This window comes from Pelodiscus sinensis, chromosome 5 (assembly GCF_052426305.1).
Source record: "Pelodiscus sinensis isolate ZL-2025 chromosome 5, ASM5242630v1, whole genome shotgun sequence".
Classification (NCBI taxonomy): domain Eukaryota; kingdom Metazoa; phylum Chordata; order Testudines; family Trionychidae; genus Pelodiscus; species Pelodiscus sinensis.
In genome coordinates this window covers 126,545,330-126,784,406 of record NC_143056.1, presented here as the reverse complement: position 1 = coordinate 126,784,406, position 239,077 = coordinate 126,545,330, and the positions used below count along the sequence as shown (strand labels likewise).

General features: G+C 49.1%; 1 protein-coding gene and 1 pseudogene across 10 annotated transcripts; both read right to left on the bottom strand.

Annotated features, from left to right (window-relative positions):
- Nucleotides 1–20,550: 20,550 nt before the first annotated feature.
- DAGLA (diacylglycerol lipase alpha) lies at nucleotides 20,551–190,432 on the bottom strand. 10 transcript variants are annotated; one of them, XR_012903704.2, is made up of 21 exons: nucleotides 146,676–146,810; nucleotides 87,105–87,243; nucleotides 86,227–86,438; nucleotides 81,263–81,364; nucleotides 80,478–80,616; nucleotides 73,464–73,551; nucleotides 69,889–70,023; nucleotides 65,370–65,447; nucleotides 63,081–63,205; nucleotides 61,564–61,720; nucleotides 61,202–61,285; nucleotides 60,361–60,438; nucleotides 50,144–50,224; nucleotides 46,805–46,947; nucleotides 44,983–45,051; nucleotides 43,879–43,951; nucleotides 40,990–41,186; nucleotides 40,458–40,587; nucleotides 39,242–39,414; nucleotides 32,303–34,320; nucleotides 20,551–22,294 (listed from the first exon to the last, which is right to left on the bottom strand). XR_012903704.2 is itself a non-coding variant. In XM_075928456.2 (20 exons), the coding sequence occupies exons 2-20, from the start codon at nucleotides 87,197–87,199 to the stop codon at nucleotides 33,393–33,395; spliced, it is 3,087 nt and encodes a 1,028-aa protein (XP_075784571.1). In that variant the 5' UTR covers nucleotides 87,200–87,243; nucleotides 190,022–190,430; the 3' UTR covers nucleotides 31,960–33,392. The 10 variants fall into 10 exon arrangements, 9 of the variants coding, with proteins under 9 accessions (XP_075784571.1, XP_075784575.1, XP_075784570.1 ...); XM_075928456.2 differs by lacking the exons at nucleotides 20,551–22,294; nucleotides 146,676–146,810 and adding an exon at nucleotides 190,022–190,430 and having other exon boundaries at nucleotides 31,960–34,320; XM_075928460.2 differs by lacking the exons at nucleotides 20,551–22,294; nucleotides 146,676–146,810 and adding an exon at nucleotides 172,009–172,135 and having other exon boundaries at nucleotides 31,960–34,320.
- Nucleotides 172,033–223,760, bottom strand: LOC149524381 (uncharacterized; annotated as a pseudogene).
- Nucleotides 223,761–239,077: the final 15,317 nt, after the last annotated feature.

The window sequence follows — 239,077 nt, the reverse complement described above, 5'->3', positions numbered from 1 at the left end:
GGGATTGGAGGAACACGTGGCTGCCTACACTGATGTGTTAGGGTAGGGGCCTGGGGTGGAAGCCACTGACAAATAACCCTGCCCACGTGTTTTGGGATGAGAACCTGAGCTAGTTGGCAAAGAGATCTGAGAAAGCCCAGTCAGACCTTTGCCCTGATGGCCCAGCTCCACCTCCAGACAGAACATCTGTCCCATTCAGAAATGCCCCTCTACACCTCTTCCATACAAACTGCTCACCCCTCCACCACCCTGAGGCTATGTCTAGACTGCAGGCTTCTTTCGAAAGATGCTCTTTCGAAAGCATCTTTCGAAAGAGCATCTTTCGAAAGATCGCGTCTAGACTGCACGCGGATCTTTCGAAAGAAAAATCCGCTTTTTCGAAAGAGAGCACCCAGCGAGTCTGGATGCTCTCTTTCGAAGACGGCCTCTTTACATTGAAGAACGCCTTCCTTCGAAAGAGGAACTTTCGAAGGAAGGCGTTCTTCCTCGTGAAACGAGGTTTACCGCCATCGAAAGAAAAGCCGCGTTCTTTCGAAATAATTTCGAAAGAACGCGGCTTGAGTCTGGACGCAGGGGAAGTTTTTTCGGGAAAAGGCTACTTTTCCCGAAAAAAACCCTGAGTCTGGACACGGCCTGAGAGACAGCATGCTAGGGCCCCCCTTTCCTCTTGGACCCACTGAACACTCAACTCCCACTCCTAGGGCCAAGACCAAGGGGGAAAGAAAGTAACACTCATTCCTTGACACCCGCCTCATTAGCATCATCATTTTTGCCAATCACAACTTAAATTTAAGCAACAGGAGGCCGAAAAGGAATGGCCTGAGCCCTCGGCACATGCCCTCAGTCTTAAAACCTGACATCTTTCTTTCAATGGGGGAGGGAGGGCACATTTGTGTTTTCTTCCCCCAGATGTGTCCACAATCAATAATAATGCCTCAAAAAACATAACAGTATAGTAGCTAAATGAAGTTACAGTTATGTGGCCACAGTTAACCAAAGGCAGAGCCCCTGCCAGCGGAAGACTGTGGGCCCATTATCTTGTGGGTAGATAAAGCACACAATGAGGTTTTGTCCAGCCCCACAAACCAATTCAGAAGGGAAGATTCTCTTATATATATAAATATATTTTTCTCTCACACACAGCTGTGCAGTGACCAATTCTTCTCTGGGCAGTGGGGAGGGGGCTGAGGTTTGGGGATAGTAATAGGTCTATTCTTTCGGGGTTGGAAAGCAAGAGCTCAACAGCCTTTTTTCATCTCTCTCTCTCTCTTTCCATTAAGACAATTGTTATTCTCCATTACATCCCAGTCCCCCCCCACACACACATACTCCCCCTGCCCACAGACACAAGCTGTGTGCACCCGGGGAGGAAGCAAAACAGTTCTCTATGGAGGCTGACATTAGCCATGGACCTGAATCAGAACCCAGATCCAAACGTTCCTCCCAAAATTGGATCTGGATGTGACAACAGGTTCCCCAAGCACAGTGACAGATGGGAAATAAATACATTCATTAGAATTGGTCCTGGCCAATCAAGAGCTGGTTCTGTATGCCATGAGGTTTAAGGGTGTCTGCATTTCAAGACTCCCCTGAACCTCATGGTACACAGAACCAGCTCTTGATTGGACAGGACCAGTTCTAATGAATTTATTTCCCTCTCTGGAAATAAAGAAGAGCCTGGAAATTTGGGCTGCTGTTTGGTAGCTTAAGGCCAGATCGGACCACCCTCTCTCACAGTGAGTAGCTACGTATTTCTTAAGTAGCACAGATACATCCAGACTAAGTTGCTATTCAATGTGAGTACATGTGGCTGGAGCTAGCCTTTCACAAGCAAGTGCCTCACACACTTCTCTGGCAGTTTTGTCACTTTTCACTCTTCTTATTCTTCTTTTTGTGGGTGGGTTGGCTGGTTTGGTCTTAGTTTTTATAAAATTCCTTGATCATATTAAGCACTGGGACAACGTGTTACAGTGAAAGGGGGGCTGTCAAGGACTTTACCCCCGCCAGCTCCCTGCCCTGCCAATGGAACTCCATTTCTGCCCAGCAGGTAAACCCCTCTCCCAAGATGAGAGGGAAATTTGGTCTCCCCGTTCATTCAGGCCCTGCACTTTTTACCACTCCCTTTTGGGGCTCCAGGACAAGAAGAGAATATAGGCCTAGGTGTTCAGATACAGTCATTCGATGGGGCAGGATTTGCACCTTTGAAAAACTGCCCCTTGGTGTATGTGTTGATGTGGATAGTTCTTTGAAAATATCTGCAGCAGCCAAAAAAAAAAATTAAAAATAACAGAATGCTAGGAACCACTAAGACAGAGATAACAGCACAGGAAATATAATAATGCCGCTATATAAATCTATGCGACACCCACAGCTTGAATACTGCATGCAGGTCTGGTAGCCCCATCTCAAAAAAGAGGTATTAGAATTGGGGGGGGGGGGAATTAAGAGCTTGAAACAGCTCCCGTATGAGAAGAGATTCTTCAGTTTGGAAAAGCATTGATCAAAAGGGGATATGATAAAGGTCTATAAAACCATGACCGGTGTAGAGAAGGTGAAAGAGTTATTTACTCCTTGCCATAACACATGAACTAGGGGTCACCCCATTAAATGAGTAGGCGGCAGGTTTAAAACACACCATCCCAGGGCACGGTGTGAAGCCCAAAACTATAACAGGGAATTAGAATAGATCCCCCAGCGGCAATTAGCCAAGATGGTCAGGGACACAGCCCGAGTGCCAGAAGCTGGACGATAGGGAACGGATCACTCAATAATTGCCTTGTTCTCCTCCTTCCACTGAAGTACCTGGTATTCACCACGGTCGGACGATGGGATACAGGGCTAGATGGACCCGTTGCATGGCCATTCTTACAGTCTTATTTACCTAGATCTGGGCTTCACGCCCCTCCCTTACAACTCAGCCAAAGGACCCAGACTCTAGGCTAGATCCTCGGCGGGTGGAAATCAGTGTAGCTAACTGCAGCCCAGGGGACAATGCTGAATGCCACCAGCTGACAAGCTGCCCCATCCTGAACGGAGCCCTAGCTCTAGAAGCCAGACAAGCATGTAGGGTGGCATTTTCCAAAGAGATCCGGATTGGCCAAACGCTGCTTCTCATGTAGACACCACCCTCATTGAAACCAGTGCCCACCCCCCCAGACCACTGACATCAACAGAAGCACAGCTAGGCCCACTGGCGATGGGCGAGGGGAGTTGCAGGGGGCATGTCCCCTGCAAATGCTGTGGGTAAGAGGGGTAGGGGTCAGAGCCTCTGGACAGCCTGAGACATATGGGGGGAGGGGCTGATGCCCATAGGAGGGATCGGTTCCTCCCCACATTCACCGATAGCCATGGGGGGGGGTGATGCAGAGCAAACCGGCTCTGGCTGCTGGCACATCTCTCAGGAGACCCAGACCATCCCCCGCACTCACCAGCAAGAAGCAGAGCCATGTTGCTCCATTTCCCTCTGTAGCTTGACCCCAGCTGTGACCATGCCAGCAAAGGTCCTTCACTCGCTGCCGTGGTAGACCGACCAGGGAAGCGTCATGGCAGGAGTTCCATTTTGGGCCGTCTGCATTCGGCCAAGCGGGCGTCCGAAGCCTCAGACCCGGGTTGGAGCGCTCATCGGCGCAGCCTGCAGACATCAGGTGTGGGGTGACCTCCATATAAAGAGACAGGCCTCCATATATATGCCAAGGAGCTCAGGGCAGTGCAGGGTCTTCCTGTCTCACCTCACGGACCACTCAGCCACAATGTCCTACATCAACAGGCAGAGAGGGGCTCACTCCCCAGGGCTCTGCCCGGACTTCTGCATCCTCCATAACATCCGTTTGGAGGTGCGTCACCTTCCAGGGGTCAGGAAAGCCATCACCAACCAGCTCTTCTTACCACCCCGGGGTGGTTTCCATTTGCTTCCAGGAGGACTGGTTTGCCACTAGGCAGAACAGGAAATGCCAAAGTTTCTGCTCCAGGTGAGGTCTAGAGAAAGGGTCCCTCTCAGACGCCTTTCTCCTTCCCCGGATGGGAGGGTTTTTCCTACACTTTTCCTCCAATTCCCCTCATGGGCAAGGTCCTGCAGAACGGGGCTCAACGAATCATCCTTAGGAACATACGAACAGCCATACTAGGTTGGACCAAAAGTCTGCACCAGCATCATTTCGGAACTCTGATGCACCTTGCGCTGCTTCCATAGCTCCTGCTGATTCGACTGGACTTGCTGTTCCAGTGGCGTGGCCACCTTCTGCTCCCCAACCTAATGTCTCTCCATTTCACTGGCGTGGCTGCTTCATGGCTGAACTGGGAGGAGCAATCCCGCTTGCAGAGGGTACCACAAGTTCTCCGGGAAAGCCGACAATCAGGCAGACATACACGGCGAAGTGGACTAAGTTCTCTCTCTGTGGGCCACACAGAAAGGGGTTTCCCCTGCTGAGGCCCCTTTACCAACTATTTTGGTCTACCTCCTCCAGCTGAAGCATCGGGGCCTGGCACATGCTTCAGTCAAGGTTCTCCCCATTATGTAGAAATAACCGCATGCAGTGTCGACGTGGATTATGTTATTTCGGAATAACGTCAGTCATTCCGAAATAACGCTGCTGGGTAGACGTACCCTCAGTGAAGAGGGAAACTGAATTGTCCTCTTGTCCTAGGTGAGGGGCCTTTGAAGGAAGACCAGGAGAAAGAGCTGTGTGCAGGGGATTTAGCTAAAGATGTAATGAACTGAATTCTTGGAATAAGGACCCTGCAGGATAGGTGTGAGGCTTGCAAGTTGTCAGTGCCCAACACTGCCCGAGCCAGGGGTGACTGGTAAAGAAGACCATGTGGGGACACCGGCCATATGACTGCCCCCCATATGCCTCCTCCCCACATCACACAGGGAGACTGAGATAACACCCCCTCTACCCAGCCGTGGGGTGCCTGGAAGGGGAGTATACTGACGCCAGCCCTTGATGGAGAGGGCGCAGCCTGAGTCTGGCATGGTGGCATCATGTAGGTGCCATGTGACCCAGGACATGAAGACAGACCTTGGCAGTGGTTGGTGGGGCCATAGACACCGCTGTGATGAGATCTGCCGCTGCGAGGAACCTTTCCCACTCCAAGGAGGCTGGAAGGGTGTAAATGGTTGGAAAATAAAAGGGAAGGAGCCAGGGAACTGAGTGATACATCGTCCTTCAGAGCCCCCTCAAAGGGAACATTTGCCCACTGGTTTGGCACAGGAGGAGCTGGAATGAGGAAGCGGCTGGAATTGTTTACTTGGCCTCCCCGTCTAGCTCTTCAATTTCCCCTGAGCCGGCTGCTGATGGGAATGGCATCCCTGGGACTGACGGGGCTGCAGCTTGGATTTTTGTTCCTCATGGGCCCGGGGATGTACAAGTCCAGCGTTTTAGGGAAGTACGAGAGTCTTTTATCCCATGACTGGGTGCTCAGCAAACAGGGCGAGCCCGTCCAAGGGGGGGGTCTTGAATTGATTGCAGCGCCTCCACGGAGAGTCCCTAGGGGAGCAGCCAAGACACCCTGTCCACGGAGATCCCAAATGCCACGGTATAGGCCACAGAGTTCGCCACGTCAGAAGCTGCCTGAAGCACAGCTCTGGCTACGGAGGCTTCCTTGCGGCTGAGGGCCTGAAATTCCTTCCTGGGAGCCTCAGGCAAGGCAGACTCAAACTTGAGCGTTGCCTGCCACGTGCTCAGGTGGGCTATCAGGGCTTGGTGGTTGGCCACGTGGACCTGAAGGCTGGAGGAGGAATGAAATATATGTCCAAACAGATCAAGCCTTTTAAGAGTCTTTATCCCTGGGGGTTGCAGCTGTTTGGCCCTGGTGCTCTTGGTGGCTCCACCACCATAAGAACGGCCATACTAGGTCAGATAAAAGGTCCATCTAGCCCAGTGTCCTGTCTTCCGACAGTGGCCAATGCCAGATGCCCCACAGCCCTGGTCTACACTAGGACTTTATTTCAAAATACCCCCTCCCCCCAGGTCGAATTTACAAATAGCGTGTCCATACTACCAGCCCCGTTATTTCAAAACAACGGGCACCGGAATTCCAAATCTGTACTCCTGCTTTTCCTCAGGAGTCACGCTCATTCCAAAATAGTTATTTTGAAATAGTGGTAGACTGGACGCTCCGGTGCTGCTATTTTGAAATAATTACTTCCTAGAGTAATTCAAATTCATTACTCCCCAGAGCTTCTGGGGGCTCTACATCCGAGGCAGCATGTCCACGTGAATGGGAGCCTGCCTCGGGCTAATTTCGAGGCTTCCCTGTAGTGTGGACAAATCGGGAGTTATTAAGTCGAATTTAGTAATTTTGAAATAGTTTCCTAGTGTAGACACGGCCAGAGGGAGTGAACAGAAGAGGCAATCATCAAGAGATCTCTCCCCTGACACCCATTCCTAGCTTATGACAAACAGAGGCTAGGGACACCACTCCATGCCCATCCTGGCTAATAGCCATTGATGGACCTAACCTCCATGGATTTATCTAGCTCTTTTTTGAACCCTGTTACAGGAACTGAGAGGAGAGGAAGCCCAGCAGCAGCCTGTATAGCACGGCATGTGCACGCCACTCTAGGGGGCGCTGGAGCCAGTTCAGGAAAACTTCTGGCACAGGTGCATGTGGGGAACACACACCCCTAAGTTTAATGGACGTGAGCAAACATTAGATGAAGAAACTACAGACCCACAGTGTGTACTGTCCAGCCTCCTCGAGAAACGCCACCGCCCGGCAGTGCGCACCGCACGCCCTTCAGAAACGCCACCGCCCGGCAGTGCGCACCGCACACCCTCGAGAAACGCCACCGCCCGGCAGTGCGCACCGCACGCCCTCGAGAAACGCCACCGCCCGGCAGTGCGCACCACACACCCTCGAGAAACGCCACCGCCCGGCAGTGCGCACCGCACGCCCTCGAGAAACGCCACCGCCCGGCAGTGCGCACCGCACGCCCTCGAGAAACGCCACCGCCCGGCAGTGCGCACCGCACACCCTCGAGAAACACAACAGCCCAGCAGTGCGCACCGCACACCCTCGAGAAACGCCACCGCCCGGCAGTGCGCACCGCACACCCTCGAGAAACGCCTCAGCCCGGCAATGCGCACCGCACACCCTCGAGAAACGCCACCGCCCGGCAGTGCGCACCGCACGCCCTCGAGAAACGCAACAGCCCAGCAGTGCGCACCGCACACCCTCGAGAAACGCCTCAGCCCGGCAGTGCGCACCGCACACTCTCGAGAAACGCCTCAGCCCGGCAGTGCGCACCGCACACCCTCGAGAAACGCCTCAGCCCGGCAGTGCGCACCGCACACCCTCGAGAAACGCCTCAGCCCGGCAGTGCGCACCGCACACCCTCGAGAAACGCCTCAGCCCGGCAGTGCGCACCGCACACCCTCGAGAAACGCCACCGCCCGGCAGTGCGCACCGCACGCCCTCAAGAAACGCCACCGCCCAGCAGTGCGCACCGCACGCCCTCGAGAAACGCCACCACCCGGCAGTGCGCACCGCACACCCTCGAGAAACGCCACCGCCCGGCAGTGCGCACTGCACAGCTCCCATACACATCTTTCCAGCAACAGTGTGCAGTGCCCCCTACCACTACCAGAATACACAGGTATGTCCCCCGACACCGTTATGAGCCACCCTGCCTACTACACACAGGGAGGAGATTTTAAGAATGACAAAAGGCCCTTTGAGAGTGTCCTGTTAACTACTGGAGCCGTAACAGAGAGTAACTCTTAACCCCTGGCTAAGTGTCCTTCTGCTCAGTAGCTTCTGAGTGTGCCTACAGCCTGTACCCTGGAAATGCTGGTTTCTGGTGACTGCTCTCCAGTGTTAGCATAAGGCCAGTGACTTAGAAATAATTCATGGAATAATTTGGTGACTTTGGGCAATCATATCAGCCTCGCCAGGTATTTGTACAGAGCTTATCGTGATGGTCTCTGGGAACCCAACAGTTGTGTTTATCAGTGCATTATATGATCCTCATCATCACCAATTTGTGGGGAGCATCTCGCAGTCACAAATGGATTTTGCCCTTAAGCTAGAGTGGTGTTATCCCTCCAGGGACAATTGGGGAACTAAGGCAAAGGACTGATGAAGTGATATCCCAGCTTTGCACAGAAAGGAGACCTGGTTTTAATGCCACAGACTGAGTCCCAGTTCTGTGCCAGCTTCAGTCTTACTCGTGTTTTTACCCACATTCACTCTTCTCCCAGCATTTCCTGAAACAGGCGAGCTGTTCGTTCCCTCACTCACCTTCTCCTACATCATGGATATTTATATTCCAGAATTGCCCACGGGCCTTGATCACGGCCCCTGGTCTGAAAAGGAACTGCTGCTGCTTCTGGCTCTCTCTGGATCTGATGAAAGGTAGGAGATGGGTTGTGCTTTAGCAAAGCTTTTGATACAGTCTCCCATAGTCTTCTTGCCAGCAAGTTAGGGGAGTACGAATTGGATACTTCATGACGGTTAGGTCCATCAATGGCTATTAGCTGGGCTGGGTAGGAATGGTGTCCCTAGCCTCTGTTTGTCAGACTGGGAATGGGCGACAGGGGAGGGATCATGTGATTCCCTCTTGTGTTCACTCCCTCTGGGGCATCTGGCCGCTGTCGGCAAACAGGACACTGGGCTAGGTGGAGCTTTGGTCTGACTCAGTGTGGCCATTCCTGCATTCTTATGTTATGGATAAATGGACTGTAAGGTGGACAGAAAGCTGGCTAGATCATGAGGCCCAATGGGCAGTGCTCAACGGCTCTATGGCTGGTTGGCAGCTGGTGTCAGACGAGGTGCCCCAAGGGTCGGTTCTAGGGCCGGTTTTGTTCAACATCTTTATTTATGACCTGGGTGAGGGGATGGATTGTACCCTCAGCAAGTCTGCAGATGACACTAAGCTAGGGGGAGAGATAGACACTCTGGAGGGCAAGCATAGGGTCCAGAGTGACCTAGACAAATTGGAGGATTGAGCCAAAAGAAATCTGATGAGGTTCAATAAGGACAAGTGCAGAGTCCTTCACTTGGGGTGGAAGAATCCCAAGCATTGTTACAGGCTGGGGACCAGTTGGCTGGGCAGCAGTTTGGCAGAAACAGACCTATGGATTACAGTGGATGAGAAGCTGGATATGAGTCTACAGTGTGCCCTTGTAGCCAAGAAGGCTAGTGGCATATTGGGACGCATTAAGAGCATTGCCAACAGATCTAAGGAAATTATTATTCTCCTTTATTTGGCACTGGTGAGGCCACATCTGGAGTAGTGCATTCAATTCCGGGGGGCCCCCATTACAGAAAGAACATGGATGCATTGGAGAAAGTCCAGCGGAAGGCAACACAAATAACTTATGAGGAGAGGTGAGGGATTTGGGCTTATTTCATCTATAGAAGCGAAGAGTGAGGGGGGATTTGATAGCAGCCTTCAACTTCCTGAAGGGGGTTCCAAAGAGGATGGAGAGAGGCTGGTCTCAGTGGTGACAGATGGCAGAATGAGGAGCAATGGTCTCAAGTTGCCGTGGGGGAGGTCTAGGTTGGATATTAGCAAAACACTATTTCCCTAGGAGGATGGTGAAGTGCTGGGAGGGGTTCCCTAGGGAGGGGTGGAATCTCCATCCCTAGAGGTGTTTAAGGCCAGACTCAACAAAGCCCTGGCTGGGATGGTTTAGTTGGGGTTGGCCCTGCTTTGGGCAGGGGGCTGGACTTGATGACGTCCTGAGGGCTCTTCCAGCCCTAGGATCCTATGAGTCCTGCAGAGGGTGAGGGATATGCCCAGATTTAGCCGCTGTGGAAAGGAGGAAGAACAGTCGTGTCCAGAACAAGCCACGACTCTCCCTTGCATAGGGGCTAGTGTGTGATTAACAAACGAGCTCTTGGAGATTTTGAACCTTGTGAAATTAAACAGTGCTGCTTTAATCCATCACGGTAACTTAGAAAGTACTCTCTGTGAGGATCCAATAATGGGATCAGAAAGTAGGGTCAGCCCAGTGGGTGCCTCTCTTTGCTCTTCGCCGGAGCCTCCTTCATGGCATGTTGTTTGCTCTTTTTCACCCTCCGGTTGTTTTCCTCCATCGTGCTCTCTCGTGCAGACTGCGTCCTTCTCCATCATCCTTCTCCCTCCCTCTCTCACATACACACGCTCCCTTCCTCATTTCCTCTAGGTCACGTTGTCTGTAAACACTGCTCCCTCTATGTCGGGCACATTGATTCTGAGTGCCAGCCAGGAAAGGGGGGGGATTACTCACCCAAGGTGTGGGTGCTGTTCCCTTCAGCTCTGAATCTCAAAGTCCAGCAGTACAACCAAAAATAATTCAACAGCACCCAGTGAACGGCCAGGACTTTCCGACAGAGCTAGAGCATCCAAGCCCTGGGGCCCATTTCCTCTCTCTGTCTTGGCACCAAATCCGGACAGGAGCCTCATTGCCCATAGAGTAGCTAAAGGGGATCCCTTTGGGTACCAGGCTGTTGAGGTCACTGACCTCAAGGTGGGGTGCCCTAAGCTAGAACAGCAGCCTATGGGGTGTGCCGGCCTATTTCCAGCTGAAAGGGGTCGGCAAGGCCAGAGGAATCGGAGTCACTAAGCCAAGCAGTACGGATGTGGGTAAGGGACCCCAGAGGCACCTGGCATCTCCTGCTGGTGAACAAGGCGTGAGGGTCGCGGTGGTCCTGTCTGTGCGCTGGGAGCAAGGGGCGTGGCGACCGTGCCAGTGACCCACGCGTGACTGTCTACGTGACGGGTCTGTGTGCAGGGCCGACCCAGAGCGGGTGCCAGACCAGCGCTGTGCTCACCCGTCAGCAGGCTGCAGGCGGAACAGAGTTCCCCCTTGTCAGGTGACTAATCGGGTGGTTTCGGGGAAAGCTGTTGAAAGCAGCAGGACTGCGCCTCACTGGGTGTGGCTCCGCTCCCCACCCTACCCCCATAGGAGCTGCCTGGGCCCCAGCCATTGTGTCTTCCCCGTGTCCTTTTATTTTCAGCTCCCTCCTCCATTGCTCCAACAATCCCCGTGCAGCAGTCTGCTGACAGTGCCACCAGCACTTATGGCCCTCTCCCAAGACCCACGGGGGACAGAGACTGGCCCCCCTCCCTCGAGACCTCCACGTTACTCAACTCAGCAAGCCCTGGTCTCCTCTCTTCCTTCTTAGCTGCCTTGGGCTGATGGGGCAATGGGCCCTTTAGACCAGCCAGGCTGATTGTCTAATTACCCCTCCCTCAACTTTTTCCAGGGGAACCAATTGACATGGGAGTGATCAGAGAGCAGAAGCGCCCTGTGACGCTGCAGCTTGACCTATGTTGTGTGGCGCACTCGGGGTGGGTAAGAAAGGCTGATCGGGTGTTGGACGGGCCCTGCGGTTATCTCTTGCGAGGACGTTGCTGTGGTCTATTGTGGGTATGTCTAGACTACAGGCTTTTGTCGACAGATACTGTCGACAAAACTTCTGTCGACAAAGAGCGTCTACACTACATTCAGTTCTGTTGACAAAGCAAGCTGCTTTGTCGACATGGTAGTGTAGACGCAAAGGACAGTTTACAGGCAATAACACCTTCTGTCGACAGAGACTCTGTCGACAGAAGACGTTATGCCTCGTAAAATGAGGTTTACCAGCATCGACAAAACTGCTGAGTTCTGTCAACGTTATGTCGACAGAACTCAGCGGCAGTGTAGACGCAGGTATAGTTTTGTCGACAAAAGTCCACTTTTGTCGACAAAACTCTGTAGTCTAGACACACCCTGAGAGTGTGGGGGCCTGTTTAACATGATAGGCAGAGACAGAATCTGGACCAAGTCATGGGAAAGACTCCCATGAACCGAACTGGGCGTTGGCATTGTCCGCACCTGCTTATGCCCTGGACTCTGACGTGTGTCCCGGGATCAGCCTCGGCTCTGTATTAGTGATGGGTTTGATGGGAATGCTCTAGGAACGGAGTGACTGAAAAAGCTGGTACAACACCAACAGCCTGACTGTGGAGCAGCACAGACCCCAGAGCAGACCCACCAGGTGATCTCTTTGCCCTGACACCGGCACCCATTCAAGGTCTCAGCCTTGACAATCAGAACCTCCCACTAAGTCCTCACGACTGAAGATATTGCCTTGGCGTCTGCAGCCAGGACAGCTCGTCAGACCGTTGCCTGGCACAGGGGAGCCCCGGGAGTGCAGAAGAGGCAGCGTTCCCAGGCGCTGGGCTGGAGTAGGGAACTCACCCCAGCAAGAGCAAAGCATGAGCGTGAACTCACCCACTTCCACACGCACGTGCAAAAGTGCGCCTGGAGGGGGGCTACCCCGTCAGACCCCGGCAACTAGCACATTCTAAAACCCTGAGGCAGGTGAGGCCACTTCAGTGCGCGCAGGAGGCAGCCCAAGCTGAAGACGTGGGCACGTCCAACATGCCTCAGAACGTGCTAGTCAGCACGCAGGAGCGATCCCCTTCCAAAACACACCTTGGATCCCAATCACAACAAGCCCTTTGGCTCACCCCTCAAGAGGGGCTCGCCCCTACGAACAGGCATGTTCCACACCCGTGAACACTTAGGGCCGCCTCGAGCAGTGACACTCAGACCTGGGTGGTTCAGGAGCCAAACTCGCCACCCGCATGACCCACAAGAGCCACGGCAGTGTGAATTCACTTCTGATTTGCCACACCGGTGTATACAGAAAGCTCAGCCAACAACTGTTTAGCAATAAGAGGCGGGAGAAGGACAAATGAAGGGATGGGCTCGCCCCTGCAAGAGCGGCTGCCATTTTGGAAGTCTTGCAAGTTCATTCCAGTCAGCCGTTAGGTGTGTTGGGGGCCACAGGAAGGGCCTGGGGCCTCAGTGTGGAGGAGCAATGATGAATTATTCTAGTCCCAGAGCCGTCTTGCCCCTTTCACTTCCTGGGTGGGGTCCGTACGGTAGCAGACAGTAATTATGTCGTGAATAATACCAGGCACTTCCTATTTGTCACCATTAATCTGCGCCAGTGTGCTACCTGGAGCCTCTGTTCCAAGACCCACACTCCGCCTCCCCCCCCCAAGTTATCTTACAGCCCCACGGGACCCTAAACTGCTGCTCCTGCATCTCCGTCCTGTAGCCACCCCCCTCAGACTAGCCCCCCTTCAGGGACACTTCCCCACAGCCCCAGCACGAGGGACAGGCTCCGATGTGCAGCCTTCCTTTATTTCTTTTAAATCAATGGCATCATTTTTGCCATCTCGGGGCCAGGCCTTTGTGGTTAATGAGTAACCAATGGGCGATTGATCGGCGCAGTTCCCTTGCTGAGAAGAGATAACAGAATAAGCCCGATTCTGCTTCCGTCTCAGCCAGCGCGGGACGGGGGTTCCAGGGAGGGGAGTGAGATCTAACCAGCGAGGTGCCCTACACCGATGGCCTTTCACTCGCAGCACACGGGCGCTCCACATCCCCACAGACCACCCCGGGGGAAAGACCCAAGTATGCCTGCCTGTCCCATCCGTGCTAGAGACATTCACCCGTGTGCCGAGTCAGGTGTGGGTCATTGAGAGGCTCACACGTGGGCGTGTGTTTTCAGATGGCACGTCCACATGGGCCCTCTGTCATGGAGGGTGAAGAGCGATGCTGATGACTTTATGGCAACAAGCCATTCCGAGTGCTGAGGGACACTGTCCCTGGCTTGGATTACTACTGGCACCAAAGGCAAATGTCCGGGGGGTCCATCGCTGTGGTCGCTAAGGGTGTCTGGGGACTGCTGGTGAATGGAGTGAGTCTGTTCTCCTTCGGTGATTGGAGTGAGGCTACACACCAAACCGGGCGACGAGAGGGATGCGATTTGCACTGTGATCTCAAGACAAATGCTGCTCATTGGGAGGTGGGGGGGTCCCGAGTTTCATTAAGGGGCTGGGGTGAAGGCTGAAGAGATACTGTGGAGTCCCAGTTTGCCTGGCGCCCGAGGGAGAGGCAGCTCAAGCAAGCAGGGTTTTGTTTAGGTGGCTGCACAACTTCCATTATAAAATGGCAGGGTTCTGCACAGCTGGCCAGGCACTCCCATAATAACCACACTCGCTGACAGAGGGAAGAATTGCAGCAGTGTTTGAGGCCAAGAGATGCTATAACAGAGAGATAAAAGCTATCAGGCAACCGGAGAGAGACCCACACAGAGAGAGAGAGAGACATGGGGGCAGGGAGGAAGAGAACTAAATCCAACTTGGTTTAATTTTATAAGGCTGCCTGGCGAGTCTCATCGGAGTGCCCACGAGGGGAGAGACCCATGGAGAAGGCCATGCAGAGAGCGTCTTGAAGGGCAGAAATGATATGAACAGAAAGATACTGAGAAAGACCAAGGAATATGGCAAGAGAGGAGTGTGCTCTAAGCTGACCAGATGTCCCGATTTTATTAGCACAGTCCTGATACCTGGGGCTTTGTCTGACATAGGTGCCTGTCCCCCGCCCCTGACACACACACACACCCCAACCCAGTTGTCCAGACTTGCCATCTGGTCGCCCCTGGGGGGAGAACTTGTGCAGTGACTGCAGGCCGTACCCTTTGGCCGGTGTGAGCTCCTGTTGCCCCGTGATGCCAGGCGGGTGCTTATGCTTAACGTTCATGAGTCCCACAAATGGAAGAGATTCCTCAGGGATCCTCTTGTCCAGCCCTTAGCACAGGTTCATTCTGCGGGACCCGCAGGCCCCTCAGCAGTTGACGGGCTGTGACAGCGCCGTGGGAGAGGCACAGACTTGGAGTGAAAATGAATGGAGCTGCCTTGCGGGCACCAGCGGGGGGCTCTCATGAGGCGGTGGGTTATGGGTGGCTTTTTTCCCCTCTCTCCATTGCGTGGAGATGGGCTGTTCCCACGGGGCAGGATGAAGATAACCTGGGACGGCCCTTACATCAACTGTGCTGTAATCATTGCTTACTAGACTGTGTGAAAGCCAACAAGGCCAATGACCTAGGAGCGACTGACACTGTCCCCTGTGCTGCTCCAACACTTCCTCCTGCCGGTTCCCACACAGTCCTAGTGACAGAAGGGTGGCCAGGCCAACCCCTGTAAGACCAACAAACGGGACCTCCTTAGGACAGCCCAGTTACAGAAAGCAGGCTAAGAGTCCATACGCTTCAATGCGGACCTGGCCCCTGCATCCCCAATCCAACCCCTCTGTCTCTGGGATGTCGTTTCACCCATCTTCCCTCCCTTTCTTCATTTCCAATAGAAGCCCTCCCATGCCAATAGAGTGAGACAATGTAGCTAGCGCTCCTCTACCTTGGCCCTTAACGGTGTGCTATCAGAAACCCTCGATACACCCACCTACAAGCCAGTCTACTCCATCAGCCACCTCTATGAGCTAGCTGCAACATCTCTCGTCCAGCCCATCTTATACACCAAAGACCAGGCCCTTCTCTCCCTACCTACCCTGTGTAGTCAAGAGACCACCAAGGACTAATTGTATCCCCTACATGCAGTCCACAAATGCCCTCCCCTTCTGCTGTAAGACACAAAGCCCAATCATCCAACCCCTACATGCTCACCTTGTTCCACTGCCCGGTGACATCCCCTCCACATAAAAACTATTAGCCACCTTCATAACGTTCAGGCCTCACACACGAGCTGCAGTTTCCACAGCGCCTCGTTCTACCCAGCAGACCACCTGAGCGATGGAGTTGCAAAACTCTGCCCCGCAGGACGCCATGCTTAAAAGGGCTCTCCTGACCACCTCTGAAGTCAGTGGGGCTCATTGACTTCAGTGGGAGCTGAGTCACACCGAAAAGGCACAGTTCTTTGTTCCTTTCAAAACATAGAGAAGCAAGTGATGTACCAGCCTCTTCTGAAACGTCCATCCCGGCGTGGCAGGTGACTTCCCTTTGTGTTCAGATGGAACCAAAACCGCACCGGAAGTGTTCTGTGCATCACGCCTATCCACAATTGCCATCTGTCCAGCTGTCTAGGGCTCATAGGGAGCCATAACAATAAGTTAAAATAGCTTTAATTGACCTAATCTCTAAATATACCTAAACGGAAGGTCTAGTAGGGTGGATGCGTTCAAAGGAGGAAGCAAGTGCTGCTCCTGTTTCTATTGCAAGAGCCCCAACTGAGACCAGGGCCTCTCTGCGCTGAATACCTATCAGCCCTTGCCCCTAAGAGCTCACATTCCAACTAGGCAGACGGGGCACAGAGGCACAGAAGGCATCTGTGAGAGTGAGAGTTAGGGATGTTAAACTGTTTGTGTAAACATGTAACCACAAACACAAATTATTTGTGTAAACGTGTAACCACTGGATTTTTTTGGGCAGTTACATGTTTACACAGAGGAGGCAGGTGGGCGCTGGTGCTTCTGATACAGACATAGCAGCACAGGGGGCAGCATGCACGGGGAGCCAGCTTAAAAGCCAGCAGCCCACAGGCACTAAGTTCCTGCCTCGATACAGCATACCTTTGTGGCTCCACTACTAGCCAGATCAGGTAGGTCACACCTGACTGTACTGTAGGCACTAGAAAAGAAGGAGTCAACCAGGAGGAAGAGGATTAGAACCCATGCCTCCAGAGTCCCCATCTAGTGCTCAGCCCACTGGGGTGCGCTGGACATGGCTAGGTAGCCCACAGAAGCTAGACTCACAGCTCAGGATGACACACTTGGGCCAGCAGGGCTCATATTAGTGCTCCAAATAGGGTTGCCAGGTGTCCAGTTTTGAACCAGACAGGCCAGTATTTGAGCTTTCTGTTCGGGAAACAAATTGAGAAAATAGAAATGAGAAAATATCAATTTTCTAAATAAGCTGGGATGTCGATTGTGATGTCATGTCAGGTGTGTCCGGTGTTTTTGTTGAAACCATCTGGCACTCCTAGTTCCAAAACCAGCTGGGTCGGCAGAGCTTTGAAGTCAAGCTCGGGCTTCAAAGCCCCCCCACCCCACCCCAGGCATCCGTAACTCAAGCCCAGCCTCCATGGGCTGAATCCGGCCCTTAGAGACCCTGCCGCTCCCCCGCCCCCCGGCCAGTTAGGGTCTGGGGGTGAGGAGAAGCACATGAAGATTCCTCCACGCTGTCCAAAGCGTGCAGCTCATGGCAGGGCGGACAGAGACTTTGCGTGCTCCCCCACCCCCCAGCCCTGACTGGCTGGGAGGTGGGGGGCGGGGAGCCGGTGAAATTTCATCCACCCTGCAAGGAGCCCTGCTTGGCCTGGGGGCAGAAGAGGGAGCGCACAAAGTCTCCTCCCACCACCAGGGGCAAAGGCACTCCCCCACCCCCAGACCAATCATGGTCTGGGGGTGGGGAAGCAGGGAAGTATTCTGACCCCGCCCCTTCTGCTTGAGGCCCCGCCCATTCTGGTGCAGCCTGGGGCCATTTAAAAAACTTCTGAAGTGGCCCCTGGCAAAAAATTGTTGCCCACCCCTTCCCTAACTCCTTTATGCTGCATCTTCTCTATAAAATAGTCCTGTCATTATATCTACAGGATACCTTGCAACGCCCTCGTGCAAGATACAAGTGCCCGATGCAGGCGCACTGGTCAGGGAACTACTCCAGCAAGCCACCAGAGAACTTTCCCCAGGACATGTCCCCCAGGAGCAGAGTGCTGGGTTGGCTCAGAGCAGGAGGGAGCCTGAAACTCCCAGGAAGTGGGGATTCTGCAATAGGAAGAGCGAGGCTGAATGCAAGGGGGGACAGTGCCACCTGCTGCAGGAGAGAATTACTTTACTCAGCAGATATTACTCCACTGATGTGGCACTGGCACCCCTTCCAGTTTAAAAGCCACACTGCTCAGGGTAATGCTACATAACTGGGTTGGACAAGGCATCCTATGTCATTCATCTACCTTCCTCCAATGCCACCCATTTAAAATAATGTGTCGATCCCTTCTGCCCAGATGAGATCCGACATAAAACTGGGCCTAGCCAATGGTTCTTTGAGCATCCCATTAGCACTTCACAGAATCACAGAACACTAGAACTGGAAGGGACCTCGAGAGGTCATCGAGTCCAGTCCCCTGCCCTCACGGCAGGACCAAGTACCATCTAGATCATACTTTGCTCCCCACTTGACATACAACCACTTAGAACAGCTCTAGTCTGCTTGCAGGCCTGCCAGCTGAGATCATCTGAACAAACTTTTTCAAAGACTGAAAAATACTCTCCCAGATGATTTAGTAAAAAGTCCTAAGCATGATACAAAGACACAGGTTGTGACTTTGTCTGCCAGTTTTGGAATCTGATTAACCATGATCAAGATTGTTTGGTGTGATTTGTCCTGGAGTCCGTTCAAACCATCATTGCCTGGATAACCCCAACAGATTGGCTCTCATTCTCGTTTAGGAATAGAAATTACGTACCAGATGGTAATTGCTAGATGTCTTTTCTTTTCTTTTTTTTTTTACTTTGTAGAAGATCAGTCATCGCATTTGCTTCTCCAGTTCTCGTGCCTGCACAGTACTCCCTGACTTTTCAAAAATAATTGTCAGTGCTTCATCAGCTAGTTCCCTTAACAATGTAAGATGTTTCACATCCAGAGAGTCTGTTCTGCCATTTTAGGAGTTGTTATTAATTCCCCCGACATATCGGGGTTTCACTTGGGAATAGTCATCATAATCAGGAAATTATTTCACTTGGTTTATGAATCACAGAGTCATAGGGTTAAAAGAGACCATGAGGGACATCTAGTCTAGGCTATTTTCTTTCTAGCACTCCTTCCCTCTGCCATGTATTTCTTAACATCTGTCCATGGCTCCTGTTCCCCTAAACCGGGGCAAAAGGGCTGCCGCGGGCCGAATGAGGCCTGCCAGATGCGTTGATCTGGCCTGCGGAGGCCCTGCTGCTCCCCTGCCTCCAAGCCAATTAGGACCTGGGGGAGGAGGCAAGCGCATGAAGTTTCCTCCGCCCTGCCAGGAACACGCGGCTCCTGGCAGGGCGGAAGGAGACTTTGTGCATTCCCCCACCCCCAAGCCCTGATTGGCCTGGGGGCAGAAGACTCCTCCCACCACCAGGGGCATGGGTACCTAGGGGGAACCTCTGGGGGGCAGCAAAGGCCAATCATGGTCTATGGGTGGGGAAGCAGGGAAGTAGCCTGACCCCACCCCTTCTGCTTGAGGCCCCGCCCCTTCTGGTGCAGTCTGGGGCCATTTAAAAAATTTCTGAAGTGGCCCTTGGCAAAAAATTATTGCCCACCCCTTCCCTAACTCCTTTATGCTGCATCTTATCCAGATTGCTCCCCATAGTCTCCTTATCTGTGTATTGTTGTCTGGTTCCTTTGGTCATTTTCCATTGCCAAGAGAGGTCTACTATTATTATTCATAAAAATGTGAGCAGCGTTTTACATTCACACACAGCTTTACAAGCATGGATTAAGATAAATCCTTTGCCTCGAAGAGCTTTTACGCCTCAGACCTCTGGGAAGCTTCCTTGCATGTTTCTTTTGCAGAAAGATTATGGCCTCTTTCTGACGGCATCTTTCCAGCATTCTGCCCCAAGGGTGGATTTTCACACTTTCTTCCCTGCTGCGCTCCTTTACCCAAAAAGAGCTGTTTCTTTTACTCTATCACCCTTGCTCATGTTAGCCCCATTTCTCCGTATGTTGATTTCAGACCGCTGACAGTCACGAGCAGCAAACACCCTGCTACCCTTATGTTCTTAGTCAACGCCTTATTAGGAGGAAGACAAAGAGGTTGCATTTTCTCATTTTGATCATGGAATTTCCTGTTGCTACCAGGATTCTCCTTTATGATCTATGTTGAGCTGCCCAGGGACACAGAGAGGTTGGGATTTTCAGGGGGAGGGACAAGGCTTAGAGGTCAGAGTGGGTGCAGGGATTGAGAACAGGAAAGGACATGTAGGGCCCAAGGAGAAGAGGAAATAGGAGTCTAGAGCTCCATGGAGGGAAAGATACAGAACCCGGGGTCTATGAAGGGGAGATACATGACCTCAGGGGTTGATCTCAGCAACATCTGAATGTCTCATAGGATCCTAGCGCTGGAAGAGCCCTCAGGAAGTCATCAAGTCCAGCCCCCTGCCCAAAGCGGGGCCAACCCCAACTACATCATCCCAGCCGGGGCTTAGTCAAGTGGACACTTACAAACCTCTAGGGATGGAGATTCCACCATGCTCCTAGGGCAATAGTTTTTCCTAATATCCAACCTAGACCTCCCCTAGTGTAACTTGAGACCATTGCTCCTCATTGCTCTGCCATCTGTCACCACTGAGACCAGCCTCTCTCCATCCTCTTTGGAACCCCCCTTCAGGAAGTTGAAGGCTGCTATCAAATCCCCCCTCACTCTTCTCTTCTGTAGACTAAATAAGCCCAAATCCCTCAGCCTCTCCTAGTAGGTCATGTGCTCCAGCCCCCTCATCATTTTGGTTGCCCTCCGCTGGACCCTCTCCAATGCACCCACGACTTTTCTATAGTGGGGGGCCCAGAATTGGATGCAATACTCCAGATGTAGCCTCACATCTTGTCACAGAACCCCCCAAGCAGCCTTAACAATGGAGCAGTATCTGGTTGTTCCCTGAGGCTTGGCAAGAAAGACAGGGTTATTTTCTCCCAACTCTGCCATCCTTGCTCACAGTCCTTTAGAATATCCCAACAGCCTAACTATATAGCTCCCCCATTTTCCCAAACCAAGCTTGGGGCAGGCACACACACCAAGCATACTTCTACATCCATTTTATACACTGCTCTATGCAATATACAGAACCCTTTATATACATATATCTTTATATAATATGCTATATTAATTTGTATCTTTACAGCAATATTAGTTTAGATCTTTCATACATAGGTACAAAAAAGTCACATGAGAATGGCACATGAAGAGTGCTTGAGTTTCTTTATAGCCTTCATGCCGGGGCAATGTGGAGCAGGGATCTAGCAGGCAGCATTCCCGGGAGGGGCAGCGACCTCTTGCATGAGTGAGAGAACATGGGTTCCTTTGCTGCTTCCCCAGTGATTGCATATGAAGGCTCTCGAAGCCCCAGGAGAGGGAGTTGGAGCAGCTCAGGGCTGGGTCGAGGGAGTTGCCTTCTCCCCAGTAATGCAAAGACTCTAAACTGTAAACAGGCAGGCGGGGTGAAGGAGTTTGCTAGAAATTACCCTAGTCCAATTTGCCCCAGCACAAGGTATGGAAAAGAGTGAAAGAAGCAGGCAGTTGTCTTTCCTACACAGAGGGGTCCTGATGTCTGTTGCAGGGGAGGCGAATGTGGAACGGGAAAGGAGCGTGATCTCCTGTACACAAACCTTTTTCCACAGCAACCACCATTTGGCAAAGCCCCTCCTAAGCGCAGGGCCCAAAGGCCCCACTGGACCAAAGTTGGGTGTTCTGTTCCACTGAGTCCATCCCAAGGGGCATGCAAGAGGGAAAGTGAGCAGACTAGGGCAGAGAGATCTTCATCGGGGCTCCTCTTTTCTTGCCAGCTGCACATGCACAGCAGCATTCTTGGGAGGCCAGGCGGGCAGATAGCATCACAGGGTTTTCCAGCAAAAGGCCCCACGAACTGAAAGAGTCTTAAAGGGCAGCAATGTCCCTTCTCCTGATGGCCACCCCTGTGGCCGCATGGACGGCAAGGTGACTCTCAGCTCCTATGAACCATTCACTGGATGTATCAGGAGTCTGTCATTGGAATGGGAGCGGGAGGCTTTTGCTTTGAAGTGACCTCTACCTCTGCCTGAGGCAACTTGGCAGGGGAGCTTGGAGCAGAGGCCTCTGCGTCCTTGCTGTGGTTGCAGGTGAGGTTACTTCTCCACAAGACAGTGGCCACCAGCAGGCACCTCAGACACGATATGGGCATTGAGATGTGATAGAGTGCACGGGAGATCCATCGACCACGCCTGAGATGCAATCGCTTTGTATGTGCACTGCCCCCAAAGTGAGCAAGAAGATGAGTCAGACCATGCAGGCAACTGCCAAGAACCGGTTCGAATGTAACATACCTGCTACGTGGGGGTAGAATTGCCCCTCTGGTACTGCCCATGTACTTTGGAACATCAGAACTTCACTGGGACTGTGATGAACAGCAGAGAAGTGGAGCTCCAATTACTACTGATGCAGGCTTTTGCCTGCACTACACTATATTTATTTTTGCTAAATATTCAAACTAGTGGCTTCATGGACATAATGACTGGACGGAGGCCGCCTGTGTAAGGAAAAAGCAAAACTAGGCCTGGCCATGTCAGCAGGGGATTCAAACACAGGGACTGAGGAGCAGTCCCCATGCATGTCAGAGTCTGGCTTTGGAAGATCACTGGTCTAGAGTCACAGTCGAAGTGCAGTTAGTTACTCCATAAATACAATGGGCAGCTTTAACACGGTAAGTTCCTTTCATCGTGAAATCTTGCAGAACAGAGCCAAAACGAGGGACAGTTTTGCTTATGATGACTTAAATCTTTTGATCACCACCTGGGGGACAAATACAGAATTGCATGACTGGCTAGACATGGTGCATGTCGGAAATCATGTCAGGAAACTGCCCCGGCCCAAGACAAGATGCCAGACTAGATTGATCCAGCAGGGCGACTTCTATGCTTGTGTGGGTGTTTGAAGGAGACCTGCTTCAGACCAGTCAGGCTTTGCTATTGGCACTTTAAGACAACCTGAGGGAGCAGGGGACCGTGAGGAAACCTTGCCTGGCCTAACCCAGATGGTAAAAGACAAACTGGTACCCAGAGTGATTCTGGTCCAGCCCCCATCTCTCTTCTTTCCTCATTCCCAACTAGGAGCACTGTACCTGGCTCTGCAGGTGGGAGGAGGAAGCTAGTAGGCCAGGTGTCCCGTCCCAAACAGGATCCTTGCATTGCAATAGAAAACAAAGGCACAACAGAGACATGAATCCAAGCACGGAAGCAATGAAAACAACATTAATGGAGACATCAAGGCAACTTGAAGGCAAGTTGGTATATTTCCTGATATCTCCTGGGACCACCCTTTCCTATAACAAGTCATACACCTAGGAACTGGATTTGCTCTCTCCCTGGTTGTTTTGAATTTCCACTGTGTATGCCTTTAAAGAGCCATAGGTTATGCCAACAGCATCCTCATCCGCTCTCTTCCTGCTCAGGATACAGAGTGAGAAGGCTCAGAGAGAAGCGCAGGGCATGAATTTGGCAGAGAAATGATAAACCAGAAACCCACGACCGTGGCATGTGAAAAGAGAAGCAGCAAGGCAGCATGCTGCCTCTGGCATGCTCCCTTCATAATGGGAGCAGAGTGCCCCACAATTAGACTCTCAATGTGGAGAGAACATAGTACCCCACACCACAGTTGCTTTTTTTGCAACAGTGTCATGCTGTTGACTCATATTTAGCTTGTGGTGCACTATGACCCCTAGATCCCTTTCCACTGTGCTCCTTCCTAGACAGTCACGTCCCATTCTGTACGTGTGAAACAGATTGTTCCTTCCTAAGTGGAGTACTTTGCATTTGTCCTTATTAAATTTCATCCTGTTTACCTCAGACCATTTCTCCAGTTTATCCAGATCATTTTGAATTATGATCCTATTCTCCAAAGCAGTTGCAACCCCTCCCAGCTTCGTATCATCAGCAAACTTAATAATCATACTCTCTATGCCATCATTTAAATCACATATAAAGATATTGAACAGAAACGATCCCAAAACAGACCCCTGTGGAACCCCACTTGTTATGCCCTTCCAGCATGACTGTGAACAGTTAGTAACTACTCTCTGAGAACAGTTATCCAGCCAGTTATGCACCCACCTTATAATAGCCCCATTTAGGTTGTATTTCCCTAGTTTATTGATAAGAAGGTCATGTGAGACAGTGTCAAATGCCTTACTAAAGTCTAGGTATACCATCTCCACCACTTCTCCCTTATTCACAAGACTTGTTGTCCTATCAAAGAAAGCCTTTATCATAATAAGGAGCCCTAATAGGTGGGATGAGACTATGAGTAGCACTTAGGAGAGAGAGTCCAACAGGGGAGATACATGACCTGAAGGGAAAAGAACGCTGATCAATCCATTTCACACATTCTATACAAACTGCTCTGCAAGAGACAGAAGACGTAGTGACTTGAGCACAGGCTTGGGAGCCAGGAACTCCCAAATTCTAACCCTGTATCTAATGGAGAGTCACTATATGGCCATGGGCAAGTAACAACCTTCCTTCCTCTCTTTTCCCATCTGTAAAATGGGGATATTACTTGCCTAACTCACAGCAGGATGGTGAGACTTGCTCATTCACAACATGTGCAATGGATTATAACTATGTTCCATTTGGGGACACTGTTGGAGGGAACCCAGGAGCAAGAGATGTGGCTCTGATATCTGTTAGTTTAACTTCACAGCTGACTGCAAATCTGAACATTAACCAGAAGCCGTGTATTGCTCCAGCTCAGAAGAGAGTGCTGGCAGGAATATACAAAGACCTTAAATTTCAGAGTAACCACTGAAAAAGAAGGGCAGAGTTCCTGGTTGTGCCAATCCCACTGGAGCCTACGAGAGGGGGCCAGTTGTTCAGAGGAAAGGTCTGTGCAAAATGGATTTTTAGATCATTTCTTCAGACAGCATAGGAGAGATTGTGTACACCATTGGCAAGGAATGAGCATGTCTGTCATCCCTCAGTGACAATAAGAACTACTTGCTGTTAGGCCAATGCTCTATCAGGCCTTCTCTGCTCCAGGCTGGAAGTGTCAACACCCGGACACCCCCTGCCTGAGACTCAGGCTTGGATACCACTAAAATTTACTCCTTCACAAGCCTAGAGGGTCTGGAAAGAGACCTAACTAATCAGGAAGACACCAGCGAATTAAGAGGGCTTGTCTGCTTCGTCCCAGGAGGAGTGCTGAGTATAGCTAGGCCAAGGGGGAATTCCTCAGTTCTAACCTAGGATCCTAGCCAGGATCAGGACCTTCATTTACATGTCCTGCCCAAACAGTTACTTTGTCTTTTTGCTTACAAGTTGAAAGGTGCAGGGAGCCAAATTTTGAGTTTAACTCTTAAAGGACCAACACTGAGCTTGTTCCACATAATGCCTTGCTCTGGGCTGGCTTCCCCAATGTTAAATCTATTTACCCTGTTTCCTTGTTTAATAGTTCACATAATGTATCATTTTGTACAGTGCCTACCACACTAGTCATACTCATAATAATAGTATCCCTGTTTGTTCTATGTTGGGTTTTTCTTTTACACTGAGTCTTCACACTTACTACATCACTTATGTAACCCATCACTCTTTTACTTCCCGCTGCTCATATGACTAGCATTTTTGGTTGCTAAAGAACTATAAAGAGGGAGCACACATTTAGCGAACAGTTGCTTAGTCCCAATATCACCCTAAACTGAACTAAGAGGGAACAGGGAGATTCACTCTTAAAAATGCAGAGAACTAAATGCATGAGGGTTGGGGGCAACATAAAACAATAATCCTCTTAGCAAAAACCCTGCTTGAGTTTGGGTTGACTCAGACAGGAGATTCACAAACTGAGGGCAGTGTGGAGGGATCTTGGGAAGAAGGAATATGAGACTTAAACCATATTATAGACAGAAAAAAAGAAAATAACTGGAAATCAGAGGAAGGCCAGAGGAACTTTTAGAGAAAAGGTAAAACTAGTGGTTTGCAATAGGTTAGCTTAGAATGTCTTGCCACCAGGTATTTTGGCATTTATTTATTTACTCGCCTTATCAGGAAAGTATTACACTCTATATGCTATCTACCTAACAAATCATACAGAGCTACTGTAACCAGAAAGCCACTGCCCTTGCCACAAAGTAAGATGTCTCTGCAGGAGAAGGAGTAAATTGGGGTTTACTTAGCATAATGTAAACCAGGCTCTAGCAAAGCCCCAGAAAGGGGGGTGTTCCCCAGGCATGTACCTCAGAGAAAGCACTGATCATCACCATGGGCAATTAAACATTGTACCACGCTACCCTCTTGCATAATGGTAAAGTCAGACTTAGCTGGAGCAGACAATGTTTAAAAGCACACAAGGTACTTGCAAGAGTGAGTGTGTGCATGTATGCAAGCAGAGAAATGGTAGATAGGGACTGAGCAGTCCAGGATGTCCCAACCTGCCACACTGAATTTATAGACCTGCTTATTCTGCAAGAAAAACACACAAAGGAAAATATGCACATTTCTGCATAGGCTGGGTGATATTTGTTCTGCCTTGTTAACAGTGGGCTGCTCCTCAGATTCTATACTGGAACCAGTGCTATATAATATATGGAACAATGATCTAGAAAGGGGGCAAGCAGCAAGGTGGGAACACTGATAGATGATAAAAAAATAAATTATCCAAGCTTGAAGAAGACTAAAACTTTAAAGAATTCAGAAGGGCCTAGTCAAGGTAGGTAAACAGGGAACACAACAACAGTTCAAATTTGGTGTTGATTAATACCCTCTGTGGGCAGTCTGTGAAGTTATGGAGATATACCTATCTCATAGAGCTAAAATGGACCTTGAGAGGTCATTGAGTCCAGTCCCCTGCCCCCATGGCAGGACCAAGTACCATCCCTGACAGATTTGCCCCAGGTCTCTAAGGGGCCCCCTCAAAGACTGAACTCATAACCTGGGGTTCAGTAGGCTAATGCTCAAACCACTAAGCTAGCCCTCCCCTCCAACAAGCACACAAGGCAAGAAATAATAGGAGGGGTGTTTTCAAAGATAGGAGACAGGATGACCAGAGGCATGGAAAAACTTCTATATGGATGAGACTGGTAAGACTGGGACTGCATAAGTATAGGGCTGACAAAAATCTGAAGTGGGCATTAAAAAAACAGAAAGTACTAACCGATATCCAGAAAGAGCTAAGGTGTTCCAGTACCAGGGAATCCCCAATAAAAGTGAGAGGGACCCTACTTTTGACAAGGTGACAAGCCTTGTGGGTGGGGCGGAAGTGACAGATTTGATATAACTTGACTTTAGTGAGGTTTTTGATACGGTCCTGCATGACCTTGTAAACAAACTAAGGGAATAGAATCTAGTATAAGGTGTGTGCATAACTGGTTAGAAAACCATTTCCAGAGAGTAGTTTTCTACAAATTAAATGAGGTCCTAAAGATACAAGTTCTGGGTCAGGTTCGGTTCAATATCTTCATCAATGATTTAGATAATGGCATACAGAGTACACTTAGAAAGTCTGAAGATAATCCCCAACTGGGAGGGGGGAATTTTGAGGATACAGCCGGTCCCCGAGTTGCAAACGGTCGACTTATGACCGTTCGCAGTTACGACCAAAGCTGTCGTAAATGACGGACCCCGTGTTACGAACGCGATCCACGCTTACAAACAGCACGGTCGCATGAAACTCAATTGGGTCCGACTTACGAACGAACCGAGTTACGACCAATTGCTTGGTCCGTAACCAGTTCGTAAGTCCCGAAGAGGCCGTACAATTAAAAATCAAATTGATCCTGACAAACTGGAGAAATAGTCTGAAGTAATTAGGATGATATTCAATTACAAGGAAAATATTTGCAGTAGTATCCTACAAAATAACGACAGAACTCAGTGGAAGACACTGCTAGGGGTTGTAGGTTCACATGGGAGAGCTCTGGAAATATAGCGTTTTGTATTAACTACCCATTACTTCTGAATAAAATTAAGAGGGAAAACAACTAGAGTTGCAAATTTACACATAATCATACATCAGAAGATGGAGGTAGCACCTAGGGCTCCAAGCTGCTAAATCCGGACTATTTCCCATGAAGTGCTGAGCACCCTCAACTCCCATGGAAGCCAACAGGAAGTGAGAGCGCACAGGACCTCTCAAGATGGGAAGGCATGGACAGCAGTCAGGAATCCAAGGCATTGGTGAGCTGGGTGGATGGAGAGAGGTGCACAGCGCTACAACTGGTGCCAAACAGGATGTGGATGGGGTACCATCTTCTTGACACAGAGTAACCTCACCATCTGGAGCACCAAGAAAAGAGAGGAGGGCTCCTAACTGAGTGAGAAGGGGGGAGACATCCACCATCGTAGGAGAGAGGAAAGTGGTAGCAGCAGGAGAGGATCCCAAACTAGAAGTGCAGGTGTAAGGAAGGGAAGTGGTGAGATTATCAGCTCTCTGTGGCAGGGACTTTCTTTTAGATCTTTTAACACCCTGGTCCCTGACTAGGGTTACTAGGTACTACCAGAATACAAACAAGAACATAATTTATAAAAGGGCCACCACATTCTAAAACCCAGGGTAAAACTGCTCCAAGTCTACTGAAGTCAATGGGAATATCTCCATTAACTTTGGTAGGCTTTGAATCAGGTCCCAAATGTTCAGAGGGCAGCTCAAAAATATGTCTGTGTTTAAACCGTCATAAGAGCAATATTGATCCCCCAAACACATATGGCACTTCATGGATCCTCACCACTTCCCGTGACAGGATTAGAGACGCTCTCTCTTTGATCTAGGAGGTATGGGAGTTAAACCTTCGCGGTTACAATCATTTAAAGCCTCCCCTAGGGCCCTTCAATGTTCCATGGTTTCAGGATTACAGTCCATCACAGTCTGCTATTGGCGCGGAAGATAAGACATGCTATGCAAATGCTGTCTCATTATTATTCACTAGCCACAAAGTGCCTACTTGGGGAGGTTTCTTTGTAGGACTCTTTGGCGTATACCAGCAATGGGCAACTTAGGCTAATGAGTGGGCTGCAAGATTGTCATAACCAGGATGGTCTCCCAGAATAGGGAAGTTTTGCTCACTGCGCTTTCGTACCTAGAATTTGTGGGGGGGGGCTGCCAATTGAACTATAGCAGCCCTTTGATTGGATGCAGGAGGTACACATGGGTCTGTCAATGTTGTGTGCAATTAGCATGCACCTGCCTTCATGTGCCTTGCTTGACGTGTGTGTCACTTGAGTAATACCAGTAGGAAAAGAACTATGGGGGTGGAAACCAGTGGAATCTGGCAACCCTGCACTTGGGCAAGAGTGAACAAAATGAACAAAATGTCTCGTGGGCCACACACAGAACCTGCAGGCTGCCCACCACTGGTGTACAGGGTTTCACTTTACACATTTTAATTTGGTGCACAAAACCCAGCCACTCAACTTTAGCAAACTGGTAGCCACCTGCTCTGACCTTCACTGGAACAGCCCTCCTGTACCAATCCCCACTGAGTGGGGGTGTATGTGTAAGAGTGTGCCTCACACCAATGATTAACAGCTTAGCTGCTCTCAAGCGGGTCAGGCACCTGCAGTACTAGCCCAGTCACATCTTGATGTCACATTGACATTTCAATGGACCATCCAAACAGAAAAGGCACAAGGTGGCTGCACAGCAGCTGGAGGATAAGATCCAGCAGCCAAGCAGTGAAGTAACCTTAAGTGCTACGTATAGGTGTCTCAGGAAATGTATCAGAGCAGAGGAAAGGCAGAGAGGGCAGCAGATAGTGGCATGGGGTATGTATGGGGCGGTAGTGACGGGCTCAGCGTTCAGCGCTAACGCATCAGAGATGTTCTTTTGGGTGCAATGATGCATAAGACAATGGAATGGAGTCACATGAGTCGTTTCAAGGGGGGAAATGTAAGGTGTGTTTGGGCAGTGCTGGTGCAAAGAGCATGGGTTTTCTCTGTGCAAAGAGTCCTAATTTCCCAGGAGAGGGCAATGAAAAATGGCTGCAAGAGGGGAGGCCACGAGATAGCGTAGTCGTAAACTAAGCTAATTGGACCCTCTCACATCTTGACTCCCCACTTCTTTGGTCAGTAGGAGCCCTGGGGCACTGGAGGCTGCATATTTCCAACTTCCTGGCAGAAGCTCGATAGCCACAGAGCATGTAAACTGGGGGGCAAGACTGCATGCTGCTGCCCTGATTCCTCTAATGCTGGTCAGGGAAAGAGCTTCTGAATTCCTCCTAATACAATGGCTTTGAAAAAGTAGACAGAGTTACAACATACAACAGCAACAAAATGGTGCCCAGGTCAGACGTGACATCTTAGTGCAATAACATGGTCCATTAGTCATAATCTGGTCACTAGTGAAATCACTTAAATGCTAACAAAACTTTCACTAACAGGGAATCCATCTAATCCCCTAATTTCAGTGACTCTGATCCCCTAATCTCCTCAAATCAGGAACCAATGTCGCCTAGACTCAGCACATTCGCTGAAGTAAGCAGCCCATCTCCTAATACAATAGGTACGTATCTAACTACTAGAGATTGGGCCAATTCCTTCATTAATATTTGTAAAGTGCTTTTGAGATATAAAGCGCTAGGTAAGTGCTAAGCGTTGTTATTACTCCCTGACCTCAGCCTGGGCAAGGCAGGAACATGCTCCTTTCCCCAAGGCTAGCAGACAGTTTGAGGCAGAGTGTCACTCTCCCTACATGTCAGCACCCCAGGCAGACTGCTGTCAATGGTAAACCGAGCCCACTAGCCCGATTCCCTAAATTCTGCAAACTTCACAAACTCTCCTTGTTACTTTAAACCAGCGATGGACAACCTAGGTGAATGAGTGGGCTGTAAAATTGTCATAACCAAGACAGTCTCCTGGGATAGTGTAGTTTTACTAACTGCGCTTGAGCACTTAGAATTTGTGGGGTGTGCCGACTGAACTGTAGTAGCGCTTTGACTGGATGCAGGAGTGCACGGCTCACACAATCAGTGGTGTGTGCAGTCAGCACAACTCACTTCACATGCCCTTGTTTTACCTGTGGGTCACTTCAGTAATACCAGTAGGGAAAAAAGCTGTGGACAGAAACCAGCGGATCTGGCAACCCTGGGCTCGTCTACACTGGCCCCTTTTCCGGAAGGGGCATGTAAATTTCAGCAGTTGTCGTAGGGAAATCCGCGGGGGATTTAAATATCCCCCGCGGCATTTAAATAAAAATGTCCGCCGCTTTTTTCCGGCTTTTAAAAAAGCCGGAAAAGAGCGTCTAGACTGGCCCCGATCCTCCGGAAAAAGTGCCCTTTTCCGGAGGCTCTTATTCCTACTTTCAAAGTAGGAATAAGAGCCTCCGGAAAAGGGCACTTTTTCCGGAGGATCGGGGCCAGTCTAGACGCTCTTTTCCGGCTTTTTTAAAAGCCGGAAAAAAGCGGCGGACATTTTTATTTAAATGCCGCGGGGGATATTTAAATCCCCCGCGGATTTCCCTACGACAACTGCTGAAATTTACATGCCCCTTCCGGAAAAGGGGCCAGTGTAGACGTAGCCCCTGTGTGTGGGTAACAGTACATAAAATGTTTCGTGGGCCACACACAGAAGCCCGATGGGCGTCAATTTGCCCATCACTGTTCTAATCTGCACTGCTTATTGTAATGCTTTCCTGAAAATCACCTTTTTAATTCCCTCGCCACATGCTGTTGCCCTGCACTTCCAAATGGAGGATAGTATTAAGACAGCTGTTCTCGTTCGGGTGCCAGAACCATTCGTGTTGTCAGCACAATGCTGGTTAACTGCTGCTGCAGAGCCAGCAAGGGGAATACACCAGATTGTTCTTTTTGGTAGGGACTACTAACAAAAATGGGACTTTGTTGCTCAGCAACAAATAGATTTAAAAAAAAGTTATTTAGAATCTTGCCAGAGTTTTAAGAAAGGTCCCATCTGGGAGCTAAGCTTCTGGGACAGTGAACAGATTTTGGTTTAGTGTTTATAAATGGAAACAGCTGCACATCCTATGATTAAGCACCTCATGGTGGAGACTGAGGAGTCTACCCTACATGATGTTGTCACACTGGATACACAGGATCTATTCAACACTGCCATGCTGGGTGGGTGTAAAAATGTTCCTGCTCTTATTTAGGGACATTTTACACCATTTTTGTTTAGTGTTTGTACAGCACCTAGCATGACCGCCCAACAACAACAAAGATGTACCGTGATAGGGAATCGGACCCATCGATTTCTCTTGTGTGATGGGGCTAACCTATCACATGCATGGAATTCTCACTGCACGGGGAACTGCCCAGCCCAAGGCTCCTGTAAGATGGGGGCATTTTACAGCTGACTCCCAACAGGAGATTCTTTTCCGGTGAAGGAGGGCAGAGCTGCAGAGACACAGACGGATTCTGCTGAGTTCTGAATTGAAGTCTTTTTCCAGTTAAAGGACTCTTATAAGTCACTGTGTGTTTAACTGCCTAGGCAGTTAATCTCCCTCCTGCTTTCATCATCGGAAAACCCCTTCTATTCATTCAATGGAGCCAGCAAGCTACCCAGGGCATTGGAATTGAGAGCAACTGGACTGGTTGCTCAGAGACAATTTTGCTGACAGTATATTGGGGCTTTTAAATGAGTTGTCGTGCAGTACGGTGAAGGGGAGGAACCCCTGTGGGGAGGGAGGCATGCCATGAGCTTGGATCAAAGGGCCTCCACTTTGAAACAAGGATTTGCAAAAACAGCACCTCCTGCCCACCCCATTCTCCCCTCAGCCTCCAAACTGAGGGAATGGCAAGGGAAGGGGAGAGAAAACATTCTTCTTGCTCCAGGAAGGCTTCCCAATTTGCAGAATGAATACCTTCTGAAAAGCTTAGCAGCTCTGTAAACATACATGAGATTTCAACACTCAGTAAAAGTTCATCTTTTCCCTGAACTCCGACGGCAAAGACCGGTGTTGGCCTGCGAGGAAGGTGGACTGAGGACCAGGAACAAGCCCAAGGAGGCTCCCAGGCACCACAGGGAACTGGTGGATAATCCTGGGAACTGGCAAGTCTTAAATACTAAAAGCTAGTTTAAACCATGTGGTACTGAGATGAAAATCCAGTCAGTCTGTGGTGGGAACATCACCAGTTCTGAGTGGTCCAGGGAGCTGTGAAGTGATGAAGGTGAGACCCAAGAGACCTTCCCCACCTCTCTGGTGGAGGTTGGATGCAGCAGTGGCCTTCGGCTCTCTAGTACATGGATTTCCTTTCTTCTCAGAAGAAGCCTGGTAGTCACTGAACTCAGAGGTAATCAGGGGAGCGAAAACACACAGTGCCAGCCTGATTCTCGCTGTGCCTGGTCGGGAGAGGGTGGCTGCATTCCCCGGGAATACAGCTTCAATGGCTTTAAAACGGGAGAGAGTGTCCTATAAAACAAACACCATGAAAGGGTGACGAATTGGTGCTTGGGTCAGACATGACGTGTTAGTGCAATTGGGCCCAAAGTTGCAATCTGATCGCTACTGACACCACTTAAATGACAAGGAGGAGGTGATTTGACCCTCACTTCTCTTTACCCAGTCCTCTAACCTCAGGGAATCCACCCTCTGACTCCAGCAGACTCCCCGGAGCAGGAAATCTGAGCCCTGTGCCTCAGCAGATGGCCTGAGGCTGGGAATCTGCCCCCTGATTTAATCTAGTTGGCTGAGGTAGGGAAACCAAACATGTAACTCCACTGACGAGACTCTCTTAGCGCAGCAGGCTTTCAAAGGCAGTGCCTCTTCTCCCAAACTTAAGCATACGACCCAACATACGGAATCCACCCCTGGCGTCAGCATGGCACCCCAGAGGGAACATTCTCAGGCGTCTCCACACTTCCGAACTGCCCAATGACCAGCTCCTCCAAGTGTTATCCCAGCATTCAGCTCATGGGATTGGCTTTTGGAGCCTCACCCCTCCACCCCTGCACTAGAGGGCTGAGATCATGAGGTCCTCCTGCTTGGCAGGGCTGGTCACATGACCAGCTGGAGTGGAAGTCCGGATTTTGTCAGTGGCCAGGCATTCCTGGCTGCTCATGCCTGTGGGAGTGATGTCCATAAGTTCTCCAGAGGAACTCAGAGGGAAGGAGGGTGAGACTGAGATGCCAGAAGAGGGATCTGCTGAGCCAGCAAATAACCGAGGGGGCTTGGGAACTAGATTGGGTTCATACTGCGCTCTTAGCAGGATCTCCTGATCACTAACTGACTTGGGCATCTCAGCAAAATCGCTGGAGCTGTCAGATACCATCATGCAGTAGAGGTCCTGGAAGGAGCTGCTTTTGCTGTCCAGGTTAAAGAGGCTATCTATAAATTCAGCAAACTCCAGCACTTGCGGACTGGGCACATCAGTGAGCCGTCCATTTTGGAGGGACAGCTCCTCCCGAGGGGTGAAGGAAACGTGGTCCCCTTCGCTACGAGCTCCTTCCTCGCTGCCGCGTCGCTGGGGGGTAGTGCCGCCACTGTTGGCCAGGCCCTCTGGGGGCTGGGTCTCTTGGGAGTGTTTGGAGAGGCTGTCGGCAGCCAGCAGTTCTGTCCGTGAGCTGAGGGAGGGGTTCTCCTCAGGAATAACGGGGTCTATATAAAAGCAGTGTGTCTCATCCTTCTCCATGACGACATGGAGGCTGGGTGAACCGCGAATGCTCCGGAAGCCAGAGGAGCGCCTCGACTCAAAACTGTAAATAGACTCATTGTCTGACAGACTCTCCATGGTAGCGAGAGGAGCGCGACGGTCCTGCAGCTCCACAGACAAGCGCTCCTTGGTATCCAGCAGCAGTAGCTCCACCGGGTCCTTCTGCACAGGAGAAAGGAGCTTGGTCTCATAAAACCCTTCCAAACTGATTTCAGAATGGGACTTGCTCCTGCAAAGAGACAACAGAAACATGAGGCAGCCTCTAAAACCTCTCACCTGCCTCAAATTGTATCTGTCATCCTGCACCTAATTTTCGGAATAGCATCTCCACTGGAAAGAAACAATGGAAAATGAAACCACAGCAGGCTCCAACCCTGGAGTTCCCTATCTCTGACCCTCCCTTTTATAGTACAAGGCGTAAAAGCAGTAACCTCCTCTCCCCTTGACAAGAATTATTCCACTGTAGAATAGTGATAGAAATGTAGCTGTGATAGTCTGGGGTAGCTGAAGCAAAATGCAGGACAATGTAGCACTTTACAGACTAACAAGATGGTTTATTAGATGATGAGCTTTCGTGGGCCAGACCCACTTCCTCAGATCAAAAATCCACTGTAGAGGCTGCTCTGGCTAGAAGACAGAAGTCTCCCTCCTCTGGGCTGTCAACCTCTCCCTCCTCTCTGCTTGCTCCTTCTACCTCCATCTTCTGTAGCCCTCACTAATGTGGATCCCTCTCCCTCTGGCTGCTCAACTGTCCTGTTTCTTCCTCTGCCTAGCCTCTCACTCTATCTCTGGTGATGGCTCCTGATCAGTGCCTAGAATCTCTCTGTTTCCTCCTTTCTCATCTTATCTTTTTCTTCAACATCAGACACTGCTCAGTTTTATCCCAGGGCTACTTAACTGCACAGATCTCAGCACCCACAACGACTACATCATGTTCGGCCTCCCTGTTTGTGTTGGCCAGACAAGTGCCTGGCTTCCTCGCAGCTTCCCTTATCAACAATCTCAGAAACAAAAGTCCTTTTCTTGGGGAGAGACAGACCCTTCCAGCACAGCTCCGTCTTTTCACTCCCGTCTGGTCCAACGGTCTATAGTTTTGGTATTATTTCCGTCACTCCCACAATTTCTCATCTCCTAGAATCCGCATCCAAGGGCTCTCCCCCTAATTAGAGCAGCTCATTCTATGGCCTTCCCAGTCCCTGCTCTGCCAAGCCCAGCAAGTGCCTGTGCTCCAGTCTTTACACACGTACAGCGGAGTGCAGCCACACTCATTCCCTGGCTCCCCTTTCACTTGGGTTCTGAATGGAAATTAATTTCCTTGTTTTTAGAACTCTCCAGGGGTTGGGTCCAGCAAGCCAGCCCATTACAGCTGCTGCCTACTCCTGGCCTCCCTGACTATGACGGCGTCCTCTGCAGCTCCTGCAGCCTTCTTGTACTCCTCTGCCTCACAGTCTCTCCAGTTCACATCTCAGCTGGGAACATACCCCTTGCTCAGGCTGCTCTACTTCTCGCTTCCTTTGCAATTTTCTGCAATAACATTATTTACTCTATCAATCGTTTGGGGATACACTTTACATGAAGAGCTGCACAAAATGAAGCATTCTGCTCACCATGATGGCTTCCGATAGTATCTTTTATCACTGATCCATATATTACTACCAACACCAGCATATTTACAGGGTGCTGGAAAGTGAAAGGAATGCAAGCTTTACCCCACCACTGAACCCTAGCCCTGTCCCAAGGGAAACCTCCCTTTGTCCTGGAGTAAGAAGGAAAGTGTCAGTGTCCTTTCACCTTTGGGTTTCCTTTTGCTGCATCCAATGAACTGTTAGAACGACATGGGCTTCTTTATTTCCAGAGTAAAAATCCCACTTGAACAGTCACTGAATCTACACTTCAAGCATGAGCCAGTCCCAAGTTTCAAAGAGTGATTGTGATGCTGGCAGACTATGTTCCAGTTCATGTCAAGGCCATAGGTCTCACCTGAACACTGATAAATACATAGCTGGAGGCCAATCCGGCTTTCCTGTGTGTTAGTATCGTTAAAATAGGTATTAGATTATAAAACTGTCCTTAACATTAGACGTTATTAAATGCTTGGAAACTGATCATGCATTCATCCCATTTATAATACCTGTATCCCATGCTATATGTTAATATTTAAGTGTTTGCTCTGTAACTGTAAAGCTGTTTGTTCTATAACTGCAAATCACCAGCCAGGAGAGTAGCATTAACAAATGTGAAATAATACTTTGCCATAGGAAGTGTTCTCTCCTGCCCAGCAATAGACGGCCCATTAATACCAGACAAACCACTGCAGAACACCAGAAGACAAAGTGCTTTATTAAACGCTTCCTCTCTCCCCAAACCCAAACTTCCTACCCTGCTCCTGAAAAGAAAACTTGCAACTGAATTCTTCCCCACAGCTGAACTTGCAACTTGAAGAAGTGGAAAAGGAATAAAAGGCCTAAACAAGGAGAAACAGACTCGGGGTAGGATAACTAGTTATAAGTAAAAGATCCCCAGTATCTGGCCTGGCTTAGTCCTTAAAACATATAGGCTATGCCTACACTGGCACCCTTTTCCGGAAATGCTTAAAACGGAACAGTTTTCCGTTATAAGTATTTCCGGAAAAAGTGCGTCTACATTGACAGGATGCTTTTCCGGAAAAGCACTTTTCCCGGAAAAGCGTCCGTGGCCAATCTAGATGCGCTTTTCCGGAAAAAAGCCCCGATTGTCATTTTCGCGATCAGGGCTTTTTTGCGGAAAAGGCTACTGTGCTGTCTACACTGGCCCTTTTCCGGAATAGTTTTTCTGGAAAAGGACTTTTGCCTGAACGGGAGCAGCATAGTTTTTCCGGAAAAACACTGACAATTTTACAGTAGATCGTCATTGCTTTTCCGGAAAAGCAAGCGGCTAGTGTAGACAGCTGGCAAGTTATTCCAGAAAAGTGGCTGCTTTTCCGGAATAAGCTGTGAGCTGTCTACACTGGCCCCTTGAATTTCCGGAAAAGCAGTGACGATTTACTGTAAGAAATCAGCTGCTTTTCCGGAAAAACTATGCTGCTCCCGTTCGGGCAAAAGTCCTTTTCTGGAAAAACTATTCCGGAAAAGGGCCAGTGTAGACAGCACAGTAGTCTTTTCCGCAAAAAAGCCCCAATCGCGAAAATGACGACCGGGGCTTTTTTCCGGAAAAGCGCGTCTACATTGGCCACGGACGCTTTTCCGGAAAAAGGGCTTTTCCGGAAAAGCATCCTGCCAATGTAGACGCTCTTTTTCCAGAAATACTTATAACGGAAAACTGTTCCGTTTTAAGCATATCCGGAAAAAGGTGCCAATGTAGACACAGCCATAGAGCATGCTTATTATAGAAGCTTCTATTACCTTTTGAAATTTAGGACAGTAACACATTTGAGTGTGTATTTATTTAGTTGCTTTAACCTTGAAAATAATACTTATTTCCTTTTCTTAGTTTATAACTCTTTAGACTATTTATTATAGTATTGGCTATAAGTGTCTTCGGTATGACATCTAAGGTGCAACTGACCAGGGGAAGTGACTGGTCCTTTGGGATTGGGAGTAACCTGAATATTACTGGGATCTTTGGTGCGAGGAACAATATATCGAAGGTAAGTTTATCTTGGTGCCAAGACAGATCAGATTTTAATCATAGAATCCTATCTAGAACACTAGAATGGGAAGGGACCTCGAGAGGTCATCGAGTCTAGTCCCCTGCCCTTGCGGCAGATCCCAGTACCACCTAGACCATCCCTGATAGATGTCTGTCTAACCTGCCCTTAAACATCTCCAGTGATGGAGATTCCACAACCTCCCTAGGCAATTTATTCCAGTGTTTAACCATCCTGACAGGAAGTTTTTCCTAATGTCCAACCTAAACCACACTTGCTGCAATTTAAGCCCATTGTTTCTTGTTCTATCCTCACAGGCCAAGGAGAACAATTGTTCTCCCTCCTCCTTGTGACACCCTTTTAGATACCTGAAAACCGCTATCATGTCCCCTCTCAGTCTTCTCCTTTCCAAACTAAACAAGCCCAATTCTTTCAGTCTTTCTTCATAGGTCATGTTCTCTAGACCTTTAATCATTCTTGCTGCTCTTCTCTGGACCTTCTCCAATTTCTCCACATCTTTCTTGAAATATGGTGCCCAGAACTGGACACAATACTCCAATTGAGGCCTAAACAGCACAGAGTAGAGCGGAAGAATGACTTCTCGCGTCTTGCTCACAACACCCCTGTTAATGCATCCCAGAAGCATGTTTGCTTTTTTTGCAACAGTGTCACACTGTTGACTCATATTTAGCTTGTGGTCCACTATAACCCCTACCTTTCTGCAGTGCTCCTTCCTAGAGAATTGCTTCCCATTCTGTATGTGTGAAACTGATTGTTCCTTCAAGTGGAGTACTTTGCATTTGTCCTTATTAAACTTCATCCTATTTACCTGAGATCATTTTTCAGTTTGTCCAGATCATTTTGGATTATGACCCTATCCTCCAAAGCAGTTACAACCCCTTCCCAGCTTCACTATGTTAGGCATTCCTTCATCAGACTCCTTTGTGAAGATGGAAACAAAGAAATCATTAAGCTCCTCTGCCATTTCCAAGTTTCCTGTTACTGTTTCTCCCTCTTCATTGAGCAAAGTTTGGAAGGGGACTGTCTAGGACTCCATGTTAGGCTGTTGTAGTGCTTGAGGAACTCATAGAATCCTAGGGCTGGAAGAGACCTCAGGAGGTCATCGAGTGCAGCCCCTTGCCCAAAGCAGGACCAACCCCAACTAAACCATCCCAGCCAGGGCTGTGTCAAGCTGGGCCTTAAAACCCTCTAGGGATGGAGATTCCACCACCTCCCTAGGGAACCCATTCCAGTGCTTCCCCCAGCCTCCTAGGGAAATAGCTTTTCCTAATATCCAACCTAGACCTTCCCCAGTGCTTGATAATAGCTTGGTGAAATCTAGGTACAGAACTCATAACCAATTTGCAGTTTGTGCCCTGCTCCTTGACATTCTGCCCCAAGGATGGCCCCCTGCTCCTGAGCCATAGCAAGACAGCTTGGAAGTGATCACAGCCCCTGTAGGAGGCAACAATCCCTCGAAAGGCCTGGGGTAAACCTCTCAAGGAAATAAAAGCTACATCCTTACTTGACACTGCTGTCCACGGTTATGGCTCCAATCCCGATTTGTACTGAGGGTCCGCTGGGCAGGGGCTGATTCTGGAAGATCAGTTCTGGGTTGAGATCCACTTCTGTTGGACTCACCATCACTTTGGCTGCAGAAAGCAAGGCAGTTTTGCCCTTGTTGTAATTCTCCAGAACCTATTCAAAATAAGATCAGCTTTGTTCATTTCTGTTCTAAACTCTGAGCTCCCCCCGACAAGCAAACTTATCCCAATTTGCTTCTTATCAGCAGTCATTGCAAGCCTAGAGGGATGACAAAGGCAAGGATCATACCTAGGATCACACAAGCTGAGACACAAATATTGACATCAAAGCCATACTGTCAGTAAGTACTGCTTTAACCCAGTGGGAGGAAAGCAATTAGCGACCCTGCCTCTGGCAGCCCCAAGATCAGCAGGGCCTAGGAGAAACAGTTCTATTGACTTAAATAAGAGTTGTAAAATCAGACCCAACGACTTGAGACACTTCCTGCAGTGTGACATGTAGGTACCTAACATGTAGGTACCTAACACAGTGGAAAGACACTGAAGAGGCTCCAGCATGTTGGCAGGTGCTGCACAACTCAGAGACCGCCACATTAGTTACTGGTGCCCCACTGGAGAAGTTGTGGCTTATTAGATCAGCCTTGAATACAGGAGCAGTCCTTCATCAGAGAAAGGCAGGGTGTGGATGGGCAGGTCCTAAGGGAAGGAACCAAGGAGCAGACAGGACTAAGGAGACAGCTGAGACTTGGGTTCACACTATGCTGTTTTGATCTAGTGATCAGGGCACTAAACTAAGACTTAGAAGACCCAAGTTCAATGACCAGCTTTGCAATGAATAAGTTATGAGACCCTGGACCAGACCGGCCCATCCTGTGCCTCAGTTTCCCTTCCCGCCCTTTGGCCATCTTGTCCATTTACATTGTATAGTAGGTGTATGTACAACGCCTAGAGCAATGGGCACCAATCTCGGTGGGAGCCTCTAAGCACTACTGTAATACAATATTATTTATAAGGGTTAATAAAACCAGGCACCAGACTACAAGTGTGCAGTTTTGATTTGGAGCTGAGTGGGGATTCCACCAGCTTACACTCCCCTCTCTAGCCTCTCCAGGGCCTGAGACTCAGAAGCTATTTTGCTATGCTGAGTCTGCCTCTGCCCCCTCTCCCAATACTTGAGACTTGGACGTTTGGCATTACCTTGTTGAGCCCCTCCATGACCACATAAGGAAGGTGTTCATGCAGCATAGCTGGGGAGATGATGACTTCATTGAATGCTTTATTGTCACCCCAAATTGCAAAGTAAGTGGGATCCTCCTGTTCACAGCAACTGGAATAGAAGTCGAGGATCAAAAGAGAGGGAGAGATGGAGACATGGGAGAGCGTGTGAGTCAGAGAAGGAAGGGGGATAATGTGAGAAAGAGACACAGTAGGATCCAGAAACAGAGAACAAGTGAATGTGAGGGGGGAAGTAAAAGAGAAGAGATGTTGAGTTACATATGCTGCCACTCCTCCCAAGAACAACACTAATCAATCCTGATGCAATATCTCCTCTCCTTAAAGCTCCTCCCCAGGGTAGACATAACCACCGCAGAATAGTGCTAAATAAGTCTCATTTACAGACAAAGCAAGCTGCCAAAGAATGCTGTGGCTTTCCCAAGGTTATCCCCTTGGGTTCCTTTCACAACAGAAGTGTGCCCCCTAGCCTGGCTGCAGCTCCACCTGTACTTACCAGCATTGCTCGGCAGGGTGGTTGTGCACTACGTGGATGATGCGGCCGGGTGGGTAGAGTGGCGTACTGGCAGACAGCGCAATGGTTAGATCACTGGGGTGTGTCCAGAGACGGTTACTGGTCACCGAATTCCCTTCAGTCTCCTCTGGGAGTTCTGACTTGGGTATACACTTTGTGGCACCCACGATGATTCGCCACTGTCCAAGAAGAGAGGGAGGAGGAGAATGAGATGATGCAACAGATTGTGATGCAAGAAAACTGAAAGAGACCAAAAGGAGTTGAGGATAAAAAGCCAGGGCAGAAGGGGGCCTATAGTGTCATATTCCTAGAGTCACTTCACATTAGCCTGTTGCTGGGTTTAGTTCACAGATTACACAACACTTTAAAAGTGTCCCAGAACAACAACATCAGGCTTGTGCCCTTATTTACTTAATCACAAAACAAAAGAAATTTCAACTGTCTCCCTTCACCCCAAGTTTTTCCGCCTCTGATTAAAAATAGCAACGTCTTCCCTGTTTTTGCTGACGGTCTCCTTCCAGGAGCCAGAAACATGGCATGAAAGTGTTATCAGCCCTACATTGGAGGGCCAGGTATGGTGAATCCTTTACAAAGAGGTATTTTCTCATGCCTATTTATTAGGCATTTGAGCTAAACAGACATTAGCAACAAAAGAAAAAAACTAAAGTTCTAAAGAATCTGCATGAAAAACACTTCCCCTCTCAGTTAGACTAGGTTTTGCTTTTCTGTTCCTTCTGAGATCATAACCCTAACAGTTTCCCATGCTCACAGAACAGTGAAAGACAAGCAGCATAGAGTGGAATTTCTAATGTAAAAAACAAGCAGAGAACAAACAACCCAACCAACCAACCAACCAAACAAAAAAACCCCTTTCAAGCCTGTCACTCTGCACAATCATACAAAAAGACCCAAAGTCCTTTTTACTCTTTGCAGGACCCCTTTAAAATTCCTCATATTAAAACTACTGTTAATAACGCTTCTGTTATCCATTAGATTGGGGTGCCTGACTGACGCTATGTCTACACTACACTGTTCTTCTGGAAAAAGCTATGCAAATTACGAACCGCAATTAGCATAGCTTTTTCTGCTTCTTTTTTCGGAAGAGGCTTTTCTGACATTTGGCCCATCTACACTGGGCCAAATGTCGGAAACCCCCCCTTTTCGGAACATCCCTTCTTCCTCATAAAACGAGGCTTACGGGGATGCCGAAAAAGCACATCTGCTCTTCTCAAAAATTTTTGGAAGAGCAGACGCGTTCCCTGGACCTAGTAGAGTTAAAACTGTATAATGTAGAAGTAGTCCTACAGCCCAGGAGTGCTTTCACAATGCCCATAGTCTGCTTTAACACATGTACTAACAGCCAGATCATTAGTGTCTGTTTACATCATTTTGGTTTACACAAGTTTGTAAATAGACAGCACCATACATAGAAATAGCTTATCTAAATACATATGAAATAAAATGAACTTAAAATATAAATCAATATGGGGGTATGTCTACATTAGCCCCCTAGTTCAAACTAGAGTGGCTAATGTAGGCATTCGAACTTGCAAATGAAGCCAGGGATTTAAATATCCCGGGCTTCATTTGCATGTTCCCGGGCGGGCGCCATTTTTAAATCCCCTTAGTTCGAACTGACTGCCCGCAGCTACACGCGGCAGTCAGAAGTTAATCCGAACTAAATCCTTAGTTCAGATTAACTGTTACTCCTCCTGCAACTAAGGATTTAGTTCGGCTTAATTTCTGACTGCTGCGTGTAGCCGCGGGCAGTCAGTTCGAACTAAGGGGATTTAAAAATGGTGCCCGCCCGGGAACATGCAAATGAAGCCCGGGATATTTAAATCCCGGGCTTCATTTGCAAGATCAAATGCCTACATTAGCCACCCTAGTTCGAACTCGGGAGCTAGTGTAGACATACCCTGGGTGACTTTAAATTTTATTACTTGGAATCTGTGTGGTCCACACAAAGTTGTGCTTAGGTTTATGTGGTAATAAGGTTAGCAATGGCATTTTCTAGTCTGTCAGAAACGAATCTTTACAACATAATATACATGTTAATCCTCCATCTCCCAAGAGTTAACACAATCCACTTAATTCAAAAATGCACAACTGAATAGATACCATGGAGTCATGGATGTAAAACTCCATTACTAACTTCATTACTTCATTACTAACTTAGTCCATTACTGGCCACTGCTCTCTAAAGGCCAGGAATTGGAGTGTGAAATCCTAAACCAGGCATATGCAATAATTTTTGCAGGGGAGGGCACTCCAAGGATTTGGTAAGTGGTCACAGAACTTACTTTTCTATTACATTAATGGAAGTGGTGAGGGGTCTGGGAGGGAGACTGGGGGCAGGAGATTATGACCTGGGGAAGGTGTTGGGTGTGCCAGGGAGGTGCCAGGCTCTGACTGGGAGACACTTATCAGCAGAGGTGGCTGGCAGCATGGCAGGACACACAGACAGGCAGGCTGCCTGCATGCCATAATGGTCCTATGCCACTCAAAGCTGCCGGATGCTGCTTGCAAGCATGCCTCTGCACACCCTTTGTGGGCAGGGAGGCAGTATGTCTCTGTGCCCCCACCTACAACTTCCTTTGGCTAGAAACTGGTTAATAGGAGCTCTGAGGATAGCACTGCCCCCTTGCTCACTGCCCCTTGCCCCCAAGGGGCGTGCAGAGACATGCTTGTCAGCAGCCTGTGGCCATGGTGCTTCCGGGAGTGGCATGGCTGGGGCCTTGGCAGCCAGGCTGGATGCTGTCCCTTGTCCTAAACAGACTCAGTTTAGGACAACACCTATTCATTTGGTCTGGTATTTCCATGAGAATAATTGTCAAAACTTTTCATTCCAGGTGACTGGAATAGTCTTACCTTTGGTTTGTTACTTCTCTGGAGAACATCAAGAAGCTGCCGGCGAAAACCCTCTAGCTGTGACAGACCAATTCTAGAAGCAACAGAGAGAAAGAATATTAGCTACAACTGCACAGGAGACAACTGGGAAGTTAGCATCAAAACACAAGTACCAAGGAGAGGAGGTACTGGCAGAACAGAAGAATGAAATACCACAATCCAAGAGATGTACAAAGGTGTGGGAGATACCACAATACGGGGGATGCAAGAAACATCACAGAGATATCAGACGACACAATACAGGTAACCCACAGGCAAACGGACAAGATAGTGCAAAGGTTTGAGATGTGACAATACAGATAACTCAGGAGATAGATACAGAGATGCAAGATGGCATGAGACAGGTAGATAGCACCGGTGTGATGTCACAATACAAAGAACCAGGAAAATGGTTCAGAGATATACAAGACCACAAAACAGGCAAGCCAAGGAGATGGTACAGCAGTGTAAGACACCACCATACAGGTCACCAGGGAGACAATGGACTGGTGAGAGATGTCAACTTACAGATGGCCAGTAATAATACTCAGTACTCTAAAGTGCTTTCCCTCCAGAGATTTTTACAGCACTTTACAAAAGTTGGTCAGGATCATTATCCCCATTTCAAAGATGAGGAGACAGAGAGCAAAATGATGTGGCCTGCCCAAGGTCACACCACGAGTTGATGGTAGAACTGGGGACAGGACCCAGGTCTCCTGGATCATGGCTCCAGCATTAGGCCACACATCTCCAAGGCAAAGATAAAAAGGTGTGATATATCAGATGCAACAATGAACATAATTGTGAAGTCAGGATATTCACCTTTCTACTCATACAGGGAGAGAGGGGGAAGGGATATGCCAATACACAGGTGTGTGATACACCAATAAAGGTGTCCAGGTAAAAGATACAGCAATACAGGTAACTAGGAAGAGAAGGACAAGTAAGAAGCACATGAGGATAGGTAAATGAGGAAACTGGAGACAGATATGATTGGGGTGGGTGGGGTTTCAGACAGGAAACAGGTACCTTTGGTATAGAACAAATGGATACTGAAGTGAGGAATTCAGAGACTTTTCAACTTGCCTGGGGACTAGATCTTTGCCAAGCACGACAGCAGTCACAAACTCTTTCGAGTACTCCATGGCATCCTCACTGGAAGAGAAACAGGGTCCAAGAAGAAAAAGTAGGATTTCACTGGCAGTGAACGGCACTCCATGGCCAAATTGCTCATGACCTCTGAAGGCTCAGATTTCCAAGAGACTGGATTTGGGGGACTGTGGTGTTGTGCAGGCCACAATTTCTGTTCCTGATGACATCTGGGGTTCTCACCTTGCTCCACACACACAAGGCTTTAAATTCACTCCTGTAGCCCAGGTGCTATTAGCCTTTGCGTGCACTTGGGAAAGGAAGTGCTCAAACATTATAACTCAAATTGATTCTCCCCATAGTCTTCATATGGCCAGGACACTTGAGAGAGGTAGGAAGGCCATGGTGCTTGTGAGACAAAGAACACCACTTTCTGCACCACCCCATCCCCGCTGGCCCATGGTAAGAGTGAGCTAAGGCTCCGAGATCCTGTTCATTATGCAGATTTACATCTTCACTGGCCTCTCTCTGACTGGTGGATAGATTCAGAGTAGCTAGAGGGCAACACTTATTGACAGAAATCAAATGAGAGGGTCTACGGACGATACTGCAAGCCGTGTTAGAGTATCATGAAGAATAAAGATCAGAAACATGGTAAGTGGAGGCACCCCAAGGAGCTATCTGATAGTCTGGGGTCTAACAGCACACCTTAGCCATGGCTGTGTCTATAACAGTGCAAGGGATTTCTATTGGGGGAAACCAAATAGATTAGCTACAGAATTCCCTCAGGGTAAGTCTAGACAACAGGCTTTTGTCGACAGAGGCTTTGTCAACAGATACTGTCGACAAAGCTTCTGTCGACAAAGAGTGTCTAGACTACACCCAGTTCTGTCAACAAAGCAAGCCACTTTGTTGACATGAGAGTGTAGATGCAAAGGACAGTGTAGATGCAATAACACCTTCCGTCAACAGAACTCTGTCAACAAAAGACGTTGTTTCTCCTAGAATGAGGTTTACCACCGTCAACAAAACTGCCGAGTTCTGTTGACATTATGTCGACAGAACTCAGAGATAGTGTAGACGCAGGTATAGTTTTGTCGATAAAAGTCCACTTTTGTCGACAACACCCTGTAGCCTAGACACACTCTCAGTGACTGCCCCTTGACAGTCATTACAGAGCACTCTCTGTCCAACAGACACTGCAGAGACTCCTATCATGGAGTGCTACACAGACACACAACTATCGTGATGCACAAATCTCTGTAGCTGCTGTAAATAACCGTTGCAGTGACAGTCATGACTGATCAAGGGGCCCCATCCCTCTTCATGTGGGTCAAGATGGGTGATTTCTTTTTAGCTACTATATGAGTCACCTACTGTATCTATCTGCAATGGACAAAGAGGCACAGTGCCCAGAATCTCATAATATGCAGTGGAAGATGACGGAAGGGAAACATGGGCTGGGCTGCCAGCCTCTTGATTGTGGCTTGCGATTGCTATTGTAAACAGGGTGAAGCTACAGTATTTGCCAAGGGACTCCTGTGTGATGTGACTTCATATATTTAATGAGTGACTGGAGCAGCTGTCCACCTGGCATCATGATCAAGATCTGAAACCTAGACACACAGAACCAGGCCAACTGCAACATCAGCATCTCTAGTGTATTGCTCCCATGGCTGTAAGATTTTTAGGACAGGGATGTCTCTTGCCATTTTTCAGTACAGCACCAAGCACCCTGGAGCCTTGAGGTGCTCTCATACTAGCACAACATAATGGTCATCTGCAATCCCCCTGTCAGGTCTCATCTCCCAGCACATACCTCAGCAGCCCCCCAGGGGGAGAATAAGCATAGCACTTCAGCGATGGGTACTGTGGACGCAGCATAAAGGACAGAATAGCAGCTGTGCCAGCCCCTAGGGAATGGCCCACAACAATCAGCCCATAGTGTTTTGTTCCTCTGCCCTGCAAAACAAAGACAAGCTGAGATACTGGAAGAAGGTGGGCACCTTTCTACAAGGCCCCGCCAGCTTAGCAAAAGCTGACTCTTCCATGCACTAGCACGCCAGACCCTCCCTCCTTCCATAAATGACTTATGACAGTGGTTCCTAACCTTTTTGATACTGGGGACCAGAAAACCCATTCACAAACTTTTGGCAGACTGGTAACATTTTATTTGCATATTTGCATATTAATTACCATCAAAAGCCCAGCCCCCAGAGTCCCCAGTGGCAGCCCTAAACCCCAGAGCCTCCCAACCCTCAAGTGCCAGCCACTGACCCCAGAGTCCCTTGCATCCAACCACCCCCCCCCAGCACCAGCTTCCCATCCTCAGAGCCCCCCCGTGGCAGCCCATTCCAAACGCCTCAGTGCCAGCCCCCCACCCCTTAGAGCCTTCCCCCTACCAGATCCTCCCCCAGTGCCAGCTTTTTGTTTCCAGAGCCCCACTGCATCTAACCCCTCCCCCAAGTGCCAGTCCCCAATATCAGCCCCATTCCCAGGGCCCCCTAGTTCCAGCACTACCTCCATAACCCCTCACCCACTAATAGCTCAGCCTCCAGGAGGAGACCCCGCCCCTGCCTGGCACTGGTTGGCTGAGAGGCAGGGCAGGACATGCGTCTCCCAACAGCCTCAGCGAGAGCAGCGTACCTCAGCCCCGACACCCAGAGCCACTGCAGCCAGAGATCGGTTGGTTGGGACCCGCTAACTTATGACACCTTCTGGAGTGGGAGTGGAATTCAGATTACAGGCTGCCTTAGTCTAGGCTACATAATGACAGTTCCACCAAGCAAATCCCATCCCTGCCCTGGCAGGGCACTTCAGAAGAAATGAAAGCAGAAATCCTAGCAGTCACATCACTAACTTAGCGGGACCCAACTCTGTCCCATCTGACAGATGCAAATAGGACACGTTTGGCACTTCTTGTGACTCTGTCTCCACACAGCAGGGAACTAACTCATCAGCCTGGAGACAGAATTTAGGTAAATCACATCAACTGCCACTCAGAGAGACAACTCAATAATTTTCAGGACAAGGGTTCTAGAAACTTTTTTAGAGGGAAACTGTAGAGATGTGCAGTGAGAATAATCAAAGATGAATATCCAACAGACTGGGGTGCTCCTAACGGTTTGCACACAGGCTACGGAAAATGGACTGCTCTGGAAAGGAGGAGAACTTGCAACATAATAAATTTGCTGGAATTGAGGGTAAATAGAAAGACCATGAAATGTCTAACTCCCCTCTTGGTGTCATCCAGGCTCAGAGTGACAATTATGCAAGCTTACATAAATGGCCAGGAGGAATTTGGATATCTCATCGGCAAACCGAGAATCTACACTCTTCACACTGTGAAACAGTGGAAGCTACTGGGTTTGGCAGCGTAAGTACAAAGCAAACACAACATTCAAGCCTGTTTGGCTAAGTCAACAGACCCTGTGCCATGGAGAATGGAAAATGAATAGACAACCTCCGTCAGTTTCCAGCGAAGAATGCCACAGAGAAATTTATTTGCCTTGTTGTTAGACTTTCCTTGTTGCAGTCACTGGGGGGAGGAATGCATGGAAAAACTGATGCATTCTCAAGTCAGCAGTCTAATCCCTTTTGTGGGCCTTTTTTCCTTTCACTCTCCTTACTCAGATAGCCAGAGCACTCCTCAAAATGCCAAGATATGTCCCCAAAGTTCTTAGTTTTCCTGGCTCCTTGAAATGTCAGTTTGCTCCCTTGAATTCTATCTTCCACTACATGTCCAATCAGATGCCAAAAACTAATTCAAACTACTGGCTTGGAACTTGTATGGCTGCATCTTCTGGAGTGTAGATATTTTCAATAACTAGCAGACTAATTCTTGTAATAAAAAATCCACTTCTAAACTTTGCTATTGCATTTGGTATCTATTTAGAAGTTGAAGCTCTAGGCATGGTCTGAATCTTAAAATTTACTAATAAAAAACTATGTTAGCATTATCAAAGCTTTAAATCTCAGTTCTCTGCCTGGCCCACGGCAGCACTAGGGCCCCTAGACTATCTAGAGGAAAGGAAAGTCTTCTATTTCCTTATCTTCCCCGGGGCCAGACCCTAGTAAATTAAAGATTGGGTCCAGCATATTTAAAATTATCTTACCAAAAGGAAGTCAAATTCAATTGCCTTGATGTTTGATAGGTGATGAAGTACTATTTAGACAGGAACAATAACAAGATTTTGGGTGCACAATGTGCAAGAGAGAATTAAGGTATCAGAGCTTCAAGCACCACTATATTTTTGCCAAGTCTGGGCAGCAATTATTGAGGTCTATGGGACAGCAAGAAATTCCCCTCTTATGAGTAACAGTTGCTCACTAAATAAGGCCAATTCCCACTTTCTGGGGTGATAAGAAGAGAGCATCACATTAAGAAATCAGAGTAGTGACCTGTGAATCCCTCCATCCGCTTATCAGATATTACAAGGTGATCATCTTACTGGGGCACTTGGTTCTCAAGTCCTGCAGTCTGCCACCCTTTCTTGATCCCTCTTTTCCCTCTTCCTCTTCTTTTTGGTTTCTAGGTTGCTTGCTAAATCGCAATAGCAGGGAATCTGACAGTCCAGAGAAGACTGTCCCTTAGTTAAGTGTCAGTCATTCTGTCAGTGCGGCATAATATACACTCACTTTGGAAGTCAGCATTCAAGGGTTGTGGTGTGGGTCTCTTCATGATACGGGAAGATCCGTTCATGCAAAATGTATATATTTGAGCTGTTCAGATGAATGCTACTGGGTACTGCTCCCTGGTAGTCTCTCTCTAAACCAACGGATTCCATGGGCATAAGAATTTAGTCTTATTGGTATGTTTCTCTGCTCAGTGTTGCTATGGGATGAAGCGTTTTTGTCTGCAACTGCAGCCTGATTTCCTGGTTTTTGCCTTGCTTCAAGAACTAGCTCTGAAGCCCTGAAGGACTGATGTGGAGAACCCTTCAAAATAGGGTGGTGCATGGAGGAACAGGAACACTGGAGTAACTGGTAACAAGTTGGCTCTCTGATAGCTGGGATCAGCCAGACTTAGAAGAAAGCTTTGAATTCCTGGGACCAATTCTACTACAGTTGTTTCAGGACAGTGTGGGTGGAAGCAGGATACCAGTAGCACAGGAAAATCTCATCTGCTAAACACGGAAATCAAGAAGAAAGGACTCACCAAGTCACGTCCAAAGGCTTGAGAAAGCACCATCTCCTGCTCCAATTTCTTCTTGATGTACTCAGCAGACAACACCATTCCCTAAGGCCAGACATCACAGATCAAAATGTGATCATTAGCATAGCAGCCTCAATAACACAAGTCAGCAAATTACTGAAAGGAGCTAGTGGGCTTTCTAGCTAGGGTTCTGGACTGCACCCAAGAGTGATGGGGGAAAGTACTGACTTACCCTCCTGTTTCATTTGGAGAGAAAATAATTGGGCAGCAGGTATGTGTCTAAGGAGCAGGACTGTGAACTGCTATACAATAGCAGAAATGATAAATATTCATATTATGGTAGCACCCAGAGACTTTCTGACACTTGGACCATCTATCTTTGGTATTTACCATCACAGAGCAGTGAACTGAACCCGGATCTCCTGAGTGCTAGCACCTTAACCATTATCCTCTTTAGTTTCACTCTGTAAATGAAGATGTTAACTATTCTAACACATTCACAGGCAAACAAAAGAACATCAAGGTTCCTGTTATGTCTACTAGCCCCAGAGAGTGAGAGAACTGTTTAGTAGCCCACATGGGAAGAGGAATGGGTGGGGCCATGGGGGAATGGAGAGGCGAGAGACTATTGTGTGGAATCTACCCTCGTTGCATACTGAAGACATTGGAATGGGTTTGTAATTGTGAACTATTCAAAGCACTTGAGTGGGATAGAATCCAAAGATCTGGACAGCTCATCTTATTTGTCTGCCTTCAGTGTACACAGCATTGAATTTGCTATGTGGCTGTTTCTCATTCTATCTGTAGTAAATATGGAGGCTGCTGATTCCTGCTGCAACAGATGATTGGTGTTTACTGATCAGCTAACACCAATGAAAGAATGTGATATGGTATACAAACATCACATGGAGGTGGAAAGGGTTGAAGGAGTATCCTCGGCCAAGCTATCCCTGCCATTCCAACCCAAGAGCATGGAGATACAGGCTAAAAAAGGAGCAACCCAGCTCAGAAGGGAGAGGCTGGGAAGGAGAGCAGACCTATCTGGAAGGCTCCTGCCAAAAGGAGCTGAAGAAGACTCCTAGAGGAACAAGACTGTATGTGGAGCCCAACCTGGGCTAAAAGGTTTTGGTTTCCTTCATTTTAATTCTTATCTGAGACCAGATAAGTGACCCATGAAAGGTAAATCAGCCCCCCTGCCCCAGGCAAAATGCTGCTAATCTTCCTAAGGGCCAAGGTCAGAGCCCAGTGAAGTGGGCAGGCCCGGGTTTTCCTGCCACTGTCCCTGCAATGAGCAGGTGCTAACTACTAGGCTCCCGGGCCCCCCAGAGAACCCCATTACAATGAATTGCCCTACTCAATCTGCCTAAAGATGAAGAATGTAATAGGAAACAAGGAACTAAATATACTGAAATAACTGAACAGTTCTCAAGTAAAATGTGAACATGGTCAAATGTTGTTGATTTAAGATATAAAGAATCCAAGCTCATTGCAAAAATCTGCAGCAACCTGGGTTTCTTTAAATTCTTAAATATGCCACTGCATTGAATAAAACTGGTATTGAAGAGGGAAGAGCAGAATGTTGATAAGTTTGTGAATCTGCAAATGAGACATCTGTAATGCTATTATCATTATAATCATCAAAAAGTAGCTATCAGGATCATTTTAGGTTTCATCTACACAACCAAGTTTTGTTGCCAAAAGCTGCCTTTCGGTGACAAAAATGCAATAGCATTCACATTGCAATGTGACAAAAGTCGTGGTTTCAGCGACAAAAAACTTCCATCACCATAAGGGACTTTTTTCTTTCCCCCTCCCTTTAACTGTCGACAATAATGCAGTGTGGACAAAAGAAGGCTTTTTTCACCTTTACAGCCCTCCAGGATGTATCCTATAATGCCCCAAGCAGCTGCTACAGTCAGCACTTTGAACTCTCCTGCCCTGCAGCCAGATATACAGCAATCTGCCCCTCTCTCTTGCAAGCCCTGGAAACTTGAATTTCCATTTCCTGCTGGCTGGCCCAGCATAGAGAGCTCTTATGGCTTCTTCCCAGCTGATCATGGCTGGCTATCACACCAAATATACTCCAGCTTGGACGACCATGGAACTTTTGGATCTTATCACGCTGGAACGCGCCTCACGCAGCTGCTGCTTGACTCCAGCTGGAACTGGAGGAGAAGAAGGCAGTGCCACCAGACCAGGACCCCACGCAGCAAAGGCGGGCCCGTGGGGGGAGGGAGAGAGGGAAGGGCCGCACACCACCGGAACCTGGCCCGGCTGTCCTATGCGCTCTGCTGCAGAGGAGGGGGAGGAGGCTGCTGTGCAACGCCAGTGTTCCCATCGAGCAGTGAAATGTCTGGCGGGACTTTCAGGACATTTCACTACTTGATGGGGCACCAGGAGAGAGTATTTAAATTCAGGACAGTCCCGGAAAAATTGGGATGTATGGGCAGCGTAGGCATGCGACATGCACCTTTCCAGACCACCCTGCACTGATGTCTGTGAAATACCCATGGTGATCCACAAGCACCTGCAGCACCATTGAGAAGTACCCCTTCTTATTGATGTCTTCTGTGGCAAGATGGGTGGTGCTAAAATTGGAATGTGTGTGCCATCTATTGACCCCTCGCAGTTAGGAAAGCCTCCATCTGCACAGCCAGCCACCACATCATGAACATGTCCCAGAGACACGGTCCTCTGTAGCAGAATGTGATGTATTTCCTTGCACACTTGCAATGGTACAGCGCCAATGGAAGACTTCTCCATTACAAATTGGTTTGCAACAGACCGGTAACAGGGGTTACTAGCTTCCAGGAACGCTTCTCTACTGAGAAGGCAGCTCTCACTCTGGTATCGTTGCATTGCAGGCCAGGAGTCAGCTCAGCACCCAGCTCCAGGAAGGTTGCTTTGCACCTCCTAAAGTTCTGTAGCCACTGGTTTTCAACCCACACCTGCAGGGCAATGCGGTCCCACCACTCAGTGCTGGGTTTCCTCACCCCAAACTGACAGTACCTTCTGCAGCTATTCTGTGAGTCACAAATGCAAAGACAAGTTGCTGCTGTCCACCTCACAGTGTCAGCCACTGTGACTATTTCCTCTGCCAGTAACTTCAAGAGTAATTCTGCTGCAACGTGTGATGTCCTCACAACACTGAACACAACACAGGAGAGAAGTGTGGGATCCATGCTTTCACAATGCACATGCTGGAGTGCAATGTCAGTTGGAAACCCCTAGAGGGCTGGGAAACAAAGCAGTGCCTGATGGGACGTTTTGCATGTTCTCAAGATGCACTGTGCTCTGTTCTACACTCCCACGGTGCCTAGCAACAGATGGAATCCCCACAGTGCATTGCTCCCACTGTCGATGGCACTGCACTGGAACATGTTCTAGAGAGAGATCCTGCTCTGCAGCCCAGTGGGAAAACATCTTCCACCTTGCTTGGTAGATTGGCCTTGTGGAAGGTTTCCTACTTGCTAGCAGGACCTGCTGGAGCTCCTCCAAACAAGTACGTTCCACCTCACTCAACCACGGAGCATCAATGACACAAGGTGCAGGGATGCAAGGTCGGGATTTCTGAAAGGATCATGACCATCTTGTCCAGGTTGTCCCTAGATTGGGAGTAAGCTGACGCCAGCCACTACTGGAAAGGCCACATGCAGAGCCCGTCATGGCAGATATGAACACTACCAAATGCTCCAAGAGGAAGACAGACAGACCCTGGCCATAGTCAGAGGATACAGGAGGCCCCCACTTTACGATGGCCCGATTTATGACCCCCGCACTTACAACCTTTTCCGTAAGTGTGGAAGGGGCCAAAATCCCCCAACTTACGTCCTTGGCCCCACATTTACAATGGGATACAACGCCTGTCTAAATGCGAACTCGAGTTACGACGCCCCCGACTTGCGATGCTATCCCAGGAACCAATTACGTCGCAAGTCGGGGGCAGCCTGTATATGGTCTGGGATCTATCTAGAGGCAGAAAAGTCTTGGTGCAGGTTGTGTTGCGCACCACTTTGATGAACTCTACCCTTCAAACTGGTACTAATGTTGACTTCTTGTCACTGACCAGGAAATTCAGCAATCGGCAGGTATCTAGAAAAGCATCAGACTGCGACAGACCTGTGCCCTGGATCTGCCCTTGACCAGCCAGTCATCAAGATAAGGGAAGACCTGGATGCCCCAATGCCTGAGATAGGCTGCTACTACCACCATACATTTGGTGAACACCCTCAGGGCTGCAGCCAACCCAAACGGAAGGACTGTAAACTGGTAGTGGGCAGAGCCCACCATGAAACAAAGGAACCTCCTGCGACCTGGAAAGATCGCTAAATGGAAGTAGATATCCTAAAGGTAGAAGGAGGCATACCAGTCTCCCGGATCCAGAGAGGAAATGATGGAGGGAAGAGAGACCATACAGAACTTGAGTTTCCACAGATAATTACTGAGGTTTCTCAAGTCCAGAATAGGGATGTAGAAAAACGGTTAATAATGTAACCATTAAAAATCGTTACACAGTTACATGCTGCGGGCTCTGCAGTATAAAGCTTAAAATGCAAAGTCCGCAGCGCAGCTGGCTCCCCAGAGGTGTGTGCTGGCAGCCAACTTATGCCAACCCCGCTTCCATGGAGCTGACTGCCACCTATGCTGCGGGCTCTATGTCTGACACATAGCCCGCAGCATGGGCAGCAGCCAGCTTTCTAGGATCAGGACAGCAGCCGGAGCTGGTGCGCACCAGGAGCTGGCTTATAAGAACCGGAATCATAGAGCCCTAGGGCCTTTAAGGTAGTGCGAGAGTCTTTACACCTAGGTAATTTCATGCCCATCTGCTCTGCAAACAGGTAGTGCCCATCAAACAAGAGGTCCTGCTCCCCAGATAGCCTGGAGAAGAGAAGCCAGGATGCCCAAGGCATAGATATGGTCAATGCCATTCTGTGCACCGCAGCATCCCTTGTGTCTGCAGCTGCCTGGAGGCCCACCATGGCCTCCACTGCCTCTTCCTTGAGGAGTGCTCTGTACTCCTTCCTTGAGGATTCAGGAAGCAAGCCCTCAAATCTGCCCTTGGTCCGCCACATGTTAATGTCATAATGGCCAAGGAGGGCCTGATGATTAGCCACGTGTAGCGAAAGAATAACCCTTATAACTGAATAAATCCTGCTGTTTTGAGTCTTTATTTCTCAGTGTCATCCCGCCTGCCTTTGCCTCTCCTTGTGGTTGACAGCCTCTACTACAAGGGAGTTGGGAGCCAGGTGAAAATAGAGGTATTCACGTCCCTTCACTGGCACAAAGTGTTTTCTCTCAGCCCTTGTAGAAATGGAAGTCAGGGACGAGGGAGTTTGCTAAAGGACTTTAGTAATCGTTAAGACCCCTTTGTGCAGCGGTAGGCAATGCATCCCAGGGCTGAGGTGCCAAGCGCACCAAAGAGTACACCCTCCAGCTCCTCTGGTTCTTCCCAGGTTCAAGGCTGCCCACCTCAGGAGCTCCTAGTGCGCCTTCACGTCATCCTGCGGTACTGGGAGAGGGGAGCGTGTGATGGCCGCATCCAGTGAGGACAAAGAAGAGGCTGGCACCAGGGTTACCACTCCCTGACCCTGAGGTGCCCCTGAGGAGTCCGTTAGGGGTTCTTACATGCAGGGGTGTTTCTTCCTCAGCAGCTTGCATTAGCCTAGGGGGTTGAGACACCGAGGCTGAGGATATTTCTGACACCCCAGAGACTAATTTTGGAACTGGGGCTGTCATGTAAATCTCCAAGGCTCCCCAGGAACCAAGATGCCAGCCACTGTCCTTGCAGCCATACCAGCATTTGCAGTGCTGAGGGCTGAGGCTGGCACTTCCAGAGTCTGCGTCTGTCTCGGTGGCAGGGACCATTGCTCCATGCCGGCTTCTGCTGGCATGAGTGCACTGCCTGGCCACCAGGAACAAGAGAGCTCATGAATGCCTCTCTCATAGCAGTGCATGCTCTGGGCCTGCCAGCATGTCTCTGACCATGATGAGCCCCTATCTGGGAAAGCTGGCATCAGTTCAGGGAAAATGGATCTGCATCGGTCACCCAGTGATCTATACCTCCCATCAGCTCTCCGATGCTGGGAGCTGGAACGGGACTGATAGCTGGAGCAAGACCAGCAGTCCCAGGAGCGTAAAGACCATGAGGAACACAGAGACCAGGACCAGTGCTAACAGGGTGAGAACTGATGCTGCGGGGAGCAGTTCTGGTTACAGTGCCCAGGCCACCATGACACTGACCTTAATTGAAGGTTCCCAACCCGAAAGATGCATGCCTGTCTCCAAGACTCTGAGATCTGGCTGCTTTGCACAGGGGTGCGCTGGCACACAAACCCCATAGGGGATGGGCTATGCTGCAGGGGTGACGCCCAGAAGGAGTCCAATGTGGGCCTGCCTCAAGACCATGTCCTGTGCAACTACAGGGCTTCAGGAGTCAATGGTGCCTCTGGGTTCCGGAGACCATTGTCGCTGCTCAGTGCTGACGCTTCGGGCGGGGTCAGGCTGGACTGCCCCTCTGGAGCTGAAGTTCGACTTCCTGGCAGAAATGATGACCTGCAGGTCCAGGCACCCTTCCTTGTTTCTCCTTGGCCTTTCAGAGCACAGAGGAGCAGACGTTGGTTGAAGCCTTCACCTTCTGCACCAGGGTCAGCGAGGGAGAGCGATGCCAACTGGAGGCACGGTGCCCATGGGCCAGGCTGGTGTCTGCTCCCTTGCTGGGGACAGTGCCAATTCCATTAGGAGCGCCCGCAAGCAAATGTCCCTTTCCTTCTTAGTACGGGGCTCATATGATCTGCAAAGTTAGCACTTGTCACTAATGTGCCCTTCACCAAGACCTTGCAGACAACTCTCATGTGGGTGGCTCACAGGCATAGGGTGCCTACACAAACGACATGGTCGGAAACCTGGGGATGGGGACGTTCCCTGTCCCTAGGCAACTGTCCCATTCATGACAATGAACTCTATCTAAATGAACTTATCAACTAGTTGAAAATTATCTAAAGAGCTGCTAAGTAGAGATGATCAAGCTGAAACCAGAAGTTCTGATGCATTGTCACTGGCATCAAGAAAGAACTGAGGATAGGGGGAGCACACAGTGCCTCCTATATTGCGCCATGGCAGAAGCACTCCAAGGGTCGCTAGAGACACTCCCCTACAGATGCTGGTAGGGGAAAAACTTCCAACATTGGTACACATGGCAAGCACGTACATCTAACGTGGAATGGAGATGAGCAAGCACTCAAAGAAGAAATCTAAGATATGAAGACTACAGTCAAAATATTTTATAATTATAATTTGATTTTATAAAATAAAAAACAAACTGAAACTTCTTTTAAGTTATGCCTGAAGTTGTGAAGCCATTAATCAAAGAATAGCATCGAATATTTTAATTCAAAGGCAAACCCAAAAAGAAAAAAGGGAATGATCTGATAAAATACGTAATAAAATCAGACATATTAATGCAAATATTCTAAAAAGATAGTCATGAGGAAAGCTTCATCTCTAACATACATTGTAGATTTTCACAATATATAGTAAGATACTTGTAACGTAGATTTTCAATTTATTAATGTCATCTTCATTTGGATTTAATTTTACCTTAATTATTTCATAAACATTCTTTTACAGTTATCATTATGCTACTTAATTTTGAACAAAATGCATTAGTTCAACAGCATGAGATGTTAGCGCTAATTCCTTCTGATAAGCATAATATTTAATAAATGAAACAAGCAGCACAGACTTTAAATATATGAATGCCAATTATATGACAAAAACATTACTTTGTTTATTTCTGAATATTATTTTGTTATGCGGATTAATTTTTGTTATTTCAGAAGTATAAAACATAGCACTCACATTTGTAAGAGCAAGAACGCAACCTTGGTTTCAACATGACCCCATTCTGCAAGCCTATTCACAGGTGTAATCCAGGGATGGGCAATAACTTTTGATCAGGGGTCACGCCAAGAATTAGGTACGTGGTCAAGGACTGCATTTTTCTATTATATTAATGTAACAAGTGCAGGGTCTGGGATGGAAATTGAGTACTGGAGGAACTCTGGGTAGGTGACTGAGATACAGGAGGGGGTGTGTGGTCTGGGCGGAAGTTTGAGTAAAAGGGGATTGTGAGCTGGGAAAAGGGGTTGGGGGTAGAAGGGTGTGCAGGGTCTGGGGGGTGGGGGTTTGGGTGCAGGAGAGGATTCTGACCTATGGGAGGTCTGTAGGAAGGAGCTATGACCCGGGGCAGGGATACAGGAGGGGGTGCAGAAGGTTTGGGTTATGACATGATGCAGGGATTTGGGGTGCAGGAAGGTTTGGGGTGCCAGGTGAAGACTCTGGCCAGGAGGCACTTACCAAAGATTGCTTCCGGCCAGCAGCCCAATGAGACCATCGGGCAGTCTCCCTTTCTGTCATGCCGCCACAAACTGGGCCCCTTGTGCGGATCTCTGCATGCTGCGTGCACCCGCAAGCAGGGCCCAAGTAGCTCCCACTGGCTGGTGTCAAGAAATGCACACACTGGCTCCAGCAGCTGGGTGCTTTGAGTGGCATGTTGGGATGTGGCAACAAGGAGCCTGCCTGAGGGTCCCGGTGGGCTGTGGGACATTGGCGACCCAGATAGGGTTGCCAGGTGTGCGGTATTGACCTGGACAGTCCAGTATTTTTGCCTCCTGTCCGGTAAAAAAAAATTCAGACAATACCGGACACCTAAAAAGTCTGGTATTTTCTGATTTTTTCCCAGCCAGGAGGCGAAAAAAACCCATGTGCTTACCTGGTTCCGCAGGGGAGTTGTCTGGCCCGGAGCAGGAAGACAAAATGGCGGATGGCCGCCGGCAGTCTGTTCGGCCAAAAATCCTCAAAAGCATTTCTTAAAGGGGCCAGACCAAGTTGTTAATTTTTTTAGCTTAACAACTCTCGGGGTCCTTTTTTTTTTTTTTTTTGCTCAACAACCTTGGTCTCCCCCCGCTTTTTTTTTCTCAACAGAATTTTTTCCCCAGTGGGTTTTTTTGGGGGGGTGGGGGTGGGGTGTTCAGTATATTTGGTTAAACCATCTGGCAACCCTAGACCGAGAAGATCTTGGCAGGCTGGATCTATATGTTTGACAGGCCGGATCCAGCCCACGGACCATATATTGCTTGCCCCTGTGTAATCGTTAACCATACACAGAGTCCCAGTGACACCAACTATAGTATGCATGTGAGTAAGAAGTTCTTGCATGAGCAAGACTCCAAGCATCAGGTTCTTAGGCCTCTATCCAACCAAGAACTTAAGTATTTGCTTAACTTTAAGCACAGAATTAGTCCTTTAGACTAAGATGCTCATGTACTTAAAATTAAGCACATGCTTTACATTTAGCACTTTGTTGTATTGGGGTCAATGGTTTTGTCTTTAATAACTACATCAATTTAGTTACACCAGGCCATATTGCTAATATAGACATACTGCATGTCAGTGACCATCTGCCTTACAATACTGAGACTGTTATGCTCTGTCAGGGCTAAATTTATTTTTCCTTTGACAGAGCTTTTCAGAATTTGCTGTCAGTGATTTTTTTCCCCACCTTAACAGATTCCTTTTTTTAGTGTGCTGTTTTTATTAATTGTGTATCTTTCTTGTCTTTAATTAATGGCATAGGGACCCTAAAGTATTTTTGGGGTTTTAATAATGTCATTTGGCCATGACATAGACCTCCATTCTTGCCCCCCTACTTCACAAACCCTCTGCTCCCCTCCTGCACCAATATCCCCTCCCAGATCTGGCATCCCAACTCCTGCCCCAGATCGCAATCCCCTTCTGCTCTAGGTCACAACCCAAACCCCTGCACCTTCTCCTGCACCCCAGTCTCCTGCCCCAAATCACAACCCAAACCCCTGCACCCTAGTCCAGTGCCCCAGGTCACAACCCCCTCTTTCACCCAAATTCCGTCCCAGACCCCACCCTCCCTTGTGCAACCCAATCCTTCACCCCAAGCTCCCTTCTGGACCCAACCTCCATCCCAGAAACCTGCACCTCCTTCATTAATATAATGGAAGAATGCAGCCCTCAACCGCTTACCACGTTTCTGGAGTGGCCCCCCATCAAAAATGTTTGCCTACCCCTGATTTAGACCCTCTAATCCAAGGTGCTCAAAAAATTAATGAATCTCACTAGGTTCTGTGGGAGGAGGGAAGGGATCACACTATAAAGTTACAAGGCCAAAATAAGCAGTGTTTTCTGAGTACCTTGTGACCCAGCCAGGTTCCATGGTGACCCTCAACTGGGAGACGCTCTGCATCCCCTGTCAGATCAGTCAGGGCATCCTGGAGGGAGAGAATCCAACACAGGTCAGAGAGTGAGAGAAAGAGAGACAGCGGGTATGTCTACACTACCCCGCTAGTTCGAACTAGCGGGGTAATGTATGCATACCGCACTTGCTAATGAAGCCCGGGATTTGAATTTCCCGGGCTTCATTAGCATAAGCGGGGAGCCGCCATTTTTAAATCCCCGCTGCTTCGAACCCCGTGTAGCGCGGCTACACGGGGCTCGAACTAGGTAGTTCGGACTAGGGTCCTATTCCGAACTACCATTACTCCTCGTGAAACGAGGAGTAACGGTAGTTCGGAATAGGCACCCTAGTCCGAACTACCTAGTTCGAGCCCCGTGTAGCGCGGCTACACGGGGCTCGAACTAGGTAGTTCGGACTAGGGTCCTATTCCGAACTACCATTACTCCTCGTGAAACGAGGAGTAACGGTAGTTCGGAATAGGCACCCTAGTCCGAACTACCTAGTTCGAGCCCCGTGTAGCCGTGCTACACGGGGTTCGAAGCAGCGGGGATTTAAAAATGGCGGCTCCCCGCTTATGCTAATGAAGCCCGGGAAATTCAAATCCCGGGCTTCATTAGCAAGTGCGGTATGCATACATTACCCTCCTAGTTCGAACTAGGAGGGTAGTGTAGACATACCCAGCAAGAGTGGGAAATGAGCTCTTTGCCTGTACCGAAGGAGATTCCCAAGAATGAGCATAAGCCAGCGTATGCTGGTGAGAGTGAGTACCAGGGGACTCCATCACAGAGCACACATACCTTTGGAGACAGAGTTCCTCGGATACTGATAACTACCTTCTTCTTATCATGGTCTACAGCAACGTAGAAAGGAGTTTCATAGACCTGGGGAAAATACATTACTCTGTTAAAACCTGCGGCCTCAACTAGCTCCCCGCTTTCCCTCCAACTGAGAGGGAAGCAAATCACCGGCATGACAGATCTCTCCTCTGCCCAGTTCAAGGGCAGCAGTAACGTAAGGATTTGTATACAAGTAGTGCAGTTAGTCCAGAAGGGGAGCTCCAGGGTCAAGGGAATGGCTTAGGGTCCTCCCAGCCATGCTACAGAGCACACCGGCTTGGGAATATACCCTGAGTACAACAGGCGCCATAGAGTCTCCTTACCGCATCGTGGCAGGAGGTGTAGACAATGTCCACCGAAGTCATATTCTCATCTAGGAAGTGGCGCCGGATAGCGATGGCGTTGCAGCCGCAGCAGTTATCCTCCTCAATAGTGACACTCGGAGCATAGCGGGGCCGTGAGGAGCAGAGACAGCAACATCTACCAAGTAAAAGAACTACAGTGAGGAAAAAGGAAAGGTAGGGAGTTGCGGGGCTTTGGGAAGAGGAGTGGCAGGCATGAGAGGCACTGAGCCAAGATGGAGAAACAGAGGGAAATACCTGAAAGACTCTGCATGAGACTCTCTGGCCTTGCCTCTTGTCATTGTTTTTATGCACAGGTGCTATGAAGCTGCAGCACAGTCAAGGCACAAGCATTTTTACCACCTGTGACCGGAGTAGGTTTAGATGACATGACCCAAACCCTGCCTCCGCTACAGCTTCTGCTCTTAATGACCCAGCTGGAGCTGCACCCTTGAAGAAGGATGCTTAGTTTTTCACAAAGTAGACACGCCCGCTTCTTCAGTGTCACTGTGTAAAATCACCATGAGGGTATGCAGTGTTGCTTGTGGACACCAGGAGGAGCAACAATGCAACTGATGACTGAAGAATCAATGTGACTGAGGGATCTCTGAACCTCCACAGCTCTGAGCACCGGGAGGGACACTATATTTTGGTTACTGCAACCCCAAATGTCTTGTAAGAAAAGGGCTAAGTCCTTAAAAAACAAAGCGATTCTGGACACTAATCACCAAACTTAAGCATTTAAAGGACAGCTAATTTGTTTGGCCTTTTTAATCCTTGACAACTGTCTTTCCCTACAGATGACTCCTCATGCACGGATGACTCAAAAATTGACAGACTCTTATTAGAAACATTCCTAAAAATCAAAACAGCTTCTGGACTGAGACTACACATGAGGTTGTCAGCCCACCCTTCGCCCCTCCAAAAAAGAAGCAATGAGAAAGTTCCAAGCAACTAAAACTGGAAAATGTTGCAAATGAAAGTGCCACCTCACTTTAACTACAGTGCTGTTACCTGGAGGTGACTGCGCTACTCCTAGCATTGGAAATAAATCCCAGAAAGCAAGGAGCACTGATCCTGCCCAAGCCTCATTGACACCAAATGTCAGCTGCTTGCATTTCTGTGCTTCCCAGAGCTATAGGACGGCAATTCTGCCTCAGTGGATATCGTCTTAGCCAATTCCCCATGCTGGCGATATGAAGCACACAGGTTTGGCAAGGTCTTTAGTATGTCAGAGAGAGCACGCAGACACACAGAATGGGGAATTAAATAGGGAGGACAGATAAACAGTGGGGAGCAAGGGACCAAAAAGAATGGGAAAGAATGGTGAAAGTGAGAAGAAGAGAAGGACTGGAGACTGAGAGAAGGAAAAGAGCAATAAGGAGGAGATGCATAAAGAAAAGGAAAAAGAAGGGAAAAACGAGAAAGGGAGAGAGGAGGCAAAACGGGGAGTGAGAAAGAAAGTGAAGGCAGAGGGAGAACCAGGAATGGCCACTCACGAGCAGGATCTGGCCAGGCGACAGAGTCCACAGGTGGGTTTCCTCATCAGGTACATGGGCCAGCCATAGGCAGCTAAGGCAAACAGCATATAATAACAGACCTCTTTGTACCGCAGCATCTCTTGCTGAAAGAGACAAGAGAGATTAAGTGCCTTTCATATTCTCTTGGTGGTGTGCGCCTCACCTTGACTCCCTTTTCCAGTGCTCTCCCCACCAAGAGCTCCCGATTATGTGTTAGAGACATGCATCCATGTTTCCTTTTGAGCTCTCTATTTTATGTTAGCCCTCCCCGACACATCATCAGTAGCTTTGTGGCGAGCACGGTGGTAATCCTGGGTCAAACCCGTCACTGGAGTAAATCAACTGGGCTACCCAAATTAACTCCAGCTGAGGCTCTCACCCATAAATGTTTAATAAAGTTAAGAATTAGCTCTACAGATATTCCCAAAGCACTTTAGCAAACTATCCAGCCTTTGCAAGGGAAGGGAACCCACAGTGATCTTAGCTCCATGACAGTGGGGGATCGCAATGCCAGTCCCTGTCCACACAAACCCAGAGTACTCTGCACTGTCCTAACTGAGGAGAGAAGACACTAGATTATTATTTGTCAGTAACAGGATCGCTTCAACATATTGTTCCCACAGAGCCACGGATGGTCACAGAGATTCACAGAGATGGAATTGTAGAGCCATGCTTTTAGCCTGGGGCCAGGTGCCTCGGAGCATGTGTGGATCAGGGCCTACCTATGAAGGGAGACACATAGGCAATTCCCCACCTGTCTAAAAAGGGGGGCAGGCTGAAGATACAGTGGAACACAGTGGAATAGAAAGGTCCACAGACAGATCAATTACAGAATCACTTGATCAGAAAAGACCAGGATTGAGTCTTCTGTCTCAGCAATTTTGCTACAATCTAGGGCTGCAATGGCAACATGCCACGAGACCAAAAGCTAAACTGAATTTGTACAAAATGGGACAGCTCTCAGTCAATTTCACCTTCAATAACTGCAGCCTGCAGAGACTACTGACTCCACCATGCAATGCTCATCTTGATGTCAGTGGCCTTTTGTTCAAATCAAGATAAAACCCATCATGATCTATACTGGCAGCACTTCCGCATGAAACTCCTGCATTAATACCCTGTCTGTGTCACTGACTCCTCACTAGTGGCCTTGGACAAGTCACTTAATTGTTCTTTCTCCTCCATGTGGAATTGTATCATCGTATACTTCATAGGGACATGGTGAGGATAATGCTTTAAAGTTTTGAAAGATCCAGGCAAAAGCTTTAAGCATTGCTACTATCATCTGCAGCAGAAGAACAAACTTGAAGCATGGGCCTGGTATAAGACCTGAAGCCTGAATCAAAGTGAGCAAGAGTTATACTATTAGTAACAGACAGGCCATGTCAAAAGCAAATGTTTGTCTGCAATTCAGCGTCCGGGAAAGGAACTCAGCATTGGTGCTGCTAGCACTGCTAAAACACATTCCATCAGGGCTGTACAAAGTTACCCCCACATAACACACGATAAAATAGTTTGACAAAGGTGATGAATAGCGATATTTTGTCTGAATGCTCAGGAGTGGAAGCACAGTAACAGGTGGTAGATGGGAATGCTTTGTCTGAAATATCAGGAGAAAAGTAAAAGGGGAGGTAACAACATGTCATTAACGCCTAAGATGATACCTACGGTGTGTATCATAGATTGTTTGTCTCAGTCTATAAATGTTTACTCCAACATTTATAGACTGAGACAAACTATGATACACACACTTAACTCCTTGTCCAGCCTATGGAGCAGCAGTGAATTCCATGCTACTGAATGAGCCACATTCATTGCACGGGCACACATTCTTAACTTACCTGTAGGCATCTCATCTGGGGAAACTATTACTGTGCTTTGTTTACAATAAACCTGACTCGGGTATCTCCGTATCTTATCTGATTCTGTGGTCATTGGGGACTCTCTCAGAGTGTGCTGTGTTGTCTACTTGCGCAAAGCCAGCGCGACCTAGAGGAAGCACGCGAACATACATGCAGCCGAATGGTTATCACCACTGACAGAGCAAGAGACCAGTCAGGACACCACGCCAGTGCCTTCTGACTACTACATCATCATCTAACAGTATTGTTCATCTTTAATTTCCTCGATTATGTGAGACAAAGAAATAAATGAAATAGCAAGCACCAACTGAGAGAGAAAGGGACAGGAACTATGAAAAGACAGTCAGTTTGTTGTTTGTTTTACAGCTCTGCACAGAGCCGGTGAGTTCATGGGCTGGTGACTTACCGAGTTTTTCAGATCCAGGTACTTAGTGTTCCTAGTCACTGGCATTCCAGACAGAAAGGCCAAGATGTCATTGTTTGCCTGTAAATCACACAGACATTGGGATGAGTTCCCTCCAGCACAAAGACAGAATGGCTATGCATAAGAGAAGGCAAGTTCCCATTGTTCTGTGCCAACACAACTTGCAGAAGTTGAGATATTTTCCTTACCATCTAGTCAGTTCTCTGAGCTCATTTCTGTTCCAATTCCCACCCCGTCTGATCTCTGTTATCCTGATTTTGAATCTCTCAGACATGCCCAAAAAGAGACCTCAATAGGTCATCTAGTCCAGAAACCGTCAGTGAGGCAGGATTAAGTATTATCTAGAGCAGGGGTGAGAAATAATTTTTTTGCCAAGGACCACTTCAGAAATTTTTGAAATAGCCCCAGGCTGCATCGGAAGGGGCGGAGCCTCAAGCAGAAAGGGCGGGGCCAAGATACTTCCCTGCTTCCCCACTCATAGACCATGACTGGTCTGGGGGTGGTGGAGCACATGAAGTCTTTGCTCCCCCCACCACCCTGCCTGAGGTTCCCTTTAGGCCAGCCGTGGCCAACCCGCGGCTCACGAGCTACACACGGCTCTTCCCCCAAAAAAGTACAGCTTGTGAAGCCGCTCCTGAACCCCCCCCAACAGCCCCCGGCCCCCTCCCAGGTCGGCGATTCAAAATGGCGCCCAAGATGGCAGCTGTCGATGGGAGCCTCATGTGGTCAAAAAGCCTAAGCTTTCTTGCTCCTTAAAAGGGCAGCCTCATTTTTGGGGGGAGAGGGGAGGAAGGGGGGGGGTTGCTTGATGATTCTGGTGTGGCTCTTCGCATTTTTTCCACTGCTGTTTCAGCTCTCTTTGGGTATGTCTACACTACAACGTTAATTTGAACTAACTTAGTTCGAATTAGTTAATTCGAACTAAGCTAATTTGAACTAACGGATCCAGACTAAAAAACTAGTTCGAATTAGCGTTTTGCTAATTCGAACTAGCATGTCCACATTAAATGGACCCTGAACCGGGCTGAAGGATGGCTGGAAGCAGTGCCAGCAGGGCATCAGAGAAGAACTTAGAGCGTGGAGATGCTTTCTCAGGCTAGCCGAGGGCTGTGCTTAAAGGGTCCCGACCCCCACCCCGGACAGACAGTTCTCAGGGGTGCCCCGCTTGCAAAGCAGTCCTGGCTTGGAGTGCCCTGACTACCCACACTGGGCACATCACACCACTCGGCCATCAGCCTGGCCGCACTTGCCGCAGGCTGCCATCTGGGGAGAGGGGGCAATTGGGGGGCTGCAGGAGAGCTTCCACCCCCAGAAGCCCGCAGAGCCAGCCCAGTCCTCCCCATCGGGGGCTCGTGCCCCATTCCTCCCTCACCTCCTTCTACTTACCCTTCCCTAGCCCCTCTTCCTGATGTACAAAATAAAGATAACGTGTCTTCCAAAATGGAATCTGTCTTTATTGAACAAAACTGGGGGAGACTAGGAAAAGGAGGTGGGAGAGGGGAAGAGAGAGGCTGGGAGAGAGGAGGGCAACTAAAATGATCAGGGGTTGGGAACAGGTCCCATATGAAGAGAGGCTAAAGAGACTGGGACTTTTCAGCTTAGAAAAGAGGAGACAGAGGGGGGACAGGATAGAGGTCTCTAAAAGCATGAGTGGGGTGGAGAGGGTGCATACAGGAAAGTTCTTCATTAGTTCCCATAAAGAAGGACTAGAGGACACCAAAGGAAAGGAATGGGTAGCAGGCTTCAAACTAGTAACAGAAAGTTGTTCTTCACAAAGCAAAGAGTCAACCTGTGGAACTCCTTGCTGCAGGAGGCTGTGAAGGCTAGAACTAGAACAGAGTTTAAAGGGACGTGAGATCAAGTCATGGAGGTTGGGTCCATGGAGTGCTATTAGCCAGGGGGTAGGAGTGGTGTCCCTGCCCAAGGTTTGTGGAAGGCTGGAGAGGGATGGCACAAGACAAATGGCTTGGTCACTGTCTTCGGTCCATCCCCTCCAGGGTCCCTAGGGTTGGCCGCTGTCGGCAGACAGGCTACTGGGCTAGATGGACCTTTGGTCTGACCCAGGACGGCCATTGTAAGCTCAGGGCTCAGGGTCGGGGGTCTCACTGGACCCCCTTGATTCTCTTGCACACCTGCTCCTGGGTGGCCAGGCTGGCAGCTCTCCTGCCCTAGACGGCCACTTTCCTGTGCCTAGTGCGGAGATCGTGGACGAGGTCCACGATGTCTGCACTAGCCCAGGCGGGTGCCCGCCTCTTCCGGTCCCGGGCAAGCTCCCAGGAGCCGCCAGCCTGGTCCCGGGAAGAGGGGGAGGGCTTGGGGGCATCGGGTGGGTGGCTCGATCCGTGCCAGGTGCAAGGTCTGCTGGCTGGGTGCTGGCAGGCTTGCACCTGGCACGGGCACCATAGCCAGCCCGTGCCCCTTTAAGGGGTTCGGGGCCAGGAGGGGGGCAGACGAGTTTCCCTGGTGTTGGCCAGAGTGGCCACCAGGGAAACCTGGGGAGGGCTAGCCTCCCACTAGTTCGAATTAAGGGGCTATACACCCCTTAATTCGAACTAGCTAGTTCGAACTAGGCTTAATCCTCGTAAAATGAGGTTTTCCTAGTTCGAACTAAGCGCTCCGTTAGTTCGAATTAAATTCGAACTAACGGAACGCTAGTGTAGCGCCTATGAAAGTTAGTTCGAACTAACATCCGTTAGTTCGAACTAACTTTGTAGTGTAGACATACCCTCTGTTAAATGGGTTGGCCATCCCTGCTCTAGGCGCCCATGCCCCTTGGGTGGGAGGAGACTTTGCGCGCTCTCCCTTCTACCCCGCAGGCCAAGCAGGGCTTAGGGGCGGGGAAACATGCACAGTCTCCTCCCACCCTGCCAGGAGCACACGGTGCTTCTAGGCGCTCCCAAGCGCCGTGCGCGCCTTGCAGTGCAGGGGCAAGTGCAGAGGAAACTTTGCGTGCTCCTCCGCCCTGTCCCCACCCAGCCAGGAGTGCAAGGCGGTTGGAAGTGCCACGCACTCCTAACAGGGCAGAGGAAACTTCATGCACTCCCCCCACCCCCAAACACTGATTGGCCTGGGGGCAGGGGAACAGCAGGGTCTCTAAGGGCTAGATCAATCCGTATGACGGGCCGGATCCAGCCCGCAGAGACCTTTTGTCCACCCCTGATCTAGATGATCCCTGACAGGTGTTTCTCTAACCTTTTCTTTAAAATGAGGGAGATTCCACAAGGTCCCTGGGTAATTAGTTCTAGAGCTTAACTACGCTGACAGAAAGGGTTTCCTAATGTCTAAATTAAATCTTTCTTGATGCAATTTAAGCCCATTACTTCTGGTCCTGTCCTTACTGGTTAAAGAGAACAATTTAGCATACTCTTTTTTATAACAAGTTTTTACATATTTGAAGACTTATGTCCTCCCCCCCCTCAGTCTTCTCTAAACAAATACATTTCTTCAATCTTTCCTTGTAGGTCATATTTTCTAGATCTTGAATCATTTTTGTTGCTCTCCTCTGGACTTCCTTCAATTTGTCCACATCTTTCCCAAAGCGTGTTGCCTAGAACTGGGCCCAGTACTCCAGTAGAATCCTTACCAGTGTTAAGCAGAGAATTACTTGTTCTGCCTTGCTTATAACACTCCTGCTAATACATCCCAGAACAATGTTCACTTTTTTTGCATTGCATTGCGGGCTCATGTTTAATGTATGATCCACTATAAACCCCAGATCCTTTTCTGTAGTACTCCTTCTTAGGCAGTCATTTCCCTTGTTGTATTTGTGCAATTGATTATACTTTCATAAGTATAATAACTTTGCATTTTTCCCAATTGAATTTCACCCTATTTATTTCAGAACATTTCTCCAGTTTGTCAAGATCATTTTGAATTCTGGTCCTGCCCCAAAGTGCTTGTAACCCCTCCCAGTCTGGTGCTGCCCTCAAACTCTATTAGGGCAGGTCTACACAACAGCCTAAGTCGATGTAATTTACATTGCTCTGGGGTATGAAAAAGTCCTAACCCCACAAGACTTGTCCATAAAAGTGCTATGACAGTGGAAGATGCTGTCCTGATGAAAGAACTTCCACTTCTTGTCAAGGTGGAGAAATTATGCCAATGGGAGAGCACTTTCTTGTCTGCACAGCGCATCTTCATCTGACGCACTACAGTGGTACAGCTGCACTGATATAGAGCCGCAGTGTAGATTTGCCCACGTGTACTTTCCAAATCATTTATGAAGATATTGAACAGAACCCGAGCCAAAACCAGGACCAATCCTTGTATGGAAAGCATTTCAGGAGCCACAGATAAAGGTGCTGCAGAAGAACTAAGTATTATTAATTTTGATTTACCCAGAGAGTGGTAACAACCCAACATACAACTGAAACCAAGTGAGCAGAGACATGGGGTTCTCACACTGAGGCAGGTAAAAGGAACAGGTGGAAATGAGCAAGATACACACAGTGTCAAAGCCTCCACTGGGACAGTGCAACCCTAAAGCACTCCAAGCACTCACCTCGTCTAGCACTGCGTTGCGCTTTGCCCTCTGCCGCTGACGCAGGAGGACCAGGCCCGCAATGATGTCAGATGGAACTATGTCAAGGTCTCGGAAAAACTCAGCAAAAAGGTAAGCGATTTCAGAGTACGCATCCTGAAGAATCCAGACAGAGGGGAGGATTAAGGAAGAGGAAAGGAGAATGAGTGGGACTCGGTATGGTAGGAATGGCTTCATTCTCAGGGCGCTCTTTAGAAAACATTCTCCAGGGGACCTCATGGGAAAAAGTCTCTGGTCTAATTATTATTAATATGTATTATTCATATTTCTGAACCATCTCAAGGCCTCACTTGACATCAGAGCTATGCTGTGCCAGGAGCTGTACATATGAATATTAAGAGACAGTCCCTACACTGAAAATAGACAAGACAGACCAAAAGGAAAAGAAGGAAGCATTATTTGCCCCATTTTACAGATGAGGAACTGTGGCACAGAGAAAGTGTGTGTCCCAGGCCAGTGCCTTAACCTCAGGCCAGCCATCTTCTTTATCACGGATTTAATCTGAAAAATTCATTTTAGTAAAAATATCCCCCATATTTCTCCTACCATTCTCTAGCTTGTAGTCCTGTGATCATCTCTACTAAATTGAAGCCAGACAGACTCCCAATCCTTTCTGTCCCCTACTGTGAAAAACGGGGGAGATAGCTGTATTATTTTAATAACTGTTATCCGATTTCCATCATGTTCATTTCAATGAGTTAAGTAAATGCTGGGTAGTTTTATAGATCTGCAGGCAGACAGACAATGGTTCTTGGTATCCCCCGTTAACCAGTACTTGAGGGGACAATACAGATGCCAAGCCCTTTAAGGCTACCTCAGTCTATGCCGAGGCCCCCATTCTGCACTGACACTGGAGAACTAAGGACTTTGGAGCTGTTAAAAGCGGAGCCCTTGACAAAGCATGGATGAAAGCACTGCAAGGAAGAGAGGACTGAGCAGGAGGATCCCAGAGTTGCTGAAGGACACTACCCAAGGCCCAAGTGACTCTCTGCAGAACTGAGGATCTTGCAAATAGATGATATTTTTGCTCTTCAACCCAACTTCTTTCCAGGCTAAAGAATCCCAGTCTTTCATTCACAGCCCAACTTTTCTCTCAGTACCATTTCTGCACCTTTCCTGAGTCTTTTTTCTGATATGAGGAGGCCAAAATTGCAAGTTGTAATTTGTGCAGATGTGCCATTGATTTATAGACTAAGAAAAATATATAAGAGCATGAGCTTTCATAAGTAAAACCCACTTCATCAGATGAGTGGGTTTTACCCATGAAAGCCCATGATCCTGTATATTTGTGTGTTTGGCTCTAAGGTGCCACAGGACTACTCACTGTTTTTAAAGTTACAGACTAACATGGCTACTCCTCTGAGACACTGATTTATAGAATGCTCTGAGAGCTTTTCCATACTGTTCTCTCTTTCTATCTAATGCAACCAAAAATCTTTCCTGACTTTTGGCCACGGTTGTGTTGAGTTGTCCTTGATAACTTCAAGATCTTTGCCTACAGGTTATAGCTAATTTAGAACCCCTCCGTGTGTGCAAGTAATTTAAACTGTTCATTGCAATGTGTATTAGCTTGGCTTTATCATCTATGACTTTCATCTGCCTTCGAAACAATTCCCTTGTTCTGTCTGGTCCTTCAGGAGTTCCTCACAAATGCTCCATAGTTTTAACTAACCTAATTATTACTATATCCTCGGCAAAACACTGTTCACTTCTACAGCAGACCATTAATAAATCCAGTAATCACCAAATCTAGCACATGAATCTGCTCCCAGTGAAGTCAATACAAAAGCCTCCGCTGACTTCCTTGGGGAGCCAGGATTAAGCCATTAGGCCAGATCTATGGGGGAACTATCTATAGCAGTGGTTTCCAACCTGTGGTCTGCAGATTACTGGAGGCCTGCAGATTATGTCTAAGATTTCCAAAGATGTTCACCTCTCCATTCAAAAAACTGTAGGGATCCACAAATGAGAAAAGGTTGAAAACCACGGATCTACATTATTAAACTTTCCACATTGAGGTCTCCTACTTCAATTTGTAAGCCATCTTAATTTGACACAGATCATGGTATTTAGCAGTAGTTTTAGGCACTCCATCTGCCCAAAAGAGATTTGCCAATTTTAGTGGGTTTGTATTTTCTTATTTTTAAGATGTCTCTCTCTGTCCCCCCTACAGGTGTTTGAAAAGCTCTCACAAACAACTGGGGAAACTGTGTTAATGAAGAGGAAGTGTTAATGAAGAGGAAGCAGTAAAGCTGCCTATACACAAAGTTCCATCAAATGCAGAAAGTAAACACAATAAAAAAGGGTTTTTTCTCTAATCTTCATTTAGAGAAATATTAGGAGATATATGTGAAAAGCTTCATGCAGAAGTGTCCCTAGGAACTAATAAATTTCCCTACCCATAACCTCTTATGAGGGAATTTCTTCAAAGGCCTCTTCAAAGTCTAAATGAACTATATCAAGTATTTCCACCTTAACTATTATTCAGTAAGCCCTTGCAAAGAATCCCAGCAGCTCAGACAGACATGACTTACCGCTGCTCAAGCTGTTTTGGACTCTCCCTCCCAAATTATACTCATCGAGATGTTATGTTATACTAACATTTTGCCAACTGTTGGGCATGGCTCACTCACATGCAGGGCACGAGATGATGGGCAACAACTGGATATTACAACAGTGAACTCCAGATGGGACAGAGCTGTATAAAATAAGAGTATGCCCCCTACGGTTACTCCTGGACCCATGACTATAATTTCCAGGATCAGATGGGTAAAAATGCTATCCACCTTTAAAAGACCATCACCCTCTCTGGGGACTTGTCTTTCAGCATATAATTATAACAGATATACATAGTTCTTCTGTGCCATACAGGGACTGGACTCAGTGACCCAAGTGATCACCTTCCAAACCTATCCTCTAGATTCTCTTATCATTTCTATTCCTGACAATCAGCCAGTCTCATCCAGGAAACCTGCAAGTCAAAGGAGGCTTATACTGTAAGCCAGTGTTTCCACAGAACTGCGGGGTTCCACGAAGTGAAAATAAGGGTTCCGCAAGAAAATTCCATTACAATAACATTTTATGATTAAAAGAAATAATAATGTTTTTAAATATGTGCAATTAAACTAAATGTTGATCTCATGACCTTGTTTAGCATTTGTTTATTACTATCATTACATATTTGTGGTCTACTTTTTCAGCTACATATATAAGACTATTAGGGGTTCCGCAAAATTCTTTCACATTTAGAAGGGTTCTGTAGCCAAATAAAATTGGGAAACACTGCTGTAAGCCTTTGCACCCACCTACTTTGAGAGCAGTTCACTTTGCTGCTCCTAGAGAGGCATTTCCCTTGTATTCCTCTCCCACTACACTTAATGCACCTAAATCCCAACTAGGTAAGAGTGCCACTTCCCTCCTCTCCCTCTTCCCAGCTAGTTGCATGCTCCATCTCAGGGATTCCTAGAGAGCTATTCTTGTGCAAGACGGGCTAGGCCTGAAGTCTGCCCTTTGACACAGAGCTATTTGGTACTTACTGACTGGGAGTCCTTTGTCCGTGTGCAGCAAAGGAAAACTTTGAGTCGGCGAGTCCAGCTGCTAGCTTGTCCCTCTTCAAGGCGGTGCCTGCACCATGGAAACAAAGAATGCATATGCACAAAGGAAAAGCAGTTGCATAGCAGAGGGGCAGGAGCAAATACAACAGCAAAAAGAATACAGAGACAAGCACTAGGACGTAGTGTACAAACCACATAGACTATGTGGTCTGGGATAATATACATACCGGACCAAATTCTCATTTTCACTAAGGCTCCTATACACTGCTCTGGAAATGAGTATCTCGCCCATGCTGTATATAGAGAAACATACACAGAGCATGGGAGATGGTTTATGAGGCAGCATTCTGTGTGTTGAGAGGGAGGGGGAGATATTTGTGAAAAGTTCTGATTTGTCTGATCAGTGCTAAATTCACATACGTGATGACCTTTTCCTGATTAGGATGGCTGTAATGAGGACATTAATGTTCCATGGTCTGCTAGAAGCAGAATGTGCAAGGACATCTCATTCTTTAGAGCTCGGAGAGGAACCTTGAGATATCTGTGTGCAGATCATAAAGATTAGGGTTGGAAGAGACCTCAGGAGGTCATCAGGTCCAACCCCCTGCTCAAAGCAGGACCAACCCCAACTCAATCATCCCAACCAGGGCTTTGTCAAGCCAGGACTTAAAACCCTCTAAGAATGGAGATTCCATCTCCTTCGTAGGCAACAAACTGCAGTGCTTCACCACCCTCCTAGCAAAATAGCTTTTCCTAATATTCAACTCAGATCTTCCCCACTGCAACTTCTTGTTCTGTCATCTGCCCCCACTGAGAACAGCCTGGCTCCATACTCCTTGGACCTGCTATCAAATCCCCCATCATTCTTCTGTTCTGAAGACTAAATAAGATTAGTTTCCTCAGCCTTTGCTCACAAGTCACGTGTCCTAGGCCCCTAATAATTTTCACGGGACAGAGTCCAGCGGAGGGCAATTTTTCCACATCCTTTCTGTAGTGGAGGGCGCAAAACTGGATGCAATATTCCAAATGTGGCCTGTGACAGGGCGGTCCAGCCCTGCACTGACCAAGGGGGGAGCAAATGGGCCTGCTGGACAGGGAAGGCCCCACCCCCGCAGCAGTGCATGCTTCAACTGCGGGCCAGGTACAAAGGCCAGGGAGACAGCTCGGTCGGGGCTGACCTCCGGCGGGGAAGGAGCTCCTACCTGACCACGGATGCCAGAGTCTCTGCTGCTGGAGCAAGAACCGCCGGAACAGCCGCCTAAGCAGCTACAGACCCCGGCCTGAGCGCAACCGCAACGCCGACTATGCCGCACAGCCCACCTATCCGCCGTCGCTGCCCCCACTGCTGCAGTACCAGTTGCCGTGCCTGCCAATGCCGTTGTCACAGCCAGAAACCCGTCTACAGCTGGGGCCTCCATCGGCCATGGGGAAGGGGTAGGAGACAACCCAGAGCAGGGAGCAGGAAAAGCCCCGGCTGGCTTGGCGCGTTTTGGGGCAAACTCCCCGCTGAGCCAGTGGTGGGAACCACCCACCGCTGACAGGGCCCTGGGTGGTGGCCCGGTGGAGAGGGAGGGCTCAGGCCCCCCTACCTCTCCTTCCCAGATCCCAGACAAAGAGTAAATCGGGGGAAAGGACTAGGTCTCTGGGCCTGTGTGGGTAATAGGACTTGGCCTCTGGGCCCGGGTGTAAAGACTCGACCCCAGGGACAAACTGTGCGGGGCTAGGCACCCCGCCACGTGGCCCAACCAGAGCCAAATAGAGAGGAATCATCACTTCCCTCAATCTGCTGGCAATGTTCCTACTAATGCATCCCAATATGCCATTAGCTTTCTTGGCTACAAGGGCACACTGTTGATTCATATCCAGCTTCTCATCTACTGTAATCCCCAGGGATTTTTCTGCGCAACTGCTGCTTAGCCAGTTGGTCCCCAGCCTGTAGCAGTGGTCAGGATTCTTTCATCCTAAGTGCAGGACTCTGCACTTGTCCTTGTTGAACCTCGTTAGATTTCTTTTCACCCAATCCTCCAATTCGTCTAGGTCAGCTTGGCTCCTACCCCTATCCCCCAGAATATCTACCTCGGCCCCTAGCTTAGTGTCATCCACAAACTTGCTGAGGGTGCAAACCAACCCATCATCCAAATCTTTAATGAAGATATTGAACAAAATCATCCCCAGGACCAACCCCGGGACATTCCACTTGATACCAGCTGCCAACTAGACATAGAGCCATTGATCACTACTCACTGAGCCCAACGATCTAGCCAGCTTTCTAACCACTGTATAGTCTATTCATTCCAGACATACTTCTTTAACTTGCTGGCAAGAATACTATGGGAGACCATATCAAAAGCTTTGCTTAAGTCAAGGTATATCATATCCACTGCTTTCCCCATAACCACAGAACCAGTTATCTCATCATACAAGGTAATCAGGTTGGTCAGGCATGACTTGCCCTTAGTGAACTCATGCTGATTGTTACAGATCACCTTCCTCCCCTCCAAGGCTGTGTCTACACTGGCACCCCTTTCCGGAAAAGGGATGCTAATGTAGACTTCGGAATTGCAAATTCCGCGGGGGATTTAAATATCCCCCGCGGCATTTGCCTTTACATGGCTGCCGCTTTTTTCCGGCTTGGGGATAAGCCGTAGAAAAGCAGCAGTCTAGACGTGATTCTCCGGAAAATAAGCCCTTTTCCGGAGGATCTCTTATTCCTACTTTCTTATTCCTACTTTCTTATTCCTACTTTCCGGAGGATCTCTTATTCCATGTAAATGCAAATGCCGCGGGGGATATTTAAATCCCCCGTGGAATTTGCAATTCCGAAGTCTACATTAACATCCCTTTTCCGGAAAGGGGTGCCAATGTAGACACAGCCCAAGTGTTTCAAAATGGATTCCTTGAGAATCTGCTCCATGGTTTTTCCAGGTACTCAGGTGATGCTGACCAATTAGTAATTCCCCAGATCTCCTCCTTCCCTTTAAAGATGGGCACGATATTTCCCTTTTTCCAATTGTTTGAGCCTTCCCCACTCGCCAAGAGTTTTCAAAGATAATGGCCAGTGGCTCCACAATCACATCAGCCAACTCCCTCAGCAGCCTCAGATGCATTAGATCCAGCCTTGTGCGTGTCCAGCTTTTCTAAATAGTCCTTAACCTGTTCTTTCACTACTGAGGGCTGCTCACCTCCTTCCCAGAATGTGCAGCCCAGTGTAGCAGTCTGGGAGCTGATCTTGTCTGTGAAGACAGCAAAAAAAGCATCAAGATCTTCAGCTTTTTCCACATTATCTGTCACTAAATTGCCTTCCCCATTCAGTAAGGTTCCTACACTTTCCATGATCTTCTTGCTGTTGACATCACTGTAGAAACTCTGCTTGTTATCCTTCACATACCTTTCTAGCTACAACTCCAATTGTACTTTAGCCTTCCTGATTACACCCCTGCATGCCTGAGAAATGTTTTTACACGTTTTCCTAGTCATTTGTTCAAGTTTCCACTTCTTGTAAGCTTCCTTTTTACGTTTAAGATTTCTCTATTCAGCCAAGCTGGTCACCTGCCATATTTGCTATTCTTTCTGCACATTGGGACAGTTTGTTCCTGTGCCCTCAGTAAGACGTCTTTAAAATATAGCCAGCTCTCTGGGGGTTCTTCCCCCCTCATATTAGCCTCCCAGGGAATCCTTCCCATCAGATTCCTGGGTCAAATTTTGCTTTTCTGAGGTCAAGGGTCCGTATTCTGCTGCTCTCCTTTCTTTTGTCAGGATCCTAAACTTAGTCATCTCATGGCCACTGCTGCACAGGCTGCCACCTACTTCAACTTCTCTACAAATTCTTCCCTGCTTGTGACCAGCAGGTCAAGAGGAGCATGACCCCAACTGGTTCCTCCAGCGGCAGTGACAGGAAGTTTTCCTCAGTACTCTCCAAAAACTTCCCGGATTGTCTGTGCACTGCTGCATTGCTCTCCCAGCAGATGTCAGGATGACTGAAGTCCCCAAAGAGAACCAGGGCCTGTGACCTGGAAACTTCTGTTGGTTGTCTAAAGAACGCCTCGTGGTCTGGTGGTCTATGGCAGGCACCCACGACAATATCACTCTTATTGCTCTCACCTCTAAACTTAACCCAAAGACTCTTAACAGGCGTTTCTCCCACTTTATACTAGAGCTGTGAGCAGTCGTACTGCTTTTACATACAGTGCAACTCCTCCACTTTTTCTCCCCTACCTGTCCTTCCTGAACAGTTTATACCCCTCTGTGGGAGTGCTCCAATCAAGCAAGTTACCCCACCAAGTATCTGTTATTCCAATCAGATGAAGTGCCACCCTTAGGATTTACTGCTGTTCTCAAGGAGAGAACTTTTACCTCTATGAGACAAGTTGGCCCCTTACACAAATGGATTTTACAATACATCACAGTGGCACTCAACTCAACCGCAGGTGTCACTGCCCATTGGAGGCAATATTTTGTGACAACTTCCTTCCCCGTTTTTGATTGAGGAACATGCACAGCAAAGAGGCTTAGATCAAGCAAAGTGAAATTCATCTCACTTTAAGGCTGGAGATTAGGGATGTGAAAGATTAACCGGTTAAACCTTAGGTTGATGTAACATTTAATCTGTTAACTGATTAACCGGGATTTTACATCACTACCAGAGATGGTAGTGTCTTTGATTCTTTACTTCAGAGATCATCCCTTGGTATCCCTAAGCAGCTACTCGCTCTGTTGATGCCAGCACAGATGAATTAAGAATTAATGTGCTTTGGAGTGATTAGAAACAGGTCACTTCAACCCTGCTCTTCAGGCAAAGGATCCTGAGGGAAAAGCACTTGAGTACAGTGGGTTGCTTTTGGGGAAAAGATTTTGGTAGGTTAGGTGGCTCCAGTAACTACATGGGTCCCAGTCAAACAATACAACGTATAGAGCCAGAAAGTGGATATGTAAAGAGTTAAAAAGCAGCCAATAACTTGCAACTAAGATTCCAAAAGATGAACAAGAATACAGTTGTTTTAAAATGGAGTTAGCCCTGTAATGTAACAGGCCTAGAGATAATCATGAGCTCCCTGAAAAGCTACGGAATACAGGTAGCAGAATTTTTACCTCCTCCATCAATGTCAAGGACTTCACAACTGGTCTAACGGGAGAGTGGAGGGACATGGGAAGGGAGCAGTCATTCGGGCTGAACTTTCAAGTGTTTACTCTTAGCCTAAAGGTGAATTTGTCAGGTAAGTCTGAACATAATGAGCTGACCTTTCTGTGAGCATGAAAATAGCCATGTAACACAACAGAGAAACTAATAATAATAGCTGAGTACCACAGAAAGGAAGCCACCAAAAATGAACTGTCCTAAAGTAACAAATAAATCCAAAGGAAATCTGTCATCTTGGCAGGCTCTGTTATGGGCTGAGAAAGTGAAAAAAACCCTAAAGTTATAAACGCATTTACAAAGATCACATTGATTCCTACATGTCACAAGTACTTGCCACCGAGGACTAGAGGCTTGATCTTGCAAGACGGAGAGTGCCCTTAATTCCCTTTAGTCTCAGTGAGAACTGACAGTGCCCAGCACCTTGCAGGATTAGTCTCAAGACCAGAAGATAATTTAAAAATAAACCCATCGGGGGCTATTGTTAAAATAATAATAATACATATGTTATAGCATTTTATATTTCCATATAACATTATATCCCAGCAGATCTCTAGTTACATGTACCAATCACCCCTGAAATTCAGCCGTGTCTGGGTAGGTTGTAAATGTCAGGTGCATAACACACTGCATAAGAATAGGGGAAGGAGAGGTCAAGGACACTGAGACAAAGCCATACTCTGACCCAACGGTGCCCTGGAGTCTTTAATACCCACAGAACAGTGAATTTTAAGATCTCAGATAAATGGAACCTGTCAGACTGCAGAATGCTCAGTTTCCCTCTCTCTCTCTCAGGAGGAGGAAGACCTGTTCAAACTTGCTGGGATTTATGCACATGGTCTGCGGGATGCATCCTGATCTACCAGGGCCTGTCCTCACTTCAATGTAGCACCCTGAAGCATGCAAAATAGACTAACAGGGTACTGAATAGCCCCAAAGATCCAGAACTGATGCAAGTGACATGTTAAATGGTAAGGAAGGAGCTCCCTGCTGAAAAAGATACCAAGTCCTTAAAGGGTACATGTCCTTGCTGTATGGCTCCTTAGCAGTCCAAGGGTCTTTCCCAAAATGTGAACAGCATTCGAACGATTCCTTTTCAAGTCAAAGTTGGAGCGAATGTTTGGAGGACCATTTCTCACTGTATCTTCTTGATTTGAAACACATGACTTCCAAGCCATTTTCAAATGGCCACACCTTTGCATATGCAAAAGCAAATAGCCTCAACTGGCAAAGCTACATTCCTCACCAAGGGCTATATACATTTCCACACGACAGGCCAATTTGTGCTGTCCAGCATATAAAAAAACATTCTTATGTGATGAAAAAAGAAATCCTCGCTCCTATTTTGGGCTACTCACAAATGGCACAATGGTTTCTTAATTATAATGTCTAACTGCCAACACAAAAGTAATTGCTTCTGGGCTGAGACAAAATATAGCAGAGGGGAATATGCTGAAAAAAGACAAAGAATGAGCAAAGAAAGGGGCTTCGAATGAAGAGGCTGTCTCAACCTTAAGTAGAGCATCAGTGCGGCAGAACTGTAGAAGGGCAAACAGCCATGCAAAAGAATGAGCAGTATAAGATACTCTACATGGCAGCAACAGGGCTCCCCAGGGACAGAAAAATTCCTGGCCTACATGGATCCAATCAAAACTCTCCCTTCAGACACATACACTGATGTACATGTGGTACACAATACGAATATCCTGGAGCATCTTTGGAAATGATGCTCAACAGAGAAATGCCCTGTTGCCGGCACTGGAGAGCCCCCGGAGGGAGGATGGGGAAGTGCCAAGAGTTGGACAGATCAATATGGACTTCCAGACCTCCTCTTTCTGGAGAGCTGCGCCCTGCTTCCTTACCGCAGGTTGTATGTCCTCAGGTTGCGCTGTCTTCTCTTTGTGGCTCGCAGTTTAACAAAGGTCCGTCCTGTTGGGTCAAAGACACACAGGACAGTGATGCAGACACTCAGAATGACGACCCAGTTGCAGACGACCATTCCTGCAGAGAGAGAAGAGGGGGAAAGTCGGGGGTCTGACCTGAAACCACAGCAATGGTTCATCCACCCTAATCTCTTGTGTGCACACCAATCCATCTCCCCACTTCTACAAAGAGAGCAATAGGACGGCATTAACCTGCTCACTCTTGCAGAGAACTCCTTTGGGAGGGTCTCTGAGCGTAGATGGGTTCTCCAGCCTCAAGATTCTTGTTCAGAGGTTACCTATGTAGAGGGGGGCACTTAAATATCTATTCAGTATCTAGAAGGATTCCAGAGCGTGTCAGGAGCCCAATAAGACTAGCTCAGATCCTGAAAGGAAATCTAGATAGTTAACTCTCTGAAGAGCAAATAGTAAAGGACAAAGTCCTTCAAATTCACCCACCCAACCTAATGCTGGAAATTTAGATTTCTGTCTCTCTGGAGACAGCTAAACAGTGTGAATACAACACCTGCTCTGTGCAGTAATATAGCCAGACAGCAAGCACCACATTCACATCGACTGTACTTCCCCCGTTCCCAGGGGTACTTCCTCCATTCCCAGGGGTACTTCCTCATACATGGAATAACCCCACAGTCAGGGGCACCCTCTACAGGCACAGGAGCACATAAATGCACTGAGCACAATATTCAGGACACCCAAATACGTACCCAAGGTGACACTCTTGGCAGTGAGGTCATTGCAGGAGGAATAGTACTGTGTTAACCACACAATGCCCACAATTGCATACACAAACTCGATCACCAGGATGGCTGAAACAATAGGAACACAGAGCACAATAGGAGCAAATTTCTAACAGCTAAGCACTGCTTCTCCCCAGGAAGATAGGCATGCTCCTAGCCTTGTCTCTGCCACCCCACCTGCATTTCACATCAGCAGCCTCAAGCCAAGAGAGAAATCCTTGTTCCTAATGTTGAATGAACTGTAACCAGTGGCTGGCTCATGCCCCACTAGGATAGACTGTGCTGAGAGCAGCACAGAATGGATTACCTTGCTGTTCTGGCCACAATGCTTTAGGATCCTGAAGGAATGAGTACAGAGATCCACTAGCTCTTCAACAGTCTCTACCCCTATATTATTCCCTGGCTATAGTTACACACAGTTGCAACACCAAGGATGGCATCACAGGCATGATTCATACCCCACTTAGCCTACAATGCACACAGACTCTCCCAATGCAATGTACCACTGTGTAACAAGCACCTGCCTCACCATGATATACCCCCCGCCTGATTTGGAAAGGAGAGGTTAAATCCCTCAGGCAAAATTGAGGAGGGTTTGTGTATTGTGGATTAATCCCACCTTGTACATTTTGGCAAATCTGGTGTGTGTGGAAGGGAATGTATCTATTTTAGGCGCCTCACAATCGTCAGGGAAATTCTATTATCCCCATTGTACAGTTGGGGAACTGAGGTTCAGAGAATCTAAGTGACTTGCCACACCAGGAAGTTTGTGGTACAGCAGGGAACTGAAGCCAGGTCTTCCAAGTTCTAATCCTAGCTTCTTAGCCACTGGCTTCAGCAGACTCCCAGCATGTGAGGAGTGGCAAAGGATGTTAAGCCCCCAATCTTGGCAGTCTCAGCACACAAAGGATCCCTCCTGCTTCTGGCAGGTTCAGAAAGGGGCATACAGGGCAGGGGTAATTTTCCACTGGCTCTAGCAAGCCCAGGGGGATATATGTGTAAAGGTGAGGCTTGTTCCTGGCTAGCTTTGGCAGACTTGAGAGAGAATATGGAGTGCTTCTCTCCCTTGGGCACTATGGGTATGTCTACACTACCACACTAGTTCGAACTAGCGGGGTAATGTAGGCATACCGCACTTGCAAATGAAGCCCGGGATTTGAATTTCCCGGGCTTCATTTGCATAAGCGGGGCGCCGCCATTTTTAAATCCCCGCTGGTTCGAACCCCGTGCCGCGCGGCTACACGCGGCACGAACTAGGTAGTTCGAACTAGGCTTCCTAGTTCGAACTACCGTTACTCCCAATGAGGAGTAACGGTAGTTCGAACTAGGAAGCCTAGTTCGAACTACCTAGTTCGTGCCGCGTGTAGCCGCGCGGCACGGGGTTCGAACCAGCGGGGATTTAAAAATGGCGGCGCCCGCTTTATGCAAATGAAGCCCGGGAAATTCAAATCCCGGGCTTCATTTGCAAGTGCGGTATGCCTACATTACCCCGCTAGTTCGAACTAGCGGGGTAATGTAGACATACCCTATCAGACTTGGGATAGGTATTATACCTCTCCCCTCAACTCTGGCAGCTTCAGGAGACAGGGAATGTTCTGGCAGACTCAAGATATGTTCTAGTCATAGGCTGACACTTCTTTAAGGCCAGAATCCTCTGTCTTTCATGAGCACTTCAACTACCACTTTCCTTACTCCTTGGTACATCTCAGCCACTGGAACCATTTCTTTCAGCTGAGATACAGGCATCTGCCCCGGGAACTGTTCTGCTGTTTCTTCGTAGGGTTGCTAGGTGTCCGGTATTGACCCGGACAGTCCAGTCCAGTAATTCCTCATTTAACACATGCCCGCTTAACACGTTTTCATGATAGCACGATTTTCTTTTTAGGGAACGTTTTTTGAATTACACACGACTGTCCCTGGAATAACACAATTTCCCCAGCCGGCCCATCGCTGATGGCTGTGCAGGGCTTCCCTCGCCTCCCTGCAAAGCGGCGGAGAGTTCGCTGCTCGCAGCGCCATTCCCCGCTGACTCCCCCTCACCAGACACCTTGCCCCCTCTCCTCCGCCCCCGCTTGCAGGCCGGCGACTGGGTTTCCCCAGCCGGCCCATTGCTGGCGGCTGCGCAGGGCTTCCCCCACCTCCCTGCAAAGCGGTGGAGGGTTTGCCACTTGCCACGCCGTTCCCCAGTGACCCCCGCTCGCTGGACGCAGTGTGGGTCCTGGCAGACCCATCATAGGAGCATACTCCCAACCCAATCCCCCTCCCTTCTCCTTCCCTTCCTTTCCCCAGAGCCAAACACCTCCCCTCCCTGCTGTAACCCAGTCCCCTTTCTTCCTCAACCTTATGTCCCGGTCCCAACAGACACCACCGCTTGAAACGCAACCCTCACCTTTTCCATTCTTTTCAATGGGAAAATTGATCCCGCATAACACGTTTTCACTTAACACGATCATTTTCTGAAACATACCTATAGTGCTAAATGAGGAATTACTGTATTTCCACCTCCTGTCTGGTAAAAAAATTCAGAAAATACCAGATACCTAAAATGTCCGGTATTTTCTGATTTTTTCCCGGCCAGCAGGTGAAAATCCCAGGTGCTTACCTGGTTCTGCAGGGGAGCTTTCTGGCCTGCAGCAGAAAGACAAGATGGCCCAAAAGTCTCAAAAGCATTTCTTAAAGAGGTCATGCTGTTTTTTTTTTTTTTTAAAATAAGCTTAACAACTCTCGGGGTCCTTTTTTTTTTGCTCAAAACCTTTGGTCTCCCCTTTTTTTTGGCAACAGAATTTTTTCCCCGGTGGTTTTTTTTTGGGAGGGGTGGGGGGGAGAGTGTTTGATATTTTTGGTTAAACCATCTGGCAATCCTATTTCTTCAAACAACTGTAGGCCTGTCAGGCACTCACACTCCTCTCAGATCTAGGGCACTGGCAACCATGGGCCTGCATCATCTTACTGACCCTGGTTTAAATGGTTCCAGCAAACAGCTTCTCGTGCTATTTGGCCAGCCAGTGGTACTTTTAAAAACTGTTCAGTAGGCCTTGTGTACACCGGTTCTCCCCGCCCCCACCCAAATTCCTGCCATTTCTATCATCACATAAGCTCCACCCACAGGAGTGTTAGTATTAGGAATGTGAAAGATTAAGCAGTAAACGGGTAAGCACCACCCTTAATGGGTGCTGCTTCCCGGTTCCAGTTAACCTGTGGGGGATCACCGTGGACAGGGACCTTGTGCATCACAGTCAGGGTCTGCTTCAAGCATCCAGAGCAATGCCTGTTCATGGCGTCCCAGGCGTGTGCTGGGGAGCTGCCCAGAGGATTGCTCCAGCCCAGCTGGGAACCAGCAGAGACAGCCCCAGCCGAAGTGTGGGGCTGGGACCCAACGCGTCCAGCAGACAGACCCAACGCGGGGCTGGGAACGGGAGCCCAGCAGGCTAGGGGGCTGGAGCAGCGAGATCCCACTTAACCAATTAATCAGTTAAACATTAGGTTAACTGGTTAAATGTTAGGTTAACTAATTAACTGGGATTTTACATCCCTATAGATAAGATTTCTGAAGTCTCAGGGCTGGACTAACAGCATGTGCTTATTGGAGACCTTGACTACATTAGTGGTAATATTCACACTGCTAATACCAGAATAAATGATGAAACTGTGGTAGCAACAGTGAGAAATGTGAGGAATAAAGCACACCCAGGCCTAAGACTCAGTTTCAAAACAGCTCCCTAATATGTGCATGGTATTAAAGGGCTTGATGACTTTGCAGACGGATGGGATGGAGGGGAGATCTCTCACTTGGTTTCTCTCTTTTCCTGCCCCTTCTACTCAACCTAGATTTAAAACAGTGTGTCGAAATGTCAGGCTCTACTCCTTTCCCGTGGGAGATTCTACAATGTTGGGGAGAAATTTAGAGAAGAAGATTTGTTTGCTTTGCTCGTTAATGGATTGCACTTGGCACTCAGCAAAGATGGAACTGCTTCCCATATGGAGAGAGCTTTCAAGAGAGGATGCTGGGCTTCTGGTAAATCCTAAGGGGAGAGAAGCCAACGAAACAAGAATAGGCAACAAGAGGCCCTGCCCTCATGTTTAAAATAAGCACGATTCCCTGTCTATCCAAAAGACTTCCCCACCAGGCTCTTACAAAAATACTTCCCCCAGGGAGAAGAGGTGGTGGCCTAAATGTATTTCCATATCTTAGGCCAGAGTGAGAAACCCTGCATAGGAGACCAGGATCTGTTCCCCTTTCTGGTACGATTTTGAGGAGTTTCGATTGGGAGTGCTGGGGGAAAGGTTGTAGGAGGAAAAGAGATGTAACACACATCTCAGCAGGAGGGGAGGCATGTAGGCATCCAATGTATATAGTTATCTATATGGAGGCGGGTTATCTATCCTGCACACTAGTGGATGGATAGGTGTATTGAGAGATGGCCTAGAAGTGACATCTTGAGGTAGGTGGGTGAAGGCTGGGTGTACTTAGGGTATGACAGGGACTTGTATGACAGGGAAAGGCATGTGCATGCTTTGGGGTGGGCATGCTGATGTTGTACTGAGGCATATATTTGTGTCATGGGAAATCTTGTGGAAAAGGAGGGGGCAGACGTGTAAATGTGTCACAAGGGAGGTGTACAACTGTATTGGAGGAAGAAGGATGAATGTATTTGTGGCAGGGTGGGGGTGTACAAGATGTCACAGGGAGAGAGGGATGAAAGGTACGCTGGGAGGGTGTTTGGAGGGGTGGGTGCAGGTATGTATGGGAAGGCAGGGGGCTGTGTGTCCATTCCAGAAGAGCTCCATAACTCAAAGAAGAGTGGCTAGACACATGTCTCTGGGGGTGGGGGGTGTATTTGTCAGGGTTCAGGAAGGAATACTCTTCTGAGAGTGACAGATGTCAGCGTGGAGGGTAAGTAGTTAGAAGGCCCTGTGCTGCTGCCTCTTACCCAGTCTGACATAGAGCACATACTGCATCGAGTCCCGGGGCTCTGTGTACAGGATGCTGCCGCGCATGCTGAGCCAGATGATTGCCACCTCTGCGATCATGCAGCTGAGCAGGATGCCCAGGTAGCCTCTGCCGTGGTCCACCAGGTTAAGGGAACAGGTCTCGTTGGGATTGTACGCCAGCCCGAAGAGCACCACGGAAAGGATCACAAACCTGCCATGCACAAGCCAACTATTTACCAGTGGCAACACCAAGCAAAGCAGCCCAGCATCTGGTAAGATTCCCTCAGCTAGTCTCCTCACAGTCAGTTTTCTTATCCTTAGGAATAAAAAAAGAAATCCTAGATGGCCTGTCCATTTCCTGCTAGTTCTACCACTAACCTGCAAAGCCTTATTATATTAATTTGGTCTTGAATTCTCTTTCTCAGCTGTCGGGAGACAAGCTGCCCAGATCTCACCACCTCAGTAGCCTGCATCTATTTGGCGGTTATGAGCTATCCCAGGGGCCATAACAGAGGCATCACACTCAAAGCACTGTACTTTGGGTCCCTCTAAAAAAGCACCTCCCCAAATGTCAATAGACTACTCAGGATAAAGGGTGGAGTTGTACGAGGGAGTTACAGGCAGGAAGCTACTAACAAAGGCTTCCCCTGTGAAAGTGGGACAAGGACTCGGAGTAGCAGTGATCCAAAGAACAGGGAAAGGGAGAGGGACCAGAAGTTGAGAACAATCTGGTGCCAGTCCTAAGTGTCCAACATAACCTTCCTGCTCTACACAGGGGACCTAGAGGGAACTCCAGCCATGGAGATGGGAGTAGCAAAAGGAAGGCATGAATTGCTGCAGAGCAACCTTCTCCTGATCATCTGTGCTTGTCACTTACCAGGTGGTGTGAAGAAGGAAGAGGAAGATGGCTGGCAAAACGAGGTCATCGCTGCCCACAGACCAGCGACGGCGGAATACCACAATCCCTGGCATGGCTAGTGGGTCTGAGGAGGCTCAGCAGGCACGATGCTCATCTCCTGAAACAGAAATGAAGGAATGAAGGATGCAGGTCCCCTTCAGTCCCTCAATCACTCCATCCTGTCTTAAAATCCCCTCTTATGGGAGTCCCCTCCATCCCACACCCATGACAATGGCACATCTCCACCAACCATCACCAGCAGCCAAAGAGGGAGGGGCATACCAAACTCACGGTGGCGAGGTGGGGAAAGGAAGAGGCAGTGCAAAGACTGTGGGAAGCAATGATTCAAACAGGTGTGCAACTCATGCTGAATGCAAGTAACACTCACTCGAATACCAGCTTACAGGATTAGTTAGAATCCTGTTACAGAGCTCCGTGTTTGCAAATGATCCCTGCTGGGCACCAACATCAGGTTGTGCCAATGTAAGCACTGTACAGTTCCCTATTACCATGTTCTCCCACACACCTGCCTTCCGGTTCTTCTCTCAAAAGCTTCCTTGCATCACCTCCCTCTCAGTCAGCCAGGTGCTCCAAAGCAGCCACTAATACTTGGACCTTGCAAGCCACTGAGAGAATAGTACATCTCCTCCTCCCCAGCTCTTCGTGGTCCACATCCTACAGTCTCCATGGTGTGCCAAAGCTAAGACAGCAGTGTCCAAAGAGATCTCAATCTTGAATGCAGACTATTTAGAAGCCTCCATTTGCTCTGCCCTCAATTTGCCTCCTGTAGGCATTAAATCAATGGGGAGCGAAGAGACAATTGCGACTCTTCCTTTCTCTCTTTTTTATTAGTTTTTTTAACCTGATGATCCTCAGTTAGCACTGGCAACAGTAGTCAGGAGTGATACAAGCTCCCCCACACATGCAGCTCTGTACCTCACTCCTATCCTGCAACAACTCCTCCACTATTCTACTCCAAGGTTCGCCCATTGGCAGTTCTGCCAAAGCACCTCCTGCAATGCAGCACCCTCTGCTATTTCAGCTTGAAGAGGCACCTCAATTCTAGTTTTAAGCCCCCAGCATGGCTTTGTTAACGTATTTCTATGAAGACCTGCCACATCTCAGGCTTTTCTACTTCTGGCTTCCACTAGCAACTCATGGTGCTCTCTACCCCTGTGCATCCATGGTGATGTTACAGTACTCCTTACAATTCCAGTCTCTCCTTCACCCTCCACTCTGTCAAAGCACTTCAAGACTGACCTGCAGCTTCCCATGCCACTCAACCCAGGCACCTCAATCCTGAAAAACCACCTTCTGCTCTTCTAGTTCTGGGCTTCCACCAGCTCTGCCAATGCACCTCATGCTTAATCTGCAGCAACCTCTGCTATTCTAATCCTCCTCCTTAACACTCATATATTGCTGCCAATGCACTTCAGTTGCAAAGTACAGCAACCATGCAAGTCCCATGCTGTCTCCCAAGTACTGACAAATAGAGTAATCTAATCAAGTACTTCCACAGAAGTAAAAATGAAAATGTCTCATTTCTATTACTTGTGATAGAATGAGGATGTACATCAGGATTTCAGAGGGGACGAACTATTACACTAATCTGCCATGCCCCATTCCTAACTTAAATCTTATTGGCACTCTTTCACACTGGATCTCAAATTCCAATCCAAATGCTCTGAATAAAATGACTAGATGAGTGACCACATTTAAATTAACTAGAATCTTCAAACCACAAAACCATTGGCAGCTTATGACATGCCCTGCAAACTGCCCTAACAGCACCACACATCTACATTATTAGAACATCTGATGTTACAACAGGTCTCACGACCTAGCATCTTGTACCCGTCAATTACATTTTTGCTCTCTAATCTGCACACCAGGACTGCAGATCATCCCAAAACTTGGCAGCATTTCTTGTTCCATGTCCACTACCAACTGCTGTCAACCTGGTCTAGTTGGATTTGCTCTCCTATACATGCTGTCACGTAGCAGCAAGTGACTACACACACCTCTAACACTTTTCAGGAAATTCCACAATTAACATGCTGGCATACTTCTAGCATATTACTCACTTCAGTAAAGGCAACACTGTATTCAAAGCTCAGCAGAAGAAAAAAAATCCTGAAATAACTACACACCATTTGGATTCATACTTCCCTAGCACACACTTATCAGCACACTTGGTACATTTCAAATTGCTCACTCCACCAGCCATATGGCAATGCTTTCTAGCCTTATCATGAATAACCTCCCCATCTACCATTGGCACATGGTGGTACTTTCCATTTTCACCGTGAATATTGCTATCCTAAATCAATGCACACAGACATACTTTTCACATTGTTCTACATGAAGTTGTTCCTTGCCAATGAACATAGTGGTACCTCCCAGCCTTTCCCTACCTGCTCTTTATCCATGCAGGCACTCCCAGCATTCCCTGGCTTTCTCATCTGCCCCATCAAAGTATTTTCTACCCCTTTTCTGTGCCTAGCAGTACATGCGATTGTACTTTGAACACTTTCCTACAAAAAGAGAGCCTACAAGGCCCTATGACCAGATCAAGCAGTGCTGCTTTGCAGAAAAAGTGACCCCTAAAGTAGATTCCTGATAAAAAGCAACAGGTGGGCTTGGAATGGAGTGTCTGGGCTTTCGTTGCTGAACATGGTAAGTACTATAGGACTGATGCTGCTAGTCCTCTATTTACCAAACATCCTATACATAATAATGGGGAAATCAGGGGTAGATTGAAGGCAATTAATTACTAATGGTTGTTGGTATGAAATCTAAACCAGGAGGCCTGGAGCCCTGCTCCCCTGTTAGAAACAGCAAGACAGAAGAGGGCGAGAAGGCCTGTTGCTATAATACCGGAGTTACAGCAAGACAGAAATAGTGCTCTCAGGGTAAGGAGTCCTGGGATGCAACCAAAGAGATATACTGGAGGAGACTTGAATACATGAGGAGAAGGGGTGGGTGGAAAGAGTCAGAGGAAAAGAGCCTTGGGACCTTAAAGCAGTGGGTTAGACACTGCACCAAGAGTCCCAGACTTTGCCCCCAGGTTTAAGAGCACTTACAATACAAGGAAGCCCAGGCGTCTGAAAGACTGACTGAAAGAACACTGAGTTGAGAAGCCCTGGGACCCTATGCCCCTCCTAAGGGAAAAGCACATGCATGCACAAGTGCTCAGTGCAAAGAGCCCCAGGACCCTGGCCCTTCAGGTCAGAGTGAGATCTACGGGAATCGGAAACGCTTACATGGCATGTGGTCCAGCAGAAGCACATCCTTCTCTCCCAAGAGGGTGTTTCAGGGAAAGTGCGTATCCACGGAGACAGACATCACGAGTGAAGGAAGAAACAGCAAACTCTTCACACAGCCATTGAAAATCCCAGTCAGGAGAGGAAAGGACGGCTTGCTGACTGTCCGTCAACGAAGCCAAGCATCATCTTCAGAGCACTTCCCTCCCTCCAAGACAGCAACCTCATTTATCCAACTGGGGCTGCTCAGAGCGAATGAGCCGGGGTCGTGACTTCCCCCACTCTGCACCCCCCCCTTCGTCACACTCTAGAAGGAAGTGACATCATCCCTGTTCTGACTGAGGAGATTGTGTGAATTGTGGGAAGAAGGATTGAAAGCAAGAGCATGAGATGCTGTCAGAGTCCTGGGGAGAGAAACACAGAGAGAGATGGAGAGAGGACGGAGCTCTGAGCCAGCAAGTGCAGCAGCACGGAAACCTCCTCCCCTTTGCCAGAGGAAAACAGGAAAGACTGAGCTTGCTGCAGCAATTCTTTGGGGATGTCCTGGAGCGTGGCTGCATGCAGGAGCTCCTCTTCCCCAGCAGTGGATAGCAGTAGAGGCAGTGCTGCTGGAGCAAAGATCCGAAAGGATCTGGGACAGTACCCGCTGGCATTTGCTGAATGCAGAGGGGAGGCGGGGAATTGGACGGGGCATGAAAAGGGCAGTCAGGAAGGGCCACCCTCCTGTCCAGAGAAAGGAGGGACTGTTCAAAAGGAACAGCCTCTCGCAGGCCTTTTCAGCCGTTAATTCCCTGTGACATGCTCCCTAGGGTATAGCAGGGCATGGGGGAGGGGTAGAGAAAGCTGTCTGTTTGGTGAAGGCTTGGAGAAAAGAGCAAGAGAGAAAGAGACATGCTACAAGACAAGATTCCAGCTAAACCTAGATTTAGTTTAATCCAACATCCTCTGGGTCTGACATTAACCACATTTACAAGATATACAAGTAAATAGATGAACTGAACACAGTCGCAACCAAAGGAAATAGGTTTACACATATCACCCCAATAGACATGAGACACCACCTGCATCCACACAGCCACTGACAAACCAACCCACAATCACATACTCCTCGCTAGCCAAACCCACAGAAGAATGAGCTAGCATGCTCACACAGTCACATTCAGACTAGAGATGTTAAATATCGATTAACTGAATCATCAATGAACCTCATGAATTCTTATCAGTTATTCAACTATTCTAAGTCCCCGGGGGCAAGGCTGGCAGCCAGCAGGCTCCGGCCCGACTCCCGAGAACCCCCTTCCACTCCGTGCTGCTGCCTCTGTGGGGTGCCAGGCTCCCCTCATGGACTGGCTGCCTGTCGCCCCACGCTGCTGCCGCTGATACAAAGGCAGAGCGCAAGGTGGCAGCAGCCCCTGAGCTCCCGGACCTGGCATGAGCCAGGCTGCCTGCCCACCTGGCTCCTAATACACTTCAAATGCAGAGCCGCAGCAGGGGCAAGTCCTGGACCCCAGCGCAAGCTGGGACTGAACTGGGCTCCTGGCCAGCCTGCTAAAAATTTACTGGCTAGGGTGGAGAGGAATGCGTGTAGTCTATAGCATTAACTGATAAGCATTTGCTTATCAGTTAATCGACTATGCTATTACATCCCTAATTCAGACACCCAAAGCACAACATGTGTACCCATACAGTCTCTGATATGCCACCCTACAGTAATTCCTCATATGAAACTCACCTCACCAATCCACACAGGCAATGGGTTCACTCTCACTGTATACTACCTACAAAATCCTGAAACTACCTACATGCTATCAGCTCTCCACTCAACCCCCCGTGTTATCTGCCATCTCCTGGGAAACAGAAGCAGGAGGCCCTCAAGTGACCAAATTCTGAGTCTCCTGTAGCACCAATGGTTTAAGGCTCCAACAGGCGTGCTAGACAGAGAGTCTTGCTAGGAAACATCTATAGAGAGGCCCTGAGATTTAGTGGATCTGCTGTCCTCATGCACTCGCCATCTCCACGCATGCATGAGTTAGCATGCTGACTGTGACATGACACAGGCACTGAAAACCATCCCTTACCAACCTCATCCATGTGACATGCTTGTAACCCTGCTGCTGTCAACCCATCTCTCCAGGCCCTGCCTCAACTCCAGGAGGGGCTCACAGAGCCTAATGGAAGACCCGAAAGAGAGAACAGTTGTGTTCTGAAACTCTTAGCCAGGTTTTCATCTCCTCTGCCTGTGACTACAGAAAGCCCTTTCCTTATGATACCAGCTCCAGACACTCTGGCAGGTGTAAAATATTGCTGCCATCTTCTCACATGCTCTCCCAGACAAATGACCATACACACCCAAAACACTTCACCTTCCCACTCATTTCAAGTTTAGGTTCAAAACTGTCCTCAGTGTTCTTAAAACCATCCCAGGACATGCTGTAAGTGACCTCAAAGACTTGTCTCTGCCTCCTCTCTTCATCTAGCCCTAGCCTCTTCTCTGTCCTGCCATGCAGTCTGACCACTGTAGGGGCACATCTAGACTACATGCTTCTGTCGACAAAGAGTGTCTAGACTACATCCAGTTCTGTTGACAAAGCAAGCCGCTTTGTCGACATGAGAGTGTAAACGCAAAGGACAGTGTAGATGCAATAACGCCTTCTGTCGACAGAACTCTGTCGACAAAAGGCGTTATTCCTCATAGAATGAGGTTTACAGCTGTCGACAAAACTGCTGAGTTCTGGCGATGTTATGTCGGCAGATAGTGTAGATGCAGGTATAGTTTTGTCGACAAAAGTCCACTTTTGTCAACAAAACCCTGTAGTCTAGACAAACCCTAGGTGTAAGAAACTCCTCTGTGGCATCATCTATGTCTTCGCCTCTCAGATGGAATCATATTGTCTCTTGCCTGTACACTTGTGTCCCTTTTGAAATTATTTAACTCTGTTAAATCTGCTGAGATAATTTGTATATTTCATACATTTACCACCAAAGTTGTTTTGTATCAAAGAAAATAATTAAAAGTGTACCAGCAGTTGGACCAAGCAAGACTATCTCTGGTGCTCACATACTCTCCCAGACAAATGGCCATAAACACCTCAAAACACTTCACCAGAAGTGTAGAGTCCTGCACAGATACAAAATTTTGTTATCTGCATTCACATCCACAGATGCGGATACCTGCGGATATAAAGCCCATATCCATGGATATGTAGGGCTCTACCAAGGAGCACTTCACCATACTCTTGCTATACCCTAAGCATCCACTGGATTACAGTCTCCTACCCCATATCCCAACAAGCCACAGTACCACTGGACAAGTTTCCAACTCCACCAGACAATGTTCTCCTGGGAGCTGCACTCTCCCTGACCATGCAAGTGTGCCCGTAACTCACAGGCTATCTCACCATGAGTGCCACACAAAGAGTCCCTCCCTGTCCCTGCGAGTACACCAGACTGCACGCACGTACTTGTACTCGACTTCAGCGGAAATCAGCAATTAGAACTTGTACAAAACATGATCAGTCTTCCATCAGTTATTTTTAAAGCCCCTAAATGGAGCGCTTTCTGCTTCAGAGTCCGGATCCTCACAATCTGGGAACTGTTCTTCCATCGGAAGGGATGTGATTTCATCTTTAGGAAATGTCTTAAGGTTGTTGGGGAGGTACTTTCTTGCCTATGGCTGCACACTTACAAAGAAACATCTCTTCCTACTGAATCTTATGTGAGGTTCACAGTGTGTACTCTGAAGGCATGACAGTGTGGAGTGAACAGAAAGGCTGCATTCCTAGATCACTCCCCTGCACAATCTGCCCATGACAAATGTAAGCATTATTAGTACCTCCAAGCTAAGATCTCTATAAGCTGCATGGTCATGCAGCAACCTATTAGGCACCATGCAGATATTCATGGAGCCTAGTCCCAGCAGACCCGCTGCAGCAAGGGGAGAGGTGCCCATCCTCCAGCCCAAACCTAGCCTGCAGTGGCCCGGAAAGAGGTGCCCCTCCTCCCCAATCCCAATCTAGCCTGCTTCTGCCCAACTTGCCATGGCCAGGCACCATTTCCCCAGCCGCAACCAAGCCTGGCCCCCAACTTGTTGCAGCCACAGGGCAGGTACCTATCCCATGGCCCAGCCCTAGAGCTGCCAGAGCAGGGAGAGGAGGAGTCCTCCCACAGTCCAGGTACTGCTGTGGGAAGAGAGAATGGGGAGAGGGGGAGGGAGTCCTCTCTCCCTGCCATAGCCCCAGAACAGCTTGCCCCCCAAATCCTTCATCCTTGGTCCCACTCTAGAGCCTGCACCCCCAGCCAGAGTCCTCACACTCCTGCACACAAACCCTCTGCCTCAGCCCTGATCCTTCTCCCACACTCTGACCCTTTCAGCACATGAGTTTGTTATATCCACCAATATGGAGGTGATGTGTCACACTTCCATATTGGTGCACATAATAAAATTCATTTCACACGTGTGGGGAAAATTAGAGGGAACACTGTCTTCAAGTGGAGTTGATGAAGGATGAACCCCAGAATAATGGGAAAGTGAATTCCCCTCTCATCCTAGAAGCAGAATGTGTCCGTGTAAAGGAGTCTATCGGAGCGCCCACTGGGCTTTGTGCTTTGAGTCTTTGTGCTCCCCTCACCCAGAGGTTCACCGTCTGGCATCCCCAGTCAACTATCTTCTTCGCCCAGGGGGCCCCTTTAACACCAGGGGTCTCCGAGCTTCCCACAGCAGGGAGAGGGGGGTCCGGGCCCGCCCCCTCTCACGGACCCCAGCCCAGGGCCCTAAGGACTCGGTACGCTTACGGCATCCGGTCCGGCTGGCGGGGCGTCTGCCGTAACGCGCCAGCCCTCAGGCTCCCTTCGCCTGCCCTGGGCTGCTTCCTCTCCCTGTTGCACTGTCTCACCGATGCGGAGGCTTACCTCCGCAGTTTGGGTCCACACCTCTCTCTTGGGCAGTCATGTCCGGCCTTTTAAATCCCCGCGCCGCTTGTGGGCGGGGGGTGGGGGCTCCGCCCCCTGTACGCGGCTCTACTTCCGGCGGGGCGGCGCACCCGCCATCTGGTGCCGCCCCCCGCGTGACGTCAGGCGTGGTCTCGGCAGGTGCAGGAGCGTTGCCGCCTCCGTGGCCCGGAAGCACCCGGCACATCGCCGCTCGCCCCACGCTGGGGCCGCCCCGTTTGTCCCCGGCGCCTCCGGCTCCTGCCCGCACGCCGCCGCTCGTGGTGTGGCTGGTGCCGGGGCCTCTCGCTCCGACCCCTGGGTCGCCGCGAAGGCAACTTCCAGGGGGATCAGAGTGCGGGGCGCCTCTGCCCCGTCACAGTCTCCAAGACAGGGCTAGTTCCCCCTCTGGAAGTAATGTGGGAGAGAAGCTCAAGGGTGAATTAACAGGGAGTCTGAAATCCCTTGACACTCTAGGAAGGCAGGACCATGTTTGACTGATAGATTACATTCTTCTTAATGGAAGCCCAAAGCAACCTCAGGAAGAACCTCTGTGCTTCAAGTAAGAGGAGCTGGCATGCAGGCTGGTGGAGCATTTGGAGAATGGGCCCATTACTGATGTAACCAGTTATTAAAAATTTTAAAAAGCCACCTCATTCTATTTAAACTTAAAACTCCCAAAAACCAAAGAGAAGAGTTCCTGAAGTTAGGGACTTTAATCTTGGAAATTACCACAAGTTCCAACTTCACATTGATGTTAAAGAGAGGTAGCCGTGTTAGTCTGTTTCAGCAAAAACAACAAGAAGTCCCGTGGCACTTAAAAACATAAATTTCTGTGGGCTGTAGCTTACTTTGTCATGCAAGATTCAGATGGCAGGGATTTATTCACACATACAGAGATGGCAGATTAATCAGAAGTGGTATCATCTTCACTCTCCTCCCCAAGACACTTTTTGCAGAACAATGCTCACAGCACTGACTACGATATCCTACATAGTGGCTATCACTGTATCAAATTTTATTAGCAATAACAATATGGACAACCCTAAGCAGTCAAAAACCATTAGACCAGTCATGAAGTTGGCTCAAAAATCGTGAGTTTTTAAGAACAGTAAATCTGGGATTCTTTTTATTTGCCTTCTGGGGTTTGAGCCTCTAGGATTCACATATATTCTTGTCATGAAGGCTAGAAATTCAGCTTTAATTTAAAAAAAAAGTCAGTTCTCACCTAATAACATGACCCCGTAAAGAAAATACTATGATTATCATTATAAATTATATATACATAATATAATTTATGTTTATATTATATATATATCATTATTATAGATTTATGAGTATTGTTTGATTAAATTATATATATTATTTAAGTTTGTATTATTAATATTTATTATTAATTATTATTATTAATTATTATTATTATTGCTTCTTCCCATGGGATGGGACCACAAAAAACACACTCTATCCAAGGTGAAATCCAACAAATGCCTCATACACTCACAGTATATCACCTTACCAACCTACTACCTTGCTTTTCTAGAGTTGTCTGCCTAGTACAGGCATGTCCAAAGTCCGGCCCGCGGGCCAATTGCGGCCCGTGTTCCGGTTTAATACGGCCCCACAGGTAATTTGGCAATATCTATCTTTTATGGCCCCCAACGAATTCATATGTATTGAGATGAATACATTGTAAAATCTCAGTTAATGTCAGTTGGTCTAAATCAGTTATAAATATATTTGGACACAACATGTATACTTGGTGTTATGTTCCTGTTCATATTTTTTGAACTTAAAAGTTGACAGACAACCTTTATTACCAATAATATGTAATGTACTTTACAATGTTCCTGACATATATTTCAGCTTCTTGGATTTTTTTTTCATCTGGCCTTCAGATATGAAAGGCAGAGTGATTTAACACCTGTTTAGATTTGTCATCCATGTGACGAAATGAAAAGTATGCCGTTTGCAATAAACTTTGCATAAAATAGTTAATTTGCATTTAATTTTAATGGTTCAAAGAATGTCAGGCAAAATGGTCGGCCCTCACGCATGTTCACTTCATCAAATCTGGCCCTCTTTGAAAAAAGTTTGGACACCCCTGGCCTAGTATTACTAGAGGTTGGACCTCCCTGGTCTGGCACCCTTTGGATGTGACCGATCCCAAAGGAGGGAGTTTGGCTCTCCTGAGGTCTGTCACTAGATCACCAGGCTCCCCTGTCCCTGGGCCACTGGTCTCCCCACTCCACAGCCAGCCTTGGGGCACCAGACTCCACTATCCCCTGGCAATGTCAGAACTCTGCTGCTCCAGGAAGCCGGGCTCTGCAGCCAGCCCTGGGGACATTGGGGCTCAGCAGCCAATCCCGGGCCACCAGGCACCAGGGCTCCGCTGTCCCAGGACTGACGGGGCTCCAAAGCCAGTCCTGGGGTCGCTGGGGTTCAGCAGCCAGCTGCTTCCTGCCGTCAGCCTTCTGGGGCTCTCTGGTCCAGCAATATCTCACAGATGTTGCCAGACCAGAGGCTCCTGAACCAGAGAGGTTCAACCTGTACTATCTTAAGGCATAAAAGTGTTCTTTAACAAGTTCATGATATTCTTAAAGGGCTTTTTGCAGTCTTTTGAGATGAACATGCAGCAATATTTGAGCTGCTAACATGTTTGTGCAATATCTGTTTTGTAGCAATTGTTTCATTTCTTCAAGAATGCTGAAACTATTTTACAACTTACCGTGGTTTTGATGAAGACCTCAGAAGGAGACCTAAATGGAGACAATTCCCTAGCTACCGTCATTTTTGCTAATTGCAATAGTGTTCTTCCTCCCCAGAGCTTCGTAATCAGCAGTGAAAGGCTGGATGGAGGATCAACCAAATTAAAGGGAAATTGGAATGATTTTTTTGTCTCCAGAGAGGCCAAATAACGGGATTTGTCCCCAAAGCTCATATTCACAGCAGAATGCAACAAAACATTTTTCAATTGTGGCTCTGAGAAAGCATTTTTGTCTAAATGAGGAAACGACTAGATTTCTGTTCCACACTCTGCCTTCTATGAGTGACACACCCAGTGAAAGGATTTATCAGAGAACCAGGAGGGACATTTTTCAAGGAGGGAGGTCCTCCCACGCACACTTGTTAAAATACTGGTAGCACATCACTGGCCATTTGTGACAAACTACAGGCAGTCCCCGACTTACGCGGATCCAACTTACGTCGGATCCGCAGTTACGAACGGGGCTGCCCCAGAGTATACGGACTGCGGGACCTCGCGGTCCCACCGCCCGTGTACTCCAGGCGAGAAAAGCTGCTCCGCGTCTCCCTGGTCTGCAGACCAGGAAGACGCGGAGCAAAGCTGCTGCCGGCTTCCCCGAGGCTTTGCAAAGCCGCGGAGGGGCTCGGGCAGCGAGGTAGCCCAGGCCGCCTGGGCTGCTCCGCTGCCGGCTTCCCCAGACTTTGCAAAGCCGCGGGGGGGGGGCTTGGGCAGCGGGGCAACCCAGGCGCACCTGGGCTGCTCCGCTGCCAGCTTCCCCGAGGCTTTGCAAAGCCGCAGGGAAAGCCGGCAGCAGGACAGCCCAGACACCCCGCGGCTGTCCCGCTGCCGGCGTCCTGAGAGGCTTTGCTCCCCATCTCCCTGGTCTGCTGGTCTCCAGCAGACCAGGGAGACTGGGAGCAAAGCCGCGGAGGACCCAGGCGGCGGGACCACGGTGCGTCTCGGTCCGCCGCCCGCATCTTCCTGGTCTGCTGGGGTGGGGGGGACGCAGCTAGTACGCCCCCCTCCCCCCCAGCAGACTAGGCTTTTCTCTGGACACCTGTGGCAGAGCAGCTGGGGCGCTGCCGGTTGGTCCCGCAGCGCCGCTCTGGGCGCTACTGGACCAACCCAGCAGCACCCCAGCTGCTCTGGTCCTGATTCAGCCGCTGCTGGTCAGTTTCAGCAGTGGCTGAATCAGGACGCCTGGGGCAGAGCAGCTGGGGTGCTGCTGGGTTGGTCCAGTAGCGCCGAGGAGCGGCGCTACTGGAGCAACCCAGCAGCACCCCAGCTGCTCTGCCCCAGGCGTCCTGATTTAGCCGCTGCTGAAACTGACCAGCGCTGACTACAGGAAGCCTGAGGCAGAGTTGCTCTGTCTCGGGCTTCCTGGAATCAGCTGCTGATCAGTTTCAGCAGCAGCCGACTTGGGGACGCTTGGGGTTCTTAAGTTGTTTCTGTATGTAAGTCAGAACTGGCGGTCAGTTTCAGCAGTGGCTGAATCTGGACACCAGTTCCGACTTACATACAGATTCAACTTAAGAACAAACCTACAGTCCCTATCTTGTACGTAACCCGGGGACTGCCTATACACAAAATGTGCATGCTAGTGACCACTGAGAGTGAAGAAACAGGGTAATCAGGTTTCTAAGGGTCCATTTACACTGCAGGGCTTAACTCGAAATACAGTACGCAAACTGAGCTACATAAATTGCCTACGTTATTTCGAAATAGCTTATTTGGAAATAGGGAGCATCTACACAACACTTATTTCTAAACAGAGCACTCTTCCTCTGACACCCTTATTCCTCACACAATGAGGGTTACAGGAGTTGGAGGAAGAAGTCCTCAGACTTGATAGTATTTTGACACTATTTTGAAATAACTCCTTCTGTGTAGATGCGAACTAAGTTATTTCGAAATAGTGTTGTAGTATAAACGGTACTAAGTCTTAGAGTGGCTTCCCAAGTCCAGGAAGGAGGCAGTTTTGTGAAATATGGAAACACTGAGAGTTCTGCTTCCACTTAAATACAAGGACTTTTGCATTTAATTTCAATGGGTCAGACTTGAATCTCAACATCTACTATAATTAAATAAATATGTATCTGATATCCCCCTCTAATATCCCACACCATTTAAAACCCATAATTTTGTGCAACTACGATCATTTAAATTGGTAACATAAAAAAATACTCAAAACAAACAAGTATGATGTCAAAATTATTTAAAAAATATAGATCTAATTCAGCCAAACCTAACTACAGTAACTGCTTTGCTATGTCCTGAAAGCACCTTGATTATCAGGGACCTGAGTTTGGGAATCTCTCTCTAGTCTTTGTTTTAAATGACAATCACGATTTTGCTAATTCCTTGGGAGGGTCTTCTAGTCCACTCTCATCATTACAAAATTTTCCCTAAAACTTAATATAAATTGTCCTTTGCTCAATTTTCCTCTAACACTTCCTCTCCCTCCTAATTTTATATCAGATACTTGAAGATAGTTACATACCATCCCCTCACCTCTGTCTTTTAGACAAGCTAATACATACTTAGCATCTAAAACCTTTCTTCATAAATCAATCCCTCCAGCTTCTTTACTCTTTCTTTTGGAAAGTGCTCCTGAAATTCTCTCCAATTATCTACTGAGGAGGTACCTAAGATAGTTACATATTATTACAGAGACATCCCTCAGGATAGGAATAACTTCCACTGACCCCAGGTGCCATCTTATCATCAGTCTCTGAAAGAGGTGCTATTACCTAGCTTCTCTGTGGCATAATTTTTCTGCAAAATCCCAATGTTTTTTGCTGCCATATTGCATTGAAAACACATCCTGCTCACTATCACCCCTAAGTCTTCCTCAGTATTCCTGCTCCCCAGTTTTCTCTCTTGCACTAGATTGTTCTTAGAAGTATTAGCCTGCATTTTTCTAGATGAAATCTCATTTTATTCCCTGCCCATATGTCTAGACTTTTTAGATGCCTCTTTATTGTTTCTGTGCCCTCTCTGCCATTTGCAATGCATTCCAAGTTAGGATCATACATAGATTTCATTTATTCTTGTTTTCTTCTTCATCATTAATAAAATTTAATAAAACTGAACCCAGCATCAATATTTATAGGCTCTCCCCCTCTTTGAAGCCTCTCCCTAACTCTATATATTGCATCATTTCACACATGGATACAACTTTCCAGCTATTTTTCAGTCCATATAACTGGTCCCTTACCAGAAAAATGAATTCCAACTGATATGGGTAAGCTTCTGAAAGGTGCCACACCAAATGATCTTCTTAAGTTCAGAGGCTTTCTCAAATAGGGATTCTTTCAGCTCAGGACTAATCTAGGTCACATAACATCACAACGTATACAGTTTCACTTTTAACATTTTCCCTACTACATTAAGGAAGCCGTGGTCAAATGCCAAAGTAACAGGAGCTCAGTCTAGTGAAGAACATGTGCACGACAATGAATAAGCATGTGAAGGCCAGGGTAGCTGTTTGCAACTGTACATGTATTTCCATGAAGTGCCACAAGGACTATTGTCACAAGAACAATGAATATAAATAGTATATTAGTAGGCAGAAGGTTTAGAACAAAAAAACGAAGTATTTCTTCTCACAACACACAGTCAATCTGTGGAACTCCTTGACAGAAAACATTCTGAAGACCGGGACTTTAGCAGAGTTCAAAAAAGAAGAGGAAGTTACTCACCCTGTGCAGTAACGATGGTTCTTCAAGATGCGTGTCCCATGGGTGCTCCACTATAGGTGTCGGGCTTGTCCCGGCGCCGCAGATCGGAGAATTTTCGTAGCCGTAGTCCGCCGGACCGCGCATGCGCGAAGCGCAGCTCGTGCTCTTTCACGCCATTTGTGTTCGCGCGGTCCGGCTCCCGCCAGTTCCTCCTGATCCTCTTGGTCTGAAAGACAAATAGAAATTCCGAAGAGGGGAGGAGGGCGGGTCGTGGAGCACCCACGGGACACGCATCTCGAAGAACCATCGTTACTGCACAGGGTGAGTAACTTCCTCTTCTTCTTCGAGCAGTGTCCCGTGGGTGCTCCACTATAGGTGAATTTGCAGCAGTAGCCCCTAAAAGGAGGGGGGTTCGGCGCTATCGTGCTGCAGCTGTGGACAGCACCACTGTTGCCACTGCTCCTTCTGGAAGGTGGAGGTTGGGAATGGCATAGTGCTTGGCAAAGGTGAAATTTGACGACCATGTAGCAGCCCTACAAATTTGACGACCATGTAGCAGTCTTTTAGAGGTACGCCCTTCAAGAATGCAGTTGATGTAGCGACTGCATGCGTGGAATGCGCTGTCGAATTCTGTAGCAGCGGTCTACTACGTAGGGTATAGCATTCCTTTATGCAGTTCACTATGATTGACGAAATGCGTTGTGCTGACAACTGTTGACCCTTAGAACGATCGGCTGTAGACACGAACAGATTGTTTGTCTTCCTGATGGACCTGGTTCTGTCTATGTAGAAAGCCAGGGCACGTCTGGCATCCAAAGTTGTAGCCGAGCTTGTTCTGCCGAGATGTGGGGCTTTGGGTAGAAAGTGGGAAGCACTATCGGCTCATTGATGTGAAATTTTGAATTCACTTTCGGAAGGAAAGTGGGTTGAGGACGTAAAATGACTCCTTGATCAGTAAACAGAGTGTATGGGGGTAAGGCCGATAAGGCAGCCAGCTCACCAACCCGTCTTGCAGAGGTTATAGCCGTGAGAAAGATAACTTTAATTGTGAGAGTGCGCAAATCACATGTGGCCAAGGGCTCAAAGGGTTTTTAAGTTAACGAGCTCTAGGTCCCATGGTTGCGCTGGTTGTGTTCGGTGTAGAAAGAGAGTATGTAAGCCTTTCATGAAACGTCGCATCGTCGGGTGAGAGAAAACTGAGTAACCATCCACAGTGTGGTATAACACAGTGATTGCGGCGACGTGCACTCTAATAGAGGCGCAGCTGAGAGAAGAGCTCTTGAGGTGCACGAGGTAGTCCAGAATACAGTGGATGGGCGCAGAATAAGGATCCAGGGATGCCGACGCACACCATGCAGAAAATCGTGCCCATTTGTGAAGGTAGGTGGATCTCATGGATAATTTCCTGCTATGTAAAAGAATGTGTTTGACCTCTTGCGAACAGATCATTTCTGTTTGTTGAAACCAACTAGGAACCATGCCGTCAGTGCCAGAAGATCGATCTGGGGATGGAACAGGCGCTGCCTGTTCTGGACAAGGAGGTCGCGCCTCTTGGGCAGAGGGAATGGACGCCAGGCTGACATATGATGGAGGTAAGGAAACCACGTTTGTCTTGGCAAAAAAGGAGCTATCAGGATTACAGTGGCTTTATCCATCAGTATCTTTTCTAGTACTCTGGGGATTAGAGGTGTGGGAGGGAACGCATACAGCAGTTGATGACTCCAATTGCATAGGAAGGCGTCTCCCTTGGAGTTCTGACCTATTCCTGCCCTTGAACAGTATTGGGGGCATTTGGTGTTCATGTGGGTAGCAAATAGGTCCACTGTTGGGAATCCCCAGGAGTGGAATATGGTTAAGAGGACTTCCGGGTGAAGCTCCCATTCGTGCTTCAGGGAAAAATGTCTGCTTAGTGCATCGGCTATAGAGTTCTGCTGACCGGGTAAGTATTCTGCAATCAGGGAGATTTTGTGGTGGATGCACCAATTCCATAAGGCAATTGCCTCGGCGCAGAGTGACCGGGATCGGGCCCCGCCCTGCCTGTTTATATAGTATACTATCATCATGTTGTCGGTAAAAATTCGGATAGTTTGGGCACGAATCTTTGGGAGAAAGTGACGACAGGCATTGCGCACCGCTCGTAATTCTAGGAGATTGATATGCATCATCGACTCCTCTGGGGACCAAAGCCCTTGTACCTGATTGTGTTCCAGGTGTGCGCCCCAGCCTATTAAGGATGCGTCGGTGGTCAGCTGTATTGTCGGGTGTTGGCGATGAAATGGCACACCCGACATCAGATTCTTGGGGGCTGTCCACCAAGTTAGAGAATTTGTGATGTGCACGGGGATTGATACCCGTTTGTGGACATCTCGAACATTTGGAGTATAAACCGTAGCTATCCAGTGCTGAAGGCAACGGAAGTGTAGTCTTGCATGCTCGACGACGTATGTCGTGGCTGCCATGTGTCCCATAAGCTGGAGACATTGTAGGACCGAGAGTCTGGGACTGGTGGTGATGGCCTGTATAAGGTCTTGCATTGCTTGAAATCTGGTTATTGGCAATAGAGCACGAGCAGTGGTTGAATCGAGTTGTGCGCCTATAAATTGTATCAATTGTTGTGGCGTCATGGCCAATTTTGGAATGTTGATGATCAGGCCCAAGGTTTCGAAAACTGTTTTCGTGAGGCATGTCACGCGGAGAGCCTCCGCCGCTGAAGGAGCCTTGATTAGGCAGTCGTCTAGGTAGGGGAATATTATTACGCCTAGACGTCGTAGGTACGCTGTTACCACTGCCAGAGTCTTGGAGAAAACCCTGGGAGCCGACGAGAGACCGAAGGGCAGGACCCTGTATTGGAAATGGCCTGCTCCTAGTTGAAAACGTAGAAATCGTCTGAGAGCCGGGTGTATCACTACATGAAAATAGGCGTCCTGTAAATCGAGGGACGTGAACCAATCTCTGCTGTGAAGCGCTGGAATGTTAGTGGCTAGGGTAACCATTCTGAAGCGGTACCTCCGGAGGTACCGGTTTAATCCTCTGAGGTCAAGGATCGGTCTCCATCCCCCTGATTTTTTCTCTGTTAGGAAATATCGAGAATAGAACCCCCGTCCCCGGAACTGTTTTGGTACTATTTCTATTGCTCCGATGGCGAGGAGGCGATCGACCTCTTGTTGTAAGAGAGGCTCGTGAGATGGGTCCCTGAAAAGGGATGGGACGGGGGGATTGGGTGGGTAGAGTGGTGAATGGAATGGTATGCCCTAGTGTGATTGTTTGCAGTACCCATCTGTCGGTGGTGATGTGAGACCATCGGTGTTCGAAAGGTCTCAGGAGGTGGTGGAATAATGCCTGTGGAAGTTTGGGATGGGTGTTCAGCGGAATAGTGCACAGTCCCTCAGCTGGGATGTCAAACTTGTTGCTTGGCATTTAGACGGCCAGATGTTTTTGGCTGAGGTCTTCTCTTCTGCTGTCGCTGCCGGTTGCGTTGCTGGTCCTGCTGTCTGTATTGGGATGGCTGAAAGGCGAACGATCTCTGTCTCTGATATGGAGTATACCTTTTCCGATGGAAGGGAGGAGTATACATGCCCAGAGTCTTGAGTGTGGTTCTAGAGTCTTTACCCGAATGTAGCACCTGATCAGTTTTGTCAGAAAAGAGATTCCGTCTGTCAAAGGGTAGGTCTTGGACTTTGGTCAGAAGGTCTTTAGGAACTGCCGCCTGGTGTACCAACGAGGCCGTGCGCATGACCACGGATGTAGCTGTGGTACGCGCTGCGGTATCAGCCATGTCCAGAGCTATGTGAAGAGCTGTTCTGGAAGCTGTATAGCCCTCGTGGACCACCGCTTTAAGGACCTCCCTTTTGCCCTCAGGTAGGTGGTCCAGTAGGGGCGCTAGTTTGGCATAGTTATCAAAGCTATGGTTAGCTAATAGCGCCGCATAATTTGCCATCCGGAGTGAAAGGGTAGCAGACGAGTAGACTTTTCGTCTGAAGAGGTCTAGCTGTTTCATGTCCCTGTCCGGGACACTCGGTCTTTGCTGCGGGCTCCTCATTCTTTGTTGGGCCGCATCGGCGACCAGAGAATTCGGTGGAGGATGAGAGAAAAGAAACTCCATCCCTTTCGCTGGAACGTAATATTTTTTGTCTGCCTTTTTGTTGGTGGCCGGTGCAGAAGCCGGCAGCTGCCATATGTCATCAACAATCTCCAGGATGGCATCATCCAATGGGAGAGCCACCTTCACCTGTTGTGAAGGATGAAGGTTTCTAAGCAAGTGGTGGGATTTCTGCTGAACTTCTGCAAGCTGTACTTTTTGTGATACCGCCACTCTTCTGAAAAGGTCTTGAAACTGACGAAGGTCGTCCGACGGAGATGTGTCTTCCTGAAATACAGCATCATCCGGAGAGGAAGAGGATTGGTCGGTAGGAGATTGATGTTGAGACTCATCCTCAGTGGTATGTTGTAGGAGTACCTGAGGCTCAGGTGGTTGGGGCGGCGGGATACCTGATGGAGTTGGTGGTCTGGTTGTTGCTGGTAAGGATTGACAGTCCCTGCTGGGTGGTGTGTGTGAACGATGAGGAGAGTAGGACACCGAGGAATGTCGAGACTGGGAGTAGTGCCTATAATAACGGTGTTCCGGTGACCTATGATAATATGAGGAGCGGTGCGGAGATCTAGAATAGTAACGGGATCTGTGAGAGGTATAATACGCATAGCGCCCGGAGCGTGATGGAGACCGGGGAGATCGAGATCGAGATCGTTCTCTGGATCTCGGGGTCGGTGGAGGTGACCGGTGATAACGGCATCTTGGCGAGACACGTGGAGAATGGTAAACCCTCTGCGAGTGTCTGATAGATTGGGGAGAGAGTCCTGATGAAGGAGAAGGTGGTTCAGGTGAAAATTGGATGTTTTCTGGTGAGGGAGAAGGTGTAATGATTCTCCTCGATGTTCGGTGCGTGGATGACGCAGTTCATCCCACAGAAGGTCGTGCAGGCTGCACATTTCCTTCCATCGGTGCCGACAGTGCCATGTCAGAAGGCGGAGAACGTTGTGGGAGAACAGACTCCCGAGCCAGAGTGAGTTCCCGCACCGAAGAGTCGCTCGGCGCCGGCGAGTTACTCGGTGCCGGCGAAGCGCGCGGTGCCCAAGCATCTGACGGTGCCGGGGGGCGATGCAGTGCCGGCGACGCGTTTGGTGCCAGAGGTTCCTTCGGTGCCGAGGTGGGAATCGGTGCCGTAGGAGTGGTCTGCGTCGGGGTCGCTTGCGGTGCCGCTGTTGGCGGCTCAGCGGGTGTTCTCGGTGCCGCGTGTGACGTCGGTGCTGGGAACGGCTTCGGTGCCGACGATGACTTAGGTGCCCGAATAGTCGCGGGCTGCGGTGCCGAGGTACTGCGGCTGGGCTTTGCCTTAGAGCCATGCATGCCCGAGATACCAGGTTTATCCCCCACGCTAACACGCGTCGGGGGAAGGGAACAAGAAGGCGATGGTCTTTTCTTTGCCTTCTTTGGGGACGGCTCAGCTGAAGGAGCAGGGAGGGATCCGGGATTTGCTCCATCTTGTGGCTGTAATGCCCTATCAAAGAGGATCATTTTGAGCCTCATGTCCCTGTCCTTCCTCGCTCTCACGGTAAGCTTGGAGCAGTGAGGGCACTTCTGGGGTATGTGCCCCTCACCCAAACAGCGGATGCAGAGAGCGTGACCGTCGGAGGCAGGCATTGCTTCGCGGCACGAGCTGCACTTTTTAAAACCGGGAGAACCCGGCATGGTTACCTCTGTCTTCTTCTGACAGGGTAAGAAGAAAACTATCTACAGTAGAAACTATTTACAGGTAACTTCTGAAGAAAATAATTTTTTTTTAAACTAACGACTACAACTAAAAGTAATGTCACTATATAACTGGAAAGAACTAACTATGAACTAAACTAACTAAATCCTAAAAGTTCTTTCTCTCTCTCAGCCTGACAGAGTCTGAGGAGAAAACAGTATTCCACCCGCGGCCGAGGACGGTCAGGAGGAACTGGCGGGAGCCGGACTGCGCAAACACAAACGGCGCGAAAGAGCACGAGCCGCGCTTCGCGCATGCGCGGTCCGGCGGACTACGGCTATGAAAATTCTCCGATCTGCGGCGCCGGGACAAGCCCGACACCTATAGTGGAGCACCCACGGGACACTGCTCGAAGAAGAACTAGATAAATTCATGGAGGATAGGTCCATCAATGGCCAGGATGGGCAGGAATGGTGTCCCTAGCCTCTATTTGTCAGAAGCTGGGAATGGGCAACAGGGGAGAGACCACTTGATGATTGCCTGTTTTGTTCATTCCCTCTGGGGCACCTGTCATTGGCCACTGTCGAAGGACAGAATACTGGGCTAGATGGATCTTTGCTCAGATACAGTATGGCCGTTCTTATGTTAAACTGTCCATGAACAAATTAAAGCCAGAAATTGGAAGAAGGTTTCTAACCATCAGAGGAGTGAGCTCTGGAACAGCTTCCCCACAAGAGTGAACAATTTAATTACGTTTAAGAGAGAGGGGGGCAAATTTATGAACATGAATGCATCACAGGATTACTTATGATGGTGAGAGCAGAACTTAGCAGCCTTGGGGGAACCCTTTCAGTTTGATTCTTATGTTCCTAAAGGGCTGGTCACCAGAAGGGGTCAAGAAGGGATTTTTCTCCCCAATGTATCCTAGGGCTGTCTTGTTTTTAATCTTCCTCTCAAGCATCAGGGATAGCCATGGCTGGAGATGGGACACTGGACGGAGTAGGCTAGTGTTCTGAGGAGGCACTGAGTAGTCAGTCTTTTATCTTACATGGTTGGCTGGCTGGTTATTGCTCCCATGCTCGGGGTCTAACTGACCACCAGCTATGGAGACTGGGAAGAAATTTCTCCCCAGCTCAGATTGTGAGTTCACCTTCGTCTGCAGCATGGGGTCACTTGCCAGGATTATCTGAGCATACAGACATCACTAGAATTGCAGGGGCACCGGTGCACCTTGATCCCTCCTATTTTGCACCCATGGCCCCTAATAGTTTAGTCTCCTGTGGGCTCTAATACTTTGGGTTTAATGTGCAGGTATTGGTTGATACTGGCGGCCTGTGGCATGCAGAAGGTCAAGATGATTGGGTGGTCCCTTCTGGCTTGATACTCTGTGACCTAATCCATATATATGCATGTGCTCTTGCACTTTCTGAGATATACAAACATTTATCAGAAAGAACAAGAACTGCCCAAATTTTGCAAAAGGCCTAAAGCACAACAGAGTTGCAGCCCCCATCTGATATTTTCTTTCCTTACTCAATGGTGGTATATCCAGAAGGAGAGACCTCACATTACTGGCCATAGAAGGAGCGGCTTGAATTTCTATTGTGGAAATACCTATCACTCTGTCCTTTTTATTTTCTGTGCTCAACAGGAACCTTTTCTGTTTTAAAGAGGAAGCAGATTCTAGAAGAAAAAGAGCACAGAATGGCCTTGTATTAGCAAACAAGTTGTTCCCACGCCTAAACACTAAAACATACAGCATTATTTTAGCTTTTCATTTGACAGACAAATGGTGCTGTTACATCTAAGCCCAAAGGGAATATTTAGGTTCTGACTGTGGACCCTAGAAAACAGGGTTTTTATAGCTGGAAGTTAAGCATGGGTCTGCAGCACTCTCCCCACATACACAAGTAGGAATCTGGGTACAGAACAGACCCTCAAGGTACAGCAGGGGACACAGCTAAAGAATCCCAGAGGATCAATTCTTCTCAATCCTGCATGAAGAATGTTGTCTTTCCAAAGGAAGATGCCAACTCCTGACCCTGCTCATAAAAAGCTCACTAATTACAGTGAAAATCAGAAGAAAGCAAAAAAGGGAGGGAGGGAGACTGGCTCTCCAGCTCACACAAATGACAGCTTGAGCAAACTTTCCCTGCCTCAGCGGCTGTTGCTATAAATAACACTCCCCAGAGCTCAGCGCTGCAGTATGACAACCCAGAATCCCAGTCATCCCATACACACCCTCTAAAACCTGCACTCCCCCTATGCACAGGGCACCTCTCATGCCACACACACAAGCACTAAAAATTGCACTCCACTCCATAGTAAACACTCATCTCTGCTGTACTGTGGATACATGAATTTCTAATACACATTCACCAAAATCAGCTAGAAATTGCACTCATCTATTCACAAAACACTTCTATCTACCACCAGCCCTACAAGCTTGCCTTCCCTCTCTTACCCCCAGCCTTCCATCGCTTGCATTGCTTTTCCTCATTCAGCCCACACCTCCATTATTGCAGCCAGTCTCTTTTTCCCCTTCTTCCTTTTCAATCTTCACATCTTCCAATGCTTCCCTTGTCTGAACCGGGGTCCCCACCCAGTTCTTTCCATTTGTTATATAGCAGCCCTAACATGTCCTAGTGTAGCCAAAACCCGCCCTCCTGCTGCAAATGGCTCTTTCTGAAGCCTGGGCCAACACAGCTCCTTCAGTCAGCTAAAGAAAAGTGCAGGATGCTATCTCCCCGCTGGGACTGAGCCTAGGGATATAAAATCTCGGTTAATCAGTTAACCACTTTAATGTCAGGTTTAATCGATTAAGTGGGACCCCGCTCCAGCATCCTTCCCTTCATGCTTAACTGCCGCTGCCAGCCCCTCACACGGGGGGGTACAGTCCCACGTGTGGGGGGCCTGGCTTATGCTCCTGGCCCCCCACATGGGGGCAGAGGCAGCAGGAGCGGGCAGTCCAGTGCATGGGGAGAGATGCTCTGGCTCCCATGCACATCCAGCTCCTGCTCCCAGCACCTGGAGGGGCTCAAGCAGCCTTCCATCTGCAATTGTCCATGGGCAGGAGGCTGCTCCCTGGTACAGGTGATGCTTACCAGGTACCCGGTTAACTAGTTAACCATTCACATACCTAACTGAGCTCACTGTCTCTGCAGCACATCCCATCTCCTTGATGGCCTAGGAAATAAATGACCAAATGACACCTAAACTACTGCTAATGCTGACTGCACAACTGGTACAGTTCCCCCTTGCTCTATCAGTCTTTCTTTCCTCTCCCTCCTCCCCCAGTGGATTGTGCCTGAGCTACTGATGCTACTCCTGCATGCTGCACCTCCACAGAAGCAGTCAAACCCTGCCAATTGAACTCAGTTCCACATAGCCACAGATGAAAAGGAGAAGCACAGGTACCAGCATCACCCTATGCTGATGGGGGCAGAGAAACAAAATGCCTCCTCTTCTCCCAGGAGGTCCTATTTGTAACCCTTCTCTAATAGCCTCTTACTCTGCTGCTGATGTTATCTTACTTATCAGTCTCACTCTGTTCCCACTAGGTAGCTGCAGAACGAACAGCTATTGACGGAAGCAAGGAAGACAGAACTTGCCTTGCATGCGAGTTTTGAAGATGCCTGGGGGGTAGGGAAGAAAAGCAGGAAACTGATTCTCATCTCCCACCAGTCCAAGATTTCTGTGAACTTGTGTCTCATTTAAGCCTCATCTACAGCCTCTGGCAACCTAGAACTAAGAGCCCTTCTCTTTGCAAACAGACCAATCACTACACTTCTGAACACCCAGCACACACCCCTCCTCCACAACACCCACGCACATCACACAGTACATTCTGCACACACACGCAGCACATCATCTGCATTCATATATCTCCGGCACAAGCCTAGGTAACAGGCCTCTGACCTGTTCCTCATCCTCCGATTACACGGAAAGTGCTTCTCACTACCACCATCACCACCGACATCCCCTCTCCCTGATCCCCAAAGGTAGTTCATGGCAGACAATGGGAAGCAGTTTCCAGGCCAATAATGATTTAATCAGATAACCCAATTTTAAAAGATCTATTTAAACTTTCTGACTCTCTAATTGTCTAGCTATGAGCCTTGTGATCATCTCTGCTGAGCCTGATAGGATATTCTCCCAAACCTCATTACCTTTTCTGTCACAGCCACTCCCTCCCCTACCTGATCCCCATTCCCTTGGTTTCCTCAACAACTTTCCTTTTCCCAGAAGTCTTTATACTGAACTCATACTGCCCATCTTGTTGTTCCACAGCCTTTCCAACCTCCTACCCCCATTTCTTCAATACTAGGGAAGAAGCCAAAGGACTAGGGAGTTAGAAAGAAGACACAGATATAGATATAGATATAGATATAGATATAGATATAGATATAGATATTAGTGCTTCATTCCATAATTAATCTCCATATCACTACAGATCCTTGGGACTAGAGCAGTAAAACCCACCATCTCTGGAAACTCTTGGGAATGACAGTCACATGTTTCTCTTTATCTTAGCCCAGAGCATCCCTGCAACTGGTCTCTGGATTTCCCCGTCTTAGGTACATCCTCAATTTAGCATTCTCCTTACCATTTACACATTACTTTTATCTCCTGCAACCTTCAGCTGTCATGGAACCTTATAGCTCCAACATTCCATAATCCTCTCAAAGTGGCATTATATTACAAGTTATTTTCTGCTGATGTAACTAATCAGGCTCCAGAAGAGTCACTTACTGTGAGGACCATAGTGTACTCCTTTATATGGTTCCAGGGTGTGTATGTTTCTTAGTGAATTGAATAATCACTCAAAGTCTTGATGGAATGTTCCAGCTGGTTGCCTTAATGGTTTATTAAGTCAAAAATATTTAGCTCCTTGCTGCCATCACTCCCACTCATTTACAGATTTTTCTCCAGCAGCTGTAGACATGAGAAAACAAGGAATCACTGAGCACTCAAGTGTAGGGTCAGGATGGCATGTCACTGCAGGAGAGGCATTGCTTCAACTCAGTGCCAGGAGCCAGTCAATAAAGAGAAGCAAGAGTGAGGTAAGGGGAGGTGAGGCAGAAGAGAACCTCTTGCATAACTAAGGAGAGGGAAAGGAGGACTGTAGCTGCAGTTATGGAAATAAGAAAATCTAGATACAACACTCTGTACTTTCAAACAGCTGTGCAGAATTTTACTATGGGAGAGAATAAAGACAGAGAGGCTAAAATACTTGCCCAAAATCCAAGTGGAGGAACCAGGATCAGAACAACGTCACATTCTGACTTGCAACTCTGAGCTTAATTCCTTAGACCAATTCTTTATGGTCATTAATGTTTCTACACTAACAGCACATATTACAAAGTATCTATGATCAACAACAAAAGACCGACTTCTAGGGGAGGAAAAGCCAACTAGGAATTCCTACTCCACAAGCTAATGATACATAGGAAACAAGAGCTAGTCACACATAGACGGATTCCACTAAGCCCCATGTTGCAGACTGCAATGAGCCGATGGGAAGTATGAAAAAGCAGCATGAAACCATTCGGAATAAAATCAGAACCAAGGTTAATAACACAAAGAAGAGAATGTGAATGAGACAAAACCATTACTCTCAACAAAAGCTGCTGAGCTCACCAAAGAGAAGTAGTATGTGGAAAAAGGGAACTTGGTACCTTCTCCAGCAATGACTCCTGCTTATCAGGCCTCTTGACAGTTTAGTTAGGAGCTGCATCCAGAAAATATGTCTCTTACGGGCCAGTGCACAGCAAGCGAGGAGGAAGCAAGATCTACTGCCTTACCCAGGAGCAAGTAGAGTGTGATGAAAAGAATTGTCAGACTAGAACAGGTCAATGGGGTAGCTCATATGGTATCCAATCCTCAGTGTTTCAGATAAAGGGCATCAAATCTCTAAAATGAACCTAACTGTGCAGGTGTCTTGTCCAACACTTTGTGAGTCTGAACTCCCTTAAAATAAAATAAAATTAGTGCTCCCATATTCCTTCCTTCCTTCCTTCCTTCCTTCCTTCGTGTCCTTCTCTCAATCACAGTTTAGTTGATAGTGGATAGCTGAAGAGTAGTCATTAGCACATAGGATCCTGTTTTGATTAAGAAAATAGTCTTGCCAACAGTCCAGAAAGGTCATTGTGGTGAGAGAGGAAACAAAAATGCTAGCACAATAAAATGATCAATAATTCATCAACACTCCACTGATCTCTCCTGGCATTACTGAAACTTGAAAGATGTTCCAGCTGTCAAGCAGCAGTACACCTGGGAAAGGGAAAAATGCCCAAAGAGGAAACAATAAGCACAGCCTTATTTCCTTCCCATGGGTAGATATTGTGCTGGCTTCTTATTTTCTGCCAGGGTGTTAACCCCCACTCAACTCCAGGCCCTGCCCTATCCCTTTCACAAGGTCCCACCCTACACTCTCCCATCACCATTCCACCCAAGACCCTGCCCCCACTCTAGCCCTTCCTCCCAGTCCCCATCACTCTGTCTCTTTCTTCCCCCACCCCTCCTCTTCCCTGCCTATTCCCACCTAAATCCACCCTCTCCCATGAACTCACACCATTCCCTGCCCCTCCCCCCTTCCCAGTGCCTTCTACACACCATGGAACAGCTGAACTGTGGGGGGGGATGAAAGGTGCTGACAGGAAGGGAAAGGGATTGATCTGCTGGGCCACTAGCAGGCAGGAATGTTTTCCTGTGGATGCTCCTGAGCTGAAGTACCTACTGAGTCTGCCTCTATGCTTGAGCTGCAATTCCAGCAGCCACGGCACTCGAGCAGGACAGAGAGTAGGCAAGTAAGAGGGACTAAACAAGACATGAGCAATGGAAAGCCACTTTTGAGAGTGAAAGTGTGTGCTGACAGTGGTGCTGGTGGGGGTAATCCAAGCCTCTGAAACACGCATCTTCAGAGCCAAACAAAGGAAAAAGAATTAGGATAGCCAGGCTGTGTTGAGTCAGGCAATCCCAAAATAAAATATCACATAAAGGACCATATGAAAAGAAGCTAGAGATTAAAAAGATACAGAGCTAGAACAGTCATCTTAAGTCTCCTGCCTGCTGCAAGCAAGTTCAAGTCACAGGCATAACACTTGGCATTCTATTACCCAGCCAGCAGCTGGTGGCAAAGAGGAATGAACACTGCATTAGCCACCTGTGAGGAAAGCAAAAAAAAAAAGAGAGAGAGAAAGAGCGAGAGAGACACTCTAATGTATTGAAATTATAATGACTCAAGGCCCAATTTTAAAAAATGTCTACTAAATTGGGTCACCTAAGCTATTGGATATGCACTTTCAGACACCTTAAAAACCAGGTCTCAGGAGTCTCAACAAAACCTTAGGTGCACAAAATAAGTGAACATTTTGGAAAAAGTAGGTTGAAATCTCTCTCTCTCTCTCTCTCTGATTTTACATTGCCTAGGTAACTGCCCTCATTAGTTCACAGAGGCTGCAAAAGGAGAAGAGTACTGTGCCTGCTAAAGATGTAAAATCCCATTTAATTGGTTAACTGGTTAAAAATATTTTTTAACCAGTTAACCATTTAAAGGGGGGGCTGCTCCAGTCTGGCTGAAGCAGCCTCCCCACCCATCGCTGGGCTAGGGTGGGCCCCTGGTTCCCTTGCGGCAGGCTCCCCCACGGGACTAGAGCAGCCCCCTTCCCACAGTAGATGGGGACCTGCTCCAACACCCACCAGTTAACCTTAATGGTGAGTTAGGCTTACAGGTTAACTGGGTAACCATTCACATCCCTAGTGCCTGCCTGCAAACAGAGGGTATGTCTACACCACACACGTTACAGCACAGTGACATGGACAGTCTTGTCACTCTCTATTGCCAGGAGAGAACTCTCCCAGCGATTAAAAAACACAAACACACACACACATGAGGGGTGGTAGCTTTATCGCCAGGACCATAGCTCCTAGCAATAAGATGCTTTTGGGCAGATTTTCTTCACAATCATGTGGCCTAGGACTGTAGTCATTTAAAGGAAAAGTGAAATTCTGCAGAAAATGTTATAATTTAGGAAACAAGAAAACATTTCTACTAACTATTAGTGAGTGGAGTTTTTTGGGCCTGAGCTAGCCATTACATATAACCCATATTAATAACTCAAATTAGCTGGGGACCTATAATTTCTGTGGACACTGAGTTAGATAGAACTTGTGGAAACAACCCTCTTTATAACAAAACAAGAAACGGGACCTCATAGCTGAGCATGTTTAAAAGTACTGTGTATCACAGTCAGGTTACGTCTACATTGGCAGATATGGGACCTGTAATTCTCAGTGGACAAGGCTGCCCTGATTATTGCTATATATTCAGAAAAGGCTCAAATATTTTCACACTTTATCATCTACACTTAAGGCGGGATTCGACAACTAAGCATCATTTCCTTATCTAGTCTACAGCTTCCATTTGTTCTGTCATCACCAATTGCGAGGTACAGGTCCAAATTCCACTGTAAATAAGGCCTCAGAGTGTTGAGCAAAGAGAAACACTGGAAGCCAGAACGTGGCTAAAAAGCTTGTACATATGCTTGGAATATACAGTGTAAAACTTCCTGGGCACTGTAGTATTCTTTCTGCAAGGGGTTCACTCAAGAGATTAATTACATGAACACCAACAAAGGATCAAGATAACATGGTTACTTCAGTCTCAGGTCAAGGTCCTGTATATGGCAACTCATGGATTTTTCTTTGATCCCTTTCTAAATGCAGCTGTGAAACTGTGCCCAGGCTAGAAGCACCTCACCATATGAAGAGGATTTAAAAATCTACTACAAATACTCCCTAGATTCTCTTGCCATTTCCTTTGTCATTCCAAGAAAGAGTTCAATCCATCTGTGGAATTCCAATCCAGGCTCAGTCATATAATTCAATCCTTTTTCCAGGGCATACACACAAACCTCATGTCACTGAAATCCCTTACGAACAAGGAGAACCTGCTTACACCAAGTCACCTGATCGCCTCCATAAGACGTCAGGCACGTTCCAGTGGGCAAAGTCCAGAATGCTGAGGCCCTTCCAGAGGAGAGCAGCGATTACTAGGCATATTGCTGAACAATGTACTGTAAGTCAATGCAACTAGAACAGCAAACAGGAGCTCTCAACTGCATGCTCACTGCTCCAACCGGGGTGACGGAAACGGATTCAAGAAAGCCCTTTGGATTCCCTTTGAGCAATTCATTCTGGAAAGGTGAAATGAAGGTCAGAAGACAGAATCAAATGGAGGAAACAACACCAGGCCTATCCTGGATGCAGAAAATGGGATGCTAGCCCTGCCAGAAGCTCAGCTGCTCCCTGGAATAAAGAGCTGTGTGTGTTCCAGTCCTGAGGATATGCACTATCTTCCATAGCTCCCTCCACACAAAAGGAGCAATTGAACTATTGAGTCCATAAAACAGCAACAGGCTGGATTCCTACAACTCATTTTCCACTGTGTGATTAACTCTCTTTGGCACTCAGGGATAACACAGACTGCTTCACAAAAGCTTCCTCTCCCATCTCAAGCACAGAAAAATGAAGCCCCTTCATTCCCTCCCTGATCCATTTCTAGTTAGGAAAAAAAATTCAGCCCTTCATCAGAGTTCCATCCAGATAAAAATTAACCCCTCTTCCCCGCATTCCTAACAAAGACCCATCAGGGTGAACATTCAAGCCCCTGCACTTCTCATCGGTCCCTTGAAAAGAACAAAAGAAGACAGAGCTGTTTCCAGACTCTGAACCCCTTTCCCAACAGCAAGGGTTAGGGGCAGGAAAAGCTACAGAAACCTCAATGGGATTTCAGATGCTGCATGGAATATCACAAATTAGCTTTGAAGGAAATGGAAAGGAATTAACATTCTCTCTACTTCTGAAAGCAGCAGTTACATTGTCCTAGAAAGGTGACTGAGTCTTGGTTACCATCAAATCTACCTTCTTGTCCTTTTCTTTGCCTGCACAGCATCCCCAATCTTTCTCTGCCACTTTGCATTTCCAAAAATCAAGAGAATTTAAACAAAAGCCTCCACCGTGAAATACAAAGTCGATGAAAATCCTTCTGCAAATAGTCAGCAGTCAGGTGCAAGGCAGCTGAGCAAACATGGCCAGGTTCATCCTACGACAAACAGGAAAAAACAAACAGACGTGGTAGCACCATTTGGGAATGGGACCTTGTGCTTCTTAAGGCTTAGCACATAAAGGGTGCCATGGCTCCATATCCCCTGGTACTGCCCTGAAGATTTATGTTTTCTGATACAGAGGAAGAGCAGTTTGGTACCCCCCACTGCCAACACGGAAGCTTCAGACCAGAAATCTCAGCCAACTGGAGGTGATCCAGAATGGGATTAGGGGAAGGTGGGTGAGGGGAACACAGCATTTACCTAATCTACTCACCAGCAGATTTATTTCCTCAAATGTCAGTGCTAAGTGAAACACATTAGTGAAGCGATGTCAGTTTAAAGGACTAAATGAAACTATTTCAGCTAAAAGGACTATGAGTTCAAATTAAACACTTGGTAGAGAATCATTCTCAAGGAGTCCTTGTAGTTTAGTCCAAAACCTGAGAAGTGGTGGTTTTCCATGGTAGTCAGCTAAAGGACAGCTTTGGCACTGTTCCAGCTAACCTACAGTCCAACAATATGCAAAGCAAGCCTATCTTAAGTCAACACTAACTGACGTTTTTAGCACCTAAATCAGCTAATTCAGAGTGGAACTCCTACATTTGCTATCTTCCGAGTTTATGTTCAAGAGAGTCTCCTTTCATGCCCACATGATATATGACCAATAACACAAAGTGCTCATTATTTGCATTTACAACTACTGATATGAGTGCAGGTTTTTTTCCTATTCTACTAGGCTAATTTATTTTCGAAACCATACAGCACATTTCATAGTCCTATGATCCCTTACTAAAGCCCCTGTTTCTCATGCATCCATACACATGGGCAGCAGGGTTATTGTGTCTTGTCTTCTGCCTAATTAAAAGCCCAGCCATAACATTCCTTTTAAGTCATTGTTATGCTTATAATTTAAATTACAGAAGAACCTCAGAGAAGGAAGTTGGGAAGGAAGTTGTTCACAAGTCTGAAGCATTCAAAACTGAACAAAATGTTATGGTTGTTCTTTCAAAAGTTTACATCTGAACATTGCATTAATACAACTTTGACACTTCATTATGCAGAAGAAAAGTGCTGCTTTTAACCATCTTAAATGAAAGAAGCACAGAAACAGTTTCCTTGTCTTGTCAAAAAAATTTTAAAACCTCCCCTTTTTTGTTTTACTAGTTTATGTTTAACACGGTACTATGCTCGATTTGCTGCTGCTTCTTTTGTTGCTGTTGTTCTCTGCGGCTGCCTGGATGAGTACTGCCAGTTCCAAATGAAGTGTACGGTTGACCAGTCAGTTCATAACTCTGGTGTCTGTGACTCAGTGTATAAGGAAAAAGGTGTGGGGAGGAGAGAGAAGCAACTGGAACAGCAATGATTCTGAGGGGGTCAAAGTAGCAGCTGCGGTTTGCTGCACAAAAGAAACAAATTTAGCCATTGAACAGGGATGTTGGGGATTAATGGAGTGGCTTATTTCTTTCTATACAGTGCTTCAAAGCTAATAGTCTAATTATTTTGACATCTAATCTAATATATATTGATATACAGGCAGTCCCTGAGTTACGCGGATCCGACTTATGTCGGATCCGCAGTTACGAACGGGGATTTCTCGCCCCAGAGAACTAGAGCAGCGGGACGCCTGGTCCTGCCGCCCGCCTTCTCCGGGGCGAGAAAAGCTGCTCCCCGTCTCTCTGGTCTGCTGGTGGAGCCACCTGACCAGGGAGACGAGAGCAAAGCGGCGGAGCACCGGGGGCCGGACCCGCGGCCGCTTCCAGATCAGCTGGAAGCGGCGCGGGTCCTGCCCCGGGTGCTCCGCCGTTCTGTTCAGCGTCTCCCTGGTCTGCAGACCAGGGAGACGCTGAGCAAAGCCGCGGAGGACCCGGGCCGGACCACGGCGCTGATCTGGAAGCGCCACGGTTCGGCGCGGGTCCTCCGCAGCTTTGCTCCACGTCTTCCTGGTCTGCTGCGGGGGGGGGGGGACTCAGCTAGTGCCCCCCCAGCAGACCAGGGAGACGTGGAGCAAAGCCGGGGGCCTGTGGTAGAGCAGGTGGGGCACTGCCGGTTGGTCCCGCAGCACCGCTCCTTGGCGCTACTGGACCAACCCGGCAGCACCCCAGCTGCTCTGCCCCAGGCGTCCTGATTCAGCTGCTGATCAGTTTCAGCAGTGGCTGAATCAGGATGCCTGGGGCAGAGCAGCTGGGGTGCTGCTGGGTTGGTCCAGTAGCTCCGAGGAGCGGCCGCGCTACTGGACCAAGCCAGCAGCACCCGAGCTGCTCTGCCCCAGGCGTCCCAAAGTTAGCCGCTGCTGAAACTGACCAGCGGCTGACTACAGGAAGCCCAAGGCAGAGTTGCTCTGCCCTGGGCTTCCTGGAATCAGCTGCTGATCAGTTTCAGCAGCAGCTGACTTGGGGACGCCTGGTGTTCTTACCTTGAATCTGTATGTAAGTGGAACTGGTGTCCAGATTCAGCGGCTGTTGAAATTGATCAGTTTCAGCAGCGGCTGATGCCAGTTCTGACTTACATACAGATTCAACTTAAGAACAAACCTACAGTCCCTATCTTGTATGTAACCCAGGGACTGCCTGTATATAAACACTAATATTAGAAAAATGATCTAATAGAATTTCATTCAACTCTCTCCAAGTCCACCTGCTCTAGGCTAAAGCCAAGTGCACAGATTTTTAACTCAGAAGGTATTTTTGAAGTTATAAAACAGGAGAGGGGAACCTAAATCCCAGGGGTTGGCTTGCTTGTGTCCGGCCCCTGAGGCTCAGGGTTCCCTCCTGCAGCAATAGGTAGCCCACACTGGTGCTCCAGCCCTGTTGCCGCCTCTCCACGGGGCTGGAGCACACAAAGTCTACTAGTCTGCCCACTCCCAACCCCCCAAGATCTAGTGTACATGGGAAATGGGGGGAGTGTCTTTCCCCTTCTCAGCTGGGGGCCATGACAGTGAAAGACTTTTTTTTCCTCACTTGTGGGTGGCCCTGAACTGATTTTTCTGTGTGTCAGTGGCCCCCAACCTCAAAAAGGTTCCCCACCCATGTTATAAGACACAAAAAATAAAGGTTTAAAATGGAAGGCACATCTGAACCTTACCTATAGTCATTACAGCTAGTGTCTTGCAGCACAAAAAAATGTTTAGTCCTCACCAGCACCTCATTCTGCCCATTGCATGAAGAAGGCCCGGCCTTACAGCATGCAGGTCCTGCAAAGAGTCATTTTCTCTTTGTGATTTTATTGCCGGCAGCCTCCTCTGCCAACCCTTTTCTAACAAGGTTCTCATTGTATTCAGCCTGCTGTTCTGCTTCACTATTCTGCAGTATGCTGAGACACCTGTTAACTCTACCCTGCACTTGCAGTAACTCCTCTTAATCCATTGGTTCAGGAAGAATATATCTGCAAGTGAACAAAGTGGCAACTGATGGGAAAGCCCTGGCATGGGAACAAAGCTCAGCACGGCACGATGGGCTGCATTCTTTCTGCTGCTTACCACTCCCTGCACCTGCCCTAAGGGAATTACAGGAGTGTGTCAATACATGGCTCAGGGGGGTTGGTCAGAGTAATTCATTGCGAAGTGAATGCAGCATGTCTCAAAGGATAAAAATCAGATATATGACATGCCTCAAAGCGCCAAACCAACACAAAAACTAGGCTGCTTCTGACTAGCCCAAGAGTTCAGTGCCCAAGGAATCTATAAAACTTGTGACAGCACACACGCATACAAACACACCCATATAAATAGCTGAGAAAAGATACAGTATTAGCTTCCCCTGCCTCCTTGATGTGACAGATGAAACAACCCCATTAGTGAGGTAACCCTTCTCAGATGGACATACACACACAGTGCACATGAATACCTTCACTTGACAAAAGGATATGTGCCTACACATACATTGGAGACTTCAGCAACTTCCAGGCAAGCACACAAACACAGGCCACACATCCCCTAGCCTCACACCTGCTAATAGACCTTCAGCCTAGCATGTCAGCAAGTACACAGGCATACAGGTACCCCATCTACTGCCATGCACCTCACCACAACATGGACATCTCCAAAGGCACACACCTACTGACATACGTGAACACCTATATGCATGTCCCTGAAATTACATGAACATCTCCACAGGAAACATAAGCGCTGAAGACATACTAGTGTGCTCTTTGATAAGGATACACCTCACAGGCACACACAATTCACGGTTACTCCAATGCCAGCACACTTATTTCTGCAGCAACCCAAGTGATGTCTCCTCTAGCCCAGTAAATGCCTGCCTTGCTCTCCACAATCCCTACCCCAAGAGGGGAAGGAAAGTTGTGACAGGGCTTCAAACAGATCAGTGTGCATGCCCATGCCAGGAGCAGAGGGCTGAAGTCCAGCAACATAAGGGGGAATGATTAACTAGGAGCATCTTTCTCCAAAACCCAGTGCTGGCTCTTCCAGGTCTGCAATTTTTAGAGGCTCTGGGATGATGCCTTGCTTGTTTAGTGGCCCTGTTTTTCCAGTTCCATTAAATCAGACTTAGGCCCTGGAGGTCTTGATAAGGGTTCATCCTACAAGGGCCAGGAAAATCATGTCTCCCTTTTTCTTCATATAAGAATATAAGAATGTAAGAACAGCCAGACTGGGTCAGACCAAAAGTCCATCTAGCCCAGTAACCTGTCTAATGACAGTGGCCAATGCCAGATGCCCCAGATGGAGTAATCACAACAGGTAATCATCAAGTGATCCCTCTCCTGCCATCCATTTCCAGACAAAAAAACAAAAACAAAAACAAAAAACTAGGGACACCATTCCTACTCATTCTGGCTAATAATCACTGATGGACCTAACCTCCATGAATTTATCTAGCTCTTTTTGAACCCTGTTAAAGTCCTAGTCTTCACAACATCCTCTGGCAAGGAGTTCCACAGGATGACTGTGAGCTGAGTGAAGAAAAGCTTCCTTTTTGTTTGTTTTAAACCTGCTGCCTATTAATTTCATTTGGTGACCCCTAGTTCTTATATTATGGGAACAAGTAAATAACTTTTCCTTATTCACTTTTTCCACACAAATCATGATTTTACAGACCTCTATCATATCCCGCCTTAGTCTCCTCTTTTCTAAGTTGAAAAGTCCAAGTCTTTTTAATCTCTCTTGACCTGTTCCAAATCCCTAATCATTTTTGTTGCCCTTTTCTGAACCTTTCTCTCAAGAAGCACAGAGACTGGGAATGGATTATAGAAAGTAAATGCTGATCCAGGAATATTACAGAGGCATGAAATACAGAAGTTGCTTAGTGGAAAGAAGAGCTTTCCCTATGATGTAATGAACTCAATAATACATTCTATTCAGTATGGACCTTCCTCTGCTGCCATTAGATGCTTCTTAAGTTGTGGTGAAATTCTACTTTATTGATTAATAAAGTCTTTCAATAACAAGAATTTGCTATGTGCATACAGTAAGACTCTTTGCTATCACAGTAAAGCAGGTGTTTCAGCTGTTTCTGAAAAGCTTTGAAAATGAAAAGTCCTGTATAGCTGTGAATTATCTGATATGCACTGAATATATAATCACCAGTTTCTTAATGTGCTGAGAAATGTTAGCCAGATACTGGCTATGGTGTTGGAGATTTGGTAGAGACAGTGGCAAGAGAGCAAAGAAGAGAGTAAGCATACATACCAAAGGTGAGGACAACAAAGGAGATGGCTGTCACAGGGTGTGCCAAGGGAGAACCCTTTGATTTGAGGAGCTATAATTATTATTAATGTATTCCCATGTGAGTTGGTGGGAAACAAGAGGAACATCTCCAGTGAAATAATATCTTGCAAGAATTTCCAAGACTAGGAGAGAAGATCCAAATTCCCTCTTCTTGATTTTTTGTATAAAGTACCTTAACCTATGTCCACAGGGAGTCAATAAGAATATGTTCACTGATTTCAGTGAGCACTGGATCAGGCCCTCTAACCATGTGTGGTTTTTTTTTCCCACATTCAACAAAAAAGATGGAGTTTTAGATTAATAGATTCCAAAGGCAGAAGTGATCATTACAATAACCTAATCTGACCTTCTATATAACACAGGCCTCCCCAAAATAACTCCTAAAGCATATCTGTAAGAAAAACATCCAATCCTGTTTTAAAAATTGTCAGTGATAAGAGACTCCACCATGACCTGTGATTAAGGTTGCCAATTTTGGTTGGATGTAATTCTGGAGGTTTCTTCATATGTATGACGAGGTATGCAGACCCCACCTTTGGCCGGAAGGGGTTAATACACTGTGGGCAGAAGAAGTTCTGCCCCTCTCTGCCCACCATACTAGGCATGCTCCAAGTGCTGAGCTAATATAAAAGGGAACAACTCAGTATAGTCTGGGCTGGATGCTGGAAAGGGACGACCAGTGGCAGCAGGGCTCTAGAGGTGGACCAGCCATCAATCCTGACAGTGGGAGCTGTAGATTGGAATGAATCTCCACAGCTGGTGGACCCTGAAGCTTTACATATTGCCCTGCTGCCAGAAATGGCAGACTGTGACCCAGAGAGAGTGAGTGAATGGTATCTCCCATCTGAGAGATCTTGGTGTGTTTTGGTGGGATTCCCTGCTGAGCAAGTGGTGGACTGCTGTCAGGGCCCTGGGTTAGGACCTGGTGGAGTTGGGTGGGCATGGGCCCCCCCATCAGGATTATTGCCGCATCCCGTTCTTCCAGCAACAGTCCCCTTGGTACTTGGCTCATTAGAGTGCACTGCCCTGCAAGGGAAGGCTGTTCTATACACTCTGGCTGTTAGGTTGCGCTGCCCCACAAGCGAGGGGCCCAACATAGGCCACTGGCAGCAGTAATAGCTGTGTCAACACATCCCTCTTATTCCCCCTGTCAGGACAGGATGTGCATACAACCCCCACAGCATGGGCATAATCTTTATTTAAAGCTTCATCTTAAATTTCTGGCAACACCAGGCCAATTCTGGAGGGTTGGCAACCTACCTGTGATAAATTGTTTGTGATTACTTACTCACTATTAAAAAAACTGTTTTATTTAGTGTCCATATATTTAGCTTCAATTTCCAGTGACTGGATCTTGTTATATAGCCACTCTCCGAGTTACGAACAAGTTATGGACCAACGCTTGGTCCGTAACTCAAAGTGTTCGTAACTCGGATCCCACAGAGTTACGTGGCGACCGTGCTGTTCGTAAGCGCGGATCTCCGTTTGTAACTCGGATCCGCATTTACGACCGCTTTGGTCATAAGTGCGGATGGTCGTAAGTGGAGGTGGTCGTAACTCGGGGTGTACTTCTCACTGCTAGTCTGAGAGTCCTATTATCAAATACTTGTTCCCTTTGTAAATCCTTACAGACATGTTCCTCTTGTAGGTACTCGCAGGACAAGTCTCCCCTTAGTAATCATTTTGTTAAATAAAATAGATTATACTAATTTTTATAAGGCATATTTTTTAACCCTTTAATCGTTCTTATGGCTCTTCTCTGAACTCTCTCCAACTTTCTTTTTGAATTATGAACACCAGAAATAGACCCAGAATTCCAGCAGCAGTTGCACCAGTGTCAAATAGAGTGAGTGGTAAAATAATCTCTCTGCTCCTATTTGAGATTCTCCTCATATATCCAAGGACTGCATTAAGCCTTCTGGCCACATCACCCTGGGCACTCATGCTCAGCTGGTTATTCACCCCCACATTATTTTCAGAGTAATTGCTTTCCAGGATGAAGTGTAAGCAGTCTATATTCTTTGTTCCTAGATGTATACATTTCAATTTAGTTATATTAAATACATTGTTTTCTTGAGACAAGCTTACCAAGCACTCCAGATCATGCTTTACAAGTAACCTGCCTTTCATTATCTATCACTCTTCCAATTTTTGTGTCATCTGCAAACTTAATCAGTGATGATCTGCTTTCTTTAAAATACCAAAGAGCATACAACTCCACCAGAAAACACACCTGCTCAATGATGATTTTCTGTTTACAATAACACTGAGACCTATCAGTTAGCCAGTTTTTAATGCATTTAATGTACACCATGTTAGTTGTATCTTTCTAGTTTTTTTAATGAAAAGGTCATATGGTACAAAGATTAAATGCCTTCTAGAAGTCTACTACATAAACACTATTCCCCTTATCAACCAAACCTGTAATCTCATCAAAAATCAAATTAATTTGACAGACTCCCATAAGCCCATATTAACTGGCATTAATTATATCCCCCCTTTAATTCTTTATTAAAAGTAGTGTATCAGCTGTTCTATTAGCTTACCAAGAAATAATGTCACACTGACAGGTCTATAATTACCCAGGTCATCCCATTCACCCTTTTAAAATATTTACTCACTGCCTGCAGCAGACGTAACTGCTCCAACCTCCACCAGTTAACCGGTTAAACATTCACATCCCGAATCCAAAAGTCTCAGATCTTAATCAAGATGCTCCCATCTAGTGCAAAAGTTGTCAGTAATATGTCCTGGTGACAGTGGTTTAACAAAATAGAATGTGTGTGTCTATCACTATTTAAAAGTCCAAGTTTGACTGACGGGTGATGGAGTCACTCAAGTATGACGAAGTATGGGAACAGGTCATCCTAATAAAGATACTTTGGGGCATACGAGACAATAAGATAGTGAGTTAGGCGAGTGGGAACATCTCCAGTAGTTTTAGGGGGCTGGGATGACTGGAGCATGCCTGTTGTCCCTTGTTTACAGATTTTGTTTGGGGACAGGAAAAAAATAGGTAATAGGAAAGTCCATTTTTCCAAAGCTGCTTAGTTTTCCATCTCTTCATCATTTCATTTGGTTCTGTTTATCTTGGGGGTTTTCCATAATGCCCACTGCTAACAAATTCTAAGGCATAGATTTGTAAAGTGTATGTGGGAGGGGGCGGGGTAATGTAATAGTATTTATACAGTGCAAAGACCAATGAAGTACTAGCAACTTCTAGAATCGAAGATAAATCCCACTAGCTGGGACGTGATGAATGAAGGATATCTGTGGTATGGTTCAATGGAGAGTTCTGTATCCTAGAATAAGGGAAGTTTAGAGGTTTGTGAAATGGGAATGGTGTCTTCAGATACTTTATCCCCTTGTGTGGACGCTAGAGGGTGGGGCTGAAAATTTCTATTCTTAAAGTGTGGTTTGTTCCAAAGCAAAGATTTAAATTTAATATGCTGGAAATAAATGGGGGTGGATTCCAGTTGCCTTTTTTTCTCTTTTCAGTGTCCACCCTTAAGTGCCCTCTTTGGTGGAGAGGCTCTTCAGCTTTGGAGCTCTCCCTCCTAACTGACCCACACTGTCACTCTCCAATGAACTGGAAAATGCAGAGTGCGAAGAGGAGATGAAACAAGTAGCCCCCCCCCCCCCCGAATAACAAGCACATGAGGCTGAAGCTCCTTGACTTAGCACCTTCATTATACTCCTTCTATATGAGCTATCTCTGCTCCTGGGCTGGGATACGAGTAGAGAAAAAAAAGTCTGGCAGCCCTCAAACAGACTTCCAAATGATCAGTGGCTCAAGAGCCAACCAAGGAAATGGCCTAGCTTGACCAAGCAGAACTCTAGTCTCTGGACTCTTTCAACTGCAGACAAGGCTTTAAAAATGAGTGACTGCCTTATGCATGGCTTCAAATGCAGCATTCATATGTGGAGTTAACTGATAACACTGTGTTGGATTTTGATAAGAATGCTTCACAGAGTCCCTTTTGATGGGTGTTGACAAGGGTCACAAGTGGATGTAGACTGAAAGACAAAAAAGGGCAATTTTAGAAGAGCTTTTCTTAAAGTTAGCAATAGCTGGTCTTGTGCGCTTTTGTCATGATACTGGATTTTAGGGGGATCAGACAGGTCACTGCTGCACCGAAGGGGGGGTGTTTGCCCCAAAGTATGTACAAAGGGGGCCATGTGAGGTGTCAAATAAAAGCTTGTGTTTTACTGATTCTGTAGATGCTATTAATGTACTTGTATGATATCTGTATGTGAAGTTATAAATATGTAATTTGTGCTTATGCTGGAAGATTCTCTGTCCAAGACAGAGCAATGGGCAAAGAATGTTCAGCCAGTGACTATGCTAATTAGCAAGGCTCCAGGGACAATGGCTCACTAGGTGCCAATCCACACTTGAGGAATGCATCTGAAAATCTGGATACCTGCAAACCAGCCAGTATCTGATGACTGCTGACATGGGACACAAAGATAGGTCACTGGGCCATGTGACCTCCTCCAGCTTGAAAGAGACCAGGCATGGATATAAAATGCCATGAGGCAGACTCCATCTTGTCTTCAATTTTGTTCCTGATCCCAGATGCAGCCTTGCGAGGGACAGAGAGCCCATCCTGACATAGGATGTACACCAGAGACTTATAAGATAGCAGTTTATAACATCTTTGCTAAGAGCTTGCATCGAGAACTTGGTGATACAATGCATATAAATGTATTTTCCTTAACCTTATTCTCATGCTTTTTTTTCTTTTATTAATAAACCTTTAGATTATAGATTCTAAAGGATTGGCTCGGCATGATCTTGTGGGTAAGATCCAAAGTGTAAATTGACCGGGGATTTGTGGCTGGTTCTATGGGACCAGAAAGACCTATTTAGGGTAGGTGAGATTGGGTTCTATAATCCCTCACCTGTGTATTAGGCCCAGGGCTGATTGGAGCACAGGGAGAGCTGGAGTGTCTGAGGGGTTTTGCGTGGTGTGACTCGTTTGTGACCTGTTTGGGAAGGTCTCCAGTCAGGGGCTATAAGGAGCCCTGAGTTTGAGCAATTCGCCCTGAATGGACGCCTTCAGCGGTGCTCAGAACCGGCCCGGTCTGTCACAGTTTTGTAAGTAATGTATTGCTATGGACCAGCATTCCTAGTTTCAGCCACAGTTATGTGGTCATTTTTCATTAGCCGTTTTATGGCTACACTAAGGATGTTGAGTATTGAGTAAATGACTAATTGTGTACTCGACACAAATTGTATCGAACACGATTAGTCGATAAAGGGTCACTGCAGCTCTGCAGTTTACATGTAGTAGGAGCTGGGTGTGCAGGCAGCCTGGCTCCTACTACATTTAAACTGCAGAGTGGCAGCGGGAGTAGGTCTGGGACCAGTGTGAGCCATGACTGCTTCAGTTCAGACCACTGCGGCTCTGCCTTTTAAATGTAGTAAGAGCTGCCTCGTACCAGGTCCCACGCTACGCCTCTGCCTTTCAAATGTAGTAAGAGCACTGGCTCCTGCATTCTCCCCCTACTTGCTGCCTCTGATATAGCGGCAGCAGGAGGGGAGGAAAGAAAATGTGAGTAGTCGACTCAATTACCCAATAACCCCAGGCTTATCAGGTAGTTGACTATTTGACTACTCTTTTACATTCCTAGACTACACTATAACTTCTATGGTATTGCACATCTTTGGTACTCCCCTCCCACCTCCTGGTTCAACTGTAAGCACTGTTTTTGCCCCAACTATTTGATTCTGTGTTTCACTTGTATTTCTGCCATCCCTAGCAGAAAATAAGAGCTGACTCAGGAGGCTTGTCCAGGATTTTAACTTGGACACACTTAGATGCAGGGTGAGAATCATACCCCTAGACCAGCAACACAGTGTGGAGATGTCAACCATATGTACTGAGTAGTGTACCTCTTTATTTATAGTTATCTCACAGATCTGCAAGTTACCTAAAAGCTCACAATACCAGTAAGACTGGTTAGTCTCCTCACACCTCACCATGACCTTCCAAGAGGAAGCTACACTCTCATTCAGTGAATTTCTATTTCAGTGGGTGAGTATATCATACCATGCCACTCTCTCTCATGCAGAATGAGAGGAAGTGACAAGATATTCAAGCACAGTAAAGAATCATTATTTGGACCTTCTAAGCAGTTCTCCTTGCTCAATACCCCGTGACATGTATCAAATAAGCCACACTGCAAAACAGAGTAGGAGAGCAAACGCTCATGAAAATAATGGTCAGGGCTCATTCTTCTCTAATGGTGCTGATGCACTGACCCAATGTGTGGCCAGAGAAGGATAGCAGATACAGATGCACATTAGACTGTCTGATTGTCCTATTTCTGAAAGCAGTCTCAGTTTGTGTACACACAAAGGCACAGTGCACTCTTAATGTTGCAGAGCCACCAAGGAAATGGAGCTGCATACAGCCCTGAGATCCCACATCTAAAGGAAACAGCTGAACTAAGCACCTACATGACTCAGAAAAAACGGTTTTGGAGAATTAATATAAAAAAATTCACCCTAATTCAATACCAAACTCTGAACCGCACAAACATCAGGAAATGCTCAGTTCAGGTTCCCACAGTAACCCTAACAATAGCATCCTGCATGTATGCACTCTGAGAGCATCTTTCAGTACCCAATGACAAAACATTCCACACGGATTTGTAATACAGATTTGTACATAAGACTGTAGAAACAGGAGCAGTTTAAACACATCAACAGTAGAGAATTCTTCTTATCCATGCAGTACTAGAAAAGCACGGAAGCACATTCCATTCCATTATTCTTGTTTGCTACACAGTATTATATTATAAGGAAATGCAATCAGCGAGGGATTTGAATTATAATAATACTGACATTTTTAATTCTACATTATATTTGGCTCCACAAACACTGTGCTCTTCCTGCTTCTGGAAGTCTGCAATTTTAAGTGAATCCATTTGCCAGAAGCCCCTAAGGAAACAACAAAAAAGCAGGCTGACTGCTGAATGAAGATCTTCAGCAGCATAGTTGCCAACTTCTGCTGCAGCCAGAGGGGAGGATGGTGTGCAATAGCTCCCCGTGCAGACCGACTGACTGCTGCCCAAGCTCCCTGTGGACAGAGGCTGGTCTACAGGGAGCTTGGACTGCCCCCCCAGACAGGGGCTGCTGCTGCAGACCAGCCTCTGTCTGCGATGAACCCGGGCCCCCATGGACAGAGGCTGCTTTATAGCAGCCTCCTCTTCCCTGCTGCCCCCTGCCTCCATAGGAGGCAGCAAAGTGGGTGAGGACAGCAGGTCTGTGTAGCCAGCAAGTGCAGGGAGCTGGCTTTCAAGCCAACTCCCTGTGCATATCCACTTCAGCCTGCCCCCTCACCCTCCAGCCATTCTATCAGAAACGGCAGCGTGGGGTAGCAGGGGGCTCTCCAGGAGTGGGACTGGAAATGCACTGACCCTGGAGACTATCAAATAGTCGTGTAACCACAAAGATTTCATGCAGTTACATGACTATTTAATTACCTGATAGGTAACATGCTAATAAGACTAACCTGATTTAGAAGAAAAGCAAATCAGAAGTTAAGAACTGTGGACACTGAAAAGGGACACAAGGAGGAGTCTATGGTGAAGACAGTTAAAGACAATAAAGGGTTTTTAAGGCATGGTGAGATACTTTAGGAACTAAAAGAATCCTGACAATGGACATGGTGAACGGAAAATGGCAGGAATACCAATAATGCTGAAAAAGCAGAAGTGTTCAATAAATATTTCTAATCTGTATCTTGAGGAAAAACATTATGTAATATAATCATATGGTGATGATAAAACTTTTTCCATTCCACTTGTATCTATGGAGGCTGTAAAACAGAAGCTACTAAGTTAGACATTTTTAAACCAAGGGTTTTTAAAGAGCTGGCTGAAGAGCCTGTTGGATCACTAATATTTTTAGTAAGTCTTGGAACACTGGGGAAGTTCCAGAAGAATGGAAGAAAACAAATGTGTTATGACAATTTTTTTAAAGAGGTAAAAGAAATGACTGAGGAAATCAGAGGCCTGTTAGCCTGATATTGATCCTGGGCAAAATAATGGAGTGGCTGATCCAGGATTTAATTAATAAAGAATTAAAGGAGAGTAATGTAATTAATGCAAATCAACATTGGTTTATGCAAAATAGTTCTAGTCAAACTAATTTGATCTTTTACTGATGATTAGAGATATAAAATCCTGTTTAACTGGTTAAATATGAAGTTTAACCAATTAAACAATTAAGGAGGGAGCACTCCAGCCCAGCTGAGCTAGAGCAGCCTCTCCCCTGCTGTAGGTTGGAGCTGCTCCAGCCCCGCCAAAGCAGCCCCTGACTATGGCCCCCGGGCCTGCAGTGGATAGGGACAGCTCCAGACACCCAGAGCAGCCCTGCCTGCCATGTGCATCGCCACCATCGGGAGCTGCCCAGTCCACAGTGGGCCCTATGGGGCTGGAGTAGCTCCAGTTTCCATCAGTTAACCAAAACCAATAAGCATCACCCATTAACAGTGATGTTTATCAAGTTAACCTTCCACAGCCCTACTGATGATATGATAAGTTTGGCTGATAAAGATAATAGTTTGGATATAATATACTTAGACTTCTGTAAGGCATTTGAATAGGTACAAAATTAACATGGTACATATTAAGCACATTAAAGCTAATTTAACCAATAGGTATCAAATCATAACTGAAAATAGGTGGATAATCAGCTGAACATGAGCTTCCAGTTTGATGCTATAGCCAAAGGAGCTAATGTAATCTGGGAATGTATGAACAGGGAACTGTGGAGTAGGACTAGAAACATTAATTTATACCTGTATTTGCCACTTGTACGACCACAGCTAGAATAATTTGTCCAATGCTGGTGGCCCACAATTCAAGAAAGATGCTGATTAAGATGGAGAGGGTTTAGAGAAAAGCCATGAGAATGACAGAAGCATTAGAAAACAGTTAAAAACTCAAGGAGTTCAATTTGTTTCACTTAACTAAAAGAAAGTTAAGGGTGTCACCTCACAAAGGGGTAACCTGATTGCAATCTAGAAGTATTCACAAGGGAAACTAATATGCGACAATGGGCATTTCAAGCTAGCAGACAAAGGTATAACACAAACTAATGGCTGGAAATTGACACTAGACAACTTCACACTGGAAATAAAGCATACATTTCTAACAGCAAAAGTAATTAACTATTGGAACAATTTACCAAAGGTCATGGTGAATTCTCTCATCACTAAGCATTTGTTTTTGGTTTTGTCTGGGGTGGGGTTGTTTTTTTAATCAAGATGGGATGGTTTTCTAACAGATAAGCTCTAGGAATTATTTTTGGGAAGTTTTCTGGTATGTGTTTTTGGAGGTCAGATTAGAAGATCACAATGGTCCCTTCTGTTCTTAGAATCAAAGCGAAGGAACCTCTGTGCCTCAGTTCCCCATCAGTAAAATGGGCCTAGACTAATGGTGACCGGTAGTCTAGTTACCAATGCCATAAAACTAATAGAATTCAGTTTTATCCAGTTTTAGTGTTGGAAACAGGAAATTATGTTGATTTTTCACTTTCTATTTGCTCAAAAACCAAGAACTGTTTTGGCTCAAACTTTCCTAAACAGAACACAGAAAAGAAAAATCACCTTTGTACAAAGATCCACCTTGCAAAATTTTAGCTCCAACAGTGAGTTTCAGAAAGATAAGGACAACTGCAAAGATTACATTTGAAACTAAAGTCAGACTCAACAACAGTAAGCTGTGATCATTCCCATCATAATGAAGTCAGATGCCATTTCCCTGCATTCTGCCTGGAATAAATAACAATTCCAAAACCTGATATTGAGAGTGGTACAGAAAAGAGAAAAGTACCTAAATAGGTCAACTTCCAGTAAAAGATGAGCTTTGCTGGTAAGGAATCCATTACAGCAGGAACCTGCATCCAAAGCTAGCCATACATAGAAATGAAAGGAAATCTGCTCTGCTCTTTCTGTTTCTGATAGTCCCAGTAGCTCACAATCTGGGGCACAGAATGCACTTTCACAGACTCTTCTTCCCTCTCTGAGGTCTCCCATCCAAGTATAGATAAGCTCCATAGCTTTCAAAAGCACATGAGAACAATCCCACTCTTTCAAGGATCCCAGCTGCTGTCTCTTTAAACGCAACTTCCCACGGCTCCCATATTTTATCCATATCAGGATGCACTTATTCATCTGCTAGAACTAGATCATTATCTGATTCAGTCAGACTATTAGCTTTAACAATTTATGAACTGCTGCTCAGGTAGCATGTTGAAAAGTTGCATAGGGCGATTTATTAGAGGAAAAGCAAGGTGCAGCCAGACTCAAAGGCAAACTTTCTCACTCTACAGTGATATAAAATTTTGCTATACAAGAAATAACTCTAGAAACCTTACTCCCATGGAAAGAAGAGACTCATTTGTTGCTATAATGCAAGACAGGTTGTAAAATCATGGCTGGACCTGTAAATGTTTGGAGCTTCACAGTCTGTCAATTCTCTCTGCAGTTAAAGCAACTAATGTACCATGCATATTGAAGTCAACAGCTTCAAGGAGGAAAAGTGGTCCAGGATATAAACCTAGGATTTGGGAGAGCTGACTTCCTGTTTAACCTTGAGAAGCCACATAGAGCATCTTTGTCTCAGTTCCCATCTTTAAAAATTGAGATTATACTTTGTTACCTAAAAGGAGTGTTATGAGGACAAAATATATTTAAAAAGACTGTGAAATGCACTAAAAATCTACTGATAAAAAGCACTATGAGTTAGGTACATTATATCACCATTAGGGATGTTAACAGGTAACCAGTTAAACAGTTACCCAGTAAGCATCACTCTTAATGAGTGATGCTTACCGGGCAATGGTTAACTGGTACCCAGGAGCAACCCCCTGCCAGTGGCCCAGCCATAGGCAGAGGGCTGCTCCAGCCTATCCGAGCTTCCCAACCCACCCACAAAAGGACCAGGAGTCCCTGCAGCAGTGGCAAATCCTGCCTGCAGTGGGGGGCCACACTAGCCTGACCCCAACAGGCAGGGGAAGGGAGGGTATTCCAGCCCCACTGGAGCAACCCCCCACCCATTCCCCTTTAATCGGTGAAGTGTAATGTTAGCACTACATTTAACCATTTAGCCAATTAAACAGGATTTTAAATGCCTAATAATCATTATTTCAAAATGAGCACTTCTGAATTTCTTCAGGCATCCCACTTAATAATTCTTGCTCAAAAGGCACTAGCATAGCTCAAGATTTGTGGTTTTAAAGCAAATCCTTTTTTGTTTGTTTTTATTGAACTCCTTATAATTTACAAAAACCAGCATTTGAAAACTCTCTTTACAGGCTAAATATAAAACATTTTTTTGTAAATGTGGACTGCAAGGGTGTGAATGCACCCCCCATGGTTTCCCAAGTAAGAGGGAAAATCAGCCCCAGCCTTCCCCCAGCTGGTCAGAGCACGGGGGAAGGTAGCTTGGGCAACACTCAGCTCCTGCCTTCCCCTGGCCGGACAGAGCGTACTTACGTGGGGGACCATACGGGGTGCACTCAGTGTACAGACCTGAAAACCCCACATATTTCTCACCCCCTCTACTCTAAAACAGCAGAACTTTATAAAGAGTTGCTTCCCAGAAAAAGTCACTTTTAGACTAAGACTAAACATGAAAAATTGCAGCTCAAATGACTGTTTTAAACAATGCAAGAAGCCACAAAATACAGTAGAACATCAGTTACAAACTGACCAATCAACCATACACCTGATGTGGAACCAGAATACACAATCAGGCTGCAGCAGACACTTGTAAAAAAAAAGTAAATACAGTAGGCGTGTTAAGCACCGGGTATTTAACTACTTGACTAGTCAATAGGTAGCCCACTCAGTCCTGGCTCACCCCGGGTATGGGATCAAACCTCATTGAGGCTCTGCAATTTAAAAGGAAGTAGGAGCCAGGCAGCCTGGCCCCCAGCTCCTACTGCCCTTTAAATTGCAGAGCCACAGCGGGGTTTGGTCCCATATCCGGTGCAAACCAGCACTGAGCCAGACTGCCTGTCCAGCCAGCAGCAGCTTGTCCGCAGGGGGTCCTACCAGGAAGTTGGGACCTCCCGTGGACAGGGGCTACTGCCACAAAGCCAGAGGTGTAGCGAAGGAGGTACAGAGGGGGGCAACTGCCCCCAGGCACCACTCTAGGGGGGCACCGGGCTGGGGTGAGAGTAAGCACATGCTGCGCAGGCTCACCTGGCATGGGCAGCAAGTTATATGGCCGTCCCCCGCCCCCCTCGGCCCCGGCCCGGCCCTGCCTTCGCAGTGTTCAGTCACCTCCCCCATGCCTGCGCACGCTGCACAGCATTTCCAGGTGACCGGGGAGACTCCCGGGCGTGACGTGACGTCACGACCCAAGACTTTAAAAGTGTTCGGTGCAGCGTGGTGCCGGCCTAGCTTCCGGTTCGGAGTCCGGGGACTTCTGGGGCCCGAGTGCAGACTCCAGCCCCACAAAGTGCAAGGCAGAAGGTACAGCAGGGCAGGGCAGGAAGAAAACTAGGGGGAAGGGTTGGGAGAGGAACAGACTTGTGTGGAGGGGGGAGGGAAGATACAAATGCCAGGGGGCCAAGTTCAGACAATGAGGGAAAGGGCAGAAGAGGAGGTGTCAGTGAGAGGGGGGACAGGGTGATGCTGGGAGAGGAGAGGGTAAGAGCATTAGGGTCTGGAGGGGGGAGGTGATGGGAGAAGGCTTGAAAGGAGGGGTGGGCATGAGAAAGGTGAAGATGGAGCAAGTCATGTGAACATAAGAACATAAGAACGGCCGTACTGGGTCAGACCAAAGGTCCTTCTAGCCCAGTATCCTGTCTACCGACAGTGGCCAGCACCAGGTACCCCAGAGAGGGTGGACCGAAGACAATGATCAAGCGATTTGTCTCCTGCCATCCCTCTCCAGCCTCTGACAAACAGAGGCCAAGGACACCCCAACCATTTTATCCCCTGGCTAATAGCCTTTTATGGACCTAACTTCCATGAATTTATCCAGCTTCTCTTTAAACTCTATTATAGTCCTAGCCTTCACAGCCTCCTCTGGCAAGGAGTTCCACAGGTTGACAACACGCTGTGTGAAGAAGAACTTTCTTTTATTAGTTTTAAACCTGCTACCCATTAATTTCATTTGGTGTCCTCTAGTTCTTCTATTATGGGAACTAATAAATAACTTTTCTTTATCAGCCCTCTCCACACCACTCATGATTTTATTCATATCCCCCCTCAGTCTCCTCTTTTCTAAACTGAAAAGTCCCAGTCGCTTTAACCTCTCCTCATATGGGACCCGTTCCAAACCCCTAATCATTTTAGTTGCCCTTTTCTGAACCCTTTCCAAGGCCAAAATATCTTTTTTGAGGTGAGGAGACCACATCTGTACACAGTATTCAAGATGTGGGCGTACCATAGTTTTATACAGGGGCAGTAAGATATTCTGGGTCTTATTTTCTATCCCTTTCCTAATAATTCCTAGCATCCTATTTGCCTTTTTGACCACTGCTGCACTCTGTGTGAGGGCACAGGGGGGCATAAGGGGAATGGGGGCAGAGAGTGGTGAGGGGGTGGGCATCAGGGAAAAAGAGGGCAAAGGGGGCAGGGGCAGTGAGGGAAGGGGGAGGCACCAGGAGGGTGCAGGGTTAAGGGAAGGTTCAGGTGCCAGGGGATTCTGGGGGTGAAGCAGAAGGGCAGACACCTTCAGGGGAGGGATCAGCACCAGAGGAGAGAGGCAGGGCAGGTGTGTAGAGGGAGGTGTTAGAAGAGGGGATGAGATGGGGTAGCTCACTTGATCAGAGTGGGGCTACTGGAGGAGTGGGCACAGGAGGGAGAGAAGGGATGGTGGAGGGGGTCAGGTCGCAGGAGGGTTGAGAGCAGTGAGAAGGGCAGGAGTCAGGACAGCAGAGGAGGGTGAGGAGTTGGGGGGCAGCAGGCACCAAGAGAGATGATGGAGCAAGGGGAGGAGACATGGCAGCAGAGAGAAAAGGTAAAGGTTTAAAAATATGTATTAATAACTTGGTATGCTGCCCACAGCCAGTTTGTTTGTGCCCCGTGGTGCAGTTTGGGTTTATGTGGGGATCAACACGTGGCCGGCGAGTGGGAGCCAAAACAAAAAAGTAGTCAGTGTAATAATCTTCTGTTGATATGTGTTTTAGTAGTTAAATTCTTGGGTCGAAATCGGGTAATTATTGCATTTTATTAATATCAGCAGAGCTGACTTAAATGGGGTCTGTGTGTTGTGTAGTCTTGCCTTAATCTTTGTATTCATGCCTGTCAGTGTGAGAGAAGCTATTTGTATATATTTGCTTGCATATGCAACCACACTTAAGTTGAGGCCCTCAGCATGTTCTGTAAGTATCAGTGTGGCCCCTGGGGCTTCCAAAGTTGAGTTGCCCTAACTCACCCCTGAACACCACCCAGAAGCCGGCGCCACAGACACTAACTGCAGATTCATGGGACGGCTCTCACAGATCTTTCACATGCATAACATGATAGATCTGCAGGAGGGGAGGCAGTGGCTTAGCGAGGGGGCCGGAGGGATCAGTTGCCCCTGGGCACCATGCTAGGGAGGCTCCAATTTAATCCCATTCTGCTCCCCCCGTTATCCCTTCAGCTCACATGCTCCTACTCCGCCTGCTACTGGCAGCTGGAGCCTCCTCCCTGCCTCTCTGCTCCAAGCCTGACACTGCTCCAAACCCGACCCTCCTTCATCTTCACTGGATGGTTAGTGCATGCGGGAGCCCAGCCCCAAACTGTAGGGGGTGGGGGAAGATGCAGTACAAGTTCCCCTCAGCTGTGCACTAGGTTCGGGCCATGCCACATGGCGCATAACACCCTCATTACACTTCTGCACAAAGCAGCCCCTGTCTGCGGCAGCCTGGCCACCAACACGAGCTGCTTCGCAGCAGCAGCCCCTATCCACCGAGGTCCCAGTGGGGATTTGGGGAACCCTGTGGACCTTTGCTGCTTCACAGTAACAGCCCCTGTGCCTCTGCCCCCGCTGCGTCTGATAAAGGCAGCAACGAGGATGTGGACAGATGGCACCACAGAGACAGTGCTGGGGGGGAACCTGCTTTTTAAACTGGCTCCCTCCAGCACAAGCTCCTGTTTGCCCCCCTTGCTGCCTCTGATACAGAGATAGCAAGGGCGGGGTGGAGGGGGGGAATGCAAGTAGTTGACATGACTACTCCCTTACATCTCTAAAATACAGTACAGTGTTGAGCATAAACTACTAAACAAAAAAAAGGGGGAAAGCAGCATTTTTCTTCTGCATAATTAAGTTTTAAAGCTATATTAAGTTAGTTTTCAAATGTAAACTTCTGTAAGAACCACCATAATGTTTTGTTCACATTTACAAACATTTCAAAGTTACAAACCTCCTCCAATCCTGAGGTGTTCTTAACTCTGAGGTTCTACTATACTGGCATTCAAGCCCTCTTAAGATTAACTCTATCATCACCAATACAAACACTCAATCTAAATCTTACCAGACCAGGATTATCCGTGGCTGTCTCGTCAGGTCACCAAAGAAAACCTAGACAGCTGTACAGACAGGAGCACTTACAGCAGAAAAAGTTATGGGCCAAGAAATGTGAAGTAAATTAGACTCATGAGAAAGGGCGGTTGGAGATTCCGAGTTGATATCGTTAGCATTCAGTAAGGGACGCATATACGTCAGTGGATGATACAGAAACTACTGTAGCAGAAAACTCCCTGTGGTGGCTGGCATAACAATGAATGTAGTATTATCTCTCCCATCTAACCCCACAAGCAGACGCACATAAATACAAATAAAATCCAAAACTCTTTATTTGCAAGAGAATTTATACAAATATTTACAATTCTGAGTACTATTGGACATCTATTAGACACAGTACAATACACTGAAGATCAGCATAGGACAAGCCTTCTGAAGCAGGGTTGGTGGTTTTTTGGGGGAGGAAAGTGCGTTATTACCCATGTCCACTTTCATCCATTTTTGATGCAGTGGCAGATTGTTATATATCTTGCTCTGTCATGCTTCTCTTGTCTCCTAGTTATGCACATTTCTTTCTCGCTTTTTTTTTAAAAAGAGTCTTATTTCTGATCTTTTCAGGAAATCTCTCTTCACAGTCATTCCTATTCTAGACCCTGGAGTGGAAAATATCCGTTCAATCTCTCCTCTGTCTTACTGGTTGCACAATTTTTCATTTCTGGGATTCCACTGTGCTTTGTCTCTCCCAGTTCCTCCTCCTAGCTTACAAGCAGTGAGCCTATATTTTGTAAGAGGTTTGTGCATTTCAATATGGTATGGTCTGCTGCTTGGGTGAAACTTTTGCAAAGACATACAGCAGTCTAGTTTTTGTGACTTGTGATCTCTTCTTTACCATTAGATAGCAAATAGTCTTCTCCATGTTAGGTTCAGTGTCTTGCATGTAGCTCAATTTTTGGTAAAGCTGTTTTCTCCTTCGGCTTTTAGAGGCCAGTATTGGTGAGTCCTATTAGTGATGGCATCTAGAAATGGGACACATTTTGTCTAGTTTTGGGTTTCTTCAAACCTGGTTGAAGAGAGAGTATATGGTGCATTGATTGTGATGGCATCAGAAGATGGGTGGTTGTTGTTTTTTCTACATGCAGTTCTGTTCTGCAGAGTCCTAGTTTGGGGCACATGAAGTATTTGCTCACAGAATAGCAAATGTAGTATAGGTTTCTGTTGGAGTTCGGTTCCAGGCTTTGCTCCTTAATGATAAATGTGTTGAATTGCACTTAATAGTTTTAGGAATAGTCTAATCAGGGGGCTGTAGTTGTCCAATGCAATTTTTATGGGGTAGAAGACTGACACACACACATCCATTGACAACCTATGCCAGAAAGATGTTTTCAAGATTGAAAATCAGACACTAATCCCCAAGAGATGACCACATCAAACACACATACTAAGAGCCATGTAAACATAGACACCTCTTCACCACAAACACACATTGACCAGCAGAAACCAGTATCAGAAAACAAAGAGATAAAATATTTGTTCTTTCAGAAACCACAGGCAGGAGTTAGTAACCACATCCTGCAATTTCGCTATCTCCCAGCCACTGCTATTTCAGAACTCATACCACTTATCCTGACCACTCAAACACTGATGTTTCCCCAAATACCAAGCAACAGCTACAATACCCTTCCTGACATACCAGAAAGCAACCATTGGTGACCCTCCCATTGCCTCACACCTTTAGCTGGCAACATATGGCTTTGTCCTGACAAGCATGTAACCATCCTGAGAGGACGCTTATATTTTCATTTGAAGCACTTCTGTTTAATACAGTGACTTAAAGCTCTCTAGGGTATGGATTCTACATACTTTTCATTAGTCCTGCTCAGAGGCACTCCAGAATCTAACTTCGGCCTCAGCTGGAAAGGTCTGGTGTGCCTGTTGGAACACAGCACAGTGTTCCACTTTGATCTGACTCTAGGTACAAGGCTGCATGCTGAGAGCTATAGTCTCTACAGCAGTAGTCACCAACCAATAGATCAGGATCTACTGGAGCATGTGACAGGTGATCTTGACTGGTTTGGCTAGTGCTTCAGCCTCCCCTTCCCCCACTGCCATGCTGCGCCTGCCCTCTGCCTTGGAGCTGACTCCTGGGAGCCTCCAGCTTGCTGTGTACGGTGGAGGAGACAGAGGATGGGGCACTGATTAGGGACGTTAAACATCAGTTAATTGAATAGTCAATTAACCTTATTGGTTAGTCCAGCGGTGCACAACCCATAGGCTGTGTTCCTGGGGGTCGCAGCAAAAATTTTCCTGGCCCTGGATGTCGTGAATTTAAAAAGGTTGAGCACCGTTGGATTAGTCAACTATTCTATAGTTTCCAGACAGCCCTTGTCCGAGGGGGAGGGGTCTGAGCTCCTGGACCCGGAATGAGCCAGAACTGAGCTAGGCTGCCTGCCTGCCTGGCTCCTAACACACTTTAAATGCAGAACCACAGCAGGGGTAGGTTCCAGACCCAGTGCAAGCCAGGATTGAGCTGGGCTGCTGGCCAGCCTGCTAAAAAAAATTTACTGGCAAGAGATGGAGAGAAAATGCATGTAGTCTATAGCATTAACCTCTAAGCTTTTATCGGTTAATTGGTTAATCGACTATACTATTACATCCCTAGCGCTGATGCCAGGGTATCTCCCTCCCCTCACTCCTGTACCCCATCTCTCCAATGAGAGGGGACACAACAAGGCTCAGGATGGCGGGAGGTTTCTGGCAGCTATTCCTATGTCTGAACATGCTCAGCATACTTAAAGGAGCAGTGCAATTCTGTCACTCACACACTGTGTGTGTGTGTGTCTGTCACTCACACTAACACATTGTCTTTCACACTCACCTCCTAACTCAACACATTCTTGTGGTGGTAATGCTGTCGTTACTACTTGTACTTTTTCCAAAATGTGTGTTATTTTTGTTTTTTGACTGGTCTGTGTATTTCATAATTTTTATTTCTCTTTTATGCTTAAATTTAATTCCTTGAGTAATGAGTTCTAAAATGCCTAATCTGTCATGGTTGGAGCAATTATCCCTATGGTAATTTTTAAAAAATAGATATTATATAAAGAGGGTTTTGTTTTCTACTGGCGGTGCACATCTGCACATTACCTCTATATTTGTGTACATAACAAAATTAATTCCCTCTACTTTTTCCATCCATGTGCGGAACACTGGCTGGAATTAGAATTGATCTTCTAGAGGCTCCTGCAGCCAAATCAGGAGATCAGCTGTTAACAGTCTGACAGTACAGTAGGGCTAAGGCAACCCCCCCCCCCGCCCTAGCCCTGTGCCACTCATGGAAATGGCTAGTATGTCCCTACAGTCCCTGGGGAAGGTGGGGCCACATGCTTCCCTCGCCTACAAGGAACTACTGCCAATGGGAGGAGTGGGGGACGGATGCGGCACAGTGCATGGAGCCACCTTCTCCTCCTTCCAGCAGCCACTGTTGGACATGCTGGCCACTTTTGGGAGTGGTACCAGGCCATGGTGGGAGTAAGTCTACCTTAGCCCCACTGTACCACCACTCGGGAGCCACTCAAAAGCCACTGAGTTAAACAGTATCCAGTTGGAGCCCACATCCTGAACCTCTTCCCCTGCCCTGAACCTCCTCCTACACCCCAACTCCCTGCCCCAGGTCTGAGCCCCTTCTGCGCCCAGGCTCACTCCCAGAGCCTGCACCCTGAACTTCCTCCCACACCCCAACTCCCTGTCCCAGGTTCAGCCCAGAGCCCCTCCCACATTCCGAATCCGAACCCTCGGCCCAAGACCAGAGCTTTCACCTCTCCCTCTCTCTCCCCCTCCCCCCATTAGAAAGTGTCTATTGTTTCCTAATGCCTCTAAGGTAGAGCTAGTACTGCTTGCACTGATAATAAAACATTCCCTTCCACCACAACATGGGCAAGGGTTACTTGCTAGGATAGTCTGGGTATATCTTAGGGATGTAAGAGGCAGCAGCACAGGGAGGTAGGTAGGAGCCAGTACCTGCAGGGAGCACTGGCTCCCAGGGAGCTGGCTGCTGCCCCGCGTGTAACCATGTAATTGCTGAAATTTTCAGCAGTTACACAGTTAATCAGTTACACGCATATTAACATCCCTAGTATATCTCACTAAATCAATCTGCTGCCATTGCAGAGGTCTTGTGTAATGGGGCACCTTAGTTCCTCTTGTTCTCTGCCTGTGGCATACAATAGTTTAGTCTCCAGGGCTGTAATACTTTGGTCTAATTCTGATTTTTGGACTTGGTGATGTTGTGACATTCCCCAGGGTATAAAGTGGACTGCTGAACCACTGTGTTCCCTCAACTTGCCAAGCTTTTACACTTCATCAGAAAGAGCAACCACTCCTGGCCTACTTGCACACAGCCTCTAGCACAGACGTGGGCAAACTACAGCCTGTGGGCCATATATGTCCCATCAGCCATTTCAAACCAGCCCTTGAGCTCCCGCTAGTGAGAGGGATCTGGGGTTTTCCCACTCTGGCTCTCCAGCTGGAATACATGGTTGGGCGCTTGCCCTGCTCCGCATGTGCCATGGCTCTGCACAGCTCCTGGAAGCAGCTGCTTGTCCACCCCACACACAGCTCCTACACATAGGGGCAGCCAGTGTGCTGCCCCCACCCTAAGCATCACCTTGCAGTTTCTACTGGCTGGGAACCACGGCCAATGGGAACTACAGGGGCAGCGTGTGGAGCTGCACGGCAGCACCTCCATGTAAGAGTCAGAGAAGGGACATGCTGCTGCTTCTGGGAGCTACCTGATAAAAGCACTGCCTAGAGCCTGCACTCCTGAGGTCCCCACACACCCCAGCCCCTTACGCTGCCCTTGGTTCCAGCCTGGAGCACCCTCCTGTACCACAAATCCTCACCCAGAGCCCACACTCCCAGCTAGTGCTCACACACACACACACACACACACACACACACACACACACACACCAGACCTCACACACACACACACACACACACACACACACACACACACACACACACACACACACACACACACACACACACACACACACACACACCAGACCTCCTCCTGCAACCCAAACTCTTCATTCCCAGCCCTACCTCAGAGCCCACGCCACCAGCTGGAACCCTCACCCCATCCCACAAGCCAACCCCGCTTTTGTGAGCATTCATATCCCATCATTCAATTTCCGTACTCTGATGTGGCCCTCATGCCAAAAAGTTTGCCCACCCCTGTTCTAGCATGTAAATAATTCCCAGCCATACTGTATGAGTGCTCAGCCAGCCACTCATGAATTACATTGCAGAGTGACAGCAACAAATCCTAATCCCAGATTTGTCCCTAGAAATGTGTCTCTTGTACTGACCAATTCTTTCCTTCTGGACAATACAAGCTCATAGTAAGTCCATCATTTTATTAACAGAAAATAATATGCACAAATCCTTTTATCACAAATGAAGTTTCCCAAACACTTGGATCCAAAGACACTAGTTTAAATAAAACAAGTTTATTAACTACAGCAAGATAGATTTTAAGTGATTACAAATAATGAGACAAAAGTCAGAACTGATTGTAAAGAAATAAAAGGGAAAACACAAACTAATACTTATCTTATCAAGCTAAGTGAATTCAAAACAAAGATTTCTCTTGCCATATGCTTTAGCTGTCTTACTGGCTGAACTCCTTACAGGCAGGATTCCTTCCCGCCCTCCGTTTAAAGCTATTCCTTTGTTCCTCAGAAGTGCTGGCTGCTGGAAAAAGGAGGCATGTTTTTGGACTTCTGTCCTTCTTTCTTATAGCTCCCCTTTTCTTTGAAAATCATCTTCAGCTGAGGTTCAGGCAACAGCCAGTGTGTTTACCTGGAACCCCTAGTTGTTCTATTGCAAAGATATAAATTTCTCATGTACAACCTTCTTCCTGCCAAAGAATGGAAGCTTACACATATAATAGCTCATTTGATTGTGCTGACATCTGATTGAGGTGCTAGCTAGCCTTATGTCTCTGGAGAACTTGTTCAAATTTGTTATCCAGACTTGGAACATGTCTTATGCAGCAGAATATACCAGGACAATAATGCTCAGCAGATTATGAGTTTTCAAATGCTACTTAACAAAGCATAATTTGTACAAAATGTATCACGGTAATGTAAAAAGAATAAACATAAGGGTACAGACTGTCACAGATATTTATTGACCGGTGATAAGCAGAAGGTCAAATTGAACAATCTAGTGACCTTTCTGATCTTTCACACTCTGGGCACATCTGCACTACAATAAAAAAAACCCCACATAGCACTAAACCTCAGAGCCGAGGTCTGCTGACTTAAGCTCTAACGGGGCTTGAGCTGTGGGGCTAAGAATAGCAGTGTAGACATTTGTGCTGCGACTGCAGCCTGGCCTCTGAGACCCTCTCTCCTCTCAGGGCCCAGGCTCCACCAGGCCAAGCCTGAACATCTACAGTGCAATTTTATAGCTCTCCAGCCCTAGATCCACAAACCCAAGTCAGATGGTCCAGGTCAGCTGAGGTCATGCTGTGGGTCTTTTGCCACACAGTAGACACACTCTAACTATAACCCTTCTTCCTCCTATGCAATATTCCAAACTGCACAAAGGAAGTAAAGACCAGTGGTTAGAGCACTGAACTGAAAAACCAGTGAGTTGGGTTATAATCCTGACTCTGCCACTGATCTGCTGTCACCTTACCCAAATCATTTCACCTCTCTGTGTGTCTCACATTTTTTGTCTTTTGTCTATTTACATCATCTGCTCTCTCGGGTGGGGAATGTTTTGTACTATGAGTCTGTACCAGGCCAATCACAATGCCATCTGTAACAAGGATAACAATATTAAAGGACTATGCAGCACTTTAAAGACTAACAAGATGGTCTATTAGATGATGAGCTTTCGTGGGCCAGACCCACTTCCTCAGATCAAATAGTGGAAGAAAATAGTCTTCCACTATTTGATCTGAGGAAGTAGGTCTGGCCCAGGAAAGCTCATCATCTAATAAACCATCTTGTTAGTCTTTAAAGTGCTACATAGTCCTGTATTTTGTTGCAGCTACACCAGACTAACACAGCTACATTTCTATCAATATTAACGGGGCACATTGAATTTGGACTCAACAAATGCTGCCTTACGTAAAAGAAATTATTTCCTGTAAATGAAAGGAGGAATTGCAATGCTAAAAGACGCCCTCCCAATCTGCTGAAACGAAGGGGTTGCCATGTATCAAATAAAAGGGGAACACGCTTCCTAAACACGGAACACAGAATGCACACACATACAAACTGCAGCCCCTGAACGCAAAACAGAAAAGAGTGAAAAACAAAGAAACCAGAGTATATAACACAAGAGTAAGCCAGGAGGGGCTATCCACCCCTCAGCTCCAGCAAGAAGTAGATTCCACACCTCAGCTCCAGAGACTCAGAAAACTCCACTGTCAACAGGGCAAATCTTCAAAAAGGAGGCTCCGTCCTTAAAAGCCCCAAGCCCAGGAGGCAAGGAAGCCCAAAGGAGCTAAAGACCAGGCACCACGCCCCTCTGGCAAGTGCCCCCCGTCGTAACTCCCCTGACACACCCAGGAGCCGACCCAGGCTCACTGCGCTGCCTCCCCCCAATCTCCTGAGGCGCCCCTTCCTCAGCTGCGCGTCCACCGCCTCACCCATCACCCACTGAAAGCGGGGAGGACGTGGCACCTCCCCAGGGCGGGGGCACCTCCACCCCCGCTCCCATAGCAAGGGGGACGGTTCCCCCGGGGGGGCACTACCCCCCCCCGCTCCCATGCTAAGGGGGGGCTGGCTCACTCCCCGCCAGGGCGCTTCTCTCCCCCCGCTCCCACGCCAAGGGGGGGGGGGTTCGTCCCGAGCGGGGGGCGCCCCAGCCTCCCCTCCCCGCGGGTCCCCGCCCCTCACCGCTCTGCCGCCGCCTCCGCCGCCGCCACAGGGCCAGGGCCGCCGCCGCCACCGCCGCCTCCATCCCGGGGCTCCCCGGCCCCCCGATCCTCCCCCCAGCGCCGCCGCCCGCCGGGCCGCCCACTGCGTCAGCTCCGTAAGCCCCGAGTACGCACCCAGCGGTCGCCATGGAGACGGCTGGGGCCTGCAGCGCCCCCTGGCGCCAGAGAGCGCGGCCTGGGGGTGGGAAGCGGGCGCCGGGGGGTAGGGGGAGAAGCAGCTGGGGGGGCAGGGAGAGAAGCAGCTTGGGGGCAGGGGGAGAAGCAGCTTTGGGGGGCAAGAAGAGAAGCAGCTTTGGGGGCAGGGAGAGAAGCATCTGGGGGGCAGGGAGAGAAGCAGCTTGGGGGGCAGGGGGAGAAGCATCTGGGGGGCAGGGAGAGAAGCAGCTTTGGGGGCAGGGGAGAAGCATCTGGGGGGCAGGGAGAGAAGCATCTGGGGGGCAGGGAGAGAAGCAGCTTTGGGGGGCAGGGAGAGAAGCAGCTTTGGGGGGCAAGAAGAGAAGCAGCTTGGGGGGCAGGGAGAGAAGCATCTGGGGGGCAGGGAGAGAAGCAGCTTGGGGGGCAGGGAGAGAAGCATCTGGGGGGCAGGGGGAGAAGCAGCTTTGGGGGACAGGGAGAGAAGCATCTGGGGGGCAGGGAGAGAAGCATCTGGGGGGCAGGGAGAGAAGCAGCTTTGGGGGGCAGGGAGAGAAGCATCTGGGGGGCAGGGAGAGAAGCAGCTTTGGGGGGCAGGGAGAGAAGCATCTGGGGGGGGAGAGAAGGTGGAGAAGCATCTGGGGGGACATGGAGAGAAGCAGCTTTGGGGGGCAGGGAGAGAAGCATGTGGGGGCAGGTGGAGAAGCATCTGGGGGACAGGGAGAGAAGCATCTGGGGGGACATGGAGAGAAGCAGCTTTGGGGGGGCAGGGAGAGAAGCAGCTGGGGGGGACATGCTCCCTGTTCCCCAGGGCTGGGGTGTGACTGCTCAGTCCGGAGACCTTCCTTTACCCTGATACTATGTGCAGGTCTGTGCTTAAATCGCTGCTGCCTGGCACTTCAGTGAAGTCAGGGAGCTTCTCCCTTTGCTAGAGGCGGTAGCTAGGTTGACTGCAGAAGCCCTCCCATCAACAAAACGCTGGCTACACCGGGGGCTGGGTCTGTATAAGTGAGGGTGGGCAATAAATGATCTACATGCGGGACATGACTAGACCTGCAAGCACACAGCTATATAAAGCATTGGGCAGCCTGCCAGGGGCTAACCCTAATGAACCACATCTGGCCTGCAAGCCACTCACTGCTCACCCCTGGTCTACGTGCATGGCTGGACAGAGTGGATTTTTCACATCCTTGAGTGACATAGTTGTGCTGATGTAAGTTTATAGTGTGGACCTGGCCTAAGACCAGCGTGTAGCCAAGACGTGTCAATTCCAGTCACATTACCATCAGCGTTTCCCCATGAAATAACAGAGCAGGGGCAGATGGGTGAACCCCATCCAGAAAAGTACGCTCCCTACTGACCAGTCCCCTTGAATCTTTGGGACTTTCTTTATTCAAGAATGACCATTCTGTAACAATAATAGAATTGCTATAATGCTTTATGTTCTGTAGAGTACTGCATAAAATTAATTAAATAATCCTCCCATGGCAGTAAGTGGATACATATTATTCTCTATTTAGGGGGACTGGAAAGACAGCAAAGTGAATTTACTTGGCTAAGACCATGCAGTTAGCCAGTGCCCTGAGCTCAACCTCATTTTAGTTCCTGAAATGTTAGGACACATTTTCCCTTGAGCTTCATTTTCCAGGCAGAAGCAAAAGTGCTGGACACCTCCAACAAAAGCCTGTTTGCGCCAGATCTCCAGCCTGAATGGAAAAACATCACGTCAAACATGGGTGTGGGATTCTTGCTCCAAAAGTATGTTTGACCTGAAGAATCTCCAGGAACGGCTACACTGTGGAGAGGTTTTCGGAAGAGTTATGCAAATAGCACTCGCATTTGCATACCTTCTTCTGTTTTTTTTCCAGAAGTGGCTTTTCCACCATTTGACCCCGTCTACATGGGGCCAAATATCGGGGGAAAAAACCTCTTTCGAAAGCCTCCTTATTCCTCGTAAAACAATATTTACAGGAACTTTCGAAAGAGGGTTTTTTCCCTGACATTTGGCCCTGTGTAGATGGGGCCAAATGGCGGAAAAGCCGCTTTTGGGGGGGAAAAAGGAAGAAGGTATGCAAATGTAAGCATTATTTGCATACCTCTTTCGAAAAAAACCCCCACAGTGTAGCTGTACCCTCCGTAAATTAATATAAATTATTCTATTCCCATTCTACTACTTGAGCTGGAAGACTATTATTAATTAAATAATGTATTTTTTGAATATTGATTTTCATTTTTACCCGTTCTATAGCTGATGGAATAATATAATCAATTAATTCTACATTATTAATTGAGGTCCTAGTCTTGTTTATGCTAATACTATTTTAGATTGCTCTAGCAGTGCACAAGGGCCTTTTAAAGGACATAAATTACATCCACACTCATTTTAAGGCCTCTTTACCCTGCCCAAGGAATATGAAATGGCTTTGGTATAAATGAAAATCAGTCCCTGAATACATAATCATTTTACCTGGTGTGAAGTATTACAAGGTCTTCCAGAAGCACTGGCAAAGATCTGGCAAGCATAAACCCCCAGAAGTTCAAGAATGTAGGAATGGATGGAGGCAAATTTCTCATAAATTTTTAAAAGTGCCTTTTTATAAATAAAATTTACAAGTAGCTATTCTCTTTAGAATTTTTTTTAAAAAGTCGACCACTTTCATTTCATCATTGGCCCACAAATGTTCAACAGGTGCAGATCCTACAAATTTGTTGATGTGACTTTACACATGTGAGTCATGATCACACATGAACAGACCCATCCAACTCACAAGCTTTACGCACGGGAATAGTCTCCTTTGTTCCTGATTGTCCAAAGCTGCAATTGAACTCACTGGAATTGCTATGGAATGTATGTGTTTTTAGGGGCTAGGCCACACACAGTACAGCAAAAGGCATTGAATGTGTCACAGGTAGTGAAACAAACCAAGTTTTATTTCAGACCATGAGAAACTGACACTATTGATAGATAATGAAAAATGGCTCTCTCTGTGCATTCCTCTTTCCCCAACACACCTTTGAACCATTCTTAATCTTTTCTTTTACATACAGGTCATCAATTATTTTGGTTAATCCATATGAGAGCAGTTGGTGGTATGACTGGGGTAATAATTATAGGCCAAAAGGGGAAGCCAAAAAAGTGAACTACTTTAATAAGGGAGATAAATTCAGCTGTGCAAGCAGGAGAGATGGAATATTTTCTGAGTCCCACAGAACCACTTCAAGCCAGTTTAACTGAATCTCCTCCCACATCATCTACAGCAGGAATATTGATTTACAGGTTTCACCACCTGACAACAAGTGGATAAGGGTTCAGGTCTGGACAATTATCAGGACAATGGAATGGTGGTACATACCCATCAGTAAGTGAAAAAAACAACAAATGGTCTGGTAGCACTTTATAGACTAACAAAACATGTAGGTGGTGTAAGTTACAACTCCATCCCCATCATGGCATGTAACAAGGAAGGAAAATAACTAAGGCTGTGTCCAGACTCAGGGGTTTTTTCGAAAAAAAGTAGCCTTTTTTCGAAAAAACCTCACCTGCGTCCAGACTCAAGCCGCGTTCTTTCGAAATTAAATCGAAAGAACGCGGCTTTTCTTTCGATGGCGGTAAACCTCATTTCACGAGGAAGAACGCCTTCTTTCGAAAGTTCCTCTTTCGAAAGAAGGCGTTCTTCAATGTAAATAGGGCTTCTTCGAAAGAGAGCATCCAGACTCACTGGATGCTTTCTTTCGAAAAAGCAAGCCACTTTTTCGAAAGTTCAATGTGCAGTCTAGACGCTCTCTTTCGAAAGAGGCTCTTTCGAAAGTATCTTTCGAAAGAGCCTCTTTCAAAAGAGGCTTGCAGTCTAGACATAGCCTAGGAGTTGTATGTTAATTTGGGGTGTACTTGGAGGTGCTTTATCTACATCTTCCTATTATCTTTGTCCTATTACTTCACCCTTTTGCCCTCTCATCAGATACATGACATTAATTGCTGATGTGTATTTATACCGTTATTTAAGTCTATTGTAAATATGGTCCCACTTGTCCAAAACCAGGTTCAGACAGGCCATTTGGGGTGTCCCAGCAGTGCACAGCAGAGGCTAGTCCATGCAGAAACAAAACAAGGTTGTACATTGTCTGGGCCAAATCCTATTGGCCTTACTCACACAACCATTCTAATTGAAGTTAATTGGGGCTAGAAAAAGGACCACATCACCCAGGGAACACTAAAAAAAGAAAAACCATCAACAGGAAAGGGTGGAGAAAAGGAACCGAAAAATTTAAACTCCTGAGTCACAATAGACTGTGCACTCATGGGGCTTTGATGGATTTCTCAGATGGCTTTGCCCAATTTACGCCCTGTTATGACTAATCTGCTATTTTTGGTTGATCAGTGAGGGGAGAACATTCCCCACCTAGCAATACCTCTTTTCTCCTAAAACTCAAACTGCAGGTATCACTAAACATCCCAATGAACAATAAAATAAAAATCAGCGTTTTCTCGATAGATTTATTCTATCTGGAATTTTCTAGAGCAAAGAGGGCTGCTTGTCACAGGACCTCTAATGCCCACAATATCTGGGCCTTATACAGTCTGATGACTTTGCTTTATAGCCACCCTTACGTTATGGCACATGCCATAGAGCAGAAGTGGGGAACCCAAGGACCAGGGTTTCTTTTTTCAGTCTCACTTATGTGTGGCCCCTTTTTTCTGTGAGTCAGTGGTCTCCAACCATAAAAAGGTTCCCCACCCCTGCAATAGAGCTTCTTAGAGCTTCCCAACCATATATCATCACTTCAGACTCTGTAAATACTCATGGCCAGATTCACCCATGTACCAGCCTAATGCCAAAGGACTACAGATCTTACAACCCTGAACTACAGGGACAGCCAGATATATCTCCCACCCCGGAATGCACTGCAGGTTCTTAGGGAGCCCCTGCACCTACCACTGGAGCCCCTCAGGCTAAAGTCATTCCCCCATAAGGGGCCTTACAGTTGCTTTGAGACCACTTTATGCTGTCACAGGTGGAGAAAAGTGTCTTGAGTTACCACCACCACCTGACTAGCAATCTAATTCATGTGAACCTTTATATGCCTCCCAGTTTAATTCCACTAAGTTGTCACTAAATGATCTTTTTGCTCTTTACTAGCCTCTGAGTAACAAGAGAAAACTGGAGGGTTTGAGAGAACACAATGGATACCTATCAACTGGAAAAGAAGAATCTGCTTCTATTAGCAGTAATATATCCCTCTTAAAAGTGTTGCCAATTTTAAAGAAGCAGAAGGCATGTTGGGAGAAAAAAAGCCATACTAGTCCCTAACAATTCTCCCCATTCTAAGTCACTAGGGGGCAGGGATATTATATATTCCCCTTTCAATCAGTTTTTTTCTTTGGGGAAAGAAAGCCCTAAATATTTCAAGCCCATCTTCTGTATTTCTATGTAATTGTGTTTGATTGGTCTCTGACTATTCAATTTGGAAATGTCAGACAAGATCAGAATCTCTGAAGCAGTGGAAGATACCAGTGCTAGGTTTGTGGCTTCAGTTTCTCTTTAGCTGGAGGAATTCCTTTAACAGCATTTGCATCTTAAGCAAATTACACTACCCTGAGACTAAAAAGTATCATTACGCACATACTTTTAGTCTGTGAAATGGTTCTTTCATGTTATGCTAGTGCATATCTGTGGCTCATTTTGGTGCTAGGATATCTAAATCACATTATTATGCCATTACCAATCCTATAAACCTCTCCCTCCCCCTTTAGCTCTGTTTCCTGCTCTTTAACATGCCAAAGACAGATGCACATTAAGGTGCTGTACCAGACTAATCCTCTTATTTTATAAACAGCTTGTTTGTATTTTATAGGGAACAGGTAAAAATATGCATGTAGCATACACAGATAGTGATACAAATGTAATACATAGGTGAGAATAAAGGGATTCAGAACCATGTTATTGTTTGCAAGAATACACACAGGTATTTAGGGCAGTATTGGTTTCTGTGAGAAGCAATACAGATATTTGGTGCAGCATTGTCACAAAGCCGTGTGATATCGGGAGTGGGATTGAGAGACACAGGTAGTGTCACAAGCATTTGAATTTTTCTTCGTAGGGAGATATATGGTTATTTGGTGCAGCATTGTTAAGCAAGGTTGGAGGCAGGTGTTCCTCATTCAGCACATGAAAATGATTGACAGTTTCCTAGGTATAGAAAAGGGCAATTTTAACTGGAGTGTTTGTCTTTGTTTCTTGAGGGTTACAAGTAGCTCTGTGCGTAAATGGAATAATCCTTTTAATGCATTAATGCCAAGGTAATGTTCAGATTTATTGTCCAGCACCACCTGCTGGAAAGCCAGCATCAAATCTGATTTGGGGAATTTTATTTCCTTCTGTGAACATTGAAAAACAGTTATAACTGAATTATTGACCTACTTCTAGAGCAAGGAGTGCAATCTCCATGTACCTACCATTTGTATCAGACACAGACAACTCATGGTGGTCCATCACTAAGAACAACAGAGGAGACTGTCCATTTTGTCAGACCCCTGAGTTGCTGGCTGATGCATCATAGTTCTTAGGGGAGAGGGATACTTAGCACCTGTTGAAAATCAATATAAGTTGAGTGTCTGTTTCCCCATCTGTGCTTTTGAAGGTCTTCCTTTTACTGCATTACGATGCTAGTATAGCTTTATGAAATTTTTGAATGGCTGGTTCTGCCTCTAGTCCTTTCTGTCCTTCAGACTATCCCATTCCTGATATAAACAGAGGCACATTTGGAGCACAGTTCTCCCTGGTCAGCCCTCTGATTAAATCTTGATCAGTCTAAATTTAGTGGTAGAAATTCTGTTCTGTGCCAATTGGCAGGTGCAGCCCATGGGAAATAGATTCATGCTGTCAGGATCTATCTAGGCTGCTCCAGAGGCCCTAACTCTCATGACATAAATTAAAATAGCTGCAGGAGAGCAGCCTGTGGTCTGATCTGCAGTGCCAGAATCTCAGGCATGGCATGCATTAAACAAGGCAATCTCACAAGAAATGTTTCTGGTGGCCTCAGAATGCTGCCACTAATTCTTGCTGGGGGCTCCTCTAACGATTTTTCCTAAAATGCTTAATGTAGGTTTTATGTGTCGTCATCTCTATTCTTTACTGGACTTAAATAGAATAGAAAGTGTTCGTATGCTTTGTGTGTTCTTGTCTTTTTTGTTCTTGTTTCTTTTGTGGTTTTGATTGCTTTTTTTACACTTACTAGCTAGTATGTCTGTTTCTATGAAAAGTGGTATTTGTATTTTTGTTAAAACTGTATTCTCCTCCCACCAAATCACTGCCCAGGAGGTTGTGGCTGCACAAAAAGCCCATGGTGGCTGCATTTGAGAGAGGCTGCACCAGCAGACATTCTTCCTTCAGCATGCCTCTTGCACAGGGACTGTCAAAGGGGGTAGTATACAGCTGCTTACATCAGCTCTACCTTGGGTTTGCACCACCAGAATTTTCCTCTGACCTCTTTGCATCAGGGCTAGGGTCAAGGACAGAGCCTATTCCAGAGGCTCACGTAGTTTTTACCTTAAAGACTAACAAGATGGTTTATTAGGTGATGAGCTTTCTGGCCCACGAAAGCTCACCTAATAAACCATTTTGTTAGTCTTTAAAGTGCTACATAGTCCTGTTTTTTGTTTCAGCTACACCAGACTAACACGGCTACATTTCTATCACTATAGTTTTTACCTTTATCCTTGGATGCAAAATAGTATATTTATCACTTGTAGCTGACACCATTCCATAGCATTTCCCTGGGATTCCTACATGTTGGCTGTGTCTAGACTGGCCAGTTTTTCCGGAAATCAGCCGCTTTTCCGGAAAAATTTGCCAGCTGTCTACACTGGCCACTTGAATTTCCGCAAAAGCACTGACTTCCTACTGTAAGAAATCAGTGCTTTTTGCGGAAATACTATGCTGCTGCCGTTTGGGCAAAAGCCCCTTTTATGTAAAACTTTTGCGCAAAAGGGCCAGTGTAGACAGCTGAGATTTGTTTTGTGAAAAAAAGCCCCGATCGCGAAAATGGCAATCGGGGCTTTTTTGCAGAAAAGCGTGTCTAGATTGGCCACGGACGCTTTTCCGCAAAAAGTGCTTTTGCGGAAAAGCGTCCGTGCCAATCAAGATGCTGTTTTCCGAAAATGCTTTTAACGGAAAACTTTTCTGTTAAAAGCATTTCCAGAAAATCATGCCAGTCTAGACGTAGCCGTTGTGCTGTGCTGTGGGTTTGTTTTCAGAGACACAGCTGTGTTGCAAATTAATTTTAAAAAATTTACTCTTGAACAAATGTTCAGAAGAATTATTACCTGAGGTTTTCGGCTCTGAATATCCGATCGGAGTGAAGCGCTACACACTCGCTCAGCGCATTCGTTACATAAAGTCCATAGCTGGGAATTGTTGTCTCTACAGGTCCTTTCTCATATGGCAAGTATAAAGTGCTAGGGTTGCTAGGTACATTATCTCATTAATGTCTCTCAGGCAGGTTGCTTGAGAACAAAGTCTGGATGATGACTCCGGAGTCATCGCCTTCTAGAGTATCATATTTACACTCATTTTTATATGTCCACACCAATGTCCCCTCTAATTTTTGCCATCGATGTGTGGAATAAATTTTGTTATGTACACTGAGGCACGTAGGGATGTGCACCACCAGTAGAAACATGTTCTCGGTTGTGGATGTTCTGCTAATCAGCTGGGTGGCATTTTAATTTCTACTGAGTGGCATCCAAGCACATAGCTTATAGGGAACACCGGTCCAAATGCTCGCATGCTCAGTGCTGCAATTTCATAGTGGCATCTTTGCAGTGAATACCTGATTCTAGGCACAAAATTGTTTCCCCACCAATATTGCTGGCTGATTATTTGTGTTGCTTTACATGAAGTGCCCTGCACTTTACAAAAGAAATCTTCAAAGCTCTCAACCTGCGGAGTGTACAGTGATACAGGCCAGTTGGATCTTTGCATGCTGTGTCCTCACTTTCAAAGTTGTTCATCATTTCCAGACTTTTTTGCCCAAGACCAATTCCCCCCATAAGCTGCACTTGGTAATTCAGGGCCATGCTTACTGCTAAGAATTCCGTACACACAAACAGATCTCTCAGCTGTTTTTCTATCTTTGTGCCAAACAAATGCAGAAGCCAAGCCTTACAGACTTACTATAAATTCAGGCAGCGTTTTCCCCCAAGTGCTGGCCAGCGTCAGAGATGCTGTAACTTCTCAGCTGTTTCTTGCAGGGGAATAGCAATTTCACTTTAATGAGAATGTTAAACACAGTTTTTCTGGGCTCTTTCAATCCCACTAATTCCTTTTAGCAGAGCAAAGCATATTTTGTCTAACCCAGTAGAAAGTGATCTTCTTTCTTAGAGGCAGTTTGATCTTGTGGCTAAGGGTCTGCAATGAGCTTCAGATGATTTGTATTCAAGCCCTAGTTCTGCAAAAGACTCCCTCGGTGACCTTGGGCAAGTCCCTTAATCTCACTGTACCTCACCTCCCACCTGCAATACAAGGATACTGCTGCTTTCTTTCTGTCTGGTCTATTCAAAGTATAAAGTGCTCCAGGATAGGGACTGGGTGTTACAATGGGCATGTACAGCACCTAACACTGTGAACTCTCAAACACATATTGAACTCTTGAATGATAATGCAATGAATGATAATTGATGGGAACAAGCTCTCTTCCTGTATTCTTACTCCAATACTTTGGGATTGGATCCTTATTAGGGATGTAAGCGACTAGTCGAGTAGCTACTCGATTAGTCACTTCCCCCCGCTTGCTGCCTCTCTATCAGAGGCAGCAAGTGGGAGAGCTGGGGGTAGCCGGCTTAAAAGCCGTTCCCTTTAGCACCATCTCTGCAGAAGCAGAGGGTATGGCGGCACGTCGGGATCCCCCCAATCCTGCAGCCCGTAGCAGCAAGAACAGACTCCGCCAGCCAGTGGAATAGAGAGGGCTTATTGCTTCTCCAGGATACAGCACAGCATAGACGTGATGTGGTTACAGGAGTCAAGGCCAGGATGCCTCAGACCCCTGAGGTTAGGGGGTCCGTTCCCCCCCCTTAAACCCTCAGTCCTCTGGTTAGGTTGTTCCCTTCATGTTTTCCAACTGCTCCTTGCCCTAAACACTCACTTCCTTAGTTCCCTCGCCAGGGCCGCCCAGAGGATTCAGGGAGCCTGGGGCAAAGTAATTTCGGGGGCCCCTTCGTGGCACTCCCTTTCTCAGACCTCAGACTTCAAACATTCTTGTGGAGGCCCCTGCGGGGCCCGGGGCAAATTGCCCCACTTGCACCCCCCCGGGCGGCCCTGTCCCTCACTGCCCTCAACTGGTCTGCCCAGTTGAGTATTTGTTTACGTGACTTAGGCAGCCCACCTGCTGGGCAGTGCTCACAGGCAGAGGCCAGTAGGGGTCATCCACAACCCAAGCACAGCAACCAGCAAGGTACTGACACTACATCACAACATGTGGATGAGTCAGTGGGAATCACACATCGCAGCGCAGGGGGGCACCGGGTTCCAGAGCAGACAGCACCCCCACTACGTCACAGACGGTAAGGGAGGCAGAGGCACAGCGGGAAACAGCATGAGCAGGGATTGAAGCAGTCCCCGCTCGCGCCAATCCGACTGCTGTGCCTCTACCTTTTAGATGTAAGGCAGAGGCAGCTCAGCAGGAACCCGGGGCGAGTGGGGACTCAAGCAGTCCCACCTCGCCCCAGGCTCCCAGCTGCGCCTCTGCCTTTTCAATGTAGTAAGAGCCGCCTGTGGCTCTCTTGCATTTAAAAGGCAGAGGTGCAGATGGGATAGTAAGCCCCCTGCCCCACCCCTTATCGGCTAACCGAGTACATAAGAACATAAGAATGGCCGTACTGGGTCAGACCAAAGGTCCATCTAGCCCAGTATCCTGTCTGCCGACAGTGGCCAGCACCAGGTGCCCCAGAAGGGGTGGACCAAAGACAATGATCAAGCGATTTGTCTCCTGCCATCCCTCTCCAGCCTCTGACAAACAGAGGCCAGGGACACCATTTTATCCCCTGGCTAATAGCCTTTTATGGACCTAACCTCCATGAATTTATCCAGCTTCTCTTTAAACTCTATTATAGTCCTAGTCTTCACAGCCTCCTCTGGCAAGGAGTTCCACAGGTTGACTACAATTAGTTGTAGTTGATGTACAAAGTAGTTGATGGAAATTCCATTGACTACTCAATTAGCTGATTAATCGAAATTTAACATCCCTAGTCCCTAAAGGGACCCAGATGAGTAATAAGTTCTCTGCTTCTAAAATCTTCTTTAATTGTTCCTTGTCTCTCTGCGTCCCATTGCCCACCTTCGCCCTCAGCCGTGCGGCCTCCTCCTTCACCCCTCCCTGTGCTCTGGGGAGGTGGAAATCACGCAGCCTCCCCTCTCCCTGGTGCTCCCAAGAGCCGTGAACCGTGTGGCCTCCTCCTTTCCCCCTCGGTGGTGCTCCGAGGAAGCCGGATGCAGGAGCCGCGCCCCCTTCCCTCTCCCTGGTGCTTCCCATGCAGTCTGGCCTGACACGTAGTGTCTGGTCTGCAGCCCCACTGGCATGCGAGGGAGCCAGGAACGGCACGCCCAGCTCAGTCGCACTTCGGGAGCTGCCCGGCTGGGAGCCCTGGGCGAAGAGAAGGAGCTGGCAGTGGGGAGGAGGTACCTGGCTGTGAGGGACAGGGAAGGGGGACCTGGCTGGGGATACCCGATTTGAGGGATAATGAGGGACTCTTAGGTGGGTTTAGGGGCACTGGGGGTATGTCTACACTACCCCGCTAGTTCGAACTAGCGGGGTAATGTATGCATACCGCACTTGCTAATGAAGCCCGGGATTTGAATTTCCCGGGCTTCATTAGCATAAGCGGGGAGCCGCCATTTTTAAATCCCCGCTGCTTCGAACCCCGTGTAGCGCGGCTACACGGGGCTCGAACTAGGTAGTTCGGACTAGGGTCCTATTCCGAACTACCGTTACTCCTCGTGAAACGAGGTGTACCGGTAGTTCGGAATAGGCACCCTAGTCCGAACTACCTAGTTCGAGCCCCGTGTAGCCGCGCTACACGGGGTTCGAAGCAGCGGGGATTTAAAAATGGCGGCTCCCCGCTTATGCTAATGAAGCCCGGGAAATTCAAATCCCGGGCTTCATTAGCAAGTGCGGTATGCATACATTACCCTCCTAGTTCGAACTAGGAGGGTAGTGTAGACATACCCTGGGAGCAGAGGGACACTGGGTTGGGAGAACTTGAGAGTGGAGGCTTTGGAGGACCCTGGCTCGCATGAGAACAGGAGCCACTTAACTCTGGGTAGCTGACTGGTGAGGGCACCTGCTGGGAATATATAGGGCTGAGTGGATGCTATAATGAGACTCTCCACTCCCCGCCCCTGAGCCCCCTCATACACACCCTCCAAGCTGAGACCCCTCATTGCCAGCCTCATCACTCTGCCGAGACTTCACACCCCCAGCACTTTCACACACACCCTCCACCAAGACCCTGCACCCCCCCCCAGCCACTCACTCACCCCTTCCACTGAGACCCTGCTCCTGTTTCCCCCCCCCCGCCCCCGGCCAGACACCTACCCCCAGAGCGAGCGTAGAGAGCAGGGGGCATAGCCCCCTAGTATGTTGTAACAAAACCATCACCAGCTCTATTTGGTGTCTTCTTGGGGCATGTCTACACATGAATAAAATACACCTGGCATGGCCACAGCTAGTCTGGGTTCACGGGGCTCAGGCTGTTGGTCTAACACGTGCTGTGCAGATGTTTGGGCCTGGTCTCTGGGATCCTTCCTCTTGGTTTAATTGCTGTGTAGCTGTACCCTTAAGGCCCTGTCCCCCCAAAATCATGTGATTACAAGAGACTCCGCTTCATTTTTAAGACAGTCGGTTTCTAGCCCTCAGGTTTGCAATGAAAAGCTTAAAAATTTGACCCCTAAAGCCAACAGGCACCCACAATTTATTGTTTTATTAAAAGGTCATGGTTTTAGAGACCTGACTTTTGGTTTCATTAAAGATCGCTGTTAGTGATACTGTAAAACCCTGTGGCTTCATTAAAGCACCTGCCAAACTTACAACTTTCCCATTGGGAAAGTACATTGAAACACTCAATTTTCTTCCTCTGCTTTATTCTTGTCAATTATTTACTATGTCTTCTTGTCCCTCCCATCTTCCCCTTTATACTCTCAGTTCCATCTTCAGCACTAAACTGTGGTTACAAATAACAGCTATTGCCAGAGATGAAGCAGGAAATTTAACAACGGCATTATGAAAGTGGGATGATTTCAACTGGCCCAGCCTCAAAGCTCCAGAAAACCCTTTCAGGCTTTTTCAGCAGCATATCACTCAGACAAACTCCAGCAAAGATAAGCAATCAGAAGAATTGACATGGTCAGAAAGGTCATTGGCTGATCAGGGACCCTGAGGGCAGGGCTCTGTCACCTGCCAGTTTCTGGCTGCTCCTTAACTCTTTTTCATGTGTCACCACACACAGGAAAAGTTTACACGTCACCCATGTTTTGCCCATCTCGGTTCTCACTTTGGGAAATGTGGATGGTATCTGAGACACTTCCTAAAGCCAGGTGTTCTGTTTTGACACATACAAAGTCTCAATTACTGTTGTGTTAGATGAAGGGAAACAACAAAACAGAAGTAATAAGAAATAATATCTCCTTGGGAGAACTCAGTGTGTCATTCCTCTATATACCATGCAACAACAGCTGTGCCATGCACATTTCCCAGAAATTTAAAGAGGCAACACACAAACAACATCACAAGTTACATGCACCCCACAAAGGATGGCTTGCTGAGCGTGTTTTATCAGCCTCTTGCTTTCAGTTGAGTATGGTTAGAAGCATCAACAAGCGCCAATCCCATTGGGAAAGTACATCCAACTAAATACAGTGGCACCCAGTCTTCCTTGGAATCTGCGAGGGGACTATTTGGGGGGAGAGTTGCATTAATTTCTGGAGATTTGTTTATAATGCGGAAAATGAAATAGTTGCTGTAAACCAAAATATTCTCAAATCAAGAATTACTCGACTCTAACTCTTGTAATAGGCACCTTTCCCTAGGTCACTAATAGTGCCAGCAGGGCCATTGATCAAATCCCCCAGAATCTTAGTATATACATAGCCCTTCAAAACCCCACTCCCCAGAATGTTAACATATAGCAGCACGTCCAACAGATAGAAAAAGGGCATGTCATGTTTCTATGTAAAGAATCCATACGACAATGACAAATGAGAGGGATTCTGAGACAGCCAAACGCAGGAGGAGGAGGAGGAGGAGGAGGGGAAAGAAAAGTGACAGAGGGTTTGACAGTCAGACTCTGCTTTTTAGATGCCTAACCAAGGAAAAGAAAAGGACAAATCGTTGCTAAGGGAAATGGGGCAGATGGTTGAAACAAACAACTTACTGACTCTTGAGGACTTAAAACTCTCCAGATTCTGTTGGGGAAAAAACAGGCAACAAAGCAAAAATCCTTAACGCTTGTTTCACTCTCATGACAGATCATTTTCTAGCATGGAAGGACAAAAACCAACAAGTAGGCAGACAGCTGGACTTAATACTCCAGCACACCTATAGCTGTCTTTCTGTGCATCCGCTTCTCTTCCTCCTGCCCTCCTTCTGTTGACTTCTCTCTCTATTCCTCCCACTCTGCTTCTCTGATTCTTTCACTATCATACCCTTCTCCTATTTCCCAAACACACCGTGGCAAACTCCACTGCCAGAGCCAGCTAGCTGCCTCTTGAGCTTCTGTGCAGCATTTTCCATTGCATGCTGTCAAGTATGCGAGTCACATTGGAGCTGTGTAATATCACGGCTCTGGGACATGGCACGGCTGGGTAATGTCAGCTCTGGATTTCAGAGCGGCTGGGTACTATCATGGCTTTGGGATACAGTAAGGCTGTTGGATATGATGACTGGAATTCAGAGCGTCTGTGTAATACCATAGCTCTGGGACATATTGTCCCTTGAGGGGTGCATTTGCACCTCTTACTGACATTTAAAGCCATCTGATGCGTTTGGCTTCTGTCTTCATTACAGTGCCAGGTCTTGTCTGGCTCAGAAGTCTCTGACTTGGAGAATTGCGACTGTAGAAGAACCAACAGGTCCCTGCAATCTCTGCAGCAGAGCAAAGGGAATGAGCGAGAGGGTGGGAGATACTGGGGGAAGTTGTCATATACACTGACAGCAATAAACACTCTCTCAAGGGGGGGGGACTGAAAAACTTTGCCAGCAGGGAAGGCAGAGTTCATAAAGCAAGTTACACATCAGTGTCATATTTAAGATCATCTTTGGACGGGGATTTTTTTGAAGCATGGTCTAGTGAACAGCGCATGTGCCTGGGTCAGGACGTCTGCATTCTGTTCCCAGTTCCTCCACTGACGTGCTGCTGATCTAGAGCATAGTTTCTGCATGGGGGGAAGTTGGCAAAAAGAGGGGCTTTCTGCAGAAGAAACAGGCTGCAGCCGATCTTCTTCAAGGCTCTCAGGACAGCCGTGGGGCCAGATCTTCAACGGGTGTAAATCAGAGAGCCAATGACTGCAATGGAGCTAGTCTTAGGAACTGTCCCATTGCTGTCTAGCCACCCACCAGTCAGATGGGCACAGTTCATCCTGCTTCTCTATGGGATAAATTCTCCCTCTGGTAAATGGATTCAGTCTGGCGGTGGGCGGGGGGTAATTTATTCCTTCCTGCACCAGCCACAATGAATCTGGCCTGACGTCCCCAAGCACCGGCTACTCCTGCTCTTGTTGCAGGGCTCGGGTTTTCAGCGTGGCTCACGCCCTCCTGCTTGTGTGATCCCCCCAGCTGAGATGGAGATGCACGTCTTTGACGTCCACTTTCCGCAGGAAGAATGTGGCTTGGCCCATTCAGACACCCCAAGCACCGGCCTGGCAATGGGCACCTGGCACAGGGCCACTCGGTTGCCAAGGAATCCCAGATGTTTCCCAAACACAGAGGCTGTGACAAGGTGCTCGGCAGAGAAGGGCCTTTCTTGGAGACTGCAGTTTTGACAGGGATCCGGGAGGAGACACCGAGTGACATGCTTCTCCCAGGGCTCCGCGCAGCAGACAAGCCAGGCTACTGTGGCTATCGGCTGCCTTGGGAACCACAATGCTAGTGACTGATCGTGCTCCTCCTCTCCCGTTGGGCTTTACAGCTATCCTGCAGGGAGCCCTCTGTGCACCAGAAAGGTCAGGCTTGCTTGTTTTACACACACACGCACACTGCCCTTCCTAAACTCTCTCAACACACTCACACTGTCCTTCTTAAACACTACACGCACACACACAGCCCTTCCTAAACTCTCTCAACACACTCACACTGTCCTTCTTAAACTCTATACACACACTCACACACACAGCCCTTCCTAAACTCTCTCAACACACTCACACTGTCCTTCTTAAACACTATACACACACTCACACACACAGCCCTTCCTAAACTCTCTCAGTACACTCACAGGCTGTGTCTACACTGGCCACTTATTCCGGAAAATCAGCCGCTTTTCCGGAATAACTTGCCAGCTGTCTACACTGGCCCCTTGAATTTCCGGAAAAGCACTGATGATCTACTGTAAAATCCTCAGTGCTTTTCCGGAAAAACTATGCTGCTCCTGTTCGGGCAAAAGTCCTTTTCCAGAAAACTGTTCTGGAAAAGAGCCAGTGTAGACAGCACAGATTTCTTTTCCGCAAAAAAGCCCCGATCGCGAAAATGATGATCGGGGCTTTTTTGCGGAAAAATGCGTCTACATTGGCACAGACGCTTTTCCGGAAAAAGTACTTTTCCGGAAAAGCATCCTGCCAATGTAGATGCGCTTTTTCCGGAAATACTTATAACGGAAAACTGTTCCGTTTTAAGCATTTCCGGAAAATCATGCCAGTGTAGACGTAGCCACACTGTCCTCCTTAAACACTATACACACACTCACACACACACACTGCCCTTCCTAAACTCTCTCAACACACACTGTCCTTCTTAAACACTACACGCACACGCACATGCACACACACACACAACCCTTCTTAAACTCTTTGTCCCTGCTATGGCTTTCTTAGGGCATTTTCATAGCAAGTGATGGTTTTGTCTGATCAGATAAAATGGTGTACCAAGAAGAGGGCAAGTGTATGCTTTGTGTTTCACACACATTCCCCACCTACCGGCCTACAGCAGGGATGGGAAACATAAGGCCCAGGGGCCGGATGTGGCCACCATCCTGCCTGGATCTGGCCCTCAAAGCTCAGAGAGAGCCTGTGCTGACACTCCAGCCCCCCCCCCCCCCACCGCCTCCCTGTGGGACTGCAGCACTCAAAATCTACGAGCCTGGGCCTCCCAGGCTCTGGTGTGCGAGGGGAACGTGGGGAATGCCTTTCTGCTTCTCAGTCAGGGGCCACATCAGTGAAGGGTTGGGTTGTTGGTTTTTTTAATGGTGTTTTGCTTCTCACTTGTGTGCAGCCCCTGACTGTTTTTTTTTCTGTGGGTCAGCAGCCCCTGACCCAAAAAGGTTCCCCACCCTGGGGCCACAGAATAGGCCTTGAGGCCACGTGCCCCTCTGCCCCATAACTGCAGTCCCTCTGGGATGGGGTGGAGCCGCATGAGGGCAGCCAGGGCTGTTCTGGAGACAGTCAAAGAGCTCTGGTCTCCAAGGAGGTTCAGCTGGCACCTTTCACAGTCGTTTATTTTAAACGGACTTTTAAAAAAAATCAGCAGCTCAGTTTTTTCAAAGCCCACAGCAGCACAGTCTCTGCCCAGGCAGCCGGCTGTGCAGACACCACAGTGGCAGCTCACGTGAGCCCGGAGTGGCTTGAACCCTCCCTGCCGCTCCCTCTGCTATGCCCCAGATTAATTAGAGATCAGTAAGAATGGGAACCTCCTGTGGAAGGGCCAGCCAGCAGCCAAACGAATGCAAGAGAAGAGGGTACCCCTCAGCTCCCCGCCCACCCTTAGGCCTCAGCAGATGTTTCACTTCCGACTGCATCCATCCCCTCAGTGTGATGAAAATCACCCTGCAGGGTCTGGGCCCAGCTCTTTTTGCTGAGAAAGCTCCACCTTTCCTAGGTGAACACTGCTTAGCCCACCTCTCCAAGCCAGCACTCTCCCACTCTACCAACTGCCTAGGAGCACCCAGGAACACTGGCCATACTTATCCCATTCCCAGCCTGCCCAGGAAACAGCAGCTGGAAGAGCTGTCCCTTCTTTGGAGCGACAAGCATTCAATTGCATACTGTCCCACCTCTGACAAGCGTCGCCCCCCGTCCCCGGTGGCTTGCCTGGAGCCAGCTGTCTGGAGTGTAGCCCAGCCGTTCTGATTTCGACGAGGCCATCCTGCAAATTAGGACGGCCAGACATTGCAGGGCTGATGTTTCAAGATTAGGTGCCGCTCATTACTCATCCTCTCCTGCCTGCCTAGCCTGTGTGCAGAAGTACTGCAGTCACCCAGGGCACTCTGGATGCGCTCGGATGGTCATGCAGCTGCCTGGCCACTTGCAAAACTGGAGTGACTGTGTGCACCTCTCTTTGAGCACCAGGCTCCAGAATGTCTCATGTTCCCTTTCCGTTCTGGCTCACCAGAGGATAGGATGCCATGGGGTTCCAACATGGCGACGTTGCTGGGTGCCTTCTGACACCCAGTCCCGCTGCAGCATTGTGATGCTCTGCCCCTGCCCCGGGACAGTGTGATGCCGACAGGCGGAACCGAACGTGGGACCTCTGGAGCTTCATGCATGAGCCTCCGCAGCATGAGCTAAAAGCCAGCTGGTTCAAGCTGGAGAGCAAACCCATTCTTTCTCTCTGAGAGTGGTCTAAGTGCCTCTACACAAACTACACCCAGCAGGCATGTGGGTTACAACAGCACAACACAATATTGCAATGGCAAGTGGCCGCAGCACAGACATTGCGTTCGCTCCCGTTGTTCCCCAGGAAGAGTCCCCCTTGGCTGAAGGAGGAGGCTTGTGATCGCCGCAGGTGTGGCTACAATTGTCAGCGAGAGCGAGTGAGTGCATGCACCTTCCTGGGCCCACTCCACAGGGCTGCCAGCTGTTGCATCTTGCATTATTGAGTGGAAACTGGAGCTATACCAGAGTCTCCTTGAAACTGCTCTGTCCTGGCACCGGGCTCCTTATCAGTGACACGGAGTTACTCTACAGAACGCTCCCTCTGCCAGTTCCTCTCCAGCTCCTCCCTGCCAGCAATCCGATTCCATCTCCTGCCTCCTTTCCTTCTGTCCCTGCTCTCCCGCCCCTCCCGGCCTTTCACATAGCCTGAGCAAGCAATGTCACGACCATCTGGGATGCCCTTTCCCGAGGGGTTAATCACCCCATGAGCAACAGGGACACAGCCCAGGGGCAGTAAGCATCACATGCCCCCATGCCTGGCAAACGACACAATGTGATGACCCTTCCCATCGGAGGGATGCCTCCGCGCCGCTGCATACCACTTCTGCTGGGAGTCCCTGTCAGCTGGGGTTGATTAAGCCTCCTCAACAGCAATGATCTGCTTTGGCCCTACTGGCAGAACCAGATAATGCAAAGAAAACTCCTGCAGCCCTGGTAGTTTCCAGGGAGCCGCATGGATCCCCAAATACTGGGGTTACAACTGGACCCTGTCCACAAGGGCAAGACCAACTGTACTATGCCAACTGGGAGACAGCTGGCATCACAATAGCAGTAGTGTAGGGGGGAAAGGGGTCCCTTCCTTGGTGTGGGAGGCTGTAGGGGAGAAGGTGGCCCAAAAGGGTGCTGCAGAGGAGGCAGCAAAGGGAATTCCCAATGCAATGATCCTGAAGGGGTGTGGGCCACAGAAGAGGAGAAAAAGGACAGTCCAGGGGTTGGAGCATTTGCTTGGGAGCAATCGTCAGCCTCAATTCCCCACTTTGCCACAGACTAGCTGTGTAACCTTGGGCAAATCACTTAGTCACCGTGACAGCTAGGCACCTTGGAGGGTCTGAGCCCTAGTCTCCGTACCTCAGTTCCACATCTGGATCATGGGCATACTAGAACTACCGTACTTCCCTTGGGTGCGGGAAAGCAGTTCCGCTAGCTATAGGTGAAGTGTCAGTCAGCACAGCACTGGGTTCTTTCTCTGGTGTAAGCCAGTGCAGTTCCACTGGGGATCTATGCTGATTTACACCCGCTGGAGATCTGGCCCTTAGTATCAAGACTAGCTGGAGGTTATAAGACAAAGATATCCTCTCCCATCATTAATATCAGCAGACCAATGTAACCCACCACCCTGCCAGTGCCTAGCTCTATGGGAAAGCTTTGCTGTCAGACCAAACAGGGAAAATACATTCTACTTGTGATTAACTTATCATTGTCTCACAATTCCTAAGTCCATGTCCAGCGTTGGAACCACAGGTCACACCATCATTGCCAGATGCTATACTAATGTCTTTATACGTATATTGGTCCACTGAAAAGCCTTCGTAAAGTGAGCACTGAGGTTGGATAGTTAAGCATTCAAATGCCATGGAATGCCAGAGCTACACAATTCTAACACTGGCCAGTTGGGCACATACTGCCTTGTGATACAGCGTGTAATTAACACAATCCCGGTGTTATTTCCCAAACAATACCATGCAACTGTTCCTGCGACCCCCGAGGTGAACATGGCATCTTGTAGGGGTTGTTTTACTCTTCTGTGCGTGCTCTAATTTCATTGCCACAATGGGCCCGTTTTTCTTTTTTTGTAAGGACTGTATTTCAGAGATGGATGGTGACAAAATTAACACATATCCAGTAGCACCCAATTGGGATGAGAGCCTCATCCACATGATCGCTGACCTTCCTGCAAATGGCAGTGCCTCTTTTGTGGGCAAGGGATGAGCTAGTTTATAAGGAGCATCTACATGTGCACTCCCCAGCCTCCTTGCTTAGGTGCGATGACAGGGACGAGGCAGTTAACTCTGTAGCTAATTTAGCGGCTAAGTTGGGTGACCCAGATCTGCCAGTGCGTTTTTGCTCTCGCTCCATTGTCTGTGTAATCCATAGGACATTGGATAAGTGCGCAGGCTTTCCATGGAAACGACTCGGATGCAGCATGGCAAACACCCCCCACCGGGATCTGAGGTTGTAGACGACACGGAATTCTGCTCATCCCCCTCTCTCCCCATTGCAAGGGGACCTTCCCCCCTCACAGCTGCCCTCCAGCCAAGGCCTTCTAATTGGCATGGTGAAGGGGCCGTATCCCCTCTTTTGTCCCCTTTCCTTTTGACACCTGCAAGCTCCTCCAAGAGCTCCTCTGCGAGGCTCCCCCTTGTGGCTGCAGGGGGAGTTTGCAGTTCAGCATGGCAGCCAGCCCCCGGGGGGGGGGAGAGTTCATGCCAGGCCTTGCTCCAGCCCAGCCTCCCCCCGAAAGCCACCGGCGTGGGACCTCACTAATCCCTCCGCCTTCCCGGGGAACAGTTCTGTTGGATGTTTGCCGCATCGGGCCTCCCTCCCCCAGCCCTGGAGAAAGCACTGTGACTCCAGCTGCACAGATCAATCCTTCCCGGCCCCGGGCTCACTGCAGTCCCTTCTCCACTGAGCTTGCCCCATTCTACCCCCAGTGCCCCGACAGGATGGTGCCCAGGACACAGATGTGGTGAGCAGCACCCGACTTTGGGATGGGGCATGTGGGTGGAGCTGAATTGACTTCAGCATTCACCTGACAGCAGACGCCCTGGTTGCTCTGTCTACGGGGGACTAGAACCACTAGGTTCCCTTCATGGAGTTTGCCAGATGATTTTCTGTGACAGGATACCAAGCTGCCATTCTCCAGCAAAAGCCAAACCCAAAAAAAGCCTTCAACAGACTGGGAGGAGAAACTGCTGAGCTGGAATTCGTGTGGGAATTGGATACCCTCAAAAGAGGTTTAAATAGCACCATGGACGGGCTCTCACATGACAGGAGGTAAGTTCCCCTTCAGGTACTCTGCCCTTCTCATCCCTGTTGTAGCTGAGCCACATCCCTTCTGACTGAATCAGCACCCATGTCGCACTCCCATCTCTCTATCCCTTGCTTTTTGCTTTTCTCTTCAAGCATCCGAAGAAGTGAGTTGAAGCTCGTGAAAACTTGTGCCCTGATAAATGTGTCAGGCTTTTAAGTGCCACCGGACTCCTTGTGGTTTTTGCTGAAACAGACTGACGTGGCTACCCTCACACAGGAATCCAAACTTGCATCCTCACAGCAGCCACGCCTCCCAGGGCATGTCTGCCGGACTTCACAGTGTGCCCAGCACACAGGAGCAAGAAAGGCAGCTGGGAACCCCCCCCCCCCCCGTCCCCCGCAGAGGATAGGGCAAGGGAAGAGCCTCAGGGTGGAATATTCTAGTGTTTCGAGCCCTCCTCCAGCCGCCTCTCCCGCCAGTCTCTCGCTGCTGCTTTTTTAAGCTGGCTTCCCGCGGGAAGGCACCACTTATTTAACCAGGGGTCAGTCTCTCTGGGTCAGGGTGGAGGAAGGATGCAAGTGGGGCAGCGTTCTATAAAAAGATCCTCGCTGCTGCTTTTTTGCAATTCCACATCGATTTTTCCTTGCGTGTCGCTACCGGTTCTGTGCAGTAGGAGAGGAGGGGGGGGATGGGTGAGCTCGCCAGCGCTGCCCTTGCTCCTGAGACACACAGCAAGCCGGCCTCTGCGTCACCTGCATCACGCTAGCTCCTGAAGCCTCGGATTGTACGGAGCAGCCCCTCCATACCCAACACCAGGTGTCGCCCCTGCCTCAGTTTCCCCTACATCTCACTCATTTGCTTGCTCCAGGTCCCAGCGCTGTCAGGGCACTGCTGTGACCCAGCCCGCCTGAAATCCACTCCTTTGGGGATATCAGCCGGGGAATCCAGACAAACACAAAGCTTCTAACCCTGCCGTTCTCCTTGGTGCTAGTCAATTACCTTGGCTTCACCATTTTCCCACACGTGACAGCACCCTCCCACTAAGGGGCAGGACAGGGGGAACCCACTCTCACCAGTAGGGGCAGCCACCCCCAGCAAGCAGGCTGTCTGTCCACATCATTCAAAATCACTGTGGCTTCTCCTCCGGGTCCCTGCCCTGACGCTCCCAACCCACTCGCTCTTCTTAGAGTCTCTTGCCAGCTCCCTCTAGGCTGTGGGCTGCAGCCTGTCCCCCTCTCTCCTCTACCTGGCACATGGGGTAAGCCTGGCGGGGGGCAGCCACCCCCTTAAAGGGCCAGCTCACCTCATAAGACCACCCTTGCCCCAAAGGACAGTGTCTTCAAGGAGGCATGCTGGAGCCAGGCTTTGCTCTGTATTTTGGGAGAGCACTTAGTATTTTTGCATCCCTCGTCGTACAGTGATGCTGCTCCTCGGGGGTCAGTTCCAGGGCTCATTTACAGCCTGTAAGCACTGGGGCAAGGGATCAGAAGGTGGAGGGGCAGGGCAAAGAAAACGGGGGTGGGTGATGGGCAGACTGAAGCTCTGAAGGGTGCAGCAGAGAGTTAGCCTGCTGACAGGATGATAGGAACGGTGTCTAAGGCTGATAATCAGAAACAATCCCTAGCACCAAAGGGTCGTACAAAGGAGGGGAAACTGAGGCACAGAGCGACATGACTTGCCCAGGGTCACTCAGCAATAGGACATAGGTCTTCTGAGTCCTGGCCCACTGCACTAGCCACTAGACCACATTGCCACGCAAGGAAATAACTGAAATAACAGCTAAGGGAGTTTGGTGTCTCTCCCCAGCCACACCCACTGGCTACTCCTTTGTCAGTGTGCCAACCCATTTAGAGTATAAGCTTTCCAGTGTGTGTGTAGGGGGGAAATGAACCGCTCTTGTTCTGTGCTTGTATGACCCACAGGTGTGTTACAGGTGTGTCTCCCTCTCCCACCCCTAACCCTGGTGGCTGGACGTGGCTTCTCTTCAGAAGCCTGTTCCTGGCTGTGTGATAACAGAGCTGGGTCTTTGGCTCCATGGCTGTAAAGCGGGGTGGAAAACTTGGGATGGATGCAGCCTCCATCTTGCCTGTCTCTGGCCCCTGAGGCTCAGGCTCAGGGATCCCCCCAGCATTGGGGAGCCCACGCTGGTGAAGGTTTTTTGTTTGTTTGTTTCTCACTTGTGTGTGGCCCCCAACTGATTTTTCTGTGGGTCAGCGGCCCTGACCCAAAAAAGCCCCCCCCCCACCCTGCTGTAAAGCCAGAGAGGCACAGACCCATCCCCAGGCATCGCGTTAGGGTGCGTAAAGGCCTAGCACGTTCTGGGACGTGAGACTGTCTAGGACTAGAGACTGTCTTGACCGCGCAGGGCCATAAGGAGGAGTAACTGCCCCCTCCTCAGCCCCACCTTGCCCCCTGGACATGCATGCCAAGTAAAGCAGAGGGGTGGCCCGGTTACTGCCCTTTTAATACATCAGCTGACCAGCACCGAGACAGGAGCCTCCGTCAGCCTTGTGGGAGTGAGAAGTCCAGCAATGGCCTGGGGGCAGAGTGAGCAGGGTTGGAGTCTGGCTCAGTTGCCATGGTACTTTCAAAAACCGTTCTGAAAGAAGTGGGGGGCTCCACAAAAGACCCTTCCGCTCTGTAACGCAGTCCCCGTGGAAAGGCTAAGAGAAAACAGCAGGAGCTCTGAGGCCAGCTCCTCCAAGAGGCCTCCTCCTGTGGAAATCAGCAAACACCTGAACACCTTGGAGGCTCTGGCCCATGAGCCCTGGCCTCAGCTGCTCTGGATAAATTCATTGTTCTTCTCTCTCTCTCTGCTAAGGTTCCTGGAACATCCCTGGACTATTTGACCCCCACTTGCCCCCCAAAAGACAATCCCCCCCTTTCAGCAGCAGCGTGGGACCCAACAGCCCCTTTCCTTCTGAGCAGCTCCCCAGCCAGCTTTCGCACTCCACACAGCTGAGGAGGCCCCAGACCAGGGCTGAAAGGTCCCCTCGGGGAGAGGCCAGATGAAGGTGCCATCTGTCCTTCCACCCAAGCATGGTGGGTTCTGATAAGCAACAGAGCTCGGCCGTTGCGGTGCTAATTGTCCAATTTCAGATGTTTTTCCCCCTTCGTAATAAGCTCTTGCCAGTGAGAAGAGCTGTCACCAGCAGAAGCGATTTTCCACTCACCCCTCCTTTCTCATGCATACCCTCCCCGCCTCCAACCAGCGGCTGCGGCCTGAAATCATATTTCATGCATTAAGTTAATGTCTTACTGGAAGCAACCAGAAATCTTACCCTGATGACGCACCTCACGCTGGGTTATTTTGGGGCAGATCTCGGTTTGCTTATCAAATGGGCCGCCCGGGCAAGGTAGGCGCAGGAAATGAAGCGGTAGCTAGACACAGGCTCAGTCTGCTCCCCCGGCCGCAGGGCAGTTGGAACTGGGAGAGGTCGGGCTCCAGGGCTAGGCCGTTATCTTCATTATTATCCGGGCTCGCCGGCTGGCTCTCCACCCAGTGCTGGAGGAGGGTGCTGCGTTATGCAATAAACAGCACGTTCACAGGAAGCACCCCTGCCCCACGGTCTGAGTTTCACAAGCAGGAACGACAGCTGCAAAGCCTCCCCGTTGGGGTCTTACCCACGTGGTGGCACCGCAGTCTGGGGCAAGACAAGGTGTCTTTTCGCTGTGTAAGATCCTGCTTGCCGATCACATTCTGTCTGGGCCACTGCTGCCTGACACCTGAGACAGCGGGCGGTGCGGGGGAGGGCTCTAATGGAGCATTTTGTTTGACTTGGAAGTTCATTTAGTGCCAGTAGGCAGCATCGGACAGCCATGCAGACCAACAGCCCCTAACCCTAGAGCAGGGACGGCTTCCCCACATGGCCCTACAAGCTCTACAATAGGCTGATCCTTGATGAATTCCTCTATGGACTGTTGGCAGCCAGGTCCAGCTGGGGCAGCCCCTAGACTGCTGCCATGGGGGGTGAGGACCATACCGGTGCCTGACAGCTTCAGAATAGAAGAGATGCTTGGGGAGCAAACACTCAGTGCTCCTCCCTCTGTACCCCAAGGAGCTCAGCTCAGGCTATGAATCCAGCCCAGTGCAGGGGCCATCTCCAGGTCTGGCTGGGGAATTCGTGCTCTAGGGCCTGTTCCATCCTAGGTCTCTCTGCTGAGCCTGCCCGGTAAAGGGCCCAGCTGGTGTCCATGTGGTACGATTGCTCTGTTGCCTCCCTGCTCTCAATGCATCAGCTCCTTGGATCACCCTCTCCCTTCAGCTGTCTCAAGTCACAGCTGCTCCCCAGGACCTCACTGCACTGGCTTCGAGGCTCCTGCTGACCGAGGTCAGTTCCTCAGAGCCCCTGAGGGTGTAGTTGCTCCGGGGAGGTAACAAAGTCAGCTCTTGGAAGGGCACTGGGCCTGGGCAAGAGATGGGTCTCAGCTGCTCACTCTGTCCCTAAGGGTACGTCTACGCATCAGCGTTATTTTGGAATAACTGATGTTATTCCGAAATAACAAAGAGCGCAGCTACGCTACAAGCCTTTCTTTTGAAATAATGTTGAGCTGGAGGACTTCTTACAGCGACTCCCGTAAGCCTCATTTTACAAGGAGTAAGGGAAGTCGAAGGAAGAGTGCTGTGTTGACAGCACCAAAAGCCAAATTAAGCCATTTCGACTTAAGCTACACAATTGACGTCGCTCAGGTTGCGTAGCTTAATTCGACCTTAGCCCTGCTGTGTAGACGTGCCCCTGGAGCAGGGGTCTCCAACCTTTTTAAGCACAAGATCACTTTTTGAATTTAAGTGCAATCCAAGATCCACCTCAAATCCAAATACCCTTTCTCTGCCTCCTTCCTGCCCCTTCTCTGAAGCCCCACCCCTGCTCACTCCATCCTTCCCGCCTTGCCCATCCTTACTCAGTTTCACCAGGCAGGGGCAGAGGGTTGGGGTGCAGGCTCTGGGCTTGGATTAAGGGATCTGGAGTGCGAGAGGGACTCTGAGCTGAGCTTGGGGCAGGCATTTGGGATGTAGGAGGGGTTCTAGTTGCAGGCTGTGGGACGGCGTTTGGATACAGGGGTGCTCGGGGCTAGGGCAGGGACTTGGGGTGCAGGAGGGGGTTCATGACTGGGGCAGGAGTTCGGGATGTGGGCTCCAGCTGGGCATTGCTTACCTCAGGTGGCTCCTGGGTGGTGGTGCAGTGAGGCTAAGGCAGGCTCACCCCTGCTCTGGCCCTGGACCACTCCCTAAAGCAGCCAGCAAACTCCATCCCTGGTCCTGTTGTGCCCCCTCTCTGCTCTGTGGAGAAGGATACAGAGTGGGAGAGGGGTCACCTTGACATCAGCACCCTCCTGTCCCTCCTCTGCCCTGCCCAGGAAGTAGGAGGCTCTACAGAGGGAGGGGCAGCTCCAAGGCAAAGGGCAGGAGATGAGCAGCAGTGGGGGTAGAGAGCAGCTGAAGTGCCGGCACTTGATAGCCTCTTGGCCAAACCAGTCAGGATCCAGTCAGAGGCTCCAAGATCCACCAACAGATCCCGATTTACTGGTTGGTGACCACTGCCCTAGAGTCCTGCCTGCTGGTTCTGTGCCAAAGGCGCAAGGTTACCCAGTGTGGGGGGTGTCTCATAAGCAGCCACCCAAGAGGCTGGATTAATGGCTGCACAAGCAACCCGACTTTGGGCACTTCCTAACAGCTGAGTTCTTGGCTTTGCAACCAGGAATATTCTTTGACCAGGGGTTGGTTTGGGTATTTGCCTTCCCCACAGGCCAGACTCCACCAGGTGACTGACTCCTGGGCGCTGCGGAGCTGGGTTTACCAGCACGCCCCACAGGGAGTAACAGGTGGAGCCTGTCGGGATCCAGTCACTTTTCCCTCTCAGTGATGGCAGCTTGAAGGAGAGCTCCGGGGCGCTCGGGAAGATTTGCCTGAAAGACGCATCCCAGGGCTGTTCTCGGTGGGCTGTGAGATATTCGTTGTTCTTGTGGTTTCCTGTTGGCTCTTCCCCTCCCCTTTTGGGGCTGGTTGCCCACTCGTTCCTTCACGGCCAGTCTAGTGGGGGGGAGGCTGCCAGGGGATCGCTGGCTGCAGCCCAGCAATGCCTGGCACAAGCAACAGCTAGGTCCTGGGCAAAGCTCCTCCCCCAGAGAGAGCTGTCTGGGCACCTTCCTCCTTTGCTAACCCAGCACCAGCTGGAGCCCCAAGGCATTAGGGACGAGGTCCAGGTGGCAACAGGGTGGACTAGAGGTGGTGTAAATCGGCACAGCCCCACAGGAGTCAATAGAGAGAAGGTGACAGGCATCTGCAGGGATCCGGCCCTGTACTGAAATGGTGGGTCCTGTACAGTTTAGTCGGTAGGTTGTCACCTGTCATGTCCCCCGCCAGCCCTCACTCGCTGGGTGCTAATTCACACCCCCTTGTCCTCTGCCAGCCCCCTTCTCTGCCTCAAACCCCCACTGGTATCATCCCCGCCCCAATCCCCACCTCCTGACAGTGCCGATGCCCCCCACACCCCGCGCAGGCAGGCACGCTGCATCCGGAGCTAGGCCGGGCATTGGCACAGGCAGCTGTGGGTGAGGGCTGCTTTAACCGGGCGCTTTGGGCCCCACCGGGCCCTGACCTCACGCAGTCACACTCCATGCGTGTCACGTCACAGGCAGCCATGCCATGCGGGGGGACTGCCCCTCAAAAGGGAAGGACAGACAGAGAGGGCCAGATAGGCTGTGACAGGGGATGACCGCGTCAAAGCCCAGCTCTCGGAGACACACTCTAGCTGGGCTGGGACCGCCGGAGAGTGGCTCATCCCATCAGGCCAGCAGAGGGACTGCTGCAGGGCAGGGCTGGCCCTGAACAGAGGTCGCCTGTTGACTCCGAGGAAGGTGGCAGGAAGACACAAGTGGCTGGGCCGGAATGGGACGGACAGGCCTGGCAGAGCAGGGAGCCCCTGGCTCGTTCTTCTAAAGGCTGTTTCTTTGCTCAAGGCCTCCGCTGCTGCACGAGCTGGGTTATCGGAGCAGGATCTCAAGCCTCCTGCTGCACCTCCCTGGACAGCCCCCTCACTCTCCTGCCACTCCCCCCAGTCTTCCTTCCACTCCCCAGCAAAGCCAGTCTGGAGCCTGCCCTGCTGGCCTCTCTGGCTGCGAGGCCCAGATCCTGCCCCAATCCCTCTGGTTCCCCTTGGTAGCAGCCAGAAGTTCCCCCATGTGCCCAGCAGAGGGAGCGTTCAGACTGTTCCTGCGGCTGGGTTTAGCATTCACCCTTCCGTGCATCCAGGTGCGGCTGCTAGTGCCCTCTCACCCACTCCACGTCCAGGGGGTGCCGGGCCATATCTGGCGCCTGGACTCCCTAATGAACACAGAGCCTCTCTGGTTCCCTTCAGAGGCAGGGAAGGAGCAAGCAGGGTTCCCAGGATGGGTAGCCGAGGGGTTTACTCCCAGCAACGGGCGTGTGACCTAGCGCTCTGGGCAAGGGGCACTTTAAGACTCATCCTGTTTCCAGTTGCTCAGTCTACACACCTCTCCGTCGGCCAGAAAATGTCCATGTCTGATCATCATGCACCGGCCTCCCGGAGATTTTCCTGCCAGCACTATTGCTTACACGGCCGTAGCGCCTACCGGCATTAAGAGAGGCTGGGCTGCCTGGCACTGGGCAAACCCAGAGTGAGAGCCCCTCAGCGCCCACAAGCCAATAGATAAGTGGGAAAACAGGATTCTTATCCCCATTTTACAGATGAGGCACCAAGGCCCAGAGAGATTAGGAGCTCGGTTTTCAACCCAGTCATAAAATAGCTCAGCAGCACCTGTTTCAATGTCTAACGGAAAGCAGTTTTCACGGAGGGACCTGGCGCAGAACTGAGCACCCCGGTGCTTCTAAAAAAAGAGCCCCTGATCAGCGAGTGAGACTCTGGCAGAGCTGGGGATTCAGCTCCCAGCTCCTAAATCCCAGCCTGGTTCTTCAGCCCCTAGATCAGCCTCTTTCCCTGGGACGGGCTTTACAGACCCTCCACTGAATGAGGGCAAGGAACAGAGCCCCATGTGCTGCTGCTGGAGGAACAGTATCATAAAAATAGAAGACTAGAAGGGGCTTTTGCTAGTCATTTAGTCCAGTCCCTTGCACGGAGGCAGTGCTAAGTACTATAGGCTGAGTAACTTAAAAGGGCACTGGCAGCCCAGGAAAAGGAGCAAGGCAGATTCTGGGAGCTGTGATAGGGGAGGCTACAGGATTGTTCAGGCTGCTGTAGCAGGGGAGAAACCCTAAAGAAACTGCTTTGACTGGGACATTAGCAGACCAAGTGGAACCAGCAACCGCACTTCAAACAGAGAAGCTCCTGTCTGGCAGGGAGTGACTTTGGGGTAGATCAACAAAGTCTGGGCCCTGTGACACACCCCGAGGGCTGGGGCTGGACCCTTGTGGAGCGAGTGCGCTTGGACCCCTCTACTGTGCAGCTGAATCGCTAAAGCGCTGGAAGAGGGAAAGTCTAGTGTCTTGAACACGGGGCTCGGAGTCAGAGCGCCCAGCCTCTCTGTGGCCAACTCACAGGGGCTCTGTGGTTTGGTTTCCTTTGGCTGTGCAATGTCCCAGCCTGACCGGGGCTGAGAAGGGGAGTTGGCCAATGCTGCTGAAGTGCTTTGAAGGGCTACATGCTCCGCTCCCCAGAGAAACGCCCCTCCCGCCTCTGTCACTGCACAAGTGGAGGAGCAGAGATTCGGGGCTGGGAAGGAGCATCCTTGCTCGGTCTCTCCTGTGGGCTCCTTCCCTTCCTCTCGGCCCCCATCCGCCCCACTCGCTGTTTCATGGCGCACCCTAATTCCCACCAGGCATCATGGCTGCTACCCAGCTGGTGAACAGGAGGCACAATAGGAAGGAAGCCGTGCTGGTAGATCAGTTTCCTGCTGCCTCTCCTCTCCGAGGTGCTGTCAGGCACTGCCCAGGAGGAGGGGAGCACATGACGAACTGAAGGAGAAGGCAGTAGGACAGAGACATCTACCGCTGCCTCAGGAGGGACCTCCCCCTTTCCTCATCCCACCCCAATAGACCCTAGGTCCCAGACTACCATGGCCCCTCCAGTCTCCAGGTTGTTGCTCTTCATCCCAATGGGATCTTGCAAGGCCAGAGGCAGCTCCCTGCCCACCCGGATGGGCCCCTGTGAGGTTGAGCAGCCCCCCAACTTCACTCCTTGTACTGAGGGGCCCCAAAAGACAGGGGAAGGCTGACACAACCCTGCCCCTTCCTCAGGAGGCCCAGGTCCTGTGCTCTGATGGACACACAGGCTTGGAGAGAAACTTGATCCCTGTCACACTCCAGGCATGTGTGAAGGAAGGAAGGAAGGAAGGAATCACATGGGGGCCAGCTCACTGTCTCTACTGAGCAGAGAGGACACACAAGGCCTAGTTACGTGTATATCCTGCGGCTCTGGGGGCTTCTGGAACAAAGAGGACAGCGAGGCCCACTAGACACCTCACAGACCAGTTACAGAGATCCCCCCCAGACTATTCAATTAACCGATATTTAACATCCCTAGGCTATAGAGCACCATCAGGGCTGGGGGCTGTAAGAGGAAAGGTTCAGGCTTGAAGCTGGGCATGGGCTCTTCTTGCAGGAGGCCACAAGAGCAGAGAGTCCAGGGAGCCCTGGGGAAAACGAGCCAGGTATTAGGAATAAACAGAAGCTGGGTGTCCCCTGCAAGGTCCCAAGCCAGTGGGGTCTCTTGGCAGGGTTTGTGGGCTGGCTGAGGTGTGTGTGCAGCGGGGAGATGTATGTAGGGACTAACTGTCTGTGTGGTGGGTGGGCAGGCACTAGAACCTGCCATTAATTCTGTATATCCCTAGTGCATTTTCACTCCTGCCAGGTTTGGCCTCAGCATAGGCGGGTGGAGGCCCAGCTGGGGAAAGCAGCCAAATCCCCGCCCCTTCTGCCCAAAGCCACACCCCTTTGACCCAAAGCCACACCCCTTCTGCCCAAAGCCACACCCCTTCCCTGAGACCTTGCCCCATCACAACCTTCCCCCCCAGCCAAGTGCCGCCCAACCCCAGTTGGCCCCAGCCCCTCCCAGGCGGCTGAGCAGTGTAGGCAATTTAGGGAAGGCAATGCCTTCCCTTGCCTACATTACCCACTGCCCATGGGCCCCGTGAGCTGGGTTCATGTCTGTAGTGTTCTGATGTCTCCCCTCAGCTCCTTCATGAGAGCCCTACATTCTCCACTTTGCCACCCCACTAATAGGCCCACTTCTGCCCTGCGACCTCGAGTGAACTAAGTTGAGCTGACGAGAAAATCTCTCTGGTTGTTCCCCTCCCCAGCCCTCTGTCTGTCCATCCCTCGACTGAGCGCACCTCCTGCCCGGACCGTGCCCTCTCACATGTCCTGAGTGCGCCATGTACATGCATCACAGTAAATCCCAAAGGACATGGCGAGGAAACCGTGTGCAAAAGTCCATGTGCCCTGCAAACAGAGAGTTCCCCAGCTACATGTATCCCCAGCCTGCTCCCACAGAACATGCACACGGGGGCCATGGAGAAGATGGCAGAGGGGGATTGTGGAAAAGATAAAGGTCCAATAACTCGCACCTCAATCCCAATCCAGCCCTGCTCCGGGATTCAGGCTAGTTACTAAGTTTCAGCAGGGCTGGGGCAGGAAGAATCGCCCCTGAATTTCCCTCGGGGTGCAGGGCGACTCTTCGGGGTGGGCCCTCTGGCTGCCAATCCAGGGAGCCAGCTTGACTCCGCCACCTGCTTTTGTCCCCGCAGGCAAGCCGGGAGCGAGAGCTCAGCGTGGGACGGCCTGGGGCCGCCCGTCTGTTGTCTGCTCTCTGCTGCGTGGGAACCTCCTTGCGGCGCGGTGCTTTCCAGCTCTACCGTGCCGCTTGGCAGGCGGAGGGAACGGGGCTAATTACCTTTGTCACCAGCTTCTCCTGCTACCTACAGTGAGCACGCAGCCTATAATCCGCCCTGTCAGACAGGAGCCCGTGTGGGGCGAGCAGCCCGCCTCCCCGCACCCCCACAGGCGTCTCTTCACCGGGCTGTCAGTGCCAAACCCCGACAACAAACAGCGTGCCAGGCGAGGAAGGGAAGAGCGGATTAGAGGAGGACGGGCCATTGTGATTCACAGGGGTAACCGGCAGCCTCCGGGCAGGCCTGGTGATGAGCAGCTGGCACCCTGCAGCAGCAGCCCGTGCACAGTGTGTCCATACAGACCCCCACAGGGGCCCTGCGCTCAGCACCTCGGGCTCCAGGTCTGCATATGCGGGCACCTGGCAGGGCTGCCTGACACCACTGAGAGAAGATTCTGAGGAGCAGGAGAGCTCAAAAGAGATGTCTAGCCTGTGTCGCCAGTCCTGCAGGGGGAAGGGCTAGCTCAGTGATTTGAGCATTGGCCTGCTAAACCCAGGGTTGTGTGTGAGCTCAATTCTTGAGGGAGGCCATTTCGGGATCTGGGGCAAATCTACCAGGGATGATACTTGGTCCTGCTGTGAAGGCAGGGGACTAAACTCAATGACCTTTCAAGGTCCCTTCCAGTTCTAGGAGATAGGTGTGTCTCCATTTAAAAAAAAAAAAGCACTCTGCCTATTGACAGTCCCACACTTCTGAAGACCTGGGCTACCTCTGCCCGCCCTTATTGACCAGGGAGACAGACTTAGGCAGCAGCCAGGTGTCATTACTTGCCTGCGCCAAGAGAAGGCAGCCCGTGTATCCCTGTGTTGCATACAGGACACCGGATCACATTACTCATACTCAGGCAAGCTCAACGGCCATCAATCAGAACTACGCAGGACAAACATCCCCATTCACAGCAACCTAAGCCCCTGTTAAACAGAAATACTGTGCAATTGGAGTCTTTATTTACCTTTTTATTTTTAAGGCTTTAGGGTCACCTGGGGAGGGGGTGACACCCTCTATGTACACACACAGAAGTGACACACACACACACCCCTCTAACACATGGAGGGTGACCGACTGGCTTGACTTAGTGCTCTCCACTCAGAAGTGTGGGAACAATTTTTATAGTGGGGGTGCTGCGAGCCATAGAACCAAACTGTAAATCTTCCTATATATTTCAGAAACGTGAATCTGTCCGTCCATGAGTCCATTTGTTCGAGAACAACGGCAAGAGGGAGGACCACCAAATTTATTGTGCAGCTTCCTCTGATCATAAGTTAAAGTGAGGTCGTGTGGGTTTGGTTGTGCCAGGACAATGGGATGTGCCTGGAATGTGATTGTTTCTCATAAAATGGAAAGGAGGGGCCTGGCAGGAGGGAGATATATTGTAGAATGACCACAGGAGGGCAGCAAGGAGCCAGAGATGGGGACTGTGACAGCTCCCTCCCCCCCTTTCATGGACATGAATTTACATAACTCAAAGGGGCTTTGAGCAAACTATTTCCTGTACCCCATCAATCTTCATGTCATGCTCCGTTGGTTCTATTGATCTTACTTTGATGTATGTATCATTTGTGTGTGTAAAATTAGACATATGGAGTGGGGAATATTTTGTGGGTTTCAAATGTGTGAATGAGAGACATGGAGGGTGTTACCTTGAAAGTCTTAATGATCAACTGTTAAACAATCTCTTTTGTCCCTAAGTCCTAGCAGTGGTTGGTAGGGAGGGGCCTCAATTCCTTAACAAAACAGGAAAGCAGAGGCCTGGGTCTTTTGGTTGGGCTGCACCTGAAGGAAGGAGTGGAAGACCCCAGGGTGGGGAGACACCCCTGGTTTGGAGGAGCAGTTGGAAAAGAGGTTTTAGGGTGAGTTTGAAAAGTTTGTACTGAGGTTCCAGTGTAGAATTAGCCACACGGTTTTGCTTCTTTTACTTTGCTCTGCCTGTTCTCACTTGTTGCTACTTAAATCCTACTGCTTAAATAAATCATTTTTATTTTCTACCATACCCAGTGTAAATAATTGTTACCTGCGGGGGGTGGGGGTTGGGCAACCAGTGTGCATATTCCCCCTTTCATTGCTAAAGGGGGCTTACCTAATTCTTTGGGGTCTGATCCCAGTTGGGGAGTGCTGTCCCAGGAAGCTGGGCCCTAAATTGCACTCTCCTTGGACCTGAAGAGGTTCAGTGTCTGTACTGCTTCTTGGTGGAGGCAGGGATCTCAGCTTCTCATGGCCACCTTCCTGGGCCCGAGGGTCTTGGCCCTTCACAGGGCCCAGCCCAGCCAGAGGCAGTGGGGGAAAGAAAGAGGCTGCTGGCCAGGCTATTGGTGAGCTGGGCGCTCGGACCAGGAGCTGGTTCTCCGCACAGCACTGAGAGCAGGATGTGTCCCATCAGGAGGCTGTGAAGGAGCAGTGGGCTAGGAGGCAGTGAAGGGGCAAAGCAGGAAGAGGACAGTGAGAGGGGAAGAACATAAAGGGCTGGTGGGTGGGCAGCAGAAGCAACACGTGTCTGGCAGCCACCAGCGACTTACCTATGCTTGAGTGCCTGCCGGAAACGGGCAGGGGGACTGAGCCCTGCTGGCAAGAGCTAGCACAGAATAGGGGCTGCGCTGATGGACCAACCAGGGGAGCAGCAAGATCTTCACACCCATTGTCGGCCACTGGACTCCCACAGTCACCACTGATGGGAGGGTGGCTGGAAAACAGGGATCTAGCCAGCCGCAGGGCCCACCAGCACTGACCGGGGACAATTGGCCGGTTTTTAAGAAAAAATAGAGATTCCTGCAGGAGAGATTAAATATGGGACTGTCCCTTCAAAAACAGGACACATGGCCACTCTATCCAAGAGTCTTCTAGCTAAGGAGTGTGCATAGCTGCCGCCTTCCTCCTCCCAAAGGAAGCTCAGACAAAAAGCTAGAGCGGCTAGATAAAAAGATGGCAGGGGATAAACACCTGAAGAAGAACTGTGTTGACTCCTGTTCCCTATAGGGATGTGAAAGACTAGTCGACTATACAATAAGCAAAGACTAGTTGACTAGTCGATTCCTCCACCCCTTCTTGCCTCCATGCGTTTCAAAGGGGCGGCAGTAGATCCTGGGGTCAGCTGGGGACTCCCCAACTGATCCCGGGCACTGCGCGGCATTTCCCCAGAACCCAAGGCGGGTTCCGGGAAAGTTCTGCGTGGAACCAAATTCAGCTAGGGAGACCTCAGCTGACCCTGGGCTCCTAGCAGCATGCAGCTGAGTCCCCTGCTGACCCCAGGCTCCATGGCTTTGAAATGCACAAGAGCCCCCACTGCAGGCTCTTGTGCATTTCAAAGCAGGCACCCATGTGCAGCCCGGAGTCAGCTGGACTTCCTGCTGGCCCTGGGCTGTACATGGAGTTCCGCATTCCTCTTTTGAAATGTACAAGAGCCCCAGCGGGGACTCTTGTACATTTCAAAAGAGGAATGCGGAAGTGCCTATCAACTAGTCAGTTAACTGCATTTTAACATCCTTAGACCCCTATGGAGCATTACGCAACACCGCATAATTATCGTACACTGCCTCTCCTCACCACCTGTCCTGCCACACTGCCATGGAGTGCCCAGGAGGTCTGGGTTACAATAAGAGCCCTGCAAATCCACAGACATCCACTTTATATCCACAGGCATCTGCGTCCGCAGACATGGCTGTGGCTATCCATGGCTCATTTATGCAGCTACGGCTGCGGATATACCAATTTTGTAACTAGAACCCTGCAAGTTTGCAGCTGCCCCATGTACAGCCGCGGCCCATTTTGGCAGAGACGGTGGATACCGATTTTGTTTCCACGCAGGGCTCTGGTTAGAGTGCCTCAGTACCACCCTCTAGGGAGCCTGACAGAGCAGTCTCACCCCCCAAGAAGCAGCCCCCTGGCATTACCCAGCACAGGTTGAGCTCTGGTCTCCCTGGCAGATTGCTTGGGGAATTCTCCCCTCTTCAGCACTAGGTCCGGAAGGGCTGTGTCTCTGGGAGGGGGCGTTAATTAGGGAGTGCGGACGGAGCTGCCAGGGTGAGACAGCAGCCCATCTCCCTGCATCTGGGGGCGTCTAATTTCTGCCATTCTAAATCCGGCTCCTGGCTCTGGGGCGGTGGGAGGACTTGCGTCAGTGGGTGACTGTTATAGCTGGGAGAGTGACAAGGGGGGACTCCTAGGATGGGAACCAGCTGCTGCTTGAGTTCCGGCTGGCCAGGGGCGTTTGCCTGCGGCATGATGGGAAGGGTAGGGGAACCTGTCACTTCATTAGGAATGTGGAGGGAGGCTCCATTCCCTCTCACCCTGCCAAATTTCCACCATCACCTACGAGGCCTGAGTCAGCACCTCATTCTGGAAGGGAAGCTTCCAGGCAGGAAGGGGAGATGCTGCTGACTCTGCTTGGAGCTTCCATTCCTGTGTCCCTCTCCTCCTGCACAGCTGGATCGCAGGGCAACATGGAGGGTTCAGCTCCCAGACACCCAGAGCTGCCCTAGAGCTTTTCAGGTTTCTGTACCCCTTTCTGGAGTCTGATTTGTCTTGTGTCCCCCCTTCTCCTGCCGAGTTACACCTCACTTACAAACTGTTTGCTTACACAATGCACCATAAAAATACCAAGGTGTGTCAGCACGCCAGCACTGAAACACTGCTCATGTTCTCATCTGTGCCCTATAATTAAACAATAAATCAATTGGAATATAAATATTGTACTTGCATTTCAGCGGATAGTATACAGAGCAGGATAAACAAATCAATGTCTATGAGATTTGCGTTTGAACTCCTGGCTTTGCTAGTGCTTTCTGTGTAGCCTGTAAACCTATGCAAATACCTAGATGAGTGGAGGTGCCCCCGGAAGACCTTTGCATAGCCCCTGGGACACATATACCCCTGGTGGAAAATCACTGCCCTAGAGAAGCATCGTCCAGCATGAAGTTTTCACAGACGTCCATCAGAACGGCTCTTAGAGACTGTACTATGCTTCGGGAGGAAGGGAATCCAATAGAAGCATCACTGAGAGCTCCCCAAATGGCCCCTCACAAAGGCTCCTGAGCGTAGATCTGCCACAGGGGACTGTCCATGAATTCATCTTACTGCACTGGGCGTCACCTACAGTTCCAGGTGGACACTTCAGACCCTCATCACCCCATAACCGGGGGTCCCCTTAGAACTGCATTCACGGCAACTGCAGCTAGGTGCCCACCAGCCCAGCTCAGACTGGCCTTGTGCTCGCAAAGAGCTCCCCATGCACAGAGATGCACCAAAAGTGCAAGGCCCAGCAGGGACTTGACCTTGGGAGTCCTTGTGCTGGGTGTTTATTCCCCCAGATCCGCCCATTCCTCATGGTGAGGCACCATCTCATGGAGCTGGTTCAAAGCATGGTTTTAAAGGTGAGATTGGCTTGAGAAGACCAGCACTGGGGAGGTTTGGGGCTTGGCTCTGTGTCTGTTCTAACAGGGTCAGGCTAACTCTGCTTAAACGCCATTTGATTGGTCACTGAGGCCATGTCTACACTAGGAAACTATTCTGAAATGACTAAATTCAACTTATTAACTCCTGATTTAACACGTTCGAAATAGCAGGTCTTTACTACGGGGAAGCCTCAAAAGTTGTCCAAGGCAGGCTCCCTTAATGTGGACGTGCTACCTTGGACTTAGAGCCCCAGGAAGCACTGAGGAGTAACTACTTTGAATTCCTCGGGGGATTAGTTATTTCAAAATAGCAGCACCAGAACGTCCACATTGCCGCTATTTCAAAATAACTATTTTGGAATTAGCATTATTCCCGATGAAAAGCTGGAGTACAGATTTCAAATTAAGCAGCCCGTTATTTCAAAATAACGGACTTGGTAGTGTGGACGCTCTGCTTATAAATTTGACTTAACGGGGGGTTATTTCGAAATAAAGCCCTAATGTAGACCAAGGCTGAGTGTGGGGTCTGTTTAAAATCCACATTCTGGCCGAGGTTGAGACATGCCAGGATTCAGGCTGGCTCGGCCCTCTCTTGGGCAAGTTAGCCTGGATCAGTTGCACACATACAGCTTAACCCCCACTGAGAACCTCATTGCCCAGAAATCCAGATCACTTTAGTGTGGAATATACTCTGCTGTGGGGTATCCCTGCCTCTGACGCCATCCTGGTGCTCCCAAAGGCAATCCATCTGGAGAGACAGACTAGGCTGGGAGCTGTCAGGCCTGGATTCTACCTGCCTCTACCATTGACCACTGGGAGCTTGGCCAACTCAATCTCTCTGTGCCCTTCCATTCTCCACCTGTATAATAGGGACAGTGATTCCTAACCACCTTTGCAAAGTGCTAGCAAGAGCTAATCAATAGTATCAGAGCCCCAGCTAACCCACGATGGAATAAGCAGAGCCTGTTCTAACCTCTGTCTCCAACCACTCTGAACTTTCTGCAACAGCATCCCTGTGGGCCTGACATTTTCCAGCCTGGGCTCTGTCCAAAGGTTACTTATTTTGAGGGGAGAAAGGCGGAGGAGAGGAGGATTGTTAAGCAAAAATCTTTCAGCTGTTTAGTCTTAGGGAAAAGTTAGAGAAAAAGAATGTGCTTTGGTTGGTTGTAAATTCCGTCAAACCTCCCCCGCCCCCAGTTTTTCAATAAAATGTTATTCATGGATAAAAGACTCTGCTTTCCACAGAAAATTTTGCTTTGTTTTGGGGGGGGGGGGAAAAACCTAAGGAGCCCAAACCCAAAATACTTTTAATTGGATATGTTTCCGCAATGCCTTATGGGAGTTGTAGTTGAGTTGCTTCATGGCCCCAATCTCCTCTAGGGGCTGTGCTCCCTATTTGGACTACATCTCTCACAATGCACCATGGCCAATGTCTCCCATGATGCAACCACATTTCCTCCGCATAAAGGGAGATGGAAGTGCAATCTGAGGGTATGTCTAGACTACAGGCTTTTGTCGACAGAAGTTTTGTCGACAGATACTGTCGACAAAGCTTCTGTTGACAAAGAGCGTCAAAACTACATCCAGTGCTGTCAACAAAGCAAGCCGCTTTGTTGACATGAGAGTGTAGACGCAAAGAACAGTGTAGATGCAATAACGCTGTCTGTCGACAGAACTCTGTCGACAAAAGGCATTATTCCTCGTAGAACGAGGTTTACATACGTTGACAAAACTGCTGAGTTATGTCAACGTTATGTCGACAGAACTCAGTGGCAGTGTAGACGCAGGTATAGTTTTGTCGACAAAAGTGGACTTTTGTCGACAAAACCCTGTAGTCTAGACACACCCTTAGATACACAGTCTTGAGACCAGGATGCTGGACTATAGAGGAGAATCAGATGGCATGAGCTATATGCACTACAACTCCCATGGAGCAGGGCCTGACAGTTTCCAAATTGGACGAAGTACTTTAATATTTGAACTGTCATTGAAAAAAAACCTAATCTAACACCTTTTGCCCTGAAAGTTAAGTTACTGATGTATCATGCACTATTATCATTAGTTGTATTGGGCTGGGGCCAAGAGGCCTCAGTCAGAAAGGGGCTCCTTGTGCAAGGTGCTGCACCCACATCGTAAGTGACAATCCCTGCCCCAAAGATTTTGCAATCTAAAAGAGGCACAAACATTCTACTATGAGTCATGCCCCATAGAGGTGGTATATGAAAAACATACTCCAAAAAAAGGGTTAAAAAAAGAGCTAGATAAATTCCTGGAGGATAGGTCCATCAATGGCTAGGGTTGCCAGATGGTCTCCCAAAAAATACCGAACACGTGGGCTAAACATTTGTCGAGCAAAAAAAATAAATAAACTATAAGACTATTATAAACAGTCTTCATCCTACACCATCTCTATGGAAAGACACTTAGAAGTAATTGTGCAAATGTGCATGCTATTTTCATTGTTTTCTATCCCTCTAAAGCTAAGGCTATAGAAGAATTTAGAAGAACTCCTTTTTATCCTGCAGCTGAAATGATTGTAGAGAACTCCCAGCGCCGATCACGCCCCGCCTCCCAGCCACTCCTCTGCCCCTGCTAGGCTTCTGGGCTTCTGACGCGCCCAGAGCGGTGATCACGGCCCTGCCTGCCAGCTGGGACTCCCAGCCACTCCCCCCAGGCTTCTGTGCAATCACAGGCTCCTAGTGCCAATCGTGGCCCCGCCTTCCAGCCGCTCCTCCCACCCACACCAGGCTTCCGTCCGGTGCACAGCTGGAAAAATCAGAAAATACCGGACATTGCACGTGTCTGGTATTTTCTGATATTTTACTGGACAGAGAGTGCAAATACTGGACTGTCCAGTGGAATACCATGGCTATTAGTAGGGATGGGGTCCCTAGCCTCTGCTTGCCAAAAGCTGGGAATGGGCAACAGGGGATGGATCACTTGATGATTGTCTCTTCTGTTCACTCCCTCTGGGGCACCTGGTATTGGCCACTGTTGGCAGACAGGATCCTGGGCTAGATGGACCTTTGGTCTGACCCAGTATGACCATTCCTATGTTCTTAAGAAAAAACACCATCAATCTACCAGTGGCATATACCCCATCACCTCACAATCCTCAACATATTTATCTCACTTATGGGGTACAGGTTGAACCTTTCTAATCCAGCACGCTCTGGTCCAGCAACACACATGGTCCAACATGATTTTAGTGAGCTGGATGTCCACTTATCATGGGTGTGGCCAAGTTTCCCACAGTCCCATAAAGTTTGATTACAGCCACCAGTCATGGTTCTCAGGGCTCTATGCTCTTATTTAGCTCTAATTTACCCTCAATGTCTTCTAAGAAGCAGTGGAAGTGTTGGTAATACTGCCGGACAATATTGACCTTCCATGGTTCAGCAAATTCTCTGGTTCGGCACAGAGTGTGCCAGATGAAAGAGGTTCAATTGTAGTGACACACTATTATCTCCTTACCACAGACAGAGCGATCAGGGATCCCATAGCAGAGTCGGAGAGAACCCAGATCTCCTAAGTCATAGGCTAGCGTCCTAACTACTGGTGCATGTTCTCTCTAAAGTGCAAGCCCTTCAGAATCAACTTCGTTTTACATTAAGGGAAACAACCAAACACAAGTCAAGCTGCTGCGGCTGGTGTGTGGGTGTGCGTGTAACATGTCGCATCAGCTGTCTCGCAGAACGGCAGCTACCTCTGCATCCTTGTCAGAAGTGTAACGATGCAGAACAGAAAGCCAACCTGTCGCAGTTATGAAGCTATCCACAAACCGCAACCTATTTTAGGGGCAAATATGTGCAATGGCACGTTCTTGCATGCAGGAGACGTTGACACCATATTGTTTTCCCAATGCACTAGGTACCGTTTATTGCTTTTTCAATAAAGAAGTTATTGATATTACTAAGGCAAGTGAAGGGCTCAGACAAGATCAGGGCACAAACACACAGCAAGAGACAGCCCCTGACACCCCAAATTTACATTCTCATCCAGACAGACACCCCTCTTTTTCAAAGATTAAGTCCCTACCCCAAAGAGTTTATACTCTCATTAGACAAAGCCGACAAAGAGAGTATTACTGTCCCCAGAGGGTGAACTGAGGCCCAGAGGAAATCAATCACTTCCTCAAGGTCAGGCAAGAAGATGGCAAGAGAACTAGGCAGTGACACTCCACCTGAGTCCCATTCAGCTGTTTTAACCGCCAGGCCGTCTTTCACTTCCACAGAAGGGGTGAACAATCTAAGGGGCTGGGGTCTTTGGCATGTTTTTTCCTGCAGGCCTATGTCAGCTCTTTGAGCCACCGAGTGGTTTCTTGGGAGCTGTCACATGTTTATCCACCTCATTAATTTTATGGACATGGTCTTAACTTTGTTTTCCAGCAGGATGGGAGCATTTGGCCGGAACGGAGTCCTTGCAGGAACAGGAGGGAGCGTATCTTAACCTGGCTGCCAGCCTCCTTTCCCCTGTCTACCAGGGCTCAGCTGGAGCTTCCGCACCTAACAGGGAAGGTGATAATGAGCACCCAGCAGACAGGAGGGTGCGCTTTAAATGAGTCCAATTTAGCAATGTGCTACTGTATTTTCCTTCTGCTATTTTGCCTCGGCCTGTTCCACTAGAGAAAGGAGGGAGAAGCAGATTGGCTCCCTACAGCTCCTCTAAATAGTGAATTGTTTAAACTCTAACATAGCACTTAGGAGACCTAGGTTCAAATCTAGCTCGTATCACGCGCACTCTGTGAGACTTTGGCAAAGTCACTTAGCCTCCCTGGGCCTTGGTTCCCCCTCTGGGGATAATAAATCTGTCTTGTCCATTTAAATTGTCAAGTCTCTGGAGCAAGGGCTGACTCTGCTGATCAAGGCACTGATCGAGGTTTGGCAATACCGTAGGATCACTAACTACATACACAAACATGTACCGGACATTATTTAGGATGCAAAGTTGAGCCCTGAAAAATCCAGAAATGCCAGAAGATAGTATTGCCCATGCAGCCCTCCCTGGGCACTATGATTCTGAATTTAATAGCGTGGTCACTTACTAGTTTTCATTTGGGATCCCGGCCTCCATGGAAAGCGTGGCTGTTTGGAAAGAGGAAAGACAGGCGCTGAGCAGATTCCACAATTCCTGAGCGGACTCCGATCCAAGGCCCATGTGAACAGCTTCATCCCATCTCAAGAGGAAGCTTTTAGGAGGGCGTGACCCGCTCCTCCTAGCAGCTAGTTCCATCAGCGTCTTCTGTCTGGGAAGGGCAAAGGCGAATCTGTGCAGAGGAGAAAGCAGACGCGGAGTGAGAGAGCAGGGATCAGAAGTATTTACAAGGGCCAACATTTTAGATTGAGGAAATCATCTTTAGGAATGTAAACACAGGGCCGGTGCTCAGTCAGGCCGTGCACTCAGCGCCTGTGGAAGCCAGCAGAAGCTCAAGCCTCCATCTTTCCATGCCTGGTGGGGGATGCAGGCAGCTAATTTCAGGAAGACAGTTATGGAAACCTGGGCTGATTCCGGCCTAAGTAAGACATCATGTGTTGTGGCGATTAATTGGTTGACAGTGTTTAAGGCCAGAAGGGACCACGAGGGTCGTCTGGCCCAACTTCCTGTGTGACACAGCCCCATGGAATGTCACCCAGCCATTCCTGCAGGGGAAGGAAATATTTTCCTCTGCTTTCAAAGAGCCTCCGTCGAGCCTGAGAGCCGACGGCCATATGGCGCTCCACATGTGCTAAGCAGTGAGACACAATAGAGATTGCTTTGAGAAGGGTAGGAGGAATTAAAACCAAGAGGGGGAAATTATCAGGCATCTGCTACAGGCCCTGGGGACAGGAGAAGAGAAAGAATGACAGGGCCCCGACGCAGCTCTCCAGATACTCCAAACCAGTGTACCAAGAACGCAAGCAGGGTTTTAACTAGGCAGGTAACATGGGCAGCCAAGCGAGGACAACATTGTGATCTGGCAAGAGGCTCCCACAGAAGAGCACCCCTCCTGGACCAGCTGGTGGAAGATGGGAGAACCTCCCTGCTCTCACAATTGCAGCCAAATGCAGGACAATGTAGCACTTTAAAGACTAACAAGATGGTTTATTTTGATCTGAGGAAGTGGGTCTGGCCCACGAAAGCTCATCATCTAATAAACCATCTTGTTAGTCTTTAAAGTGCTACATTGTCCTGCATTTTGCTTCAACTACCCCAGACTAACACGGCTACATTTCTATCACAATTGCAGCCAAGGCGCCCTCTGCCACACGCCAAGCTCACCCCAGACAGCAGAGCAAGAGGATGAGTTTCCATGAGAGGCACCATAATGCAGGGTTGTAAGCGAGCAGGGCGTCATGGGAAGAGGTGTCGGAGACAGCAGGGAGGGCAGAGCCAGGAGGGGGCTGGAGGGAGGGTGAATAAAGGCCCTGTTGGTGAGATCAGTTAGACTCTGAAATGGTCCCTCAGGTCTCTTGGGATGGGGTAAAGCCACAGAGCAGGGGCGTGTCTCAGGGTCATTCACTCCTGCTGGGACATCTCTTGGGAGGGCGATGCCGCGGCTGCACCGGAGCCACCAGACCTTCTCACCGCACGGAGCTCGGCACAGACTGGCGGGCTCACACGGGCCGCGCTAAACAACCTCCTGCCTTGCTGGTGTCCTCTCCCTGCAGCCTGGACCGAACCCTCTGCCGGCAGGAACACTCGCGCCCAGTCAGAGGCTAGGCAGTTTGAGTCCCCTGGGGGCAGGGGCGGCCCTACACCCCTGCTTCATGGAGCCCTTGTGGAGCTTTGCAGAATTGCCAGGGCATAGGAACAGCCTGACCATGCCCCTGACTTGCCAGCAGGCCAGCTGTGCGCTTGTGCCCAGAGATCCCCGACTGTGGCTTATGGCCACAGAGCAACATAGAACAGAACAGAAGCGGGGGGGCAGCAAGGAGGGAAGATCACGGGGGACACGGTTTGTAATGCACAACAGGAAGCGGAAGTGGCACTGTCCCACCAGAACCCTTCCCTGCAAACACCCCCGCAGTGGGAGGTGGGTGATAAGGTGGCTGCTTTGCAGCCCCCCTGACTCAGAAAAATCCTTTTGCAGCTCATTCACCGACCAGCTCATTGTAAGAGAGCAGTTCTGAGCCTGGCACCCTCTCCACCCAGGTGGGCAGCCCAGGCTCCCTTGCTCCCTTGTCTAGAGCAAACCGTGGAATATGGCAGACAAAACTCCCAGCGCTCCTTGGGATTTTAAAGGGGCGTTGCCCCGTTCTCCCCCAATCCACGTTGGCAACCAGTTGTGCCTCCCTCGCAGGGTCCCCCGTCTCTGGCACACAGCGAAGAAGCCCGGGTGAAAGGCAAGTTAGCTTGTAATGTCCCAGCCTGTTCCGCTTCATCCACCTCGTCCTCCACACTACAGCGGCTGGAGCGACGCACCAGTGCACACTCCCCTCGCCGTCTCACAGGCCCAGCCGCGGGGGGGGAACCTCGAGTGGCCTGCTGCCAGCTTGATCAACGCTCCTGACATGCAGAGAGGCCACGCGGGAGCAACAGGTACCAGCACGAACCGGAGGGCCCAAGGACAGGGCGACAGACGGGCCTCTCCAGATGGCTCTCCTAGCTCCTGAATGCTCACCGCCCCACAACACACACCAGTCAGGGAGTCCTTCTCCCTCAGAAAACCCAGACGAGAGAGCTGGACAGTGTCATGGGTAAATATTATCACCCCCCCTCCGCTCTCCACTTGTGTTGCAGGCAGAGCTAGAGGAAAGGCTCTACGGCTCTAACCTTCCCGGGGGGATGTTTTCAGGGTTCCACAGAGGAAAGCAGAGCTCCAGAGCTCTTATGCTTCGGGGTCTGAAATTCCCTTGGGAGCCTCTGCCTGTGCCACCCATCCCATGGCCCCACATGCAAAGAGAACCCCATCATGGTCACAACATGAGCACTGCCATGTCTTATTCGAGGCCAGGGGCTTAGGAAGGAGCAGGCTGGCCAGCCAAGGGGCTGGCTGATAGCAGTTCAGCATGGGACCCTTGCCTGGCCAGGAGCTCCCAGAATGGGGACCCAGCGAGAGCTCCCAGATCTCTGGCGAACTGAGTGCCAAGGGAGAGGCACTGAACCTGGGGGGGAACAGCAGGGGGGCAGAGCCAGGAGTGGGCTGGGGGGAGGGTGAATAAAGGCCCTGTTGGGGAGATCAGTTAGACTCTAAAATGGGGGCAGCCCGTCCCTCAGGTCTCCTGCCACAAAGCAGGGGTGGGAACCCTTTTTATGTCAGGGGCTGCTGACCCACAGAAAAATCAGTCGGGGGCCGCCCACAAGTGAGAAGCAAAAAAACCCCAAACCCTCACTGACGTGAGAAGGGAAAGACACTCCCCATGTTCCCTTCTCACACCCAAACCTTGGAGGGCCCAGGCTAGTAGATTTTGTGTGCTACAGCCCCATGGAGGGACAGCAGGGGGGCTGGAGTGCCAGTGCGGGCTCCCCAATGCTGGGGGGAGCCCTAAGCCTTAGGGCCCAGATCCAGACAAGCTGAGGGCTGCATCCGCCTTTCCCCTCCCCCAGGTCTTAGTTCCCCACCCCGCCATAGAAGAACATATTCTACTTTGTCTCTGGTGGATGGGGGAGATGGGTGGGATAGGCTGAGAAGCCTTCTCTGTGCCTAGGTGTCTGTGACTCCCAGACGCCTGTCATGGCAAGGGAGGGGCTCCAGGGCACTCCCTTCAGATCCCCCCCCCCCCCCCCGCCAAACTGGTGCCTGTCCCTCGGCCCTGGCTGCTGCACTGGGCTGTCGTTTCCAGCTGGCAGCCTGCCCCTATCTCTTACTGTTCCAGGGCATTGAGCCCCCCCCCCCCCCCCCACCCGTCTGCAGGGCCTTGGAACTCTTGCAGCAGGGAGACTGGGCGACTGCCATTTCCCGGCCTGAGAAATTAGCCTCTGCCCCAGCGTGGGTGGACAGCAGACTCATCCCCTTCCCTTGCTCCAGCCCTGGATCAGCCCCAGAAAGGGGAGGCAGAGGAAAGAGTCAGACACTGGAGGAAGTGGGGATGAGTCAGTGGCGAGAAGAGGCATAAAGAGCCAGAGGAAGGAAGGCAGGGGAGAGTGATGGAGAAGGGAAGCTGTTGGCTTGAATGCCAGTCCCCTACGGAGCCCAGGGGAACTTGGGAGCACACTGCATTAGGCGTGCTGCCTTGCTACCCTGAGTGACAGATCCCCCTGCCCTTCCCATCATGCCGCAGGCAAACGCCCCTGGCCAGCCGGAACTCAAGCAGCAGCTGGTTCCCATCCTAGGAGTCCCCCCTTGTCACTCTCCTAGCTATAACAGTCACCCACTGACGCAAGTCCTCCCACCGCCCCAGAGCCAGGAGCCGGATTTAGAATGGCAGAAATCAGACGCCCCCAGGTGCAGAGAGACGAGCTGCTGTCTCACTCTGGCAGCTCTGTCCGCACTCCCTAATTAACGCTCCCTCCCAGAGACACAGCCCTCCCGGACCCAGCACTGGAGAGGGGAGAATTCCCCAGGCAGGCTGCCGGGGAGACCAGAGCACAACGGGTTAGTGCTCTGTGCTGGGTGATGCGAGGCGGATGGGGGGGTCCGTCTTGCGGCATGGGACTGCTCCGTTAGGGATGGGACTGAGGTGGTGTAACTCTGATTTGGGTTCCAGCTATGCAGCTGGGGAGCCGTAAGCATCAGAAGGATGCAGTGCCGGGGCACCGTGCTGGCGGACGCCCTGCACATGGCACGGGCTGCGTTTTCCTTTCACTCCTTTCCCCTTTAATGCATGGAGAGGCTCACGCTGCAGAAGGCAGGACGGTGTGAGTGAGCTGCAGTGACCACAGGCCTGAGCCCTCCTTTAAGAAAGCCTCCAGCAGCCCCTTCCTTCCAGAGGGCGTTCCAGGGGCTACGTGCTGCCGGTCTGCACAGCCCAGCTGACAAAGCATCCGAGCGATAGCAGGTTATTAAAGCTCTCTGAAGTGTCCCATTTCCCATTATGGCTCGGAGTGCAGAGTCATTACCATTTAATAATCACTAATCCCCTCATTACCAGTTATCTCCGCTCACTAGCTACTCAGCGCCAGTGCCGAGTGTTGTGTCTCCCTCCTGCTGCCAGCAACAGCTGTCCTGAGCCCCACGGAACAACTTCCTGCCTGAGCCAGCCCGGCTCACTTCCCAGGCACGAGCTGCACAGAGCTACAGGTCAGGGGGAAGAACTAAGGATGTTAAGTAACAGTTAATTGATGAATAGTCGATGGAATTTCCATCGACTACTCGTCTAGTCGATAGGCACTTCCGCATTCCTCCTTTGAAATGTACAAGAGCTCCCGCGGGGGCTCTTGTACATTTCAAAGGAGGAATGCGGAACTCCGTGTGCAGCCCGGGACCAGCAGGAAGTCCCGCTGACTCTGGGCTGCAGGCAGCGTGCCAGGTTTGAAATGCACAAGAGTCCCCAGTGGAGGCTCTTGTACATTTCAAAACGGCAGCGCAGCATGGAGCCCGGGGTCAGCAGGGGACTCAGAGTTCCCCGCTGACCCCAAACTCCATGCTGCACTGCCAATTTGAAATGGCATGCGAAGCCGGGGTCAGCTAGGGACTCACCAGCTGATCCTGGGTTCCACAGAAATGCCGTGCTGGAGCCTGGCATCAGCTGAAGAGTCCCTAGCTGACCCCAGGCTCCACACGTGGCAGCGCCACACAGCTGATCCTGGGTTCAGCTGTGTGGCGCTGCCGCTTTGAAGTACCCCTTCCTCCCCCTCCTTTTCTGCCTCTATCTGATAAAGGCAGCAAGAGGGGGGGGGGGGAATTGACTAGTTGACGAGGAAAAGTTATTTACTTGTTCTCATAACATAAGAACTAGGGGTCACCAAATGAAATGAATAGGTAGCAGGTTTAAAACAAACACAAAGAAGTTTTTCTTCACACAAAGCATAGTCAACCTGTGGAACTCCTTGCCAGAGGATGTTGTGAAGGCCAAGACTTCAACAGAGTTCAAAAAAGATCTATATAAATTCATGGAGGTTAGGTCCATCAATGGCTATTAGCAGGATAGATAGGAATAGTGTCCCTAGCCTCTGTTTGTCAGGGTCTGAAAATGGATGACAAGAGAAGGATCACTTTGGGTGTGTGTACACAGCAAAGTTATTTCAGAATAACGGCTGTTATTCCGAAATAACTATGCGAGTGTCTACACAGCAATTCTGTTATTTTGAAATAATTTCGAAATAATGGATGGCTTATTCCGACTTCTGTAAACCTCATTCTACGAAGAATAACCCCTATTCTGAAATAGCTATTTCGAAATAAGGCCTGTGTAGATGCTCCACTTCTGCTATTTCAAAATAGCCCCTCACCAGGCCCATTCTAAGTTATTCCTCCGGGGGCTTTAAATTGAGACAGCACGTCTACATTAGGGAAGCCTGCCTCGGACTCATTTTGAGGCAGGGTAGATGTGCTATTTCGGAATAACTATTCCAGATTAGCTTGTTCCAAAATAACGGTGCAGTGTAGACATAGCCTTGATGATTCCCTGTTGTGCTCCTTCCCTCTGGGGCATCTGGCATTGGTCATTGTGGGAAGACAGGATACTGGGCTAGATGGACCTTTGGTCTGACTCAGTCTGGCCGTTCTTATGTTTTATGGTCTTTATAGGAAATGTAGAGACCTGCTCCAGTCTCTACCAGTTAACCAGAATCAGAAAGCCTCACCCATTAAGGTCAACTGATTCACTTCCTATATCCCTAGGCTGTAGCATCCTACCCTGAGGCTACCCATCCAACAGTGCTTCTCCTCAAATGGTTCTGGTCACTCTCTGTTCTTCAGACGGTTGCCAGATGGCATTTTTATCTGCTTGGTATCAGTCCCATTCCCTAATGTGGCAGTAGGGCAACTGCCTGACTGAAATGCACACAGACTCTCTGCCCTGCATTCCTTTTATCTGCTCCATCAGTGATTCCATTGAAGGAAGCTATCAGCCAGTTTGGCATGACCTCTTTCTAATAAGCCCATGTTGCTCAGTGGCTATTAGAAACCGTCCTCCCAAATGTTTACATGATTGACTATGCTTTTTTGGCTGGGGCTAGATGCTGGGCTCATTGGCCCAGCTAATGTCCTAATACGGCTGCCTTCTGGCCTGAGAATCACTTTCCCTCTTCCACTCCCACCCCTTTCAATATCTCCTGCCCACGTGCTCCCATTACTTAGTGCAGATTACTTCCATTTCCGTGCCAGGGACTGGAGAGTTCTTTCCCCACATGCTTTAAAACCTCTAAGTTACCCGCTGCCTCCAGATTCACATGTACCCTGCTCCATCCAGGGCTCTGTTGTTTGGGAACGTACGCTCAGACGCCGCAGGGGTGAGGTCCATATGAGGGGGTACCTTGGTGGATGACTATCGTGCCTGTGAACTGTTGGCCTACAGAGAATAAAGGACATATCACTGATGGTCGGGTTCTCTTTAGATCAAGTAGCAGGGGCCGGTGTTACGGGAGCAGAATTCCAGCCCCATCGTCCCTTAAGGGCGTCAGCCACACAGTAACTTGTCAGTAACTTTTGCTCTGCTTGGGGGACTCTCCACCTTCCCCAGGCATTGCCCTGCCTCCTCCCGACGGTTACAGAGCTCAGCCTTTGGAGCTGACAAGGGAATGAATCCGGTCTACAAGCCCCCCTGCACATGGCAGCCTCCTCCTTTCCCATCTGCCACCTCCTCCCTCCCTCTCCTGCAGGATGTGTATCCAGCTGCCTTTGTTCTCTTTGTCTCACAGCCCTGGCATTGTCTCATTTGCCTCCCCCTGATTTTGTCTGCTCCTTTCCATCCCCCCCCCCACACACACACACTTCCCCCACTGCTTGTTTCCTACACTGTGCTTTCCTGAGCTCATCCGTTGTGCTTCCTTGTGGGCGCTGGGTGTTTTAATCTCTCTTGCATATAACTTGTATTAACCTTTCGGCTCCCTGGATTGGCTTCTCAGACACACTCCCCTCCCGGCACCTGGGCTTTTTGCATGCTGCCTCTGCTTTTCTCCCTGATAACAGTCCCTAGCCTAACCAAAATCAGGCCCCTGTGATAAGGGCTGGACATACACCCTGCAGAGCTTCTCATCCAGATAGACAAGACAGGCAGCCCCTCCCTCGGTGGCTCCCTCTCCCTCACTGTCCCTCACTTTCACAGGGCAGGGGTTGGGGTTTGGGGATGGGGGGGGGAGTGCCGGCTAGGGTGGCCAGGTGTCCGGTTTTGGAACATCCGATTGAAAAGGGACCTTGGTGGTTCTGGTCAGCACTGCCGACCAGGCCATTAAAAATCCCATTAGCTGAGCTGCAGGGCCAAGGCAGGCTAGTCGCTACCTGTCCTGGCACCAGGCCAGTGGAAGTGCAGAGCCAGTGTTCAGGCTGGGGGCAGGGCATGGACGCCCCTGACCTCCCCTCACCTTGGAGTTGGACCAGCTGGCCACTTCTGGGGCTCAGCGCAGACCCCGGACAGGTAGGGTTTAGACTGCCTTAGCCACGCGGTGCTGCTGACCAGACTTTTACCAGCCTGGTTGGCGGGTTGGGATGCAGGGAGGGTGAAGGCTCTGGGCTGAAACCGGGGATGAGGGGTTTGGGATGCAGGCGAGGGCTCCAGGTTTGTGGGGGCTCAGGACTGGGGCAGGAGGTTAGGGTTTAGCGCCTGGACTGGGCACCTTCTGGTGGGGGGTACAGTGGGGCTATGGTAGGTTCCTTGCCTGTCCTGGCACCACGCCGTGCTGTGGAAGCAGCCAGTGGGACCAATGCCTAGGTGGGGGGGTACAAGGCTCCATGCTCCATTGCGCCCATAGAGACACCCCCCAGACAATGTGAGTGTGATGTTGATGCTCGGGGGGGCAGCACGCAGAGCACCCTGACTCCCTCGCTTAGGAGCCGGACCTCCCGGCCGCTTCCAGAGACTGGTAGGGTCTAGCCTGCCTTAGCCCCTCCATGCCGCTGACCAGACTTTTAATGGCCCGGTGGTACAGACTGGAGCCGCCTAGGTCCCTTTGGTTGAAAACCAGGCACCTGGCAACCCTAGTTGATGTCCCAGACGGGGGACAGATTCTTCCTAAAGTGAGGGGCTCCAGCGCCCTCCATGGCCTCGCCCCTGCCTGCCCTCTTCCCCCCAGGGCCCTGCCCCCTGGCCAGGGTGGAAGCCAGAGTCTGGCTGGAGTAACAGCTACCCAAGCTACTGTAGGGAGTCCCACCCCTCCACCTGCCCTAGGTGGCAAACTGAGAGCAGCCCATGTCCCCACCTCCCTAGGACTCCCTGACCCGTCAGCTACCCAAGGTCCCTGGACAGTTCTTACCTCAGCCTGGCTCGGGCTTCTGGCCTGGTCAGGGGGTGGGATCTGAGCAGTGCTTTTTTGTGACAGTACTGCCCGGTATGCAGTACCGGCACCTCGAGATGCAGTAAGCACTGGATCTGAGGCAGAAGAAGAGGGGCAGGGGACTGGGGCCCGTCCTGAGAAGTGCATGGGCCAGGCAAACCATGGCCCCACTGTCCTCCTACCCCTGTTCTGGCACCCCTGGCTTCTTGTCACATACACCTTGTTGTACACACAATAGGCTGCAGGGCCGTTACTAGCAGGTCAGGCTTCTGTACCAGATAGAGGCTGGCCCACAAGCTTCCTCCTCAGAGACAGGCACACCAGAGGTGTCTTCCCTGAGACCCTTTTAATCGTCTAAATGCAGGAGGGTTAGATTTCTCCTCACAGGTTTGGAAAGGCAGTGCAGTCCCCTTTAATCATGAGTCTGCTTAATTGTTCACATACAGCAAAGTAGCCTCTTGCCACCTCATTAGTGTCCTTTGATTCTGCTGGAGAAGAAAACTCCATAGTCAGCCCAAGTAGTCTGGCCTGCAACCTACACAGTGCAAGGTGTATGTGACAGTTGTAGGAATCAGGAGTAGGACAAAGACTTAGTCCAAGTGAGGCAGCTTGGAGGAAGAGCCCCAGGAGGGGACAATGTGGGAGGAAAAATGTTATTTCTCACGTAGTCCAGGCTCCATTCAGATGTAATCCGCTCCCAGGGGAGAGTGAAATTCAGATTAGAGTTTTTAGCACCATGGCAGAGAAAATCCTGTTACTGACCGAGTAAAACTCACCAGCTTTCAGGGTTTTGAGCAAAACATCAGACCCAGGCCAGGCTTGTTGAGAATTTGTGACTCTTGGGAAGGAACCTGGTTGGCTTCTGAGCAAAGGGCTCCCCACAGATTCAGAGGGGAGGAAGTTTAGAGAAGAGATTGAGCTAAAGTCTGGTTCAGGATCCACGTGAGGTGGGATGAGGGGGGCCAAGGTCGGGCCACTTGCTTTGCTAATAAGCTGCTGTGAAATTAGGGAGTTGGACTCTAAGGCTGTGTCTCTGCTTGCACGAGATCAACCAAAATGTTGTTGTTCATGAGTGTTTAATCCCACCTTCTCCCCTATGAACAACAACATTTTGCCACAGCAAGTGTGACTGCTGCTTTGTCTTCTGGAGTGGAAGTATTTTGGCCACAAAAGTGCAGACCAGGAGCATTCACACAGTTTGCAAAACTTTGCATGAACAAGCTGTGTGTGCCACACCATGTGTAAAATTAAGTCTACATCGCATTGTAAACCCTAGCTCATTGTAAACCCTCCCTCTCCTTTGCAGACTCAGGTCTGCAAGCACTCAGGGAGACGGGCGTGTAACCAAGTCCTGATGAGACAGGATCCAAGCCTTGTCATTTTGCAGTATGGACACAGCCCAAGCTCTGGACCCAAATCAGCAAGTCTGCATAGTGCAATACTGTATGGACATATTAGCACAGCTGTGAGTCCTGGATCTAGCTGCGGAGGCTCAAGCACAGGCTTGGGAACACAGTACACAAGAACTGGTCCCACAGGCCTGGGTTTGCAGTGCCATGGAAACATAAGGGCTTTTTCAGTGTAAAGTTGCCATTTGTGCTGCCCAGCAGAACTCTGGCTACAAAGATTGAAGTCACCTAATACTGTAACTTTTCATCTTGTGACATTCTTGATATTTGCTTCGTAACTGCACAAGTTTCCTCTATTCCCTGCGTAGGGATTAGGAATGATAATGTCATATCCCACACATGATCTAAGCCCTGTTGCAGATAAGAAATCAAGTGCTCAAAAGTCAGGAAATGCAAAGTTAAGGTTGAAAGCTCAAGATTAACTCAGGCCTTTGCTGCTAATGCCATAAAAATAGATCTCTCTCTCTCTCTGTCTCTGAAAATGATCTGTCGAGGAGCAAAATGCATCATGCAAACTGCAATTCCTTCCGCAGACTTAGAGACAATAAAATACAGAAGAGACAGGCTTCCGCAGAGAGCAACTTCTATCATCTCTATGCTGCACTTACCCCAGGACAAATTCTCTCTCCCTCCCCCTCCCCTTCTTTGTGGTGCATTAACGCTCCCTATCTGCCGCTGCTCTGGGGCAGAGCAGGAGCGAGACTGCGCTGAAATGGGCGGGTTTGCTGGATGTTTGCATAGGCTGGCTGGGCAAAGGAAAGACGGCATGAATTTTCAACAGGCTGTCCAATCAGACGCTGAAGTGCACAGGGTCTCCAGTTAAGCCCCCCACGAATGTCTGTGTGCTTGGATGTTAACAGGGGCCATGGCTCCTTTGGGACTCCCAGATGTGGGAAGTTTTCTCTGCAAGGGCAGGCTGTCCTGTGGATGGCTGCAGGTCTCTGCTGCAGACAGCAGGTAGAAGAGGCAGGGGAAGGCCGTGCCTTTGCAAACTGCCAGACCTAGCCCTGCCCACACTCTGCCCCCAGTGCCCTCTGTTTGGCATAGCTCCCCCAGTCTCCTGGGTCTACCTGGGGCTGGAGGGTGTGTGTGTGGGGGGGGTGCTTGCCCACCTTCCTCGTGCTAAGGGGGATGCCAGGGAAGGCCGGGGCTACCCATGCTCCAGTGTGGCCGGGCCACGAGCCACAAGAACTCTGGGAGGCTGGGCCATGCGCTGCCTGTGCTAGAGGTAGGCACCTGATTTCCAGGGAGGGCTGCAGGCCATGGGTTGCTTGGTTGCTCGTGAAAGCTGCCGGTGCAGCAGGGGGAGGGGACTTGACACCCATGGTGGCAGTAGATGGCAGCTGTGGGGTCACAGGAGGAAGGGGCGGGGCTTTGGGGTTTGCCTCCCCCAGGCCAAGGCTCACCCGCTGCCCATGCTACAGAGCAGTGTTTCTCCGCCTTTTTTTTTATAAAGTACCCCTTTAAAAAAAATAAAATTATAAGTACCCCTAGTACCTACAGTTTTCAGACACACAATTTTTTCTACCATTGCAAGACATTTGTTTAAATAACTTAATCGTGGTTGGGCAGGCCAGGAAATGTCTTGGTGCAAAAAGTACAAAAATAATAAAGAGCTGTAAAACTTACAACAAAAATTCAGTTTTCTCCAAATTTCAGTTGCGTTGACGTACCCCCCAGAGTCCTCTCGAGTACCCCTAAGGGTACACGAACCGCTGGTTGAGAAACGCTGCTACAGAGCAATGACAGCAGCATGCAACACCCTTCTGCTCCCACACTATCCCTGTGCGCAAGGTTAGGCACAGCACTGGCAGCAGACCCAGCCAAGGGAATCAGGCTCTGTCCACAAAGGGCACCCGAAGCAGCACAAAAGGGCAACACCGCTTCCTAGGTTTGTGCTGTGGAGGGGTTTTTGGCGTCCGGCATTGCTGCAAATAGCAGGCAGGCTAATCTGACTCAGGCTGGCCTCTGCCAGCACTTTGCTAGCTCTGTGGGAGGGGAGGCCAATGGTAATTGACAGTCTACTGTGTTTTGATTGCTTCATCTGTTGTCAGGGCCCATAATAATGATTAAGGACCTTAACATTTAAACTGAGAGCTTGTGTTCCATCCCTGTGTGTGAGAGAGATGGAAAAGCTGTTTACTAGTTCAAGTATAATAGAGATTTTTATCTCCGGTCCTGTTTTACTCTCTATTAGATTTCCTGCCTCTCTTAAGCACCCAATAAAATGTTTGCTAAGTTCTTTGCTCTGTCAATAAACACAGCACCCTGCCATGCTCCTACGAAGCAAAACTGGCTCCGGAGGGACTAGCAGGGTCTGAGAACACCGAGTATTCCTGGCAGCAGCGCCGTCCTGTCCGTAGGATGGGTCAAGACGGCCACAGCAGGCCCCGCACTTTGGGGGGCCCTGCGGCGGCCGCCTCAACTGTCCTATATGGAGGGGGGCCAGAGCAGCCCAGGAAATTAGCAAGGGGCCTGGCAGGGGGTGGCAGAAGGGATCGCCCCCTCTCAACGCAGTGGCAGGAGCCAGAGCGACTCAGCCGCCTGCTCCACTCCACTGCCGCGATGAAGAGGAACACAGCAGGCTGGGAGGGAGCTGCAAGGTGGAGCAGAACAGGCTGCCGGGTGGCTCTGGCTCCCACCACAGTGGTGAGTGCGGGAGGGGGCACCGACCTCATGCTAGACCCCCCGGTAATCCCCTGGCTCATCTTGGTCATGGGAGGGGGCTTTGGGCAAGGGGATGGAACAGGGGCAGGAAGGGGTAGAGCCAAGATGGGCTGGGGCCTGTGGCAGGTGGATTGCCCTGAGCCCTGTGCCTGGGGCACTCAAGGGGAGGGAGGTTGCCTCAGACTCTGCGCCCCCCCTAGGGGCAGCCCTGCCTGGCAGTGGGACACCACCAGCGATGTTGCCACAGGAGAAGGATATGGGAGCTCTAAAGGAAGGAAGAAGACTGTGAGGAGGACGCAGGATGTGATGAGAGGAGGCTGTGGGAATCTTCCCATTGACTCTGGGCTTTGGAGCTGGGCCTGTGAGAAGCTGGTGGGAGTCAATGCCAGGCAGTAGAAGCTGGTAGCGCCCTGGAGGGCAGTTCCAAGCCAGGATTGCCTCTCACCACGGCCCCAGGAGCACCATGTACTTTGCTATCCCCACTTGCCTTGCAGGCTTCTTGTGCTACATATAATACCGTCAGGGGGGAGTTTTCCTTCCCTATCTGTAGCCTCCTCCTCCTCCTGACAACCCTCCTCATCCCACTGCATGTGCGTTGCTTCTCCAGTTCCCACCCATCCCTGGAAACGCCAGAGCCCTTCCTCATCTCCCGCTGCCACTGCAGGGAGAACCCATTCTTTAGCGTCCTCCTCTTCTTTCCCAGGTGGCCCTGCGGCTGCTCTCTGCTACCCTCCGGAGGCAGGCATCTTGGGTACGGTCTTCCCAGGACTTGAGCAGGCTTCTCCTCATTATGCAGCTCGGGTATGGTTGTCAGGCCTGGGAAAGACAGAAAACATCAGAAGGGAAAGTGTGTAAGGGGGCCCCTTGTGTTTCCAGCTTCACATGCCTACCCCTGCTCCCATCGACCGCTCCGGCCGTAAGTAGGGGCCTGCCACAGAACTAACACATCCACAACGGGTGTCTTCTCCCAGGGGAACAGAACACTCTTGCAAATGCAATTAGGGGTGAGAGGGAGGGAGGAGAAAATAATGCTACACAGAAAGATGGGGAATTGTGTCCAGGATTTGTGTGAACAATATCGCATGTCCCTGTGTGCGCAGGTAAACTGAGGCAGCAGGCAGCCTCAAAAGAGTCTGACAGAGACTTCCGCTGCTCCCAGGGCCTGTTGTAAATCTACAGCTATCCTGTACTCCCAGGGCTTCTCCCTACCCACAGCTCAGCATGCTGGCAGCCCTCCAGTCTCCGCAGGCAACTTCCAAGCTCCCCAGAGAGCCCACATTCAGCCTACGGTTTCAGCGGGTGCTTAAGCAGAGCACTTCAGAAAGCACAAAGCTGAGAAGAGGCGGCAGGAATTAAAATGTGGATTAAGGGAGAATGTGGAACTGACTCACTGGGTGGTGGAGCTAGGGACCATATGGGACTCCCAAACCCCTGGAGTTACCTGTTCCTGGGCTCACCTGGCCCCTATATCTTGCAGAACTTAGGGGCATCTCATGCCACCTCTTCCTTGCCTATCTTGCAACTTAGGTACATTGAAGGTTCCATACTATTAAAAAAAACAAAGAAAATCCCATCCAAAAACCTTTGCTGTGCAGGGAGGTAAAGCGGGGCAGCATATATCAGTAACTGAAGGGTACAAAAAAAATACTTACAGTGAGGGCATCCAAACCCAGAACAAAATCCAACATCCCCCCCAACAAACCCTGGCAAGGAATGCAAGGCGTTCGTCGTGAAAATTAAACTGAAAAGAAAGCTTCCCATTGAAAGGATGAAAAGCCACACTTCAGGCATGCAAACAACCTTAATTCTGCCCTTGCGGTATTACCCTGATTAAAGATGAGAACAGAAAGATATTCTGAGTCACCCTTATCCATCCATAATAAACAGTTTAAAGTAATCAGTGACTCCAGCCACTGGGATGATTTACTTTTAATTGTACAGTGGCTCTGCAAAACCAGACTGCCTTTATGTCCACAAAGATAAAAGAAGAAGAAAAGATGTAGTATACAAATTCCCACTGAAACTAATAGCGTACTAGTGGAGGTCATCATTCATTAAGACTCCATGTATCTCAAGAAATGAAGAGCTATTTTTGCAATGGATACTAAGCTCCTAAGCCCAGATCACAATAGCTCTAGCATTTACAAGAGGAGAGCAAAGGTTAGCATCATTACAAAGCACCACAATTACAGCTGTTTGGCAGGTCTGCCCAAGGGCAGCGTTCTCTTCAAACTGAGTATTTCTGCAGCCCTCAACCGCAAGCTTCTTAACACCCTTAGGGGGAAAAAAGAGATGATTTGGGACAGATCTGAAATAAACTGAAATCAATGGAAAAGCAGCCAGTGATTTCAACAAACTTTGGATGAGCTCCAAAGGGAAAAGGGGATGTTGCCAAGAGTACAGTGTATACCTGCTTTTCCAAACTCTGCGCGCCTTTATAGACCATCACAGCTCCACTGACTTCAGCTGAAGCTCTTAGGAAATGTCCTTGATCCCAGAAATAGCAGTCTAACACCGCGGAGGCTTGAGGCTACCCAGCTGTATTTGGGTGAGTAATGGTTTTTAGAACCAGAGTACATCTACACAACAAAGAAAAGCCCATGGGTGATCCATGTCCGCAAACTCAGGCTGTGTCGCTTGCTGATGTGTAGAATTCCAGGCTAGGGTTTACACAGTATGAAACAGCCCGAGTCAGCTAGCAGAGGCCAGCTGCAGGAGTTAAGTTGCTGTGTAGACCAGTGGTTCCCAACCTGTGATCCACGGACCCCTGGTGGTCTGTGACAGTACTGCCGGGGTGTCCATAGAAAGTTTTAAAAACTTTCTTTTCTTTTCTTTTCTTTTCTTTTCTTTTCTTTTCTTTTCTTTTCTTTTCTCCTCTCCCCCGGGGAGGGGGGGGAGAGGGATCCATGAATTTTTAATAGATTGAAAAGGGGTAGTTATGCTAAAAAAGGTTGGAAACCACTAGTGTAGACAGACCCTTGTGCTGTTTGTCTGAATGGAACAAAGACCAACAGATTGGAAATTGACCAGAGTTAAGGTAAGGTTATCAGGGAGTGCGCGAAGTGCAGCTTTGTGCTTCCAAATGTTAAGTGCTTCTCCAGTGTAACCTCAGCTTTGAATGTCTAATGTGCAGGGTAATTTTAATAGAAACCACAACATTGTTTTACCACCCATAACCTTTTAGTCGCTGATGTGTGCTCTCAATCTGAACAAAAAATAGTGCTTAGAGATTACTTAGCAGCTATTTAGTGCTTTTTCATCCCTAAGGCTATGTCTATACTGCAAGGCTTTTCCACAAGAGGAAATGCAAATAGAGCACTCATTTGCATATGTCACGCTCGCATTTGCATTTCCTCTTCAGATCCCTTTTGCACAAGAGGTTTTTGCACAAAAAGAGCCATGTAGACAGCTCCTTTTTGTGCAAAAACCCCCTTTTGCACAAGAGCCATTCCTGAAAAAAATGAGGAAGTACGGCTCTTGCACAAGAGGGGTTTTTTTGCACAAAAAGGGCTCCTAATTAATTTGCAAATGACGTGTGGCAATATGCTAATCCGCACTTCATTTGCATAGGCTTTTGCACAAGAAGGAAGCAATGTAGATGTAGTTTAGGTGTGTGGGTTACATATTCTTCCGAGGAGGGTATGGAAAGTCCTGCCGTTCACTGAGCTGCATCCATTGTCACAAATATACACATCTTAGTACCCTTGCAAAGTCTGCAAAGGGTTATTACTATGTTTTGTTGACAATAAAACTGGCTGGGTACCTTCATCCCTTAATTGGCCTCCAACCTTTTTACACCCAAGATCACTTTTTAAATGACAGAACAAGGCAAAATCTACCGCCCTACCCCTTCCTTGAAGCCCCGCCCTCTCTATCCTCCTCTTCTCCATCATTTGCTATCCCCAACCCTTATACTGCTGCTTTTTTTTTTTCCAATTCTTCCATAGGAAGAGGTTTTTCCAAGATTTGGCCTGTCTAGACTAGACGAAATGTCAGAAAAAACCCTTATTCCTTGTGGAAAGAGGAATATAGGGGTGACCGAAAGAGCATGTTTGCTCTTCCACTAAAAAAAGCGGAAGAACAAACGCATCCCTGGATGCAGAAGAGTTTTTCTGGGATATCTCCGGAATCCTGAAAAACTCCTGCAGTCTAGCCATACCCTCGCTGGGTTGAGACAGGATGTGTAAGCTCTGGGGTGGGAATGAGGGATTTGAGTGTGGGAAGGGGTGAGAAGTGCAAGCTTTGGGAGGAAATCTGGATGCAGGAGAAGGTGGAGACGGGGACGCTGGCTCGGGGAGGGGGCACCAGGCTGGGCAGTGGTGGGGTCAGATGGAGGGTTGGGGTACTAAGCAAGCCACAGGCTTGTGGATGTGAGGGTTCAGGAATTTGGGTTGGGGTATGTGAGGGGCTCAGGGCAGGGGGTTCCAGTGTATGATAGACTCATATGTAGGGTCTAGGGGAAGGGGGAGCACAGGAGTGTTATGATGCTGTGGCCAGATGGGAGCTTGGCCACAATTGGGGGTTTGTTGGCCAGGCTTCATTTTTAAATAAACTACTATGTCAAACACAAAAAGTTTCTGCATTGTCTTTATTTATGAGAAGGGCGGGTAACCTGTTTTGAGTCAGGGGTCACTGACCCACAGAAAAATCAGTTGGAGCCACACAAGTGAGATGCAAAAAAAAAAAAAAAAAAACCTCCTCCAAAGCCCCCCCAAGCCTCACTAATGTGGCCCCAACTGTGCTGGTGGGAGCAGGGGACGTAGTAGTGGGGAAGGGTGCTAGTGGGTACTGGGGCAGGGTGCCGGGAGAGCAGGGGACAGGGATCTGCAGCAGGGGACAGAGTGCTAGTGAGGACAGGTTTCTGCAGCAGGGGGCCAGTGGGGGCAGAGTTCTGTGGCAGGAGGCCAGTGGCCAGACAGTCCTCTGCACCCGCCTCCTCCCAGGATTCACGCCCCCCCAGAGGAGGGAAGCCCTGTCCCACGCCTCCTCCAGGCCCAACTTCCCCCTCCCGCGGAGCAGAGAAGCCTGTGTACATGCCCCCTTGGGGCCGACTCCCCCCTCCCACGGAGCAGGGAAGCCCCCATCACATGCCCCCTCCGCGCCTGACTCCCCCCTCCCACGGAGCAGGGAAGCCGACTCCCCCCTCCCGCAGAGAAGGGAAGTCCCAGCGTGCGCCTCTGGAGACTCACTTGGTAAGTTCCTGGCACGCCACAGACTTGGGGCAAGGAAGCAGCCAGTGCATTTCCGGAATCCCCGGAAGTGACGCGCAGCTGCAGGATTTCCGTCCACCCCGTGGGAAGCTGCCACTACCTCCATTGTCACTCGAGGTAGGTATTAGGGCTTCTTGGGGGTGGGGAGAAATGGGGGGCCCAGAACGCCTTGCGATCAACTGGTCGATCGCGATCGACTGGTTGGTGACCACGGCCTTAACGGGTCATGTGGTCATTGAGCGATTTGTTTGAGGTCTGCCACATTGGTTGTTTGCGCAGAGCAAGGTGGCACACAGGGAGAACACACATGTGGAGCCAAACATTCAGGCTTAATTAAGGTGCATTAAGTGCCCGTTGTTTAGTGATAGTTAAAGCCACAGAAGCCACCGCCCAAGGCATGGATCAGTAAGGCCTGACTAAGAAGAGAAGCCATGTGGCCTGCATGGTTTCCTTGGAGACTGACTACAAATTCAGGCCCTGGGCTATTGGTTTAGTTGCAGCTGTCTGTCTGTCTGTCTACAGAAGGAACCAAAAAGCAGGGAGAAAGCAAGCAGACAGGCAGTGTGAACGTAGCTTTGGTAGGAAGCCAAGAGGGACTTTCTTTTCGGCAGAGAACTCACTGAGAAGGCAGGCTTGGATTTCTGAGCAAGGAAACGGCCTCTTGTTTGTGTCTACTGTGGTCAGGGGAATAGGATTTTGTGTACGTTCATTGCAAATAAGCAGCCTTGCACCAAACAAACGCCCAATTCATCTCATCCCTTTCTCCTCCTAGTGGAAAGAACCCCACAAGGCCTTGAACACTGGCTAGCCATGTGGGTTAACGATGGTTTTGATACCTCCATTGACTTACAACCTCTCCCATCTTCTCTAATCATGACCTGAGTAAATGGTACATTGGATCTTTCTCTATCAGCATTCTGGTCATGTGTGTTACCCCACCGGGTCCCTGCAATACCAACTAAGTAGTAATTGTCTTCTTGCATGAGAAACTCGACTTCCTCCTGCTTATTTCCCTTGATCCTAGAATCAGCGTCATCACATCTCAGACAGCTTTCACCCCTTTCTTCCTTAATCCTGGCTCAGCATTTCCTTTATTAGTCATAGGGCTGCTCTTCCCCTTCCCTTAGAGACCTAGTTCTATGCATGATATGTCTCCATAATTGCATTCCCTTCTCACTGCTGAGCTTAAACCAGCCTTGCTAACCCCTCCCATCACCCCCCAGCAGGACTGAATGTGGAGAATCCATCAGTACAGTACAAAAACCAAAAAAGCTTGAATTCAAATCCTTCTACCTCCATGCCAGCTCCTAAAACACCATGGGTGCATCTAGACTGGCAAGTTTTTCCCCAAAAGCAGCTGCTTTTGTGGGAAAACTTACCAGCTGTCTACACTGGCCGCTTGAATTTCCGCAAGAACACTGACGGTCTCATGTAAGATTGTCAGTGTTCTTGCGGAAATGCTATGCTGCTTCCGTTCGGGAAAAAGCCCTCTTGCGTAAATGCTGTTGCGCAAGAGGGCCAGTGTAGACAACGCGGTATTGTTTTGCACAAAAAAGCCCCGATGGCAAAAATGGCGATCGGGGCTTTCTTGCGCAAAACCGCGTCTAGATTGGCACAGATGCTTTTCTGCAAAAAGTGCTTTTGCGGAAAAGCGTCTGTGCCAATCTAGACGCTCTTTTCCGAAAATGCTTTTAACGGAAAAACTTTTCCATTAAAAGCATTTGCAGAAAATCATGCCAGTCTAGACGTAGCCCATGGGTGCGTCTACCCTGCAGGGCTTAAGTAGAAATAAGCTACACAAATTGAGCTACATCAATTGCGTATCTTATTTCAAAATAGGGAGCATCTATACAGCACTTATTTTGAAACAGAGCATTCTGCCTCTGAATTCCATTACTCCTCTTACAATGAGGGTTACAGGAGTCGGAGTAAGAAGTCCTCCAGCTTGACAGTATTTTGATGCTATTTTGATATAAACGCCTGCTGCGTAGATGTGTGCTAAGTTATTTTGGAATAGCACTAGTTATTTTAGAATAGTGTTGCAGTGTAGGCATACCCCATTTTACCACTAGGACCATCCCTCTTCCTTCTCCACTAGCCACTTGCTCCAGGTAGTCTCGTTGAACATCTGAGAAGTTCTTTCCTTCCGTAGCTGCCTACACATTGTCCATGACTGGGCATTGGTCTCTACCTACTGGACTATGCTGCCATGCCATGGGGGCTTTACTGCAGAGCCTTCGGCTTTCCTCCATGGCCTTGCTTGGGGAGATCTGAACAGCTGTTGAATGCGCAGTGACATTAGCACATTAGCATCCATTTCAAAGAGAACCCAAGCTGCAGAGGAGGGGGATGATGGATCCCTTAAATGCAGTGTTTATCTCTTCACAGCCACAGCTGCAGACACAAGGCAAAATTAAGCCAGCTCCGCCGCTAACGTCAATCAGCATAACTCCACCGAAGGCAAGGAAACTGTGCTGATGCACACCAGCCAAGGGGCTCAGATGTGGCAGGTGAGCGGGTCTAAAGCATAATGGTCCTTCGGACGCTGACCACATGCCAGAATTGCAACTAAGATTAGAGCCAATTTCACTGGTGTTACCCGTTCCCTGCTGTCTGGGCAATGAGACATCCCAGACAGCACTGCTGCTCTGGTGAGGCCACATCTGGAGTATTGTGTCCAGTTCTGGGCCCCCCACTACAAAAAGGATGTGGGTGCATTGGAGAGGGTCCAGCGGAGGGCAACCAAAATGATTAGGGGGCTGGAGTATATGACTTATGAGGAGAGGCTGAGGGAGTTGGGTCTGTTTAGTCTGCAGAAGCGAAGAGTGAGGGGGGATTTGATAGCAGCCTTCAACTTCCTGAAAGGAGGTTCCAAAGAGGATGGAGAGAGGCTGGTCTCAGTAGTGACAGATGGCAGAACAAGGAGCAGTGGTCTCAAGTTGTGGTGGGAGAGGTCCAGGTTGGATATTAGGAAAAACTATTTCACTGGGAGGGTGGTGAAGCACTGGAATGGGTTACCTAGGGAAGCAGTGGAGTCTCCATCCCTAGAGATGTTTAAGTCTCAGCTTGACAAAGCCCTGGCCGGGTTGATTTAGTTGGGATTGGTCCTGTCTAGAGCAGGGGGCTGGACTTGACCTTCTGAGGTCTCTTCCAGTTCTATGATGGGTTGTGGCTGATGCCACTCATTGGGCTAAATCAGGGCTGGGCAAGATGTGGCCCAGGGGTTAACACTTTGATCCTGCCCACTGACTGCTTTCTATTTATATCCTGCTGCCTGTGCCACCGAATTTCCAGGCAATGGCTCAGGTAGCAGGATCCTATAAATGCCTCCCAGCCTCAGTACTACCCCGACTGGGGCCAGAGCTGTGAGCCCTTTAAACGGCTGTAGCAACCCGGCTGACTGCCAGGTAACATGATAGCTGTAGGGCTGGGAGCAGCAGAACTTTTGCTGTGTTTTTACTTCAAAGCCTCTGGCCCCAGACAACGCCGGGGGGGAGGCTAATTTAATTTGGTGACCCCTACTTCTTATGTTATCGTGTGATGGGGCAGCAGAGCTCTGCACTTGCAGCCTCTCCCCCTCTAGGGGGAATAGGCGGTGGAACAGCACAGGGCAGACACCGCCATCCCAAAGCCGGCACAGCTGCGGGTGCCCGGGGCGCTCCAGACAGCAGGTTCTGGCACATGCGCCGCCGGCGGTGCATGAGGGGCCAGCCTGACCGGGGGTGCCAGGGAACCGGATGCTGCCCCAGCTGGAAATGCCGGCATGCACAGGGCCAGCCAGGAAGACATTGCCAGGCAGCGTGACGTGTCCCCCACAGGTGGTGGGCGGGGAGACGCAAGTGGGGGCATAGGGGATTGGACCAAAGCAGAAGCCCCGGATATAAATGGCGGCCTGCTGAGGTCAGGGGGGACACAGAAGAGGTCAGAGGAGACGCAGGGAAGAAACGGAGGCACAGAAGGGGAGGAGAGGAGTAGACAAGTAAGGGAAGGAGGAGCCGAAGAGGGGAACAGGAAGGAAAGGTCCGCGGTGTGGGAGGCAAGGGTGTTACATGGCAAGGACACCAGGGGAGAATGGCAAGAGGATGTGGTGCCGGTTAAGACAGGAGGGGGCGGAAGCGACCCAGGGCAGGGCTAGGGAGGTAAACCCGCAGACTGGCAAGTTAAGGGCAACTCCCCGTCAGTCAGGTTGGAGGGGGAGGAAAGGCTGCCCCTTGACCTTAGGGCTCTGGGTCAGGACTCGGAGAGAGGGTGGGCCCGAGTCCCCCTTCCCCTTCTTTACCGCCTACCGCCCCAGACAATGGAGTAGTGTTTTTGGCAGCGGCTGAGAGGGCGTCCCTGCAAGGCCCTGCGAGGCCAGTAACTCGAGGACCAGACTAGTGAGTCCTTTCACATATGGGAACAAATAAATAACTTTTCCTTATTCACTTTTTCCACAAGGGTCATGATTTTCCAGACCTCTATTGTATCCCCCCTTAGTCCCTTTTCTAAGGTGAAAAGTCCCAATCTTTTCAATCTCTCTTCATATGGCACCCGTTCCAAGCCCCCTAATGATTGTTGTTGCCTTTTTCTAATGCCCAGATATCTTTTTTGAGATGAGGCGACTATCTCTGTACAGTATTCAAGATGTGGGTGTACCATGGATTTATACAGAGGCAATAAGATAGTCTCGGTCTTATTCTCTATCCCTTTTTTAATGATTCCCACCATTCTGTTTGCTTTTTTGACTGCCGCTGCACGCTGAGTGGATGTTTGCAGAGAACTATCCACAGTGACTCCAAGATCTGTCTCGTGAGTCGTTGTAGCTAAATTAGTCCCCATCGTTTCATATGCATAGTGGGGATGATGTTTTCCAATGTGCATCACTTTGCATTCATCAGCATTAACATTCACTTGCCATGTTGTTGCCCAATCACCGTGTTTTGTGCAATCCTCTGGAAGCTCTTCACAGCCTGCTTTGGTCTCCGCTATCTCGAGCAGTTCATCAGTCTCATCTGCAAATTTTGCCACCTCGCTGTTCACCCCTTTCTCCAGCTCATTTATGAATATGTGGAATGAGTTGCTTCCACTGGCGCAAGTGGGACCAACTCATCCATGGGTACCTGAAGCAGATAGGCCAGGCCTCGGCTCCGTGCCTGTGTGTGCTGAGACAACACACAGAGGTAGCAATTTATTGTAATATTGGTTCCCCCAAGCAAAGGGGAAATAGAGGAAGAATTAGTGCCTCCTCTGTGGCTGCTCTGGAAGCCAGGCAGTGTACTCTTTGAGGGCAAGGCTATACCTGAAGGCAGAGCCTAGTTCAGTGGATTTTTAAAGCACAGCAAGAAGACCAGGACTTTAACAGGTCTTACGTATTGATGGACGTAACCTCCATGAATTAATTAGCCAGGATGGGTAGCGATGGTGTCCTTAGCCTCTGTTTGTCAGAGGCTGGGAATGGGCGACAGGAGAGGGATCATTTGATGATCACCTGTTTCTGTTCACTCCCTCTGGGGCATCTGGCATTGGCCACTATCAGAAGATGGGTCACCAGGCTAGATGGAGCTTTGGTCTGACCCAATGTGGCTGTTCTTATGTTCTTAAGACCTAATTCCATATGGGAGTGAGAGGTGACGAGAGGACCCTCTAAGAGCAGCATTTTCAAATGTAGGTGCCTAGAATAAGGCACCAAAATCTGTATCTGGGAGTTCAGGGGCATGCCCACCCTCCCCTCCCCCCAGGCAGCAGCGGCACAGAACTTCTTCAGCCACTGGGGGAGAGAACCTTTCACCCGTCCTATGCTGTGGTGGAGGGGGAGGAGGAACCAATTACTCCTGACATGTGGAGGGAGGCACAGAAAGTGCACCCCCAAAAGCAGCCAAATGTTTATTCTTGGGCATGCCCTTATGGGCAACTGAATCCAAGCAGAGCTGTCATTCAATTCTAGGTGCCCAAATATGCATGATGGTGTCTTATTTTAGGCACCTATGTTTGCAAATGCTGGCCCATACCTCAGTTTCCCCATCTGAGTAATGCGATCTGCCTCTGAGACTGATAGCAAAGCCTACGAGTTGGGCAGGAGTGTGAATGGAGGGAAGGGGTCCTAAAAGATGTACCAAGTGACGAGACAGATACCAGTGGAAGGCAGGCAGAAATTGTTTCACATTTCAGTCTCCCTTAGACCAGCTTTTAACATCTGGGGAAGGCTGCCGTCTCCAGGAAATCAGAGATCTCAGCACTAAATATTTTTAGCAAAAAATGACTCCCAGAGGGACTAGAATGTTTGTTAGCCTGGGAGCAAAGGTGTGTAAACACTAAGAACAGGCATCGAGCGAAGAGGAGAAGACACAGGAGGAGGCAACAGGGATAAATAAGGCAGAGGGAAATAGAGACAGAGAGGAGAATGGAAGTCTAGGCATGAAATAGACCAAAATCTCCTTCCTGGGAGCTGCTGAGCACCTGAGTGGCATCAATGGGTGTTAAGGGCACTGAGCTCACAGAATCAAGCTCAGGGGAGAACCAGTCTCTGTCACATTCAGGAGCAGAAATTATTTCAGATGCCCCACACTCACTTCAGTGGCAGCAGCTCAGTAGGGCTCAGAGTTGTCAGCTGGCTCGGCCCCTCTGCTGACAAATATCTGCCCTTGGGCTCCTGGATTTAAACTTGGTTTGGATGGGATCTTAGGAGGCTGTGGCTGTAGACAGATTAGTGAGTGGGCAGGGGAAGGGGCGCCGATGGTGCAGACAGCCTGAGAGCGGAGCAGCTTTGTGGCACGGTGCTTCCCGCACAGTTGTCATTCAAACAACTGACTGTTTCCGTGGGGAAGAACCATCAGGCTGCATGGGGTGCACAGGAAGGCGTGTTGCTGATAGAGAGGAACCTTTGCTGAATCAAAAGGCTCTAGTTTGGAGGCCCATGGGGAGACAACCTGGATTCTGTCCATGGGGGTAGTTGAGAGACACAGCTCTGACCCCGAGCCCATCTCCCTCTTGGCTGGCTTGGTGTTAGGCGGGTGCCTGTCAGGTGGTGGGAAAATGGCTCTTTGATTGACCGTAATTCATCTTTCTGCTTCCACTCCCCGTCTCCTGTTTTCATGTTAATTATAATTTTATGTTCCTTGGTTCGGTTTCTTTTGTTCATTTAATAACATTGGCTGCCTGGGAGAGGAGAAATAATGAATTTTTATGAAACACAGCACAGAGGCTGAGTAGGAATGCAGTTGAAAGGCCCTGGAGCTCTTACACTAGTTTCACATCCCACTCAGCCTTGCCAAGCAGAGAGCATCCAAGGAGCAGCAGAGAGGGTGGGCTTTGCAGAATACATGGGCGGGGCACCCATGGGAGGTGTATCAGCCACACGGGAGGAATATCAAGACCTTCCCTCTCCAGCGCAGGCTTGTTTGGCTTTGCAGATGGCTAGCAAGGAATCCGGGATGGATCCACCCACCTGCAGTGGGACCCTGATCTGAGGTGCTTTGCTTCTCCACGGCCAAAGTATCTAAAGCAAGGAGTTTCTGCAAGACCAAAAAGCTTCCTGGAACTAGGTGGCTTCTTGAATTGGAGGAGTTGGGGAGGTCTCCAAATACAGTTTCCTTAGTGATATCTGCTGCTGCCTCTGATTGGTGGCTTTTTCGGCTGGTCATTTCTGAGCACCACAAGTCTACAGTACCCTTGGTGGTCCACACAGACCTTCAGTGGTCCACAGCCTCTCTCCAGAAGCCTGGGCACTTGTCAAGTGGCAAAGGAGGGCATTACTGGATTGGAAATAGCTCATCTGTCACTGAGGGGTGGATCCAGTGAGGACAATCCCCTGTCTGGATCAGGGGCGGCCCTATACTAGCTGCCAGCAACTGGAGCCCTAGGCAAACCATGCAATTGGCGCCCCCCACACCCCCACCCCAAGGGCAGATATAGGCTGAAGTTTTTGATTCTGTGGCTGGGGAGAGGGGGGCTGGGGATGGAGTTCTGTGGCTGGAGACTGGGGAGAGGGAACAGGGTGCCAGTGGGGGGAGAGAGTCCCCTGCACCCGCCTCCTCCCAGGATTCCCGCCCCCCCAGAGGGAAGCCAGCGTGCGCCTCTCCAGGGGTGACTCCCACCCTCCCATGGTGCAGGGGAAGCCAGCACGTGCCTCCCCCAGGGCCGACTCCTCTCCTCCCGAGGGGTGGGGAAACCTCCGTGCGCCTCCTCCCCCAGAGTCGACCCCCCCCTCCCATGGCCAGAGAACCCCCCGCACATGTCTCTCCCGGGGCCAACCCCCCCTCCCACGGTGCAGGGAACGCCCACGCACCACCTCCCCTGGGGCCAACTCCCCACACTCCTCCTCTGGGTCTGAAGCCAGGCTTTACAGGAAGGGGAAGTGGCAAGGAATTTGGAGCCCCATTTAACTCAGTGCCCTAGGCAGCTGCTAGGGTTGCCAGGTGTCCAGTTTTTAACCGAACAGTCCAGTATTTGAGCTTTCTGTTCAGGAAAAAATTGAGAAACTATAATTGAGTAAATAGAACTGTCCAGTATTTTCTCAATCAGATGTAATGTAGAGTGATGTAATGTCAAGTGTGTCCAGTATTTTTGTTGAAACCATCTGGCAACCCTAGCGGCTGCCGAGTTTGCCTATAGACACGGGCCACCCCTGGTCTGGATGATGAGTAGCCGCACGAAGGACATCACTTTTACTGGTGTTCAAAAGTCGACTTAAGATATGCAACTCCAGCTATGAGAATAGCGTAGTTGCAGTCGACCTACCTTAAGTCGAATTTCCCATCAACTTCCCTTAATCCTCGCAACCCTGTGGAGTACCAGAGTTAACAGAGGCACCATCAGCATTCAATTTAGTGGGCCCTTACTAGACCTACTAAATCAAACCCTGGAAAATCTCTCTCTGGAGCATCGATCTCCAGGTAAGTATAGACAAGACCCTAAGATTCACGAGAAACCTCCAACATTCCCTACTCACAGTCCTCTGTGCTACTCCTTCTCCAGAGGAGAAATTGCCCTCATTGGGTCTGTTCTTGTTTGCCCACTCAAAGGGCTCTTTTTCTGTTTCTCATCTTCCCTCTGCTCCTCTCTCTGCCTCTGCCTCCCTGAAGACCAGTTCTTAGAATGGACAGGTAGCTTAATGCTTAGCCCTGAGTTCAACCCAGAGGCTGGAAGATGCGGAGAATAGTAGGGAGGGGGCAGGGCCGGCTTTAGGAAGTGCAGGGCCCAATTCAAACCCTTTCGACAGGACCCCAGCAGCCAGGATTTTTTGTTGACCAAAAAAAAAAAAAAAACCACACACAAATATTGGTTGAGAAAAAAAAAAACCCACAGCACACAAAAACCACAGCTCCTTTAAGTCCCCAGCTGCAGGGCAGAGTCTCGCCATCCGACCAAACCCAGGGGCCCACTTACCCCTCCTGTGCCGCACGGAAGCCGCCGCGCTCCTCCGGGGCCAATGCCCCCTCCCACAGTGCTCCTGGCACACCAGCACACTTCTGGATTTAGGGCGCGGGGCCCTCTTGCTTTAGGGCGCGGGGCCCGATTCCAGGGAATCGGGCGAATCGGCCTAAAGCCGGCCCTGAGAGGGGGTGAGGCCCATGAAACGCTGTCCTGTTGGCAATGGGGTAATTTGCATAGAAGGCCTTGTAAGCAAACGAGGTGACCAAAAAGGGCAGAAATGCAGGAGACGTGGTGACCAAAAAGGGCAGACAAGGGGTTCAGGAAAATGATGATGAAGCTATTTCTATGGCTCTGTTACTGAAGGTAACAGAAGATGAGGGTGCTCCTGCTGATAGACACGACTAGCAGGCTGTGACGAGCGCGAGTCAGACTCTCCGGATGAAAGTGGTTATCCTGCTGAGGAAGTTAAGATACCTGTGAATGTTACAGACGACAATATTGTGCTGCCACGAGGACAAACCTCATCCTGGTTCCTGAGCAGAACCACAGAAAAGTACCACCCCAGAGGCTCCATCCCAGATTTTACACAGAGCGTTGGCCAGACGGGACTCTGGGAGTTTCATCAGTGCTGTGGGGCTGTGCATGCAGTGTGGACCCAGGGCTGGCCTTACCATGAGGCAAACTGAGGCGGCTGCCTCAGGTGCCAGGCTGTGGGGGAGGGTGGCTCCACTAGTACCCAGAATGTAGAAAATTGTGTCTGTTGCTGGTGCAGCAAGGGGGCATGGGAGCGTTATTTGAGCTCCCCGCCTCAGGTGCCAAAATGTTGTGGGCTGGCCCGGTGTGGACCGGATCAAAGCACTTCTACTTTCACACCTCATGAATGAATCCTGGTGTCTGGATTTAAGGAATGGCCTGGTCACCTGGGTGTGACCACTCCGCACCAACTGGCAGGGGCATTACAAGAATATCCTGGTCCTGGTATGCAGGGGCAGCAGGTTTGCAGAAATGTTGGTGGTGCCCCAAACACCCAGAGCCTGCACCCCTCCTCCCTAAGTCCCCTTCCCCACCTGCCTAAGGCTCAGGGAGGGGGTTGAGTGGAGGGAGGGGTGCAAGGTCTGAGAGGGAGTTTGTGTGCTGGCTGCAGGCTCTGGACTGGAGCAGAGGATTGGGATGCAGGAGAGGGTCTTAGGTACAGGTTCTGGGATGGAGTCTGAGTGCTGCTGGGTGCAGGCTCTGAGTTGGGGCAGGAGGTGGGGGTGCGGGAGAGAGTGAGGGTGCAGATTCTGGGAAGGAGTTTGTGGGCTGCCAGGTGTGTGGGGAGATGGAGATGCAGGAAGGAGTTCGGAAATGGAAGGGGGTATGGTGCAGGAGGGAGAGGGTTGGGGGTGTGGCATTTACCTGGGGCACCCCTCTCTGACAGTAGCTCCTAAGTGGGAGGGAGGGGTCTGTGCCCACTGCTGCCGGGAAGCACTGCCCCCACAGCTTCCCATTGGCTGCTGGGCACTGAGACGGGGGGCAGTATAAGGAGGAGACACATACACCCCTGGGACATAGGGACATCCCGGTAGCTGTGCTGGACAAGTGGCTGGAAACTGCACTAGCCCTACTGTGCTGCTGGTGGTGGCAGTGGTAGGCCCCAGACCATTTTAATTTGCCAGGAGCCACCAGGCAGGGACAGGAGAGAGATTGGGGAAGGAGGTGGCAGACAGAGCTGGGGAAAAGGCCCAGTCCTGGACTTCGGTGGAGCCAGGCTCCAGGCCAGGAATATTCCTAGTGCCCAGGCATCTAGAACTCGCCACCCATGCTGGTGTGTTCATTCTACTTGACGGAAGAATGTTGTGCGCGGTCTTAAGCGAAAGGCAGGCTCATGCTGGTCAGTCCCAGCACTGTGAAGTGTAGGTACCGATCAGTCAGGAGCTACGGACACATACTGAAAATAGGTTCCTCAAGTCTGTCTACACTACAGGGAGAGTCGACAAAAAGAGGTGTGTTCTCCTGCCTCTTGGATGACATGCATGGTAAGCCAACAACATGGTAGTCCTCCAAACATAAGAAGGGCTGTGCTGGCTTAGATCAAAGGTCCGTCTAGCCCAGTATGCCGCCCTTGGATATGGCCAATGCCAGGTGCAGGGCCGTCCCTATCAATACACAAAGTGCACATCTACACAGGGCATCAGGAAATTTGAGGCACCCAATTCTGTGGTGGCCTAGGCAGTTGCATGCTGCATTTGGGGCAGCGTTGGCTCCGGCAGCCACCCCCATCACTTGGCTGCCCCCTGGGCTGCACCCAGCAGGGCCATCCCTAGAACCTGGGACAACTCCCTTCCCCCTGCCTCCAGACCTGCCCCACTTCTTCTGTGCCTGCTCCGCCCACACTCTACCCCCATTCCCCCCCGAGTGATGTGGCCTGTGGAGTTAGCAGGGGGCCTTATGATGGCAGAGGGGGTTGGGCCCACCCCCACATTCACTGGCAGCAGGAGGAAGCAGAGTGGCCTGGCCCCAGCCCACTCAGATCCCTGCCCCTGGTGAGTGCACAGTCAGCCAGGAGAGCGGAGTAGGCTGGGTCAGGGTCTCTCCGCTTCCCCCCAACATAAAGGGGTCACCCCCGCAGGGGGCTGCACAGGCCACTCAAAGTTCTAGGGTCAGCTGTGTCCAGGTGCTTCCAAGAGAATGAATAAAACAAGTCAAGTGATCCATTCCCTGCCAGCCATTCCCAGCCCCTGGCACACCAAGGCTAGGAACTCCATCCTGGCCAATAGTCATTGATGGACCTATCCTCCATGAACTTCTCTAGTTCCTTTTTCAGCCCTGTTATAGTCTTGGCCTTCACATCAAAGTCAGCTGGAGGGTGGGAGGAGGAGTGAAATCAATAGAAAGGCAGCACATCCGCAAATACACCACAGAGGGTTATCCTATCGCTGAGTCAAAAAAAATTAACTTTGGGGACTAGAAGGGCCTTTTTTTCCCTGCACCTAGGAAATGATGGAGCAGTGCAGGGTCAGACTCTGTCCTGGCTGAAAACTTCTTTAGACAAAAAGTTAGCCTGTTCAGTTCGGTGTCCAGAAAATGTGCTATGGTTTTGTTTTATATATAAGTCTCTAGCTCCCATTATGTGTCCTGACCCTCTCTGTTAATAATCTGATTGTTATTTCCACTAGAAATATAGCTTCATGCTGTGGTATTAGGAGCTGAATCACTCCAGCTGGTGTTTGTGCTGTTCCCGGGGGCACAGCAGAGCAGGTATTACTGTGGGCGTTCAGGGAAGGGGCTGGAAGGAAGAGAAAGCTTCAAAAGGGCTCAGGGACTGAGGAGCACTGACTGTTAATATACAAAGCAAAGTGAGGGCTGGCCGGGCCTAGCGGGGATGGTTTGGGTGTCTAACGGGCTGGCTGTGTCCAGGAGCTGACACTCAGTTAAGCACAAGCAAGGCTCCCTTGGACTGGCAGCAGGGGTGACACACAAGGTGAGATGGAAGTGAGAGTGGAAGTACAAGATCAAAGCACTTGGATTAAGGTTGTGACAGGCTGTGATAACATCTCTCGTATGCTATCAAGATACCAGCTCTGGCCTCTGCTCTGCCTCTGGAGCCAGGCTTCACTGCCTGCTTGTTACATGTTCAACTAAGCACCTTTATGCTTTCTCCCAGTAGGTTTCACCTCATGCTTGGCAGGGTTGCCAGGTGTCCGGTATTCTACCGGACAGTGCGGTATTTGCGCTCTTTGTCCAGTAAAAAAAAAAATCAGAGAATACTGGACATGTGCAATGTCCAGTATTCTCTGATTTTTCCGGCTGTGCACCAGACAGAAGCCTGGTGTGGGTGGGGGAAGCAGCTGGAAGGTGGAGCCACAATCGGCGCTGGGAGCCTATGATTGTTATAAGGAACACTGGTCCTGGCCCATAACTGGGGCTCCCTGTTGTTGCTCTGATACAGACAATTAATAATTAGGGCCCACTGATGAGGATGATTGTGGTGATGAAGATGAGGCCCAGACGTGGAAACGATGGGAAGTAGAAGACTTATGATGAGGATGCCTCTGAGATCAGACTCAACTGCGCCACAATGCTTATAAATTGGAGCAAGAGGCCAAAATCAATTACAGGAGGTGCAGTGAGAACAAACATAACAGGATTTACCTGGGGAGGAGTAATCAAATGCACACATAGAAAGGGGGACTTAGTGGCGAGGCAGCTGGCAGAAAACGGAGAGGATGACAAATGGAAAAGTCAACAATACAACACTCTTGCATCAGAGACTGGGGTGTTGGGGAGTCATACGGAAGAGATGCTCATTCCACTCGGTGCTGGGCTGGCTGCCGGCAGGAGCCTGCGCTCAGTGTTTAGCTCCACGTTTGAGGATCAGAGATCAGAGGAGAGTTTGAGAAGTGCATAGGAAATACTCCCCTGGGGCAAGGCTAGGAGAAAGTGGCACAGTGAGCCGGCAAGAAATGAGGCAGAGCTACAAACACATGAAAGGAACAGTTGTCGCCTGCTGAAGGTGGAACAAGAAGTAAGCCACTCAAAAGGCCAGCTGGGAACATTTAGGTTAAACAGCAAAAAAAAAAAAAAAACCTCTGAGATGAGTTCAGCCTAGAAACAATTCATGAGGGGAGTTCCCTGAGGAGGCCGCCCGAGCCTAGCAGTGGCTCATGGGCAGAGGGAAGGTAGTTGGCTTAGCCGGACCTAGCATGGGGAGGTGCATTCAGCCCACCCTGTGGGCTTGTACGGGATGCCAGAAACAGTGGTGGGAGCATGTTCAGGACAGTGCGCGGGCAGGACTGGGGTACAGGTGAAAGCCCCAAAACCACTGAAATTTGGGGAACACGTAAGTGGGATATGGCCATCACTGCCACCAGGAGGAACCTCCAAGTCACAGTCAGCTCCAGCACCGCCCCCAGAAGTCTCCAGGTCACAGTCAGCCCCAGCACCGCCCTCAGGAACCTCCAGGTCACAGTCAGCCCCAGCACCGCCCTCAGGAACCTCCAGGTCACAGTCAGCCCCAGCACCGCCCTCAGGAACCTCCAGGTCACAGTCAGCCCCAGCACCGCCCTCAGGAACCTCCAGGTCACAGTCAGCCTCAGCACCGCCCTCAGGAACCTCCAGGTCACAGTCAGCCCCAGCACCGCTCCCAGGAACCTCCAGGTCACAGTCAGCCCCAGCACCGCTCCCAGGAACCTCCAGGTCACAGTCAGCCTCAGCACCGCTCCCAGGAACCTCCAGGTCACAGTCAGCCCCAGCACCGCTCCCAGGAACCTCCAGGTCACAGTCAGCCTCAGCACCGCTCCCAGGAACCTCCAGGTCACAGTCAGCCTAGCTAGCTGACAAATCCAGGCTCTCTGTCCCAGGAGAAGGGGCAGAAGTTGGTTTTGGCAGGATTCCCGGCTGTGGGAATAAGAAGGTTCAGGGGCCTGGAAGTGAAAAAGCAGAGTGTGCCCACCCCTCCCAGTCCCCTCCACAGCCAAGCAACAGGTCCTCCCTCTGCTTTCAGAATAAAACCAGGGCCTGAAACCTCATCTGAGCTCCAGGGCTCTGCTTGTCCCTCATAAGTGGGGGAAACAGGAACTAGACCCTTTCACGTCTCTGCTCTGCCTCACTTCCCCGCCCCTGCGCCCAATCACACAAGCTAGAGGAGCCCCAGAGCCACCCTAAGTCTGGGCCATAATGCTGGCTGCATTCTAGCCAGAGCCCCTCCTATTTTAACAACATCACTGACATTATGGGGCTGGAAGGGTGTGGCCAGCTCACTGGGGGAATCTTCAGTCTCCTCCAGCAGTACAAAGGGGATGTGATGTCTGGGATTTATTACGATAAAGCATGAAGTAGAAGCAAACAGCACTTACCCATTCAATGTCTCCATTGTACCAGTCAACAAATACCACAAGCCCAGCTCCAGGGGCCAGGAGCTATCTTATTTCTTGCTATCTATCGTCTGCCCTGCCCTCCTCCACCTGCTCTTGCACCATCTCTGGTTTTTCTCCATCTGGTCAGCTCTGCCCCCTCACCTCTCTCCATGAAAGGGAAAGGTAGCTCAAAGATTCCTAAAAAAAACAGCAAGCAAATGGTCTGGTAGCATTTTATAGACTAACAAAACATGTAGATGGGATCATGAGCTTTTGTGGGCACAGCCCACTTCTTCAGATGACTAGAGGATAAGGAAACTCGAAATAATTAGAAGTGGGAGAGGGGGAAGAAAGATGTTCTGTCATCCACCCCCCTACCTCTATGCATAAAGTATCAGGAGAAAGGGTGTTAAACCTGAGTAGATAAAGATCAAAGTCAGTGGCTGGATAAGGCAGGAGGGATACCATTCAGAAACACACCATTCAGAACACACCATACGAGCCATCATCTATAGCCAAGCCCTTCGATACAACTGCATCTGCTCTAATCCCACTGACGGAGACCAGAAACTTCAGGATCTCTATCAAGCATTTATAAACCTCAACTACCCACCCAGAGAAATAAAAAAGCAAATTGAAAGAGCCAGACGAATACCTAGAAACCAACTACTTCAAGACAGACCCAAGAAAACCAACAATAGAACACCACTTATCATCTACAGCCTCCAACTTAAACCTGTCCAACACATTATCAATAAACTACAGCCTATACTGGAACAGGATACTAAACTCTGAGAGGCTCTGGGAGACAGACCCAGAGTCTCCTATAGACAACCACCTAACCTCAAGATGATTCTTACCAACAACCACAGGACATACCACACTAATACCAACCCTAGTACCTTCCCTTGCAACAAACACCATTGCCAGCTTTGTCCACATATTCACTCTGCTGATACCATTATTGGACCCAACCAAGTGAGTTATAAGATCAAGAACACATATTCCTGCACATCCAGAAATATAATTTATGCAATCATGTGCCGAAAGTGTCCATCCTCTATGTACATTGGACAAAGGTCTCAGACACTTCGCCAAAGGATCAATGCCCACAAAACAGATATCAGACAGGATCACAAAGAAAAAAAGTTTCTTGCCATTTCAACCAGAAAGGACATTGTCTCAACGACTTGATTACCTGCATCCTGCTTCAAAGACCTTTTAAGACTTCACTTCAAAGAGAATCCTCTGAACTGTCATTCATGCTTAAATTTGACACTTTACACTCACATTTGAATAAAGACGCTAATTATCTTACCCATTACAAAGATAGTTTCCCCAATTATCACCTCTAATATCATTAGCTCACAGACATTTACCTCCCCCCTTTCCCCCCCTCCATCTGTTCTGAAATTTGATTTGTCCTTTTCATATGTGTTTATTTTTTTTTAAATTGTATCCTTTGGTATATATGGTTGTGACAATTTTCTTCCACTATTTGATCTGAGGAAGTGGGTCTGGCCCACAAAAGCTCATCACCTATTAAACCATCTTGTTAGTCTTTAAAGTGCTACACAGTCCTGTTTTTTGATTCAGAAAGTAGTTAGCACCTTCATTGATAAAGGTTCCACCACCCCATATCTTGATTAAGTCCATAATTAATTGAATTGAATTTGCATATGTATTGTAATTCCAAGGTTTTCCTGTGGATTTGACTTAAGGAACTGGCCTGTGACAAGATTCCTGCCCAGGGGTGTGTCTAGACTACATGCCTCCTTCGACGGAGGCATGTAGATTAGCCAGATCGGAAAAGGGAAATGAAGCCGCGATTAAAATAATCGCGGCTTCATTTAAATTTAAATGGCTGCCCCGATCTGCCGATCAGCTGTTTGTCGGCAGATCGGGGGAGTCTGGACGCGATGCCCCGACAAAGAAGCCTTTCTTCATCGACACAGGTAAGCCTCGTGAAACCAGGCTTACCTGTGTCGATGAAGAAAGGCTTCTTTGTCGGGGCATCGTGTCCAGACTCCCCCGATCTGCCGACAAACAGCTGATCGGCAGATCGGGGCAGCCATTTAAATTTAAATGAAGCCGCGATTATTTTAATCGCGGCTTCATTTCCCTCTTCCGATCTGGCTAATCTACATGCCTCCGTCGAAGGAGGCATGTAGTCTAGACACACCCCAGGATGCCTGCTGCCTAGGGGGAATAGGATAAGTCTGGGATGGTGTAGGCCTGGTAGCTTACTCAGCCAATAAGGTTGACAATCCTCCAGGAATAAAGATTAAGCTTTAATTAAAGCTTATGTCATGTGATGAAACCTCCCGCAATTTGCCCAACCAGAATTCGTGACTCTATCGGCCAGTCTACCATCAATTCCCTCAGGTCGGCCAGCCATACAACTTAAAAAACTGAGGCCAATTAGTGTATTTTGTAAAACAGCAGGGGCTCTACGATTGGCCTCCACATCAAAGACATTTCTAGCTTTCCAGCCACTCAGTCTCCCTGCTCACATGGCACTCAGAGCCTTCAACAATTACATAGTGCCCTGCTACAATCAACCTCAAGTGTTCAAATATCATAAAGGTGCTTTAAAAATAATACATCTGTGAGGAAAGGGGTGTTTGCATTCTGAACCTTTAGGATATACTTGGCTTATGTTTGTAGGCTTTTCTCTTCAACCACAAAGGCTGGAAACTTACTGTTTTTCCATAATGAAAGCTCAAATTTCCACTAAACAGCCTGAGGAGAGCAAGTAACCCACAGCCGTGAGGCTTAAGGTTTTGTTTTAATATGGCTAGAAAGGTGAAAAGTCACAATCTGATTGGCTGGTTGGACTCTTTGGACAATTTATCAGTTGCAGGCTGTATTCCAATAACATACAGCTGGGATCTCTTCAGTGGCTGGCTGCATCCACCTGTGAAGTGCAAGGTGGTGGCAGTGAGAGCTAAAGTGGGCACAGGATAGATAAAGATAATACAGGCCTCCAGGGGCTTATTCCAAATTTCTTTTTTCACTAGGAACATTTTTTTTTACAGTGGAAAGTTATGTGTGTCTTTCTCCCATCCATACACGTTCCTTGGAAGGACCAGGTGCAATTGGGTTCCATCCTGGTGGTGGCTTGTGTTCTCCAAGCCTGTCCTAGGCCTGGTTTCCATGGGAACCCTGGCTGAGAGCTGGGGAACATGTGCTGAGTTCCTTCCTTCTGGGTTTTCATAGACAGACCTACCATAGATGCTGGAACTACAGGTTTTGGGGATGCTGTAGCACCCCCTGGATTGAAGTTGATTTGTTACATACAGGATTTACAGTGTGGTTCAATGTCTCTCACCACTCCCACTATAAAAAGTGTTCCAGCCCCCCTGAGACTAAGAATGGAGTAGACAGGAATCTGCTTCCCTTCACAGGGAGGAGGGTGTGAGAGCCCAGCCCTACAGGAGCTGTTGTTTTGCTGCTAAAAGTGGAGGACTAAGGTCACAATCTATAAGGGGGTCAAGCAGGTACAGATCCTTGTTCCCAGTGGGACTTTGTGTGGCAGTAGGGCCCCCATAGGACTGGGCCAAAGTGAGAAACAGGGAGTGATCATCCCTGTCTCAGGCTGTGTCTACAGTGGCACGATCTTGCGCCAAAGCGGCCGCTTTTGCGCAAAAACATGCTGCCTGTCTACACTGGCGGGGAGTTCTTGCGCAAGAACACTGACGTTCTAATGTATGAAATCAGTGCTTCTTGCGCAAGAACTATGATGCTCTCACTCAGGAATAAACCCTCTTGCACGACTGTTCTTGCGCAAGAGGCCAGTGTAGACAGGCAACATGAATTTCTAGTGCAAGAAAGCCCGACAGCTAAAATGGCCATCGGAGCTTTCTTGCGCAAGAGAGCGTCTACACTGGCACGGATGCTCTTGCGCAAAAGCGCATTTCTTGCGCAAAGGCACATGCCAGTGTAGACACTCTCTTGCGCAAATACTTAAACGCAAGAACGCTTACATTAAAGAGTATTTGCGCAAGATCATGCCTATGTAGATACAGCCTTAGTGTTTGAGCCAGGCTGGGCACTTTCCACACTTTACATAGTCTTTCCTGCTGGCCAGAGGTGCCTGGACATTTGTGGTATTTTTATTGTTACAAATCCAAGGGCTTTCCTGGTTGTTGCTCTGCTGCTCCTTGTGTCTGCTCAGAACTTCAGAATGACAGCGGGGGCAGGATTAAAATTCTTTATTAAAAAAAGCTGAGAAACACTAGTCTAAGAGATCATTTGCAAAGCTGCAATATGCTGAATGTGTGTATTCCATTTGTGTATGTGTATCATTCCTGTATCTGAAGTTAGAAATGTGAAGTATAACCCTGTTTTACTAATATAGACATGCTAAGGGGGCCATTAAAGGTATTTTGGAAACTTCATGGCTCAAGCATAAGGACAAAAATCTGTAAATGGGGTTGTTTTTCCTATGAGCCTATCTGCAGGAGAGGCTGAGAGTCTACACAAAGACATATGTTTAGGTCCTCTGATGCTGGGACCCATCTTGGTCTTTGTACTTCTCCATTGAAAATGAAAAAAAGTTTAAACTGAACACAAAGGATTCCCACCTTAGGCAAAATCTGTACAAAGGTGGGAAACCAAACAATAGAGGCAGCTATTGACAGATGTCAGGACACCCCTGCTTACTACCCGAGATGACTGCTGGAAACATCTAAAACTGAACAGGGGAAAGGATCAAGCCTAGACTGTTCCAGATTGTGAAAAAAGATGACTAGAACTACTGTTAGGGTAAAGTAACAAGTTTCTTAGTGTATTAGGCTTAGTTGGTGCATTTTGTTTTATTTTACTTAGTGACTTACTTTGCTCTGTGTGCTGTTACTTATAACCACTTACATCCTACCTTTAACACTTCATAAAATCCCTTTTGTTTACTAATAGACGCGGCATGAACAATTGTTCCCATGGGGGAAGCAGCTGTGCATCTCTCTCTACATAAGAAAGAGGCAGGCAAAATGAGCTTGCTCTGTATGTTACTTTATACGGAGTAAGATGGATTTATCTGGGGTTCTGGTCCCACTGGGGCTGTGCACCTGGGTGCTGAGGCAAGTCCCTTTAGCTGAGTCTTCCCAGAGCTGAGCTGATCTCAGTGTTGGTATTACTCTGCTGAGGGCTGTGATCAGTGCTGGAGGAGGCCAGAGGGCCTGGCTTCGCAAACTAGGGTAAAGGGGGCACCCAGGAAGGCAGGAAAGTTGGCTCAGTGGTATTTCAGCACAACAAGTGACTGTCACAAGGGGATCTCTGTGACTGAATCCAACACACAGGCCACTGAGTGAGGCGAGAGAAGGGGTTTGGAGATGGACAGCAAGGCCCAGTCATCCCCTCTGACATGGCCTCTGCTCCTTACCATTGCAGTTGGCCTGGTTCATAATGGCCTGATTCTGTTGTGCTGTGTTGGCATAAGGGAGGAGGAAATGGCTGCTGGGGAATATCCTGACATAAGGGAGGGGTCCCTCAATAGGTAGGTGGGGTGGGAGGCGTAGCTGGTGGCTCAAAGGGGGCCACAGCTCATAGCCATGGGTTAAGTGACTTGCCCGAGTTCACCAAGCAAGCGTGTGACAGAGCGAGGACTTGAACTGAGATTCCTAAATTGCAGGCCATTATGCCCATTGAGTCAGCCTTCCTCTCCGAGCAGCCTGCTCTGCACTAGCTCTGTCCAGGCTCTGGATTTACAGCCTCCTGCGATACACCAGCATCATCCAACCGCTACATTTCTACAGGCCTGTTCTCTGTTCCAGGCATGTTCACAAGAGCGAAGAGACCTGAGAGCAGAATGTTTTGTACAAACTCCGGCCTGGAAGACGTGATCGAAGCCAACAGCCAAGAGGCTCTGAACAGACATTATTCCCATTTCCCTAGGAATCTGGAGGAGAGAGCCGCCTTGTTGAGCAGTCCAGCTACTGGGGCCTTCCAGTCACTCTGTGGCTACATCTACACTGGCCCCATAAAACGGAATAGTCATGCAAAGCAGGTAAGTCAGAATAGGGAAATCCACGGGGGATTTAAATATCCCCCGCGGATTTAAATAAACATGTCCGCCGCTTTTTTTCCGGCTTGGGGAAAAGCCGGAAAAAAGCGTCTAGACTGACGCGATCCTCCGGAATAAAGCCCTTTTCCGGAGGATCTCTTATTCCTTCTTATTGCAAGTAGGAATAAGAGATCCTCCGGAAAAGGGCTTTATTCCGGAGGATCGCGCCAGTCTAGACGCTTTTTTCCGGCTTTTCCCCAAGCCGGAAAAAAAGCGGCGGACATGTTTATTTAAATCCGCGGGGGATATTTAAATCCCCCGTGGATTTCCCTATTCTGACTTACCTGCTTTGCATGACTATTCCGTTTTATGGGGCCAGTGTAGACGTAGCCTGTCAGTGTGAAGCTGTGTGTGTGGGGGGGGAGAGGGGGACTGATATGTTCAGAGGCTCTACTACTGGTGACAAGCACAGGGGAGACGCTGCTCTGAGTTCTGTCCCCAAGCTGCTTCTGTGTGACACGGCTGGGGATCTTGGTGCCTATAGGAGGCCAGGGACTCATTTCCTACCATTAGTGTAAAGCAGGGTCAAAGTACTGCAGTGGTGAGCCGGGGCAGGAAAACAAACACAGGCAAGGTGGCAGATGGCAGGTATTTCCTGGCAGCCAGGAGGCTCTATAGGAGGGGTAATGCAAAAACCTCGGTGCCTGATCCAAAGGCCAGTGAAATCACAGGGGGAGTTTACACAGACTGCAGCTCAGAGAGGAAAGCAGCCCAGTCAAATAGGTCACGAGCAACACAACATGGGCCTGTCAAGAGTGGATCTTTGCCCTGCGTCCACACAGTGCTAAGTTGAATCCATGACCGGGGCACCCAGGAGCTACAATAATATAAACAATAACAGCCGACTGAAGCTTCCTACCCCAGAGCATGCCTTCGAATGTCCAACGTAGGGCCTTCCTCACACTTTGCTTTGCCCATAAGAGACCCGTTTTCTAATGGAGACACCACGCCTTCCAAAAGGCCACTCCTCGATCCTCAACATTGCCCTGCCAGCGCCATGTGGCATTTGCGGAAGGCCCTGGCAAACGGCCCCATAATCCAGGGCCTGGTCTCTTTGCTCAAGGCGAGCTCACAGAAAGGCGTGGCAGGCGTAACGGGACCCTGCTCTGTGGCAACGCTGATGCAGGAGGGAGCAAGTCACTCTTCCGTAAAGGGCTGTGGGGTTATAGCATGAGCCATACAAAGCAAACAGCCCATGCAAACACTGTGAGCTGGAAGAAATATTTGATCCAAAGCCAAACTCAAACTTTATAAAGACAGAGACAGACCCAGCTTGCACCACAAGCATCGTGCCATGGGAAGTGCGATGGATGCTCCCTCTGTAATGAAAATACATATAAGTCCATAGGGCGTTCAGCCACCCTCAGTCCGATTATTCATATGGGGGATGCTGTAGCAAAGGCAAACCCCCTTATTAATGGGTAGGGACTGCAGCTCCCTCCACGTTCCTGTCCAGCACTTTGGCCCAAGGGAGAGTGTACTGTTCCACGGGGCTTTATGCAAAGCCTGGATCCTGCTGGGGCAGCAAGGAGGGTGGCTATCGGTTAGCAGGTTGCATGGCATCATCTCCCAGTGCTGAAGGTTTATTTGCCGCCACAGAAGGCTAGAAGGTGTATGTGTTCTGCAGAGGCAAGCTTCAGATTGCTGGTAGCATTAAGTCCACGTGAAAATTGCTAGGTCAGCGTATTGGATCCAGTCTGACCCCATTCCCTAATGGCTGGCCCCCTGCGTGACCAGGCCAGATCCCTGCTCTATTGAAGGACAGGCGGTATTGTGTCCCAGGCCCTGTCAAATGCTCAGGGAGGTCTGTGCACAGGGCCTGATCCAAAGCTTATGGGAGATTTTTTTTAGGAATCTGTCCATTGACTTCAATAGGCTTTGACTGGGGGTCTTGGTGTTTCCGTGCGTTCCTGTCTCTGCGTAAAAAAGAGGCTCCGAAGGTAATTCTGCCAGTGTCCTGTCTGGAAACTGGGGCTCTCAGCACTGTAACCTACTGCCTTCCATATCCTGCCTCTTTGCCCCATCCACACAGGGTAGGAGTCTGTTACATCTCCTCACTAGAGGTCCTTCAACATAAGGGCTGCATCTAGACTGGCAAGTTTTTCCGCAAAAACATGCGCTTTTGCCCAAAAGCTTGCCAGCTGTCTACACTGGCCACTTGATTTTGCGCAAAAGCACTGACATTCTACTGTCCGAAATCAGTGCTTCTTGCGCAAATGCTTTGACGTTCCTGTTTGGGCAAAAGCCCTTTTCCGGAAATGTTTTTGCGCAAGAGGGCCAGTGTAGACAACTGAAAACTGTTTTGCACAAAAAAGCCCCGATGGCGAAAATGGCGATCGGGGCTTTCTTGCACAAAACCGCGTCTAGATTAGCACGGATGCTTTTCCGCAAAATGTGCTTTTGCGGAAAAGTGTCCGTGCCAATCTAGACGCTCTTTTCCGGAAAAACTTTTCCATTAAAAGCATTTGTGGAAAATCAAGCCAGTCTAGACGTAGCCAAGATGTACAGAAGAGGTGGAGAACCTACGTCCTGGATCCAGCCCCTGACCAGCATTGGGGAGCCCATGCTGGTGCTCCAGACCCCCTGCTGTCCCACCACGGGGCTGGAGCACACAAAATTACTGCCTTGGGCTCTCCTGTGCTCTAGTGTGCAAGGGGAATGTGGGGTGTCTTTCTCCTTCTCAGTCAGGGGTCACGTCAGGGAGGGTTTGTGGTTTTTTTGCTTCTCACTCGTGTGCAGCCTCCAAGTGATTTTTCTGTGGGTCAGCGGCCCGCAACTCTAAAAAGGTTCCCCACCCCTGATGTACAGGCTTGCAACCTTAGTGCTTGTGTAATGTTGACAGGCGGAACTGAACCTGGGACCTCCGGGGCTTAGTGCCAAGCCTCTGCCACTTGTGCTAAAAGCCAGCTGGTGCTCAGCTAAGGCTGTAGAGCAAATTCATTCTCTCGCCTGTTCTGTAAGTGGTCTAAGTGCCACTATCTAGGACAGTGAACCACACGCAGTAGGTGTGTGGGTTACACGCGTGGGTGCTGGTTCACAATCTTTGGTGACCACCAAGCTGGTGGTCTGTCACATGCAGCGTGTGACAATAACTTGGTTCCTGGCTGCTTCTGAACCTTGTGTGGTCGCATGGCATTTGAGATCTGCCAATAACCTCTAGTTAACAGTCCTGCCAGGACCAGATAACCATGGGTTGGTGGCAGGGAGTTTTCCATGCCAGGACCAGGACTCTGTAACCTGCTCTGTCTGCCTTGGCCTGACAAAGCCAGGATCTAACTATCTGCAGGGTTCTCCTGGGGTATAGGTAGAAGCTCTTGCATGTGGGGATGTGTGGGTGAGTTTCCAGTTGCGCTTCTTTGTTAGCGAGGTTGTTTACTGGGCCTTAGGCTGTATGTATATGCTGTAAGTGATGTGGTCTTAATTACACATAGGCGGAGAGACTTGCTGATTGCAGAGTGTTATACCCTTAAATAACTAATTGGATGGATGAGTGTGTTCCCAGGGGTGGTAACACACCTGCCTGTTCATTTCCCCGCACAAGCACGCTCTACCCTGAGATACACAATCCACGTAATCTCCAACACAGAATCCCAGCACCAGGGCTCCACCCGCCCAGCACACACAAACACACACACACACACACACTCACAGACGTTAAATAACTCATCATTCCATTTAGTTGCGTGACCAGTTCTGTCCCCAGCAATAATGTTTACACAGAAGGACAAACAAGATGCTGCGTAGCCAGGCTGCACTTCCACTCCTGTCAGCAGAGGAAAGCGCTGCTGCAGGGCCAGGCTGTCACCGAGCTAATCTCACACAGAGATTACCCTCAACAGGGCGTGCCCTGAGACAAGGTGGGAACGAGGCCAGGGAGCTTGGAAGGGCCTGATCTGCATTGCTCCTGGAGTCATCAGGCCTGTAACCGTGGCTCTAACACAGCCTGGGGGAGAGATGACCTTGTGGTTAAAGCCCTGGTGCAGGCCTTTGGAAAGCTGGGTTCAGCCCTGCCACAGACGCCCTGTGTTGATATTGGGCAGGTCACTTAATCTCTGTCTCGCTCAGTACCTGTTCTGTGCATTTGCCTCCTACCAGCCTCACTCTTCAGAGCAGGGAGTACAGGCAGTCCCCGGGTTACGTACAAGATAGGGACTGTAGGTTTGTTCTTAAGTTGAATTTGTATGTAAGTCGGAACTGGTACATATTGTAGGGGAAACTCTAGCCAAACATTTCTCCAGAGCTCAGTTTTATTCTCCCACACCTCACTTCCCTCAGTCCTTTATTCTCAAGCTGAGGTGTCTGCTGAGAAAAGCCGCTCTGTGTCTCCCTGGTCTGCTGGGGGGGGGGGAGAGGGAGCGCTAGCTTCGCGTCTCCCTGGTCTGCTGGGGGGAAGCAGCTAGTGCGGGGTTACCTCACCCCGTTTGTAAGTAGGGATCCGATGTAAGTCGGATCCATGTAACCCGTGGACTGCCTGTACTGTGTTGTGTTCAGCACCCAATGGGTTTGGTATCTCGGCCATGGAAGTGGGAATTTCCTGCAATATTTGTATGAATGGAAGTGATTTAGGATTGCTACCCAGTCAGTAGAGAAGGGTTCAAATGCTGCTCTGGGGCCCACCAGGAGACACGAGGGGCTTGTGTCATGGAACTGTCTGGGGTAGTATGAATGGGGTGTTAAAGATTGGCTGAAAATGAGTGGAGGATCCAAAAAGACAACGAGAACCCCAAGGACTGAACAACTAACAATGGGAAATTCAGGCCGGCACAACACGGGAACTCCATGTGGGCCTGCAGAAAAGAGACAGTACAGTCGGAGGTGACGGGGATTAGGATAAGTGCTGGCCTTGATGGAGACACAGCTGCTCCCATCTGGCCTGACACAGCGTGTAGGGTTGCCAGGTGTCTGGTATTGATCGGTCCGTCCGGTATTTGGACTCTGTGTCTGGTAAACAAATTGAGAAAATACCGTATATATAAATGCCTAATTAGGGAAGTTTGTCTGCTTTTCCCGGGCCCAGCTCGGCACCTGAAGGAAGTCCTCCTGGAACATGCAGCAATAAAAGGGGTTGCGACCGCATTTCGGCCCGACCTCCTGAATCCCCCCCCCTCCCATGGCGCTTTTTTCTTTTTTTTTGCTTGACAAATTTTTGTCCGGTATTTTTTTTGAAACCATCTGGTAACCCTAACAGAGTGACAGAACATCAGCGTAGCTCTGTCTTACCCTTTGCTCCTGTGTGCTCACTCAAGGATTTCCTGATGCCGGATCCCAGTTAACTAATACACCCTACTCTGGGGGTAGACAATGGGCAGACTATGGGCCAGATCTGGCCACCAGATGCTTTCAAATGGGCCCCCAAAACCTTTTTATTTACTTATCATCAATACTGTTATTTTTAAAAAAAATTATTTTCCCTGGAGTCTGGACCTTGACTACACCTTGACCAAGTCATTTGGATCTTGACAAAAAATAATTGCCTTACCCCTGCCCTACTCTCCTGCGGAAAGGCTGCCTGGTGGGCTGAAGCCCAAAAGCTCAGTCTTGGAGGTGTTGAGGCCATGTGGCCTACCCTGAAGGAGGAACCGGACCCCTGAAGGGATATTGCCTTGTTTAAAAGCAGGGGCCTAGCATAGCTGCCTAGGTACTGGTATAACCCAAGTCAATAGTAATAACACCACGCTCAATAATTCTGTGCACCCCTGCAGCGCCTACTCTTGGAGGATGTCAAAATACTTCACAGACAGCAAAGAATTATCGCTGGTTTACAGGCGGGGAGGTGAAGAGAACTTCACAGTCAGGCTGCGACTCCTCCAGTCCCCTGCACTAGCCAGCAGCAATGCTCCTTGTATTTGCAGTTTTGGTTCTCTTTTCCCTATGGCACTTTACCTCCCCCTAAAAGTGTACGTAATAACTATAATGAATAGGACTTATCACTCATGTAGCACTTTGCATCTCAAAATCACTGTACAAACGTTTAGGAATACAGCGTAAGAGTTAGAATCTACTTTTCAGAAGTCAGGGGGTGTTTATTGTGGTAGTTCATATATTTACCCTTTAGTGACTGTCTTAGGTGAGTCTGAATGACTTGGAAACTGTGAAGGTCTTGTCCTTTAGCCAGTCAGGCATTGTGTAATAAAGACCCAATATTTTGCCTCAGCTTCCTCCTAACTTTGGGGGGGCGGGGGAGTCTTGTGATAAACCAGTAGAGACTAGAAAGCAATCATGGCAGCTTTGTAGTTACGCTGTTCAAGGGTAGTTGAACCACAAGTTATTGATTTTGATACAGACTGGACCTCCTAAAACTGGGGCTCTCTGGTCTGACAAGATCCGTGGTCCTGCCAGACCATGGATATTGCTGGACCAGAGAGTCCTGGCTGGGAGCGCCAGTGGCAAGAGGGCTGGTGGCTCGGAGTCCGGCAGGGATGGGATGTGGAACTGGAGCCCCAGTAGCACAGGTAGAGCCGCAGCAACCCTGGTAGCGGGGCTGAGGATGCGGCAACCCCAGTAGCGGAGCTGGAGCTGGAGCTGGGGACACAGCAGCCCCAGTAGCAGGGCCAGGGACGCAGCAGCACCGATAGCAGGGCCAGGGCTGGCAGCAGGGAGGGGAGGTGGGCTGGGGCGCTGGTAGCAAGAGACCTCCCGTGGTCCGGAAAATTCCCTCATTTGGGACCTGTCAGATCCTGAGGGACCAGAGAGGTCCAACCTGTACCACATGAAATGCTATGACCTGTGTAATGCATTCCGTCCATTCTAGCTTTGAAATCCTTGATGTTATCATGGATGTTTGAAAGGGAAGGAAATCAGATTCTCAAGCAGTCTTAACTGAAATGAAGCAGCCTAGGAGTCACAGTGTTATCCTGAGTTTGTTACTATTTTAATTAGTCCATCCTAGCAAATGCCTGGTTACAACTTGCTTTGATTAAAGTTGCAGAACAGTTTTCATTCTAACCCCCTATTTTAGTCACTTATGCGCTGAATTATTCATTTTTTGTATGAAGTTTCTTTGACCTCAAAGAGTAATTTTTATCCTAGGCTTGAACAAAACAAAACAGATTCCACCCCTTTTGAGCGTAAGGTGAATGAAAGAAATTCACTTTTCCCCCACTTGTGCAAAAGTTCAATGACTATTTTTTGAAGAGTACTAGAGCCAAAATGGCTGGGGATGGTAAATAGCAGTTTGGCAGGGAAGAAGACTTTATTGAAGGGCAGCAGATAGCTGCCTCCTGGAAGAAATTCATTTTGATGTGGTCCATTTCTGGGTGTCTGGAAATCACATATTGAGTTTTCACAGCAGACTTTTTTGACTAGATTCATTAAAGGCACAACAAAGAAAAGCTGAGCTGCTGCGATGAGAGATGATTAGACTATTGCTGTGCAACCAGTCACAGGAAGTTGGGGGTGAGGATGTTCTGTTTGGACAGATAGAGGGAAGATAGGGCAGGCCCTTTGGGGGGAGATTAGAAAAGCAGATGTGTGTTTTGGTCTGATTAGTGCAGGCAAGATACGGCCCATGGGCTGCAGCCAGCCCACCAAGCCATCTGATCCAGTCTGCAGCTTCCCTGCCACCTCCCCGCCCGCAGGTCAATTGAGATTTGGGGGGGGGAGGAGTGCGCAAAGTCATTCACTCTTTAGAGTGGCTGGCGGCTCCCTCCTCTAGAGGGATTGACCTGGGGATGGAAGTCTCCTCCCCTGCCAGGGGACACAGCTGTTCAAAACGGCTGGCGGTTCCCTCTAGGTGTTGTGCGCCCCTGGCAGGGCAGGAGTGAGAGACTTTGCAAGCTCTCCCACCCTCGGGCCCCAATTGGCCTGGAGCAGGAAACTGTGCAAAGTCTCCTCCCCCGCCAGGGAGTGGGGCACCTACAGGGAACCACCCCTTCCGGAGGTAGAGCCAGCCCACAACCACAACCAACATTTGTGAAGTGGTCCATCTGCCAAAATGATTGCCCACCTCTGGATTAGTGTAACTCTTCTGCCAGGTAGAGCCAGCAGCAGCCAGAGCTAGGTTCAATATCTAGGGGTTCTTCTCCATCCATCCAATACAGAACTGGCTCCAGTGCCCACCTAGTAACCTGAGAAATTTACACAACACCTCTGGGCACCTTTGAGAGGCAATGCTTCCCCACCTGCAAGCACAGAGTCCCAGCATAGAAAATAAACTTTTAATAAAAAGGGAGGGAAGTAACTTGGCATTAGTTTGGGTGAACACCACAAACAGGGATCGTAAATAATATACCATGAGTAAAAGTCCCACTCCAAGTAGGTTGGGACATGTCCTTTTCCTCTCGGGTCCTTAAGACCAGCAATGTCAATGTCCCCTTTGCATGCCCAACCCTTCTCTGCACCCCACTCACAGTTGCTCACAGGGGAGACCCAGAGTTCAGAGGTGCATCCGCAGAGTTCACCTCCCATCCTGAGTGCAGGGGAGGTAAAGAGACATCTTACTCACACTGCTGGTCACTCACCATTGGTTACTCGCCATCCGCCTGCTCACTGCTGCCGCCCTGCTGTCCATTCACCTCTCCGCCAATGACCTGTTGGCTCTAAGTCGCTATCTGCTGCCATTCACTCCTGGGCTGTGACTTTCGCTCATCAGTCTCAAATGATTTCAGCTCCCAGTGATTTCAACTCTTAACAAGCAGGGTAGAAAAACCACACAACTCCAACACAATTAACATAAGAAGAGAGGCATCTAATGATGCCTATTTAGCTCTGTGCTTTGAACAGTGCCGGTGTAGGGGGGAGAAAAAGGTCAAACTAGTCCAGGCAGGGGAAGTCATAGCATATTGCCTACAGACCAGAATAACCTTCCCTTCCCAGAGCTCTGAAAGTCGAGTCCCTGGATTTGCAAGATTCTTTCTATTCACTGTGAGCCTTTTAGGGTGGCACAATTTAGCACAGTCCTACTTTTCTGTATTCCCACAGAATCACAAACATTGGTAACCATATTTCAGCTATCCTTGCATTTACTACAAACATAGCTGGTGTTGGGTCACAAATTAAGTTGATTACATTGAGCAAAATACCACTCCATCTGCTGACTATCTAACACATCTAGCAAAGCGGGAGCAAACTGTATTTACATAGAGACACTCAGGGTTTCTCTCCCATTCCAGTGAGCTGTAATGGAAGCTTTCCTTCCGATCCTGCTTACATTAGATATTGGACAACAGAACCAAGCAGCCCCGTTGTGGTAGATCAGTGGTTCTCAAACTGTGGTCCGTGACCATCTTACTGGTGGTTCCCCCGCCTTGCACAGCGGAGAGCCTGCACTGA

Coding starts and splice junctions, on each gene's coding strand:
- DAGLA (XM_075928456.2), bottom strand. CDS start 87,199: ATGCCAGGGATTGTGGTATTCCGCCGTCGCTGGTCTGTGGGCAGCGAT. Junction 73,552..80,477: donor CTGAGGACATACAACCTGCG/GTAAGGAAGCAG, acceptor TCCATGGTGCAG/GCACCGCCTTGAAGAGGGAC. Junction 41,187..43,878: donor AGAGAAGTAACAAACCAAAG/GTAAGACTATTC, acceptor CTTCTTGGACAG/TGGCGAATCATCGTGGGTGC.